At 40.3% G+C, this 242,864-nt stretch overlaps 1 protein-coding gene and 1 long non-coding RNA gene across 3 annotated transcripts; one reads left to right on the top strand and one right to left on the bottom strand.

Annotated features, from left to right (window-relative positions):
• The first annotated feature begins 16,548 nt into the window (after window positions 1-16,548).
• Window positions 16,549-218,147, top strand: sorl1 (sortilin-related receptor, L(DLR class) A repeats containing). 2 transcript variants are annotated; one of them, XM_043676454.2, is made up of 48 exons: window positions 16,549-19,658; window positions 69,240-69,356; window positions 86,656-86,781; window positions 93,784-93,945; window positions 94,890-94,957; window positions 95,724-95,904; window positions 106,885-106,986; window positions 107,555-107,724; window positions 114,683-114,875; window positions 115,977-116,094; window positions 125,501-125,574; window positions 132,464-132,552; window positions 132,852-133,030; window positions 135,276-135,462; window positions 138,018-138,146; window positions 138,373-138,458; window positions 140,523-140,695; window positions 143,866-143,997; window positions 146,113-146,204; window positions 155,313-155,559; window positions 157,229-157,367; window positions 158,039-158,209; window positions 160,934-161,047; window positions 161,397-161,519; window positions 163,589-163,708; window positions 165,675-165,800; window positions 166,763-166,873; window positions 167,529-167,660; window positions 170,563-170,694; window positions 172,767-172,901; window positions 175,884-176,042; window positions 180,277-180,435; window positions 182,134-182,262; window positions 182,445-182,568; window positions 185,198-185,361; window positions 188,191-188,303; window positions 188,764-188,868; window positions 190,222-190,294; window positions 191,290-191,372; window positions 193,551-193,659; window positions 193,961-194,145; window positions 195,090-195,209; window positions 197,255-197,419; window positions 198,274-198,448; window positions 202,363-202,469; window positions 207,859-208,051; window positions 210,402-210,608; window positions 212,690-218,147. In XM_043676454.2, the coding sequence occupies exons 1-48, from the start codon at window positions 19,359-19,361 to the stop codon at window positions 212,752-212,754; spliced, it is 6,663 nt and encodes a 2,220-aa protein (XP_043532389.2). In that variant the 5' UTR covers window positions 16,549-19,358; the 3' UTR covers window positions 212,755-218,147. The 2 variants fall into 2 exon arrangements, with proteins under 2 accessions (XP_043532389.2, XP_043532390.2); XM_043676455.2 differs by having other exon boundaries at window positions 16,550-19,658; window positions 180,280-180,435.
• LOC148142240 (uncharacterized) lies at window positions 197,964-207,832 on the bottom strand. The gene is made up of 3 exons (XR_015751964.1): window positions 207,643-207,832; window positions 199,118-199,231; window positions 197,964-198,216 (listed from the first exon to the last, which is right to left on the bottom strand). It is a non-coding gene; the product is annotated as an uncharacterized LOC148142240 (long non-coding RNA).
• Window positions 218,148-242,864: the final 24,717 nt, after the last annotated feature.

Raw genomic sequence — 242,864 nt, 5'->3', positions numbered from 1 at the left:
AACTAACTTTACAGGCTGCTTTCTGCAACAAGGATCTGTAAACACCATTGTAAATTTCTTCCATTAGCTGCCAACTAGCACAAACCTTTCAGTTATTTTTTGTTCACAAAATCCAAGCTTAGATCGAGACATACTCATATTCCATGTAGTGAAGGATGCAATGAATATTTTCTTTGCTTGAAATGCAGGCATACTTCACCAGCATTTATTTTCTTTGGCTCTTTAAACTCATTGAATTGCAGCCTACACAAGGCCAAATCCTGTCTAATTCCAAATTATACTGTTTGCTTTAGACAGTAAATACAAAGAAAAGCTAAATAAAGGAACATTCTAATCAAGGCTCCACCTTGAATTACCATTTTAGGCATTATGGTATGCCTTGGAATGGTTCAAACAAAAAAATGCAAAAATTTTATTTTGTGTTAAATGCAACTCTTTGATTCTGCAGCCATACAGAATCATACAATCCCTACAGTATGGAAGCAAGCCATTTGTCCATCGAGTCCACACTAACCCTCCAAAATGCATCCCACCCAAACCAAACCCCTGCCCTATTCCTGTAACCCTGCATTTCCCATGACTGATCCATCTAGCCTGCATATCTCTGGATACTGTGGGCAATTTGGCATGGCCAATCCACCTAATCTGCATATGGTTAGACTGAGGCAGGAAAAAGGAGCACCCGGAGGATACCGAAGCAGGCATGGGAAGAATGTGGAAACTCCAAATGGATAGTTGCCTGAGTTGTCTGGGACTGAACCCAGGTCCCTGGCACTGTGACGTAGCAGTGTTAACTACTGAGCTACTGTTTACATGGACAGCTTTGGAACCCCTATTTAAGAACATATATAATAGCATTGGAAAAAGTCCAGAGAAAGTTCACTAGGCTGATACCAGTTATGGAGGGACTGTCTCATGAGGAAAGATTGAATGGATTGGGCTTGTATTTGGATCATAGAAGATTGAAAGGCGATGTTATTGAAACATATAAGATTCTTCAACACTTGACAGGGTAGATGCTAAAAGGGTATACTAGGTTGATCCCAGGTTTGCAGGGATTTTCAGATCAAGAGAGGTGAGAATGTAGTGCCAGTACTCATTGGAATTTAAAAGAATGAGACATGATGTTTTTGAAACATAAGATTCTCAGGAGCCTGACAAGGTACATACTGTGTGCTTCCCCTTGTGAGAGACTCCAGGACATAAAGCATTATCTCAAGAATAAGGGATCACACGTTTAAGACAGAGTTAAGGAGGAATTTCTCCTCTCAGTGGATTGCAAATCTGTGGAATTCTTTGCCACAGATGGTTGTTAAAGCTGGGTCATTCAAATATTCAAGGCTGGGATGGATAATATTTAATCTGTAAGGGAATCAAAAGTTATGGGGAAAAGGCCAGAAAGTGGAGTTGAGGATTATCAGATCAGCTATGATCTTATTAAATAATGGAGTAAACTTGTTGGGCTGAATGGGAGACTCCTGTCCCTATGTCTTATGTCTATGGAATCTTTCTCCAAACAGCCTAGTTCATTATAAGCTTAGGGATTGACCATTTCATGTTAAGGGCTTTTCATGATCACTCTGACCTTGCACATCAAAACAAATTCACTTTTAAGTCTAATATATCTAGGATTATTTGAGCTGCATTTACATCAGAATTGATCTTACCAGTCTGTCAACCAGATACCCAATGTCTCTAGAGCTAATTCCTAAAAATAAGTTACATTCTAAAACATATGCATTATGATTCAGACTTCTGCAACAATATGAATTGTCTAAACACAAAGTTTAGGGAGAATATGGAGTTTGTACAGAAGGCAATTTGGCCACTTTGGTAAAGCACTGTTCTTAGCATTTATTACAAGTGTATGTTAAGTCAAATACAAATAGCTTTTTTTTTCAGTTTGGCAGTAACACATGTGCCTGGGCATGCACAAACAGCAAGGTATGTATATACTGGATGAAGGATCAACTGGCATTCCTAGCACTTTTTACATTTCTTCTGTCTAATTTTGATATTGTGTCAAATAGACCTTCTAAAGCTTGAGAATGTAATTACATCCCTTCTTGGTAATGAGGGAATCAGTGAATATAGAATAAAGGCTGGTGGAGATCACATTGGAGATGTACCGTACATTGATTTTTAAAATTTTGTGATACATTCCCCTTACAAAGCAAAAGTATTTTGTTAAGGGCATGTACCAGCAAAAGAACAATTTGGTGTCAACAATTTGGGTGGTATCAGTTAATTTTTTATGGAAAGAGATTTTGATGCAGTCTTTCGAACAAAACCTTCGTAATGGTCACGGGAGGATAATCTAAGGCCAATCTTTACCAAAATAAGTTACATTGATCCTGAATCCTACGAAATAGTAAGTTAAAAATCACACAACGCCAGATTATATTCCAACAGGTTTATTTGGGAGCACTAGCTTTCAGGGCACTGCTCCTCCATCAGGTGGTTGTGAAGCAGGACCATAAGAGATAGAATTTATAGCAAAAGATTACAGTGTCTTGGAACTGAAAGGATATATTGAACAATCTAGGTTTATTCAATATAACATTTCAGTTCCATAATACTGTAATCTTTTGCTCTAAATTCTGTGTCTTATGGTCCTGCTTCACAACCATCTGATGAAGGAACAGTGCTCTGAAAGCTAGTGCTTCCAAATAAACCTGTTGGACTATAACCTGGTGTTGTGTGATTTTTAACTTTGTCCACCCCAGTCCAACACCAGCTCCTCCACATCATGGCTACAAAACAATACGGAGAGTTGATACATGGTCTACTGTTAGGAGAATCAAGTATTCTTATCCAGATCTCTGTATCATAATGAAATAAACTGGCAATGCTCAGTGCAGTTTCATACCTAAACAATGGTTACTAGAATGATATAATAGACGATAACTGAAGATATGCAAAACACTACTTTAATAAGAGTGGGTGCTTCAAGAGAAAGGAGAGAAAACATAAAAATACTCCACAAAATATCAACAAAGTTGAACACTTTTCCTTTCAGAAAATGTGCACATCATTGAAAACTATTTTTTGTATGGGACAGCTATTGCCATTACTTCTTTAAATCCAAGAGTAGATATCTACTCGGTTGTTTCAAGTTATACTTTGACTTTAGGTTCATTATAACTGTAATTATCACACAGGGTAAAGCATATTGCTACAGGAAAAAGACACATATGAAATGAGTCTCTTGAATGGAGCAGACCCATTGTTGTCGCATGAAGCTTTTAATTTGCGTCAGCACATGTAAACAACCCAGGACCAGAAATTTTTCTTTTTTAATGCTGGTACCCCTTCTTTATAACCTTGTGAAGTAAATTTCATGACTTCATTGAAAACCTGCAGCACAGTAATTGCAGTTGCATATACCAGGGATTGTATTGAGCAAATTTGATAAAAGGTATAGTACAGGTTCATTAACTAAGCAGTTTAAAATACTGACTGTATAAAGTTTCTAGACTGAAACATAGAAGGAACTTCATTTTATATAGCCCTTTTTCAGGATATCCCAAAGTATTTCACAGTAAAAGAACTATTTCTGAGATGTAGTGAATTGCTATTATTGTGATTCAAGGTATGTCATTTATGTATAGTATTATCATTTATTGTGGAATCCTGTAGATTTTGAACCAGGAGCAGGTGTGTTTTTGGTCTAAGGGGATTGTTTAAGGGGACTTAATAATCAACTTGATTCTTTCTACAGTCATCATTTCAAACCAGGATGTATCAGAGAGCAAGTGATTCGGGCTCTCCTGGAGTGATAATGTCTATTTGTGTGCATTGTGAGAGTTTTATGATCAAAGAAAACAAACACTGAAAGGCATCAGCTTGCTTTTGGTTTAGAATGACTGAAAATTGATTTTTTTGCTCAGGAAAAGCCCATAGATTGTGAAGATTTTAGATTGCAAAAGACCTGGTTGGGATTAGATGTAAGAACAACTTTTCCTGGAGAAAGGAGTTAGACCAGAACATTTAGAAAATAGGGTACCCTAGTGTAAGAGTATTAGTTTGAAAATGCGAGACCGGAAATGCTTGGTTAGAGCTATTAAATGGTTGTTTGATGCTAAAAAAGTTTAAGGTCAGTTGAGTCAAGGAAAAGACTAACAAATTCTGAAGACCAGGAATTGAAAGAAAAAATTAAATCAATTCTTAGATGTGATAAAGAAGGGAACTCTCTCTGGTATTTGAATACTGTAAAATTATGTGGTTGGGTTGGATGCGATTTTGTTCTGCGTGTTTTTTGAAATCTTTCAAGCTGTGTTATATGTAAATAGTTTGGTTTGTTCTATCTCACCTTCATGTCTTTTTTATAATAATATTCAATTTTATTTTTAAAACCAAATTTGCAGCATTGCATGCATGTGGGTCAGTGAAAGTCCATCACATTTACTTTTGACAAAATAAGCCTGGGATCTGACTTGTCCAGTAGTAACATCAGCTGTGATCAAAACATTATGTAGGTAAATACAGTATAAATAATATGCGTACAGTTTGGTCCCAAAAGTAGCAAATAGATAAATGATTATGTTAATGTTTTGGTGGTGCTAGTTCAGAGATACACATTAGCAAGGATCTCAGAAGAATAAAACTGCTCTTTGTACGTAGGAACTGAATTTAAAGTTAATACCTTGTTTGACAGACAATATTTGTGCTGATGCAGTGCTTCCTTGGCAATGTTGTGAAATGATAGCCTAAAATTAAGTGTAGTGAAACTTGAATGTATAACCTTTGATTAAATAGATGATTAATGAAGAAGCTGATGAAATAGACTTTGGATTGGAGGAAGACTGGGATTGAAATTGGATAACCTGGATCAGAGGAGTGGAAAAGGAAAAACCAAAAAAAAGGTCCATCAGTGTCCTAAATTTTACATTTTGAACAGGCACTTAAGTCTCTATAGGCTGGATATAGTAATGAATATGCATCATCACTTTTAAGTCTCTTTAAAAATACTGCTATTGCCTATTGTGAACAGCTCTGCAGTGGAGATTTAAGAGCATCCAAAGTCATAGAGTCATACAGATATACAGCATGGAAACAGGGCTTTCGGCCCAACTCATCCATGTCAATCAGATTTCTCTAACTAAATAAGTCCCATTTGCCTGCATTTGGTCCAAATTCCTCTAAACCTTTCCTATCCATGTACCTGTCCAAATGTCTTTTAAATGTTGTAATTGTACCTGCTTCTACCATTTCCTCTAGCATTCCGTATACAACTAGAGACAAAAACAGACTGAATTAATTACTAAGTTGCACAACAATTAAACTAGCAAGTTGGATTATATCTTCTGCAATCTTACTTATACAAACATCAAATCACTCTGTTTGACCTTTGCATCTATTATTCAAATAATATTAAAAAGTATACACCAAGAGGATTAAATTACATATAATAAAATTGAATCATTACAAAAGTATAATGATGTATTTTTTCCATTCCTTATCTGAAGGTGCTGGCTTTGATTATCGGTCAATTCTCAGATACTGCCCACCACTCAGTACCTTGCCCAAGTGGCCATTCTTGGGAACAGATTTTACACAACCACTTCCAATTTAGAAATGATCACTAAGAAATCATTTGTGGGAATTGAGGAATTGGGCATGGGGTTTCATTTAGTGAAACAGACCGGTATTAACATTTTCTGTGTAAGAAATGTGCATGAAACAGCATGATTAGGCAATTACAAAGATGAAAACATGTAAACATTTGTTACTTGCATTGTATTATTGTAAATAATCTGAAAGATTGGTGGGAATACAGGTGCAATTTGTTGTTCACTAGTTGTTCATCAGCTGAATGTTTCTAAGTAACACAATGCTTCTATTATTTTATCAGGAGTGTGGTGCTGGAAAAGCACAGCAGGTTAGACAGCATCTGAACATTGATTCTCCTACTCCTCGGATGCTGCCTGACCTGCTGTGCCTTTCCAGCACCACAGTCTCAAACTCTGATCTCCAGCATCTGCAGTCCTCACTTTCTCCTAGTTTCTTATCAGGATCCTTGTGACAGATTCCAAACCTTTCCCTTTTCTACTGAAGGTACTTATTCATTCTATGGTGCAACCTGTGTGTACTAGGCACATTCAATTATTTCACCAAGTGCCTATTATTCACATGAATCATAGTCTTATATGATCCTAACCAATTGATATTCAGGCACATGCATGTTCCTCCTAGAGCCACTGAATACAAATCCTCAGTCAGACACCTGCTGATTTGTCCCAGCTCAGGCAGCTGAGGCCAACTGTACCATTCGAATGCTAGCTCTACTGATTTTCACTAATTCAACAAATAAACCTGGGATATAGTGGCAAATGCTGTCTTGAGAACTATTCCAGAACGCTTTTAATAGAAATTTGGATTCAAATTCTACTTATTCGTATTTATATTAAAAATCTGCCTAAGTTTAGAATTATTGCTCACCATTTAAATATAGAAGTAGGCAAGTATCACAACAATCCAGCAGGGAAGAGAAGCTGTTTTTGGTTTGAATTGGCTGACGTGTAACAAGAGCAGCACCTGTTACTCTTATGCCCTAAACACCACAATCTCCAGGAGCAGATGCTCTCAGCAATCCTGTAGAAAATAAATAATCAACATGGGAATTATCTGGTAATTATAATTTCCACATCATTGAAAAATATACTGTTTGTTTTATTTCCTTTTGCCCCATGGATTTTAAAACAATATTATCACATAGAAGTGAAAAGCTATAAAGATTCTGAACAAGATTAATTTTCAAAAAAGACAACACAATATTAGTTTAGTGATACGAAATTAATCAGAATTGAGATGTTTTCCTGAAAGGATAGCTTTATCAAATTCACCTTACTGTTCTTGAAATTTTCTTTTTCAAAATGATGACTGAAGTATTAATTTCTTATTCTCAGCTTTTTAAACTTTCAATCCTTTTTCTCTTTTAAGGCTTCTTTTATCCCAAAATAATTTCAGCTGTACCACTTCCTTTTAAATCTCTTCTCTTTTTATCTCTATTCTGATAGAAGGAAAACAAATCTCCAACTTTGATCACAATTTCAAAATCATTTGTATTTCTGACTCCAATATATTCTCCCAACACTTCAAATCTGCACCTTTACCTGCCCTTCCTTACTTTTGCAACTTGTATATTTTTCAAACATAACCTTGTTGTTATCTAACCATAAGAAAGAAAGGCCAGGCATCTAATAGTGTCATGTAATTCTCTTAATGTCTCAAACTACATTTCAAGTAACAAATTACATTGACTTATTGTATTGGCTAAAGTGCAAAATCAAAAACTTCCTTGAGTGGCTATGAATGCTGGTCCAGTTGATTGTTTCACAATTGAGTCATAGAGTCACAGAGTCATAGAGATGTACAGCACAGAAACAGACCCTTCGGTCTAACCTGTCCATGCAGACCAGATATCCCAACCCAATCTAGTCCCACCTACCAGCACCTGGTCCTATTCATATACCCATCCAAATGCCTTTTAAATGTTGCAATTGTACTAACCTCCACCACTTCCTCTGGCAGCTCATTCCGTACACGTACCACCTTCTGCCTGAAAACGTTGCCCCTTAGGTCTCTTTTATATCTTTCTCTTCTCACCGTAAACCTATGCCCTCTAGTTCTGGATTCCGCCACCCCAGTGTAAAGACTTTGTCTATTTATCCTATTCATGCCCCTCATGATTTTATAAACCTCTATAAGGTCACCCCTCAGCCTCCAATGCTTCAGGGAAAACAGCCCCAGTCTATTCAGCCTCTCCCTATAGCTCAAATCCTCCAACCCTGGCAACATCCTTGTAAATCCTTTCCTACTCCTTTCAAGTTTCACAACATCTTTCCGATAGGAAGGAACCAGAATTGCACATAATACTCCAACAGTGGCCTAATCAACGTCCTGTACAGCCGCAACATGACCTCCCAACTCCTATGACATCTCTATGATTCTAAACGCCTTCTTCACTATCTTATTTTCCTGCGACTATGAACCTGTACACCAAGGAGCTATGAACCTGTACACCAAGATCTCTTTGTTCAGCAACACTCCTGAGGACCTTACCATTAAGTGTATAAGTCCTGCTAAGATTTGCTTTCCCAAAATGCAGCACCTTGCATTTATCTGAATTAAACTCCATCTGCTACTTCTCAGCCCATAGACCCATCTGATCAAGATCCTGTTGTAATCTGAGGTAACCTTCTTCGCTGTCCACTACACCTCCAAATTTGGTGTCATCTACAAACTTGCTAACTGTACCTCTTATGCTCACATCCAAATCATTTATGTAAATGACAAAAACTGGAGGACCCAGCACCGATCCTTGTGGCACTCCACTGGTCACAGGCCTCCAGTCTGAAAAACAACCCTCCACCACCCTCTGTCTTCTACCTTTGAGCCAGTTCTGTATCCAAATGGTTAGTTCTCCCTGTATTCCATGAGATCTAACCTTGCTAATCAGTCTCCCATGGGGAACCTTGTCGAACGCCTTACTGAAGTCCATATAGATCACATCTACTGCTCTGCCCTCATCAATCTTCTTTGTTACTTTTTCAAAAAGCTCAATCAAGTTTGTGAGACATGATTTCCCACACACAAAGCCATGTTTACTATCCCTAATCAGTCCCTGTCTTTCCAAATACATGTACATCCTGTCCCTCAGGATTCCCTCCAACAACTTGCCCACCACCGAGGTCAGGCTCACCGGTCTGTAGTTCCCTGGTTTGTCTTTAACATCCTTCTTAAACAGTGGCACCACATTTGCCAACCTCCAGTCTTCCGGCACCTCACCTGTGACTATCGATGATACAAATATCTCAGCAAGAGGCCCAGCAATCACGTCTCTAGCTTCTCACAGAGTTCTTGGGTCCACCTGATCAGGTCCTGGGGATTTATCTACCTTTAACTGTTTCAAGACATCCAGCACTTCCTCCTCTTTAATCTGGACATTTTGCAAGATGTCACCATCTATTTCCCTACAGTCTATATCTTCCATATCCTTTTCCACAGTAAATACAGATGAAAAATATTCATTTAGTATCTCGCCCATTTTCTGCAGCTCCATACAAAGGCTACCTTGCTGTTCTTTGAGGGGCCCTATTCTCTCCCTAGTTACCCTTTTGTCCTTAATATATTTGTAAAAACCCTTTGGATTCTCCTTAATTCTATTTGCCCTCCTGGTTTCCCTCTTAAGTATACTCCTACTTCCTTTATACTCTTCTAAGGATTCACTTGATCTATCCTGTCTATACCTGACATATGCTTCCTTCTTTTCCTAAACCAAACCCTCAATTTCTTTAGTCATCCAGCATTCCGTATACCTGCCAGCCTTTCCTTTCACCCTGACAGGAATATACTTTCTCTGGATTCTTTTTATCTCATTTCTGACAGCTTCCCATTTTCCAGCCGTCCCTTTACCTGCGAATATCTGCCTCCAATCAGCTTTCGAAAATTCTTGCCTAATACCGTCAAAATTGGCCTTTCTCCAATTTAGAACTTCAACTTTTACATCACTTCCTTAGCCTCACACAGAGTTCTAGGGTACACCTGATCAGGTCCTGGGGATTTATCCATCTTTATGCATTTCAAGACTTCCATCACTTCCTCTTCTGTAATATGGACATTTTTTCCAAGATGGCACCATCTATTTCCCTGCATTCTATATCTTCCATGTCCTTTTCCACAGTAAGTACTGAAGATTTTTGTCAGATAGGGATATGATGGCAGAGGGAGAAATACTGGGTAATGGAATTATACACCAGCAGTGCTCCTCTTTTAGCGACAGTTGAAGCTATTCACTGTATTTCACTGCAAGATGTAAGTGACAGTAGATCATTCAATGTAATTCAAATGGCACACTGGCACCTCCATCTCAAATAGGGAGAGAGAGATATACTTGCCACTGAAGAAGTGAACAAATGTTCAGCAGATTAATCCCTGGGATGGCAAGACTGTCTTATGAGGAGAGATTGAGGAGACTGCAGAGGTGCCCGGTGTGGGACTGGGGTGGACCAAGCTAAAAATTACACAACACTAGGTTAAAAATTTCCCTAGATGAGGGGACCAAAATTGTACAGAATACTCTGGGTGAGATTTCATTATAGCTGTATGATGGCAGCAAGATATCTCTACCTGCATTGTACCCAAATGTCATTATGATGAAGGCCAACAACCATTTGTCTTCCTGACTGCTTACTGAACCTGCACAGTAGTTTTTAATGAGTCATGAACAAGGACATGCAAGTCACTTCAGAAACCCACACGCCCCAAACCAAGTGGCAAAACAACCTAGTTTTGAAGATAGTTCTGAGGCAAGATTTATGGCAAATCTGTGTGATCGTTAACATCCACCAGATCAGGCAGACAGCACTTCAATTTTATGTCACATACAAGCAGATTGGTTGATTTATCTTAACTTGATAAAGTATGGTGCTGGAAAAAGCACAGCAGGTCAGGCAGCATCCGAGGAGTAGGAGAATCGACATTTCAGGCAGGACTCTTCATCAAGACTCAATAAAGAGCCCTACCCAAAACATTGACTCTCCTTTTCCTCGGATGCTGCCTGACCTTTTGTGCTTTTTTCAGCGCCACACTTTATCGACTCTGACTCTCCAGCATTTGCTGATTTATCTCCTGATTTATCTTAATTCCCTATTTACCCTGTTCAACTTGTGTGGAAACTGTGAATATTTGGACTCAATTAGGGTTTTATCATTAAAAAATAATTCCTCCAGCAGTGATGGAATTCAGCCTATTTAAAGTCATAGAGATATACAGCACAGAAATAGACCATTTGGTCTAACTTGTCCATGCCAACCAAATATCCTAAATAAATCTAGTCCCACTTGCCAGTATTTGGCCCATATCTGTCTAACCCCTTCCTATTCATCTACCCATCCAGATGCTTTTTCAATGTTGTAATTGTACCAGACTCCACCACTTCCTCTGGCAGTTCATTCCATACACAGACCACCCTCTGAAAAACTGGCCACTTAGATCCCTTTTAAATCTTTCCCCTCTCACTTTAAACCAATGCTTTCTAGTTTTGGACTCCCCACCTTGGCAAAAAGACTTTGCTTAGTTACCTGTCAAGGCCCTCATGATTTTATAAACCTCCATAAGGTCAACACTCAGCCTCCGACACTCCAGGGAAAATAGTCCCAGTCTATTCAGCCCCTCCTTATAGCTCAAACTGTCCAAGCCTGGCAACGTGCTTATAAGTCTTTTCTGAACCCTTTCAAGTTTCACAACATCCTTCTTATAGCAGAGAGACCAGAATTGAGGTGGCATAGCCAATGCCCTGTACATCTCTCAACTCCTTTATCATTGCAGTGGGCAATAAAAGTAAACTTACCGATTACTTTCTTCACTACCCTATCTATCTGTGATTCCATTTTCAAGGAACTGTCAACCTTCACTCCAAAGTCCCTTTGTTCAGCAACCCTCCCCAGGACCTTACCATTAAGTGTCTAAGTCCTGCGCTGATTTGCCTTTCCAAAATGCAGCACCTCACATTTACCTTTCAGGAGTGAAATAAGGAAAGTCTTTTTGCCATAAAGGATAATAAGAGTGGAACTCTATTTAATGATAATCGTTAATTTTAAAAATTGATATTATAATCTTTTGAACATTCGGGTCCAAGACCCACCTGCCACAGAGGTGTACCATGACATGTCCGAACAGGTCGATTAATAATATTATATAATAAAAAAAGATTTTTTTTCTCGCCCAAAGCAGTTTGAGGAAATGGAGTTGGCTCAAAGTTCAGTTCAGCCCTTATGTTCTGGAATGGGTTCGAGGGGCCAATTCCTGCGATGAGTTCCATTTGATTCCGGGGAAAGCAGTCAGTGAGTCAATTGGTGAAACAAGGAGTTGCAAATTTGAGAGATGCAGAGGCATACAACAAGTGTTGCTCTCTCACACGGTGCTGTAATCAAGGGAGGGAAGCGGGGACATTAACATCACCCCTTCCCCTCCATCTGCCCATCCCACTGCACACTCTGAGGAATCGTTGGTGGATTGACAGTTGGTAGCCCGCCCTTACCCCGCACTCTCCAAGCGGATTGGCTGAACCGCAAGCATTGCCCTTCCCGCGGCTGGGCTCGAGACGCCTGTGAACGTTACGGCTGCCGCCTGCACTGACAGCGGGCCTGGAGATTGACAGCTTAATCCACTCGGGGATTGGCCGTCGGCTTGGGGTCCCGCCCATACCACTTTTGAGAGCCTTCTAACCAAATCACAGCGGTTTGATTGGAGGAGGGGCTGATGGGGATTGGGTGTGGCAATGACGGGGGAGGGGTTGTAGGGGCAGGTTTAATTGGGAGAGAGAGTTTGATATGGAAGGATGGAGTGTATAGGGGAAGGTGTAATTGGGGGAGAGTGAGAGAAGTGGACTGATGAGAGTGGGTATAATGGGAGAGGGAGGGGTTGTAGGGGCAGGTTTAATTGGGGAGAGAGAGTTTGATATGGAAGGAGGGAGTGTATAGGGGAAGGTGTAATTGGGGGAGAGTGAGAGAAGTGGACTGATGAGAGTGGGTATAATGGGAGAGGGAGGGGTTGTAGGGGCAGGTTTAATTGGGAGAGAGAGTTTGATATGGAAGGAGGGAGTGTATAGGGGAAGGTGTAATTGGGGGAGAGTGAGAGAAGTGGACTGATGAGAGTGGGTATAATGGGAGAGGGAGGGGTTGTAGGGGCAGGTTTAATTGGGGAGAGAGTTTGACATGGAATTAGGAATTGGTGAGAGTGGGTGTGAGGGGGACATTTGATTCGGGAAGGGAGTGAAGAGAGGGTTTGATATGGAGGGAGGGATTGATGAGAGTGGGGGAGATTTGATTAGGGGAGACAGTGAGTTTCATGTAGGAGGGAGGGATTGATGAAAGTGGGTATGATGGGGAGGAGTGAGGGGAAAGGAGTTTGAGGGGAGGGTTTGATGGAGAAAGTGGGAGGGAGTAGAGGTTGGCTGAGGGGATTGGGGAAGGGAAGGTTTTGGTGAGAAGCAGAGGGGGGTCGTGTGAGGGCCGGTTGGGTTGGGTTGGGTTGGATTGGATTATATAGAGACAATTGGTTGACATCTACAGAAAAAGGCTGTTCTGAAGAAGGGTCACTGGACACTAAATGTTCACTCTACTTCCACTCCACAGATGTCACCAGACCTGCTGAGTTTCCCCAGCATTTATCTTTTTGTGTGTAACGGTAAAAGGTCCCTCAGCCCATTGCATCTACCCTTCATCAAAATCAGCCTCCTAACTATTCTAATTCCATTTATTAGCAATCAACCCATAGCCTTGTATGCCTTGGCATCGCAAGTGCATAGAAATATAGAATAGTACTTCTTGCTGGATGGTTGTGAAGTCGGGCTTCTAAGCACAGGGCTTGTCTGTTCTGTCTTCTTTTTGTTTCTTCTTTTTCTGTCTTTTCTCATTTTTATTCTCTTATATTTCACTTACCTCTTGTTGAAGAGCTCAGCGCAGACTTGAGTAGGTGCAGTATGGACACCACGCCAGCGTCAGAGGCAGGTTTGGGTTCCTGGAGCCTTCTCTGTTGATGAGGTGGTCCTAGCACTGACTCATGGCTGCTGCAGCAGAGGCAAGTTTGGGCCCACTATGAGACCCTGCATCATTGGCAAGGTGGGCCCAAAGCAGACTCATGGCTGCGGCAGTGGAATCGAGTTTGGACTGGTGCAGTGCCTAGTGGCATTGTTGGTGTCTGCATTGGCAAGGTCCTGCGAAGGTGTTGGTGGAGGCAAAATGGCACGGAAGAGTGGGGACTTTCGTTCCAGCAGCAAATTAAGGGGCCTCATGCCTGGTCACCAGGCCCATGGTCTAGTAGTTAATAAGACAAGGTAATTGAGAAAGTAAGCTGGGTAAGTAGAGAAGACTGAAATAACCCAAAAAGCTGCAGATACTGGACATCTGGATCAAAAGAGCCGTGAAATCTTGTTGCAGCTCTATAAAACTTTGGTTAGACTACACTTGGAATACTGTGTCCAGTTCTGGTCACCCTATTATAGGAAAAAGTGGATGCTTTGGAGAGGGTTCAGAGGAGGTTTACCAGGATGCTGCCTGGAATGAAGGGCTTATTTTACGAAGAGAGGTTGACTGAGCTCGGACTTTTTTCATTGGAAAATAGAAGGAAGAGAGGGGACCTAATTGAGGTGTACAAGATAATGAGAGGCATAGATAGAGTTGATAGCCAGAGACTTTTTACCAGGGCAGAACTTGTTTACACGAGGGGTCATAGTTTTAAGCTGTTTGGCGGAAAGTATAGAGGGGATTCTTTACACAGAGTTGTGAGAGCATGGAATGCGTTGCCAGTAGCAGTTGTGGAAGTGAGGTCATTGGGGATATTTAAGAGACTGCTGGACATGCATATGGTCACAGAAATTTGAGGGTTCGTACATTAGGTTTATCTTACATGAGGATCAATGGTCGACACAACATTGTGGGCTGAAGGGCCTGTTCTGTGCTGTACGGTTCTATGTTCTATGTAAAAAAATAAATTGCTGGAGCAACTCAGCAGGTCTGGCCACATCTGTGAGGAGAGAAACAGTTAACGTTGAGTTCTGAAGAAGGGTCACTGAATTCAAACATTAATTCTGCTTTTCTCTCCATAGGTTAGATTACTTACGGTGTGGAAACAGGCTCTTCGGCCCAACAAGTCCACACCGACCCGCCAAAGCACAACCCACCCATTCCCCTACATTTACCCCTTTTACCTAACACTACGGGCAACTTAGCATGGTCAATTCACCTGACCTGCACATCTTTGGACTGTGGGAGGAAACCGGAGCACCCGGAGGAAACCCACGCAGACACGGGGAGAATGTGCAAACTCCACACAGTCAGTCGCCTGAGTCGGGAATTGAACCTGGGTCTCTGGCGCTGTGAGGCAGCAGTGCTAACCACTGTGCCACCGTGCCACCCACAGTGTTAACAGACCTGCTGAGTTTCTCCAGCAATTTCTGTTTTTGTTCTTGAAGAGTCACTGGACTAAAAATGTTAACTCTGTTTTTCTCTCCCCACAAATGCTTCCAGACCTGCTGAGTTTCTGCAAGAAGTATGATAGTGATGATGAGGGCCATGAGTGGGTGAAAATGCTTTGGCCGTGCTGAAAACAATCCATATTATGGCAGGAAGTTTTATAAATGACTTGGATGAGGAAGTGGAAGGGTGGCTTAGTAAGTTTGCCAATGACACAAAGGTTGGTGGAGTGGTAGATAGTTGTAGGTTGCAACGGGACATTGACAGGATGCAGAACTGGATTGATAATTGGCAAATGGAGTTCAACCTGGAAAAGTATGAAGTGATTCACTTTGGAAGGTCGAATTTTAATACAGAATACAGGGTTAAAGGCAGGATTCTTGGCAGTGTGGTAGAACAGAGGGATCTTGGTGTTCATGTCCATAGATCCCTCAAAGTTGCCACACAAGTTGATAGGATTGTTAAGAAGATGTATGATGTGTTGGCTTTCATTAGCAGGGGGATTGAGTTTAAGAGCCACGAGGTTATGCTGCAGCTCGATAGAACCCTGGTTAGACTATACTTGAAATATTGTGTTCAGTTCTGGTCACCTCATTATAGGAAGGATGTGGAAGTTTATTGCTTCCTGCACTTCCTGTACCGTTATAGGCGCATTCAATAGGGAAGCCTGCTCCGTGTTTATATTGGGGAGCTCCAGATTTTCAAAAAAGGACTGCATTCCCAATGTACCGTGTTTGCCCCCCTCTGACCGATATAGCTCTGCAACGTATTCCCTAAACCTAACATTGATCTTCTTCAACTTATGGGTGCAGAGGAACTTTACCAGGATGCTGCCTGGACTGGAGGTCATGTCTAATTAAGAAAGTTTGAGGGAGCTAGGGCTTTTCTCTTTGGAGTGAAGAAGGATGAGAGGTGACTAGATAGGGATTTAAAGATAATGAGAGGCATAGATAGAGTGAATAGTCAGAGATGTTTCCCCAGGGCAGAAATGGAAATTCCAAGGGGGCATAATTTTAAGGTGATTGGAGGAAGGTTTAAAGGGAGATGTCAGAGTTAGGTTCTTTACACAGAGAGTGATGGGTGCATGGAATGCATTGCCAGCGGTGGTAGTTAAGTCAGAGTTGAGTAAAGTACAGTAGCTTTATTTGTTGTTTCTACCGCACACAGCTGCTACAATAAAAACAAGAATGTTCCTCCAGGACCTAGGTGTTACATGAACACACAGAATACATAAGAGAACAGTCATACACAGGGCAGCATAAAGTGCAAGACAGCACAGTAATTCCTGATGAGACAAGACAAAATGCACAGTGGTGGACAAATTACATTGTAACAATGAATGATCATTAATAAAACATTATTTTAGCAGCAATTCAAAAAGTTGTCTGAAAATTGCAATGCAGTAGTGTGTGATCATACAGTGTTGAGGAGCCTAATGGCTTGGGGGAAGAAACTATTGCAGTCTGGCTGTGAAAGATCGACTGTTTCGGTATCTTCTGCCAGATGGTAGGAGGGAGAGGAATTTGAATGATGTGTGGGTCGTCCACAATGCTGTTAGCCTTGTGGATGCAGTGTGTGGTGAGGAGAGACCCTGATGATCTTTTCAGCTGTCCTCACTATCGTAGGATCTTACAATCTGAGAGAGTGCAATTCCAAACAAGGCAGTGATGCAGTTGGTCAGGATACTCTCAATTAACCCTCTGTAAAATGTGGTGAGGATGGGGGTGGGATTTCCTCAATCTACACACAAAGTAGAGACGCTGCTGGGCTTTCTTGGCTACGGAGCTGGTGTTGAGGGACCAGGTGAGATTCTCCGCCAGGTGGACACCAAGAAATTTAGTGCTCTTCACAATCTCCACGGGGAAAGCCATTGATGTCCAACGGAGAGTGATCGCTCCATGTCTTCCCAAAGTCAACAACCAACTCTTTCATTTTGTCCACAGTCAGAGACAGGTTGTTGGCTCCGCACCAGTCTGTTAGCCATTGCACCTCCTCTCTGTTTGCTGACTCGTTGTTCCTGCTAATGAGACCCACTACCGTTGTGTCATCAACTTAATGATATAATTCGAGCTGTGCATCGTTGCACAGTCGTGTGTCAGCAGGGTGGACAGCAGTGTACTGATCACACAGCCCTGGGGGACCCCGTGCTCAGTGTGATGGTGGTGGAAATGCTGTTCCCAATCCAGACTGACTGAGGACTGCCAGTCAAGAAGTCCAGGATCCAGTTACAGAGGGAGGTATTCAAGTCCAGCAGACTCAGCTTTCCATTTGCCTATGGTCATACTAGTCTGAAAATGCCTGATCTTGGAAGCTGAGTAGACTCAGGCCTGGTTAGTACTTGGATGGGAGACGGCCTGGGAATACCAGGTGCAGTAGGCTTTTGGGGCGGCACAGTGGTTAGCACTGCTGCCTCACTTTGCCAGAGACCTGGGTTCAATTCCTGCCTCGGGTAACTGTCTGTGTGGAGTTTGCACATTCTCCCCGTGTCTGCGTGAGTCCCCTCCGAATGCTCTGGTTTCCTCCCACAGTTCAAAGATGTGCAGATTAGGTGAATTGGCCATGCTAAATTGCCTGTAATGTTAGGTGAAGGGGTAAATGTAGGGGAATGGGTCTGTGTGGGTTGCTCTTCGGAGGGTTGGTGTGGACCTGTTGGGCCAAAGGGCCTGTTTCCACACTGTAAGTAATCTAATCTAAAAATCTAATCAATCAGGTGCTGAGGAATGATAGTATCAAATGCAGAACTGAGGTCTATGAACAGTAATCTGATTTAGATATCCTTCTTGTCCAGGTGGGTGAGGGCCAGATGGAGGGTGGTGGAGATGGCATCATCTGTTGAGTAGTTGGGACAATACGTGAACTGCAGGGTGTCCAGCAGAGGGGAGCAGCAGGGTCTTAATATGCCTCAACACAAGCCTCTCAAAACACTTCATGATGAAGGGTGTTAACGCAACAGGGCAATAGTTGTCGAGGCAGGACACTGAAAACCTCTTCAGCACGGGGATGACAGCAGCAGTCTTGAAACACTGGAACTATGGCACAGCTCAGGGAGATGTTAAAGATGTCCGTGAGAACATCTGCCAGCACGTCTGAGCATCCTCTGTGCACTCTGCCAGGAATGTTATCTGGTCCAGCAGCCTTATATGGGTTGATTCTGCATAGCGTTTCCTCACATCAGCAATGGTAAGATAATACCTGGTCATTGGGAGGGAGATGGTCTTCCTCAATGCATGTCATTCCATGTCTCAAATCGTGCACAGAAATTGTTCAACTCATCTGGGAGGGAGACATCATCAGCACAAGCAGGCGATGCTGTTCTGTGGTTGGTGGTAGCCTGAACACCCTTCCACATGTTCCACATATCACCATTGTCCTGAAAAAGACGGCGTATTCTGTGTGTATGCGTGCTATGCCTCTTTGATGGCCTGGGACAGATTGGCCCTCGCTGTTGTTAGGGCCGCCTTATCATCTACTCTGAAGGTAGAATCGCGGATTGTCAACAGCACACACTTCCACGGCTTCTGGTTAGGGCAAGAAGTGATGGTCTTACATGGAGCGATGTCGTCAATGCACTTGCTAATGTAGCAAACTATCAATGTTGCATAACTAAATTGGTGGAGTCGCCATCGGCTGTCACCTCCTTAAACACATGCCTGTCAATGTGCTCAAAACCGTCTTGAAGAGCAGAAATGGCTCCTGCCGGCCAGGTTTTCACCTGCTTCAGAACCGGTTTGACACAGCTGACAAGTGGTCTGTATGCTGGAATTAGCATAACAGAGAAATGTGTTCTGGGGAGCCAAGTTGGGGGCAGGGTCCTGTATGCACTGAGGATGTTTGTAATAGGGCAAGTCAGATACATCAGGGACATTTAAGCAACTCCTAGATAGGCACATGGATGATAGTTGAAGGGTATGTAGGTTAATTTGATCGTACTAGGATAAAAAGTCGGCACAACATCGAGGGCCTGTACTGTTCTATATTCTTCTATGAGGTGTTCTTGCTCTAAAATGATATTAGAGTCCTGAAAATTAGAGAGAAAGATGAGATGTTGCTCCTCCAGCTCGCCTCGCTGTTTTTTTTTTGACTGACTGCCTTCACACCCTGCTGTTGAATTCCGAAGTAAGGCCATTACCAAACTTCAAACGTTAACGCTGGTTTTATTTTCTTTCTCTCTCAGTCCCACAGATCCCGCCAAGCCTCTCCAGCAATTTCTGTTCTTTCAGTCCGCCCTCCGTTCCGCCTCAACCAAGACTCCCCGCCTCTTTTCCCCAAAAATGGCCAGTGTCGGGTAATTAAAGGGGCGGGGGCAGCCAGAGAGAGAGAAGTAAATCATCCGTCAGAGAGAGAAAAAACAATCCAGCAGTGATCACCAGCGGCGTTAAGATGGCGGCGGGAGGTGTTAGAGTGCAGTGTGTTTGGAGCCTCCTGCAGCTGCTGCTGGCCCTCGGCGCGGCCCGGCGGCCCTTCTTCACCTCGCAGACGCTGCACTTCGGCGGCGGCGCCGGGGCCGGCGACCCTCAGGAGCGCGGCTTCTTCACCGTGGCGGCCGGCTCCAAGCATGGAGGTGCGGGCACGGTGCTGCCGGATCTCGGCGACAGCCGGAGCAACCTGAGGGCGCTGAACCACCGGCACCGGTGGCGCAGGAGCATCGACGGAAAGGAGCAGCTGCAAGTCTTCGGACAGGTAGAGGACAGCAGACCCAGCACCAAAATAAACACCCACCCGACCCATCACACACTTGTCACCAACTGCCTACACATTTTCAGTCCTTTTCAGAAAGAATCTATTACACATTCCCACGTAAATCATACTAATCGTATTCCTGCAAATGCTTAACTTGATGATCACAGGCGGAAGTTACCGACAGCTTTTCTCTAAAATTACTCGTTCACCTTGCTTTTTAACACAATGTAATTTTGTTTTTTTTAACTCTTTCAGGTGTCAACCCCCCTTTAAATTGCTCGTTCCAATCTGCTGTTTACTAAATTATCACCTCGTTTCAATTTCAACTAATACTGTTTACTAAATGATCACTCCGTTTTGAATGCACCGATTGTGCTTGGAGGATAACCTTTTCATTTGTGCAAATATTGGGATAAACCAGTATTGTAGACAGCAAGTGTAATGTTTTGTTGTTAAAATGTAAGGTGATGCTTGAGCGTTGTGTTTTTACTGAAGTGATATTCATCTGTTTATGCGGATATACCTGGGTTTGTGTGTTTTTGGTTTAGAAATGTGTTGGGGCGGATGGGTGTCATTGCAGGATATCGTTTTATTTTGTCGCGAAAATAAGAGACGTGTCCTTCCTTTCACTTACAGAAAAAGTCTTGGTTGAGGGAGCACAGACAGTTGTGCTGAATGGTTTGTATGCTGTGAATTTTTAAAAATTTAGATCCTATGGTGGGGTGAATAACTTGTTACCATGTTTTGTTTTTTATTGGTTATATTTTGAGTGACCTGAAAAATAAGAAATTTTAGTTAAGTTTATTTCAAGTTGAAGAAATGCCTTGTAGGTTTGAGACGTTTTCTGATGTAGTTGATAGTTTGTTGGTACACAACACATTTCAACATTTCCTCTTTTGGATGGGCTGTGACGTAATGTCTTTCCCAGAATAAAGCAGTGTTTTTGCCCTGAAACCTCATTTTGGGTAAGAGGGCTGTCTGTCAAACAGCTGATGTCATGATTTGGATTGTCTGCTTATTATGCTAAATGTGCATTTGTTATGAATTTAACTTAACATCTGTGAAAGTTGAAGCATGTTTATTTTACACTTAAATCCAACTTAGGATATTGAAAGAAAATTTGATATTTAAAAATCTCATTTCGTAAAGATTTAAGATAAGTACATTTACCCATGGCTCAGGGATGGGCAGGACTGGCAGCTTAATGTTCCAGGATACAAACGCTACAGGAAGGATAGAAAGGGAGGCAAGAGAGGAGGGGGAAGTGGCATTTTTGATAAGGGATAGCATTACAGCTGTGCTGAGGGAGGATATTCCCGGAAATACATCCACGGAAGTTATTTGGGTGGAGCTGAGAAATAAGAAAGGTATTGGGCGGCACGGTGGCACAGTGATTAGCACTGCTGCCTCAGCGCCAGAGACCCGGGTTCAATTCCCGCCTCGGGCGACTGACTGTGTGGAGTTTGCACGTTCTCCCCTGTGTCTGCGTGGGTTTCCTCCGGGTGCTCCGGTTTCCTCCCACAGTCCAAAGATGTGCAGGTCAGGTGAATTGGCCATGCTAAATTGCCTGTAGTGTTAGGTGAAGGGGTAAATGTAGGGGTATGGGTGGGTTGCGCTTTGGTGGGTCGGTGTGGACTTGTTGGGCCGAAGGACCTGTTTCCATACTGTAAGTAATCTAAACTTTCGAAAGTTGATTGGAGGCAGATGTTCGCAGATAAAGGGACGGCTGGAAAATGGGAAGCTGTCAGAAATGAGATAACAAGAATCCAGAGAAAGTATATTCCTGTCAGGGTGAAAGGAAAGGCTGGCAGGTATACGGAATGCTGGATGACTAAAGAAATTGAGGGTTTGGTTAAGAAAAAGAAGGAAGCATATGTCGGGTACAGACAGGATAGATCGAGTGAATCCTTAGAAGAGTATAAAGGAAGTAGGAGTATACTTAAGAGGGAAATCAGGAGGGCAAATAGAATTAAGGAGAATCCAAAGGGTTTTTACAAATATATTAAGGACAAAAGGGTAACTAGGGAGAGAATAGGGCCCCTCAAAGAACAGCAAGGTAGCCTCAGAAAATGAGGGAGATACTAAATGAATATTTTGCATCTGTATTTACTGTGGAAAAGGATATGCAAGATATAGACTGTAGGGAAATAGATGGTGACATCTTGCAAAATGTCCAGATTACAGAGGAGGAAGTGCTGGATGTCTTGAAATGGTTAAAGGTGGATAAATCCCCAGGACCTGATCAGGTGTACCCGAGAAGTCTGTGGGAAGCTAGAGAAGTGATTGTTGGGACTCTTGCTGAGATATTTGTATCATTGATAGTCACAGATGAGATGCCGGAAGACTGGAGGTTGGCAAATGTGGTACTGCTGTTTAAGAAGGGCAGTAAAGACTAGCCAGGGAACTACAGACCGGTGAGCCTGACCTCAGTGGTGGGCAAGTTGTTGGAGGGAATCCTGAGGGACAGGATGTACATGTATTTGGAAAGGCAAGGACTGATTAGGGATAGTCAACATGGCTTTGTGAATGGGAAATCATGTCTCTCAAACTTGATTGAGTTTTTTGAAGAAGTAACAAAGGAGATTGATGAGGGCAGATCAGTAGATGTGATCTATATGGACTTCAGTAAGGCGTTCGACAAGGTTCCCCATGGGAGACTGATTAGCAAGGTTAGATCTCATGGAATAAAGGGAGAAATAGCCATTTGGATACAGAACTGGCTCAAAGGTAGAAGACAGAGGGTGGTGGAGGGTTGTTTTTCAGACTGGTGGCCTGTGACCAGTGGAGTGCCACAAGGATTGGTGCTGAGTTCTCTACTTTGTCATTTACATAAATGATTTGGATGTGAGCATAAGAGGTACAGTTAGCAAGTTTGCAGATGACACCAAAATTGGAGGTGTAGTGGACAGTGAAGAGGGTTACCTCAGATTACAACAGGATCTGAACCAGATGGGCCAATGGGCTGAGGAGTGGCAGATGGAGTTTAATTCAGATAAATGCGAGGTGCTGCATTTTGGGAAAGCAAATCTTAGCAGGATTTATACACTTAATGGTAAGGTCTTAGAGAGTGTTGCTGAACAAAGAGACCTTGGAGTGCAGGTTCATAGCTCCTTGAAAGTGGAGTCACAGGTAGATAGGATAGTGAAAAAGGTGTTTGGTATACATTCTTTTATTGGTCAGAATATTGAGTACAGGAGTTGGGAGGTCATGTTGCAGCTGTACAGGACATTGGTTAGGCCACTGTTGGAATATTGCGAGCAGTTCTGGTCTCCTTCCTATCGGAAAGATGTTGTGAAACTTGAAAGGGTTCAGAAAAGATTTACAAGGATGTTGCCAGGGTTAGAGGATTTGAGCTATCAGGAGAGGTTGAACAGGCTGGGGCTGTTTTCCCTGGAGTGTCGGAGGTTGAGGGGTGACCTTAGAGGTTTACAAAATTGAGGGGCATGGATAGGATAAACAAAGTCTTTTCCCTGGAGTCGAGGAGTCCAAAACTAGAAGGCGTAAGTTTAGGGTAAGAGGGGAAAGATATAAAAGAGACCTAAGGGGCAACTTTTTCACACAGAGGGCGGTACATGTGTGGGATGAGTTGCCAGAGGAAGTGGTGGAGGTTAACACAATTATAACATTTTAAAGGCATTTGGATGTGTAAATGAATAGGAAGGATTTGAAGGGATATGGGCCGGGTGCTGGCAGGTGGGACTAGTTTAGGTTGGGATAGCTGGTTGGCATGGACGGGTTGGACCGAAGCGTCTGTTTCCATGCTGTACATCTCTCTGACTTTATGACACCTTGTTGGCTGGTGGATACAAAATGGGTCAAATGACCTTCTGTTGTATCAATTTTGTCATCTATTTAAGAAAATTGTAGGGGTTAAGGTTTATTTACTTAACTGCTTTTTCACAAGTGTTTTCATTGGTTAAATGCAGCCCTGTAATTTACTGCAGAATTATTTCATAAGTGTTAGATAAATACAGTTTTAAACCAATGTGACCTCACCATACCAGCTCTTAAATGCTTGCCCACACCTTTCTCAATACTAAATTGTAACTCCTGTTTATTCTCATCTTGGGCTGAGACCAGGATTGGCATTTGGAGGTGGCAGAGCTTTCAAACATACTCTGCAATTCTCTCCCTAAACGCATCTTGCTGTACCTCCTTTTTTTTTCAAAAACTTTCTGACATTTACCATCTTCACTTTGTATCCCATCTTCTTTTCTCTAATGGTGTGAAATGCTTTGGACAACGCTGCTAGGTTATAAATCTGTGCAATTGCATAATATTATGAAAAGAGGACGATTGTGTACCACATAAAAACAGAGTTCACCTTGATCTCTGACCCAATTTTGAAATGATGATCCCTAATCCTCTTAAGCAACAATTTCGGCTCCAAACAATTAAAGTTTTAATGAACATATATTGTTTTTAAAATTCTGTTTTTTTTCTTGCCTTTGAATGTCTGTCTGCATTCTAAACGTTTCTGTACTAGGTCAAGAATGGATAACAGTTCAGTTTGCTGAAATCCTGGTCTAAGTTGCATCTCTTTCAGTGAACCAGGAGCTGCCTCACAGCTGAAAGAATTGGGACAGAAGTCCATGTTTCACCACATTCTCCACTGACTTCTCCATTTAGTCTCATAAAATATGTTTGGGATGGGTGGGGGGGAAATTTTTAAAATTATTTTCTTGCTATCTTGATTTTTGTTTGTTTCTTCCATGCACTACCTTGTGCAAACAACACCTGCATGCTTGTAATGTTAAAATTATTTTCAGCAATTTTATTGAACTTGTGAAAAAATGGTGAAATTCTGGTTTTGAAGTTGCCGTAGTTGTTGCAGTGATTTTTGAAGTTACATTTTAAAGCAATTACACACTTATGAAAACTTAAAATTAGTTAAAAGCTGCTTGTGGTGATATCCTTTTATGTATGAGACAGTTTGAGTCTAAATGCTTTAAATACATATTTTTGTAGTGATTATAACAAAATCATTGTTGGACCAGATTAACTGTCCTAATCCAATCAGGGAGCCCTGGCTGATAAATGTGAACAGGAGTGTCAGAGTTGACTCTGAGGGAGCTGGGTCAGTGTCGAGAACTCCCCATGTAAATAAAAGGTGACTTGGTGATGGGCTACTGGCCTCTGTGGAGTAATTTCAGTTTTGATGTTGAGTATTTTATAGTAAATAAATAATGAATAATTGCGGCATGCATTTACAGGGTATTTTTATTCTGCAACTCCTGTGGGGATTTTCCAATCTCTTCCTTCCACAGAGTTAGGACCATATGCTTGGTTGGAGATGAAATTTTTTTTGAGTGAGCATATTTTAATGGGAAACATAGACAAGAAAGACAAGGAAAGGAGTTCGGAAGAGTTGATGGTACTCCCGTGAGGTGGGGATATGGTAGTGGTGGAAAGGGGAATCCTACAACACAGGTTTGTACTTTGTAAATTTTTGTACTGTATTTGTAGTGATTTGATTTTCAGGAGCCACACTTTCAGTATCGACTATGTCAACCAACAGTGAGATATACTCTCCTCTCATTTATCTTTCCACCCTTTAGGCACTCTGCCTGTATTCCTGATGAAGGGCTTTTGCCCGAAACGTCGATTTTACTGCTTTTCGGATGCTGCCTGAACTGCTGTGCTTTTCCAGCACCACTCTAATCTAAACAGTGAGATGTAAGGCTGGAGCAGGCTATTGGAGTAGATTGAGGCCATTGAGGAATATTTTAAAAATGAATAACTTGTATTCTATATTGACAAGAGTGCCAATATAAGTATTCTTGAGTAAGTGGTAAGTAGTGTGAGTCGGCATTGTAGGTTGCAGAAATTTGGAGCAATTGAATTTTCAAAGAGACTGGCGTTGAAAGATGCAACATCTATGTTTCAAAATGACGGCCATTCAGAATTGGGGCTGGGCAAGCGATGGTGAACAGGAAAGATATCTTGTCAGTTTTCATAGATAACCCTTTAAGGATATCCAGCCTAATCTTGACTAGGATTCAAGGCATGTTCTATTCCACTTCAGGATGCAACATTTTGGGATTAAATTAAAATCTGTTATGATCACTGCACTTTTAATTGCTTCACAACTAGGGGCTGTTGATGAGAATCTAAAGATGTCCAGTTCATTTTGTTCTGCCTCTCAACTGATATAAATTTATAAAAACAGGTGACAGTAGAAAATTTAGAAGGGTTCTTATGGTGCAGTGGTCATGTCCCTATCCCTGGACTGGGAGGCCTGGGTTCAAATTCTACCTGCTCCAGAGGTGTGTAATAACATCTCTGAACAGGTTGATTAGAAAAATACTTTAAATTTTTAAAAAGTAGAAAATAATAAATTAAGAGCCTTTTTTATGTTTGTTTTGCAATAATGAAACAGTTAAACTGTAAAGGAATCTTGTGTCATGGGGCTTAAAGAAATAGCTGGGGAAAATATTAATCCAAGCATTTAAAAATTAATTACCAGTAGGTTAGTCAGTAAACTCTACACAATTAACTCATGTTCTATAGCTGGAACTTTTAAATTGTCAGAAAGAGGTTGGCACCAGTAAAATTATTGTTAGGTATATACTTGGTTTGCTCTGCGCAAGTTGAACTGAATTTGGGCACCCTTTGGGCCTTAGCATTTTTCATGAGTGAGTGCCTCTCGGCTATGAAAAGATAAAGATCAGCCAGGTTTTTGTTTTTCTTATCCATTTTCAATTTGAAAATTAAGAGTCATTGGAATTCTCTACTCAAGGGTGTGTTTAAAGTAAAGATTACTAACCAGAAATCTCTCAATGGCGTAAAGAGTTATGGATGGCCGCAAAAGGTGAAGAAGTGTTGAATCTAACGTGTTCTTCTGCAATATTGTTGATGCAGGCTTTACTGACTGAATGGCAGACTCCACTGACTGAATGGCAGACTCCTGTTCCTTATGTCCTCAGTAACCTTCTTATTCTCGTGATCTAACTTTCGGTCAAGATTATCAAAGTTTGAGACCAGTGGAGCAAGACCTTGATTGTAGGTAGCTTCATGAGATAAGGAAGAAAATTGCTGGATGGGAAAACTACACATGCACCATAAATCAAAGAAACAACATTCTGATTTTAATTCTTCAAAATGGATTTCACCTTTCCTTATAAACATGTTCCATTTAAATATTGGAACACCCTGGTTTTGGTGTGTCTGTATTTCAGATTTTGAGTCATAATAAAAAGGAAGATGTCTGGTTTCATTTTAGTTTTGTATTCTAAACTTGGCCAAGCTATTTGTCTTTCTCTTGTCTTTGTATCAAGCCTATTGTTCTGTGAATTGCAGATGTATCCAGTGCTTCAAGATTAAGACTAAACCCCAGCTATATGAGAAAAAAGTCTTTTCTCACAGCAGCTAGTCAGAATCTGGAATGCACTGGTTGAGTGTTGTAGAGGTCGAGTCAGTTGATTTTATATTTAAAAAGGGAGTTAGACTGTTAGAAACACAGGACTCAAAAACTCAACAGGTTTGATAGTATCTGTGGAGAGAGAAGCAGTTCAATGTCAAGTATGACTCTGCCTTTAGAACTGAAAATTAGAGGCAGAGAGGGGCAAAGGGAGCAAATGATGGAGAGGCAAAGAGAAAGGGTGATATAAAATTGCAGTGAAAGGGAAAGAAGGGTGCTCTCTACTATGAGCAAAGTAAGCAAAACATGAACAAGACAAGGCTGTGTTTGTGTTGGATGGGGAAAGAATGGAAGAAAAAATGGAGAACTGTCATCATCCAGTCCGGCTGTGAAGTTGGAGAAATCAATATTGAGTCTTAGAGACTGTAAAGTGCCCAAATGGAAAATGTGTTCTAATCATCACTGGACTTGAAATGTTAACCTTTTTTACTGTCCACAGACACTGCCAGACCTACTGAGTGTTTCCAGCATAGAATCATAGAGATGCACAACATGGAAACAGACCCTTCGGTCCAACTCATCCATGCTGACCATTTATCCTAACCTAATCCAGTCCCATGTTGTCAGCATTTGGCCGATCTCCCTCTAAATCCTTCTTATTCAAATAGCCATCCAGATGCCTTTTAAATGTTGCAATTGTCACAGCCTCCACCACTTCCTCTGGCAGCTCATTCCATAAACGCACCATTCCTCTGCATGAAAAAGTTGACCCTTAGGTCCCTTTCATATCTTTCACCTCAGAGATTTAAAGAATTGTTGTAGGAAACTAATTATGTTTGTCAGTTGTTGCACATTAGGAATAATCAGATAAAGAAGATAAAGGTGGATGAATTGATCTCATATAAGGCCATCCAAGAATGTGAACAGGATATTTTGCTTGGACCTTAATCACAGGACCAGATGATCCACATTGTAAAAGAAAAGTGGAGACTTCATTTATGACTAGGAAACAGAATAAATTGTACTATTCAGTTATGGATCTTTTGAACAAGATCAGCTATTTTGTTTCTTTTCATAAATTTGTATTAAACAAATAACCAAGCTCCATTAATTACAATGTGGAAATCTGGCATTCTATTTAATTACCTTTTTCTGAGGATCAGGGAATGTTTATGCAGAATTTCCCTTTGGGTAATTAAGCTCTCTCTTTTGCTTTGATGCCGATTTTTCACTGTAAATTTGGAACCAGGAACCAAACAGATCCTGGAAGCAATCGTGCATATGGATTGATGCCACGTACTTTGATACTAAATGAATAGTAGTCCATGTAGCTCTAATGCCTTTTGAATGTTGGGAACATTTGAACTCTTCTGCAATTAATCTAAGTTTAGTCTAATGTGGCCTGTACTCCTAGCATGTACAAACCAGTCTCCTGGTCTACCATAATGAACTAGCTTCCTGATGAAGGAGCAACGCTCTGAAAACTTGTACTTCCAAATAAACCAGTTCGACTATAACCTGGTGTTGTGATTTTTAATTTTTACCATAATGAAATTGCAGCTTGCACCATAAAATTGAAAGATGTCTGCTTGAAACTCAAACTGCTGCTTGATTAGTTGTTGAATAGCTGAAATCCAAAATTACTACTTCATCTCCCCTTCTCAACCTCACCCCTCACCCTGATGGGTAGTGACCCTTGAGTTAAATCACCACCAGTCATCTACATTCCCTCTTTTTCATTTGCTTATTTGTTCATTCTCTCTCTAGTGCTCTCGCTCTCACTAATGAGGGAGCAACCTGCTAATCCCCTGGGACAATGGTGACTTCACCATTGTTTTATAACCAGCTAGATCTGTGTCCAAAGCTTGAGACCTGTGCCCTGAAATAATCAATTTTGCCTGTTTTCAATTTTTTCAAATAAAAAAAACAAGATGTTTTAGCTCATTTGACTTTTATTTTTTAAATTAATGCATATATTACAAAATTAGAATCCAAACTGTCTTGCTGCATGGCCAAGTTTTATATCTCTAATAACCAGAAAACCCTTTATTTCAGTGCCCAATCATTTTATAATTGGGGGAAAAAAATTCATTCATGGATGTAGATGTCACTGGCAAGGCCATCATTTGTTGTCTGAATTTAATTTCCCTTGTGCTAAATGCCTTGTCTTATTGGACTCTTTCAGAGGGCAGTTAAGTTAGTCACGTGTGGGCTAGACAAATAAGTGTGGCAGATTTCTTTCCATTATGAATGGCAATCTATGATAGTTTCATTACCTTTCATGTCCGAATTCCATTTACTATGGTGGTATTTGGACCTATGGCCTTTGTATTAGAGTTAGTCTGGGCTTCCTTGATTTCCTGTCCAGTCACCATTACCACCATTTTGCCATGGTGATGTAATCCAAGTTAGGATAGTGTGTATTTCAAAGTAATTTTTTAAAATAATTTTAAAACAAATTTTGAAGCTCTTGTTTTATCAATTTACACTGCAACCTGTTGTCAAAGTAAATGCAAGAAAATTGCCAAGTGGACAGATACTAATGGAGAAGAAGTTGACTGAGTGAATGGCCTTCTGTTCGAGAGTAATGAATATCTCGGAAAATGACCAACTTGGACTGAAAACCTCAGTTGAAAATTGGGAAGTTTACTTTTCATTCTACATGGTGATTCAGAAATGTATTAGTTTCACGTAAACCCTCTTAAGTTGACATTTTTATTTTATCTTATCCAATTTGTGTATCAGCTTGTACAACTATGTCCCCAGTTTTATAAAATAGCTGTGTCTAAATGGGGAAATAATAAACTTTCCTTCACAATGCATGAGTATTTAATGCATATAATATCAATTTGAAAGAGTTAGTTCAACACCTTTTTAAAGCCTTTCTATAGTCTACTTTTCCGTGCTATACATCTCTATGATTCTATACGTTCTTCTCAATGTGTGGGAGACAATATAATGGCAATAATACATAAGGAAGGTAATGGTAATGACACTAAACTAGTGATCCAGAGTCCATATTTTTGGGATATGGTGCTTGGAACTGTGGGTAGTGTACTGACGTGGATAGAGAACTGTTTGCAGGTTGGAAGCCAAGAGTAGGAATTTTGAGTGGCATGCAGTGACAAGTGAGGTACTGCAGGCATCAGTGCCTGGACCCCTCAAAATATATTAATGATTCACATGAGACAACTATATGTAATCTGTCCAAGTTCACAGATGGCATACAGCTGGGTGAGAGTGTGAGCTGTGAGGAGGATGCAGAGATGCTTCATTGTAATTTGGACACGTTGAGTGGTAAGCACATGCACGGTAGCTGAAGTATAATGTGGATAAATTAGATTATCTACTTTGGTAGCACAAAGCATGAAGGCTGATTATTATCTGAATAGCAACACATTTGGAAAGGTGGAAGTGCACTAGGACCCAGTAACGTTTGTACACCAGTCACTGAAAGTAGGCATGCAATCGAGAAGGCAAGTGATACTAGAAGGCATAGGTTTAAGGTGAGAGGGGAAAGATTTAAAAGGGACTGAAGGAGCAACATTTTCACACAGGGTGGTGCGTGTATGGAATGAGCTGCCAGAGGAAGTGGTGGAGGCTGGTACAATTGCAACTTTGAAAATGCATCTAGGTGGGTCTATGCATAGGAAGGGTTTAGAGGAATATGGGCCAAGTGCTGGCAAATGGGACTAGATTAATTTAGGATATCTGGCTGTCGTGGACAAGTTAGACTGAAGGGTCTATTTCTGCACTGTGCATCTCTGACTCTATTTTGGTAAATAGTATGTAATGAGAAGATTTGAGTTCAGGAGCAGGGATTAGATTCTAGATTAGATTAGATTCTCTACAGAGTGGAAACAGGCCTTTCAGCCCAACAAATCCACACCGCCTCTCCAAAGAGAAACCCACCCAAACCCATTCCCCTACCCTATATTTACCCCTGACTAATGCACCTAACACTGTTGGCAATTTAGCATGGCCAATTCACCTGACCTGCACATCTTTGGATTGTGGGAGGAAACCGGAGCACCCGGAGGACACGCAGACACTGGGAGAATGTGCAAACTCCACACAGGCAGGCGGGAGTCAAACCTAGGACCCTGGCACTGTGAGGCAGCAGTGCTAACCACTGAGCCACCATGCCGTCCATTTTTTTGCTATAATTGTTTAGGGTCATGGTGAGACTGCAACTGGAGTATTGAGTGCAGTTTTGGTCTCAGAGTATCTGAGGAAGTATGTTCAAATTATGGAGGGAATGCAACAAAGGTTTACCAGACTGATGTCAACATTGACATATAAAGAGAGACTCAATTGTTTAGAGCTACATTGACTGGAGTTTAGAAAAGAGAGACGGGTGGGGAGATCTCTCAGAAACTTGAATTCTAACATTACTGTACAGAATACATGCAGGAAGGATAGCCCTGAAAACCAGAAAGTCCAGAAACACTGGCCACAGCCTAAGGATACGGGATAGATTGTGGAGAAACTTTAGATTCACTAGATTTGATGCCAGAGATGTTTGTATGAGCAATTTAAGCCTATATTTTTTTGAACAATGAGAAGAGATCTATTTGAAGTATTTATAACATGCAAAAGGGGATTGATAAAGTAGACATGGAGACGATGTTTCCTCATTGGGCAATCTAGAACAAGAGGTGGTAGTTTTAGGATGAAGGGTAGCAAGTAGATTTGAAACAGATGAGAAATTTCTTCCCCAAAGGGTTGTGTATCTATGGAATCCACTACCCAGAACGGTGGATGCTGGGACATTGATTACATTTTTAAGGAAGAAAATATACTTTTAATTCAGTCGTGGGTTAAAGGGTTATGGAGATCAGGCAGGAAAGTGGAGTTGAGATGAAGATGAAATCAGCAATGATTGTATCAAATTGGGGGACAAGGTTGAGAGGCTTAATTGCCTTCTGCTTCTCGTTCTTATGTTCTAAACGTCTTCACCCCGAGGGTGGTGAACTTGTGGAATCCTGTCATGGAGAATGGTTAGGCCAAGATATTGAATGCTTTCAAGGATGAGTTAGATATGATTCTTATGGCTGAGGGGTTTGAAAAATGGAGAGTAATGGTCTGGTTGGATGATCAGCTATGATCTTATTGAGTGGTGAAGTGGACTTGAAGGCCAAATGGCATATGCTTGCTCCTATCTTCCATGTTTCTATTCCCATCTTCAATGATGGGGGAGCCCAACACGTGTGCAAAAGTCAGGGTTGAAGCATTTGCACCTGCCTTCAGCCGGAAGTCCAAAATAGGTGATCCTTGTAAAATAAAAGCAAAATCTGAAGCAAAAACAGAAAATACTGGAGAAACCTAGCAGGCCTGGCAACATCTGTAGAGAAAAAGTTAATGTTTCAAGTCTGATATAGTCCCCTTCAGAACTGTCTCTGTCTCTTCTTGAAGACCGCAGCATCACAGATGCTGACATTTGAGCTTATCGAGTATTGTCGATAATATCCAGAAAAGAATATTTGGAGGCTGTGGGTACTATGAAGGTGTGGATCCTGACACCCTTTCAGCAATTGTACTTTTTTTCCAGAAGCTTTTCCAGTATTGCTACACCTCTGGGATCTACTTACCACCATGGAAAACACCCATATATGTCCTGTGCACAAAACAGGACCAATTCAACCTGGCCAGTTATTGCCCTTTTCAGTTTATTCTCGATCATCAGCAATAGAAGGGGGTTGTTGACAGTGCTGTCGAGCACTATTTGCTCAGGCAATAATCTGCTCAGTGACGCTCAGTCTGGGTTCTTCCAGGGCCAAAGAGCTTCTGATCGAATTTACAGCCTTAATCAAACATGGTCAAATGCGTTGAATTCAGGATTGGATCAAAGAGTGACTGTACTTGATACTTGACCAAGCATGACATTTAGGAGCCCTAACATAACTGAAGTCAGTGGGAATTTAGGTGAGGTCACTTAAGTGTTAGATAATGAGCATCTTCTTCTCTTGAAACTCAATGACATCACCATCTCCTATGTGAATGGAACTGGACCAGTCATTAATACTTGGCTATAAGAGCAGGTCAGGAGGCAGGGGATTCTGAAGTGAATAATTTATTTCCTATCTCCCCAAAAGCATGTGTTGGAATACTGTCCACTTTCCTGGATGAGGGCAGCTCCATCACTCTGGTTTGATGCTAGCCAGGACACAGCAACTCACTCAATTCACATGCCATCTGCAACAGTTGCTCCCTTCAGCACTCCAAGCACCTGGAGTACATACCAACTTCATGATGCATTGCAATAATTCATTTATGGCTTCTTTGACAGTTGTTTCCAAACCCAAGATCTCTACCACCTTTTAGAATGGCAAGAGAAATAGAAGGTGGGAGCACCACTATTTCCAAGTTTCCCTCCAATACTACACCATCCTGACTGAAACAATTCTTTTACCATTGTTGGATCGCAATCTTCTAACTCTCCCTTCCTTTCTAAGTGCATTTCTATACCCCAAGAACTGTGACAGTTGTAGAAGGCAGCTCACCACCTTCAAGTGTGGTCAAGAAAGGGCAATAAATGGTTGTCAAACTAATGACATCAACATTCACAGTGGTTAGCATTGCTGCCTCACAGCGCCAGAGACCCGGGTTCAAATCCCGCCTCGGGCAACTGCCTGTGTGGAGTTTGCACATTTTCCCCGTGTCTGCGTCGGTTTCCTCTGGGTACTGCCGTTTCCTCCCACAGTCTAAAGATGTGCACGTTAGGTGAATTGGCCATGCTAAATTGCCCATAGTGTTGGGTGAAGGGGTAAATGTAGGGGTTGCTTTTCAGAGGGTCGGTGTGGACTTGTTGAGCCGAAGGGCCTGTTTCCACACTGTGTAAGTAATCTAATCTAAACATTCCATGATCCAATTTTTTTAAAAGAAAGTGATATGGCAGGATATGGTCAATAAGCAGTAGGAATGTAAGATGCACTTTACTAATCTACAACACCAGAGGAGGAGATGGATTAAGATGATGTGTGGCTATCTCACTGAAGTTATCAAAGTTCACTTCCCTGTATGTCACAGCAGTTACGGTAAAGAAAACAGCATCGTTATTTGGATACGGCAAGAAATATTGAGCTCAAAGATTGAAATGATTGAATTTTTATAAAACTTTTGTTTTATTTTCACCTGAATATGTAGACTTGTCTTGGATTCTTCTAATTGGGTATGTGGTTAGTTGATACTTAATATCTTGCATGGGCTTGTAACTCATGACTGTGGTCAAATTTCATCTGAATTCCATCTGTAAGTTTGCTGACTACGCCACTATTGGAGGCCAATGATGAGACAGAATACAGGAAAGAGAGTGTGCTTGGTGGCATGGTGCAAAGATGGCAATCTCTCCCTCGATGTCAGCAAAACCAAACCGCTGATCATCGATTTCAGGAAGCAGAGTGGAGGGCATGCCCGTATCTACATCAATGTAGCTGATTTGAAGATGGTAGAAAGTGCCAAGTTCCTAGGCATGACTGTCACCAACAACCTGTTCTGGACCATCTGTGTTGATGCGATGGTCAAGAAGGCATCTCTTCCTCAGGAGGCTAGGGAAATTCGGAATGTCTATAAGAACCCTCGCCAACTTTTGCAAATGCATCATAGAAAGCATTTTATCTCAGTGTATCTAGCTTGGTATTGCAACTGCCTCTTTCTTTCTGGGGAAAGAGAATTCCACAGGCAACAACCCTTTGGAAGAATCTTTTTTCTAACATCCTCCTGACCCCAAGTTCTAGTCTTTCCCACAAACAGAAAAGATTTCTCCATGTCCATCTTATTAAGACGCTTAAACTCTTGTGTGTTTCCATGAGATCACCACTCACTGTTCTAAACTCAAAGAATATAGGCACGGCCTGTTTGGATAGTTGGTGCTGTAGTTCCTCACAGATTTCCTATGTATTTTGGGATGTTTCCACTGTGACTCATTGTTTTCAGTTGTTTGACACATACTGGATTCAAGGTCAACAGTTGATGATCAGGCATACGGGACTGCTACACAGGTCTACAAATTCGTCACCAACTTTATCATTCAATATATGTAATTGATTGCGTGTTGCTTTTGAAAACCCCTCTGAGTTTCAAGAGGGGAATGTTTGTTTTTTTTAAGGGAAACCCTGGTCATATGGAAAGTCTTTAACTCAATGATTTATTGTCGTCACATGTACTGAGACAGCGAAAAGTGTTGTTTTGCGTGCTATACAGGCATACAAAGTGCATCAGGGTAGCGGAACATTCACCTTGGCCTTTCAGAGATGCAGCCTTCTAGAGATGCCTTGAAACGCGCACACACATCTGCGTATTTGTTTCTAACTTAGTTCTTAATACTTGCAGATCCGTGTATAGAGGATTTATTTTATCATTTGCTTTCTTTTGTGCCTCTTTAATTGCTGTTCTATGTTTTCATAAACAGCAAAATGTACAACCTGGGAGACTGAGTTTACCAATGTACATAATTCACAATTTGCATCTGTGCTAAACTTTTGGTATATAATTAAAATACAATAATTCTGAATTTACTTTGAGTATTGTCATTTTTTTTGCATTTTGAGAAAGTTTCGGTTCTTTAACTGGTTCAGAATAAATTGAAGAATAGGAAATAACTAAAGTTTTCTTTTGGTGAGTTTATAGTTTGGTGTTTCCTTAATGAAACCTACTTTTTTATTGGGCCTAAGTTGGGCCTGTGTTAGTATAAGCTCTCATCTCTGTGCCATGCCCATCTTGTTGTCAACCTGACCTCTATTGAATTTTGATAGGGTAAGCATGGAGAAACTGGTTTCTATTTGTGGGGGTTGAGTCTAGAACTACGGGTTATTAAGGTGACCATAAATGGGTGAAATGAAAATTTTAGGACTAATGTTTTTTTACACAGCAGTTGATAAATTTGGACTTTATAGAGAGGCTTCGTACAGAAATGGCATAAATTAAATAGAAGGATATGGTCTCAGGATGGGGAAAGTTAGAGACAGAGCTTGTGTAAAGTAACAACCTGGACTTGGATTGCTTGGGCAGAATGATCTATTTTGTATGCTGTAGATTGTGCATAGATCCAAAAGTTACTGTTGAAAGAATGACACTTGCTGTTAATCTCACTGAAAGTGCTACATATGTTTTGCTGATCTCTCTGACATTTTCAGTAATTTTATTATCTTCAGTGCAACGTGACCTACAGGGACAAGTGCAGTGAGTGGACAAGATAAGCAGCAATGGTTGAAATCCTATTTCTCTTAATTGTATTTAATAATCCTCACTGGGATACACTGTGATAATAAAGAAGAATAAAACAAGAAGTATAAAAGAACTTGAAATCATACAAAAATGAACTAAAGTTTGCTAACATCCCAGTGGGAGTTGACAGAAAAACTTCAAAGAACTTTAAGAACTTTTTTTGATGGAATGAGGTTCAGCACTTTTTTCAGGGGTATCAGACTATCTGGAAAGACAGAAAAGAAAGGAAGGTCGTGTAGCTTTGATGTTTAAGGATGACACTAGTGAGAGACAATACTGGTTCTATCGGAAAATGTTGAATCTACGTGGGTCGAAATTAGAAATAGTAAGGGGGAAAAGTTACTGATAGATGTAGTCATAGGCCACCAAGTAACAACATCGTGGTAGGGCAGGCAATAAAAGAAATAACTGATACATGTAAAAACAGTATGGCAATTGTCATGGTGGATTTTAATCTACATATTGATTGTCCAAACAAAGTTGGTCAAGGCAGCCTTATGAAGGAGTTCATAGAATATCTCTGCTATAGTTTCTTTGAATAGCATGTAATGAAACCTACAAGGGAGCAAGCTATCCTCTATGTGGTCCTGCGTAATGAGACAGGAATAATTAATGATCTCGTAGTTAAGGATCCTCTCTGAAGGAGAAATCACAGTATTAGCGAGTTTGGAGAAGGTTTGTAGGTCACGTTGAGGTTCTGAATGTAAGTTTGCTCACTGAGCTGGAAGGTTTGTTTTCAGATGTTTCGTCACCATACTAGATAACATCATCAGTGAGCCTCTGGTGAAGCATGTGTTATGTCCTGCTTTCTATTTATGTGTTTAGGTTTCCTTGGATTGGTGATGCGACTTCCGGTTCTTTTTCTCAGAGAGTGGTAGATGGGATCCAAATTGATGTTTGTTGATACAGTTCCTATTGAAATGCCATGCTTCTAGGGATTCTCATGCATGTCTCTTTGTTTGGCTTGTCTGGGAATGAATGTGTGGTCTCACTGAAAGTGGTGTCCTTCCTCATCTGTATGTAAACATACCAGTGATAGTGGGTCATGTTTTTTTTTGTGTGGCTAGTTGACTATCCTCGTGGCTAGTTTTCTGTCTTTTTTGTCCAATGTAGTTCTTGCAAGCTATTTTGAAAATGACATTAGTTTTGCTTGTTGTTTGTGTAGGGTCTTTCAAGTTCATTAGCTGCTGTTTTTATGTTGGTGGGTTTGTGGGTTACCATGATGCCGAGAGGTCTGAATAGTCTGACAGCCATTTCCAAGATGGCTTTGATGTAGGGGAGAATGGCTAGGGTTTCTGGGCATGTTTTGTCTGCTTGTTTGGGTTTGTTGCTGAGAAATCGGTGGACTGTGTTCATTGGGTACCTGTTCTTTTTGAATATGGTGCATAGATAGTTTTCTTCTGCTCTTCGTAGTTCCTCTGTGCTGCAATGTGTATGGTGCCTCATTGAAATAATGTACCTAATGCATCTTCGTTTGTGGATGTTGGGGTGATTGCTTCTGTAGTATTTGGTCTATGTGTTGTTTTTCTGTAGATGCTGGTTTGAAGTGCACCGTTGACTGTTTGCTCTACTGTAAAATCTAGGAATAGCAGTTTGTGGTTTTCTTCCTCTTTTGTGAATTTTATGCCTGTAAGGATATTATTGATGGTCTTGAAGGTTTCCTCTAATTTGTTTCGTTTAGTGGTGACAAAGGTGAGAATTCCTAGAAACATTGCATTCTAACTAGGACTCTATCAACAAACACATCGATTTGGATCTCATCTACCACTCTCTGAGAAAGAGAACAGGAAATGACATCACCAACCCAAGGAAACCTAAACACATAAATAGAAAGCAGGACAATTGCTTCTCTGGAGGCTCACTATTATTACCTAGTATGGTGACAAAATATCTGAAAAACTAACCTTTTAGCTCAGCGAGCAAACTTACATCCAGGCGACCGTATAGTTGAATGTAAAGTAGAGTTGGAGGCTGAGAAGGTAAAATCCAATACCAGTGGCTTGTGCTTAAACAAAGGAGATTACAATGGGATGAGGGAGGTGTTGGCTTAGGTAGGCTGGGAGTAAAGACTCTACAGTGGGACAATTGAGGAACAATGGAGGACTTTCAAAACGGTTTTTCACTGTGCTCAGCAAAAATATATCCCAGTGAAAAGAAGGACTGTAGGAAAAGGGATATTCATCCATGGATAAGTAAGGAAATAAAGGAAATTGAAAGCTAATGCATACAAAGTGGCAAAGATTAATGGGAAACTAGAGGATTGGGAAATCTTTAAAGGTCAACAGAAAGCCTCCAAAGAGCTTAAAAGAAAGGTAAGATAGATTGAAAGTAACTAGCTCAGAATATGAAAACAGATAACAAAAGTTTGTACAAGTATATAAAATGAAAGAGTGGCTTGGTGTGAAAAGTAAACATTGGTCCTTTAGAGGATGAGAAGGGAATTTAATAATGGGAAATGAAGTGGCTGAGGCATTGAACAGATATTTTGTGCCAGTCTTTTACAATGGAAGGCACAAATAACATGCCAATAATTGATAAGGAGGCTATGGCAGGTGATGATCTAGAAATAATTATTATCACTAAAGAGATAGTGCTGTGTAAGTTATTGAGGCTAAAAATAGACAAGTCTTCTGGCCCTGATGGAATGCATCCCAGGGTACTAAATGAGATGGTGGGAGAAGTCTCAGATTTAGTTATCGTAATTTACCAAAGTTCACTGGTCTCTATGGTGGTTCTGGCAGATTAGAAAATTGCAAATATGATGCCGCTGTTTCTTTTTTTTAAAAAAAGAAAATAAACAAAAGGTGGGTAACTATAGGCCATAAGCTTAACTTCTGTGATGGGGAAAATGTTTGAATCTATAATCAAGAAAGAAATAGTGAGACATTTGGGTAGAAGTTGTCCCATTGAATAGATGCAGCAAGGGTTCATGTTTAACTAATTTACTGGAATTCTTTGAGGACATTATGAGTGCAGTGGAAAATGGGGAACCAGTGGATGTGGTGTATCTGCCTTTCAGAAGGCATTTGACCATGTACTGCACAATAGACTGCTGCATAAGGTAAAGGTATATGGCATTATGGGTAATGTATTAGTACAGAGGATTGGTTAACTAACAGAAAGCAAAGAGTGGGGATAAATTTATTGAGTTCTTTTAAGAAGGTGACCAAACAGGTGGATGAGGGTAAAGCGGTTGATGTGTGTATGGATTTCAGTAAAGCGTTTGTTAAGGTTCCCCACAGTAGGCTATTGCAGAAAATATGCAAGCGTGGGATTGAGGGTGATTTAATGGTTTGGATCAGAAATTGACAAGCTGAAAGAAGACCGGATAGTGGTAGTTCAGTTACTAGTGGTGTAGAGCTGGAAATGTGTTGCTGGAAAAGCGCAGCAGGTCAGGCAGCATCCAGGGAACAGGAGAATCGACGTTTCGGGCATAAGCCCTTCTTCAGCCCTCCTACTAGTGGTGTACCACAAGGATCTGTTGTGGAGCCACTGCTGTTTGTCATTTTTATAAATGACCTGGATGAGGGCGCAGAAGAATGGGTTAGTAAATTTGTGGATGCCACTAAGGTGAGTGTTGTTGTGGACAGTGTGAAAGGATGTTGCAGATTACAAAGGGACATAGACAAGCTGCAGAGCAGGGCTGAGAGGTGGCAAATGGAATTTAATGTAGAAAAGTCTAAGGAGCAACAGGAATACAGAGTACTGGGCCAACGGTAAGATTCTTGGTAGTGTGGGTGCATAGATCCCTGAAGGTTGCCACCCAGATTGATAGGGTTGTTAAGAAGGCATATGCTGTGTTAGCTTTTATTAGTAGAGGGATTGAGTTTCGGAGCCATGTGGTCATGTTGCAGCTGTACAAAACTCTGGTGCGGCTGCACGTGGAAAATTACATACGACTCTGATTGCCGCATTATAGTGGATGCATTGGAAAAGGTGCAGAGGAAATTTACCAGCATGTTGCCTTAAATGGAGGGAAGGCCTTATAAGGAAAGGCTAAGGGACTTGAGGCTGTTTTTGTTAGCGCGAAGAAGGTTAAGGGGTGACTTTAATAGAGACAATACGAGATGATCAGAGGATTAGATAGGGTGGACAGTGAGAGCCTTTTTCCCTCAATGATAATGGCTAGCATGAGGGGACACAGCTTTAAGCTAAGGGGTGATAGATCGAGGACAGATGTCAGAGGTAGGTTCTTTACTCAGAATGGTAGGGGCGTCGAATGCCCTGCCTGTAACAGTAATAGACTTGCCAACTTTAAGGGCATTTTAAATGGTCATTGGATAAATATATGGATGATCATGGAATAGTGTAAGTTAGCTGGGCTTCAGATCGGTTTCACAAGTCAGTGCAACATCCAGGACTGAAGGGCCTGTACTGTGCTGGAATGTTCTGTGTTCTATGGGTAATGATCTGATTGGCGATCATGAGCTAATGGTGTTCCTCTAGGATCAGTTTACAACTAATTAAATGATTTGGAGTTGGGGGCCAAGTATTGTGTCAAAGTTTGCAGATGACACTAACATGAGTGGTAGAACAAAGTGTGCAGAGGGCACTGAAAGTCTACAGAGGGATATACTTAGGGTAAATGAGCAGGCAAGGGTCTGTCAAATGGAGTACAATGTTGATAAATGTGAGATCATCCATTTTGCTAGGAATACCAGCAAAATGGAGTATTATATAAATGGTGAAAAACTGTAGCTTGCTGCTGTGCAGAGAAACCTGGGTGTCCTTGTGAATGAATCATAAAAAAATGGTTTGCAGGTGCAGCAGGTAATTAAGAAAGCAAATGGAATATTGTCTTTCATTGCTCGAGGTTTGGAGTTTAAAAACAGGGAGGTTGTGCTGCACCTATATCGGCTGCTACGCCACACTGTGGGGTAGTGTGTATAGTTTGAGAATGAATGTATTGGCACTGGAGAGTATGCAGAGGAGGTTCACTGGTTGATTCCAGAGTTGAGAGGGTTAATTTATGAGGAGAGATTGGAATTTAGAAGAATATGGGGAGATCGTATAGAAAAATATAAAATTATGAAGGGAACAAATAAGATAAAGGCAGGGAGATTGTTTCCACCGGCGGGTGAAACTAGAACTAGGGGTCGAGCCTCAAAATAAGGAGAAGTAGATTCAGGACTGAGTTAAGGAGAAACTTCATCACCCAAAGAGTTATGAATCTGTAGAATTCTTTGCCAGTTAAGCAGTTGAGGCTACTTTGTTGAATGTTTTTAAGACAAAGGTAGATTTTTGAACAGTAAAGGAATTCCAGGTTATGGTTTGTGGGTGAATAAATGGAGCTGAGTCGACACAAAGATCTGCCATGAACTTAATAAATGGCAGAACAGGCTAGAGAGGCCAGATAGTCTACTACTGCTATTTCTTATGTTCACAGCCATTGCACATTATGCTTCTTAGGCTGTTTAGGCACCTTGCAACCTTTTGGAATTCAAAATTTTGCACTCAACAATTTCAGATTGTTAGAATCCTTGCTGATTCTTTTTTTTTTGTTTTGCACTTTTATCAATTTAGTGAGTTTTGAGAAGATTTGGAGCTCAGGTTGAGGTTTTGGATGTAGGTTTGCTCACTGAGCTGGAAGGTTCGTTTTTCGACTTTTTGTTACCATACTAGGTAATATCATTGAGCCTCTGGATGAAGCACTGGTGGTATGGCCAACGGGCATACATAAAAATCCGGAGGCTCACTGATATTACCTAGTATGGTGGTGAAATGTCAAAAAATGAACCTTCCAGCTCAGCAAGCAAACCTACATTCTTTTATCAATGTTTGGTTTGGAGCTGTGAACTCTGAACTGAGCTGAATATGACTTTTGGACTGTGGGTAACAGTTTGTGTTGAAAGGCGAACAGACCAATCAAGCGTTTGTTTATTCATGAGGTCAGGCCTGGAAGTTAATTATAGGTTAGTTCCTGAGCAAGAGGTTCTGCAGATGGTTCGTCACCAGGGAAGCAGAAGATGGGTATGAAAAAGGTTAGTATCTGGAAATTGGTTCCAGCAAGTCCAGGAAAGACCTTCTGCTGAAGCAGATGGCAGATGTTGAATGGTATCGGGGACCTCGTGGAAGAGATGATCACTTTATCAGGGAGTGGTCTGGGTTTTGGACAATGTTTTCTCTGAAAAGGAATCTGTTGTTTGATGCTATAGCATGATGATTTGAAAGCTCCCTGCCTAACCACCATTTATAAACTCTTGGAAATTCAGAGAATAGCAAGCTAAGTTATAGGTATTACTGCCTTTATCTGAGTGAAGTGAAAATGTAACCCTGATGGACATCTTCAGAAAATCAACTAAGAAACCATCATACCAGCAACTTGTGTAATGTGACCAGTTTTATTGTTCTTTTACCCTTCAACTCTTTGTTTGTCTTTTGTGTTAATTGGGATGAGAACAATGATTTAAGGATTTATGACATGAATCAATTTAAATTATTTTGTTTAACTGTGCGCTTAAATTTATTGTTTTAATAAGCATTGTTATGCCATTTATTTAAGTAAAGCGGAAGCGATGGCCTAGTGGGATTGTTGCTGGACTGTTAATCTAGAAACCGATATAACATTCTGGGGACCCAGGTTCTAATCTCAGCATGGCTGGTGGTGGAATTTGAATTCAAGAAAAAGAAATCTCTGGAATAAGAGTCTATTGATGACTATATATCCATTGTTGATTGTCGGAAAACCCATCTAGTTCACTAATATCCTTCAAGGATGGAAACAGCCATCCTAATGTGGCAGCCTACATGTGACTCCAGACCCACAATAATATGGCTGACTCTTAACTGCCTTCCTGGCAATTAGGGATGAGCAATAAATGCTGGCCTAGCCAGTGATAGCCTCATCCAGCAAGTGAATTTTTAAAATGTATAAACCAGCAGTATGGAATTGCTTATTTGCAAAGTCCAGATTTGGCTATTCAAAAAATCTGGTTAGGAACCGTTCAGGTCAATTTTGAGGGATTTCTTTGGAAGTTTTTAAATTTGTTTGTATTTGCAACATAGTGGTAGGCTGAATTTGGTTGGGGTGTCTGTCTCTGTGGCCTAACAAGGGCATGATCTTCCCAATTTAGTTGATTCAGCTGTTGATTCTGCTATGCTCACTGCACTTTCTGTAGATCAGTAAATTTTTTATTTGTTTCTTTTACTTGTGTTGTTTCACACTTCCTGGCTCAAAATCCAAGAATTCACTCCCAATAGCATTGTGGATCGACCCACAGCACATGGGTTGCAATGGTTCAAGAAGGTAGCTCACCACCACTGTCTCGAGAGCAAATAGGGAGGGGCAAAAAGTACTGGTCCAACCACATCATATGAGTGAATTTTTTAAAAAATCCATTACGCCTTGCAGTATGGCCTCCTTTTTCTTTCCCTTTTAATCTCTTTCGGCTTCCACCTGATCGTAGGTTTTTCTTTTTGGTTTTTCTGCTTCTCCCATTTCATTGCTTTAATGTTTGCTAAAAATCTGTTGCTGTCTCTTAACCTTGTCCAGGCTGGGAAAAAAAACGTTATCAATCTTGAATGTTTACTTTGTTTTTCGCAACTTCTGCCTGACCAGAGTATTTCTAACATTTTTTCTTTCTTCATCTCTGATTTCCAGCATTTAGAATTTTGCTTTTGCTTTTGTAAAAGCTGAGTTATGACTACTACTCTCCTGATTTTCCTCTCCTAACTTTTGTTAAATTCTATTTGATGTGACGAACATTAAAAGCAGATTTAAGTGGCTGCATTCTTCTGCTTGACTGGTTTATTGGCTAGTGGGATGAAAGTGAGCTGATGTTTACAGGTAATGACTCAGGTCAAATTGTGATTGTGTTGGCCTTAGACTCTGTTGCTTTTTTTTGTTGAGCATTCGAATTTTATAGCTGCAATAAGTACCATATGAATTTTATGTATATTTTAACATTTTGAATATTGATAATTTTTAAAAATAAAATCATTCATGGGCAGTGGGTGTCACTGGCTAGGCCATGATTTATTGCCCCTTCAGAAAGTGGTGATGAACTGCCTCCTTCAGCCGCTGCATCACACTATACAGTTTAGGGAGAGTTCTGGGATATTGACTCCGTGACGCTGAAGTTATGGTGACTATATGTCCAGTTTGGATTGTGAGTGGCATGGAAGGGTATCTGCTGTCCTTGTCCTTCTAGATAGTAGTGGACCTCGGTTTGGAAGGTGCTGTCTCAGGTGTTTAGGTGAATTTCTGCAGTACGTACTTCTGCTGCTGAGCATTGGTGGTGAAGGGAGTGGATCCTTATGGATGTGATTCCAATCAAGCGGGCTGCTTTGTTCTGGATGGTGTTGAACTTCTTCAGTGTTGGAGCTGCACTCATCCAGACAAATGGGGAATATTTCATCATATTCAAATGACATTGCCAAACCACCTTCTGAGTGAGAGTATACCAAGGTTGCACAACCCTCAGAGAAAAATACTCCTCATCTGTCCTGGCAGGGTAATCCCCTAATTTTTAAGCACTGCCCCCTAGTTCTGGATGTCCCCTGAAGAGGAAGCATTTTTTTTCCATGTACAACCTGTCAAGACTATTCATTACTTTTTTTTTTACTACCATCAAGTCCTTCCACAGTTTTCTTTTTAATTTCGGTGGAAACTTGTCTAGCCTGGCTGTACATTTCCCACTGAAGAAACCTGGAGTGACTGAGTTGTCCATCTAGTGAACTTTTTTCTGAATCACCTCCCAATGCATTTATATCCTTTCTGAAATAAGAAGACCAAAACTGCAAACAGTGCTTGAGATGTGGTCTCCCTAATGTTTTGGACAATCACTATGCTTGTATAAAAGTGAATTACTGCGGATGCTGGAATCTGAAACCAGAAGAGAAAATGCTGGAAAATCTCAGCAAGTCTGGCAGCATCTGTAAGGAGAGAAAAGAATTGATGTTTCAAGTCTGTCTGACCCTTTGTCAAAGCTTTGTCCTTGTGTGTTCATTTCCTCTCCTAATAAGAGGAGAGGATCCCATAAGCTGCCTTGTTTTTGTGCTGTACTCCTTCATGCTAACAAACCCTTGCAGACTCCTTACGTTCTGCCAATCAGGTGATGACTCATTTTTTGTATGTTCTGTATTTTGCTACCCAGCAAACTTATCTTCCCATGCTAATGCTATCCTCTACAATGTGAGCTTTGTTTTTACACAATAAACTTCTGATGTGGCACCTTTATCAATCCACTTACCTATACTATTCTCTACTATCACTAATTCTTTGTTGCTTTTTCCAGCTCCCATTTGAATGGCTTTCTGTACCATGGTGCCATGATCAATTTGCTCATTTATCCTGCAGTCATTTGAACAAGCTCAGAGAACCTCAAACTTGTTGGACAACTGCACAGGCCGACATTTCTGCTATCTGTGTCCCCTTATCTACATCGCTTGTAACCATGCACTCCTGCCCTTGACCACTGACCAGATGACCCTCTCCTAAATGGTCTGACTGTCTCTGTCTCTGAATACAAAGAATCTGTGTAACTCTCCCACTGTGATGTGTCACAGTGTCTGGCATTGTCAGGTTTCACACGCGAGATGCAATTTGCACACACCAACTTCTGCAAACAGTTAAGGTTTATTAAAGCCTGTACAAGCTAGATGACCCCTGTGACACTCTTTACAGGCGTGCGAAATCAGGTCAAAGAGGCCCCGAGCAAAGGAAACACATCCCTCTTTTTATACAGGTTAGTAGGTAATGCTCACAGGAACTCTGGCCATCCTCCCCCACACCCCCCCACCCTTGAGGTAAACCACATGTTACCCCAAGTACAATGGGAGGATGAGGTCATCCTCTGAGATGATGGAAATGCCTTAATCCTGGGGAATGGTTATGCAACTGATTTCCTGTCTCCATGATTCCCCAAGACAATATAGGTGTGATATGTTTCAGAATCGGGGGATGATTACGCAAATGAATTTGATTGGCTGGGGGATGGCTATGAAAGCATTTCTGAATGGAAGGGACTGAATGAGAGTTAATTTGATAATAGCAGTAGAATAGTAGTAAATGGCTGCCCAAATATAGTGTGGATTACATGGATAGTTATCCACATTCCTACATGCTGTCTGTGAGATAATGTCGCCCCCATCCACTTCCAGAATGCTCAGCATCTTGGGGAAAGACAGTACAGTTTAATCCTTTAACATTACATTAATGTCCAGAGAGAATATTAAAAGATTAAATTGTACTTAGTCTCCCTCTCAAGCTCTGAGCCAGACTTGCATAAAGTTCAAACACTTGCTGCCGATATTATTGCCCTGGATCATGATGGTTTCCATGAGATGTCAAATGCTGCTGCCTTGACACCACCTTTCCTCAATGAGTTTTAGTTAACTATTATTCACTTATTTAAGTTTTTGTTTAATATGTTAACTTGAACTTTACCATCACTTTGTACACTGTTAAACCACTGAGACCTTAACCACTTGCCAAATACACAATAAATGGCTAGCTCCTTTTCATGGGTTCGAGCAAGAGCACACGTAAGATAAGGATGCATGGTGTTAGGAGTAGAGTATTAGCATGGATCGAGGTTTGGTTGACTGACAGGAAGCAAAGAGTTGGGATAAATGAGTGCTATTCTGGCTGGCAATCAGTGACTCGTGTGCCTCAGGGATCGGTGTTAAGACCACAATTATTTACAATTGATATCGATGATTTGGAATTGGGGACAATGTGTACGGTGTGAAATTTTGCCAATGACACTTAGATGAGGGGCAGAGCAAAGTTACCCCAAGAGGGCTGTGAAACTTTGCAGAGGAACATTGATACATTGAATGAGTGGGCAATGGTCTGGCAGATGGAGTACAATGTTAGGAGAAAGTGAGGACTGCAGATGCTGGAGATCAGAGCTGAAAATGTGTTGCTGGAAAAGCGGAGCAGGTAAGGCAGCATCCAAGGAGCAGGAGAATCAACGTTTCGGACATGAGCCCTTCTTTAGGAATCCTGAAGAAGGGCTCATGCCTGAAACATTGATTCTCCTGCTCCTTGGATGCTGCCTGACCTCCGCTTTTCCAGGAGTACAATGTTAGTAAATGTGAAGTTGTCCATTTTGGTAGGAATAACAGTAAAATAGATTATTACTTGAATGGTAAAAAGTTGCAGCATGCTGCTGTGCAGAGGGACCTGGGTGTCCTTGTACATAAATCACAGAGGGTTGGTCTGCAGGTACAACAAGTAATTAGGAAGGCAAATGGAATTTTTGATTTGGAGGTGCCAGTGTTGGACTGAGGTGTAGAAAGTTAAAAAATTGCACACCAGGTTATAGTCCAACAGGTTTAATTGGAAGCACTAGCTTTTGGAGCACTGCTCCTTCATCAGGTGATTGTGGAGAATAAGATTGTAAGACCTGGGTCTTTTTCAATATATAATTTCAGTTACATCATACGTCCAGAGGGCGGCACAGTGGCTAGCACTGCTGCCTCACAGTACCAAGGTCCCAGGTTCGATTCTAGCCTCGGGTGACTGTGCAAACTCCACACAGTCACCCTGTGTCTGCTTGGGTTTCCACCGGGTGCTCTGGTCTCCTCCCACAGTCCAAAGATGTGCAGGTCAGGTGAATTGGTCATGCTAAATTGCCCATAGTGTTAGGTCAATTAGTCAGAGGGAAATAGGTCTGGGTGGGTTACTCTTTGGAGGGTCGGTGTGGACTGGTTGGGCCGAAGGGCCTGTTTCTATGCTGTAGGGAATCTAATCTAAATCTAATCTAAACTTTTGCTATAAATTCTGTCTTACGATCTTATTCTCTACAACCACCTGATGAAGCAGCAGCACTCTGAAAGCTAGTGCTTCCAAATAAACCTGTTGGACTATAACCTGGTGTTGTGTGATTTTTTTTAAAAATAGAATTTTGCCTTTCATTGCTAAAGGGGTTGAGTTTAAAAGCAGAGAGGTAACGTTACAACTGTACGAGGTGCTGTTGAAGCCACACCTGGAGTACTGTGTGCAGATTTGGCCTCCTTACTTAAGAAAGTACTGGCACTGGAGGGGGTGCAGAGGAGATCCACTAGGTTGATTTCTGGAGTTGAGAAGGTTGGCTTATGAGGAGAGACTGAGTAGACTGGGATTATATTTGTGGGAATTTAGAAGAATAAGTGGGATCTATTAGAAGCATATAAAATTGAGGGGAATCGATAAAATAGAAATGGATAGAATGTTTCCACTGGTAGGTGAGATGAGGACAAGAGGGCATGGCCTCAAGATTAGAGGAAGTAGATTTACAACTGAACTGAGAAGGAACTTCTTCACCCAGAGGGCTGTTAATCATGGAATTCCTTGCCCAGTGAAGTAGTTGATGCTACTTCAGTAATCGCTTTTAAAGCTAAGGTAGATACTTTGAAAATAAAGGAATTAGGGGATATGGTGAAAACTCCGGGCAAGTGGAGCTGAGTGCATGAAAAATTAGCCATGATCTTATTGAGTGGCGGAGCAGGCTCGAAGGGCCGGATGGCCTGTTCCTGCTCTTATGTTCTTAAGTTCTAATTGTCCAAAGAAATCCAGTAAATTCCTCCGATATGTCCAAGACCAGAAAGCACAAGTTTCAGGTGAGGAGTAAATGGTCTAGAGGAGATCTGAGGAAACATGTTCCTACCCAGCGGGTAGTAGAAATATGGAATTGAGATGTTAGAACATAGAACAGCACAGAACAGGGCCTTCAGCCTCGATGTTGTGCAGACCTCTCTTCCTACTCTAAGATCAGTCCAACCCACATAGCCTACATTTTACTATCAATCATGTACCCATCCAAGAGTCGCTTAAATGTCCCTAATGGCTTTGACTCTACGACCACAGCTGGCAGTGCATTCCACACACTCGCCACTCTGAGTAAAGAACCTACCTCTGACATTTCCTTTAAACACTCCTCCAATCATCTTAAAATTATGGCCCCTCGTGATAGCCATTTCTGCCCTGGGAGAAAATCTGACTATTCACTCTATCTATGCCTCTCATTATCTTTACACCCCTATCAAGTCACCTCTCATCCTTCTTCCCTCCAATGAGAGAAGTTCTAGCTCCCTCAAACTTTCTTCATAAGACATGCCCTCCAGTCCAGACAGCATCCTGGTAAACCTCCTCTGCACCCTCTCTAAAGCTTCCACATCCTTCCTATGATGAGGTGACCGGAACTGAGCACAATATTCCAAATGTGGTCTAACCAGGGCTTTATAGAGTTGCAGCATAACTTCACAGTTCTTCAACTCAATCTTCCTGCTCATGAAAGGCAACACACCATATGCCTTCTTCGCAATCCTATCAACTAGGTGGCAACTTTGAGGGATCTATGGACATGGACCCCAAGATCCATCTGTTCCTCCACACTGCCAAGAATCCTGCCTTTAACCCTGTAATGTGTATTTAAATTCAACCTTCCAAAATGAATCACTTCACATTTTTCCAGGTTGAACTCCATCTTCCATTTCTCAGCCCAGCTCTGCATTCTGTCTTTGTCCTATTGCAGCGTACAACAGTCCTCCACACTATCCACAACTCCACCGACCTTCATGTCATTGGCAAACTTATTAACCCCTACTTCCACTTTCTCATCCAAGTTATTTATAAAAATCACAAAGAGCAGAAGTTCCAGAACTGATTCCTGTGGAACATCATTGGTCACCGAGCTCCAATTTGAATACTTTCCATCTACTACTATCCTCTGGCTTCTATGGGCCAGCTAATTCTGTATCCAGGCAGCCACATTTCCCTGTATCCCATGCCTCCTTACTTTTTGAATGAGCCTACCATGGGGAGCCTTATCTCAAACCTTCCTCTACTCCACATCCACTGCTCTACCTTCAATGTGTTTTGTCGCATCTTCAAAGAATTCAGTAAGGCTTGGCAATTAAAAGTCATCTGAATGAGCAGTTAAAATGCTGAGGCATAGTAATTCTGGACCATGTGAAGGTAAACATGGCCAATATAGTTTAGTGGTTGTTGGTTGGCAAAGACATGTGTGAAAGGGCCTGTTTCTATGCTGTGTGACTCTTTGCTGAGGACCTATTCCGGCTCCCTGCTAAATTCCAGGTCTACACTTAGCTTCCTTAACTACACTTGTTTTGCTTGGCTACACTAAACAAGCCTGTGTTTATAACTAGCTGAACTGGGCCGAGATAAACCAGAATCAACTAGTAGCTCATTAACCACTTGGCTGTCAATGTTTGGTCTGCTTACACAGTTCCTTCCAGTTACTGCCAATTACAGACTAGATTAGATTTTTAAAACAAAACTAACACTTCTAAACTCCTTGTTTACCAAACTGTAGGTTCGCACACCATCTCCTTAACAGTGCTCCTATCGGTTAAAAATGTGAAATTAACATTGTGCTGAGAAAACCAATATTGTCGATGAAAGTGCAGGTTAACTTTTTCACTGTTTAGTTGCAGTTAAAAATTGTACAAAATGACGATATATTGTATATTCCCCTTGAGATTACCTGCATAGTTGTTGTGTATTAAACAAAGCAGTTAGAATGTTTTTGTAACTTTCTTGTATATTTATAGTTTCAATGAATAACAAGTAGCAGTCCACCTTTTGATGTACTTGCTTGTTTAAAAGTAACCTTGAAATTATGCATTTACTTATGTTCTCTATCAATATAGAATTTCACACATGCATAATTACATAATATCTTGAGCATCCTTTATAGTTGGTTGGTTGCCAATTGTATAAACTTGTAATGAGCTTTAGCATTTTTAGTTTTGAAGACAAGAACTCAGAAAGTTTCAACTTCTACAGCAACAATTTCTTCCCACCAGTGTCATCAAGGATCCTCAAGGATCTATTTCCACATTCCTTTCTTTTGCGCCTTGGCATGTTTCCCCCTTGGTAACATAATGTTATGGTCACCTAGCTCTAGCCAAGTATGTAATCTGGAATCTGGATATTGCAATCTGGCATTGGGATATTGAACCAAACCATTCCAAGTTGGTGGTTGGAGTGATGATTAACAGGGATGCCAGCTGTGTTCTGATGCTGCATTTTTGTGGGACTGCCCTCCAGATCAGGTTTTGTATCTGCCTGGAACACCCAGAAAAGGTGATAGTGATTTTCAGAACAAAATTCATTTGTGTTTTGTTAGCTTCTCTGGCTGGCCTTACATTTATTATTCATCCCTAATTGCTTTTGAAGGTGATGGTGGATGACTGCAGTCTTTGGGATGTAGGTATATCCATAATGTGGTTCGGGAGGAATTTCCAGGATTTTGACCTGGTGACAGTGAAGTCATGCTGATCTATTCCAAGTTAAGATGGTGAATATTCCCATCTATCTACTGCTTTAGCAAAGGAAGGTAGTAGTGGAGTGATAATGTAACTGAACTAGCAATTTACAACCCCAGGCCAAAGTTCAATCGGCATAATTTTGAAACCCACCATAGTAGATGGTGAAATTTGAACTCAGTAAAACGTGGAATAAAGAGTTGACTGAATGGTGGCCATGTAAACATTGTCATTTAAAAACCCATCTAATTTACTAATATCCTTATCTCGTCTGGCTTACATGTGACCCCAGACCAATAGCAGAAATTTGGTTGACTTTCACCTGCCCTTTGGGCAAATAAGGATAGATAATAAATGATGGCCTAGCAAGAGATGTCCACATCCTATGAATAAATGAAAAGAAGCCATGAGGTTCATGGGGCAATTGGGAATTAGCAACTAATGCAGGCCTTGCCAGCAATGACCAGATCCCATTAAAGAATGAAAATATATATTGGTGAAGATATAGAGCAGTTAGCCCAAATTAATCTTGGCTGGGTTTTCAGCATGGAAACCTCTGGAGCACAATCTGTCAAACTGCAACTTCTGGGTACAGGTTTGAGTTGGCTGCTCTGATATAACTGTTCTGTTACAGCCCTCAATAAGCAGCAAAGATATATGTTCCCAAAGGTCTGAATTACTGATGTTTGATATTTGTTTGTCTCTGAAGTTGACAGATCCAGCAAAGAAAAGAAAAGCAATAATCTGCATTGCTTCAGTTAGTGCTCAATCTGTGTGGCCACAAGTGCCAGTGTTTTAATCGTGTATTAATTTATAAAAGGTTCCTTGCATTTCATGTGCATACCGGCTGAACAAAACATCTACCACCATTTGAGTACTAAACTGCCAATCCTTGACTAAAGTTTGCACTTTTGGCCTGAATATGGCATTACGCATCTTAATGCAAGCCCAGTTTTATCCAGCTGTACCAAGCAATACTTCAGTTTAACTTCATTGGAGTGCATTCTAATTATGTTGGCTTGCAAAGAATCTGATGGACTCGTGCTTATTTTCCAACTTGAATATTGTTGGCAGCTATGACCTTTTTGCTCTGACCTGCCCTGTAGGAGTTCCTCATTTTTGGTTGAGGTTATTTTTTTTGCGAACTTCAATTATTTTGAGTGATTTGAGCTGCTCCACCATCCCTACATATGATGTTGAAATTTCTGGGTGCTGAAATCTATTATCAGCCATTCTACGTACTATTTTAGCAGTTGCATTGTAAGCAAAACCAAAGAAGTGAAGCCCATACAGCAGTTTTTAAAAAAAAAACTCTCTGGTTCTGTTTTTCCTTTAGAATTTTACCAGCCAATACACAGATGAGTGCGTGTGTGCATTACATGTATTTTGCCTTTTTCATCATCTGTGAAGAGCAATATGAGTTGTTCAAAGCAATTTATGTCCATTTCGAATGATGAGCAATTAATGCCATTAGAGATGTAGGTGATGAGTGGCTAGTCAGTCACACTTCAGTCAGATCTCTTTCTTTTGCATTTTTTAAAGCTTTTCTTTCTCTCTTCTTTGTTCTCTGTCATTCTGTCTGCTTACAAATGGAACCAGTTATGAGGATTGTCTTCATTGTGAAGAAAACTAGTTACATGGCATAGAAGTCAAGTTCTTTCAAATTCAAGTGCTCCTTGACTACTTCTGATTTTTTCATTTGCACATTTAAGTTTAATAAAATGTTTAGTGTAATGGAGAGCGAATGATTCAGTAAATGTGGGCCTTGCCAGTGATGTCTATGTCCTTTGAGTGAATTAAGAAAGAAAATTCATGCTGTCTGGATTTATTGTTTTATAAGAATTAATTACAGAGAATTAATTATAACCTCTTAATAAGTATGTGTCATTTTTTTTCTTTTTGTCTAACTCAATTGATTGAATCTGGCAGCATGAGTGAGTGAACGTATGCTATTAATGCTGAGTTGCATTTTATGTTGCTGAACTGCATTTTATGTCGCTCAACTGTTATTGATTTTATTTTTTGTTTTTCTGTCCTTGGCTTCAGTAACTCTTTCAATTGAGCACCAACAATTGCATTTATCATATGCAATCTCCAACAAGTGAACAGAAAAATAATTTTTCAAGTCTACATAATAGACAGGATCCCTCCAAAATTTCTATTGATTTCATAAATCGGCAAGTGATTTTTAAAAAACTCCTCCTTCCTTTGCTCAAATAAATGTGCACATCAACATCCTACTTTTGCATGTCAAATTAATTTGATGTGCCATGTTAGCCCACTAAATTGAATTGTGCAATAAATCATTTTGCTCACAATGAACAAATGCATGTTTTGTAGTAAGCAGTAAAAGCATCGTGTCTGGAATGATTAATTTACAGCATTCTATTGAGGCAGGTTCTGCAACGGCAAATCCTCCTGATTTTCTTTTCACATATTTTTAAACTGTTAATTATTTATTTGGTGGTTTTCTTATGATTTCTGGAGTAGCTCTTGAGTCAAAATGTCAGATATCCAAATTCACAAGCAAAAGCAAAACTATTTTCATAGTTTCAAACTTAGTTTTATAAATTAATTCTTTCAAGTGTAACTGGATTGTGTTCCACCTTCCATCCTGAGATGAAGTGGAGCACATCCTCGCTGCTGTCCTGTCTGATGCATTTTGATGAGATTAAATTTAAAAAAGTACAGGTATATAATTGCAGCTTTCACAACTAAAGGAAATCTAAAGAAATGTATGGTAGATCAAGTACTTCTGAAATATTTTATGTTCTTGGCAAATCTTTAACTTGCTTAAAAATGTGTTGCTGGAAAAGCGCAGCAGGTCAGGCAGCATCAAAGGAGAAGCCCTTATGCCTGAAATGTCAATTTTCCTGTTCCTTTGATGCTGCCTGACCTGCTGCGCTTTTCCAGCAACACATTTTTAAGCTCTGATCCCCAGCATCTGCAGTCCTCACTTTCTCCTAAATCTTTAACTTGGCCTTCATGAGATCTGCGTTCTGATGTTTCTGCAAGTGAGAAGAGATGTGTTCCCCTCTTCAGCATTGCCCATTAGCCACAACAATTTAAAAAAAAAATCTTTTTGTTTTGTCTTTTAACAAGCAGTTATATCCCTCTAATGAAAGTTTATCTACCCAATGTTTATTGGATCTGTAAAGAACCATCTTACAAAGCTGTCTTGAGTGGAAGAACAATTATTTACACACACTGTAATCTCAGTACAAAGTTAGAAGAATGGTGACTCGTACAAAAGGAAGATAAAATAATACAGTTTTAAGTACTTAGGGTGTTCTTTGTGGCATAAACGGTTTTGACCCGAGGCCACAGTTGTTCAGTTGATGTTTCTGTCCTGAATGACTTTTATGAACTCTATGAATGTCTTGTATCTTCAGGACTTAGAGGTGCCGGTGTTGGACTGGGGTGGACAAAGGTAAAAATCACACAACACCAGGTTATAATCCAACAGGTTTATTTGGAAGCACTAGCTTTTGGAGCACTGCTGGTGGTTGTGGAGGTTAAGATCATGCTCACAGAATTTATAGCCAAAGGAGTCCAGTGTCGTGGAGATGTGATATAGTAAACAATCTTGGATTAAAATTTACATCTTTTCTAATGTGATTTGCTGATTTCTGTTCTTTGATATGTAAATCCCAGAACTTCTTTTCAACAACATTTTCAAGATAGCTCAGCTTTTTAAACAACAGGTATGAATGAAGTCTGTCTGTGACCCAATGCTATGTCAGACTGACATACCCTCTTAATAGTTTTTCGGAGTTTTACATGGATTCATGCAGTTTTTGAGCAAAATAGAATATAGTTCTGCAAAGACAAATTCATCCCATAAGCTTATATGTGTGCGTATGTAGGAGCAAAAGATTGCGTCCATGTGAGTTAGGCAAGATTACAGTGGTGCTGGAAAGACATAGCAGGTCAGACAGCATCCGAGGAGCAGGAAAATCGACATTTTGGGCAAAAGCCATTCATCAGGAAGGGCATTTGCCTGAAAAGTCGATTTTCCTGTTTCTTGGATGCTGTCTGACCCTGCTGTGCTTTTCCAGCACCACTGTAATCTAGACTCTAATCTCCAGTATCTGCAGTACCCACCTCTGCCCTGTGCATGTGAGTGCGTGTGTAAGTTTTTTTTTGGTTAAGTGTGAGTGAGAGGGTGTGTATGCCGTTGATAGTGCGGGCGTGTATGTGTGTGCATATGAGAGAGGACGTGTGGCTGAGCAGAAGCTGAAAGCAACGTTTGGTACTTATGGAAATGATCTCAACTGGGATCTTGGGTTCAGGTGACTCTGTGTGTGTCTCTCTCTCTCTCTCTCTGTCTCTGTCTCTGTCTCTCTCTCTCTGGCTGTCTCTCTCTCTCAGTCCTACATACTCACATACCCACGCAAACCCTCCCTCATACACAAGTTCTCTCTCATATGCACACACTCCCGCCACACTCTCAACGGCACACGCACCCTCCCGCACATACCCCTTCACACTAAGACATAATCAAAAACTTACGCACGCACTACCATGTGCACACTCAGTCTGTCACTCCTACATGCATACACATATAAGCTTATAGGGTGAATTTGTTTTTGCACAATTACATTTTATTTTGCTCAAACTGCATAAATCCATGTAAAACTCTGTAAAGGGTTATCAGTCCGACGTCGCATTGGGACACAGATAGACTTCATACCTGTTGTTTAAAAAGCTGAGCTATCTTGAGAATGTAATTTAAAAGAAGTTCTGGGACTAACATATCAAAGAACAGAAACCAGCATAACCCATTATTAAAGATGGAAGTTTTAATCTAAGATTGCCATGATCATATTGAATGGTGGTGCAGGCTCGAAGGGCAGAATGGCCTACTCCTGCACCTATTGTCTATTGTTTACTGTATCACATCTCCATGACACTAGACTCCTTTAGCTATAAATTCATTCATTCATCCTGATGAAGGGCTTTTGCCTGAAATGTCGATTTTCCTGCTCCTTGGATGCTGCCTGGCCTGCTGTGCTTTTCCAGCACCACTCTAATCTAGACACTGATTTCCATTATCTGCAGTCCTCACTTTTGCCTATAAATTCTGTGAGCATGACCTTAACCTCCACAACCACCTGATGAAGGAGCAGCGCCCCAAATACTAGTGCTTCCAAATAAACCTGTTGGATTAAACCTGGTGTTGTGTGACTTGTATCGTCAGTATAGCAAATGTTGCCGATTTCTTTAGTTTTCAATATCTGGACATTTCTCTGTGTTGGCGTGGGGCAGCTAGTTCCAGTCACATGTTCATCTCTTATGCTCTGCCAAAACTGCCTCCTTTAAAATACAGTTGGTTTGTTAATTTTCAATGCTGCAGTTCACTGTTTACAAGCTTGATGATCATAGGCAATATCTTTCATCTCCAATATATGTCAAAATCTGAGATTAGGCTTTCTTAGGCCTGATTTTAGTACCTTCTGATGAAATGTTAATTTTGATCCAGACTGTCTTTGGTGTCATGATGTGGCCAACCAGTGGTCCTTTTAAATCTCTATTTTTTTTCCTTATTTTATTTTTAAACCATTTCAGTTCAAGTACTAAAAACAGGTCATCCTATTTGAAAATCAGTAATCTGTGCTGTATCTTTTGTGACAGATGACATTATATAATTTCAGTTAACAACAGTCTTGCCAGCAAAACAGAAAATATATCAATTGAGGCACAGTGAAACAAGAAACTAATCTTGTTCTATTTTCATCCAACTTCTTTATTACTTTTGTAAACCAATTTTTAAACTTGAAACTAAAGAAAAGTGAAATTATTATTTAAAAATAGTTTTGTCCCCTAATGTGTCTGTCATTACAAAATTGTAGTTGTGTTGTCATAGTCTTACCCGACTATAGGGGCTGCTCTCTTATTAGACAGAAGCGACTGGTGGTGATTTAACCTGAGGGCCATCAGACCTCTGGCAAGGGAAGAGGTTGAGAAGGAAAGTCTTTCATGGTAACTTCAAACCAGTGATGGGAATTGAATGCACTTTGTTGGCATCACACTGCTCTGTAAACCAACGATCCAGCCAACTGAGCTAAACCTAGTTCCAAAATTGTAGTAAGGAGCTAGTTTTCCTTCACAATATAAAAGTATAGAAAACTGATTAATCCTGTGACCAAGTTCACATAAAAGAGAGAGTTTAACTCGAGTAAATTTATAACCTTGCATGAAGGCTGGATGAGAATTCACTGAAGTTTCTGACATATTTCTGTAGACCTAGTCAATTTGTTAATACGGTCAGGCATTTTTGTACTTACTAATCTGTAACTTTAGTGTTGTTAAAGTTTGGCTTTTTATCATAAAATGGCTTGCCCTATCATATTGTAAAATGATCTATTTTTGTAATTTTATTCAGTTAGCCAATCAACCAAGCTAGTTGGGTTCTTTTTTCCGAACACACTCCTCTGTAGGTAGTTTAAAGCTACTTTGAGGTAATCTCTAGAGTTTCCTGTCCTACTTCAGAGCATTATAATAATTACTGACAAAATTTTTAGCTTTTGTTAATTGGAATTAAAGACTCGTAATTGGAGTTTAATTTTAAATTTAGAATCTAGCACAAGAAATTGAAGTCATCATTAACAAAGTTTGATGTAAAGCACACTACTTTCTCTTCCTATGATTTAGCTCTGTTATCTCTGTTCTGTAATAGTCACATCTTTTGTGAAAAGTAATTAAGCTCAGAAGGGTGGATATTTCATTCAGATTCAAGACCATTTTCCCTGCTTTCCCCATCTCCCTATAGGCAGATTATTATCTAAATGGAGTCAAGTTAGGTAAAGGGGAAGTGCAACGAGATCTAGGTGTTCTTGTACATGAGTCAATGAAAGCAAGCATGCAGGTACAGCAGGCAGTGAAGAAAGCTAATGGCATGCTGACCTTCATAACAAGAGGAATTGAGTATAGGAGCAAAGAGGCCCTTCTGCAGGACCTCTACAGGACCCTAGTGAGATTGCACCTGGAGTACTGTGTGCAGTTTTGGTCTCCAAGTTTGAGGAAGGACATTTTGGCTATTGAGGGAGTGCGGCGTAGGTTCACAAGGTCAATTCCCAGAATGGCGGGACTATCATATGTTGAAAAATTGGAGCGACTGGGCTTGTAAACCCTTGAGTTTAGAAGGATGAGAGGGGATCTGATTGAGACGTATAAGATTATTAAAGGATTGAACACTTTGGAGGCAGGAAGCATGTTTCCGCTGATGGGCGAGTCCAGAACCAGAGGACACAGTTTAAAAATAAGGGGTAGGTCATTTAGAACAGAGTTGAGGAGAAACTTCTTCACCCAGAGAGTGGTGGGTGTGTGGAAAGCTCTGCCCCAGAAGGCAGTGGAGGCCAAGTCTTTGGATACTTTCAAGAAAGATGGATAGAGCTCTTAAAGATAGTGGAATCAAGGGTTATGGGGATAAGGCAGGAACAGGATACTGATTGAGGATGATCAGCCATGATCATAATGAATGGTGGTGCTGGCTCGAACGGCCAAATGGCCTGCTCCTGCACCTAGTGTCTATTTACAGGTTCACTTTATTTTAAAAACTGATCAATTTCCTAATAATTTGTAGGTACTTTAAAGGACTTTAATTTTCTGGTGTTGATTTTGACTCTCATTCAAACATTGTCATAGTTTATAAACAAACATGAAGTTATGTAATGTCTGTTTAGTTCTTCTTTACTTATCCTTTGGTATTTTCTTTATGGAGAAGAGAATTGTACACCAAACGAGAGTTGATAATTTCCTGAGATTATGGACACTTGTCTTTTTACTCCCTTAGTTGTTTGATTTTCAAATCTACAACAATTTAAACTGGGATACATTTATTGCACTTATTTCCTTTGACCAGCAAATTAGGTCACAGAATAATATAAGTTTTACTTTTGCTTGCTTCTCAGCACTTCTTTGGATTTATCAACCTTTTTATTTGTCACTTGGTACTTGTCACTCTCACTTCTGGATGTAATTCTATTCCTGTTTCAAGAGGGATGAAGATTTAACGTCCATGTTAGAAATTAACTTTGTTTTCTTGCATATGAGTCTAAAAAGAGTGCCATAATATTATGATGTCATTATAGACTTGTAATCAGACTAACTTAGGATCTTGAAGAAGTGGAACCTAGCATCTTGTCTCTGTCACAATTATCTCACTGTAAGCTCTAAGTAGTTGCTAACATGCATCAACTGTACGTTAACTGTGAGAGACTTTTGAGGTTCTTGTTGGGTAGTGGTTGTTTCCCTATCTCTGAAACAGATGGCTATAGTTTAGGACCCACCTACTCCTGAGGTGTAATGACATCTCTGAACAGGTTGATTTCAAATATCTACAAGAGACTTCTTCTAGTTAAAGTATAAAGTGGGTTTCTCTTCCACATTAGACCAAATGGGCCCAGAAGTTTCCTGTGTTTGAAGGCTGGTGTCAACATCCTCTTTATTATGAGCAACAGTTCATACAGCAGACGGGGGAATTTGATTTTTTTAAAATATGAGATTAACAGTCTAATGATGACGTATGTAGGAGCGTATGTGGTTATGGTAGAGGATTTTAACTTTCCAAACATAGGCTGGGACTGCCATAGTATTAAGGGTTTAGATGGAGAGGAATTTAAGTGTGTACAAGAAAATTTTCTGATTCAGCATGTGGATGTACCTACTAGAGAAGATGCAAAACTTGACATACTCTTGGGAAATAAGGCAGGGCAGGTGACTGAGGTGTCAGTGGGGGAGCACTTTGGGGCCAGCGACCATAATTCTATTAGATTTGAAATCGTGATGGAAAAGGATAGACCAGATCCAAAAGTTGAAGTTCTAAATTGAAGAAAGGCCAGTTTTGACGGTATTAGGCAAGGACTTTCGAAAGCTGATTGGGGGCAGATGTTTGCAGGTAAAGGGACGGCTGGAAAATGGGAAGCCTTCAGAAATGAGATAACGAGAATCCAGAGAAAGTATATTCCTGTCAGGGTGAAAGGAAAGGCTGGTAGGTATAGGGAATGCTGGATGACTAAAGAAATTGAGGGTTTGGTTAAAAAAAAAGAAGGAAGCATATGTAAGGTATAGGCAGGATAGATTGAGTGAATCCTTAAGTATACTCCCTACTGCCATTATACTCTAAGAGGGAAATCAGGAGGGCAAAAAGGGGACATGAAATAGCTTTGGCAAATAGAGTTAAGGAGAATCCAACGGCTTTTACAAATACATTACGGACAAAAGGATAACTAGGGAGAAAATAGGGCCCCTCAAAGATCAGCAAGGCAGCCTTTGTGTCGAGCCTCAGAAAATGGGGGAGATACTAAACAAGTATTTTGCATCAGTATTTACTGTGAAAAAAGGATATGGAAGATATAGAAAGTAGTGAAATAAATGGTGACACCTTGCAAAATGTCCATATTACAGAGAAGGAAGTGCTGGATGTCTTGAAAAGGTAAATAAATCCCCAGGACCTGATCCGGTGTAACCGAGAACTCTGTCGGTAGCAAGAGAAGTGATTGCTGGGCCTCTTGCTGAGATATTTGTATCATTGATAGTCACAGGTAAGGTGTGGAAGACTGGAGGTTGGCTAACGTGGTGCTGCTTTTTTTTTAAGGAGGGTAGTAAGGACAAGCCAGGAAACTATAGAACAGTGAGCCTGACGTCAATGTTGGGCAAGTTGTTGGAGGGAATCCTGAGGGACAGGATGTACATGTATTTGGAAAGGCAAGGACTGATTAGGGATAGTCAACATGGCTTTGTGAATGGGAAGTCATGTCTCACAAACTTGATTGAGTTTTTTGAGGAAGTAACAAAGAGGATTGATGAGGGCAAAGGGGTAGATGTGATCTATATGGACTTCAGTAAGGCGTTCTACAAGGTTCCCCGGAATAAAGGGAGAACTAGCCATTTGGATACAGAACTGGCTCAAAGGTAGAAGACAGAGGGTAGTAGTGGTGGGTTGTTTTTCAGACTGGAGGGCTGTGACCCGTGGAGTGCCACAAGGATTGGTGCTGAGTCCTCTACTTTTTGTTATTTACATAAATGATTTGGATGCAAGCATAAGAAGTACAGTTAGTAAGTTTGCAGATGACACCAAAATTGGAGGTGTAGTGGACAGCGAAGAAGGTTAGAGCATAAAAATGTGTTGCTGGAAAAGCGCAGAAGGTCAGACAGCATCAAAGGAACAGGAGAATTGATGTTTCGGGCGTAAGCCCTTCTTCAGGAATTCCTGAAGAAGGGCTTATGCCCGAAACGTCGATTCTCCTGTTCCTTTGATGCTGCCTGACCTGCTGCGCTTTTCCAGCAACACATTTTTAAGCTCTGATCTCCAGCATCTGCAGTCCTCACTTTCTCCCAGCGAAGAAGGTTACCTCAGATTACTACAGGATCTTGACCAGATGGGCCGAGAAGTGGCAGATGGAGTTTAATTCCGATAAATGCGAGGTGCTGCATTTTGGGAAAGGAAATCTTAGCAGGACTTATACACTTAATGGTAAGGTCCGAGGGAGGGTTGCTGAACAAAGAGACCTTGGAGTGCAGGTTCATAGCTTCTTGAAAGTGGAGTCGCAGGTAGATAGGATAGTGAAGAAGGCGTTTGGTATGCTTGCTTTTATTGGTCAGTATATTAAGTACAGGAGTTGGGAGGTCACTTTGTGGCTGTACAGGACATTGGTTAGGCCACTGTTGGAATATTGCATACAATTCTGGTCTCCTTCCTATTGGAAAGATGTTGTGAAACTTGAAAGGGTTCAGAAAAGATTTACAAGGATGTTGCCTGGCTTGGAAGATTTGAGCTATGGGGAGAGGCTGAACAGGCTGGGGCTGTTTTCCCTGGAGTGTCGGAGGCTGAGGGGTGACCTTTATAGAGGTTTACAAAATTATGAGGGTCATGGATAGGATAAATAGACAGAGTCTTTTCCCTGGGGTGGGCGAGTCCAGAACTAGAGGGCATAGGTTTAGGGTGAGAGAGGAGAGATATAAAAGGGACCTAAGGGAAAAACTTTTTCGCAACTTTTTCAAGTGGTGGAGGCTGGTACAATTGCAACATTTAAGAGGCATTTGGATGGGTATATGAATAGGAAGAGTTTGGAGGGATATGGGCCAGGTGCTGGCAGTTGGGACTAGATTGGGTTGGGATATCTGGTCGGCATGGACAAGTTGGACCGAAAGGTCTGTTTCCATGCTGTACATCTCTATGATTCTATGATTCAGTAATACCTTTTTAGGGGAGGAAGCTGCCATCCGTAACTTCGTCTGGCCTACATGTGACTCCACAGCAATATGGTTGACTTTAATTGCCCTTTGGGTCATTAAATGCGGGCCTAGGGAACAACACCGTCATCTCATGAATAAATAAAAAGTGAGCTGGTATGTAAATGTCAACAATACTGCCCTTGCAACAAATTCTAATTTGTACCTTTTGTAATCTTATAGTAACCTGAACTCTGATCTCTAAGGAGTTGACAAACCAGCTTCTTTCATGTTGGTGCAGCTTTATATTATCCTATTGATTTCTCAGACTTCAAATAATAGCCTGTCTCTTTTCCCCCCCACCATTTTTGCTTTCTGTTCTAATCTTCGTGACATCAGCAAAGTCTTGTTAATATCTAAGAACACAATATATCATTGTTTTGCTCACTACCTTTTTTTTTTCAAGAATCACAGTAGATTTATCAAATTTGACATTTGCTTTCAAAGCCCTTCCGATTTGCACTTCCATTCACTACTTTTCTGTGTTTATTTTATAGTTATTGTCTTCAGAAAGTTCTGTAATGATTTTTTTTCCCCTTTTAAACATTACAATACGGTTTCAGTACCTTTTTTCACTAAGCTATACACTATATAATCATCCAATCCTGATAGAAATTGATGCTGAATCAAATATGTTGAAATGAAAAAATGGTGAGTTTCATGGATACTCTTAAGGGAAGAAAAGAAATTGGAAAAGTTAACCAAAACCTCCATAAGCAATCAGCCAAAGCAAAGCAAGATTACTCTATTCAATCACCTTGGCAGGTACTACTTTTATAACCATTGGGCAATATTTTGAGGTAAAGAATCTCACCTTCAATGGAGAGCCAGACGTCGCAATCCTAATATGCACTATTGGCCTGGGACATCAACCAACAATTTAAAGTCTACAGATAGTATAAAGTTTTTTTTTGTTTTCACTTCTTTTTAATCTGATATGTCCATTTTAGTCATGACTACGATTCATATTTTTTGTGGATCAAATAAGCATTTTTTCATCACAATGTTATATTCTCATAATTCCATTTTTTTTTGATAGAGCGTAATAAGAATCTACTAATGACCATGAAGCCATTGCCGATTGTCTGAAAACCCCTTCTGACTCACTAATCTCCTTCAGGGAAGGAAATCTGCTACCCTCACATGGTCTGGCCTACATGTGACTCTGGACTCACAGCAAATGTAGTTGACTCTCAATGGCCCTCTGGCTTAGTCAGTAACCCCCACATCCTGTGAATGTATTTTTAAAAATCATCTATTTAAATTTCACAAACAATACACCATCAAAGTCTATTCCTGGAGTGGTGAATAATCGCACAAATAAGCTAACCTGTTGACTGATATTTATATTTTACGGTCTGGCAATATTAGCACTTCTAAATAATTTAGACAATTCCATAAAAAGTAAAATGCAGATGCTGTAAGTCTGAAACACAAGATGCTGGAAATACTCAGCAGGTCTGACTTTTTTCATCAGAATTTGTACAAGTATTTTTTTGAACTTATGTTCTTCAGAGTAATTGAGATGAAGATTAATTGAGGCTTTAAAATGTTCTGACAGTAAAACACAAACAGTTTACAGAGAAGAGAGAAATGCATGCAACTTAAGACTCTGAACAAATTTATTTTTCTTTGGGATAGATTAGTTCTATTGTTAACACCTTGATCTTCTTTCAATTTGGTCTTGTAAATTGGCTGCTTTTCACATGTTTCACTGTTGATAGTGTCTAAAGCAAAAGCAGTTTGATAACATCTGAGATCAACTTCTACAGTTTCCTTCGTTTTAGCCCGACAGCTATCTTTAATCAGTGTTTAAGTCTGAAAATTACATGGTTTTAACTGTTAATTGAGATAGTCTGAAGGAGTTCAAGTAATAAGCTTTTGAATTGGTTATCCTTCCCAAAGTACCTTGTAATTTTTCAGTTTAAAAGTTTTTGTGTTTTACCCAAATGAAGAATCCAGATTTGCTAGTTAGCATTCTTTTTTAGCATTTTTTAAAAATTCCAAAATACAATACACCAAAATCCAAAATAAGCCATTTTCAAGTCCCGGAGTAAAACATTTGGGAGAAAAGCTGTCCAACTGTGCGAGTGACTGACTTCGGAGAGATTCCATCTTCAAATATCTCCTCTTTTTTTTTTCCCCAATTGTTAAAAACTCCACTGGGAGTATTGGTTTTCAGTACCGATAACCTATACCACTTAACTACAATAAATTGATGAAATGGTATTCCTCAAGAGGCCAATTCAGTCTGTGGTTTTTGTCATTACAATATAAACCAAGAGTTCTTTCCAATGAAGGATCGCTGAAACTAAACTGCCAGCAAATCCTTGAGAAGCAGTTTTACTATCTTTCTTTTATTTTTCCTTTAGTGGGATAGGTTGAACTGGAAACCAGCTTTACTTCATGGGGGAGCTAAAATTCCCAATAGCACAGTATTGGGAGCATTTGTTTCATTGGCATGTTTGTTCTAACGACCAGCCATTCGAGTTTTCACTACCTTATCAAAGCAGAATTCTAATGGACGTGCTTCCTAAATGTAAGGTGGTGGCCCTACCAGAATTATCTATGGTGTCATTCTCATTTTACAATTTTTGGCTAGCAAGATGAGCATAGTGAGTGATTTTTTTTATTTTAAATAAATGTATTTGTTTGTAAAATGTGGGAGGCATTTTCCAAAGGAGCAGTTCCTCATGCCCTATTGGAAATTTATCCCTTAGCTGAAATCATAATGCAGAGTTTTTAAAAATGATCGTTTTTATTAATGGGTTCCTGCCATGTGCTAATTGCTTGCCACTTTACAAAAGCGATTAATGCTCTGCCACTACCAATCTTTATTCTCCTGAAGAAGTGCATTATTTTACTGACTGTGTAAAATAGTTTATGATACCTGAGGTTTTTACTTTTTTTTAACCTGAGGTGTTAATTGGGTTATTGTGCTATTTGGGTGTATCACAGTTGAGTCTAATCCTAACACTGGACAAACAGCCTTCTACTAGGGATCTGACTTGACAGAGTTAAGCAAAGACACTGGCTGTTTTCTGAGAATTAACCTTTCAAAATATTCAATTTTTAAACTTACTGCACAGCAGCATGATACTGCCGTCTAAAGTGTATCCTACAGAATATCCTACAGATATCCTACAGATCTGAAAGCTGTACACAGCTTGCTTATGTTCTTATAGGCCACCTGTAATTCTTTTCTTAGTTCAGTTCTCACTGTGTAATTTTGAACAGCAAATGGAGAGGCAGTGATGCAGTGGTAATGACATTGGACTCGTAATCCAGAGCCCCAGGGTAATGTTGTGGAGTCATGGGTTCAAATTCAACAATGAGGCAGATGGTAAAACTTAAATTTAATAAAAGTCCAGAATAAACAAAAGCTAACCTAATGCTGACCACATAACTGCTGCTGATCTTTGTTGTTTAAAAACCCAATTGGGTTACTAACGTCTTTTTAGGGAAGGAAATCTGTCATCTTATACCTCCTGTACATATGTGATTCCAGTCCCACAACAATGTATGGTTGACTCTTAAACCCCCTTTCGGTAATTAAGGATGGGCAATAAATGCTGGCCCAGCCAGTGGTGCCCATAGCCTATGAAGAAATTAAGCAAAAATGGGATTGTGTTATTCACTCACTGCAGAGTGTGGGTAACGATCTAAAAACGTTAGAGCAGCTTCAGTAGGCTTTCCAGCCAGCATTAGTTAATGATTGTCACTTCCTCCATCATCATGACGACTAGGTCCTTGTTTGCCAATTTAACTTGGAGAAGTCAAAGTATTTTCATCTAAAAATCTAAAATATTGGCCGTGTTTAACATTTTCTGATGTGTATTGTGGTGTGGGTGGATAGGCAAAGGAAGTAGAGAGGAACAAGAATTAAATATGAAAGATTTCTGGATTAGAATCATTGAATCCCTACAGTGTAGAAACAGGCCCTTCGGCCCAACAAGTCCACACCAATCCTCTGAACAGTAACCCAACCAGACCCATTCCCATACCCTGTTATCCTCCACTTACCCCTGACTAATGCACCTAACCTACATATCCCTGAACACTCTGGGCAATTTAGCATGGCCAATTCACCTGCCCTGCACATCTTTGGACCGTGGGAGGAAATCCACGCAGACACGGTGACAATGTGCAAACTCCACACAACAGTCGCCCACAGCTGCAAACAAACCCGGGTCCCTGGCGCTGTGAGGCAGCAGTGCTAACCACTGAGCCACTGGGCTGTGAAACATTTTTAATACACAATTGTTGGAAGGAATCCAGCTGTAGGAAAATCCCATAGGGAAGAATGCAACACTGAAAAAGGAATTCTGTTTTTTGGGGGGCAGGCATTTTTGAGGAAATGTGACAAACATTTATTTCTAATTTTTAATTTTATTTTGTGTAAATTTCAAATGGTGAATGTTCAAATGTGCATCCATGGTCTTCTATTCGTAAAGCATTTTAAGATGTCTGTCTTGCATTTAAAGATTATTCCTGAGTGGGAATATATTGGAAGACAAACAACATTTTCAATGGGCACAAGTTACTGGAAAAGCTCAGCAGGTCTGGCAGCATCTATGGAGAGAGCAGAGTTAATGTTTCAGGACCAGTGACCCTTCCTCAGAACCTCTGATCTCTCTCCACAGATACTGCCAGACTTGCTGAGCTTTTCCAGCAACTTCTGATTTTTGTTTCTAATTTACAGCATCTGCAGTTCTTTTGGTTTTTATTTCACATTTTGAATGGACATTTGTTTCCATGTTTAAAGATGAAAAGTTGTTTCAGTATTCCAAAGCATGAAACAAATAAAATGTAATAGTTTACTCATGACCTTGGGGAAGTGCCTTTTGGAAAACACTAGATAGTTTTTCAGAATTCTTCATCCCTGTTTTGCAGAGTTCATGTTCCAGAAATAAAACAAAACGTATGGAATTGTGTAATGGCACAAGTTTTGATCTTGGGCTACCATTGCAAAAGTCCCTCTCACTGAAACAGCAGCCTGACCTAATGTGCTTGAGTGCGTAGTGGGGTTGAATTCATGAGCTTCTGACTGCAAAGTGAGGGTGCTACCAAATGTCTGCTCTTCCGGAAAAGCCTGTTATTCCTTTTTCTAGATCCACTCGATGCTTGCATTCCTCGCAGTACCTGTTCAATGTCTTCAGCCTTATGTTCAAAGCTTTTCAAATTTTGTGCTGTCTTGAATTTTAATCCTTCTCCTCACCGTTAAAAAATCTTGAGTGGGGAAAGTCTCACCTATGTCACACTAAATATCCCTCTCTCTAACCAGGTTATTATAGAAGTCCAAATTTGATGTATATCAATATAATCAGGACAAAAAACAAATCTTGCATTGACTGCTCTTCATAACCCTCGGCTGTCTCAAAATTGTTTTTATGGTGAATAGAAAAAGACAGGTGGTGGAACAATCTGTGCATTTTAATAGATTTTCACATTTCTGCGAGCAGAACAATAAGATTCACTTTGGTTAACCGTTAATTTAATCAGTGATTTGCAATTATGTAAGATTGCAGTTTGCTAGTTAGAATTCTGGGCAGAAAATGCTTGCATTCATTGCTATAGTGACTTCGTTGCTCAGACATTGTCTTCCACAGCCTTTTTTGTTTTGTCTTCTGAATGCAGCGTGCGACCATTTTTAATGCTGTAATATAAAATAAATTTTCCATGTGAAATGGCAAATATTGCATCAATTTCTGTAGTGAAAATAGGTTTGGAGTATTATAAAGTAAGCTATCCATTGACCTTGTTTTGTGTTTGCATGCTGGTGTTGACATCTGAATATTTGTAAGGGGACTTCTGATGCAACTGCTTAATTTTTTTAAGACCCTCATTAAATGTGTACATAATAGAAGCCCAATAGATTGCTTGGCCTGTTGAACCTACTTCACTAGTCAATAAGACCTTCGCTGATCTAATTACTCCATTTTCCTGCGTTTTCACTTGTTGCTTATCAAAAATCCATCTATTGCTTTCTTTAGAAATATTCAAGGACTTGTTGCCATCACATTTTTGAGCAATGAAGTTCCTAAAAAGACCCTCTGAAAGGGGAAAAAGAAAAATCCTTATCTGTCTTTAAATGGTCAACTTCTTTTTCTTTTGAAGCAGTTACCCCCTAGTTCTAGATCCTCATTGAAGAGGAAACCTACATTCCGTTGTCAAGACCCTTCACAATCTTGTATACTTTAATAAAGTCATCTCTTCTCAACTCATCTCAGCAGATTTAAACTGAGCCTGTCTACTCTTTCTTGATTAGATAATCTGCTTATTTCAGTAATAATCCAGTAATCTTTTCTGAACTGCTTCCAACACATTTGCATCCATCCTTAAGTAAGGAGACCATTATTGTGCACATTACTTCATTTGTGGCCTGACCAATACTACGTACAACTGAAGCATAACCTCCCAGTTTTTTGGTTCAGTTTCCCTTGCAAGAAGTAATGCTATTCTATTTGCTTTATTTTGTGAATTATTAATTGTGGTATTTTTAGTGACTGACTGACTATTAATGATACATCATGATTTTATTGTAGGTGAACCTCAATGATTCACACAATCAAATGGTTGTTCACTGGGCTGGAGAAAAGAGCAATGTGATCGTGGCACTTGCCCGGGACAGTCCGATTTTGCAGGGACCTCACACTAGTGCTGTAAGTGAAATGTTTAAAATGTCACTTATGTATATCAAGATGGCTTATGTTGCCAAGTACCACGCTTAAGATGTGGAAGTTCATGCAGATTTTCTGGATTCTTTAAAACAAAACAAAACTATCCTGTGATAAATATATTATTTATCAGTTGTTGGCATTTGTTCCAATGTTAAATGTAACAAGTTGCCCCAATTTTAGTAAAATCGATTTAAAGCTTCAAATAAGGCATTTTTGTATGCATTTATATGTAAAATATGCTTTGTGTGTACATTGTTGTAAATTCCTATCTGGTTTGTTAGTGTCCTTTTGCAGGCAAAAAATCTGCTTCCCGTGACCTGTCTGGTCCATATTTGATTCCAGACCCATAGCAGTGTGGTTGCTTTTAGCTGCCCTTAGGATTGTCCTAGCAAACTACTTGGGGTTGAAGTCATAAATGGCAATGATAGATGGGCAATAGATGCTGGCCTTTCCTGAAATGCTACAGCCTGTGATTGACCTTTTACAAAATAGGAATATTAACTGAGATTTTTACAGAATATCATGTTTTTGTTTCATGCAGAGCATGGAACGAGTAGCAGTACTAGATATGGAGATGGAGTACAGCCTGCCGTGACTCAGCAAGACAAGAATATTGCCAGGGGTGGAGGACTTGAGCTATATATAGGGAGAGGCTGAACAGGCTGGGGCTGTTTTCTCTGGAGTGTCGGAGACTGAAGGGTGACCGTATAGAGGTTTAAAATCATGAGGGACATGGATAGGGTAAATAGACCAATTCTTTTTCCCAGGGGTAGGGGAGTCCAGAACTAGAGGACAAAGCTTTAAGGTGAGAGGGAAAGATTTAAAAGGGACCTAAAGGGGTAATGTTTTCATGCAGCAAGTGGTGGTGTGTATGGAATGAGCTGCCCGAGGAAGTGGTGGAGGCTGGTACAATTATGACATTTAGAAGGCATCTGGATGGGTATATGAATAGGAAGGGTTTAGAAGGATATGGGCCAAATACTGGCAATTGGGATTAGATATAGGATATCTGGTCAGCATGGATGCGTTGGACTGAGCGGTCTGTTTCCATGCTGTACATCTTTGTGACTCTGTAAGATTGCTTATCACTTCTTTTTTCAAGAGGAAGTAGTGAGAGACAATAAATGATGATGGGCCTGACCCCAGCAAGGCTTTGAGCAGTACATTTTTTTTTAAAAGTTCAATTCATTCTTAACTTAAGATTATGATACTTGTGCTATAAACCCTTACTCTTTTCAGAGGTTGGAGCAATAAGAACTTAATTGTATTCAGGTAAATTTTGTTCTTTCCATAAATGATCTGGTTAACTGAGTGTAGTGGTATTGATTCACTTAATTTGGTGCATGAATGTCTCAGCAGTTGCTTCCAGGTTGGATAGATTGTTTTTTGTTTTCGCACTGCTGCTGTTCTCAACAGTGTAGCAAGGGAGGACCTAGGACAGGCAAAAATTTCACTTCCTCTCTAGTCACAGGAGAGATGCTAGAGAACAGCCAATATGATATCATTATTCAAGAAGGGAGCTCGGGATAAACCAGAAACTACAGGCTAATCAGGCTAACCTCACTGGTGGGGAAACTATTTGAAGCACCTTGAGGGACAGAATTAATCTGCATTTAGAGAGAGATTAGCAACTAATCAAGGACAGTCACATACTTTTTGTTAAGTTTACAGTGTGGGGGTGGGGTCTTGTCCGACCACCTTGATTGAATTTTTCAAAGAGGTGACCAGATGCGTAGATTAGGGTTCGCTTTTGATAATCTACTTGATTTAGCAAAGCTTTTGATAAGGGTCTGCATGGGAGACTGATAGCAAACATAAGAGCCCAGGGCATCCAAATAAATTTGGCAAATTTGGCAACACATTGGTCAAGTGTTAGGAAGCAGAGGGTGATGTTTGAGAGAATTATTTCTGACTGGAAGATTGGGTCCAGTGGGCTTCCACAGGGATCAGTGTTGCTGTGATGATGCTCATTTAACAAGGTTATGTTGTCCTTGGCTTTTTTTTCCAGAGAATTCATAAAAGATACAGACTCCAAAAGGTCTAGATTTGAACAGGTTTTAGGGCCAGTTTGATGATAGCTAACAGATACTGCCTCAGTAAAAGGCTTTCAAGTTTTTAAACAAAACTCTTGTACAATGAAAAAGGAGTGGCTAGTGCTCCCAGCTCAGCTTATCTCTGGTTTGATTTGCTTTCGTTTGGTTTTAACATAGTAGTGTTTTAAAGCTGCTGGACCCAATGAAGCAGGCCCATGCTGGTAGTTGACTTCACTCCTGTCAGACCTGGCGTTTTGCCAAGGGTTGTTTGTGGGGTTTGTTGCAAGTATCGGAAGCAGCATCATTAAGTTGGTATAATTTGCCGGGTTTTTGGATAGGTTTAAGTTATTTGTTATTCTGTTCACTTTCCTTTGTGTTTCATTCAGTAATCTTGTAAATAAATTCTGTTTTGTTTAAAACTGTGGTTTGACCAACTGCATCCCTCCTAGAATATCTGCGTTATACCTGCTGAAAAGCAAAGTTACGGTTTGGGCTACTTTCTTGAGATGTTTTGAGTGGGTCTGGCGTGGTCCATAAAAGTAGGTGATGCATTTTGGCAGGACAACAAATCGAGGGAATATAATGGTGAATGGTAGGATCTGAGAATCAAAGCAACCTTAATGTACACGTGCAGTGATTCTTCAAGATATCAGGACAGGTAAATAATGTAAATAAGAAGGCATAAGGGATACTTTTTTTTAGCTGAGGAATGACGTTTCAGCACAGGGAGTTTATGCTGGAGCTGCATAAAACATTGGTAAGGCCACAGCTGGAATGTTTGTGATCGCACTGGAGAGGGTTTAGAGGAGATGTACCAGTATGTTGCCTGGGCTGGAGAGTTTAATTTATGTTTAGTTGTGAAGAGAGATTGGGTCTGTCTCCATGGGTAGTGTCTGACCAGCGGTGATGTCCAGCATTTGCTATTTTCACTTGGACAGACTGGCATTGTTTGCCTCGGTGCAAAGGATCCTGAGAGGAGACATGATTAAGATGTGCAAAATTCTATGGGGTGTAGGCAAGGTAGGCAGGAAAAGACTTTTTACCCTTTAAATTTAGATTAGATTCCCTACAGTATGGAAACAGGCCCTTCAGCCCAACAAGTCCATACTGACCCTCTGACGAGTAACCCACCCAGACTCCTTTTCCTACCCTGACTAATGCACTTAACACTATGGACAATTGAGCGTGGCCAATTCACATGACCTTCATGTCGTTTGTATTGTGGGAGGAAACTGGAGCACCCGGAGGAAACTCGTGCAGACACTGGGAGAATGTGCAAACTCCATACATATAGTTGCCCGAGGCAGGAATCAAACCCAGGTCCCTGGTGCTGTGCAGCAGCAGTGCTAACCACTGAGCTACCTTGTCACCTATGCCCCCAAGCTATTGATTCCTCCATCAAGGGAAGGTGCAGGAGGGTTAGAGTGGATGTGAGGAAAAACCTTTTCATCCAGGGAATGGGGTATCTGGAACTAACTGTAAGGGCGGGAAGGGCAGAAAACATCAGACATCAAAAAAGTATTTTGAAGTACACTTGCAATATGGAAGCATGCAGGGTTATAGGCCAAGTGCTGGAAAATGGTGGCTGTTTTTGACCAGTGTGGATTGGCAATGGGCCGAAGGGCGCCTCTACATGCTGTAGATATCTATGACTCTCTCTGATGGTTACAGTTCTCAGCTTGATGCCTTACCTAACTGTGCTTTGTTGCAATTTTTAGGGCTTGTTCCAAAACTTTTAAATGTCTGTCAAAGTATCTCCTCAGAAATCCAGAGCAGATTTTTATTTCTGCATAATAACTTCCATTTATACAGCGTTGTTAGCATAACAAAGTCTCATAAAATGCTCAATTTTATAGTATAAATTATTCTAATTGATTGTCGCAAATTACAGGTAATTTGACAAGAATAATTCAAAAAATTTGCAAATTGTCATCAAATACTACTTTGGAAATCTATTCAACAGCCGTAGATTGGTTTTCTGCATTGTAAATTGTTTTAGCTGTCAATATGTTCTCCATATGTATAAATCCCTATTCATTCCTCCATCTCGACTATCAGGTCAAGATTGTGCTACGCCATGTGTATAATTTTCAGAGAAGTTTACATTTTGTTTATATATTTAATATTTTAAATACTTAGTCACCAACCCAGTATTTTCCATTGCACCTCCGCTAACAATCTTGTAAGTTTAAACCGCTTTTATAATTCTGACTTGACCTGATGGAAGTAAAACTTCAAGAAGAAATTCAATCTTCATGCCAAGTAGACAATGGTACAGCTGTAAAAATAGAATGTATAGGTATGAATGTAGAAGAAATTAGCAATCTTGCTCTGTGTGAAGTAATTTTATTTATCCATTGTCCTTGTCAAATGAGGTGAAAGAAAATAAGTAGCAATTTACTGAAAGCTGTTGATTGTACTTGAGAGGACTAATGCAAAGTAAAACTGCTGTAGTGGATTATGTGAAACATTTAAATTCCATAGAGAGACAACTCTAATGTAGACAGCTTACAACACAGACCCAAAAGAATAATTATTTGTATGAATTTAGTAAAGGAGCTTAATTAACATTGTTGACGTAGGTTAGCTTATCACGATTTTCAGCAATGTGCCAGTTAAAAACTTGGCAATAAGCATTCTTACCAGTGTTGTCCTTTTGAATGTGGTTGAGTTGATGAGGACTGCTAATTGCATGTTCCTACTCAGTGTAGTTTGACCCAGTTTCTACTGCACCACGTGATAGTGCCAAATGTAGCAACTTATTAACACGTTTGTGGAGACTTGGAGGTAGAGAGTTGGGAAGCATTAAATTCATTTCTGACATTCAAATTTTAAAAATTGGACCTTTTTAAAATAAAATTAGGAAGAAAGGGGTGAAATTGGGTGGTATTGAATGAAGAGAAAGCTGAATATTATACTGTGTTTCATGTGTGGCAGATTGGAACGCCACTGAAATAACTTTGTGGCCGAATTTGGAAAAGCTGTGTCAGAAATAAGTGGATTGCTGTACTGGGAGCTTCCTGTGTGGGTCCATATTTTTATGTGGGCAATCTTAATTGAAATAAGTTGAGGATAAACAGCAGTAGTTGGGAGTTCTCGGCATTTAACATGTACTGTAGTGTTTAATGAATTTTCCCAAAGCACAACGTTTAGAACTGTTATTCAATCAAAAAGTTAAAGTTCCATAATTATTCTGTCCTTGAAATGAAATAAATATAATGCTTATGTTGCTGCACTTCATTTTGCCAGACTGGAAAACCTAAGCATCATCCACAGGCATTGTAGTCCTGAGTTTTATTTACTATTTTCTGCCCCCCCCCCCCCCCCCCCCCCCCCTCCATAAGCAGTGAAATTCTGAATAATGTAATAGTACAGGATTACAGGAACTCACAGGTTTGCTTGCGAAAAACAATTTTTAACAAGACAAATCATGTATCTGGAATCTGTCCCTCTGTCTTATTTCGTCACTATCTTGCCCCAATTTCTTTTAACAAGATCTTGTAAAGCAATTTTTAAAAACAAAATTCTGTATTTTTGATTGTGGACTGAAATAGGAAAAGGGCTATCTTTAAAAATCAAGGATTAAGAAAGGTATTGCTACAGTTTATTAAATCAAGCTGCCAGCAGTTGTTGTAAGTGCTGTTTTACACTTTTATTTGTTCAACTGTGGGCTGTCAAGGGGATGTTTGGGGGAGGGGGTGCAAATTGGCACCAGGGAGTGTGTACAAAATGAGATTCAGCCAGTGACAAATAGTTGATAAATCTGTGTTGTGATGACCAGTTGTTACTAACAAAAACCTTCTGTCTGCCAACAACCATGAGATTAATTTGCAGGTAGTTGAATAACTTTTATGAGAATGAGATAGGCCAAATGCCTTTAGACGTCGAATAGGGAAGTGGTGTCCTTTCTCTTGCCTAGTGTCTGTCTTTTTTTTCCCTCGCCAGTTTCTGTACGCTGTTGCTTTTAACCAATATGTCAGAGACTTTATAAGTTGTGAATCAGTTGCTCAGTGCCTCCTGCAGGCTGCAGAAAATACATGGAGAAGAGCTGTCAAAGAGAGGCAAGCCAGGGGATCATCTCAATGACCCTGCAGATAGGGACATTGAATTGCTTTCCCAGTTTGCCAGTCATGTCCAGCCAAGTGTCTTATGTGTATGTTTTAACCAGTAGAGTTATATGTTGACTGTTTATAAGAGTATACCTGTGGTTAGAATTTATTTTTCTGTAGCTAGAATTTATTTATTTGTATTAAATAATAATTCTTGTTAAATACAAAAAAGCTGAACCTTGTTTTGTTAATTTGGATCTAAAAGTCATAAATTGGGGAATTCTCTGTACTTTTGAAAAAAGCTTCATACTTTTGTGACGACCCTGGGAGTAGTGGGGCCTTAATTTCTAGCATGCTGTGCCCAGTATGGCGTGACAATTTTCACAGAATCATGAAAATGTTCAAGCACAGAGGAGACCATTCAGCTCCTTTTGTGTCTGCGTTGGTTGTCTGAAAAAGCAATTGACCTAATGCCACTGCTCAATCACCTTCCTGGATCCTGCACCACCTTCTCTTATTGCAGATAATAATTCCATTCCTTTATGAATGCTTTGAACCAGGTTCCACCACACTCACTGTCAGGCAGCCTATTCCAGATCTTAACCATTCACTGCAACAAAACGTTTCTCCTTATGTCTCCATTGCTTCTTTGTTAATTGTATAAAATCTGTGCCGTCTCATTCTCAATCATTCCACTTTCTTCATAATGTGATAGGTAATGGTAATATCTTGGAAATGAGGGAAAAAACACTTTTTTTAACTCACTGGCAGCCGCCTATCTGCACAATTTATGATAACAGAATATTCTCCAATGACTGTTCTATAATGTGAAAACAAATCAATGATCTGGAAAATGAGAGCGAGAAATCTTCTTCAGTTCTATTTAAAGAAATACTATCACTTCTGTGGAGATTTCATGACCTCAGTACGTCCGTGCAGCAACCAATAAAGTGTAGTGTTATAAACCCAACTGATAGTAAGACTGGACAGCTTGGATCATGGAGTGAAACCTGGCTTGATAGACCATAAGTTTTTGTTTGATCTTTTTGTCCTGCAAAATAAATCACTGAACATATTCATGAGGCTGACAAAAGAAATATGTTTATTATACTTGACATGAACTATTGGAACGATTTCACTACAAACATCAAAAAGAAAGATTCATCCTTGTTTATCCCAGCAAATCTCTGAAGTGTCACACCTGACTCCACACTCCAGCTTCTTGCTCAGCTGGCACTACTGTAATTGGTTTCCTTTTGTTAAATTTCTGCAGGCTCACAAAATGCTATTTTCTAACTTGGCTCATAATTACTGAGCATGGATTTCCTACACTTGAGTGTAAATATTGAGTGGTACATTGAGCAGATGTTTCATGGAGCCTAAATACTCTAGTCATACAATGACAAAGTAATATTAACAGAGCGAAAGTGTTTGTTCATGTTATACATTTAAAGGTACATCTGTGCAGTGTTGGTTAAATAGTGAAAATAATAATAATATGCCATAGTGGGAAGCACAATTGAGAGAAATTCAAGATAATTAAGATTCAGGATGTGCTAATAAGTTATTAGTTAAGACCAGAAGAAATGGAAACTGGGGAACTTGACCACTTTATTACAGTAATTCAGAAGCCTAGTGTAAGAAAAAATTTAGATTAACGTTCAGGATGCTGACTGCTCTGCTAGTATTATACTTTGATAAAGTTCAACTTGATGGGGAGTTGTACTGATGTAGGAGAAAGTGAGGACTGCAGATGCTGGAGGTCGGAGTTGAGACTATTGCTAGAAAAGCTCAGTAAGTCAGGCAGCACCCAAGGAGGAGGAGAATCAATGTTTCGGGCATAAGCCCTTCATCAGGAATCTTCTGCTCTTCGGATGCTGCTTGACCTGCTGGGCTTTTCCAGCAACACCCTCTCAAGTTGTACTGATGTGTTTTCTTGTCATAATGTGACCTTCCAACCTTCCAGCAGCTGATTTTCCACCAATTATACATACAGTAACCCCTGCCTCTGGGAAAGTGGGATGGCTCAGTGGTTAGCAGTGCTGCCTCACCGCATCAGGGACCCGGGTTCAATTCCTGCCTTGGGAGACTGTCTGTGTGGAGCTTGCACATTCTCCCCTTGTCCACGAGGGTTTCCTCCCACAGTCCAAAGATGTGCAGGTTAGGTGAATTGGCCGTGCTAAATTGTCCGTAGTGTTAGGTGCATTATACTGTAGAGTATCTAATCTAATCTATAGTAAGGGTTTGAAGCTCTTGAGGTCAGTATTGAAGCTGGATAATGTGCTGCATCTTCAGCTGTGCGCATGCTTTGCCCAGTTGAGGTCTAAATTGGGAATCATAGATCTGAACTTTAATATTACAAGGGTAAAGACAACAAGTATTTCATTTGTGTAATGTTTCCCTTTCGGGCTGTAGTGGCACAATGGTAATGTCCCTACTTGGAGCCAGGAGACCTGGGTTCATCTCTTATCTGCTCCTGAGATCCGTAATAGCATTTCTGAACAGGTTAATTAGAAAATATTTCCATTGGTACATTCTGCAAGGTAATAATGGTCACACCCCTTTGTTTTGCTAATGAAAAGCCTTAAAATGCCCTGCAGTAAATTCACATTTTGTTAGGAGGCTTAAATGGGAGTAACACTGACCTGAAAATTACTCTAAAAGTAACTCTCTAATCATCAGAATGTCAGAGGTGAAGATTTTGTTCAGAAAGGCTGCTTTGCATGACATTGGATTTGTTGTGGCATTGCATGTTGGTCATACCAGTGCAGCATAGAGAAGAGAGAGTATGTGTTGACTGCAAATGAAATGACTGGTTGTCCTCTTAAATCTAATTGACTGGAAGTAGGTGACTGTTGAGCAGATTTACCCATGTTAATACTAAAGTGGTCATATTGCCAAGGCATGTTTCTTGCAAGGGTTCAACTGGCTCTTGGAAGTGGAGTAGAATGGAAGACTATCTGTAACTTGATGAACAGTCTTACACTCCGGTAAATGAATTGAAGAGAGAGGTTTCAAAGGTGATATAGAAGATTATTCGACATTGTTTTTGTCCTTCAATAGTTAAATATTTTGAGTCATATTTTTTCAAAAATCTAGGGCGAATTGCAGTTTCTGCAAATTGTGGTTTAAAATAATTAGTTCATAAACCTAATTGCTGTTTGTAACCCTTCATACCATTATTAGATTTCTTCCCTCCCTCTCTCCATATGTAAAACTTAAGCTGATAATTAATGTGATAAAGCGTAAAATTTTGGTCACACATTCCTGTTCCATTTTCTGCTTGTCTTTCTAAACTAATGGCAGTAATTTCTGGGGAATAGTTTCAATCTAACCTGCCCAGAGGAAATTCACTGACTGGATTGGGTTGACTGCCTGATCTTATTTTTCACGCTTTGTCTGATTTTAGTCTCCATTTACTTTTAATCAAGAGAAAAAATAACAGGTGGGGTACAAGATTGCATGCAAACTTGGCTGTTTTCTGTGCACAGACCAGACTTAAAATTTTCCCCATATGCTAAACCAAATTATATTATTATAGTTTGGAATAATCAATTTTTCATGGACCAGACAAAAAAATAGAAGCCACAACATTGAAATAGCTGATTGACACTTTCAATTTGCAGAATTAAATGGCTTACAATAGTATGTTGTCTGGTCTGATTTTACTGCTTATGCGCATAAATAATTTTGGTTATTCAAGGAATGAAGTTTTATTTTAATTTACATAAGCATTAAATTGTTAATAAAGCATGCTTTTTTAAATAAGGCAAAACCTGGGGGTTCTTTAATCTGCATCTTGCATCCACACTATCACTGAAACATAGGGAATCCTAACTGCAGATTTGGAGAAATCACAATATGTTTATTATTACTTCTATGCTTAAATAAATCGACCAACTTGCCTGTTTGCATGGCTGCAAAAGCTTTTGTTTACATTTCCAGAGATGTTGAAGGCTGAACCACCAAAGGTATCCCCTTGCTGCATGTACGTTCCTTAGGGCTCTGTTTCCAAGTTACAGTAATTGTTTTTTTTTGCAGCATAGTTTGCCAGGTTAAGGTCACAGTGGGCCCTAAATAATCCCAATGGTATTTTTATAAACCTCACGCAAAGATGCAAGGAAATAAATCAATCCTTGTCTATGTTCCTGATCTCTTGTGTGTGCATGCACTCTTTGTCTCCGTTTTAAAGCTGTATGCTGGTTAATTTTGCCTTAAAATTGTATTATGACAGATGTAGACTTTTAAACTTCCACTGCCTCACCCATGAAGTGGAAAATAAAGTTTTGCATTTATATAACAGCTTGTATGATTTCAAAATCTCCCAAGGTGTTTTAACAACCGCTGAATTAAGTGTTGCAGTGAAGGATATAGTTTTGAAGAAGTTCAGCAATATTTTTTGTATTAATCAACAAGCTATTCAACATGTAGATTTAAATAAAAGTTCACAATTTTGTATTTATGTAGCTCCTTAATGTAATAAATCATCCAAGGTCCTTCTTTGTCTATTATTAAACAATGTTAGATACCAAGATGTCATTTAGAATGAAGGTATAATTTAGATCAATTTGTTTTCAGAAAATTATTTTAAAATTCCACTTAGACGTCATGCAATGAAATCTGGTACACTTCTCACTGACCACTTCATGTAAGTCTGTATTTGGTTTTGCCAAGACCACCATCCCTTTATTCAAAACACTTTGCATTGCTTTGTGTTGACTAAGAGCAGATTTATTAATGAATTGGATGTGAGGAGAGGGTGTAGTAAGGTACTGCCAGCTTGTGGTATGGCTATTCTACTGATGCATGTATGAAACTGCACAAAAAAGTTACTTTCCCACAGGCGTACATTTCAAAAACCTTCTTTGCTTCCACATTTCCATATCTTGAAAGTGCTCTGATCTGAAAACAAAACTTTCCAATAAAGCAGTGCACATAGTGAAGTAGAGGTGCTTCCATTAAAACTAGTCACTAGTATTTTAGTTTTGCTGCAGTTGGTGCAGAAAGTGACATATATTTGTAGGTGCAAACAGAATTTTGGTAGGAAAGTGCAGTTAATTGTCATAGATGACTATATATTTTCATCATGATTAATGACAGCATGAAGTGGCTTTACCATAGCCATGTTCAGTTTGTTTTAAGCTAGATTCTGACCTCCTGGTAAGTTTCTATATTCACCTCATGATCATCTTTACTCCGAACTTTTATCATGAGCAACTCTTTTTTTTTTTGTTTCAAAAGTAGTTTAGTTTTAAACATTCCATTTTGTACTTCATGTGTTTTAAAATTTTCCTTAGAGTTGGGCGATGAGTGATAATTTCAGTGCTATTTCTCTTTCTTGCCATACACTGGATGGGGTTGAATAGATAAGTCTCTGCTGTAAAAGAGTTTGATAGCCATTGGGTCTTTCTAATAACTTGAGATCGTTTTGAAGACTAACACAACTTTGCATTTATGTAGCCAGTGGAAATCTTTTGTTTGTTAAAATAGTACAGCTGAGCAAGTGTTAACTAGCTTGTGTATCAAGTAATCTAAAATGGGAAAATCCTTTTTCTATACACTTTATTAGATTCCCTACAGTGTGGAAACAGGCCCTTTGGCCCAACCAGTTCGCACTGACCCTCCGAAGAGTAACCCACCCAGACCCATTTCCCTCTGACTAATACACCTAACATTTTGGGCAATTTACCATGGCCAATTCACCTGACCTGCACATCTTTCGACTTTGGGTGGAAACCGGAGCACCCGGAGGAAACTCACGCAGACACAGGGAGAATGTGCAAACTCCACACACACAGTTGCCCGAGGCTGGAATTGAACCTGGGACCCTGGTGCTGTGAGGCAGCAGTGCTAACCACTAAGCCACCATGCCGCCCTTAAAAAAAAACCAATGTAACAATTACTCTCATATTACTTTTCATTTTTAATGTTAGGATTGACTTCACTTTCAGATACCAATTTCATTTTTCTCCTCAGTCATAAAGATGTACGGCACAGAAACAGACCTTTTGGTCCAACTTGTGCATGCCGACCAGATAGCCTAACCTAATCTAGTCCCATTTGCCAGCACTTGGCTCATACCCCTCCAACCCCTTCCTATTCACATACCCATCCAGATGCCTTTTAAATGCTGTAATTGTACCAACCTCCACCACTTCCTCTGGCAGCTCATTCCATACACACACCACCCTCTGTGAAAAAGTTGCCCCTTAGGTCCCTTTTTTGTATCTTTCCTTTCTCACACTAAACCTATGCCCTCTCCACCCCCCCCGCCCTCCCCTGGAAAAGACTTCCCCTTGACTTCCTTCCCCCAGATTGTGTGTGGATATTAAGACATACATTTTCTGTTTTTGTTTTTGTTTTTCTTTAGTTTCTTGTGTTTTTCTTTGCTCTTTTAGTCTTAGTTTCAATTTCAGATTTGAATTTTCTGCCCTTCGGGTGGACGCAGAAGATCCTGTGACACTATTTTGAAGAGCAGATACATTCATGTGATATTGTATTCAATGTTTATCCCTTTTTTTGTTAAATTAGGACCTGCTGTTGTTTTTCAGAAAATGTTCCATACAAATTGGCTGCAGCTTTCCTACATCAGAGCAGTGCCATTTCTGGCTGTGAAGTGTTTCGAAACAATTTAGAGGCATTGCCTAAATATAATTTGTTTTGTGATTTTTTTTTTGGAGGGGTCAAAAGTAGGGGAGTAAGTGATTAATATAGAGAATGTGGAACTTGGAAGGCGTGATACGGTCATTGTTGAAACTTTATTGCTGGAACAGCACAGCAGGTCAGGCAGCATCCAGGGAACAGGTGATTCGACGTTTCGGGCACAGGCCCTTCTTCAGGAATGAGCAGAGAGTGTTCAGCAGGAGAAGATAAAAGGTAGGGAGGAGGGACTTGGAGGAGGGGCGTTGGAAATGTGATAGGTGGAAAGAGGTCAAGGTGAGGGTGATAGGTCGGAATAGGATGGAGGCGGAGAGGTCAAGAAGAAGACTGCAGGTCAGGAAGGCGGTGCCGGGCTGGAGGGATTCGGCTGAGACAAGGTGGGGGGAGGGGGGGATCAAGAAACTGGTGAAGTCCAAGTTCATCCCCTGCGGTTGGAGGGTTCCCAGTCGGAAGATAAGACGCTCCTCCTCCGACCGTCGCGTTGTTGTGGTTTGGCGGTGGATGAGTCCAATGACCTGCATATCCTCGGTGGAGTGGGAGGGGGAGTTGAAATGCTGTGCTACAGGGTGGTTAGGTTGGTTCGTCCGGGTGGCCCAGAGGTGCTCTCTGAATCGTTCCGCAAGTAGGCGGCCTGTCTCCCCAATATAGAGGAGGCCACACCGGCTGCAGCGGATGCAGTAGATGATGTGGGTGGAGGTGCAGGTGAATCTGTGGCGGATATGGAAGTTTCCTTTGGGGCCTTGGAGAGAAGTGAGGGGGGAGGTGTGGGCGCAAGTGTTGCACCTCCTGCGGTTGCAAGGGAAGGTGCCGGGAGTGGAGGTTGGGTCGGTGGGGGGTGTGGATCTGACAAGGGAGTCGCGGAGGGAGTGGTCTCTACGGAAAGCTGATAGGGGAGGGGAGGGAAATATATCCTTGGTGCTGGGGTCTGTTTGGAGGTGGCGGAAGTGACGGCGGATGATGCGCTGTACATGGAGATTGGTGGGGTGGTAGGTGAGGACCAGTGGGGTTCTGTCCTGGTGGCGGTTGGAGGGGCTGGGCTCAAGGGCGGGGGAGCGGGAAGTGGAGGAGATGCGGTGGAGGGCACCGTCGACCACGTCGGGGGGGAAATTGCGGTCCTTGAAGAAGGAGGCCATCTGTGTTGTACGTATTTTGAACTGGTCCTCCTGGGAGCAGATGCGGCGGAGACGAAGGAATTGGGAGAATGGGATGGCGTTTTTACAGAGGGCAGGATGGGAGGAGGTGTAGTCCAGGTAGCTGTGGGAGTCGGTTGGTTTGTAGTAGATGTCCGTGTTGATTCGGTCGCCTGAGATAGAAACAGAAAGGTCTAGGAAGGGGAGGGAGGAGTCCGAGACTGTCCAGGTGAATTTGAGGTCGGGGTGGAAGGTGTTAGTGTAGTGGATGAACTGTTCAACCTCCTCGTGGGAGCACGAGGTAGCGCCGATACAGTCATCAATGTAGCGAAGGAAAAGATGGGGGGTGGGGCCAGTGTAATTGCGGAAGATGGATACGGTCATTGGTGAACTGATTAACTTCTGTCCTGACTAGAATTCCAATGTATCCCATGTCCTATGTGGCCACAGGAATAGGCCTTACACATTTGAAACAGGAATGCATTGCTTATATGGGTTGGGAATTAGGAATAATCAGTCAAGGCTGGCATAATATGTAATGTGAAATCTCTCTTGCTGTGCAATTTGTACTGTGTAGGCCAGCAGCTAGTGGAAATCACAAGCAATAGGGACAAGGCTTGTTGCAAGGTTTTCAATTAGTTACCCACAACTGCTCCCAGATCACAGTTAGAATTAGAAGACAAAAACAGAAGCAGGAGAAAGTGAGGACTGCAGTTGCTGGAGATCAGGGACAGAAGCAGGTTTCATGTTAACTAATGCTGCTGTTTAGCTGACAATGCAACCAAACTGGTTTTGTGTGAATGGGACTCTGGAATCTGGGGGAGCTGTCTTGATTGTATTTGTTAATTCCTGTACCTTTTGAAAGGTCATAAACCTGAGATGTCAACACCATTTGATGCTACCAGACTTGCTGAGTATTTCCAATGTTTACTTGAATTTCCTGGATTTGAGACATGTTGCTTTTGCATGGGAAGGATATTGTGTAGTCTTGGTGAATCATCTTGATGAATGTTGAAACATCCACTGCAATGTTAAGGGTTCTTGATGCTTGCTGCTGCTTGATGCTTGTCCTGTCAGCATCTTCTAAGGGTTTTCGAGGGTACTTTGTTTTTCTACTTAGGAAAGTTAGAACATTCCTCCTCGAAGGCATCTTCTCTTAATGGGGTGATGTAAAAAGGCTGGTCAATTCCCATTAAATTGGAGGAGAGTAAAGTTGGTCAGAATATCAGACCATCGGCCAAGAATCTATAGAATTGCTTATTATGAGGGTGAACTGAAAAAACAGCGGGTCAGCATGCTAGCTGAGTTCACTTTTCACCTACTGTACAATGGATGTCTGTATTTCATAATAGAGACCCCTTATTCAAAAGGCTTTCTCTTCGATCCATTCCACCTAAGCTATGATATATGCTTGCCCGATGTGGTATTCTGAAGAGCACTGGATTGTGCTGTGACTTCACTGGTAGAGATTGGTCTGGATTGATCACTTCTGAAGGAAATGTGAATATTACTACCTTTTTATTTTCACTTGAGTGGTTTAACTTGTTTTCATCCCCTGCTAGAAAGGATACAGGCAATTGGTTAGTTTGAGTGGTATGTTGTTTACACTGTATTGCCTGTGCAGATATGGTGTATTATGGCAGTATAATAACTCATACTTTGCCACTGGGAGGTAGGAAGTGTGAGAACTGCTTAAGTTAAGAAACTAAATATCAGTTTGATCAGATAATGTTAGTACTGCAAAATTGCACACTGTCTCAACATTATGATCCTGTTGTGAATTACAAGCTCAACAGCTTTTGGAATTCATTATTTTTAATATGTAACGAGTTGTATTTCTGTGATCTATGGCAAAGCAGCAAAGAAAGGAGACCACAAATGTCCACCATTGGCTAATGTGAATTTTTCCATTCTTGGGATAAATAACCTGACTTAGGAAAAAGGGTTGTTCCTTTGTTGACATGAGTTTAGAAGAATTGGAAGGTGCTTTTATTGAAAACATAGAAGATCTTGAGGGGACTTGAGGTGGATTCTGAGAGGATGTTTCTTGTTGTCCAAGGGAATAGAACAAGGAGACACTGAACAAGATTTTTTTTTTCCCTGAGGGCTGTTGATCTGTGGAATTCTCTTGCCTAGAGAGCAGTGGAAGCTGGGTTATTGAATTTATTCAAGGATTTTATTGGTTCCGTGCCAGATAACTGCTCTAGTTGTAACCTCCAATCCACTTTCCTGTGATCATATAGAATGGCCTGCTCTTTCTTCTAATCCGATGTTCCTATTCCAGTAAATAAAATGAACAAAATACCTTGGGTGCTGGAAATTGGAATTAAAAACAATTGTCTGGCGGCATCTGTGGAGAAACAGTTAACGTTTTGAGTTCGGTTCTGAAGGAAGGTCACGTTGTACTCAAAATGTTAACTCTGCTTCTCTCTACACAGATGGAGCCACACCTGCTGAGTTTCTCCAGTGTTTTCTGTTTTTTAGTTCCTGTCCTGTTTGTTTGAACATGGGCAAAAGTTAGAGGGATTCCAGATGTCCAGCAATCGGGAAATCAGTCATCTCATAGTGAACCAAGATTGAATCCTTGAACCTCTATCAAATCTCCTTTCAACATTCTCCAAAGAGTCAGTGAGATTATTCAACAATAATGTAGAATTTTAATGCACTGATTTAAGTCTTCTACAAAATGTGACCTTATTAGTTCAGCTGTAAAAGCCACTTGGGGGTGGGTGGGTGTGGAAATGGGAGAGAGTGTACTGGTGGATGTTCTTCTTAGTTCAACAATAATAATTGCATTTTTGGTGGAGGAGGATGTAATGGTGGTCTGCACGTTGCATTCTCTGGAAGATCATCGGTCTACATGTGTGGTTTCCAGAAATTGTTGATCGTTTCAGAAGAGTAACAATGATATGCACTGTCTCCCTGTCATTACTTCACTGTCTAGCAAATAGGGTAAACAGAGTGACATGCAACACTTCATATCCATCAATATTCACACCCTAACTGAAATGTATAAATGTTCATGCTTAGCTTGTACAACTACAGTTTTTAGTTCTCTGAGTATATAAGTAGAGTAATTATTAAAAAGCTAGCTATATCAGTAAACTGATATCAAGACAGAACATTTTGAAAGTGGTCAAGTCAGGTAGCATCTATGGAGAAAGAAAGTTGACCTTTTGTATGGTGATGATCTGTTGCTATAAAGAGGAATTTGCTACCTCCAGGAAATAGCTGTTGCAAATAGTATTGATGCTTGAAGAAGAAACTGGGAGAAACTAATGGAAGGTTGTGGTGATGGAATTGGATGATGAAGGCTTGGAGGAAACTCTTTGGAGCATAGACCAGTTTGCCTAGTGACCTTTCTCTGTGCTGTCACCTTTTGATGTAATTCTACTCCTCTTTGCCATAGGTGTACGTTTCATATAATTATGGAAAGACCTTCAAGAGGATCAATGAGAAGTTCAAGCTAGAAGATGGATCAAAAAACCAAACCGTTATTGCTCAGTTTTACCATAGTCCAGTAGATAATAAACGGGTAAGGATTATTTCTTGTAATATTGTCAACTATTTTGAGCCATTATTTTGAAATGAAGATGGGCACCATTTGAAATATCTTGCTATTTCATTGACAGCTCTTATAAAATTGTAAGATGTTTGGTTATTGCATCATATGACTTCCTTTCATTCCTCTGCAAGTGTTTTCTAGACCTGGGTTAATATTTATTTCCATAAATTCTTAAGAACGGCCTCCCTGTCTGATAGAAAGCTTATAGCTTTTAGTATCATTTCTTCTTGACTGTTACTCCATGCCATGGTTGTGGGTATGTTTGCTGAGCTGGGAAGTTGATTTGCAGACATTTTGTCCCCTGTCTAGGTGACATCTTCAGTGCTTTGGAGCCTCCTGTGAAGTGCTGCTGTACTATGCCTTCTGGAATTTATTTGGTTCTGTTCCTGCTGCTTCCGGTTGCTGGTTCTGGTTGTTCATTGTAGTGGCCCGTTTAGTGGGTCTTGGTTAATGTGCTTGTTGATGGAGTCTGTGGATGAGTGCGATGCTTCTCGAAATTCTCTGGCTGTCCTCTGTTTGGCTTGTCCAATGATTGTTGTGTTGTCCCAGTCAAATTTGTGGTTCTTGTCACCGGAGCCGGCAACTGAAAGCAGGAACAGAACCAAATAAATTCCAGAAGAGATAGTACAGCAGCGCTTCACAGGAGGCTCCACAGCACTGAACATATCACCTAGACAGGGGACAAAACGTTTGCAAATCAACTTCCCAGTTCAGCGAACATACCTACAGCTACAACATCTGGCACCTGAGTTACAAATCTTTACACAAACTTTGTTATTCTGTGTTTTGGATCCTACATGTGAACTTCCTTGTAAGACACTTGGGCTAGCTGCAAGATGATAACCCTATTGATGTTGTTAATCAGTGTGATAAGTAATATGTGAAATGCTAGAAATGTATGTTGTTTAGCTGCATTAAGAGTTAATTTGCATTTACTGCAGTTGTCCTAAATTTACCTGAATTGCATGGCTGGTTCTCAATATCCTTTTCCCCTTCTTCACCTCTCCTACAAACTAAGAGAATCTTTTCCAAATCATCCGCCTTACCATGAGTAAAATTAGGCCAAAGCTTTTAACCTTGCTTTCTGCTGCCACTAGTTCATCATCTCATTCATCGACTGCTCACTGTTTATTCCTCCCCTCCTGTATGCTAGTTCTGATTGATCTTGCCAGGACTTGTTGTCTGCAATGTTGTGGAATGTTGACAGGTTGCAAAACAAGAATGAAGGACTGCAACAGAAAGTGCAAGAATTGCAGGAAGTCACAGTAATATAGAAGGGAGGGAAGAATTGGGAGTGGATATTGGAGTGCAGCAGTTAATGGGTTGTTACCTTCAGTAAAGGCCACAGTGACCTGATGGCAGCTATTTTAAATGAAGGGATTGGGTAGGTGTGGCGAAGGTGTTTCCATTTTTAAATGTGCTATAACTATTAGCTAGTCACTAAAATCTCATAGGAAATCAAGAGAAACTTTTTTAAAATTATTATTCAGTGGTGATAAATGAAACTCAGTGCCTTGTGAGGTGAAAAGGTGGATGCATTTAGGGGCTAGCTTGATAAGTAGATGACTAGGGAGCAAGTTTATTTTGTTATGGACCCATGATGCAAAAACTTGTGAAAAGTAGAAACACCGCATGGTCCTATTGGACTGAATGGCCTGTTTCTGTCAAATATCTGGCAAAAAGTCCTCTGGCAAAATTATGACGTAGTAGCATTAAAAGATATAATATAGGTATATGCTGGGTCCTGGTTGCACAATCAGGAAGGCATAGAATTGGAGGAAAGCACCTTACACCTTCTTGACTCTATTGATCTTGATCTGATCCATGAAAGCATTGGAGCTCACAATGACCAGTGCAAATAAAAATGCACAAATTGGAATAAAAAGAAAAACGTGAAAGAGAAAAGAGAAAGAGATAAAGGAAAGGTGATCAAAGTTTGATGTGAGAAACTGGAGAATGTGTATAGACAAATTGGCGAACTATCTGGAACTGCAGATTCAATAGTGGGTAATTTTTTTAAAAATCCATAGATTAAAACAGGATAAATTTAATTAGCTGTGTGGCATTGCCTTTTCTGCTTTCTTATTTTGTTGTCTGTTTTTCCTAATTACTACAGGTTCTCTTGTATCTTTCATTTTCTGCTAGCTAGCTGATCTTTGGGTTAGAAGGTTGTGGATTTGAGCACCACAATAGATGCTTGAGCACATTCACTCCAATGCTAAAGGGCTGCTGCATTATCAGAATTAGCCTCTGTTCAGTGACTATCTTTTTACATTGGTTCTTTCTCCCTTTCAATTTCATTCTCTATTTGGACTAAGTTCAAGCTAAACAATAGTCTGCCATTGAAGATTTTATAAAGAAGGGCATTACTGTATGAGTTGAGGGAATGTTAAAGATATATAAATCTTTGATTAGGTGTGGTTATGATTGCCATGTTTTTAGCTACCTTAGTGTCTAGTATTAAATTATGTTTGTCATAATTGAGAGGTTGTCTGAGCTCGCATTTTTTCATTGGAGAAGAGGAGGAGAAGAGGGGACCTGGTTGAGGTATACAAGGTAGTGAGAGGCATAGATAAAGTCGATAGCCAGAGACTATTTCCCAGGGCAGAAATGACTAACACGAGGGGTCATAGTTTTAAGCTGGTTGGAGGAAAGTATAGAGGGGATGTCAGAGGCGGGTTCTTTACACAGAGTTGTGAGAGCATGGAATGCGTTGCCAGCAGCAGTTGTGGAGGCAGGTTCATTGGAGACATTTAAGAGACTCCTGGACATGCATATGGTCACAGAAATTTGAGGGTGCATACATGAGGATCAGTGGTCGGAACAACATTGTGGGCTGAAGGGCCTGTTCTGTGCTGTACTGTTCTATGTTCTATATTAGCATAGCCCTCTATTTCAGAGGATTGAACATGAGGCAGCTCGGACTATTGTTTAGAATATGGAAAAGGGAAACCTGAAACTCTTTCATCTTGAAGAACAAAATACTTTCCTGTAGGACTTGCTGAGATTGGAAATTTCCCTTGGCATTTAGCTGAGAATGTGTGTCGTTGTGCACTGCACTGTACTTTTTCTTTGATTGTGTAATTGCCACCAACTGGGAGGCAATATTCTTTCTTCATTTTTTTTAATATCTGAAATGTGCACTCACTTGTCAGGGGCTGCTAATTGTAAATTCAGCCTCAGAGGATGGTCTTGAAATGTAATGTTGTCCCTGAAAACAGACATTTAAATAGAGAATGTGGTTACCATAGTACTCTTCTGTAATACTGCATTACAAGCAGTGGGTAGATATTGGCCAAACAAATGACTATTACATTTTCTTAAATCCAATAAATAGTTTATACATCTGTTGGGTAAAAATACCTTTGTTTGCAAGTTATGACTTGATCTTTTAATATGTTACATATGTGATTAGCTTTACAGTAGGAGATAGAGGGTGGTGGTGGGGGATTGTTCTTTGGACTGGAGGCCTGTGACCAGCAGTTTTCCACAGGGATCAGTGCTGAGTCCACTTTTTTTGTCATTTATAGAAATGATTTAGGTGAGAATATAGAAAGCATAGTTAGTAGATGACACAAACATTGGGAGTATAGTGGACAGTGAAGAAGGTTATCTAAGATTACAAAAGGATCTTGATCAATTGGATCAATGAACTGTGGAGTGGTAGATGGAGTTTTATTTGGATAAATGTGAATGTCTTGCATTTTGGTAAAACTAACAAGGGCAGGACTTGTACAATTAATGGTAGGGCCCTGGGTAGTGTTTTAGAGCAAAGTGATCTAAGGGTTCAGGTATGTAAATCTTCTAAATTTGCATCGCAGGTAGACAGGGTGGTTAAGAAGGAGAAAGTGAGGTCTGCAGATGCTGGAGATCAGAGCTGAAAATGTGTTGCTGGAACAGCGCAGCAGGTCAGGCAGCATCCAAGGAACAGGAGAATCGACATTCTTCAGCAACACATTTTCAGGGTGGTTAAGAAGGCATTTAGCATGCTTGCCTTCATTGCTCAGACCACCTTGAGTATGTTATATTGAGGTTGTACAGGATGTTGGTGAGACCTGTTCTGGAGTTGAGTATGCAGTTCTGATCATCCTGTTATACGAAGGATATTATTAAAGGGTTCAGAAAAGATTTACTAGGATATTGCTGGGAAATGGAGTGTTTGAGTTATAAAATTATGCTGGATAAACTGGAACTGTTTTCACTGGAATGTAGGAGGTTGAGTGGTGATCTTTATAGAAGTTTACAAAATCATGAGGGGTATAGATAAGGTGAATACCAAAGCTGTTTTCCCTAAGGTTGGTGGGTGGGCGTGGACTTCAAAACGAGGGGTCTTTTCTTTTCAAGGTAAAAGGAGATGGCACGAGGGGCAACCTTTTTACGGAGTGGTTACTATGTGGAATGAACTGCCAGAGGAAGTGGTGGATTTGGGTACAGTTACATTTAAAAGATATTTGGATAAGTACATGAATAGGAAAGGATAGAAGGGAAATGTGCCAAGCACAGACAGGTGGGACTAGGTTAGTTTGTGAACATGGTCAGCATAGACTAGTTGGACCAAAAGGTCTGTTTTCATGCTGTATGACTGTGACAACCTGACCTAAGACTCCTATGTTGAAATTTTAGCCCTTAATCCAGTTTAGTTTATTTTTGTAATGAATTTATTTTAGTTTTCATAGATTTATGCCTAGTCATTCATAAATGGTGTTTATCTCAGCTACCTCATTTGTGCATGCTCATCATATGTTGGTTTCAGAATTACATCATGTGATTGGATTTCATTCTGCTAGTTGATATTTTAAGTAGCTCCTGGAATGCCACTTGAGTTTGTTTTATTATTACATGTATCGAGACACAGTGAACAGTGGTGTTTTGCATGCTATACAGGCAGATTGTACCATACAAAGTGCAGCAAGGTAACAGAACAGAGTGCATAATGCAGTGTTACAGCCACAGAGAAGGTGCAGAGAGAGAGATCAATGTTAACATTTGAGAGGTTCATTCAAAAGTCTGATAACCGTGGGGAAGAAGCTGCTCTTGAATCTGTTCATACATGTAGTCAAACTCTGACGGAAGAGGGTTGAAGACAGTACAACTGGGGTGGGAGGAGTCTTTTGTATTGTTGAAAGAAGCCATAAATTTATTTCAATTTCATATCTTTTAAGAGTTTAATGCACAGTTAATTGAAATGCCTAAATTACACAGTGACATGACAACCTACTTGCACACTATTTTGTGTGCAATGAAAATGTGGGTATTCTAGTTATTCAAACGGAGCCTGAAAGTGTTCAACAGTGGTAAAAGATGAATATTGATGCATTTATATATATTCTGCAGTGTATAATAGTATCTAAAATAGTAGCTGGTAGAAACTAGTAACTGAAATTTTAAATGGAACTATTGAATTCTTATATCACGTTGATGTTGGGTTGGCTACATTTACATAATAGACAAAAGTGAGGACTGCAGATGCTGGAAATCAGAGTCTAGATTAGAGTGGTGCTGGAAAAGTGCAGCAGGTCAGGCAGCATCCGAGGAGCAGGAAAATCGACATTTCGGGCAAAAGCCCTATATTTACATAATTTTCTATTCAACATGAGGAATGTTTTATTGTTGATTCAAGAATTAAGTTATCTGCATCTAGAAGTTCCTGCTAAAACGGTTGCAATATGCAGATGTCCAATCTGTAGGTCTTTCAAAACACCCAGTAGAATCAATAGCATATTAACAATTTAAAAATCATGGCGGCACAGTGGTTAGCACTGCTGACTCTCAGCGCCAGAAGCCCTGGTTCACTTCCCGCCTCAGGCAAACTGTCTGTGTGGAGTTTGTACTTTCTCCCCGTGTCTGCATGGGTTTCCGCCGGGTGCTCCGGTTTCCTCCCACAGTCCAAAAAATGTGCAGGTCCGGTGAATTGGCCATGCTAAATTACCCGTAGTGTTAGGTAAAGGGGTAAATGTAGGGGAATGGGTCTGGGTGGGTTGCTTTTCGGAGGGTTGGTGTGGACTAATTGGGCCGAAGGGCCTGTTTCCACACTGTAAGTAATCTAACCTAATCTAAACTGCCAAAACAGGTAATTGTAGAGGTATTTCTGCTTGAGTACTTTGAGGAGACTACTGTCACAAAAATGCTATTGAAAAGTTATTGTTGGTGAGATATCTTCCAGCATAATTAATGTTTTTTTTTATCTTTTATTCTACTCCATATGTGTTTTGTAGTTGTCTAGATTTCAATACTTCGAGTCGTACAGCATGGAAACAGACCCTTTGGTCTAACCAGTCCATGCTGAACAAAATCCCAAACTAAATTAGTCCCACTGCCTGCTCCTGATCCATATCCCTCCAAAACTTTTCTCTTCTTGTACTTATCCAGATATCTTTTACACATTGGAACTGTACCTGCAACCACCACTTGCTCATGAAGTTCACTCCACATGCGAACCCCACCCTCTGTGTGTGTAAAAAAAAAATCAAAAGCCCCCATGTCTTTTTCAAAATCTTTCTCCTCTTCTTAAAACATGCCACCAAGTCTTGAAATCCACCAGCCTAAAGAAAACTCACCTACCATTACCCTTATCTATACCCTTCATGATTTTATAAACCCGTGTACTTGAAGCAAAAAGAATCTTGTAGAATAGCTTATTTTAAAAGTACTCATTTAAAAGCTCTTGTACTTCTAGTGGCTTTTAAATTAAATATAATTAGTCTAAATGTGCCAAAGAAACAATTTTAAATGTTGGAAGTACAATATTGCATTATGAAATTTGATCCTGAAGTGTTATGGCTAATGGACTGCTCATTTCAATATTGTGGAAATGCCATTTTTGAACATAAAAAAATACATTCTAGTAATAATTGTAGCAGTAAGTACATTGTAATAGCTTATTGATGCAGTTAATGTATTTTTGCTTTGTGATGATTATTTTGTGAAAGGTAAAAATACACACATTCATGAGTTTTGTTTCTGTTTTCTTAGTACATGTTTGCAGATATCAAAAATCACTACTTGTGGATCACTTTCAACTTTTGCAACGATATTCAAGGCTTCCAAATTCCATTCAGTCCTACTGATCTTCTTATGCATAGTCGGGATTTCAATCTTGTGCTGGGCTATGACAGTTCTCATCCAAACAAACAGGTATTGTTATTTTTGGCCAGGACCTGCACCTATGGGATTGTTGATTGCTATGCTAGCTTGGTTGAATAGAGTTCAAGGAGCAAAGGCGTACTGTTGAAGTGGAAAGAATATGAATATATCTTTGAAAGATTCAAATGTATGGGGCTATGAAGATAGGACTGTGGAATGGGACTAGCTGGGTAGCTCTTACAGGAGCTGTACACACATGTTGGGTCAAGTGGCCTCCTTCTGTACTGTAAAATGCTATGATTCTATAACAGATGGATGTTCTGTCGAATTTAATACAAATGCTTTCACCTGCAAGCAAGAGCATATAATACGTAAGTGTAGCAATTGGACTCCTCAAAAACAAAATTGAATACTTTTCTGGAAGCAAAAGGAAGCCATGTAGCCTCCCTGAAGTGAGGAATATATGTTCTCATTCGATACAAGGAGTCTGCCCAGCAGGTACAATTTTCAGTAAGTCATTCGGGAGAGGTGAAGAAAGTCTGCAGTAGCTGAGATACACTGTTTTGTTGTGGACCCAGAGAAACATCAGTCCTCCTCTAAAACCAAAATATAAAGTTGAAAAGTTACTTTGAGTCCTTTTCTGGAATCTAAGTGTTTTTGGTTGCAAAGCCACCATGGCTCCTTTCTCAGCCCTGGAGTTAAAAAGACAGTGCCTTTGAGTCAATTGGAACTCAATCATCATCTTAAAGATAACTGCCTTGGCTTGGGAGATGTGTGATGCTTACAAATTTAAAATTGCTATTGGTAGGAATGGAGTGATTAAGTTGCCCAGTGTTTTTCACTGCTTCCTCAGTTTTATTTCTGTCAAAAGGCCAAGTTGAAATTTGAATCTTTAGGATGTAAGCACTACATGATTTTTATTCAGGATATCTGTTAAGGATCCTTTCTTATTTGAGTGTTGCATGTCCAATGTGAAGTATGTTTTTATCTTGCAGCTTTGGAAATCAGATGACTTTGGACGAACTTGGATTTTGATTCAAGAGCATGTTAAATCTTTCTACTGGTATGCATATTTACATAAACTATTTTGAATGATTGTCCAAAATGCATGTTACTGGCGTTTAATCACATTGCTGCAAGGCTACAGTTAGTGTAGATATATCATTTTATTTGTTTGTGGAATGTAGGCATCACTGGGTAGACCTGCATTTATTGCACATCCCTACTTGCCCAAAGGGCAGTTCAAAGTCGGCTACATTGCTGTGAATCACATGTAGGCCAGGCTAGGTAAAGATGGCAGATTCCCGTCCCTAAAAGACCATTCAGTGAATCCGATGATATTGCTGTGTTGAAGGAAAATTTGCTTTGGAGTAGGTTAGCCTGATGTGGTCCTTTTTAAAAAATATTTTGCCAAGTTTGCATTAAGTCATAGCTTTTCTGGAGAACTTTACATTTTGGAATCTCTTAAGCCTGGTAACTGTTCTTGGCAGAGAACAAGTTGCAACTGGGGCAAGATGTATTAATAAGTCCTTTGAACATTTTGTCTACTTTGTTTACCCTACCTTTTTCAGGGCTGTCAGAATGATGGTATACCATGTGTCTCTCCCCACCATGTCTTCACTGAGGCTATGTGGCCGGCTGAGAGAGAGGCGCAGGTAGTTTGTGGTGATTTAGTATGGGTTAACCTGAAGAATTTCAGAATGTGGTTATTCATTTGTAAAACTGTCTTTCTTAGTGGCACTGCACCTGTCAGTTACTAAACCAAATTCTACATGCAAACTAATTCAGTATTTGGAAACTGCAGATATACTTTGTGTTTAATTTTCCAGGGGTGTGGAACCATATGACTTGTCTACCACAGTTTATGTTGAACGACATGAGCCAATGGGTTCCTCCAGTATCATTAAAAGCACAGACTTCTTTCAGACTGATGAAAAACGTGAGATTCTGTTGGAAGGAGTAGATGACTTTCAGTTACAAGACAAATACATGTTTGCCACAAAGAAAGTGGTGAGTATCCTGTGAATATACTTTCTCAAAGCTTTCTCTTAAAAGGGAAGTATAAGAAAAATTTTACTATTAAAATACAGATCTGATGCTGAAAATCTGGTAAGCTGAGGACTGAAACTGTGCCAAACTTTGGACTCTCCAGATTTTAAATTACCTGCTCTTTTTTTTTCAAATGAGACCAGACCAGTGATAAAATTTTAAGTGTTTTACTTTCAAAGGTCTGAACTTGTTTGAGGTTGTTTGACTTTTTGTTTCTGCGATTGGTGGTCCTTTCTGGACATCTGTGTTAATCCATGAGATGTTTTTGGAGTGGTGAGTGCTTCGTGTTAGTCCATGTATTCAAAATGCTCGTTGACAGTGCTCTAAGTACTGATAAGTGTTATATAACCGTTTCAGAGATGCGGTTTATGTAAGCATTCGTACAACCACATTGTGTTTCAAAGAGTATGCAGTTATTCTTTTTGTTTCCTTGCATTTGCCTTGTTCTGTGGGTTAAGAGAACAATGTCTGATTTTAAGGCAGCCATGAGCTACATATGTGTCCCCTTGGTTTTGGTGCTTAACTGTAGTATGAACAATTCCAAATGCAATTGAAGATTTTCCAGTAATGTGATCTTTGAGAAGAGAGAGCAAAGCATCAATTACGTGTAGAATTGTTCTCATTTCAAATCTGTCTTTTTTTTTTCCTTCAAGCTGAGATATTTCCTTCCCCTTTGTCTTTGTTCAAGGCAAGTCAGTTCAAATGTTATGGGATCTTTTTTTCTCCTCCATTTTATCTGCTATGCTCAGCAATTTTTTTTTTTGAGTGAATTAATGTTAACAAACTGCAGAAAGAGATATTCAGTTGTAAGACCATAACAAATGCTGGAGAAAGGGAGGACTGCAGATGCCAGAGATCAGAGTCAAGAGTGTGTTGCTGAAAAAGCACAGCAGGTCAGGCAGCATCCGAGGAGCAGGAGAATCGATGTTTTGGGCACCAGCTCTTCATCAGGAATGAGCTTCATTCCTGATGAAGGGCTGATAACTGAAACGTTGCTTCTCCTGCTCCTTAGATGCTGCCTGAGCTGCTGTGCTTTTCCAGCAACACACTCATAACAAATGCTGACAAACAGGAAAAACAACAGAAAAACTGCTTTCTGGAAATATACTGCACGTTATTCAGCATCTAAATAGTATTATGGAGAACTGTGCATTTCTAGTTCTTGTTATTTCAAATTTTATTTGTGTATGGTAGTGGGACAAGGTGCCGGGGGTAACTGAGGAGTTTAGTAGGGTGTTGTGGGGGGAATGGTCCCTTTGGGATGCTGATAGAGAGATGGGAATGTGAAAATGTTTATCTGTAAAGCAGATGAATGAACGGCCATGTGAAGTAATTTCTGTTAATAGCTTGTTGCAGGTTGATACAGCTTTTCACCTTGCTGAGCTCATTAATTGATTGCATCAACCTGCTACGATGTCCTCGATCTTTCTTGTTTATCAAAAGGAATTTGCGCCAACTATTCCAGGCTGCAGTCTATTTTAACTTTTGCTGACAGCATTTAACTTTTGTGTATTTTTTAGTACCATGCCTCATATCGTGGAGCATTTCAGTAAAAACTGAACTTATGAAAGAGGTAACTTTTAAGTTAAAACTGTGAATTAAATTCGCAAGTGATTTTTCTGCTCTCACTCTAAAATCACAATATAGAACTAAGATGGGTAGGTAGGCCTACTGCAGTTACTATCACTTCAAGTGGTGTTTAATTGAGTTCACAATAACTGAGTAACTGAGGAATATTTATGTGGTGACCCAAGCTGGCAAATTTGGTTTATTTATTCAGGTGAGTGGCTAAGGAAAGAATCTGAGAGTTAAAACAGAATGCTGGAAAATGCTAAGCAGGTATTAGAAGAATCTTTGGAGAGAGAAATAGAGTTAACAAAACTTTTCTCGAGTTTCTGACTGTGACCTGTTGTGCAAACCTGGTGTGGAGAACATCTTTTGTTGATTAGAAGCTGCCTTGTAGAGGGATTTCCCCCTCCCGCTCCCCAATTTCCTGCAATTCTGGAGTTCTGGTACAATACAGTGCTGGTAAAGATAGCTGGATTGAACCATGGCCATAGAACTTCTATCCGTCATTGATCAACAAAAATTTGTTGGCTACAAGACTGAAAATTTCCCACTGATCTGGCATGCAAAACCCCTTAAGGGGGAGTTATACAAAGTACAACGCTTTGTGGAAAGCTTACCAATTTCCCCCAGGGGAAGCGGGGTTTTTTTTATAGCATCTGTGGAAGACAGCAGTTTTAAATGGACTGTTTGAAATTGAGTTTTTTATAATGTCCAGTTTTTCAGCCTTTACAATTAATGACTTTGCATTCTGTGGTGTGGAAACTGGAAGCAACATGGTTAATACAGCGCCTAAACATTAATGCATTAAAAGGGTTCTCAAATTGGCAATTGAAATTCCTTTCACTTCTATACTTGTAATTTGCACACTTTAATACAGATATACATAAAAAGAGGTGGAGAGATCAAATTTATTACTTTGAAATCTCCCAACTCCCATAGTATTTTATGCTGAGTATTAACAGCTCTGATTGTAATCCGCTTTAGCATGTTGAAGAGTACAGAAAGAGGAGATTAAAATTTTATGTATTTTGCATGTTTAAATGGCTTTTTAAAGCAATCTACATAGCATTAATATTAAAGCTTCAAACTTTGGCACATCATTGTGATGTTTATTGCTGACACAGCTGTAAATAGTGGCTTTCCTGTTTCTGATTATGTCTTTATTTTGGATGAAATTAGGTATTTTTGGATGTAGGTGTTGTTGGTTACGCCAGCATTCATTGCCTGTCCCCAATAGTCCATTGTTGCCTGTTCAGCTTTGAACATTGCATCTCAAGAGAAAGATCACCCAAAATGATACCAGATCTTACAGGAGTAACAAAGGACAGGCTACATCAATTTAGTTCATATTCTCTTGAATTTATACCATTTGAGGTGCAATCTGGTTAAAGCATCTTAAATAGTAATAGAATTCAAAACTGCTTCCCATGGGGGAAATCCCAGATCTTAAATTTGAGCTGGATCATGCAAAGCTTACCAATTTCCATTTTGTAACTTTGTGTAACTCGCCCTTAAGGGGTTTTGCATGCCAGATTAGTCAGAAATTTTCAATACTGTAGCCAACAACTTTTTGTTGAATATTGAGGGATAGAAGTAAAGACTAAGGGACTGAGATGTAATTTGCAATTGATGAATTTCTTTTTGACTCAGAAATTGAGAGATGCTAGAATGTCTGATTTCAAAGATAAATATTAGATGTCAATTCATAGTTGAATTTCAAAGATATTTTGAAAGAATTCTGTTCCTCCTGTTTTCGGTTATTCCTGTGTTGCTCCGTTTCTTTGTGACCATGAAGCATTTTTAGATCACCACCTACACTTTGTGTTTTGCTCTTTAGTTATGAGTTGCATGTGGCCTGATATTCTGTTCTGAAACACACTATATAAAAAATAAGATTCAATCAAAATCTGTAAATAAGCAATAGTTCATTCATTAGGTAAAGGCAGTGGTCAGCAGAGTGCATAAAACAGATATTCTTGAGGTCAGTTCTTGGTCTGTACAGAACTGGCAGATTCCAGATAAGGCGATATTGAAGATGCTTCAATATCACTCCCCCCACAGGAGGGGAAATCAGTCAAATTTCTGTTTTGGCGATTAAAAACTGACCGCATTTTTGGTTGTTGTGTTGGATGTGGATTCATTGAGGCTCCATTAGCACACCAATGTTCATTCTGTAGACTCACCTGTAATGAGTAGGATTTGAATGCCCATGACACTATGGACAAGAATCGACTAACAGCTTTAAACAGGCATTGGAGAGCTTTGAGAAAAGAACAGACAAGAAGAAAACGATTTCCTAATCAATTGTCGTGATGCATCTTGGGCAGCTGGAACCAAACCTGGATTTTCTAGCCCAGAGGTAGGAACACTGCAACTGTACTGTAAGATTCTGATAAATAAATTACTGAGATTTTAAACTGAGGATTTCCTATTTATTAGGCAAGCAGTTTAACCCATTCAGCTGTGGTGCTCAGCATATTTTTATTTTAATCAACCTGTTTGGACATGTTATGACATGCCAGGACAGGATAGGAATAGAATCAAAACCCTCTGGCCCAGCTGCAGGGACGCTGTCACTACAGCACATGACCCTCATGGAAACAGACTGGCTGGAGGTCTTGTGGCAGCTTTAACACTTTTAGTTGTTCTTGCTGTCTTTCTTTCTTGCTTACACTTGTTTCCAGCTGTATACTTCTATACTTGACCACCTTTCGTTTCTTTCTGTATACACAATAATGGGTTGGCAGAGTTGAGAGGGTTTATGTGCTGTACTTCATGAGAACCCCTTGCTGAACTTTCATTTGGCTGCTCTGGAGCTTATTTATGTACGAGCTTGCTGATTTTTCATCTTAATGTTGTTCCATAGCCTATCTTGTCAGATACAGTTGTTGACAGCAAATACAATGCTGCAATAAAAACACATGTAACTTATAGAAGTGGTTTATTGTAGGACGTGACATACTTGCTAGCATTTCCTTTTTAGACTTTTTATGTTAGAAACCATTGCTGCTTTCACTTCATAACTTGCATTTCTGCTAACTTGACAAAAGGCTGTCAATATTCCTTCATAATTAGTAAGGACTGCAGTGGGTACAAAACTAACTTTCAAGAGTAGTGGCACAAAAATATTATTTTTATCATCTTATGCTGATTAAATCCACAGTAATTTACTCTTGGGAGTGCTGTATTACTGGTTCAGCATTTCATACCATTTTGTTTGGGCCTCATATTGTTTTCTCAGTTTGCAAGGTAGTAGAGAAAAGATATTGAGGACATTTAGCTGCTGATTGCATGTTTGTATTTTACAATAGTGTTTAAACAAAAGCACTTGTAGTAAATATATAGGTCACTATGTCAATCAGTAACAGCCTCCTAGCAACCCTTTAACTGCTCTTCACTGTTTGGCTCTATATGGCACTGAAAAATGTGTTGCTGGAAAAGCGCAGCAGGTCAGGCAGCATTCAAGGAGCAGGAGAATCGATATTTCGAGCATAAACCCTTCTTCAGGCTAATGCCCGAAACGTCGATTCTCCTGCTCCTTGGATGCTGCCTGACCTGCTGTGCTTTTTCAGCAACACATTTTTCAGCTCTGATCTCCAGCATCTGCAGTCCTCACTTTCTCCTTCTATATGGCACTGTCAAACTCAGAACAGTTTTGAGTAAACAGAAGCCTTATATATTTTCATGCCCATTTAAAAGAGATAGAAGGTGGATTTAAGGACTAAGCTTTCTTTGTGTGTTTCTTGAAATATTATTCCATTTCATTCCCAGCTTGCATAGAACATTAAAATTTGCATTCTGATTACAGTGCATAATTATCTACTTAGACCAGTAATACTCTAAGCCTGTCAGGTAGAATTTGGGACAAAAATAAAGACTCATTAATTAAAAAGGTTGGTTTATTCCTCTTGCACACAGGGTTTGATAAACAGCTATAAAATCTCTAGCTGATTTTTATATTCATTCAATATAAACAAGCTCCTTAAAATGCTCATGTAATGCACTTAAAATAGCTAATGAAGGTTAAAATGCTGTTAATTGCACTGAGCAATTTGATGTTCACAATTTATTGCTGAATTGAGTCAAGTAATGCCAGATTTTTTGAAATGGTTGCTCGAAGGATGAATATCTTCCCATCTGTGCTGAAATTTTATGTGAATTTTTAAAAATGAAATTTAATTTGGTAGTTCCAAAGTATGCATTAGAATTGACAATCATTGTTGTAGCTGAGTGCTTTCGCTGAAAGTTTTGATTCTGTCACAGAGCATGTTTATCTATTCCTCTGAACATTGGATATTGTATGCTAATGAAATATATGTTAACTACTGTAATGCTGTGGGGCATAATCATCCTCCTGGAGTCAATTGCTGTACTTACCCTAGCTATCAGTCTAATAGACTTTCGAAGTTGTCCTCAAACTAACATAATAACAGTATCTTTCACGGACGTAAAATATCATAAGGCACTTTGTGGTCCCAAGCATATTTCAAAAGTGCTTTCAACTCTGGAGTGAACTATAAATTTCTTATTCCGCTTTAATCATTACCACTGAACCAAGGCTGTTGATTCTAATAAAGTACAGATGGAATTAAGCAAAGAAGCTTGAAAGGAATAATTGCTTGGTAGCACTGAATTTGATTTTGCTGAAAAGGGAGACATTGAAAGAATATTTTTTATCTTGTATGCTTTGGACTGATGCAAGAATGTCAAATTGTGAAGGGTGCAACAGTTTGTGTTGCATGAGAAAGGGCTGCTGTTTGTTTGTTTGGAAAACTGTCTTTGATCAAGACATTACCATGGAGAGTGCATTGGGGAATAAGTGTATTTCCCCATGCTGAGTTCTGAGGAAGTCCACAGTTTTGAGGAATGGTCGCTGGATCTGAAACATTAACTCTGATTTCGCTTCAAAGATGCTGCGAGACCTGCTGAGCTTTTCTAACAACATCTGTTTTTGTGCAATGCCAAAACGACGCTGGGCAAATCTACTCCTTGGCAGGTATGCTCAAACTGTCGAGAAATATATAAATGCCAGATTCATCAGCCACACCCACATGGTAGAGCAGAACATCACCCGTTCACAACGCAACACCATCCATGCTCTCAAAACCAATCACAACATTGTTCTCAAACCTGCAGATAAAGGAGGAGCCATCGTCATTCAGAATAGAACAGATTACTGCAAGGAAGTGTACCGACAACTGGACAACTAGGAACACTACAGGCAACTACCAGCTGATCCAACCAAACAGCGCGCCTGTGAGCTAAAGACATTGATCAGGACTTTGGATCCAGTCCTTCAGAGCTCCCTACGTGCCCTCATCCCAAGTACTTCTCACATAGGCGACTTCTACTGCTTTCCGAAGATGCACAAAGCCAACACCAGGACGTCCCATCGTATAGGCAGTGGGACCCTATGTGAGAACCTCTCTAGCTATGTTGAAGGCATCTTGAAACACATTGTGTTGGAGACCCCCAAGCTTCTGTTTCGACACTACAGATTTCTTGCAGAAACTCAGCACCCATGGACCAATCAAACCGGGAACATTCCTTGTCACAATGGACGTGTCAGCACTCTACATCAGCATCCCTCACGATGACAGCATCGCGACAACAGCCTCAGTACTCAACACCAACAACTGCCAAACTCCGAGCACCATCCTACAACTCATCCGCTTTATCCTCGACCACAACAACTTCACCTTTGACAACTAGTTTTTCATCCAGACACATGGAACAGCCATGGGGACCAAATTTGCACCCCAATATGCCAACATTTTCATGCACAGGTTTGAAAAGACTTCTTCTCTGTACAGGACCTCCAACCAACATGATACACCAGGTACATTGATGACATTTTCTTCCTCTGGACCCATGGCGAGGAGTCACTGTGTAGTTATCTCAGTGATATCAACGAGTTTCATCCCACCATCAAACTCACCATGGACTACTCTCTACTATCTGTCTCATTCTTGGGCACATGCATCTCCATCAATGATAGGCACCCCAGCACCTCACTCTACCACAAACCCATGGATAATCTCACAATGCTACACTTCTCCAGCTTCCACCTGAAACAAATTAAAACAGCCATCCCCTATAGACAAGCCCTACGCGTACACCGGATCTGCTCAGACAAGGAGGAACGTGATGCCCTCTTAAGATCTGGGTACGATGCTCAACTCATCAACTGCCAGTTCCAACATGCCACAGTGAGAAATCATAATGACCTCCTCAGGAGACAGACACTAGCTGCAACCGACAGGGTACCCTTCATTGTCCAGTACTTCCCAGGAGCTGAAAAACTACGCCATGTTCTTCGTGACCTGCAACACATTATCAATGAGAATGAACACCTCGCCAAGACCTTCCCCATGCCTTCACTGCTTGCCTTTAAACAACCACCAAACCTCAAACAGATCATTGTTCATAGCAAGCTGCCTGGCTTTCAGGACAACTTTGTCACGGTAGACATTGCGAGACGTATCAGTGTCAACACGGATACTATCATTATGCATAGGGACACCTTGCACCGTGTACCTGGCAGGCACTCATGTGACTCAGCCAATGTTGTCTATCTCATAAAATGCAGACAAGGATGCCCTGAGGCAACCTTGTACATTGGTGAGACTAAGCAGAGGCTACGGCAACGGATGAATGGACACTGCACGACAATCGACAGACAGGAATGTTCCCTCCCAGTCAGAGAACACGTCAGCGTTCCGGGGCATTTGATCTCGGACCTTTGGGTGACCATCCTCCAAGACAGACTTTGGGACAGGCAACAACGCAAAGTGGCCGAGCACAGGCAGATATCCAAGTTCGGTACCCACGGGGATGGCCTCAACCGGGATCTTGGGTTCATGTCACACTACAGGTGACCCCACTGCACTACACGCACTCATAGACAGGCGCTCACTTACAGATAGACGTGCACTCACAGACAGGTGCACGCTCTCCTAATACATGCACACACTTCTACAGACTCATACACTTGCTCACTCTCATACACAAGCTCTCTCTCATACGCTCACACATGCACCCTCTCAAAGACTTATACCCCTTTACAACTTGTAGTCACACACATATATACATTGTGTCATAAACACTCATAAATCCCATGCACACGCACGCACGCGCACACAAGTTTGTGGGGTGAATTTGTACTTGCAGAACTACATTTTATTTTGCTCAAAAATTGCATGAATCCATGTAAGATTCTTTAAATCTATTTTTAGATGAGAATCGGTCTGAACGTTGTGGCACACACCATCTCACATAGGGCAGCTCACACCTTCAGAGCATTATCTGGGCTGACATGATACCAATTGTTCAAGTTCACTTGAGAATGGAACTTTTTAAAAAGTTCTGTGACTTACATATGAAAGAACTTAAACCAACATGTTCATTCTAAAAAATGAGAGACTTGCAAACAATCCAGGTCTTTTTCAATATATAATTTCAGTTACATCACACTGTAAACATTTTTGCTATAAATTCTGTGTCTTATGATACTTATATTCCACAGCCACCTGATGAAGGAACAGGGCTCCAAAAGCTAGTGTTTCCAAATAAACCTGTTGGACTATAACCTGATGTTGTGATTTTTAGCTCAGATAAAAGTGGCTGTCAATTGTAAGATTGGTCTGCAAACTATCTTATTTCCGAGCAGATTGATACTTCAAGCTGCTTATTTTTTTCATTTGTTGCTTTATTCCTAATGAAACCACCAATCACAGTCTGAGATGCAGTTATTTTTCATGATTGAGATTGGCTTTACTAGGAAATGAAGCCAGTGCTGGTTTGATTAATGTACAGTATTTTGTCATTAGAGTGCCACCTGGTGGTTTAGTTGTGATTAATTTCAGTTGGTGTTTAACTGATTCTGTGCTCAATCTTCTACAGATTATTAATTAATGACATTGCAAGCTTGTTTGATGTTTGAGTAAACTTGCCATTCTTAATCAGTTGCAAGATGAAATAGTTTTGTGAAAAATATTGCAAATGCTTCACCTTTGTAAGATAGGTATATTGTAGTTATTGTGTAGGTTTCCCTTCTCCCACCTAATGACAAATGAGATGGACACTGCACATGCTTGCATCTGTTTCCATAACTCGATTTTGCCTGAAACAGGTTGTAAACTTGTCATCAGAGGCTGTAGCTTGAGGGGTACCACTTGCATTAAGAATGGCTGACCAGGAAACTATCTCGCTGTTAGTACCTAATCTAAGCTTGTCTGAGTGTGAAGTTGGTCTCTGACATGAACTGGATTTTATGGCTCTGGTGGGAATGCTACATACTGTGCTGTAAAATCTCCCATGTAATTTGCATCAGTAGGGTCTAATTGTAGCATTTTAATTTTACATTTCACATCTTCAGTGTGGTTTGGGGGTCTTGTAACATTGTTCGACATCTGCCCTCCTTCATTTCTGCACTGTGTAACCATGACCAGTTTATTTTTTAGCTGTTGGACCACGGAATAGTTTGGTAATTAAGGTCTCCTGGCCTCCACCATATGACTGAGCTTCTCTTTTTGTTTTCCCCAAGCCCTCCCCGGCCACCACCGCCAACTGCATTTTTTTTCCCTCCAGTTCTGAAGAAAGGTTATTGAGCTGCAACATTAATTCTGTTTGTCTCCACAGGAGTTGCCTGACCTCCAAGTCTTTCCAGGCAATTTTTATTCTTTTTTATTTCAAAACGATGATACCCTTTTCATTTTTTTCCCTCCTTCTGCCATTGAAATCCACACTGAATCTTGTCTCACTGAGTTCCAGATTTACTGAATATTCTGTTTTTTTTCCAACTGTGTCCTCCATTGCACTGTTCAATAGAGAAGAGTACAGTAAATACTGTTATGCCATGCACCGCTACCCAGTGGAAAATATGACGCAAAAGAAGGGAACCTGAAACGCACCCTGCCTCTAAAGACTGAGCCTCCACACCCCTCCAAAACAAAGGACTCCTGCAGAGATTGTAGGCTACAGGAAACAATGGCAATTTGGCTTACAAGCCCAAGCAGCTTTATTTTTGTTTTGTGATTATTCCTTGTTTACTGCTTAATCCTGTTTTGAAATTTGTGAACCTATAAAACTGCTACAATGCTGAACCAGAGCATCAAAAATGTTAATACTTGAGGTTCTAAGATTCTGTTAGTATGCAGCTAAATAGATCCTGAAGCCAAATAGTTTTGGTACTCTTTTTCAAGTGACATTACATGTTTCAATCAAGAAATTTTACTTTGTTTTGAAATAAAAATTAAACTATACAGTGAGAAAATAACTGTTGCTATAGTTAATCTCTTTGAAGGTGGGGGGGTGGTAAATTACTGTTCCCTTACAGTTATAGTTGAAATTCCACTATTTCTCTTTTTGTAGCATCTCCTAGGAAGCAGTGACCCAGTAACAGTACAGTTATGGGTGTCATATAATCGGACACCCATGAAACGAGCGCACTTTCTCACACGATACCATATAGAGGTGAGTGTTGAGGAATATGAGCATCTAATGTAATAATAAGAGTTAATATGCGTCCTTTGCTGAAAATCTGTTTCAGACTTGAGAAACATAATTGCCTGAAAACATAAGGCCATTCCAAAAATACTATGCACACTATGGTTAATAATACACATGGATGCACTAATGTCCTGAGTTACTAGGTATTTTTTTCTTCTTGCTGTTCAGTACGGTGCTACCTGTACTGAATAGATCAGTAAAAGTTTCATAACTGAAGCACCATCTTAAAAACCTTAGCAGGTGTGAAACTGAGCAGGATTGTTTTTGTTAAGAAATTGAGTTACATTCTCTATTTTTATTTCATCTGTTTCACACCTCTTTCTTCCTTCTATTTATGTTTGCCAACATGCAAGAGTTTAATCTGTGCCCTTACCTCTTAGGAAATCTTTACCAACTTTACTATTGTAACCTGCTATTGCATATTTCTCGCAATAAATAAATAAAACCTTTTAGTATAAATTATAAAATATAAATATTATTTTTGGTTTGTAGAAACAATGTTGATCTAATTTTTATTTTGTACATTCCTCAGGAGTATTATGTGGCTGATGCGTCAGAAGATCAGGTGTTTGTTTGTGTCAATGTCAACAGTAATGTGACCAATCTCTATATCTCTGAAGCAGAGGGCCTGAAATTTTCCCTTTCTCTGGCAAATGTACTGTATTACAGTCCAGAAGGTGCTGGAAGTACAACTCTTGTGAGGTACGTATATAAACCTTTGTGCTTGCAAGGATAAAAACAAAACATGTATTACATATGCACATTTTCACTGAAAAATATTATTTATTTGATGCTGTCTGTGTGCAACCAATCTGAGAACCGAACACAAATTAGGAAAAATGCTAGACTTTGTGGGATGTTGCTGAGCAACATACCCGTCTCTAAAATGTAAGAGCTATATTTCATAGATTTCTTATTGATTGTCCATTTCATGCTGTGGGCTTGATGTTGCCTGCAAAGACCTGCATTCAGATTGCCCAAATTTTGCATGATTTACACTTTCTTTGTCCAGATTTGAATATGAGACCTAAAGTATACCACCTCCTTACATCACTAAAAATCTTTGGTTAAAATTACATTGTCCACAGCTGCTCTAGTATGATTGCACAATGTGCTATCAGCAATTTTTGAATACTGAGCAGTTCTTTTTCTCATATACTAGTAAACTTTCTTTTTAGCTTACGTATAACAAGAAAATGTGACATTTATGTTTGAATTTAGTTGCCCAAAAATGCTTATGATGATGTATTGTGCCATTTTGGCTAAGGGTCTCATCTATATTTGAAATGTGTTATGCTGGTTAAAATAGCAATATTCTATCACAATTCAATCCTGTTCTATTATGGTTTGAACAGCCTATTTTCAAGGTGATGGAAATATAACTAATTAATTGAATTCAAATTGATGGTGTTACAATATAGAAGTATTATCTCTTGCACCAACACCTCCCTAACCCACTTAAAACAAATTAGGTTGAATACTGGATGTAAGTTTGCTTGCTGAGCTGGAAGGTTCATTTTCAGACGTTTTGTCACTATACTAGGTAACATCAGTGAGCGTCTGGTGAAGCACTGGTGTTAGTGACCCACTTTCTATTTATGTGTTTAGGTTTCCTTGGGTTGGTGATGTCAGTTCTGTTCTTTTTCTCAGAGGTTGGTAAATAGGATCCAATTCAATGTGTTTGTTGATACAGTTCTGGTTGGAATGTCATATTTCTAGGAATTCTTGTGTGTATCTCTGTTTGGCTTGTCCTAGGATGGATGTATTGTCCCAGTCGAAGTGGCGTCTTTCCTCATCTGTATGTTTGGATACTAGTGAGAGTGGGTCATGTCTTTTTGTGGCTAGTTGATGTTCATGTATCCTGGTGGTTAGTTTTCTGCCTGTTTGTCCAATTAGTATTTGTTACAGTCCTTGCACAGTATTTTGTAAATGACATTGGTTTCGCTTAGAGTAGAGTCATAGAGATGAATAGCACGGAAACAGACCCTTTGGTCCAACTTGTCCATGCCGACCAGATATCCCAACCCAATCTAGTCCCACCTGCCAGCACCCAGCCCATATCCCTCCAAACCCTTCCTATTCATGTACCCATCCAGATGCCTTTTAAATGTTGTAATTGTACCAGCCTCCACCACTTCCTCTGGCAGCTCATTCCATACATGCACCACTCTCTGTGTGAAAAGGTTGCCCCTTAGGTCTCTTAATGTGCCAGCACAACGATTTAAATTTTATAATTTTGGCTGCTTTTATGGAGTTTGCATTATAAACTTGTGCATTTTTGACTACACCTCTGATAATTAAAATGCTTAAATCTTGCTTTAAAGAAGGAAATTATGAAATTAAATGTGTGAAAGGCTATGAACAATTTTAGTTTCAGTAAACTAATTGGTCTGACCAAATCATGTAGGGAAGTAGGCAGTGGATATTGGGTATTTTCTCAGGAAAAGGGTCAAGGAGCTAGTAAACATTCTTATGACACCTTGCAGTTAGTTCAAGATTAGAATAACAATACCTTGTACTTATTCAGTGCGAAGAAATGTTCATTCTATTATAAAACCAAGTCTGAAACTGAGCCACTTGTGATAGAGTCAGATGATCAAGAGTTAAGTCAGAGGTGGATTCCAAGCAGTATATTACAGGATGACAGTGAGACAAAAATGTTTAGAGCGAGAATTCCAGGGCCCAAGCCCTTGCAATTGAAAGCATTGCCACCAATGTAATTAAATGTAGATATCGTCACATTTCAGGACTCCAGTGTAGTTAATAATGGGAAAATTACATAAATACATTTTAACTTGAGTCAGTATTTGTGTGTAGTGCAGGAGTTTGTTTGCATGTAATAAATGCTAAAAAAGTACAAAACTATGGATGCTGGAAATCAGAAGCAAAAAAGAAATTGCTGGAAAAATTCAACTTGTCTGGCAGAATCTGTGGAGAGAAAGCACAGGTAATGTTTGGGATCTAGTAACCCTTCACTAGAAGAATCTGTTCTGAAGGATCTGTTCAGTCCTGAAGAGAGGTCACTGGACCGTAAACATTCTCTCCACAGCTGCTGCCAAACCAGCTGAAGTTTTCCAGCGATTTCTGTTTTTGTAAAACATAATAGTGTTAAATTAACGTCTGGGTAATAGTAGGTTTGATGATGACTTTTTATTTTCGACTCCATTTGCTGAGATTTAGTTTAAAGGTTGGAAAATTCTGTTGGGTGGATTGATGTGGAATGGACAGATTTTGATGAAGTAGAACTATTTTTAAATTTGTGGATGGTCATGTGCTGCTCTATTTTTATTCTTTTTGTTGTGTACACCTCTCCTGCAGGGAATGGTTTCTATAAAGTATGGATCTGGAAATTCTAGCTATCCTTGATCTTAATAAGGTGGTTGTTTTTCATTTTGAGGCTCTTTGAATACTGGCATGCTGCTATATGGTGAACATGCCCCCTATACTTATCCCATCTCTGTAAGCAAGTATAGTTATACTGGGGCTGGATAATCAGAATCTTTTGCCTCAAATAATTTCCTTTCCTCCAACCAGACAGTAGTAAGGACAATACTATACTTCTTTATTGTAGCGTGGATCTAGAGAACTATGCAGACGGTATAGCATGAAGAGTCCATTTGATCCATCTGTTCCGTGCCTGTATTTAGGTTTGGCTCTTGACCCATCAGTGTATCTTTTGATTCCTTCCTCATGTACTTGACGACCAGTTTTCTCCTTAAATGCATCATTGCTGTTTATCTTGTTTTTGATAGCAAGTTCAAAATATTAGATTACTCTTATAAACAAGGTTCTCCTCAAGTTGTCACTGAATTTACTAAGAACTATCTTTTATCTATGGCCCCCAGATTTTGTCCTGCACCACCAGACCCCCCCCCCCCCCCCCCCCCACCTTCCCAGCTTTTAGAACTAATCTTTGTCTTCCTACCTTTTGGACACAATTTATGATCTCTGAAAGATCTCTGTTTGGTCACTCCTCAGGCTTCAATGTTCTGGAAGAAAGTTCCCCAGGTTTGTTCGGTCTTTCCTGTTATTTATATTCTGAATTCAGATATCATCCACTGGACCGTCTCTAGTGTCTCTTTCCTTTTCTTAAAAATATCAAGACCAGAAATGTACAAAATACTCAGTGTGGCTTAGCTAAAGGTCCCTATACAAATTGAACATCTCTGCTGTTCAATTCTCATTCTGTAGCAATAGACTCCAATGCTGTTTTGCATTTTTAAAAATCACCTTGCAGCCTGTCTTGCTCTATAATGTGTGCATTTCTATTCCTAGCTCACTTAGATTTATTTTAAGGAGCATCTGGCCTCCTTTATTCTTCCCCTAAAGCTTCCATTCTACCAAAGTTTATACCTGTAAGTAGATCATATTAAAATGAAGTCTTGATCTTGTTCGATATCCAAGTATAACAGTTTTTTGACCAGTTGGCTTTTGTGTTCATTTGAGTTCTGATGTACTTTGCTGCAACTGAGTGAACTGCAGGACCCCTAAGAGCTTTGCTTGAGCTATTTTAGCAGTGAAGCACAAACTGAGCAAATAATAGAGATGTATGTTTTATTGATGAGTTCAGAATTTTTAAAGCCAACAAACAAGCTGTCAAATGACCCACAGTTATATCAGTTAATTTTCAGATGGTTGTCCGTGCACCACACTCCTCCCCTCTGTTGAGGGTTTGCAAAATCTTGAAGTTAAATCTGCTTTATTTGTGTGATGCAATGGGGGAATAGTCATTGTGGTAGAGCTGTGAATTACTGCAAGAGTAATCACGCTACTTAGTTAAACAAAGTCTCTTTTGTCTGCCCAGGTTGAAAACTGCCCACTGACCCTGAATAGACCATGTTAAAATGTGTTCTTAATCTTGCTGTATTGTTTATATACTCAAAAGAAAGAGGTTTGAATGCAGTACTTAACATAAACTGCATTATCAGGCTGTTTATTTTCCTTCCTTTCAACAGATTGAAATTGGCAAGAGATTTCTTTTTCCCCAGGTGCACACATGAAGCACTGAACGGTCTCAATATGACCTTTCAAGATGGTATCTGTTAGTTTTAGTGAAGATATTTGTAATCTGGATTAAATTGCAGTGAATCATTGGCATTTTATTTAGAAAAAAGCAAAAAGTATGGAGTCTTTTTATCTGTCACCAGAAATCTACCTGATTTTTCAGGTGGACATTAAGATTGTAATGGGAACAAGAGATCAAGTGAGCTGAAAATTTGTAAAACCTCTTCATAAGATCAGTTCATCTTGATTTATCCAAATCGAAAGACACCACATGTTACAGTTTCTTCAGTGTCTTTCATGTAGAAAAATATCCCCAAGGAGCTTGAGGTATGCTTGGACCAAAATGGGTACTGCACCAGCGGAGGAGGTGGGATAAACAAAACCTTTGTGTTTCAAAAAGTGAGAGAAAGAGAAGGGAGGGTTAGGGAAAAAATTTCAGTGCAAAGCAAGGGAAACGGGCATGCACAAAGCCAGAGTCTAAGAAATGGTGTTCAGGAAGGAATATAGGGCTAAAAGTGGTTTAAGGGTTTTTTTTCTCTTTCTTGGATGTGGATATCATTGACCTTGAACTTAGTACCTTGCAAAGCCATTTCAGATGTCACTTAAAAGCTGACCATTTTGTAGTAGGTCTGAAATCTAAGGGTGGCAGATTTGTTCACCAAAAGAACAGTTTGGTGTATAACTTGGGTTCCTAAAACTGATGCTGGTTGACCCAATCGTAATGACTAGCTTTTATGTTCCAGATGAATTGAGTTTAAGTTCCACCAGCTGCCATGGTGGGATTTGTAACAGTGTTTCCAGAATGTTAAAACATAAGAACAAGAGTAGGCCATTCAGGCTGTCCAGTCCACTGATTCATTTTATACAATCATTGCTCATCGAATACTTTAATGCTTTTTACCCACTTTATTCTGTGATGATACAATGGCTTTAGAAGGTGCATTTATATAGTTGTGGCAGAGGTAATGAGCAGTATGCTCCAGAGTTAATAAAATAAACAGTTTGTGAGGCCTTGGGGTTGTTTAAAAAAACGTGGGAACAAAAGGTGGGGTCAAGCTCCCACAGAACCAGGATTTTTAGTTTGTATTTTTCCGTAGCAGTTGCTGGGATGTTGAAGCTCGGTTTTGAAGCTGCAGTGCATCTCTATCTGGTTCTGTCCCTGAGTCTTTTGATTTTTTTGTCTTTGCCAAGGGCACATTTATGGGATGTTACTATATTAGAACAATTACTGTTTAGTAGTCAAACAGTCTTAAGTTATTTCAATTTCTTCTTTCTTTTGTTACACTTTAACGACAGTGTAGTTTGCTTCACGGTTGGTATTTTGACCAGTCGAAATGCATTTGGAACACAACGCTTGGTACTTGCCTTTTAAAATAAGAAAAGGTTAGGATCTAGGCTATCTTGACGTGTTTTGAGGAAGTTTCGTCTCATCCATAACATTTCCCATCACCCTTTTTGCCATTAATAATCAAAAATGTATCTGCTTTTACTGAGCTTTCAGAGCTCCTTGAGGTAGAGAATTCCAGAGATTCACAACCCTCTGAGTAAAATAATTTCTCCTAATCTTGGGCTTAAATGACACTGCCTTATTTTAGAATTGTGTCCCCTGGTTCTAGATTCCCTAACCAAGGGAAATATCTTGCCTGTATCTACCTTGTCCATCCTTTTTAAATATTTTGTAGGTTTCAATATTTTATCTCTCATTCTTTTGAAATTCTGAAGACTATAGGCCCAGTTGTCCAATCTCTCTGCAAAGGTCAATTCCAACATCCTGGGAACAAGTCTCTTGATCTTTGTTACACTCCCTCTATGGCAATAATATTTTTTGAGATAAGGAAACTAACTGATTGGGCCTCTGGATTTCAAGTTTAGTGACATTACCACTGCACCCCTCATTAATGAAGGAGGTTAACATGTGAGTAGGAATTTCAAATTAGAAATGTTGAAGTTTTGCAAGAGATCTGGAAGCCAGTGCGGGGGCGTAGGTAATAGACAACTGGAATTTAGGTAGGATTGGTTATGTGTAGCAGAGTTTTGGATGAGCTGAAGTTTAGAGAGTGAAGTATGTGGAATCTTGGAGTAGCTGAATCTAGAAGTGGGAAGGTAGAGTTTTAATTGGGTTAGAAGTGTAGGTCAGAGGCTGGCAATGCCTTGATAGAAGTGTAGTGATGGAGAGGATATGTGATCGGTGGAAGGGTCTTTGGTTGAACAGTTCCTCCTCTTGCACAGTTAATGGCTTTCAGTGATTTCAGGGTTTTCACGTCCACTACTTTGTCTGGAAAGCTATCCCATGATCGTCTTTACATGAAGGCTGAACCTCTGAAATCAGGTGTAATATTTCCCACGCACCTTTTAATTAATATTAATTTGTGTCCCTTTTGTTTTGGCCACATCAAAGTAAAATGTGACTCCAAACTGACTGACTATTTTTCTTTTCTCATTCCTCTGACCTATAACTCCTATGATGTCTGTTCAAAACTAAAGATTGCTGAAATGAGGGTTGTCAGTTACTTCTGTCCTCCGTCTGATATTCCTACTTGCATCTCATTATAAAACTCAGATTCTAGTGATAATTTATTGATATGTATAGTGCTAAGCTAATCTGCTAAAAAGCACCACTGCCTGCTAAAGATTTTGTTTTCCCTTAAATTCTCAGATACTTTGCAAATGAGCCATTTGCAGACATTCATCGTGTAGAAGGACTACGGGGTGTCTACATTGCCACCCAGATGAATGGGTCTTACACGGAGGAGAACATGAGATCAGTGATTACTTTTGATAAAGGTGGAACCTGGGAACTGTTGCGGGCACCAGCCTTTGGCAGTGATGGCGTTAAAATCAACTGTGAGGTAAGGATAGTAAAAAAATCACAGACGTCATTTGCACTTTTTTTATAAAAAAAAGTTTTTTTTAATAATTTTATTCTATAGTGGGATGTGGCTGTTTCTGACAAAGCCAGCGTTTGTTGCTCATCCCCCATTGTCTTTGAACTGGGTGACTTGCTCAGAGGCATGTAAGAGTTAACTCCATTCTGTGGCTTCAAATGCACGCTGTCGGGTAAGATTGGATAAGAATGGCAAATGTCCTTCCCAGAAGGACATGACTGAACTTGATGGATTTTTTTCAACAATTGTTGATAACTGACTTAGTCACCATCACTGGGACTAACTTTCAATTCCAGATTTTTTTATGAATTGAATTTTCATTCCATCGACCCCTTTGATAGCATTGGAACTTGTGCAACCAGCGTATGAGTCTGAGTTTCTGGATCACTGATGTAGTGACAGTGGCACTGTGCAAGTTCTCACCGTAATGCTGTAATGTCATTGCCTTTTCTCTTTTAAGATGCAAAGTTCTTTGGTCATGGTTCCATCTTGTCACTGAAGTTACCTTGTCAGTGAAAATTAGCCTGTTGGTAGAGATTGATGGGAGGGGAGGAATCTTAAGTAAAGCTTTATCTCCACAAAAATATTTTGGAAAACATGTCAGTGGATAGCTGCCTTGACTGATTTTTCTCTTTCGTACTTTTTATCTGTCCAAACTCAGACGTACTCTGACTCTATTGCTGTTGTAGCAGGTTAGTAAACTCTAATGAATGGCACCAATAAAAACTCGCACCACATTGTACATTTTAAAGTGGTGAATGTCCTATGTAGTTAACATTCAGGGCACAGAGAATCCAAGGTTTTCATTTCTGATTGTAATAGTTCATCTTTTTTTAAACTTGAAGTTGGGATTACTAGAAGTGGATAGGACCAACAATAGCTTGCATTATAAAGTGCCTTTAAAGTAATAAATGTCCCCACCCCCCAAAATCTGTGGCTTAATTACTTATTGCAATTAAAAATCAGTGCATTGAGGGCCCAGGTTTAATTTCTGACCATAATGGTTTAGCTTTTCTTAAACTAGAAGTTGGAACTATTAGAAGGTTATGTTTTTCCTCTTTACAGTTAATCCAAGAATGTTCACTCCACCTAGCACAGCGTTACAGTCAATTGCTGAACTTCCAGCTCCGCAGAATGCCCATTCTTTCCAAAGAGTCAGCACCAGGCCTGATTATTGCTACAGGTAATGGTTTTTGTTTGTTTTACTGAAGGGAATTTTATGTATGTTTTCATTTTATTCATTTGTGGGATGTGAGTGTCATTGGTCAGTCTGCATTTATTGTCTGTCCTTAGTTGCCCTTAAATGTGGTGATATTCTGCCTTCTTGAACTCTGGGAGATGATGGTCTTGTGGTATTATCGCTGAACTGTTAATCCAGAGACCCAGGTAATATTCTGGTGACCTAGGGTGGATTTCTGCCATGAAGATGAAATTTGAATTCAGTTTAAAACAAAAATCTGGAATTAAGAATCTAATGATGACCATGAAACTATTGCCGATTGTCAGAAAAATCTGTCTGGTTCACTAACATCCATAAGGGAAGGAAGCTGCCATCCTTACTTAGTCAGGCTGACCGACTTCAGACCCACAGCAATGTGGTTATTCGGCAATAAATGCTGGTTCAGCCAGAAGTGCCCTTATCCCACAAATGAGTTTAAAAAACTGTTGCAGTCCCTTTCACTAAACTATGCCAATTACCATAAACATATCCGAATGTCTCACTATTTAATAATATTTTAGAACATCTTCTCTTTGACCAACTGGTCTGTAGTTTCGTATTTTCTGTTCCTCTACCACATTGCATTAAAAAAGATTTACATTTAACATCTTCCAGTTTAATGGCACTATTCCGAATAAAGTGAAGTTTGGAAAATTTCAAGCCAATGCATCATATATCTCACTAGCTATTTCTCGTTAGATCCCATGATGAGGTTCTTCAGGACCCTGGCACTTGTCAGCCACAGCTCTAACAGTTTACTCAGTGCCACTTTTCTAATTGTGATTTTCCTGAGTTCCTCCCTGCCTGCCATTTCCTGCCTTGATTTGCATCTCATATGTTACTTGTATCCTCTATAGTGAAGACCAATGTAAAAGCCAATCGATTTATCTCCCATTTCCTTATTTTCCATTTTTAATTCTCTTCACTTTTTAAAAATAAAACCAGTGCTTACTTTGTTAACTTGGTTCTTTTTAAATAGTAAGACTTTCTATAAATATTTGTTTTCATATTTTGGGCTACCTTTCTCGGTACGTTTTCTCTGCCTTTCACTTTTTCTTTACGTTTTCTATATTTTGTCCAATCTCCTGACCTGTCACCTGTCTTTGCACAATTATAGATATTTTCTATTCAATCTGTTCAGTGATGTTATTACACACCTCTGAATGAGGTAAGACTTGAACTTGGGTATCCTGACTTAGAAGTAGGGACACTACAACCATGTCAGAACCTCTTTGCAGTGTTTTGTTTAAGTTTAAAACAGACTTTAACATTTCTCTTTGACCACTGATAGTAAGTCAACCTCTTGGTATTTTTCTCACTTGTTGGAATGTATCAATTTTGTATATTCTGCAATATCCCCTTAAATGTCTGCCATTCTATTTCTATGAGCTTATTCTTTAACTTAATTTGCCGTCTCACTTTAACTAGTTCTGTTTTCATATCCTCATAATTGCCCTTTTTTACATATCTCTGATGTACTTTCCTTTCTGCCCTCAAACTGATAAAATTTAATCATCTGATTGCTGATATGAAGTGACGCCTTCATTATGAGATCACATTTTGTGTTTGATAGTACATAACTTAAACATTGCTTTAAGGAGACAAGAAGTTTAAGGTTTTTATTTTGAATTCATTAGAACCAGGCTTTAAGAAATAGACTTGAGAAAGGGTCAACATTTTAAACAGAATGAGAAGAGGGTGCTGATTGGTTAGGGCATTACAAGCTTGGAGGTGCAGCAAGAACAGTTGACTCTATCTTACTACCTTTAGCAGAAATAAAATATGACCCTGAGTCTGACTGATGGTTTCGAGGAGAAAGTGAGGTCTGCAGATGCTGGAGATCAAAGTTGAAACTTTATTGCTGGAACAGCACAGCAGGTCAGGCAGCATCCAGGGAACAGGAGATTCGACGTTTCGGGCACAGGCCCTTCTTCAGGAATGAGCAGAGAGTGTTCAGCAGGAGAAGATAAAAGGTAGGGAGGAGGGACTTGGAGGAGGGGAGTTGGAAATGTGATAGGTGGAAAGAGGTCAAGGTGAGGGTGATAGGTCGGAGTAGGGTGGAGGCGGAGAGGTAACGAGTCTGCTTCAGAATATGGCTGAAGAGCTTCTGTGCAGAGGAGATGACCTGGGGTGTGCAGTGAGAGAGGGACTCACTGAGATCTTTGTAGAGAGAGGCAGAGAGCTTCTTCAAGGAAGGCATCCTTGTAAGAGGATTCGCAGTAGGTTGAAATCTTCGAGGAGAAAGTGAGGTCTGCAGATGCTGGAGATCAAAGTTGAAACTTTATTGCTGGAACAGCACAGCAGGTCAGGCAGCATCCAGGGAACAGGAGATTCGACGTTTCGGGCACAGGCCCTTCTTCAGGAATGAGCAGAGTGTTCAGCAGGAGAAGATAAAAGGTAGGGAGGAGGGACTTGGAGGAGGGGAGTTGGAAATGTGATAGGTGGAAAGAGGTCAAGGTGAGGGTGATAGGTCGGAGTAGGGTGGAGGCGGAGAGGTAACGAGTCTGCTTCAGAATATGGCTGAAGAGCTTCTGTGCAGAGGAGATGACCTGGGGTGTGCAGTGAGAGAGGGACTCACTGAGATCTTTGTAGAGAGAGGCAGAGAGCTTCTTCAAGGAAGGCATCCTTGTAAGAGGATTCGCAGTAGGTTGAAATCTTCGAGGAGAAAGTGAGGTCTGCAGATGCTGGAGATCAAAGTTGAAACTTTATTGCTGGAACAGCACAGCAGGTCAGGCAGCATCCAGGGAACAGGAGATTCGACGTTTCGGGCACAAACCATCTGACTGATGGTTTGGCTGTACTAAATTGGGTGAATTGGCCATGCTAAACTGCTCATAGTGTCCAGAGAGGTGCGAGCTCAGTGGATTACCCATGGGTAATGCAGGATTACGGGGATAGGGTGGAGGCGTGGGTCTTGGGGAGATGCTGTTCGCAGGGTCACTGCAAACTTGGTCAAATGGCCTGCTTCCACACAGCAGGGGCTCTATGATTCGATTAGATTATATTAGATTAGATTAGATTAGATTAGATTAGATTAGATTACTTACAGTGTGGAAACGGGCCCTTCGGCCCAACAAGTCCACACCGACCCGCCAAAGCGCAACCTACCCATACCCCTACATTTACCCCTTTTAACCTAACACTACGGGCAATTTAGCATGGCCAATTCACCTGACCCGCACATCTTTGGACTGTGGGAGGAAACCGAAGCACCCGGAGGAAACCCACGCAGACACGGGGAGAACGTGCAAACTCCACACAGTCAGTCGCCTGAGTCGGGAATTGAACCGGGGTCTCTGGCGCTGTGAGGCAGCAGTGCTAACCACTGTGCCACCCAAAGATCATTCACTGATGATCTTTAATTGGAATTGGTTGCCAGAATAATAACCCTTGGTGTAATCCAGGTTATTTAATAAAGGGTGTCTAAATGCAAATTTAAACCTACTCATCATGCAAACTTGACATGAGAGCACATCAAAATTATACTGGATGATGACATGCTATGATCAAACCGTTACTCGCTGTATATCATGAAAGTTCATGAAAGAGCTTATATCTATCACTTTCGGCCCTGCTCTAACTCCAATTACCCTAGACTGGAGAGATTTCTTAAGTTTGAACAGTAGGTGAAACTCGTTGTCCTGTGGTTCTACAATGCAGTAAGCCCAGAAGATGCTGTTGTCAATCCAAAACCATGTCCTGCGTACCATGCAAATGAGTAATTGATATGAGCTTCAGTGCTAATATAATGCCAGGTATGTAAAAGGTAAATTTGCCAAAGTCCTACCAGAACATAGGGCCGCCTCTCTCATTAGAGAGAGAGATCGATCTCATGGAATACAGGGAGAACTAGCCATTTGGATACAGAACTGGCTGAAAGGTAGAAGACAGAGGGTGGTGGTGGAGGGTTGTTTTTCAGACTGGAGGCCTGTGACCAGTGGAGTGCCACAAGGATTGGTGCTGGGTCCTCTACTTTTTGTCATTTATATAAATGATTTGGAAGCAAGCATAAGAGGTACAGTTAGTAAGTTTGCAGATGACACCAAAATTGGAGGTGTAATGGAGTGTGAAGGTTACCTCGGATTACAACAGGATCTGGACCAGATGGGCCAATGGGCTGAGAAGTGGTAGATGGAGTTTAATTCCGATGAATGTGAGGTGCTGCATTTTGGGAAAGCAAATCTTAGCAGGACTTATACACTTAATGGTAAGGTACTCGGGAGTGTTGCTGAACAAAGAGACCTTGGAGTGCAGGTTCATAGCTCCTTGAAAGTGGAGTCGCAGGTAGATAGGATAGTGAAGGAGGCATTTGGTATGCTTTCTTTTATTGGTCAGAGTATTGAGTACAGGAGTTGGGAGGTCATGTTGCAGCTGTACAGGACATTGGTTAGGCTACTGTTGGAATATTGCATGCATTTCTAGTTTCCTTCCTATTGGAAAGATGTTATGAAACTTGAAAGGGTTCAGAAAAGGTTTACAAGGATGTTGCTAAGGTTGGAGGATTTGAGTTATAGGGAGAGTCTGAACAGGCTGGGTCTGTTTACCTTGGAGCGTCGGAGGCTGAGATTTACAAAATTGAGGGGCATGGATAGGGTAAATAGGCAAAGTCTTTTCCCTGGGGTCGGGGAGACCCGAACTAGAGGGCATAGGTTTAGGGTGAGAAGGGAAAGATATAAAAGAGGCCTAAGGGGCAACTTTTTCACACAGAGGGTGGTACGTGTATGGAATGAGCTGACAGAGGAAGTAGTGGAGGCTGATACAATTGCAACATTTAAAAGGTATTTGGATGGGTATGTGAAAAGGAAGGGTTTGGAGGGATATGGGCCGGGTGCTGGCAGGTGGGACTAGATTGGGTTGGGATATCTGGTCGGCATGGATAGGTTGGACCGAAGGATCTGTTTCCATGCTGTACATCTCTATGACTCTATGTTGGTGAGTTTAACCTGAGGATCACCGTACCTCACATGAAAGAGTTTGAGAAGGAGAATCCTTCATGGTCACTTCAGCCTGAGCAGGAATTGTACCTATGCTGTTGGCATCACTCTGCATCACGAACTGGCCATCCAGCCAACTGAGTTAACTGACCTCCTCCATGTACTTGTCATTTCTAATCTTTACCAAAATTGTTTCCACAGCCTGGCTTCCTGAATTTGGTTCATCCCTCCCTATTGTGCTAATAGCATTATTAGCTAACACAGTCAATGGTGCACCTTTTCCTAGCATTGTGTCCTTCCTAAATTTCCTGTACCCTTCAAAGATTCAGGCCAAAGACGTGTCTCTGTAATGGCTATCATTTCTGAAAAAGTCAGACTGGACATGAAATGTACACTGTTTCTCTCTGCACAGATACTGCCAGACCTGCTGAGTTTCTTCAGCATTTCCTATTTTATATCAGATCACCCTTATTTCTATGTGCACTTAATGTCTTTATTTTGATTTGAATGCTATATGCATTCAGAGCTGTTAGCTTTAGCCTTTTGTTATTTGTGAATTCTAGTTGTATCAGTTGACTTACTCATGGATTTTCACTTCTGTCCTTCCTGTTACAGTCTGTGTATCATTTCCTGTGTTAATACCTTTCTCTTTGATTTTGACTCTTTTGATGCACCACATCTTCACAAATTTGATCCCTTGGCCTGCTATTTACTTTAAAATTCTCTACTCCCTTGGTTATTTGGTTGGCAGGAACACTGGCCTAGCCAGAAAGACCATCCAATCAGTACAGACTGCTCTTCCACAATGTCAGTGTCAATGTTTCATGAACCAGAACCCACTTCTGTCAGACTTTATGGTTTTGCAATGCATTTCCCTCTCTCATCTGATTTGCCCTATACCATGTGCATGCAGCAATTTGAGTTTCTGCTTAACTTGGCACTTAACTTTTCTTTTTAAGCATAAGCTCTTCATCAGGAATGAAAGGATGGCCCAAGGGGGCTGAGAGGTAAATGGAAGGGGGATGTGGGGCTGGGGGGGTAAGGTACTGGGAGTGCGATAGATAGATGAAAGTGGGGGTGAAGGTTGGAGAGGGGGATGTAGCAGATAGGAAGATGGACAGGTAGGACAGTTCAAAAGGGCAATGCTGACTTGGAAGATTACCTCTGGGCTAAGGTGGGGGGAGGGGAAATTAGGAAACTGGTGAAATCCACATTGATCTCATGTAATTGGAGGGTCCCAAGGTGGAAGATGAGGCTTTCTTCCTCCAGGCCTTAAGTGGCTAGAGTTTGGCGGTGGAGAAGGCCCAGGGCTTGCATGTCCTTTGGTGGAGTGGGAGGGGGAGTTAGTGTTCGGCCACGTGGCGGTGAGGTTGTTTAGTGTGTGTCCCAGAGATGTTTTCTTGAATGTTCCACAAGTTAGTGTCCTGTCTCCTCAATGTAGAGGAGACCATGTTGAGAGCAACAAACACTGTGAATGATGTGTATGGAAGTACAGGTAAATCTCTGTCGGATGTGGAAGGATCCTTTGGGGCCTTGGATGGAGGTGAGCGGGGTGTGGATGCAGATTTTGCACTTCCTGCGGTGGCAAGGGAAGATGCTGGGAGTGGTGGGTGGATTGGTGGGGGATGTGGACCTAACAAGGGAGTCAATGAGGGAATGGTCTCTACGGAACAGCAGTCTGCTCCTGCCCCACCGAACCTACCTCTGCACCATCCTGTTCCCCTTAGTCCAGGATCTTCCCACCTACATTCGGGACCCTCCACCTCTTCCATGGCTTTCATTTCCCTAGCCCACAATGCCTCATTTTCACCATGGACATCTAGACCCTATACACGTCCATCCACCATGATGAAGGCCTCCAAGCCCTCCGTTTCTTCCTCTCCCACTACCCTTCCACTGACACAAAATTGGCTAAACTGGTCCTCACCGTGAAAAATTTCTCCTTTGTATCCTCCCACTTCCTCCAGACCAAAGGGGGTAGCCATGGACACCCGCATGGGCCTCAGCTATGCCTGCCTCTTTGTTGGGTACGTGGAGCAGTCCATCGTCCACAGCTGCATTGGCACCATTCACCATCTTTTCCTCTGCTACATTGATGACTGAATCAGCGTCACCACGTGCTCCTCCACAAGGAGGTCGAATGGTTCATCAACTTCACAAACACCTTCCACCCTGATATCAAGTTCACCTGAACCATCTCAAACACCTCCCTCCCCTTTCATTTCTCCATCTCCATTTCCAGCAACCGACTCAACACATACATCTACTTCAAGCCCACCGATTCGCACAGCTACTTGGACTACATCTCCTCCCACCCTTCGTCCTGTAAGAACACTATCCCTTATTCCCAATTCCTCCACCTCTTCCACGTCTGCTCCCAGGAAGACCAATTCCACCATAGAACGTCCCAGATGCCCTCTTCCTTCAAAGACTGTAATTTCCCCCTCATGTCGTTGATAATGCCCTCCAGCGTATCTCCTCCACTTCCCACACCTCTGCCCTTGAACCCCACCCCTCCAATCGCAACAATGTCAGAACCCCCTGGTCCTCACCTTCCGCCCCACCAACCTCTAGATACAACCCATCATCCTCCACGATTTTCCACCAGCTACAAACAGACCCAACCATCAGAGATGTATTTCCTTCTCCACCCCTATCTGTGTTCCATAGAGACCATTCCCTCTGCAACTCCCTTGTTAGGTCCACACGCTGCGCCCCACCCCTCACCCCCCACCGCCAACCCACCATCCACTCTGGATGCCACCACCAGAAGTGCAAACCCTGTGCCCACATAGAGCTCATTCCCACCTCCATCCAAGGCCTCAAATGATCCTTCCACATCTGACAGAGATTTATCTGTACTTAGACACACATCATCCACTGTGTCCATTGCTTTCGATGTGGTCTCCTCTATATTGAGGAAACGAGACGCTAATTTGTGGAACATTTCCGAGAAAATCTCTGGGAAACATGCACTAAACAACCCCACTCCTTGTGGCCAAACACTTTAACTCCCCCTCCCGCTTTGCCGAGGACATGCAAGCCCTGGGCCTTCTCCACTTCCAAACTCTAGCCACCCGACACCTGGAGAAAGAAGGCCTCATTTCTGCCTTGGGACCCTCCAACCACACGGGATCAATGTTGATTTCACCAGTTTCCTCATTTCTTCTCCAGCCACTTTATCCCAGATCCAAGCACCACCTTCTTGAACTGTCCTATTTGTTCATCTTCCTTCCCACCTATCTGCTCCAACCTCTCCACCTTCACCTTCAATCCCAACTTCATCTACCCATCGCATTTCCCCCCACCAGCCCCATCCTCCCTCCCATTTACCTCTCAGCATCCTTGGGCGCAGCCTTCATTCCTGATGAAGGGCATATGCTTTAAATGTTGAGTCTCCTGCTCCTCGGTTGTTGCCTGACTGGCTGTGCTATTCCAAAACCACAGTCTTCAACTCTAAATTCCTCCAGCATTGGCAGTCCTCGCTTTTGCTTAGTTCTTCTTAATGGCTCTGCAGATCTTCCTTTTGTCCTGCCTATATCTTTGGTATCTACATGGCCCACGATGACTCAACCCACTGTCCCCACTCCAAGTTAATCCCTAGCCCTGAACAAATGTCCCAAATTGTGGCACTGGGCAGGTGTCGTAACAATCTGAACTTGTGCTTTGTTGAGAGTAGTGTCAATCCTCCTTGCTACACTGTCCCCTACTACCACTGTGTTCTTTGGTTTCATGGGAAGACAAAGGAGAAGATAATTAATATTCTGCTGCTATCAATATTGAATCGGCAACCTAATTACAAAATGCTTTGAATTCTACAGCACAGCAATTTATCAATTTTTTAGTAATTGGGGAACCAAGTCCATTCCCTCCCACCTGCTGTTTTCATGTTCAAACTATGCTTCTGTTTAGATGAGGTAATTATACACATTATTATATTTTATTACAGTTATGACCTTGGCAACATTCGGCAAATTTAAAGATGTGTGGTCTAGATTAGAATGATGCTGGAATAGCATAGCAGGTCAGGCAGCATCAGAAGAGCAGCAAATTCGATGTTTCGGGCAAAAGCCCTTCATTAGGAATAAAGGCACTCTATTCCTGATGAAGGGCTTTTGCCTGAAACATCGACTTTCCTGCTCCTCGGATGCTGCCTGACCTGCTGTGCTTTTCCAGTACCACTCTAATCTAGACTCTGGTTCCCAGCATCTGCAGTCCTTGTTTTTACCAAATTTAAAGATGTGCTGTTCCGAGATTAATTGTTTGATTCATGTACTGATCCTGATGTTTGGTCAGCTTGGAGGAAAGTGCACATAACAATACACGAATTGCAACCATTGATAACCAAGTATTTTGTCTTGGACTGTGCTGTTGTTGTTCATCAAAGGATGCAGCAGTGATTTCGTTTGTGCTTCCCTAATTTCTCTCTCCCACAGGTTCCATTGGCAAGAACTTGGCAAACAAACCAAACGTTTATGTTTCAAGTAGCGCTGGAGCTCGATGGCGTGAGGTAATGTGCTTTTGTAAAACTAGTTTTATAATGTAAAGCTAACTGCAATGAAAAGAAAGCACTTTCAAATTATATCATTCAAAAAATTGCAGAAGTGTTGCTTTTAGAATGGGCAATTAATACATTACAATAAGTGTGGTTTAATTTTGTTTTATTTGATGCATATTGGAGAAAGCATTGCAGTAAAGTGCTGAATTTCATGCTAATTCCATAAGGCAACATATAGGATTAGAATTAGGATATTCAGCCCATCCAGTCTGCTCTACCATTTGACCATAGCTGATATTGAGAGGATCATAAATAGTAAGGTTGAAATAAAACAGTTGCTGAAGACTCTGAGTAAGGAATTTGGCCCAAATATTGCAGCTTTCATTATGAGGAAAATGGAAAGGCATGAACTGAACATAAAAAGGTGAAAAGTACGAAGGAAGAGGGGATTGTCCAGAGGAGACACAGAGGATGAATGATTATCTTGCCATTTCACTGGAAAATACCTTTAAATCATGTGTGATGCTGGTAGAAAGGGCAAATGAGATCCTAAAATTTAAGGTTCCAGAATGAGAGGCTGTGCAGTGTATTGTATTTGGACAATTGGATCCACTAAGAAGGTCAGCATGGCAAAGATCGTGGAAAATGTGGTAGTGTGTTCGTCAGTTTTTTTGCGTTGTTGCAATTAACGATTATGGTAATATAGGTATTATTATTATTGTTTATCTATATGTTGGGGGAGTCGCCTATCACTGATTCTAACCTCTAGCTGCCTGTGGTAACAACCGTGGAAACTGGTATATGGATTATAGAACATAGAACATAGAAGAATACAGCGCAGTACAGGCCCTTGGGCCCTCGATGTTGCGCCGATCCAAGCCCACCTAAACTACACTAACCCACTATCCTCCATATACCTATCCAATGCCCTCTTAAATGCCCATAAAGAGGGAGAGTCCACCACTGTTACTGGCAGGGCATTCCATGAACTAACGACTCGCTGAGTGAAGAACCTACCCCTAACATCAGTCCTATATCTACCCCCCCTTAATTTAAAGCTATGCCCCCTTGTAATACCCGACTCAATACGCGGGAAAAGGTTCATACTGTCGACCCTATCTAACCCCCTAATCATCTTGTACACCTCAATCAAGTCACCCCTAAACCTTCTTTTCTCTAGTGAAAACAGCCCCAAGTGCCTCAGTCTTTCCTCATACGATTTTCCTTCCATACCAGGCAACATCCTGGTAAACCTCCTCTGCACCCGTTCCAATGCCTCCACATCCTTCCTATAGTATGGCGACCAAAACTGCACACAATATTCCAGATGCGGCCGTACCAGAGTCTTATACAACTGCATCATGACCTCAGGACTCCGGAACTCAATTCCTCTACCAATAAAAGCCAGTACGCCATATGCCTTCCTCACCGCACTATTTACCTGGGTGGCAACTTTCAGAGATCTGTGTACATGGACACCAAGATCCCTCTGCTCATCCACACTACCAAGTATCCGACCATTAGCCCAGTACCCCATCTTTTTGTTATTCTTCCCAAAGTGAATCACCTCGCACTTAGCTACATTGAATTCCATCTGCCACCTTTCTGCCCAGCTCTGCAGCTTCTCTATATCCTGCTGTAACCTGCCACATGCTTCCTCACTGTCAACAACTCCTCCGACTTTCGTATCATCCGCAAACTTGCTCACCCAACCTTCTAACCCCTCTTCCAGGTCATTTATAAAAATGACAAACAGCAATGGTCCCAAAACAGATCCTTGCGGAACACCGCTAGTGACGGCACTCCATGAAGAAACTTTGCCATCAACTACTACCCTCTGTCTTCTTCCATCCAGCCAATTTCTAATCCAAACCTCCAACTCACCCTCAATGCCATATCTCCGTATTTTCTGCAGTAGCCTACCATGGGGAACCTTATCAAACGCCTTACTAAAATCCATATATACCACATCTACCGCTTTCCCCTCATCAACCTCCTTCGTCACCTTTTCAAAGAATTCAATAAGGTTTGTGAGGCACGACTTGCCCTTCACAAAACCATGCTGACTATCCTTGATCACATTATTCCTATCCAGATGTGCATAAATCCTATCCCTTACAATTCTCTCTAAGACTTTGCCCACAACAGAAGTGAGACTCACCGGCCTATAGTTACTAGGGCTATCCCTACTCCCCTTTTTGAACAAGGGAACCACATTTGCTATCCTCCAGTCTTCTGGGACTACTCCTGTAGACAAAGAGGACATAAAAATCAAGGCCAATGGCTCTGCAATCTCCTCCCTTGCTTCCCAGAGAATCCTAGGATAAATGCCATCAGGCCCAGGGGACTTATCTATTTTCACCTTTTCCAGGATTTCCAACACCTCTTCTCTACATACCTCAAAGCCATCCATTCTACTTATTTGTTCCTCAGTATTCTCATCGACAACAATGCCCTGTTCCTGAGTGAATACTGAAGAAAAGTATTCATTCAGTGTCTCCCCAATCTCTTCCGCCTCCACACGCAACTTCCCCCTACTATCCTTGACTGGACCTATTCCTACCCTAGTCATTCTTTTATTCCTAACATACCTATAGAAAGCCTTAGGGTTTTCCCTAATCCTATCGACTAAGGACCTTTCATGTCCCCTCCTTGCTGCTTTTAGCTCTCTCTTCAGGTCCTTCCTGGCTACCCTATAACTCTCAATCGCCCCAATTGAACCTTCACGTCTCATCTTGAGATAGGCCGCCCTCTTCCATTTAACAAGGGATTCCAATTCCTTATTAAACCACGGCTCCCTCGCACGACCCTTTCCTTCCTGCCTGACAGGTACATAATTATCAAGGACACTCAATAGTTGCCCCTTGAACAAGTTCCACATATCATTTACACTCTTGCCTTGGAGTCTACTTTTCCAAGCCACACATCCTAAGTCATGCCTCACCGCATCATAATTTCCCTTACCCCAGCTATAATTCTTGCCCTGTAGTACACACTTATCCCTCTCCATCACGAGTGTAAAAATCACCGAATTATGGTCACTATCCCCAAAGTGCTCACCTACCTCTAATTCTAACACCTGGCCTGGTTCGTTACCCAGAACCAAATCCAGTATGGCCTCACCTCTTGTTGGCCTGTCTACATATTGTGTCAGGAAACTCTCCTGCACACATTGAACAAACACTGACCCATCTAACGAACTTGAGCTATAGCTTTCCCAATCAATATCAGGAAAGTTAAAGTCCCCCATAACAACCACCCTATTACTGTCACTCATCTCCTGAATCACCTTCCCAATCCTTTCTTCAACGATTCTAGGACTATTAGGAGGCCTGTAAAAGACTCCTAACAGGGTGACCTCACCTTTCCTATTCCTAACCTCAGCCCAAACCACCTCAGATGGCAAGTCCTCATCCATCGTCCTTTCCACCGCTGTAATACTATCTTTGACAAGCAATGCCACACCTCCCCCTCTTTTACCCCCACCTCTGACCCTACTAAAACATTTAAATCCCGGAACCTGCAACAGCCAATCCTGTCCCTGTTCTAGCCATGTCTCCGTAATAGCCACAACATCGAAGTCCCAGGTACCAACCAACGCTGCAAGTTACTAAGCATTCCACTCTATTATGAAACAACAATAAGTAACCAATCTAGACAATATCTGAAGTTGGTTCTGAATGCCAAATTATTTTGTTCTGAAAGGCACATGTGTTCATGACATATTCAAAGAAGAGGAGCAAAGTCCTCCTGGCTAATATTTAGCCTCAACCAATACCACAGGAAAAAGTGGTATTTGATCATCTCATTTCAAGGGCATTTAAGAATGTGAGATAAATGTTGGCCTTACAATGATTTGTATTATGAATAGTAAAATAAATTGTTCTTTTTGGGGGATTGCTGTATGAAGAATGGCTTTTGCATTTTCCACATTACAACAATGGCTACACTGGATGTCCAATATTATAATACATTGTATCCAAAATATTTTCTTATAGCGCAGGGGTCTCATAGTTCCCAAAATAGGTAAATGTTTGTTTAAATCTTCATTTTGCTAGCTAAAAATTAGTTTTATTGCTAAGCAGTCTTGTGTTTTGGATTATGACGGACTTTCACTGCACTTTAAAAAGACTTGATTAGTTGTACCTACCTTGAAACATCCTGAAGGCTTGAGGAAGCTATAGAAATAAAAGTTTTTCCCTTTTCTTTTGCTTTGGTAATTTCAAGCAACAATCATGTCTGATATTTTCCCTATACCTGGTGATTTTCTTTTCCAGACATGAGAAAGATGATACTAAAATGCTAATTATCAGTTAGAGTATTGTTGCAAAGTTTACAGGCTACTTATTTTCATTACATTACATTACAGTGTGGAAACAGGCCCTTCGGCCCAACAAGTCCACACTGACCCGCCGAAGCGCAACCCACCCATACCCCTACATTTACCCCTTACCTAACACTACGGGCAATTTAGCATGGCCAATTCACCTGACCTGCACATCTTTGGACTGTGGGAGGAAACCGGAGCACCCGGAGGAAACCCACGCAGACACGAGGAGAACGTGCAAACTCCACACAGTCAGTCACCTGAGGCGGGAATTGAACCCGGGTCTCTGGCGCTGTGAGGCAGCAGTGCTAACCACTGTGCCACCGTGCCGCCCACTCATCCCGTCCAAACAAGTAATGCTGATTGAATCAATGGGTTGTTCCTTTTACCTTTATCATGTACAGCGTCCATGGTCCTGGAATTCTCTGCTATGTCAAATGTTTGACAGAGAGTCTAAAAATAATTGAGCTTCCATAAACCTATTACAGTAAACGTTAATGTGCTAGAACAAGGTGTGAGTCTTACACAAGAGCATAGGAACTAGGAGCAGGAGTTGGCCGTCTGGCCCTTTTGAGCCTGCTCCACCACTCAGTAAGATCATGGCTGATCTTTTTGTGGACTCAGCGCCACTTACCCACCCTCTCATTGTATCCCTTAATTCCTTTATTGTTCAAAAGAAAATCAATCTTAGTTTTAAAAATGTTTACTGAAGTAATGTCAAGGAATTCCATGGATTTACAATCTTCTGGGTTAAGAATTTCCTTCTCAATTCAGTCCTAAATCTGCTCCCTCTAATCTTGAGGTTCTGCCTGCTTCTCCTAGCTTCACCTGCCAGTGGAAACATCCTCTCTATGTTTCTGTAAGATCTTCACCCGCCCCCCCCCCCATGAATTTAATCTCAGTCTCTCCTCCTAAGCCAATGCCCTCAACTCCAGAATCAACTTAGTGAATCTCCTCTGCACTCCCTCCAGGAGACCAAATCTGCACACAGAATGCAAGGTGTGGCCTCACCAGCACCCTGTTTAGCTACAATATAGCCTCCCTGCTTTTAAACTCAACCTCTTTAGCAATGAAGGACAAAATTCCATTTGCCTTCCTAATTACTTGTACCTGCAGATCAACCCTCTGTGATTCATGAACAAAGACACCCAGATCCCTCTGCATAGCAGCATGCAGCAACGTTTTACCATTCAAGTAATAATCCTTTTTACTGTTACTTCTACCAAAATGGATGACTTCACATTTATTAACATTGTATTCCATCTACCAGACCTTTGCCCACTCACTCAATGTATCTGTGTTCCTCTGCAAAGTTTCACAGTCCTCTGCACACTTTGCCTGCACACTCATCTTAGGGTCATCGGCAAACTTTGACACACTACACATGGTCCCCTACTCCAAATCTTCTGAATAAGTTGTGAATAATTGTGGTCCAAATATTGATCCCTGAGACATGCCACTAGTCACTGATTGACAGCCAGAATAGCACTCATTTATCCCCACTCTTTGCTTCCTGTTAGTCATCAATCCTCTATCTATGCTAATACTTTACATGTAACACAGCAGCCTTGTTGTGTGGCACCTTGTTGAAGACCTTTTGGAAATCTAAATACTGGGTCCCCATTGTCCACCTTGTTCGTAATATCTTCATAGAATTTCAAAAAATTTGTTAAACCCTTTCATGAACCCATGCTGTGTCTGCCCAATGGGACAATTTCTATCGAGATGCCTTGCTATTTCTTCCTTGACAATAGACTCTGGCATCTTCCCCAGTACAAAGGTTAAGCTAACTGGTATGTAATTCTCATCTTCTGTCTACCTCCCTTTTTAAACAGTGGTGTCACATTTGCTGTTTTCCAATCTGCTGGGACTACCCCAGAGTTCAGCAAATTTTGAAAAGCTACCACCAGTACACTTGCTATTTCTCCCACTATCTCTTTTAGTACCCTGAGATGCATTCCATCAGGGCCAGGAGACTTGTTATCCTTAGCTTCATTAGCTTGCCCAACACTACCTCTTCCATAATAATTATTGTTTCTAGGTCCTTACCTACCTTTGTCTCTTTGTCAATTACTGGCATGTTATTAGTGTCCTCTAGTGAAGATCGATACAAAATACCTGTTCAGTGCCTCGCTCATTTCATCATATCCCATCACTAAATGACCTTCTCATCCTCTGAAGGACCAATGTTTACTTAAGTCACTCTTTTTCATTTTATGTTTGTAGAAACTTTTGGTATGTGTCTTTATATTCTGTGCTTTTTTTTTCTATGTTCTATCTTTTTTTTTATAGCTCTTTTTGTGTCTTTCTGTTGACCTTTTTGAAGTTTTTCCCTGAATAACAGATATTTTTCCTTCGTTCCTGTGGGAAAGTTCATTTGTCTTCCTGATTCATTTTCGAAGTGAATGATTATAAAGCGGTGAATGTTTTGATTGTCCAACCAGTTGCCTGTATAAGGAGTGCCACTCAAACCCATTTAGAGAATGATCGGAAAAGAGTGTCCAGGTGAAATTTGGGGGAGAATGGCATTGTGAAGATGATTTGATTATATTCTGCCTTTTGTTGTTTCTTCAGGCCCTTGAAGGTCCCCACTATTATTCTTGGGCTGACCATGGAGGAATCCTATTGGCAATCCCTCAGGGCTCCCCTACCACCCAGCTGAAGTGAGTAAACCAAAGAAAGTGTATTTTTTCCAACTTTTAAGAAAATGACTAGTTTTATCTCTTTGAAAATCTTTACTTTTGATTACTTTTATAATTTTCTTTTATTCTTCCCCTTTTATTGTAGCGTTTAATTAAAATTTTGGATTATATTGTATTTTTTTGAAGCATTATTTTTGTATTTTCCAATATAGTATGAAATTAATGTATAGTAGAGATGTGTCAATGGGAAGATGATTTAGCTGTTTGTAAACGACCAGATGCATCATTGTTTTACTTATGCAATCTCTTTCAACGAAAAGGTACAGTACCAATGAGGGAGAGACGTGGAAGACTTTTAACTTCACTCAAAAGACTGTTGTTATATATGGATTACTTACTGAGCCTGGAGAGAAAAGCACTGTCTTCACAATCTTTGGCTCATATGCCCAGCAGTCCCACAGTTGGCTAATACTACAGATCAATACAACATTGGCATTGGGTAAGTTTGTGTTGATATTTCACTACTTTTTAATGAAATTTCACTCTCTCCTCCTGTCTTCTCAACAGTTTGGGAAGGAGAGTACAGCTTTAAATATTTGCTAACCCCACATAAAGTTATCAAACGTTTCTAATGTCTGTTATTTTTATTAGTTGTTCTTTCAGAGACAATTACACAATCATATAATAGATATTTAAAGCAGTGGAGTATTCTGCATTTATCTTGATGTCCTTGAATGAAGGCATTTATTGCTTTCTCATGATGGTTGTTCATCAGTGCTGTGCATGTGTTTTCAGGCATTAAGTGACTCTGTTCTGAATTATTGGAAGTGAAAAATATGTACAGAACAGGGTTACTGTTACCATGACTAGCTGGGATTGACACTGTGGGTAGGAGCAACAATCAACAACTTTAGCATTGCCAAGATTTCACCAAATGCTAAAACAAATGTCACCGCTTCATTGTGACATCACTTACAATGACCCGAAGAGAGATGGGGCCAGCAGGAATGGAATTGCAGAAGAAACTAACAAAAATTGAAGAAAATCCAAAAAAGGGTACTGTTTGTTACCTTCCCAATCAAACAGTTCTTGAACATTGAATAAATATTGAAATTGTTGCCAGGAATGGAAGGCTTGAGTTATAAGGAGATCTAGATAGGATGGGACTTTTTTTACTGGAGGTAGGAGATTGAGGGGTGACCTTTATATAAGTTTATAAAATTGAGCGGTATAGATAAGGTGAATGGCAGGTATCTTTTCCCGAGGATGGGGAAGTTCAATACTTTTGAGGTGAGAGGAAAAAGGACTTTTAAAAAGCATAAGTAACTTTTTTTACAGTGTTTCATGTGTGGAATGAACTTCTAGAGAAGGTGGTAGATACAAATACAGTTACAACATTTAAAAGAAATTTGGATAAATACATGCAAAACAAATTATATTTCTGCTTTGCATTTTAATGATTTAAGTATTTCTTCTGTATCCATTTAAAAATGAAAGATCTTTTTTTTTGAAGATTGCAATTAAAAACAGAAGTAAGGTGGCCAATTCCCTATCTATCTTTACGTAGATAAACCTATTTCAGGGTGTTAGAATTGCTACAACATAGGGTAAACCCCTCTGCTAATTTAAACCCGACACACAGAGAAGCTCACCTCGCACTGTAATCTGTTAAATTTTGAGAAGCAAAGAACTATCCCAGAGGATACTATTTAAAGTAAAAATTAACAATTTTATTTCTTAACAACTATTTACAGCTCCTTTCTCTCAAACCTATTTTTATCTCCCCACTCTACAATACTGGTCCGATTAAAAACCCCGATTAAGATTTACAAAATAAATTCACATTTCAAAACCAGCCAGCTGTCAAATCTTCTTTTTGTATCTTTATCTGTAGATTTTCCTCTGTTGTCTTTTCTTCAGTAATCTGTTTCTCAGGTCTTTCATATGAACCTTTCAGAGAGCTATTTGCCAGCAGTCTATACTTATTGTTTTCTTGTCAGTTCTCCCTCCAACTGTTCAAAATGCCCGATTATATGAGCCAAAACATCAGATCATTTCATTGGTTTGCTGTTGTTAAAATACTAAATGCAAATTTGATTGGATTTTGGTATCTGGGGCATAATTTAAACTGGTTGAATTTGAATTTGTTTTTTGTAAGATGACAACATGGCTCCAGCTGTTTGTTTCACCCACTGTTACATTTTAAAATCTTTCGGAACACTTTGTGCCAGCCAGAAACTTCAACTCCCTTAAAAAGACAGTACACATCTACAACTTCATAACATGGTCTACCCTTTAATCTTTTAATTAATGTTTATTTGCTGACAGGTCCTTGTATAGGAGGAATTGTTAGGTTGTGAATTTAATTCACACATTCACTCACTCTGCTCTCAACAAGGATCATGAAATCCTGCAATATTAATCTCTTTCCACATTTTTAAAATTATTCTTACAAAATAGCCTGTATGTGAGGAGCTGTCGTGTATCCATACAGGAGGAGGCTGACTACCAGTTCACATTTATCTACTTTATCTAAAATTGCCTGTCTTATACTCTCCTTTGGGGATCAGTATACTCCACAGATAATGTATCAATGCAATCTAGTAACAAAGCCTGTGATCAATTCATCGCCACAGAATTGTGTATCTAGAGGGCTGTTCACAATTGCAAATCAACTGAAGTACAATACATTTGAAGTTTTTAAAATAAAAAGTAAGTTCTCTCTTTATCTCTCCCTTTTTAAGGAGTACCTTGTTCTGAGACTGATTACAAACTGTGGTCTCCCTCTGATGAGCACGGCAATGAATGTTTGCTTGGTCGGAAAGTTGTCTACAAACGAAGAACTCCACATGCTACTTGCTTTAATGGTGAAGACTTTGACAGGCCAATTACAGTCAGCAACTGCTCTTGTACAAGAGAAGACTATGAATGGTAAACTAATTAAATCAAGTTTTCTTTTTTTTTTGAAAAAAGACAGCCATGACTAGTGATGAGCTTTGTAACTACATCAGACTGCAGCTCTGACGTACCGTTTATCTAGGTTACCAACATCATTTACAGTTATCAATTCATCCATGACAATTTTTACCTTATTCTCTGAGTACCTGAGCATTTGTTTACTTGATTTAATCATTTATGTTGTGAATGAATCATGAACTTTTCCTTAAGCCTGTTCTTGTAGAAGTTTAATGCAAGTCTCTGATATATAATGCATATGAAATGAATCTCCTAGCTGAGGAAGGGAGACTGCCTAATTGTGACTTTTGCTAGTCTTGACATAGTTGTCAGGTGGCTTGGATTCGATGGTGGAGGATGCCCAGGACTTGGGTGAGTGGGAGGGGGGAGTGGAAGTGGTGGACCACAGGGCAGTGAGGACAGTTGCACCAGCCAGATGAAAGCTCCAGGTTTGATCTCTGGTTTATGTTGATGGAGCAGATCTCAGCAGGTGATGGCAAGGGTGTTGCAGATGGTCAGGGCCAAAAATTAGGTTTGATTTCTTCTTGTGGGGTTATCACTGACCTGCTAGAATTCTGTACGCATGGTCATTGAGGCTGTGACAGAGTTGGATTTGGCAATAATGTCCACCACATGACTGGGGAGGTATGCTGATGTTTGCTGTTTAGGATATGTGAAAAAAAATTGGTTTTTAGGTGAAACACAAAGGTAGTCATTTTCTGCAGAACTGTATCTAGTGTGCGGTTGGCTTCAATCAATAAGGTATAGGGAAATATAGGCAGGAAGATAATTTAATGAGGTGCTCATTTTGGATTTTATCAAACTTTGTTTTTTCTTGAAATGCCTAATTGCATATTAGTACAAATATGACAAAAGTTGATGACCATCAGCACTGAAAATTAATAGTGTGTTGCCAAGAATGTTTATGAAACCAGATACTTGTAGACCTTGAAATGACTGGGGAATGTTGAACTTGCTATATAATTGGGAGCAGCAGTAGGCCATTTGACCCATTGCACCAACTCTGTCATTTGATAAGATCCTGGCTGATCTGATTTGTGCCCTCCTATTCCACTTTCCTGCCTATATGTTTGGCTCCTGGTTCATTATGAATCGATCTGCCTTTGCCTCAAAAGCATTCAGTGACCCAGCATCCATTGACTCTGAAAGAAAATCCACTGTAAATTGTAAATTCTCAATTTTTAACTTGTGCTTCCTAGTTCTAGTGTCTCCCACAATCTCCCAGCATTTACCCTGTCAAGACCTTTTAAGATCACCTCTCATACTAACATTGATATGGGCCCAACCAATCCAACTCTTACTCCTAAAATAATCTTATAATTCTAGGAATCATGTGCATGAACATTCTCGTGAACTGTTTCTAATGTAGCTATTTTCTCCTTTTAAATAAGGAGACCAAAACTGTACACTGTAAACTCGAGAGATGTTCTCACCAATACTCTAGAAAACTGCAACAAAGCATCATTACTCTCCTATTCCATTCCCTTTGCAGCAAGCACCAACATTCCATTTTCCTTCCTAATGACGTGCTGCAGCATACTAACTTAGTCTGATATTCTGGACAAGGATACCAAAATCCACGTGCACCAAATTGATGTTTCTTTTTATCTATATTGGCTTATTATTTCTTCTAAGAACTCTCTAAAAAAACAAGTCAAAAACAACTTCTCTTTATCACACCCATGTTGACTCTGCCTGTCAGAAGTGAGATTTGTGTGCCCTGCCTTAATATTCCTAATGATCGCTTCCAGCAATTTTTCTCGAACAGATGTTAAACTAATTAAAGGTGAGTGTAGCACAACAAATTAGATAATCATAAAATTATTCACTTGTACATTCAATGTTAAAATGAAATCTGGAACTAGTTTTCTGCATATGCCAAGTAGTGTAGACATTTGAAATTCACTTTCTCTTTTTAAAGAACAATGTGAATATAGTCAGCAAATAGGGGTTTCAGCAGTTTAGTTTTATTTTGTTGTGTGAAGGTATGAAGGATAGACAACGGAGGTAAGTAAATGGAATTGAGGTACAAATCATCACAATCTAATTGAGGGCAGTCTCTCAGGAGTTAAATTGCTTCCCATTAATTTTAAATTGAGTAAAACATCCTCTGTTTATGAAGTAATTATTCTACTGCAGACCTATAAGAAAGTAGTTTGTTTTAAATAAGTATTTGTATACGTATTTATTTATATAAGAACACCATTTGGATAGCTTTTATTTAATTGTAGGATGTAGTGCCTGTTTAGTATTGAGGAAAAGCAAAGTGAAATCAGTAGTGGTGAGTATATCTGGGATTTGGAATTTAATTTTTGTGCAAAATGTGCAAAAATTTATACGTAATGTTTGTCTGAAAGCCAAGTGTTTCTACATGGCTTTTTGACTATTTTACAACCAATCCTATATTTATAGCTTTTCTTGCCTGCCTTACTATTTCCATATGATAATTTGTTAAATATGCTTTTAAATTTCCTGTGAATTAATGTGTTTTAATGCTTATTTCCTTTTAGTGACTTTGGTTTCAAGCTGAGTGAGGACTTTTCATCGGAGGTCTGCACCCCTGATCCAGAATTCACGGGCAATATGTATGCACCCCCTGTGTCCTGCCCCGTTGGCTCCACATACAAGCGAACAAAAGGGTAAATGTTCAGTCACTAGTTCTCCTTTGACAAGTTACGCATTGTAACCTAAGGGCATCCTAAAGTGCTTTGCACCCAATGAACTAGTTTTTAAAGCCTTGTTCCTATTATAATTCAAGCCTTGACAGAAGATTAGTTTATTTTGGATTTAATGGGTTTTGGAAATGCCTTGTGGTTTAGTGTTAGTCAAAATGTGAAAAGATGTGTATCTTTATTGTTTCTCCAGTTACCGAAAGATTTCAGGTGATACCTGCAGTGGAGGTGATGTTGAGGCTCGTTTGGAGGGTGAAGTGCTGCCCTGTCCTGTGGGAGGTAACCACTCACTTTTGTTCCTAGATTTGTTTTTTAAGTTTTATAGTACGTAATAACCTGGTGCAGTAATAATAGAGTTGGTTAAATTAGCTTTGGATGGAATGTGTTCAGTGGCTGTTTACTCTTGTTACGTCACCAAAATGTCACTTGTTCATATGTAACTTTTACTTTCCCACATAAAAGTAATTGTTATATCCGGGAGATAAAGCAACTAACTAAGGTTGGATTTTGTGGGAGGAGGAAAGTGATAATGGAGCAGTTTAAATATTTGGATTATGCTTTAATTTCTTGATTGAAAGGAGAAAGTGAGGACTGCAGATACTGGAGATCAGAGTGGAGAGTGTAGTGCTGGAAAAGCACAGCAGGTCAGGCAGCATCCGAGGAGCAGGAGAATCAATGTTTCAGGCATAAGCCCTTCATCAGGAAGCCCATTTCTGATGAAGGGCTTCTGTCCTTCTCCTGCTCCTCAGATGCTGTCTTTTCTTGGTTGAAAGTTGGAGGGTAAGATGCATGAGATGTTACCCGTAGACAATGGGTAATAATCCTGCACTTCCACGTGGTGAAGTATGAGGTAGAATTGCAGTATGACCAACAATGGAACGTCACCTTTATGGCCAGCTTTCCATGGAAGAGCAGAAACTATTTACAAGACAAAATTGACAGACACTTCCTCCAGTTGTTCAGGAGTCTGCAAATGCCCAACATAAATATTAAGAGAAAAAAAATTATGGTTTGAAGGTCACATAGTAACAGTTAGCAAGATTTGTGTCATTACGTGAGGGGAGGGTAGTGCTCTTACTGTTGTCATCATAAATAACGGGATCTCCACAGAGTCTTGTAAATGTAGTTGAAAGGGAAAGCTTACCTATTCTTAAAGTGCTGTCAGTGAAAAGTGAGCTAAATGGAATTAAATGGCCAATGTAAAAACAACAGCAACTTACATTTGTGTAGCATCTTTCAGTGCAGTATAATATTCCAGGCCACTTCACAGGAGTGTTATTTAAAATAATTAAAATCCAACTGCATAAAAAGATATTAGGGCAGGAGAGCAAAACCATGGCCAAAGGGTGGGCATTTAAAGGGTACGTTAGAGGAAAATAATGAGGTCAAGAGCCACAGAGTTTTATGGGGGAATTCCAGAGCTTGTAGACAAGGTAACAAAAAGGATGGTTACCACCACGAGCCAGCTGAAAATCAGGAGTATCCACAAGAAGCTAGGGTTGGACTAGCACAAAGTGCTGGAGTAATTTACCAAGACAGTGGAGGGTTGGACCATGATGGGCTTTTAAAATCAGAGTGAGAATTTCAAAATCCATGTGTTGCTAGCTGGCAATCATGAAGGTCAGCAAGCACAGGAGTAATGTGTGAATGGGACTTGGTACACTTCAGAAAACAGGTAGCAGAATTTGGTTTAACCTCAATTTTTTGTAGTGAGATGATGGGAGACCAGTCAGGGAAGCATTCAAACAATGATGGTTAGAGCTAATAAAGATATGGGTGAACACTTTAGCAGTAGATGAGCTGACTCAATAGTTGAATTGGACAATTTACGGGAATGGAATTAGGCAGTCTTAATGGATAAGTGATCAGAAACTCATGACACCAGTGTGGTCAGGGCAAATAAAGTTGATAGCTTGGGCAGTTGGCGGTGGGGCTGACGCTAGTGTCCATGTTTAGTTGGATAAAATTTCTGCTCCTGCATCATTAGATGTCAAACTAATGCAGGGTGACAGTTTGGTATAGTGGAAGGATCAGGTGAGGGAGAGCTGAGCGTTGCTATCAGTGTACCTGAAGAACCTGTTATTTCGAAATAATGTAGCTGAGGGGCAGCATGTAGATGAGAATTAGGGAGGGTCCAAGGAGAGGCCATTTACAGAGGCATAAAAGGAGGCAAACCAAAACAGCAGGAAGCGAAGTGTTTGCATGTGGGAATGAATACAACAAGTTACAAAGGTGATATCCTTAATGAAGCTTTTTTATAATTGTTTATTATTGGAGAGTTTATATTCTCTTTCTTTGCATCATCTAAATAGTTAAGGCATTAACATTTGTTTTTGATTGCAGAGGAAAATGAGTTCCTACTTTATGCTCTAAGGAGCTCTATTCATCGCTATGATCTTTCCAAGGGCACAGATGAGGTACTACCACTTCAGGGTCTGCGAGGCACTGTATCTTTGGATTTTGATTATGAAAACAACTGCATATATTGGGCAGATATTTCACAGGATGTTATCCAGGTGAGCACCTAGTCTTGAGGTGAGAGTATAATAGTATGTAAAGTTTTAGGACTTTTTGAAATGTAAGTTTCTCTATTAAGGCTAGCATTTATTGTCCATCCTTAATTCTCCCTGAAGATAGTGTAAAGCAAATTTCATGAACTGCTGCAGACCACATGGTAATAGTTCTTGGATTTTGACCCAGTGACCACAGATGAATGGTGCTGGATCCAAGTTGGGATTGTCCATGATTTGGAGGGGAGCTTGCAAGTTCCGATGTTCCCATACATCCGTTCCATTTGTCTGGAAAGGATTTCAAGTTTGGAAAGTGTTGGTGAAGAGCCTTGGGAGTGGCTGTCGTGCATTTTGTGTGTGGTATATGCTAATTTATTTTAATGCAGCAAGTAAATTATATTTTAATGTTGATTTGGAGATGCTGGTATTCGACTGGGGTGTACAAAGTTAACAATCTCACAACACCAGGTGATAGTCCAACAGGTTTATTTGGAAGCATTGCTAGTGCTTTTGTGATTTTAATATTTTAATGTAATATTTTCTAGCTGATGCCCTCTTTTTTTGTAAGCTAGTTTTTTTTCCATGGATTGAGAGTGCTGTTGGCAAAGCACTTTATTGCTCATCCACATTGTCTTTGAGAGTGAGTTGGCAGCTTTAATTGCTGCAGTGTATGTGGTAAAGTACTATCTGGAATGGTTTGCAGAGGGTACTAAGAGTTCACCACATTACTGTGGATCTGTGGTCCCGTAGTCAGACCAGATGAGGGAAGCAGATTTCCTTCCCTGAAAAACGTTTCATAAATGTAAGGAATGTTCGCTCAGCCATGACTTATTGAATGGTGAGTGCGCTTGAGAGGCTGAATGGCCTACTTCTTTTCCTATATCTTATGGTTTTATTAGTGAACTAATTGGGTTTTTCACATTGGCGGGCTGGCATCTGCTTTGTTTATTAAGAGACTAACTTTTTATGTCAAAAATTTATTGAAACTATTTGAATTTAAATTCCCCCAGCTACTTGGTAGGATTTGAACTCATTTCTCCAGACTATTAGTCTGGGCCTCTGGCTTACTAATTCAGTAATAGCACCACTGTGCTATAATACACTGAAATTTTATCTTTTATCCTGTTAATGATCACTTGTTAGATGTCTCGCATAGATTTTGAGGGAGTTTGGGGAAACATTTGGGCAGTTATTTATTTGGATTGTGAATGTTGCATACATTGACTCTATTTGAATACTTTAATAAATATCATGCATGTTCATGTTAGATAATTTCCAGTGTTACAAAAATGGTCCTTTGCTGGTTTAAATAAATTAGACAAGGATTTTTTTTTTCCCATTAGTTTTTGGTACAGGATTAGGGGGTACAGATTTAGATTTTGGGCAAGGGAAGTGTGAGGAAGAATTTTTTCACAGTGAGTGATAATTACTGGAACTTGCTACTGACCAAGGTAGTGAAAGTGAAAGCAGTCAGTAATTTCCAACAGAAATTGTGCGTTTAAAAGAAATGATCCCTGGAGTTTAAGTTTGAATGTGGAAGTGGGACTAACAGGATTGTTTCTTTTTGGGGCGAGCACAAACTTGTTCAGCTGAATGGCTTCCTCCTGTGGCCTAAAAGATTCCTCTGATTGGCATTTAGTGCATGAGTGTGGAGAAGGGCAATAACTCCCCAACCCTACCTGCTTGAAAGCTTAACAGATCAAACACCAAATAAAGACTTGCATTGCTGTCCAGTAACCTTCTCGTCCGCGCGAGTTATACCCCCCCAGGGAGGCTGCTGGCCAGTCAACTTCTCTAACGTGCCAGGTACGTCATCCTGATTTCCCTGTTTTTTTTTCTTTCACCTGCCACGCGGTCCAGTCTTCCGGCCTGTGGGGAGTCGAATCCTTTAGCTGGCTGTCAATTGCTCATCTACAGACCTCCAGGTTGAGAAGGTTTGCTCATGGACTTGCTTGTCCAGTACTTAATTGCTGAGGAAAAGTAGGGGTCAAGAAACTCTCAGGTCAATTTGTATACTTATTTGCCCTTCTCGTGACCTCTAGCAAAGAGAAAATCACAAACAAAGCCCTGACTCTTAACAGCGCTATTTGAATCATGTTAACCCCAGATTTTCAGTAACCAGTTTTAGTTCTTTCCTTAATATTGTCAAGAACTTTGCATCAATAATAGTTTTGTTAAGAGGCAAGACCTTTAACTCCCTCTTGAGTGAAATAAGGTTGACTGTGTAAACTTTCATTTTATAGTACTTCATATGCTACAGGTAGTAAAGTTTTCTGCTATAAAACTTTATTGAACTACTCCACATGCCTAATAACAAGATGTGAAAGGTCCCTTGTTCTTTGAGACCACAAGATCTGTAGTATTGCATTGTTGTGTCAACACATGCATAACTAGTCATGAGTTTTGTAACAGCACTGAGGAAATACAGTTGTGTTGATCTAAGAATGGAGGAGGATCCTGTGCTATAGAGGTAGAGAGGTACACCCAGAGGAATGGGGAAAACAAGAAAGGGAGGAAAAAAAGCACAATTGGATGAACAGAAATTCAAATAGAATGTTGTTGACACGTTAACTGCATTGGTAGCTAATGTTTTGTTACCTTAGTTGGGCATATGGAATCTGGTCACATCTGGACTACAGTTAGCTGCAGCTAACTCCAGCCACTGCTTGCGTTTTAAGAGATTGATGCTGGTCATATTTGAAATGCTAATCCCTATTCAAATTATAGGCCATGCAGTTTAACGTCAAGCTTAAACTGGTTTTGAACTACAGATATCATGACTATTGCCTTGAATTTTGAAACCCCAGTATCACCTGGAAATGGAATTGAATATTTTAGAGTTTGTTTTGAGATGTATGGCACCGCAAATTTTTCTTTTTCCCTTTTGTTAGATGGAAAATTTGAATTGAAACTTTTCATTTAACTTGTCTTTCGAGTTCTGTTCTCTGGATCTAATGAAAAATAATAATCCAGATTTTCTCTTTCTTGTGGTATCAAGGCATAAGTTTAATCTCCGCATTAATAATATAGTTTCACATAGGATTTACATTTTTAAGATTTGTTACTGATGTGCAAAAAGGGATTGAAAGCTTTTTTATGGTAATCCAGTGATGCTTTGTAATATTGTAGTTCTCAACTTGTTGAGGTACCTAATCACACTTTTCTTCTCTAAACAGCGTTTGTGCTTAAATGGAAACACAAGCCAGGATATAATAATCAAAGATGATCTACAAACTGTGGAAGCATTGGCCTTTGATCCCATCAGCAAACTTCTTTACTGGATAGATGCAGGAGCTAAGAAACTCGAGGCAAGTAATATGTAGTTTAATTTCAATGTTTTTTGCCAATGTCCCACTCAAGCATTGGTTAGAAGCTGAGCCAGGCTCATCCCTATAAGGCAAAGTGATTGAATGGAACCTGTTCTTGCCCTATAACTTAACATCTCAATAACAGGACCAAAAGTGTCAATGATAGCAACCTGGCATTGTATTAATCCACAAAGCCATTGCAAGTGATATGAGTTAATGTATTGTGAATGAAAGGGCTGGGTAAAATTACTTTACAACATAATTTATAGTATGCCAGCAAATAGTATAATTAATGCTAGATTAATTCGCATTTCCGTAATGGATTAAGATCTGGGATTGTTAGGTGTTTGCCAAGCTGGTGGGTTGTCATGCAGACATTTTGTCACCATGCTAGGTAATGTTATCAGTATGACTTCTGTGAAGCCATTACGGCGCACTTGAAATAAGATCAATATAGTCTTTATCGTCCAAAATGTTGTATGTAAACAAGTAATTTTGTGAAATTGTTTGTCATTAAATTGACTGCAATTTATTTGAAAGCTGAAGTTTAGCCTTTTTTAATTTGCTTGCTGAGCGAGTTGTGAAAACCGTACATCAAATCAGTCCGAGGAGCGAGTGTGGAGGTGGTGACATAGTGGTAGTGTCACTGGAATGTTAGCCTGTAAACCGAGAATAAAGTTCTGAGGACACTGGCTCGAGTTCCACCGTAGCAGATGGTGAAATTTGAATTCAAGAAGAGTCTGTAATTCAAAAATATTACCCTACTGGTGACCAGAGTTTGGCAGCTGATTTGTTATAAAACCTATGTGGTTCACTAGGGAAGGAAATCTGCTGTTTTTACTGACCTATGCAAGATTCTAGACCTCATAGCAATGAGGTTGATTCTTACCTGTTGCCTGGGTAATTCAAGATAAGCCATAAAAGCTGACTTAGCCACCTTTGCCCATATTCCATGAATGGATATAAATGATTGAATATTGCTAGTATGTGAAGAAAAATTAGAATGAACTACCACATGGTTCAGAAACTGAAATGAGATATAACTGACTTTTTCTTAAACATAAAAAACCTTTTGTTCCTTTTTTTTATTGTTATGCTGATCTGAAGTTTGAGATTTTATGGTGAACTACAGTTTCTTCAGCCTGGCTAGTCAAATAGCACATTCCATCCATGTGGGCCTAATTTATCAACAAAGTACAAATCTGGCCCTGCCTTTAATTCCTCCAATTCAACAAAGAGCTGTGAACAGTGGTCAGCAGTACAGACTCCGACTAACATATTGTTTCTCTGCCTTTAGACCCTACTTTCTGCTGGTGGAATAGACCCACACATGGATTTTATGACTCAACAGCAGACTCTGCTGTCTTGCTATGTGGCCTTGAATATGGTTTTTCTTTAGAAACGTGATCATGTTCCCTTATTAGACAGGAAAGGAAACAAAACAATGCCATAGCCAAAAGTACTATTTCTCAACCTTTCACAAAATGACCAGATTGCATTGACATTGGTTTTCTCAGACTGCTCAGAGTTCCAAGTGCGATATATTTAGTGGTTTTTTTTAACCTAATCCTAAGTAGATATACTTACACAGCACCAAATTTTCTATTGTAATTCCACTATAACTTGACATTTTTTTAGTTGTTCCATAAAATGACTAGTTTGCAACATGAAAATCATGTGTATGGCACATCCTACTGCAAAGTAAAGATGTTTCTTGTGTTGTATGGAGGGACTTTTAGTATGTTTTAGTATGTTTCACGTGAAACAGAAATATTGATGAATGTTCTTCAGTGTTCACCTTAACATAAAATTCTATCAAATTCTGCAAAAATTAAACTAGTGTATTCTGCTTTGATTTATCATGTCAAACTTGGAACATTGACTCTGCGTGAACTAGTTATTACCTAATTTCGGAGTGGTTTGAAGTTGAATTTTATTATTGTAGCTGAATTGAGTTTATTAAAAAAAAAATCCAGTAAATTAGTTCAGTGCAATGTTTTTTGTATCAATCTGTTATAATAGCACTTAGTGTTACAAATCTTCTTTGGCAGAGAATGATATTTGGGTCCAAGTAAAGATTAATAATTTGTTTCTTTTTAAAATTTATTTTCTTAGGTTTCAAACCCTGATGGAGACCTTCGTCTTACTCTGCTGAATTCCACTGTATTAGACCATCCACGGGCACTTGTGCTAGTTCCTAATGAAGGGTGAGCTTCTGGAAATGAGCTTAACCTTGTGTTTAATATTGCAGTTTGTCAGAAAAATTCAAAAGGTCCATTTTGAGATGCAATTTCTAATAAGAAACAATGACCAGTAATAGTCATATATAGCTTCCAATCCATGATAGTATTGAGGAACATTATAGCACATGAATTAAGAGCAGGAGTAGGCTTTTCAGCCTCTTGACCCTGCTCCATCGTTCAGTAGAAATTTGTGGCCAATCCGTTTGTCTTTTGAATTTCACATTCCCAACTACCCCCAATAACCTTTCGTTCTCTTATCTAACAAGAATTTATCTCCGTCCACCTTGAAAGAGATTCAATGACTCCACCTCCATTGTCTTCTGAGGCAGAGTGTTCCCTCAACATTTCGCCTCATCTCCATCCTAAAAGGACAGCCCCTAAGTTTTAAACCATGCTCCCAACTTTGACCTTCTTTAAGCAAAGAATACCAAAGTATGAGCTATAAGGAGAGGCGAGAAAATCTCAGGTTGTTTTCTCTGGGCTGGCAGATGCTGAGGGGGAGACTTGATAGAAATGTATAAAATTGAGATGTATGGATCGGATTGATGGTCAGTAATCTTTTTACCAAAGTCGAAATGCCTAATACTGGGGGACATGCATTTCAGGTTGGGGAGGGAATATTCAAAGTAAATGTGAGAGGCATATTTTCTTTACAGAGTGGTAGAAGTCTGGAGGCAGGTACGATAGGGGTGTTTAAGGGACTTTTAGATAAGTGCATGAACATGCAAGGAATTATTTGGCATGGAGTGGTTGGACCAGTAAGGGCCTGTTTCCGTACTGCATGGCTCTATTAATGGAAGGATGTGGACCAAGGGCAGGCAGAAGGGATTAGTTTAATTTGGTGTCATGCCCGGCAGAACATCATGCACTGAAGGACTTGTTCCTGTGCTGTACTGTACTGTACTGTTCTGTGTTATAAAGCACTGCTGCAGCTAAAATAGATTAACTCTAGTTTGAGAATTAAGCCTGGTATCTTCTCATGAGAGAGCTACACTTGCAGAATGTGGAGAGTTCACTTCTTAGCATTGGCTGTTATTGGGAAATGAAGTTATAAATGTTAGCTGTGGGTGGCTTGCTCTTTTTAGCATCTGTGAATGTGACTGATTTGAGGCTGAATGTCTCAAACGCTAGAGGGGGCTGACAGACACTGACTTTTAAAATCAGAAGTACTGATGCCATCAAGTGGCACAAGACTGTATTGCAGGAGCTTCAGTATATGCGGACCTCCTAAGTCAAGAAAGAGCTGTTCCATTTCGAGTAATAGAGATGTACTGCATGGAAACAGACCCTTCGGTCCAACCCATCCATGCCGACCAGATATCCCAACCCAATCTAGTCCCACCTGCCAGCACCCGGCCCATATCCCTCCAAACCCTTCCTATTCATATACCCATCCAAATGCCTCTTAAATGTTGCAATTGTACCAGCCTCCACCACATCCTCTGGCAGCTCATTCCATACACGTACCACCCTCTGTATGAAAACGTTGCCCCGTAGGTCTCTTTTATATCTTTCCCCTCTCACCCTAAACCTATGCCCTCTAGTCCTGGTCTCCCCCACCCCAGGGAAAAGACTTTGTCTATTTATCCTATCCATGCCCCTCATAATTTTGTAAACCTCTATAAGGTCACCCCTCAGCCTCCGAAGCTCCAGGGCAAACAGCTCCAGCCTGTTCAGACTCTCCCTGTAGCTCAGATCCTCCAACCCTGGCAACATCCTTGTAAATCTTTTCTGAACCCTTTCAAGTTTCACATCATCTTTCCGATAGGAAGGAGACCAGAATTGCACGCAATATTCCAACAGTGGTCTAACCAATGTCCTGTACAGCCGCAACATGACCTCCCAACTCCTGTACTCAATACTCTGACCAATAAAGGAAATCATACCAAACGCCTTCTTCACTATCCTATCTACCTGCAACTCCACTTTCAAGGAGCTATGAACCTGCACTCCAAGGTCTCTTTGTTCAGCAACACTCTCTAAGACCTTACGATTAAGTGTATAAATCCTGCTAAAATTTGCTTTCCCAAAATGCAGCACCTCGCATTTATCTGAATTAAACTCCATCTGTCACTTCTCAGCCCATTGGCCCATCTGGTCCAGATCCTGTTATAATCTGAGGTAACCATCTTCGCTGTCCACTACACCTCCAATTTCGGTGTCATCTGCAAACTTACTAACTGTACCTCTTATGCTCGCATCCAAATGATTTATGTAAATGACAAAAAGTAGAGGGCCCAGCACCAATCCTTGTGGCACTCCACTGGTCACAGGTCTCCAGTCTGAAAAACAACCCTCCACCACCACCCTTTGTCTTCTACCTTTGAGCCAGTTCTGTATCCAAATGGCTAGTTCTCCCTGTATTCCATGAGATCTAACCTTGCTAATCAGTCTCCCATGGGAAACCTTGTTGAATGCCTTACTGAAGTCCATATAGATCACATCTACTGCTTTGCCCTCATCAATCTTCTTTGTTACTTCATCAAAAAACTCAAATCAAGTTTGTGAGACATGATTTCCCATGCACAAAGCCATGTTGACTATCCCTCATCAGTCCTTGCCTTTCCAAATACATGTACATCCTGTCCCTCAGGATTCCCTCCAACAACTTGCCCACCACCGAGGTCAGGCTCACCGGTCTGTAGTTCCCTGGCTTGTCTTTATCGCCCTTCTTAAACAGTGGCACCACGTTTGCCAACCTCCAGTCTTCCGGCACCTCACCTGTGACTATCAATGATACAAATATCTCAGCAAGAGCCCCAGCAATCACCTCTCTAGCTTCCCACAGAGTTCTTGGGAACACCTGATCATGTAGTGGGGATTTATCTACTTTTAACCATTTCAAAGCATCCAGCACTTCCTCTTCTGTAATCTGGACATTTTGCAAGATGTCACCATCTATTTCCCAACAGTCTATACCTTCCATATCCTTTTCCACAGTAAATACCGACGCAAAATATTAATTTAGTATCTCCCCCATTTTCTGTGGCTCCACACAAAGGCCGCCTTGCTGATCTTTGAGGGGCCCTATTCTCTCCCTAGTTACCCTTTTGTCCTTAATATATTTGTAAAAACCCTTTGGATTCTCCTTAATTCTATTTGCCAAAGCTATCTCATGTCCCCATTTTGCCCTCCTGATTTCCCTCTTAAGTATACTCCTACTTTCTTTATACTCTTCTAAGGATTCACTCGATCTATCCTGTCTATACCTGACATATGCTTCCTTCTTTTTCTTAACCAAACCCTCAATTTCTTTAGTCATCCAGCATTCCCTATATATCTGCCAGCCTTCCCTTTCATCCTGACAGGAATATACTTTCTCTGGATTCTTGTTATCTCATTTCTGAAGGCTTCCCATTTTCCAACAAACATCTGCCTCCAGTCAGCTTTCGAAAGTTCTTGCCTATTACCGTCAAAATTGGCCTTTCTCCAATTTAGAACTTCAACTTTTAGATCTGGTCTATCCTTTTCCATCACTATTTTAAAACGAATAGAATTATGGTTGCTGGGCCCAAAGTGCTCCCCCACTGACACCTCAGTCACCTGCCTTGCCTTATTTCCCAAGAGTAGGTCAAGTTTTGCACCTTCTCTAGTAGGTACATCCACATACTGAATCAGAAAATTGTCTTGTGCACACTTAACAAATTCCTCTCCATTTAAACCTTAAACTCTATGGCTGCCCCAGTCGATGTTTGGAAAGTTAAAATCCCCTACCATAACTACCCTATTATTCTTACAGATAGCTGAGATCTCCTTACAAGTTTATTTCTCAATTTCCCTCTGACTATTGGGAGGTCTATAATACAGTCCCAATTAGGTGATCATCCCTTTCTTATTTCTCAGTTCCACCCAGATAACTTCCCTGGATGTATTTCCGGGAATATCTTCCCTCAGCACAGCTGTAATGCTATCCCTTATCAAAAATGCCACTTCCCCTCCTCTCTTGCCTCCCTTTCTATTCTATGTAGCATTTGTATCCTGAAACATTAAGCTGCCAGTCCTGCCCATCTCTAAGCCATGTTTCCGTAATTGCTATGATATCCCAGTCCCATGTTCCTAACCACGCCCTGAGTTCATCTGCCTTCCCTGTTAGGCCCCTTGCATTGAAATAAATGCAGTTTAATTTATTAGTCCTACCTTGTCCTTGCCTGCCCTGACTGTTTGACTCACTTCTGTTCTCAGGTGTACCCGTCTCAGATCGATCTCTTTCCTTACTATCTCCTTGGGTCCCACACCCCCCCCCCCACCTTACTAGTTTAAATCCTCCCAAGCAGTTTTAGCAAATTTCCCTGCCAGTATATTAGTCCCCTTCCAATTTAGGTGCAATCCGTCCTTCTACCCCAAAAGAGATTCCAATGATCCAAAAATGTGAATCCTTCTCCCATACACCAGCTCCTGAGCCATGCATTCATCTGCTCTATCCTCCTATTCCTGCCCTCACTAGCTCGTAGCACTGGGAGTAATCCAGATATTAGTAACCTTGAGGACCTCCTTTTTAAATTCCTGCCTAACTCTCTGTAATTTCCCTTCAGAATCTCAACCTTTTCCCTTTCTATATCGTTGGTTCCAATGTAGACAATGACCTCCTGCTGGCCCCTCTCCCCCTTGAGAACATTCTGCACCCTCTCTGAGACATCCTTGATCCTGGCACTAGGGAAACACACCATTCTGCTTTTTCTCTGCTGGCCACAGAAACGTTGTCTGTACCTCAGACTACAGAATCCCCTAACGCAGTTGATCTCTTGGAAGCTGACGTACCCCTTGTTGCATTAGAGCCAGTCTCAATACCAGAAACTTGTCTGTTCGTGCTAAGTTCCCCTGAGAATCTATCACCCCCTACATTTTCCAAAACAGCATACCTGTTTGAAATGGGTATATCCACAAAAGACTCCTGCCCTAGGTGCTGACCTCTCTCACCCTTCCTGGAGTTAACCCGTCTATGTGACTGTATCTGAGACTCCACCCCCCCCCCCCCCCCCCCCCCCTTCCTATAACTGCCATCCATCACTTACTGTTGCTGTTGCAAATTCCTCATCGCTTCTATCTGTCTCTCCAACCGATCCACTCGATCTGATAAAGATTCGCATCCAACAGTATTTATGGCAGATATTATCAGCAGTAACCCTTAAACTCTCTTTAAACTCCCCCATCTGACAAGGTTAAAAATCTCGCAATACCAGGTTATAGTCCAGCAGGTTTAATTGGAAGCACACTAGCTTTCGGAGCGACGCTCCTTCATCAGGTGATTGTGGAGGGCTCGATCGTAACACAGAATTTATAGCAAAAATTTGCAGTGTGGGATAACTGAAATTATACATTGAAGAATTGATTGTCTGTTAAGCCTTTCATCTGTTAGAATACAGTGATAGTTTCACTTCTTTCATGTGTAAATCACAAAACCCTTTTTGTTAAAGTTGCATTCTCGGGTTAGCTGTTAACAATGGTGATAGCTAGACAATATGTTGAAGGTGTTAGCCCCCTGTGTTCTCTGTCTATGACCTGATGTTTAGATTGATTCCAATCTAAAAAGTGAGATAACAGAGTTTTACATAAATTCATGCAGTTTTTGAGCTCAGAGTTCTACATGAATGTATGTGGTTTTTGAGCAAAGTGCAATGTAACTCTGAAAGTACCAAAAAAATTCACCACACAAAATATATGTCTGTGTGTGTGTCTGTCTGTGTGTGTGTCTATCTGTGTGTGTATCTGTCTGTGTGTGTGTCTGTCTGTGTGTGTGTCTGTCTGTGTGTGTGTCTGTCTGTGTGTGTGTATATGTGTCCATGTGTATATATATGTGTGTGTGTGTGTGTGTAGTGCAATGGTGATCACCTGTAATGTGACATGAACCCAAGGTCCCGGTTGAGGTCCTCCCTATGGTTACCGAGTAGAGGCTGATAGCTAAGTTTGGTACCCATAGGGAGGGCCTTAACCGGGACCTTGGGTTCATGTCACATTACAGGTGATCACCATTGCACTACACACACACACACACACACACACACACACACACACCCTTATAGACACACAGACTCCCACACATGCACCCCCTCACAGACTTAAGACACTCGGCACTCACTACACACACACACACTTTCTCACACTCACAACCCCCACCCCAGACAGACACACACACACAGACAGACAAAGACCCACATGCACACACATATTTTGTGTGGTGAATTTTTTTGGTACTTTCAGAGTTACATTGCACTTTGCTCAAAAACCACATACATTCATGTAGAACTCTGAGCTCAAAAACTGCATGAATTTATGTAAAACTCTGTTATCTCACTTTTTAGATTGGAATCAATCTAAACATCAGGTCATAGACAGAGAACACAGGGGGCTAACACCTTCAACATATTGTCTAGCTATCACCATTGTTAACAGCTAACCCGAGAATGCAACTTTAAAAAAAAAGGGTTTTGTGATTTACACATGAAAGAAGTGAAACTATCACTGTATTCTAACAGATGAAAGGCTTAACAGACAATCAATTCTTCAATGTATAATTTCAGTTATATCACACTGCAAATTTTTGCTATAAATTCTGTGTTACGATCGAGCCCTCCACAATCACCTGATGAAGGAGCGTCGCTCCGAAAGCTAGTGTGCTTCCAATTAAACCTGTTGGACTATAACCTGGTGTTGTGTGATTTTTAACTTTGTACACCCTAGTCCAACACTGGCATCTCCAAATCATCACATCTGACAAGAAGTACATATCACTGCAAAGGCCATTTTTGTTCCTTCACAATCTACAGACCCAGAAAATGACACTGTCTTATTCCTCTACAAACACTGCCCCAGGTTAAATTAATAGCTATGGCTTATATTTTAAGTTTAATCAAGAAAGAATCCACTGTACCCACTACTGCAGCCTCTCTATTGGACAGACTTAAAACAACAATTAACTTATCTGACTCTGTGCTGTGAACTTCGCCCAACAGTTCCTCCAAGATTAGTTGTGACTTTCACTGTTTGTTAATTTTCCCAGCTGCACTCCGATGTCCAGCAATGCACAAATTCAAACAGCAAAGGCGGTAACTGTGCAGATTTTTTTTCTCTCTCTCTCTCTCTCTCTCTCTCTCTCTCTCTCTCTCACTCTCTCCTGCACTGTCCTCACCATGTGCTTCCTTTGTCTGCTCTTCTCCCTTTTAAACTGCTGTTGTTTTGACTTTTTTTTTCCCAAAGTTCCAAAACAATGCACAGCATATAAAACGGTAATTGCTGCTTGTGGAATTCGAGGAAATCACCTCCAACACCTAAAATACCTCAAAAAAAAGGGAGTAGCTCTTACAGCCAGAAATTTTTCCCGTCCTCCATCTATTGCTGTGGCTTTCTCATGTAGAATTTCCAGCTCATTGACCCATTTTTTGTTCCCAGTCGGATGTACAGAAACTTTCAAAATAACCTTGATACACTAATTTTGCATTGAAATAAATGGTCACTCTTCTATCTTTGCATTTGTGCTTATCATTCCATAATAATTACAAAGTAGGCCAGTAAATTGGTCACATGCATAGATGGTCCCAGTGATGTTAATTACAGCAGCAAGCGTCCATTGGCAAAATTGGATCCATGCTTGCATGACCAGCATCGCTACATTCCCTAAGTAATAACATCACACTTATTGCGCGTGCACCAATGGTACTGCTGAGGCCAATGTTTCGGGAGCAGTGGCTGTTCAGCCTGGTGACTCCAGTAACCATTCTTCCACTAAACACCAGAAACCTAGCTAAATACACTAACCTTCTGGTTGGAGGACAGGTTCATCAGTTGCTTGGCACTGCCAGATAGGGTTCCTGTGCCAGCATCTTCCTTGTAACATCTGTAAGTGGCATTCCCATGAAGTTCAGCTTAATTATTATTGAATGACCTTGTTTCAATATACAATAAAGCTCATTTGCATACCATTTTTCTGAGCCCTGCGCTTTGCTTTAGACTTGGCAAAAAAGGAAGATTCTTGCTTGAGCAATTTGCATTTAAATACCATCTTTGATGCAGTCAGATAACCCATGGCATTTTATTGAAGTGATTTACCAAACAAAATTTGACACCAAACCATGCAAAGTGATGTTATGACAGAGCGATCCTGTAGCAGAATGAAACTGGATATTGTTTCAGTAAGACCTATTATTCAGTTAGGATCGCCTCATGTGAATAATTTCTTCCTCCCTTAAGTTGTGTTGCTTTACCTCTAGGCTCAGGAAACAGGCAGGGGTCTCCTTCCAGGTCTCAACTCACTGCTTAGCATGAGTCTAATGAGCGCACTGCAGGAGAGCATTTTTAAATTTCATTAGAATCTTTTTTGATTAGGGTTTCAGATGCTGAAATATAAAGCTAACCTGCACTGCACCTCTGTCATTTTAACCTTCCTTTCTGCTATTGCCATAAATCACAGCCAGTGCAGATGAGGAAAACATATTTGATTAAATGGTAATGTGATCTGGCTCACCATCTTGTAAATAACTGGAGACTTTGTTGCAGTTAGCAGAAGCTAAAAACATGTGGACCTGACTTGTCCTCTGGCGCCCATGGTTTCTGTGCTTCATGTGAGAGACTGGCAGTGATCCCAGGGAAACTGCATTACTGCTGCTTTAGACTTTGGACAGACTCGAACCCCAGATTTACTTCCCTGTCTGCAAGGGATTGTGTCTCCCCCTGCTGTTATTTGATGACTTGATTTAGAGGATGTTGTATGGTGGAAGTGTTGCTGATCTGTCCATTTGATCCACAGAGTCCCATCTGTTTTCATTGGAAGTGTGTAGACTTGTGGTTACTCCAGTAAGTAATCTAGGTTAAAAGTCCTCTCATTTTGCATATTTACTGAAATTTGAATGTCATAGAAAACTAAAAGTACATAATGCTGCCAAGTCATTATGAACAAAGACAATGGAAGGGGACAATCATTGTTTTTCCTTTTTTTAAAGCTGCGTTGCAAGTAGCTTTCCTTTGTTGTTGCTAAACGACATTTGTTCTTAGCTATAGAAAATGTTAGTGCAGCTCGGTTTAGTTTTGTAATATATTGTGAGGCAAATAATTTTATCTGTTCTGATACTTCCTCCATAGCCTGATGTTTTGGACAGATTGGGGTGATAGTGCACCAGGCATTTACAGAAGTGGCATGGATGCATCTAATGTCACTCGAATCATCACGACTGGCATTAAATGGCCTAATGGCATTACAGTGGATGGCACCTGGATCTACTGGACTGAAGCCTATGTTGACCGAATTGAACGAGCAGATTTCAATGGTCATCAGAGATCTGTCGTGATACAAAACCTTCCCCATCCATATGCCATTAGTGTTTTTAAGGTATGTGATTTACGATTCTGGGCCTATCATTGTCACTTGCAAACCAGATTGACAAAGTTTGTATTTTTTATAAATTTTAGGCCCAATAAAAAGTATTTTGAATGTATATAAGCCTGATCTTGATTTAGCATACTTACTAACGCACTCTCGGTTATTCAAAATATGATATCCTATCATGGAATTGCATCTTTTGAGAAACATGTTGCTTTTGCCGGAAGGTACCGGTATTCATATGCAGGGACCTATCCTCTGCAGCAGAAAGGATGTTCAGGCATTGTTCTATTTTTCAAAATTTAAATAAAAGCTTGGGACAACAGCTCCTTGATGCGTTCTTCATGACAAACAACAATCAGTGAACTTTCCTAATGCATTGTTACTCCCTTTAAAATTTGGCTTTCTTGTGTCTATCTGAACGCAAGACGAAAAGCAATACAAGTAGAGTTAGTCCTTTGTAATTCTGTTTAGCAGTCTTTTTAACTTCCGTTAGTTGTCACAGACAAGTAAATCTATTTTGATGAAGACTGTTTTACAGAAATGAAACATCTAAGCATTTGCTGTCCAACTGCCATTAATTGTTTAAGCCTGATACATCAGTAATTATAGAACAGCAATGAAAGCTTTGAATTTCATTTTAAAAATTTAAATGGTTAGGTGTGGTAAATATTAATTTTATATTTGCCTAATTAGCTCCTGGTTTGCCCCAATTTCTATTCTTGAGATCTGCGCAGGTTTAGCTTCATAAGTATCAGAATTTTCAGAACAGTTTTTTGAGATTCCCTCGTGCATTACTTTTAAGTAAATAAACTCACCTGATATATAGGCGCATTGCTGATGGAATTTTGCATTGCAGGAGCTGGCATCTTGTTTCACTCACTCATGGGATATGGATGTCACTGGTGAGACCAGTATTTATTGCCCTTTAGGAGGCAGTGATGAAGCATCACTGAACTGCTGCTTTCCCTGTTGTGTTGTTACTTTAATGTACTTTTAGAGGAGTTTCAGGATTTTGATTCACTGATGGGAGCGATTGATTGGACTGGGTTCCAATCAGTAGGACAGAGTACTCCCAGTGTGCCAAATAGATTAGATTCCCTACAGTGTGAAAACAGGCCCGTCAGCCCAACAAGTCCACACCGACCCTCCGAAGAGTAACCCAACCAGACCCATTCCCCTACATTTACTCCTGACTAATGTACCTAACACTATGGTAGAAGATACCATACTGGGCAATTTAGCATGGCTAATTCACCTGACATGCACATCTTTGGATTGTGGGAGGAAACCGGAGCACCTAGAGAAAACGCATGCAGACATGGGGAGAAAGTGCAAACTCCACACAGACAGTCGCCCAAGGCTGGAAATGAGCCCGGGTCCCTTGTGCTGTGAGGCAGCAGTGCTAACCACTGAGCCACTGTGCCGCCCTTCCTTGTTCAACCAATGTCTACACATATTCATTCCATTTTACTGTTTACGTAACCCTGTTTTACACATTTCAATCCCCTATTCCACAATGTCTATCAGTAATTCAGAAATGATTCACAAATATAAAGTGTACTTTGTGATGTTCTGAGACTGAAACCATGCTCAAATAAATGCATGTTCTTCTGTTAAGAATGAATGGCATGCTCCTGCTAATGTGAGACTAAGAAAATAATTTTTCTGTTTTCAGAATCAGATCTACTGGGATGATTGGTCAGAAATGAGCATCTTTAGAGCAAATAAGCATGATGGCTCAGATGTGGAACCCCTGGTTACTGGTTTAACTGGAGTCATGGATATGAAGGTTTTCTACAAAGACAAGACAACAGGTAGCAGCCGTTGCATTGTTTCTGGTCTGTACAATTGGATTGTTATGTATATTGTTGCTTTCCAGTAGAATCTGAATTTAGGCCAAGAATTTTTTGTCAATACAAAAATTAGCTGGCTGGAAGAAATCATAAGCTGAGCAAATTATCAGTGGACCATGGTTTTTTTTTGAGGTGAATAGTGGATTAGCCAAAAAAGTTACATGCTTGTTTCTAATAAACTGAAATATTATGCCAAGTGAAGCACCTGACTGTCTGTTGCATTGGCGTAATCTCCAGGCAAATAAATACTCTGCTCTAAGATCTCCCAGGTCACTAAGTAGGGGTAAGGTGTGAGATGAAAGACAAGACTGGAGGTGTAGAAAGGAAGAATATAAGGATAGTTTATAAGGCTGGCTTCTGGAAAACAGTGGATGGCTGTGCTAGACATGGTCACCATGACACTTTGGAATTTTTAACTAATCGTTATTAGCGACTCATTTCTTTTATTTCTGCTGCTGCTAAATTGTCTGGCATACCTGAATGTTACTACAGAGAAGGAATGTATATTGAAATAAACAAATTACGTGTGCACAAGGAGAGAAAAGATTGATGAATATTAAATTGGCACCCATCATTAATAGTTCATAAAAGTGCTATGCGGTTTTTACTAACCACTTGTATTTATTTTAAAGGGGAGAATGCATGTCTGGAGAAGACCTGCAGCTTGCTTTGTCTTCCCAAACCCTTTGGTAAGAGATGTGTTTGCCCTGAGGGAGTGAAGAGTACAGTTTTGCCATCTGGAGACATTCATTGTGAGTGCCCGCGTGGCTACTTACTAACAAATAACATCTGTGTGAAACAAGGTGAGAACTTATTGTGTGGTTAGCAATCTGACAATGTTTCTTGACTACTAGACCACATGGACTGTTTGTTTTCAGTTCAAAAGAAGACTTATAATTGGATTCACATTAGACTCAATGTTAACTCTATATTTCTCATTCCACTGACAGTACCAGACCTACTGAATTTCTTTAGAAGTTTTGTTTTATTCCTGCCTGACCTTAGTTGGTGTTTCCAGCATTTTCTGCTCTTATGAAGATTTGGATTGAATTTCAATGGATGATGTATTTGAACAAACGGCTTAATTATGTCACTCATCTATTTACTTTCACTGTTCACATGCAGACAATGGATAAAAATTTGACACTTGTATAACATTTAGGGGAGGTAGTGGTATAGGATAATGTCACGGGACTAGCAATCCAGAGACCCAGGCTAATGATCAGGGGTCCAAAGTTCAAATCCTAGTGTGGCAGATGGTGAGATTTGAATTCAATTTTTAAAAAATCTGGAATTAAAAGCTAGCCTAATGGTGAACACGTGACCACTATCAATTGTTGTTAAAACTGCTCTGTTTCACTAATATCCTTTTTTATGGAAGGAAATCTGCTGTCTTTACCTGACCTGACGTCCATGTGACTCCAAACCCACAGCAATGTCATTGACTCTTAATTGCCTTCTGAAATGGTCTAGCGAATCAATCAGTTCAAGGATATTTAGGGATGGGAAACAAAAGCTGCGTTATCAGTGACACCAACATCCCTTACAAGAATTCTTAAAAATATACTTTTTGAATTATTCTGTCACTATCACCAAGAAGCAACAAATGTGAGGATTTAGTTATACTTTAATTAGCAATCTCAGATCAGTAGTTACAGTATCAGTTAGGAGCAGGCAATGTCTTGCATATGTTGTTAAGCTCTAATTTGCACTGTGATTGTGGAGGGAGAGGCATGTGGACAGATTTTAACTCACTGAGGTCATAGTTCAGGTGGTTTTTGTTTAATGTTTGATAAGTCATTAGAAAGCCTGATTTAAAGATGGCAGCGGAGCTAGTCTTTAAGTTATGTCAGTACAAAGTACTGTGAAGTGACCTGGCTAAAGAATCTATTTTCCTTTATCCTGTCATTTTTGCTTCTGTGCCAATTGGAAGTCACAGAACAGCAATGCAGATACGAACACACAAGTGCATCTTTAAAGTATAGAATCCTATCACACTGAAGCATCTCTAGTCTGGAATGTGTGAGACGAAGTAATTTCTGAAACTTGAAATTTTCTGAATTGAAAAGTGTGGAGCTGGAAAAGCTCAGCTGGTCAGGCAGCATCCGAGGAGCAGGAGAGTTGATGTTTCGAGCATAAGCCCTTCATCAGGAAATGTTGATTCTCCTGCTCCTTAGATGCTGCCTGACCGGCTGTGCTTTTCCAGCACCACACCTTTTGACTCTGATGTCCAGGATCTGCAGTCCTCACTTTGTCTTAATTTTCTGAATTGTACAATGATGTTCAAATACCTAACCACAGGTGTATGAATTGGGAAATTATAAATGTTTACTTACCTGAAAGTGAAGTACTGCTTTATTATATTTTTGCAAATAAAACTTGTTTTTGAGGCTCAATGGTTAGCACTGCTGCCTCACAGCACCAGGGTCCCAGGTTCAGTTCCAGCCTCGGGTGACTGTGGAGTCTGCACATCTCCCTGTGTCTGCGTGGGTTTCCTCCGGGTGCTCCGGTTTCCTCCCACAGTCCAAAGATGTGCAGGTCAGGTGAATTGGCCATGCTAAATTGCCCATAGTTTTAGGTGCATTAGTCAGAGGGGAATGGGTCTGGGTGGGTTACTCTTCAGAGGGTCAGTGTGGACTTGTTGGGCTGAAGGGCCTGTTTCCACACTGTAGGGAATCTAATCTAGTTGTCCAAACATGTAACTTCACATTGCTGCTCCCATACTACTATATTAAAATAATCCTAGGTCAGTTAAGATCTACTCAAACAATTTCTGAGCAAGAGTTTCAGACCAGAGAAGTTACAATATATTAAACTCCAAGCTCACCTTTACTGCACAGTTGCAATGTTAGTTTAAGGTAAAGCTGCTTGCTGCCATTATTAAAGTTGTAAAAAGCCAAAACAACTGCGGATGCTGTAAATCGGAAACAAAATCAGAAATTGCTGGAAAAGCTCAGCAGGTCTGGCAGCATCTGTGGAGAGAAATCAGAGTTAATGTTTTGGGTTGAGTCACCCTTCTCAGGAACTCAACCCAAAACATTGACTCTGATTTCTCTCCACAGATGCTGTCAGACCTGCTGAGCCTTTATAGCAATTTCTGTTTCTACTACTGCAGTTGTACTGTAGATAGTGAGATAACTAATGTTTGTTGAGAAGAAGGAACCTATTTTTTTTTAAAATGATTCATCATCTTGAAGGTGTAAAGATGTGGACGATGCAGCAAACTGGACTGATGGAATATCCTTTCTTACTCGCTGGCTGGCTGTTTCTTCCTTCCCTTGCATGCACTACCCTTGTTTGTTCCATGCTGCCATTCCCATTCCTCCTCCTACTCACTCCAACATAGTTGAACAGCAAGAGTGTTTTGCAGAGAGAATTGTTTATTATTCAATGCTATCACCAGTCTTGTTAGCAGCTTGAAATTACCTGATATCTATATTCCCTCTGCCTTCCTGAGAACATTAGAACTTCTGCTTCAACCTACAACTGTTCAACTGTTTCTTAAACATGTGTTTATTTTATTACAGAACATACTTGTCTGCCTAACCAGTACAGGTGCTCCAATGGAAAATGTATCAGCAGCATTTGGAAATGTGATAACGATAATGACTGTGGTGACTATAGTGATGAAAGAAATTGCCGTAAGTACTGTTTGAATTTCATGACCATGCCAAGTGTTGTGCAGTTATCTCTGTGGGATAATGCTACAATACCACATTTCATAAGACTTCACTGTGATGTTTGTTAGATATGGGATTTATTGAAATATCTCATCTGTTTAATTTTTAAGGTTATCCTTCCTCTTTTAGGGTTAATCTTTACCTTGAACATGACTCCTGTTGTCAAGCAAGTTTATTTTTAACAATTACATTTGGTTATCTTGCTGGATTTTGTCTGCTTACTGATACAGGATGTGCTATTTTGTAGTTTATTACTTACAGAATGCATTTTTAGTAAGCATGAGTGTTTTCCCCTCTTCTTTCTTCATAGCAACGGCTGCTTGTGATCCTGACTCTCAGTTTAAATGTCGGTCATCAGGGATGTGCATTCCGATTTCATACAGATGTGATCGTGAAGATGACTGTGGAGATGATAGTGATGAGGAACAGTGCTGTAAGTGACTTAAAGAGCCTTAGCCTACTTTTACCTAATTGGCTGTAGCAATGACTGCATCCAGTCACTTCACTTTGGTACCTTTTAATAGTATCCCAAGTAAACTGAAAGTGTATATCACTTAATTATTTCCCTGAGCTTGTTCAAGTGATTGGTTAATCACTTGCCATTTCATCTCTAGGAGAGTCAAACCCAGACTTTTGCGAAACTAACTGGAGGGAATTTGCACTAATTAAATGAATTTATTTTCCCTTCCATTGCACTCCCATTCCACCTTGGCCTCCATTGCAATCTGCTTAGATACCTGTGACTCAAATTGGTAAAGCCTTTCCATTATCAATTCAATATGTGTACAGGTTGTTTTGCTATAATGCACGTTTTATTAATGTAAATTTGCTGTAATGCAATTGATGAATCGGGGCATTGTTTCTAAAGTGCAAATTTTTAAAACGAGTGTTGACTGTAATATGATTACAGCACCAACACTTTAAGCGCTGTTTCTGGTTATCAAGGTGTAAAAGTGTACTGTACTTTTGAGAGTGAAGGACTCAGCAAGCATGCTGAGAGCTGGAGAATTACAATGTAACATTTGGTCCAGCAGCTAGCACTGGGTGAGTTGCTATGAGACAAAAAAAACCAATATCAAATTCAGCCAATCATGCCCCAAATACCAACCTCCAATGAAGTTTGAATTTAGTATATTGACAATATTTTAAAAATTGAAATAATCCGATGCTTTGGGTATAAGACTGGGAAAAGTTGAACAGTTGAGGGGAGAACTGCCAAGCAACTAGCATATACAGGACTGCCCGAAACACAGCTCTCCCAAAGGTACCTTTACCTATCAATGATCTGTGAAACAAAAATCCCTAAGAAGAAGAAAATCTACAGAGGAAGATACAAATGGAAGATTCGACAGCTGGCTGGTTTTTAAACATGAATTTTTGGTAAATCATACTCGGCGGGGTGGTTATCCGGATAGTATTATAGAAGGGGAAAGTAAAAGATAGGTTAGAGGAAAGAGTTGTAAATAGTTATTCGTTAATTATTCTCTGTTGCACTTTAAGAAATAAAGTTGTTAATTTTTACTTTAAATAGTTCTTGGTCTCCCGAATTTTCATAGATTACTGCACGGGGTAAATTTTTTGTCGCTAATTTAAATTAAGCAGGAGGGTTTACCTGTGTCGTAACATTCTAAAGCTCAATTTTTCTATAATGCGGGGCTGCATAAGAATATAACCATTGTGTTATAGAAGAATTACCTGTATCTAAAACTAGATGGCTATTGTATTAATACAGTTGGGCTGATATTATTATCCCAATCCAAGTCAGTAAAATTTGGGTAACTAATACAAAGGTTTTATGGAGATATTAGAGTGCTCAACTATGTTTTTTTTTGACCCTCATGATTGGCCATTAACTATCTGGATTTTTGTGTTTCCGGATCTGAAAGGCAACTAATCCTTTTGTAGCATACAATAGAGAAGCATACTCTTATTTGATCTGCAATCCAAATTTTTAGGATATTAAACCTGGCTAACTCATGAAAGCACCTTTTTTTGTAAGAAGCTATTTTTGGTAATATCCATGGACTGTTTTATTCTAATTTGGAAATGTGCTTCCACTTCCACCTTCTTACATGAAGTACATTTTTAGTTTCTGGTTAGGTAGAAGTGGGCCCTTGCTGCAAAGAATTTGTTGCTTTGAACAGAATTAATTCTTTAGAAACATGACTCTCAAAGCTTCTATTGATTGATTTTCATGGAAGTATTCTCCGAAACAGTTAGTTATTGGCAATCAATAGACTGTCTGCGTGCGCATAAATTACAGTCCAAAATATGCTAAGGAATTACATTAGACTGTAAATTCATTTTAGGTAAAATATTCTTACTATAAAGGAATTGAGATTACCTGCACACTAAAATGTTTCTTGTCAAGTCACATTGTGACATCTGAACTCTTGTTTTCAAAGGTCAATCCATTTTATGCAAACATATCAAATGTATTGTTTGCGCGTAAATCTTATCTAACTATTGGCATTGTAATTCTTCTTCTTTGAAACCCTCCAGCTTTGAACAGCTGTAAGACTGGTGAGTTTACTTGTGCCACTGGCATGTGTATACGCTTATCTTGGAGATGTGATGGGGACAATGACTGTCGAGATTGGTCAGATGAACTGAACTGCACCTGTAAGTAATCATTTATTTATTTTTGTGAACCTCACTGGGATTTAATTTGTTCTTCATTGTTTCTTGGATTTTTTTTTCTCTAGAAGATGTGATGTCTCACTTCTGGTAAATATTAAGCTGAATATAAAGATGAGCAAAGTACCAGAGTTCATTGTCAGTGCATTTGGTTATACAGTTGGTCAGTGCTATGTGTTTGTAAAACTTTCCAAAATGAACAGGAGAGTCTTGTTTCAGTACTATGTTTTAATGCTATAATTTAAAATAAATAAACTAAAATTGATGGTTTTAACTTTTGAACAAGTTAGTAAGTATGCAGATGACACCAAAATTGGAGGTATAGTGGACAGCGAAGAGGGTTACCTCAGATTACAACAGGATCTTGAACAGATGGGCCAATGGGCTGAGAAGTGGTAGATGGAGTTTAATTCAGATAAATGTGAGGTGCTGCATTTTGGGAAAGCAAATCTTAGCAGGACTTATACACTTAATGGTAAGGTACTCGGGAGTGTTGCTGAACAAAGAGACCTTGGAGTGCAGGTTCATAGCTCCTTGAAAGTGGAGTCGCAGGTAGATAGGATAGTGAAGAAGGCGTTTGGTATGCTTGCTTTTATTGGTTAGAGTATTGAGTACAGGAGTTGGGAGGTCATGTTGCGGCTGTACAGGACATTGGTTAGGCCAATGTTGGAATATTGCGTGCAGTTCTGGTCTCCTTCCTATCGGAAAGATATTGTGAAACTTGAAAGGGTTCAGAAAAAATTTACAAGGATATTGCTAAGGTTGGAGGATTTGAGCTATAGGGAGAGGCTGAACAGCTGGGGCTGTTTTCCCTGGAGCATTGGAGGCTGAGGGGTGAACTTATAGAGGTTTATATAATTATGAGGGGCATGGATAGAGTAAATAGGCAAAGTCTTTTACCTGGGGTGGGGGAGTCCAGAACTAGAGGGCATAGGTTTAGGGTGAGAGGGGAAAAATATAAAAGAGACCTAAGGGGCAACTTTTTCACACAGAGGGTGGTACAGGTTTGGAATTAGCTGCCAGAGGAAGTGGTGGAGGCTGGTACAATTGCAACATTTAAGAGGCATTTGGATGGGTATATGAGTAGGAAGGGTTTGGAGGGATATGGGCTGGGTACTAGCAGGTAGGGCTAGATTGTGTTGGGATATCTGGTCGGCATGGACGGGTTGGACCAAAGGGTATGTTTCCATGCTGGACATCTCTATGACTCTATGCAGCATTTTGATTGAGTTTCGTGTCAACAGAAGTGCTATAAAAGTCTCAAGAGGAGTGAATTAGCTGAAATATAGTATAGCTGAGTAATTTTATTTTATTGTTCTGGAGTATACAGTCCAGGAACATAGTTTGATAATTTAGTGTTTTGTGGTATTTTCAAAGCAGTTTAATTGATTGGGAGGTGTTGCACGAATGAATATGGTGTTTGAAAAGATGTTAAGTTGGGAATTCTAGTATTTAAAGCCTTTTTATTTTCTGAATTAAAAATAACATTATTAAAGCAAACAATTTTTAAATTTTGTTTATGAATTACTCAAATTAAAATTTTGAAGAATTGCAAGTAGAACATGAAGCTTTAGAAATTCTGCTTTCCAATTCTAAAGAATGATGTTTAACTAAGAAACATCTAACGAGCATGTTGCACAGCAGAGATGCGTTTTATCTCTGGAGGTTGTAATAGCTGGCCTAGGAGAAAGTGAGGACTGCAGATGCTGGAGATCAGAGTCGAAATGTGTGGTACTGCAAAAGCAAAGCAGGTCAGGCAGCATTCAAGGGGCAGGAGAGTCGATGTATCGGGTGTAAACCCTTCATTCCTGATGAAGGGCTTATGCCTGAAATGTCGACTACCCTGCTCCTCGGATGTTGACCTGCTGTGCTTTCCCAGCGGCACATTTTTTGACTATATTGCTGGCCTATCAGAAGAAGCTATAATGCTTCACAATTTATTTTTTTACAGCAAGTAAACATACCTGTGACTCCAGCAACTTTTCATGTCGCAATGGACACTGTATCCCACGTAGGTGGATTTGTGATGGGGATGATGATTGCCGTGATGGATCTGATGAAGATTCAACTCTCTGTGGTAAAAGTTTTAGAGTTGTTTTGCTTGTTCTCTTTATATTTCTCTCTCTCTGTTTTACTTAATACTGCATTCTAAAATGATGTGTATTTGTTTGGCGTAACAGTTGAAGCCAGGTTTTAGTCGAGTTTCCATTATATCATTTAAGCAGCCAGAAGCAATTTTGATGCAACTCCTATGTGGGGAGATATGGTATTGAAATCACGACCTCTGCATTTTTATCTTGTATATCTTGAATGGTGGAGAAATAGAAGAACAGCTAAATGTTTGAGCTATCAAAAGCTCAAACTATTAATTGGGCCACTGTTTTCTATAAAGAAAATTAGCTATCCAATGTTTCTTTGTCTATAATTTTGCATTAATATACCCCCTTTAAAATAATAAAACATCTCCAGGCTCTTCAAAAGTCTTGATTATTGAAACTAAGTATGGTAGCATGCCACATAGATGTTTGGCAACTGACTAAAGATAGATCAAAGAGAGAAAAGTTGAGAAATGTCTCAGAGAAGCAGAGGGAGGTGGATGGAGGGAATTATACATCTTGAAATTACAGAGAGAATTAAGAGTGTTTGTGGACATGCTGAATTTTCTTAGACTACTGTGAAAATAGAGGTGATGTGCTTTCTTGACCTTCACATCGACATGGATGGACCAGGACAGATTGGTGATCATCACTCTCAGGGCCTTGACGCTCTCAACCATCCGCACCATTGATGCCGACTAATACACATGAGTCTTTTAGCCCTTGATTCACCTACATTTGCTTTTTCTATTGAATACAATTTTATTAGTGCTCAGTTATTTGGGAAGGCAGTGTTACACTTATCTGTATTCTAACAGTACTAATCAATCTGTTCAATGTCTTAAGATGAATGACATGACTGGATTAAGACATGAAATGATTGTATATTATTAATCTATATTAATTATGAGCTCTTCTCATCTTTTCTCATTCTTTGGTGCAGGTAAGACTCCCTGTAATGGATTTAGCTGTGACAATGGTAGCTGTATTGCGATGATCAAGCGTTGCAACGGTGTACCAGATTGTTCAGATGGATCAGATGAGCAAAACTGCAGTGAGTATTTTCCATATTCCTCAGCTGTAATTAAATTTGAATAATTCAGTTTGAAAACTCTACAAAGCAATAAAATTTAGAGCTTGAACATGGTATTTCCCTAAAGCAAAAATCCCTTGCATTTAGCGAACAATTGAGTGTTAACTATTTTGGCTGCATGCATAAGCGATGCCTGAGTTTTTGTGCATGAGCCAAAAGGGCCAGACATCTGCTCAAAGATAATTGAGTGGCATCTCTCTCCATTATTGTAGTTAACAATTATTTTTGACCTGAGTTCTACAAAGTTAAACTATTGTGTATATTTTATTTCCCAGTATGGGTTGATGTAGAAATCTTGTTCCTATATCCTTGGGTCAAAAGGCTTTTTTCCTTTCTTTTGTTTTTAAATAGGTTAAATTCACTCAGTTACTGACTTAAAGCTTAGATAATGCTTGCTGCCCTAAACTGAAAGGGATTTGCAGTTATTTGTGACCCCCATTTTCCCCCTGGGATCAATTGGGATAAATTGTTGAACTTTCTTGTGACTGTTATCTTTAACTTTGGGATATATATTTGCTTGAATGCTGTGGAAATGCGAGTTGCTGTTTTTAGTAATTTAAAGATTAAATCTGATGACTTATGGTGTGTTTTATTTGGTTAATTGTCTCCTTCATAGATCCATCGTGTTCTCAGTACATGGATTTTGTCTGCAAGGACAAGCGTCGGTGCCTACACAGCTTCATGGTGTGTGATGGAGCTCCACAATGCGAAGATGGTTCAGATGAAGATCCAAACTATGCACACTGTTGTAGGTTTCCATTTAGCAATACTGTACCATATTAAAGCTATAGCAAAAAAGAATCACCTTCAGAGTGACTTGCTACGAGCATTTCTGCTATACCAGCTGCAGTCAGAGTGAGTCACTTGTTCTTGTGGATTTGGGGGCAAAGTGTGAAAGGTGTGCTTTATGCTACCTGATGCATGTGGTCAAATGCATAATGTACGAACTTGCCACTGACTGGTAAGCTGCTTCATTCAACTATGGTTGGCATCACATCAGAGACTTATTTTAGTTCACATAAGATGTGTGTACCAATCCTTCAGTCTGTTTAGGTGAATAATGAAAACAAGTAACATTTTCACCTTTCTTGCCCAAAAGCATTCCAGGGGACTAGAGACAGTTATAGTGTCGTACTTTCTAACCTGGCTGATATCAGCAAATTCAACACTGCAGGAATCAAATCTAAGACTTCCTAATCTGATATAATATGCCAGTTTATGGGCTTTGCCCAACAAAAAAGTATAAGTCCTAAGTATCTGTGTTCACTTATGAAACTTTCCAGCATCAATTGTGCAGTTTAAAAAGGAGAATAATTGTTTGCCATACAAGACATTTCTGTACAACTGAATATGGAACAAATATCTGTTTCAAGATTATTTTCACAACGGACTATAATCTATAGCTATGTTTATTGTGCATATGAAAAACATTAAACTCAAACCAAGTACATCCCAGGATAACAAAGGTAGTTGGTAAAATACTGACTGGGCAGTCGGAATTTGGAAGAATACATAGCAAAAAGCAAATTTCAAAAACATAATTTCATTTTCCCATTCTAACTTTTCTTAGGGAAAAATAGTTGAATCGCAACTTTTGACACGAGTGTAACACTCAAGATTTCCCAGCAGGGATGTAGGGCCTGCAACAACCTAGTTTTCTGAAAAGACAGATTTTTAAAAAGGGAAAATTGTAAATCTGAAATGGAAAATGAAATAAAAACAAAACGCTGGAATAATGTTTTTCCATCTGCCTGGGCTTTACCCAGGTGAAAATCCATTACCAAACTTAGTCACCCAGCTAAACATCTGAAAAGTTTCACAGATTTAGCCAGTTGAGGGTGATCTCTTTTTAAATGGGAGCACATCTCCACCTCATTCCAAATCATGACTGCATAGGCTAGTTATATCTGAACCTCAGGGAACTTCTGCCTGTGCAGAAGATGTGAATGTAGGAGATATGGTCAGTAAATTCGTAGTTGAGGCAAAACTTTAATGCTGTGATAAATAGAGATGAGGGGAAAGCCTTAGAGTACTGGATGATGTAGGGGCTTAGCAACGGCTTCTGGAGTTTAAGCCTGGTAAGTGAATTGTGATTATTTGGAATTAACTAGGCAAAAGAGTACATGTGGCTGGGCCCTTGGAAATACAGAGGACCGGGGGACTTGGTGTGCACCTCCCTAGATCCTTAAAGTTGGTAGAACCAGTAGATAAGGTGGTTAAGAAGTCATATGGGATACTTGTCTTTATTAGTCAAAGTATTGAATACAAAACCAAGGAGGTTATGATGGAGCTGTGATTGTAATGTTTATTAGTCTTCAACTGGATTACTGTTTGCAGTTTGGTCACTACACTATAGAAAAGATGTGATTGCACTAGAGAAGGTGCAGAAGGCATTCAACAGAATATTGCCTGGGATGGAGAGATTCAGCAGTAAAGAGAGACTAGATCAGCCAGGATTGTTGTCCATGGAGCGGAGAAGGCAAAGAGGGTGTCTGGTTGGGGATTACAGGGTTCTGTGGAGCAGAGACCGAGCAGATGGGGGAAAGACCTTTCCCCATGGTTGTGAGGGATCAGTTACCAGAAGGCACAATTTTAAGGTAAGGGATTTGAGGACTTTCTGCCACCCAGAGGGTTGTAGGTATCTGGAACTTGCCTGAAAGGGTGGGAGAGATGGGAAACCCTCCCCATGCATAGAAATTAGAATGAAGTTCACGATGAAAAGTATTGATGCTAAAAGTCTGAATTATAAAAAGGAAATGCTGGAAATACTCCATGGACTAGGGAACATTAGTTTCATGGATGACTTTAACCTGAAATAATATTTCTTTTAAGGAAGATTTACAAAAGCAGAAATTGCTGGCAAAACTCAGCACATCTGATGAAGAGTCATTGGACTCAAAACATAAACACTGCAGATCTGGCAGCACCTGTAGGGAGAAAACAGCAGAATTTTGCCAAGAATTTCTGTTTTTGCTTCAGATCTCCAACATTCGCAGTTCTTTAATGGTAACAAGATTGGTAAAACTTTTGAGGTTTGGCATTTTGTGAAGACTAGAATTTGAGAATGGTAAGTTAAAGGTATATGAGAGTATATAATCGAGAAAGAAAGATCATTCTGGGTTTTTGGAACTAGTGAGGAATCTTCCTAATCTTTCCATCCTGACCTATTTGTTTAAACTTTGATTTAATTAATTAATTTTTAATCATATGAATGGTTTAAATCTATGTAATCAAATTAGTAGTTCTGCAAATCTCAAAGTTCTTTTGGTTAAATTGTTCCTGGTGTGAATCACATAGGAATACTACACTTTGAGCAACCCCCACCCTCCTCTAGCTTATCTCTCCACGCTTCAGCCTCTCTGCCTTTATTCCTGATGAAGGTTTTTGCCTGAAACGTCGATTTCGCTGCTCCTTGGATGCTGCCTGAACTACTATGCTCTTCCAGCACCACTAATCCAGAATCTAGTTTCCAGCATCTGCAGTCATTGTTTTTACCCCACAAAATTAGTGTTAGGATCTGTAACTTGCCAGTGTGATTTTTTTTTTTGACTGTGCCAAACATTTAGATTATTGGGCTTTTTTGTAATCTAGCAGACTGTCATTAATAAATAGTGATATTAACTCTTTACTGTTCATGCTTATATTTACAGCACAGACAGGAGAGTTCAACAGAACTTGTGACCCCTTCAGTTTCAAATGCTTGAATGGGATGTGCATTAGCATGGAATGGAAGTGTGATGGAGTCGATGATTGTGGAGACTATTCAGATGAAGCAAATTGCCGTAAGTGGGGGAGAAAATACTTGCCTAAAATCTGGTCATTTGTGAATATGCTTAAACCGTGCAGTATAGTGGGGACCAGTTCCACCACAGGACACACCAGATGGCCTCCTTCTTTAGAGACCGCAATTTCCCTTCCCATGTGGTTAAAGATGCCCTCCAACGCATCTCGTCCACATCCCGCACCTCCACCCTCAGACCCCACCCCTCCAACCGTAACAAGGACAGAACGCCCCTGGTGCTCACCTTCCACCCTACCAACCTTCGCATAAACCAAGTCATCCGCCGACATTTCCGCCACCACCAAAAATACCCCACCACCAGGGATATATTTCCCTCCCCACCCCTTTCCGCCTTCCGCAAAGACCGTTCCCTCCGTGACCATCTGGTCAGATCCATGCCCACCTACAACACACCCTCCCATCCTGGCACCTTCCCCTGCCACCGCAGGAACTGTAAAACCTGCGCCCTCACCTCTGTCCAAGGCCCTAAAGGAGCCTTCCACATCCTTCAAAGTTTTACCTGCACATCCACTAATATCATTTATTGTATCTGTTGCTCCCGATGTGGTCTCCTATACATTGGGGAGACTGGGCGCCTCCTAGCAGAGCGCTTTAGGGAACATCTCCGGGACACCCGCACCAATCAACCACGCCGCCCCGTGGCCTGACATTTCAACTCCCCCTCCCACTCTGCCGAGGACATGGAGGTCCTGGACCTCCTTCACCGCCGCTCCCTCACCACCAGACACCTGGAGGAAGAACGCCTCATCTTCCGCCTCGGAACACTTCAACCTCAGGGCATCAATGTGGACTTCAACAGTTTCCTCATTTCCCTTTCCCCCACCTCACCCTAGTTCCAAACTTCCAGCTCAGCACTGTCCCCATGACTTGTCCTACCTGCCTATCTCCTTTTCCACCTATCCACTCCACCCTCTCCTCCCTGACCTATCACCTTCATCCCCTCCCCCACTCACCTATTGTACTCTATGCTACTTTCTCCCCACCCCCACCCTCCCCTAGCTTATCTCTCCACGCTTCAGGCTCTCTGCCTTTATTCCTGATGAAGGGCTTTTGCCCGAAACGTTGATTTCGCTGCTCCTTGGATGCTGCCTGAACTGCTGTGTTCTTCCAGCACCACTAATCCAGAATCTGGTTTCCAGCATCTGCAGTCATTGTTTTTACCATAGTGGGTACATTACTGAGGTTGAATTATGTTTTGTAATTTTTTGATTTTCAGCTTAGTGAAATAAATTGTGCTTTTATTAAAATTTTTTGATTGAAAAATCTGTAAATATTGATTGCACGCACTGTCCTGAGAGAGACATTGCTCCATTCCTTCCACAGTCTATCAACAAGATCTAGAGTTTTTGATGTATGATCACGATTAGCAGACTTTGGTGTACAGAATAGATTTGTTGGAGGTTGATGAGCAATAAATATGTACACGATAAAGATGGTGTTGCTTGTCTGTACTATCGTCCAAGGCTGGGCTTGCAAGTTTATCTGGAATAGAGTGAGAAGAATTGCAGCCCCATTGACTGATCTACCCCATCTACCTCTCGAGCTGCCATTAATGAACCCAATTTCAGATCAATAATCAATGTTTCCATTAGTAGTGTGAAACTACCTTGCTGAAATATTGGGTTAGTCTGAATACAATAAAACCCCTGGCAGAGTCACCTAAGGCTCAAGAAGGTTCATTGTGGTGCTCAGCCTTTCAAACATTTGAAGTACAACATTTAAGTTTAATGCATTCTTTAATTGTGTAGTATTGATATTTACTGCCAGGAATGTGGAGAATTAATGTCCTGTCTACTTCTCATGCATTGCAAAGGAAGATTCTATTTAAGGGCAATTATTAGTTGTCCTCCAGTCAGCTTTCACCAAAGTAAAGTGTAGTTTGAGTGGGCCATTAATTGAAAGTTAATTATTTGTTTTGTTTTCTAATCAAAGGATCCATTATTGGCAGTTGTTCTTTTAAGGGAGTCACAACAGGTCTTTACAATGTAAATCATTTTCTTTATGTATCGCTGTAAAAAATAATGCTTATTATTTTGTCCTCTATCACTGCAGAAAATCCAACTGAAGCACCTTCTTGCTCAAGATATTTTCATTTCACCTGCCGGAATGGAAATTGTGTTCCAACGTGGTGGAAGTGTGATCAAGAAAATGACTGTGGAGACTGGTCTGATGAAGAAAACTGTCCTGGTATAAACATTCAGTCTAAGTAATGACAGTATGCATGTGGTGTGGGTGGGATGTACAATTCCAAACTGACTGAAAATATTTGCAAATTTTGCATTTTTTAAAATTGAAGGTACCTCTGCATTTCTATAACCGCATAACAACTGCTGATTTGTTTTTATTTTGTTCTTTAGCTGTATGACTGCAAATTAATTACAGTTTAATAACAGAATTCCGTATTGTAATGAAAATGGTCACTTTCATTGAAATTCGTTTAAGGTGGAAGGTCTAGAAATATGGAACGACGAATTGGGTAAAACTTATTTATGAATGTTGAGTTAGTGTGTATAATTATTTAGCATCTACAGTATTCTTAGCATATAGATTACGATTCAAACCCTGATGTATGTCAGTTTCATAGTAAGGTCTCACTGTGTGGCCAAGTATTTTTAGCTAAAATTTGATATAGATGGTTTAATGGTGGAATGTTAGGCAGGATTCTGAGAAAATGTCCCTATTATCCTCAAGCTGTGCAGTGAGGTTCCTTGTGTTCTTCTCTGACAGAGCAGCAGTCTGTTGGACTAATGTTTCAGCTTACATTATAGATATTTTCTAATCAACCTGGAGCAGGTGGGGCTTGATCTCAGGCCTCCTGGCTCAGAGGTAGGGACTCTGCCACTGTACTACAAGGGACCCTCAGTTTACTTTATTTGCTCAACTCTTTGTCTCTTTATCCTGTGGCTCAATTTGGATGGTTATCATAGAGTCATAAGTAGTACAACATGGAAGCAGGCCCTTTGGCTCAAACTGGTCCATGCTAGCCATGGTGCCCACTCAGCTAGTTCCAATTGCCTGCATTTGGTCCATATCCCTCTAAACCCTTCCCATTTATTTACCTATCCAAATGTTTTTTTAATTGTTGCTACTGTGCCTGCCTCAACCACTTACTCTGGCAGCTCATTCCATATACACATCACTGTCTGCATAAGCAAGTTGCCCCTGAGGTCCTCCTTAAATCTTTCCCCTCTCAACTTAAACCTATGCCCTCTACATTTCAATTCCTCATCACTGGGAAATATGTATTCATCCTATCTCTGCCCCTCATGATTTTATACACCTCAATAAGGTCACCTTCTCTTACGTTCTCTTACATTCCAAGGAATAAAGACCTATCTTGGCCAATTCTCCCTATAACTCAGGCCTACTAGTCCTGGCAACATCCTTGTAAATCTTTGCACTCTTCCAGTTCAACTATGTCTTTCCTGTAACACACTGACCAAAACCTGTACACAATACTTCAAGTGCAGCCTCACCAATGATTTATACAACTGTAACATAATGTCCCAACTCCTATGCTCAATGTCCCGACCAACGAAGGCCAGCATGCTAAACGTCTTCTTCACCACCCTGTCTACCTGTGACACCACTTTCAATGAACTATGTATTTATATTCCTCGATCCCTCTGTTCCTCAGGACCTTACCATTTACTGTACAAGTCCTATCTTGGTTTGACTTTTCAAAGTGCAACACCTCACACTTATCTGTATTGAATTGCATTTGTGAATCCTCAGCCCAGTTATCTGATTGAAGGGAGGAACAAGAAGCAAAAGGATGAGTGACAGTGAAGGAGGCACGAATGATCGGCAAAGAAAGAGAAGTTTGTCTTCATCGATGAATACTTAATTTTACTGCACCCTCTTCAGGGCATTTATTTTCTTTGAGGCTGCAAAGGTCCAGTTAATGGATTTAAGTTCGTTGTTCCATATTTCTAGACCTTCCACCTTGAAAGAATTTCAATTTTTTTCTGTTGGTTAGTACAGAAAACCAAATCCAGCTCTGTAACTTCCTTCACATCCATTCTCTGCACTTGTGTTTCAACTAACTGGATTGTAAACCCTAGCCATTGTTTTAGTTTATTTCAGTTCATTCATAGTATTTTGGTATTAAAGCACAGTACTTCTGTGGACATACAATTGTCCACAGTAAATCTGATGGTTGAATCGAGGGTATTTTTCACAACACAAGGAGAAATCTAAAGAACAGTAGAATGTAATCAAATTCTTCTTACTGTGCATCAGTCAGCATTATCCAAGCATGTGCTTTCAGAGGAAGATGACAAATGGGATGTAAAGCAGTAATTTTTCTTCTCATAAAAGAAATGACCACTTTCTTTGGGGTAGAAGTTGGGGAAGAAACTTTCATAAGACATCATTAAGAAAATTAAGACATGCGTTGAAATGTTACGTATGTGATTACAGAGAGTAACTCGTCTGACTCCCCAAAGCCTGTCCACCATCCAAGAGGCACAGGTCAGGAGAGTGATGGAATACTCCCTGTTAGCAGCCCCAACAACACTGAAGAAGCTCAACACCATCCCGGACAAAACAACTTGCTTGATTGGCACCATATCCACAAGCATCTACTCCCTCCACCACCAACGCTCAGTAACAGCAGTGTGTACTATCTACAAGAAGCACTGCAGAAAATCACCAAACATCCTCAGACAGCACCTTCCAAGCCCAATACCATTCACCTGGAAGGACAAGGGCAGCAGACATATGGGAACACCACCTCCTTCAAGTTCCCCTCCAAGTCACTCACCGTCCTAACTTGGAAATATCCTGGAATTCCCTCCCTAATGATATTGTGGGTCAACTCACAATGGACGGACTGCAGCAGTTCAAGAAGGCAGCTCACCAATATGTCTTCAAGGGCAACTAGGGACAGGCAAATGCTGGGCCAACCAGTGATGTCCACATCCCACAAATGATTTTAAAAAAATCTTCCTGCTTTCTTCTCTCAACTGAGGATGATGGAACCACAGCTGAGCAATGAATCAGGGACTTGGTGAACGGAGTGGGGCAGACATATCATTAAGAGAGAAGGATGATTTCAAATGGGGGAGAAGGGAAAACTAACGTTGTTGATTTACGTCAGACACCAGAATTTATTTCTTAATCAGAAGCCTAAATGTTTTGTTACTGAAGTGTTTGCAATTGTTTTAGGTTGGGAACCTGTTCAACGTACAACAGAGACTCCTTTGAGTTGTGGTCCCAACCACTTCCGCTGTAATGTCGGAGGATGTATTATAAACAGTTGGGTGTGTGATCGATATGAAGACTGTGTGGATGGTTCGGATGAGGAAGGTTGCCCCACTTTTCCAGGTAAATAAAAATTGGATGGGCAGCCCATCTTTGCAGTGTGTAAGATTTTGGCTTCTTTGGAAACTTTTTTTGGTTGCTTGCATATAGTTAAATGTGTTTTTTTTTAAGCACCTTTTATGCAATACCTGAATTGGAAATGCCTATCCATTTTCAGAAAGTACAAAGCAAATTCTGTTTCATGCACTGATATTGTCGTGTTAGTTTTGATCAAGGAAACTTTAAGTTTGCCCCAACAGTTGCAGACAATACTCAGTGCTCATTGAGTATAAATGCTTATGCTTAAAAGAGAAGTTGTTATCCTGAGAATTTTTGATGTGTACTGTGGGACATTGTAGCTGATATCATTCTCACTTTTAACGAATCACTACAAAATGTTGTTAGTTAAAGGTGAGAATGCTTATGCAGTTTGTGCTACTGCCAACAGTTGTTAATAAGATGTTAAACATCATGACTTTGAAACTCAATGGACTGTGTTTTCCAGCAGATTGGAAAACAGCAAAAATGATTGTTTTTAAAAAAAGGAGCTAGACAAAAGACAGGTAACTATAGGCTTGATAACTTCTGTAGTGAGAAAAATGCTTGAATCTATCAGTAAGCAAGAAATAGCAAGATATCTGGATAGAAATTGTCCTAAAACAATGTCGGGCATATGCAATATGGGTCCTTGAAAGGCCAATCATGTTTAACTAATTTACTGGAATTCTTTGAAGACATTGAGTGGGGAACTGGTGGATGTGGTGTATCTGGACTTCCAGAAGGCATTCGACAAGGTGTCACATAAAAGGCTGCTGCATAAGATAAAGGTGCACAGTGCTATGGGTAATGTATTAGCATGGATACAGGATTGGTTAACTAACAGAAAGTAAAGAGTGGGGATAAATAAGTTGTTTTTCTGGTTGGCAATCAGTGGCTAGTGGTGTGCCTCAGGGATCAGTGTTGGGACCACAATTGTTTAAAATTTACACAGATGATTTGGAATTGGGAACCAGGTGTAGAGTGTAAAAGTTTGCAAATGACACAAAGAGGAGTGATAGAACAAAGTGTGCAGAGAATGCAAAGTCTGCATGGGGTTAGGTTAAGTGAGTGAGATGGCATAGAATGTTGGTAAATGTGAGGTCATCCATTTTGGTAGGAATGTCAGAAAAATAGATTATGATCTAAATGGTGAAAAAATGCAGAATGCTACTGTGCAGATGCACCCTGGTGTCCTTGTGCATGAATCTCAAAAAGTTGGTTTGTAGGTGCAGCAGGTAATTAAGAAGGCAAATAGGATATTATCCTTCATTGCTAGAGATATGGAGTTTAAAAACAGGGAGGTTATGCTGCAGCTGTATGGGATGCTGGTGAGGCCACACCTAGAATAATGCGTACTGTGTTGCTCTTCTTGCTTGAGAAAGGATGTGCTGGCACTGGAGGGGGTGCAGACGAGGTTCACAAGGTTGATTTGTGGAGTTGAGCAGTTGACTTATGAGGAGAGATTGAGTAGACTGGTACTGTACTCATTGAAATTTAGAAGAATGGGGGAGATCTTGGAGAAAATTATGCAGGGAACAGATAAGATAGAAGCAAGGATGTTGTTTTCAAGGGCGAGTGAAACTTGAACTCGGGTGCATAGCTTCGAAATAATGAGGATCAGATTTAAGAAAGAACTTTTTCATCCAAAGGGTCATGAATCGGTGGCGTTTGCCGCCCATTGAAGTAATTGAGGCTACCTTGTTGAATGTTTTTAAGTCAAAGATTTTTGAATGGTAAAAGAATTAAGGGTTATCATGAGCAGGCGGGTGAGTGGAGCTGAGTGCACAAAAAAAAATCAGCCATGATCTTCTTGAATGACGGAGCAGGCTTGATCGGCCAGATGGCCTACTCCTCCTGTTTCTTATGTTCTTGTGAATGGGGACTGCAGGGATAATGAACAAACTGACCATGGTATAGGGAACCATTCAATTGAGGTGAGGAAATGGGAATATAGATTTGGTAGGGGACAGTATAATTGATATTGTTCTTTGCAGCTGTGAGCAGGAAGGCTGTGTTGCCTCCCCTGTGTCAGAGTGAAGGGTATCTCCTCAGGGTTGGAAAAGAACTTGAACTGATTGTCATCTACGTTGGTATAACGACATTGGTATGACTAGAAAGGAGGTTTTGCTAAAATATTCTGAAGACTTGCGAGATAAATTGAAAAGCAGAACCTCTAAAGTAGTAATTTTTGAATTACTACCTGAGCCACAGGCAAACTGATAAAGGTAAATAAACAAAAGCAGAAATTGCTGGAGAAACTCAGCAGGTCTGGCAGCATCTGTGGAGAGAAAGCAGAGTTAACGTTTCAAGTCCAGTGACTCTTTGTCACAACTGAGAGTAAGGGGGTAAAGGTTTTGCAAAAAACAGAAATGTACGATTACAAAGCACAAGGATGTGGCATCCTAACAGAGCAGCTTTTTGGATAATGATTCCCAGCCTTGACAGCCCTCTGCGGCAGAGAATTCCACAAAATCCACAACCGTCTGAGAAGAAACTCTCTATCCTACTCCACTTTGTCATCTGCAAACGTGGAAATATTACGTTCTGATGCATCCTAGCATATTAAAGGAAATGGGTCCAATACCTCCTGGATCTACAGGCAGTAATCTTCCAAGAATCCTTAGATTCTGAAAAAGTCCCAGAAGACAGGACCACTGCGAATGTAACACCTTTGTTTAAAAGGTGAAGGAGATTTAAAACATTAATGATAGGCCTGTTAGCTTAACATCTGTTATTGAGATTTGTTAGACTTTATTATAAAGGATCTGATAGTGGAGCATTTAGAAATACATAATATGATCAAGAAGAGTAAGCGTGGCTCCGTGAAGGGGAAATTGTCTGTCAAATTTACTAGAATTACTTGGTGGTAACAAGCAGGATCAATAAAGAAGAAGCAGTGGAGTAATCTATTTGGATTTTCAGATGGTGTTTGATAAGATACATAATGAGATAAGAGCTCATGGTTTTTGAGGTAGTATATTAGCGAGAGTACAGGGTTGTCTAACCAATAGAAGGCAGAGATTTGGAATAAGGGGGGGACATTTTCAGGATGGCAATCTGTAACTAGTGGAATACCACAAGGATCAGAGATGGGACCACAATTATTTACATTATATTAATTAATCGAATGAGGAAAGAACATGAATTTATAGCTACCTTTTCAGATGACACAGAAATAGATGGGAAGGCAGTTGATGAGGATAACAGAAAAGTGTCTGCAGAGGAATGTTGACAGTTTAAGTGAACTGGCAAAAACTTGTCAGATGGAATATATGTGGAAAAATGTGAGGTTATGAACTTTGGTAGGAAGATGAGAGGAGCAAAATATTATTTATATGGAAAAAGACTCTAGAAATTTACAGAACAGAAGAATTTGGGAGTCCCTAGTGCATAGATCACTAAAATCTAACATCCAGGTTCTGTGGGTAACAGGGAAGGCAAATGGAATGTTGGCCTTAATTTCAAAGGAATAGAGTATAAATATGGGGAAGATTTGCTAAAACTATGCAAGGCATTAGTCACAGCTGGAATGCTGTGAACTATTGTGGGCCACTTTTGTAAGGAAAGATATACTGGCAGAGGATGCAATTCAGAGAATACTCACTGGGCTGATCCTGGGTGTGGAGGGACTGCCTTATGATAAGTTGGATCTGTCTTCATTGGAATGTAGAAGGACGAGAGGCAACCTTATTGAAATATACAAGATTTTCAGGGGACTTGACAGAATAGATGACTCTCCCTTGTGGAAACGTCTAAGACCAGAAGACATAATCTCAGAATAAGAGGTTACACATTTTAAGACAGAGATGAGGCGGAATCTCTTCTCTGTGAGCTGCAGAACTGTGCACCACAGAGGACTGCCAAGGCTGGGTCATTTAAGTTTATTCAAAGCCAAGATAGACAAACCGAATTTTAATTGGTAAGGGAAACATGGATTATAGGAAAATGCAAAATGTGACGTTGAGGAGTATCATTGATCTTATTGAATGGTGGAGCAGACTTGAAGGGCTGAATGGTCTACTTCTGCTCCTATGCCTTATGATGAGAATATGGACTATTGTGATCTAATACAGATTATTTTCTATAGATGCTTTATAATTATTTATAAATATAGACCGCCTGCTTTGATTTACTATCTGTGGAATTTACTTTCTTCCCATAAACACAATATTAAAGTTTCATAGAATCTATGGGCTCTTATAATTCTGTCCTGTCTCAGCAGCAAGCGTAACAACTACTTCCACCACCACTGTGCATCCAGCTGGAAAGTGTAGCCCTTCCGAGTTCCGTTGTGTTCGAGGCCATAACTGTATCCCCAACTGGAAGCAGTGTGACGGCCACAGGGACTGCCGTGATGGGTCTGATGAAGTCAACTGTCGTGAGTACTTCTACCAAATTAAACTTCCTGCACTAGAAGCTATTGAGTTAAATTGCTAATAAGGTTGCTTAAAATACTTCATTTCAGAAGCAGGAATTAATCTATGTTCAAGTTGGATTCAAGGCTAATCAAAAATCTTAGCCTGTTCTCAGCTACCTCTGTCTTCCTCCACCCAACCTCCTAACAATGCAAGGATTTACAATTGTTTCAAATTTTCTCTTGCTCATCATGTCTCTGTATGCACCTTGCCATTGATTAGGAGGACTGGATTTGTTAATTTGCTTCCCTGTAACAGAGAAGCTGAGTTAGTGAGTTGGCATATAAGGATGAAAGGTAGTTTATTTTATATTGTGAAAAGCCAAAGAAATAACTACCAAGCATCTTATACTGGAAGTCTTCTGTTTCACACATTGGTTAAATGTTTTCTTGCCTGAGATACCATCCATAATATTAGAGATTAATACAGATAACTGTGAGAGTCAACTGGTGTATCTGTTTTTAAATTGTGAAAGCACTATTAATGAATTCTCCAATACCAAAGTAGACCATGGCCATATGAGGCAAGAACTGGACAATATTCAATGTCAGCTGATAAATGACTTGTAACATTTGTGCCACACATAACCATATCCAGGAAGAGAGAATCTAATGTTTGCCCCTTAAAGTTCAATGAAATAACCATTGCTGAATCCCTTGCTATCAACACTCTGGGGCTTGCTATTGCCCAGAAACTGAACTGCAGCAGCTCGATAAATACTGTGACTACAAGAACATGTCAGAGGCTACAAATTCTACAGCAAACATCCCCTCTCCTACCTCCCCAGTACCTGTCCACTGTCTACACACACCAGTCAGGAGTGTGATGGAATTCTCCCTGAATAGGTGCAGCTCCAACAACGCTCCAGAAGCTTGAAATCATTTAGGGTAAACGGCCTGCTTGGTTAGCTTCCTGTCCACCACCAGCATTTACTCCCTTTACCACAAATGCACATGGCAATGGTGCGTACCATTTACAAGATACACTGCAAAAAAAAGCCAAGACTCTTTTGACACCGCATCCAAACCTCTACCATCTAGGAGGACACAGCAGCAAATATATGGGAACACAACCACCCACATGTGTCCCTTGTCACTTGGAACTTTACCGCCGTTTCATCACTATAGCTGGGTCAAATTCCTGGAACTACCAACCCAGTAGCACTGTGGGTGCCCCAATGAGTGCAGAGGAGTTCAAGAAGGCAACTTACCCAGAGCAATTAGGGGTGTGGTGTCCAAAACCCATGAATTTTTTTTTAAAGAAGCTCCTTCAGTAGAATTGAGTCGAAGCCCTCTCTCTGGTGTAGTGGTAGTGTCCCTACCCTTGGACCAGGAGGCCCTGATTCAAGACCCACCTGCTGCAGTGGTGTGTAAGAACATCTCTGAACAGGTTGGTTAGAAAAATAGAAATGAGTAGAAAATTGCAAGTTTAAAAATGCAGAAAACTATAAATGTAGATGTTAATGGTTTCTGAAAGAGGAAGGGAGAGATAAAACTTGCACGTTTAAACTTTTTAATTAACATGATAAATGTTAGCCTTTTAACTTTCAAGTATTCATTAACCTGCTGCTTGCTAGGTGTTCAATGTTTTATTTTCAGTGCATCAAACTTTAATGTTTGTTAAGCCTTAGCTCTTTCATTCTTCTGGAATCTAATTCTTAGCTACCCACGTTCCATTGCGGTGTTTGAATGAAACAGTTTGTGAGGATGGAGAGACTTGCATAAGCCAACTGGAACGTTGTGATGGATTTCTGGACTGCTCTGATAGTAGTGATGAGAAGAACTGCTCAGGTAAGTCCCTAAAGAACAGGTTAAGAAACTTTGGGTTGGATTGTTGTGGTATTTCTATATGTCTGAAATGAACTTATCCATGATGTCCAGTTTTGAAGGGTTGTGTTATATTTTTAATTTTGATCGTGTACTGCATTATAAAAATTCTGGCACTGATTGTATACTTTTGATTTTATTTTAAGCTGATAGTTCATCATACAAAGTTCAAAATTTCCGCTGGACAGTTGATTTTCGTGGCGCAATTTCTTTAATGTGGGAGAGCCCAAAGAATTTGCCACCATCATGTACCTATGTTGTACTGTACAGGTAATAATCCTATAAATCCTTCTGTTTTACACCATTCCCCATTCTTTTCCAAAACGATTGTACAAACTGGACCTGGATCTGATGTTTGTTTTCAGCTGTCAAGCATTTAACTACCTGAATGAAGAATTCACCTTTGGGCCCATAGTGATGTAATTTGAATTTACAATCTTTTATTAAGATAAGAGTAAAAACTTCTTAATATTGTTAACTTAGACTGTGTGCTTCAGGGTGTATTTTGTTTTTATGTTGAAGGCTGGAATTTTAATTTCACCACCATGTTGTCTGTACCTTAAGTCCCAAAGATGTGTTCTGATAGACCAACTACGGGCACTATTCCTCCCACGTATAACATTGGCTTTTGATTGGAGAGTGGGATGTTGGATACTGGAGCTTACTAGACTTCTGATTTACTCCAGTAGTTATCTGTAGTTGTCCCGTGACCCTCTTGGACAGAATATCTGACAGACCTTCCATCATTCTGCTCCCACCAACAGTAATATAAAAGACTAACTGACCATTGTTGCTTTTTTGTGGAATCTTGCTGTTCACAAAATAGCTGCCATATCTGTACAGTTTATTCTGCTATAACATGGATTTTGTTAATGTAAATTCGTTATAATGCAATTGGGGACACTGTGTATAAAGCACGAACTTTTAAAACATGTGTTGGCTATAATGTGATGATGTCTTCGAGGAGAAAGTGAGGTCTGCAGATGCTGGAGATCAAAGTTGAAACTTTATTGCTGGAACAGCACAGCAGGTCAGGCAGCATCCAGGGAACAGGAGATTCGACGTTTCGGGCACAGGCCCTTCTTCAGGAATGAGCAGAGAGTGTTCAGCAGGAGAAGATAAAAGGTAGGGAGGAGGGACTTGGAGGAGGGGCGTTGGAAATGTGATAGGTGGAAAGAGGTCAAGGTGAGGGTGATAGGTCGGAGTAGGATGGAGGCGGAGAGGTCAAGAAGAAGACTGCAGGTCAGGAAGGCGGTGCCGGGCTGGAGGGATCCGGCTGAGACAAGGTGGGGGGAGGGGGGATGAAGAAACTGGTGAAGTCCAAGTTCGTCCCCTGCGGTTGGAGGGTTCCCAGTCGGAAGATAAGACGCTCCTCCTCCGACCGTCGGGTTGTTGTGGTTTGGCGATGGATGAGTCCAATGACCTGCATATCCGCCACCTCCAAACAGACCCCAGCACCAAGGATATATTTCCCTCCCCTCCCCTATCAGCTTTCCGTAGAGACCACTCCCTCCGCGACTCCCTTGTCAGATCCACACCCCCCACCGACCCAACCTCCACTCCCGGCACCTTCCCTTGCAACCGCAGGAGGTGCAACACTTGCGCCCACACCTCCCCCCTCACTTCTCTCCAAGGCCCCAAAGGAAACTTCCATATCCGCCACAGATTCACCTGCACCTCCACCCACATCATCTACTGCATCCGCTGCAGCCGGTGTGGCCTCCTCTATATTGGGGAGACAGGCCGCCTACTTGCGGAGCGATTCAGAGAGCACCTCTGGGCCACCCGGACGAACCAACCCAACCAACCTGTAGCATAGCATTTCAACTCCCCCTCCCACTCCACCGAGGATATGCAGGTCATTGGACTCATCCACCGCCAAACCACAACAACCCGACGGTCGGAGGAGGAGCATCTTATCTTCCGACTGGGAACCCTCCAACCGCAGGGGACGAACTTGGACTTCACCAGTTTCTTCATCCCCCCTCCCCCCACCTTGTCTCAGCCGGATCCCTCCAGCCCGGCACCGCCTTCCTGACCTGCAGTCTTCTTCTTGACTTCTCCGCCTCCATCCTACTCCGACCTATCACCCTCACCTTGACCTCTTTCCACCTATCACATTTCCAACGCCCCTCCTCCAAGTCCCTCCTCCCTACCTTTTATCTTCTCCTGCTGAACACTCTCTGCTCATTCCTGAAGAAGGACCTGTGCCCGAAACGTCGAATCTCCTGTTCCCTGGATGCTGCCTGACCTGCTGTGCTGTTCCAGCAATAAAGTTTCAACTATAATGTGATGATATCACCAACACTTTAAACGCTGTTTCCAAAGTGCAATTGTTCTATAATGCAACAATCGTGTTCTAGAACAACTATCTGTACTGGCTTACACACTTACTTTAAGATGTTTGTAAAAGATGTGAAGAGGTTCTAATTTTACACAAATTTCAAAGTAAAACTTAAGTTTTTGAGGTTCAGGAGAGCTATCAGCTATCAGGAGAGCAAGGTCAATGATATAATAGTACTGGGAAATGTTTATACTTATAAACTGGTTAATGTGAAAGGTCTGTTTTCGAGAGGTAGGCAGCTTCCTGTATTTGTTCATGCTTTAATAATTGAAAACTATGTTTGGGATTTTATTAATACTTTAGAAGTTCTTTCGTGTTGAATTACTTGTTGTTTGGCATTATTTTTAGTTCTAGAAATTGGACTTGTACTTAAGAAAATGTTGCAAATAGTATTCATGAACTTTCCAGTCCTCTTGTCAATGTTATTTGAGAATTTCAATACTTGATTTGCAATCCAGTGATTTGGACAGATGCATTCCTACAGTAACTAACATATCAAGAATTTCTGGGACTTGGTGGTATACGTTTCGGTGATGATCTTTCTTTTTCTTATAGTTTGGTTGGTGATGATTGGAAGAGCTTAGACGCTGGTAACAAAACAACTCTTGTTGTAACTGTTATGAAACCTGATACTACCTACCAGCTGAAAGTACAAGTGCACTGCCTTCTTAAGACCTACAGCCCAACTGATAGTATTATATTGCGTACACCGGAGGGCTGTGAGTACCATTTTCCAAATACTTCTGTTCTTTACAGAATAAACTAAGATTAAAAGTCCTTGAGCTGGTTTCACACCTCTTATCATGCAGTCCACAATCATATTGTTAATCTAGTTTGTTTGATGCTGAAATCTGAGAAGCAGATGTTTAGTATGGTTTCTTATTTTGTGTGCTGTAGCATTCTGAATATGAGTACATCAAGGTCACTGCAATCGTTGCAATGACCCTGACACACAGAAGAGCTGTGATGAATGGAAAACTAAAACTAGAGTCATGGAGATACATAGCATGGAAATAAACCCTTCAGTCCAACTTGTCCAATGTGATCAGATATCCTAAATCAATCTCGTCCCATTTGCCAACATTTGTCCCACATCCTTCCTATTTCTATACTTTTTCCAGTTGCCTCTTAAATGTTGTTGTAATTGTACCAGCCTCTACAATTTCCTCTGGCAGCTCATGCCATACACATACCACTAACTATATGAAGAAGCTGCCCGTTAAGTCCGTTTTATATCTTTCCCCTCTCACCCTAAACCTGTGTCCTCTACTTCTGGACTCCCCCACCCCAGGGAAAAGACTTTGTCTATTTATCCTATCCATGTCCCTCATAATTTTGTAAACCTCTAGAAGGTCACCCCTCGGCCTCCGACACTCCAGAGAAAACAGCCCCAGCCTATTCAGCCTCTCACTACAGCTCAAACCCTCCAAACCTGGCAACATCCTTGTTAGTTTTTTCTGAACCCTTTCAAGTTCTTCCTATTGCAGGGAGACCAGAATTACACACAATATTCCAAAAGCGGCTGAACCAATGGACGCCCGCAACATGATACCCCAACACCTCAGTTCTCTGACCAATAAAGGCAAGCATTCTAAACACCTTCTTCACTATCCTATTTACCTGCGACGCCACTTTTAATGAACCTGCACTCCAAGATTTCTTTGTTCAGCAACACTCCCCAGGACCTTACTATTAAATATATAAGTCCTGCCCTGGTTTGCCTTTCCAAATGCAGCACCTTCCATTTATCTAAATTTAACTCCATCTGCCACTCCTCAGCCCGTTGGCCCATCTGATCAAGATCCCGTTGTACTCTGAGGTAACCTTCTTCACTATTCAATTTTGGTGTCATCTGCAAACTTACTATCTTGCTATCTTCACATCCAAATCAATTATATATATGGCAAAAAGCAGTGGACCCAGCACCGATCCTTGTGGCACACTGCTGGTCATAGGCCTCTAGTCTGAAAAGCAACTCTTCATCACCATCCTCTGTCTTCTACTTTTCAGCCAGTTGTGTATCCAAATGGCTAGTTCCCCCTGTTTTCAAACTACAAAACAATTTAACTTTATATTCTGCTGAAAGAAATTAGAGTTGGTGATGTGGTTCTCAAATAAGTTTGAGACTTTTCTGAAGTATTCTTTGTGGAGTATTGATTTTTTAAAAATGCATTTAAAATTGATGTGATTCCATGATTGACTTATAATTAAAGGATCACACTGATAGACATTTTTAGGATTGTCAGTTAGTGTGGCACACTTGCCGATGGAAGCTGTGTCCAACTCTGGTATTTGAAGACAGACAGAATATGCCACTGACTTTCCCTATTTCAATTCCACAAAAGGTGATGAACATGTCTGGTTCATTCTTGAGGGCAGTGATTTGAACGATCATTGAGCCTACCAAATTTAAAGAAGGATTGGCAGTTAACTGTCAGTCATCATTAATTGCTTTCTTCACAATAAGACCTCTAATAGAGTCCATTTACAAGTTAATTAGAGTTTTATTCCATTGCTTATTTGTACTTACATTTTTCTGTGTGAAGATCTTCTTCCATTCTTCATGCTATTCATAAAATATCCTAAACTAAGATCTAACATGAACATTTCCACCTAAGAGAAAACAAATGTTTGTCCTTAAGACCTTTTGTGGTATCATTATTATTTTTCCATAGGCAGACATTTATTTTGTGATGGAAAGTACAAAAAATATTTTGCCTGATGGTTATGCCTGCTATTTTTCTTATTTCATATTTTCCTTTTTTCATTACTTATTTTTGTTTTTCACAAGGTTACCTTTTCAGCATTATGACCTTCATTTAGAGATCTGAATTTCACACCAACCAACTTGCAATTTCATAGGACCTTTTCTTAAAGTAATAAAATCTTAAATGTACTTCAATTTTGTCAAAACCAGGACTGTTGATTGATAGCTTGATCAAAGAGAGAGTTTTAAGAGAATCTTTAAGGAAGAGAATGGTATATTAAGAGAATTCCATATCCCAGGGTTTCGACAGCTAAAGGTTCCATGTTTAGTTTATGAAAATTGGGGGTGGACAATAGGCAGAATTAGAGAAGCACAGACAACTGAGATTTGGTAAGACTGGAGAAAATTAGGGAGGGGGAGGGATGAGACCCATGGAAAGAATTAAAATCAAAGTTGAGAATTTATTTATGACTGTGCAGAACCCAAGAGGCGAGATAGGTAATGCTCACCAGTGAGGGAACAGGATTCCCCTATTCTCACAGAACCAGCAGACTTTTGGATGAGCCCAAGTTTATGTAAAGATGAGTGTGGCAGGTCAGGCCATGTTATTTTGATTCTGTTTTGTTTTGCAGAAATCACAGTTGAAATCTGTGTTTAAAATACTTGGAACATATTGGCCATGGTGTACCAGTAACTTGTATTAGAGTCATGTATTGGTAGAATGTTAGCATTATCCTACTTAACTTTCACATTTGTATATGTCCACTTGATTTTGGTTTAGTAAAAGAGGAAGCCAAATCATACTGACGTAATTATCAGTTCACTTCATTTTTCTTTGCAGTACCGGATCCACCACAACATCTCCAGCTATCTTATAGCCAAATATATGATGGTACTATATCCTGCCAGTGGAGTCGCCCTATCAATGCACATGGTCTTATTCGGGAGTATATTGTGAGTTTGTACAAATCATGAAAATGAAGTTGTGAAAGTCTTCAGTATCTGATTAGTTGTAGTTTTTGAGTAGAAAATGCAAGGGTATGCCCCATTGCATTGAGTTTCTGCATTCATTGCCATTGAACTAAAAATGTGAAATAAACTTTTTTTCTTGCCCCAGAGAAATATGCTTAGTTTATGTCACCATAATGTTGCTGATGTGAATATTTCATCGTCCCAAATACCAGGAAAGTGGCTGATAGGTTCCATTTTGACCTCTAATGAAAGCTCAACACATTTTGTTGTTAAGTGGAAAGTTTTACTCTGCACCTGATCTAAAGCAGCACTTTAAAAGAGTTTTGAAGCTGAATGCAGAGCTAGATACTTTTTCCCCAATGGAATTACAAGGAAAAAGCTTTCTGTGGGGTTGTAGATGAGAATACCGTCAAACCTAGAACTTTTTCTTGTTCCGCTCCAGGTATCGTACAGCAAGCAAGAATCGAATGTGTGGACTTCACTGGAATGCACTGAAAACCACATAAACATTAGAAATCTTGAGATGGATGTTATGTATGTAGTCAAGGTAAGTGTTATGGATGGCAACTGACACCATTTTCAATATTCAATTTGTTCTGCTTGAATTATGCTCAGTAACCAAATTATAATATAAAAATTGTTTTGGGCAGACTACACCTTTGCAGTTATGTTTTGATTCTGGAGTTCTTTAAGTTTAATTTGGTTTTATTCCTGCCTGTCTTTTTTTTCTCTTCTCTTTTCCTTACCACTTTCCACTGTCATTTTCCCCCTTCCATGTGTAACTGCTTTGCTAGACTATTGCTCATCCAGGCAGCTATTACTGGAGAACATCAATGTGAGATTCTAATATGGAGAACATCAGTGACAGCCTACTATCTTCACTGAAAGCCAATAAGTAGCTATCAGATATGAGATAGCATTTTAGTTGAATTCAGTGGGAACTGTCGAAAGTGGTTGACAGTTGTGGCTATACAAAACTTTCATGTTGCAGCTGTATAAAACTCCGGTGTGGCCACTCTTGGAGTATTGCATATTGTTCTGGTCGCCACATTATAGGAAGGATGTGGAAGCATTGGAAAGGGTACAGAGGAGATTTACCAGAATATTGCCTAGCATGGAGGGGAAGGCCTCAGAAGGAAAGGCTGAGGGACATGAGGCTATTTTTGTTAGAGAGAAGAAGGTTAAGAGGTGACTTTATAGAGGCATACAAGATGATGAGGGGATTAGATAGGGTGGATAGTGATGGTGATGGTTAACATGAGGGGACATAGCTTTAAATTGAGGGGTGATAGATATAGGACAGATATCAGAGGTAGGTTCTTTACTCAGAGTGGTAGGGGTGTGGAATGCCCTGCCTGCAACAGTAGTGGACTTGCCAACATTAAGAACATTTAAGTGGTCATTAGATAAATATATAGATGATGATGGAATAGTGTAGGTTAGATAGGCCTTAGATTGGTTTCACAGGTTGGCGCAACGTTGAGGGTTGAAGGTCCTGTACTGTGCTGTAATGTTCTATGTTCTATGATAAATCTCTGATCCCTACTCTAGGAACTGCAGCCATGTTGGCTAAGCTGAACGAGTTTAGCAAAGTTGTAAACTTCCTGAAATTCATAGCTCAGATGTTTATTTTTTAATATCATATGGTGACTTAAAATTTATAATCTGAATGCTCCATTGTATAATATTTATAATGTAGAAACTGACTATTCATACCAAGCTGGATAATGTCTGCTGATCGACAGCAATGAGATAATGCTAATATTAAATGTTGCCAATTGCCATATATTTAAGTTTTTTGTAAGCTATTCACGGGATTAATTTAAATCCGAGCTTGGAGTGGGTAGGAGAGCCATATATTACAACAGATTCTTAATGACATTTATTCCATTATTTACAGGTTGCAGCTGTCACAAGTTATGGGATTGGCAAATGGAGCGAATCCAAAAGTATTATGACAAAGAAAGGTCAAGGTACAGTACTTCTAAATGTGGATACCAGTTATATGTAATATTCTACAAGATGCACTCTGTACTTTATTGTAACAGTGGCATTCAAAAACAAACATAAGAATTAGGAACAGGAGTAGGCTGACTTAATTGTCACCTCCACTTCCCTGCAAAACCCAATACCCAGTTTAGATTAGATTAGATTACTTACAGTGTGGAAACAGGTCCTTCGGCCCTACAGGTCCACACCGACTCACCGAAGCGCAACCCACCCAGACCCATTCCCCTACATTTACCCCTGCCCCTAACAGTATGGGAAATTTAACGTGGCCAATTCACCTAACCTGCACATTATTTTTTTGGACTGTGGGAGGAAACCGGAGCATCCGGAGGAAACCCACGCAGACACGGGGAGAATGTGCAAACTCCACACAGACAGACGCCCAAGGCTGGAATTGAACCTGGGACCCTGGTGCTGTGAGGCAGCAGTGCTAACCACTGTGTCATGTGCCGCCCACCCAGTTGTTCATTGTCTCCTCCCACTCTGACATGATGTACTGGACTTGCCTTAGCTCTTTCTAAATAGTGATTTCCAAACTAGCAAGTTGCTTGTAGAGATGCAGCTGTCTGACAATATGAAATGAAGCCTGTCATCCAGCTTCAGGTAAGCTTTGACCCTCTGTTACCCGATGCATGCTGGGAGAATGACAGCTACACCTTTTCTGGGGAAAAAAAAGCTCTTTGTTTCTTTAAATTTTATTTCTGAGTTGTATTTTGGGAAAAATATGAATTACTCTAGTGCCAGAAATGAACTTGAACAAAATGAATAAGTCATCTTTATAACTTAAGTCTTCAAATGGCCTAAAATTGCAGTTAATATATTGAAATAATTTATTTTGCTCATGAAACCTTTGTCAATCATGTTTCTGTGAGGAATTCTTAAGGCAATAGGCTAAGCATAGATATCTGCAATTGTTGAAATAGATGTGAATATTGATTTTGCTTTTCTTCTCTAATAGCAATTCCAGTGCCAACAGTTACAGTCGCAAATATAAAGGAAGATGCTATTGACTTGACGTTACAGATGGACACCAATATTAAGGTACAAATTGTGCAGGCGAGATTTTAAGACAAAGTTGCTATCTCTTTTTTTGTTAGGATGAAGTAAATATTCTAACTCCCTTTCAGCAATTGCAATAAAATCCTGCTGAATCAAATTCTAGGGAATGCTCCCACAAATGTTGTGTTACATGGAATTTCCTTAAGGTATAGGAGCAGACTATTCAGCCCATTAGGGCTACTCAGCCATTCAATCATGGTTGATAGATGAGAAGGACCCAAATCACTTACAAAAAAAAAAATCTCTGCCTAAGAAAATGCCAAATGCAAACACTGTAAAGCAGTAGATGTCTTAAACAAGTTTTTATTCACATTTTGCAGTGGTGTGACCTCCTATGAGGCATTGGAAACATCAGGAATGAGCTCCAGCACAATTTTGGAATGATGTATGATGCACTTGCACAAGTTTAGCTAAGCTGGAGTTACTAGGGGAGAATTTTGGTATATCACAGACAGATTTATTGGATTTGCTATTCTGCTGGCAGGGATGGCTGACAGTTTAGACTCAGCTGGAGTTTTACGTCATCTAAATTTGACTCATGACGTATACAGATAAACCATGATCCAGTTAGTGGCAGATTTCATTGGAAGGTTTAATTAAAAATGGCAGTAATGCTGTTTGTTTAGGATCTACTCAGTAGTTAAAACTTTATCTCAACAAGGGTCATTGTGTTTCAGTGTTGTGGTTTACAAGTACTCTATATTATGCTGCTTATCATAGGTTGAAGTTTCAAACTGCATGCAAGGAGGCAGGTCCTGAATCCACCCCTGCCCGATCAGGAATTGAACCACGTGCTGTTGACACCAATTTGATCCACACTGGCCATCCATCCAGTGGGACCCTACACAAAGCTTGAGATGCAGTTTTGCAGGCTGAAGCTATGGATAGTAAACACTGTCTCTTTATCCCATGACATGTACCTTAAAATTTACTTCTCAACAAGCTTTTGACCACCTGGAAGCTCCAATTTACTTCCATCTCGTGGCTAACCAGAAATCCATCCAGCTGTCTCTGCCTGCCATTCGTGTGGGGAAAGAGAACATGCAACCTGTTTGATGGTATTATGAACACCCCTTCTTGACAATCATATCCTGGAGTGGGACTTGGAATGTGGAGCTTTTGGCTCCGAGGCAAGAAAATTACACCACGCGCAACAAGACCTTAAGAATCAAAAACAGAAATTCTGGAAATGCTCAGCAGGTCTGGCAGCAACCTGAGTTCTAAGGAAGGGACACTCAATCAAAAACGTTAACTTTGATTTCTCTTCACAGATGCTGCCAGACCTGCTGAGCTTTTCCAGCAATTTATTTTTGTTTCTGATTTACTGCATCTGCAGGTCAGTTTTTATTTAAGACCTTAATGTTATATGCATCAATTCTTCTAAACTCCAGAGAATGGAAGCTTATTCTACTTAGCTTTACTCATTATTCCTTCCATCTAAGGAATCACTGTAATTATTGCACAATTCAGAACAAAGTTTAAGCAATTTTTTTCGACCTATACAGGTCTTGGAGTCTTGTGGCGCAATGCTCTGTGCTTTGAGCCAGGAGGCACAAGTTCAAGTCCCACTCACCCTAGATGTATGCCATACCAAACTGGTTGATTCAAAATAACTCTAAGCGGGACTTGTATGTGTAACCTCAATATTTATACACTAGCAAATATGGCTACACATAAAGCGCTTCTCTTTAACAATCTTTACTATAATGTACTTTGAATTATCTGAATGATGCCTTATCGTCTGTTCCATGTCCCCTCTATTTCAAAAAGATTTTGTATTTTTCTCAAGGGTTATAAATAATGAATCTAGCTTCACAATAGGAAGTAAGAAATATTAACTGCTCTATACTTGCTCTTTTTTTCCCTTGCATTTGAATCACCTTGGACATTTGACCTAAATTAAAGTTATGTACATGGATATTATTAATATCCATCCAAACCAGATAATTTAAAGAGGAATAAAAGGTGCCAACAGTGTACTTCTTTTTCAAGTAGTTAAACTTATTTTTCAGAGAGAAATCGAAATTTGGCAGCTGACCACTGGAGTATTTAATTACCATCTATCTGAGTTCCACAGCGTTTTGCATGTTTCTGTTGGATGTAATTTATAGATTAATATTTGAAATGCTATAGTACTTATTTTTTATTTCCCTTTTTCAGGTGGCAAGCTATGTAGTCGATGTGTCATGGACATTTGATACTCATATAAAGGAGAACCGGTCATTGCATGTTGGTGGAGTTCAAAAGGCTGAGCCAATTCACTTACCCAGTACGTATATTATATATTCAAACATGAGGTCACATCAATACAAACAATATCCCATAACATTTTTGATTGCCTATCAGATCTTTGACACAGGGTGAAATTATGTTCAATCTTTATCAGGTGTGATCTAGTTAGCAAAGGCCTACTTAATAAGAAAAAAATTGACACTGTTTCTAATTTATATGGAAAAACGGGAAGACAGTGAAACTGTCAGGGCCTCTTGATTGAATACATGGTTGAACCTTTTAATTAGAGGAGATTGTGTTAACACATTTGTAAATTATAATTCATTTTTATTGTACAGTTTCCAATTTAACTGCTGGTACAAATTATGAGATTTCCACCTGGGCTAGTACTGATGCTGGCGATAGCCCAATATCTTTTGTACGTATTAAAACGAAAGGAACCAGTCCAGCTCCTCCAAAACTTCAAGCAATTCCAATCAATCAGACTGCTGTGGATTGCTCTTGGAATGGCCCAAAGAATGTGGTGAGTATCTTGTGCTATTCTAGGATTCAGATCTTGTAGATACTTTTGTCAGTACAGTGTTTTTATTGACCTTTCAAAAATATACACAGGGTTACTGGAGAAACCTCATAAAAAACCCTTTCTCATGATCCTCTGAAATCATGCAGAACATAAAGACTTTTTGATAAATCTTTGTAAAAGATTAAAAGCTAAAGTCTTGTTGCAGCAGAAATGGTCTTCCAGTTGCTGCCAACCTCATCAAAGTGGAGACCCTGAATAGTCAGTATTGGCAGACCTTTCGAGCATAGAGATGTATTAAATCCTGTGCTCACTGACTACATTTGCTCCTACTTAAGCAATGCCTCAAATTCTCATCTTCTTTTTCAAGTCTCTCCATTGTCTTGCTCCTTTTTATTGTTTCAATCTTCTCCTGCCCTGCAACCCTCAAAGGTATCTGTGCCTAACTAGATCTTAACTAATTCTGTAGCAATCCTATGAAGTGGTTTTGGCCATTCGTGGAAGGTGCAATGTGAATGTGCTGTTATTGTACTCTACTGCAATCAGCTAACTGTGCACATTGGAAATTGAGTCAAGGTTTACTGATCTGTATGACCTGATGGGGCCTTCAGGCATTATGCCAGAGTTGAGGAAATAAAATTCTTTTACATCTGGTAAATATTGATACATGATATGATTTGAAGAAATTATAAATAATTTTAACTATTTAAATTGCCCTTAAAGCTGCCTTTACTAAACCACATTAATTGTTTGCAGACTGTCATGCTTAAATGAAACCCATAACAGCAGAAATTAATTTTAGTCAGAAGCTAATTAAAATAACCGTCACTACTTAGGATATTTGGTTTTACTGTGTCCTCAGTGCAACTTTTGAGTAAGTCTTAGATTCTTTTAACAAATACTTGTACAGAATTTCCTCAACAGTAAACACCTTCTTTTCTCAACAGGTTTATGGAGTTTTCTTTGCTACTTCATTCTTGGAGTTGTACCGAAATCCAAAAAATGTAACATCAAGCATTAACAACCTAACCGTGACTGTGAGCAGCGATGAGCAGTACCTGTTTTTGGTAGATATCCTTTTTTATTGCATGGTATCATTAGTAATCTATTTTAGAAAAAAATTGTGTGATGTGAAACAGTTATCATAGAATCCTACAGTGAGGAAACAGGCCATTTGGCCCAACAGGTCCACACCGACCCTCCGAAGAGTGACCCTCCAAAGAGTAACCCACCCAGATCCATTCCCCTACCCTATTACTCTACAGTTACTTCTGAGTAATGTACCTAACCTACATATCCCTGGACATTATGAGCAATTTAGCATGGCTAAATTCACATAACCTGCACATCTTTCGATTGTGGGAGGAAACCGGAACACCCGGAGGAAACCATTATATAGAAGTCTGATAACGGGGACACTTGATTTGAGAGTTCTGGATCAGTCTCCATGATGCTTACCCTGTGGTCTCTCAAATTGGATTAGATTCTTTCAAATCCACAACAGTTCAGAGACAGATTAGCTATGATGCGAAACAAGTTACACCTGCCAAGTGAACCTGGTGGAAAGAACACAATAAATATGCTGTCTGACTTCTGGCGATCTGCAGGTTTCAGATGTGGCCACAACCTCAGTTCATTAGTTCTTGAAACTCAGCAATAAACTTCAAGAGTTACACGGGGAGGTGTACATGGGCCTGGCAGCAAGGGTTACACGGGGAGGTGTACATGGGCCTGGCAGCAAGGGTTACACGGGGAGGTGTACATGGGCCTGGCAGCAAGGGTTACACGGGGAGGTGTACATGGGCCTGGCAGCAAGGGCTACACAGGGAGGTGTACATGGGCCTGGCAGCAAGGGTTACACGGGGAGGTGTACATGGGCCTGGCAGCAAGGGTTACATGGAGAGGTGTACACGGGGCTGGCAGCAAAGGTTACACGGGGAGGTGTACATGTGGCTGGCAGCAAAGGTTACACGGGGAGGTGTACATGTGGCTGGCAGCAAGGGTTACATGGGGAGGTGTACATGGGCCTGGCAGCAAGGGTTACATGGGGAGGTGTACATGGGCCTGGCAGCAAGGGTTACATGGGGTGATGTATATGGGGCTGGCAGCAAGGGTTACACGGGGAGGTGTACATGGGCCTGGCAGCAAGGGCTACACAGGGAGGTGTACATGGACCTGGCAGCAAGGGTTACACGGGGAGATGTATGTGGGCCTGGCGGCAAGGGTTACATGGAGAGGTGTACACGGGGTTGGCAGCAAGGGTTACATGGGGTGATGTATATGGGGCTGGCAGCAAGGGTTACACGGAGAGGTGTACATGGGGCGGGCAGCAAGGGTTACACGGGGAGGTGTTCATGGGGCTGGCAGCAAAGGACAGTCCTTTTGTGAAACTACAAGGAAAGCTGTCTTTATATCTGATTCTGGTGGTTCAAATATTTCACTGGGTGCTGTCAAACACCTGAAATTACTGACCACACGTGCAGTGCAAAGTGGAGCCAGTCACAGATGGCCTCAAGTAGGCTTCCCTGTTTTTTACCCATACGACAAGCCTAATGTCCTTTTTCAGACACAAGCAACGATGGCATTACAGTTGCCTTTGTCTTTGGCACATGTTCCATGCTAAATTAGGAGTATAGCTCCTGGATTTACACTAATAAAGCATTGTACAGAGGGGCCAGTATTGGACTGGGGTGGACAAAGTCAGAAATCACATAATACCAGGTTATAGTCCAACAGGTTTATTTGAAATCTCAAGCTTTCAGAGTGCTGCTCTTTCACCTGCCAAAGGACCAGCGCTCTGAAAGCTTGTGATTTCATATAAATCTGTTGGACTATAACCTGATGTCATGTGACATCTGACTAACAAAGCAGGCATTGCACCATCTGACTTTTGCTGTGTTTAATGAATACATTTGAAGGTGTTATGAGAGAGGCAGTTAATGTCCAGATTAATGCCTGTACCTTTGGATTGACTTAGTATCAGTTGAAATGTAGGTTTTCTATTTTATTCTCCTGATTACTTTGATGCAGAAATTTTGATCTGAATTGTGTGTGAACTGTAAGATGTTTGAAATGGAGCGCTTTGACTGAGCTCACTTCTTTTCTCATCGAGGTCCGTATTGTTAACCCATATTTCGGACCACCCTCTGAATACATTGTTGTTAAGATGATTCCTGACAACCGACTACCACCTCGCCACTTGCATGTGGTGAAAGAGGACCAGACGTTTGCTGTACTGAAGTGGCAACCTCCGTATGACCTGCTGAATGAACGTTTAGTGAGTACCTTCACATGGGTGAAATGAGAAGGTTTTTATTTACTTTACGATTGCCTCTGTTCTTTGACCTTTGCACCGAGAAACTGTTGCCTTTGTTTAAAGCTGAGGCACAGGAGAGAAGCCGGCTCAGGGATCCCATGTTTCTTTTCCAAAATGACTTGAGATATTTTACTTTCATTAACAGTATTGTCATATTCTGTAACTTTTTCACATGTTTATATTTGCTAAAGAATATTAGGCTCCTTAAAAATTTCCTGAAGAAGGGCTTATGCCCGAAACGTCGATTCTCCTGTTCCTTGGATGCTGCCTGACCTGCTGCGCTTTTCCAGCAACACATTTTTCAGCTCTGCTCTCCAGCATCTGCAGTCCTCACTTTCTTCTTAAAAACACACTTTATTTGATAAAAGACCAGAAGTGTGCATGAATTGGGTAGAATTTAAAGTTTAAAATATTTTTGAACTTTGGTGGGATTGTTGGCTTTGGTGTGCTAAAGTGCTGCTAGCATGCAGTGGTTAATTGAGCATGTTGTGATTTGAGACTACTTTGCATAGCAATACAGGTATTTATTAAAAATGACTTACTATTAATAGTGGCATTTTAATGTTGCCCAAGGGGAATGAGTGGTTCCTGGCTCCATATTCAGCCACCACTGTCAGCAGCTGGCGACTTCCCCAGAACAGGAGCTGCCTTCATTCTGTGATGCTATAAATGCCATGTGGATATCCAGCCTTGGAAACTGAGTCTCTTTAAACACTTGTGTTTAACTCCACTTTTTTGTTTTGAAATGTAGTTTCTTACTAGTATAATTAAATCACAAATGCAGTTTACTGATCATATTTGTTTACCTTACCCAGATCTATGCAGTCCTTGTGAAAGATACCATCCGTAAAAGTGAGAAGAACTACAAAGTGAGCTCAACGAACAATACTGTAGAATATATAGTGAAGCAACTGGAACCAGGTGGAAAATACAGTGTTGTCATCAGACTGCTTAACATGAGCAAGGAAGCAACTGTTTCTCTAAACCCAGGTAAGATAAATTGTGGGACCTCTGATTTAACAAAAAATATTTTTAAGGATGGATGATATACTCCCAAGCCCTATGATTGCTATTGAACATTTGTAGGCAATCAAATATCTTAACTGTACCAGTAAAATTTAATGCAGACTTGATAGAGATCTCATTTCTACAGCCAGCATCCTTTGGGCTTTTAAAATAGGTTACATTCAAAAATTTTATTTGGAGTTCTATTATGAGACAGGCAAACTTGGAAGCTTCTTTGAACATAGTATGATCTCACACCTTCTCTCTCAACAACACTGATAATCAGCTAATAAATCAGCGACACTTTTGGCTGAGGGAAAATGTTGACTAGGATGCTGGGAGAATTCTGCCAAATAAGTCCACAAGGTCTTTTAATGTCCACCTCAGCCGTCAGCTCAAGCAGATGAGAATTGTTCAAAAAGACAGCACAAAATGCAGACGTAGTGTAGTGGTAGTTTCTTTGTGCTCAGAGGAGGCAATGGCCAGTGGTACTATTGCTGGACTGTCAGTCCGGGGACTCGGGAATGTATTGGGGACCTGGCTTCGAATCCTGCCATGGTAGGAATAAATATCTGGAATTAAGAGTTTAATGATGACCATGAAATCCCATCTGGTTCACTACTGTCTTATAGTGAAGGAAAGTGCCATCCTTACCTGGTCTGGCCTACATGTAACTCCAGACTCACAGCAGTGTGGTTGACTCTTGATTGCTCTCTGGTCAATTAGGGATAGGCAATAAATGCTGGTCTAGTCGGTGACGCCCTTATCCTGTGAATAAATGTTAAAAAAAAAGTCTTGGACCAGAAAATGCACTCAACTCTTTGAAGTAGAACTTTAAGGACAGAGTTAAACCAGCAGATGGCGAGTTGACAGATGTTCAGGGTATTGCATGTTTTATACACGTCCCAAGTTCCAATGTTAACAAAGCCTGGTGCCGTCTGGTGGTAGGAACTCAACGCTACAGCTAATAATTATGACTTAATGCAGCTAAAGTGAATTATCTGTATTGCAACATTAGCTACAAGGATTAGTTTGTGTTCTACTTTAGAAGAACACTGTTTAAAAGCTGAAAAGAGGTTTAAAACCACACAAAGTGTACTTCAAAGCGCTTTCTGAAGTAGCAAGTCATAGTCAGACAGCACAGAAACAGAACCTTTGGTCCAACTAGTCCATGCTGACCAAGTTTCCCAAACTAAACTAGTCCCACTTGTCTGCACCTGACCCATATCTGTCTAAATTTTTCCAATTCTTGTACTTGTGGGAATGCCTTTTAAATGTTGGACCTGCACCCATCGCTTCCTCTGGTAGTTCATTCCACACACTAACCACTCTGCTTTTTAAAAGAAATCTGCACCACATTTTTTTTTCAATATTTCTCCTCTCACCTTAAACCTATGCCCCCTAGTTTTGAACTCCCACACTCTATGAAGAAGACCATTGCTATTCACCTTATCTGTGTCCCTCATGATTTTATAAACCTCTAAAACCTCAACTTCTTATGCTTCAGTGAAAAAGATCCCAGCATTTCCAGCCTATTTCTATAAAACATTTCTGCAACATCCTGGTAAATCTTTTATGAAACCTCTGCGGTTTAATAATATCCTTCCTACAACAGGGGGACCATAACCACGCACAGTACTCCAGAAGAGGCCTCACTAACGTCCTGTTCAATGTCAATGTAACGTCCCAACTCCTATACTCCAAAGGTCTGAGCAATATAGCCAAGTGTACTAAACACCTTCTTAACCACCCTGTCTGCCTAACTCCATCTGCCATATCACAGACCATTGACCCAATTAATCAAGATCTCTTTGTGATCTTAGATAACCTTCTTCATTGTCCACTGTATCACCAATTTTAGTATCATCCACAAACTTACAAATTGTGCCTTCTGTATTCTCATCCAAATTGTTCATATAGTTGACAAATGAAACTGGGCCTAATACCAATTCCTGTGGGTCACAGGTCTTCAGTCTGAAAAACAACCCTCCACCACCACCCTCTGTCTCCTACCATCAAGCCAATTTTTTATCCAATTGGCAAACTAATCCTGAATCCCATGTGATCTAACTTTGCTAATTAGTGTACCATATGAAACCTTGTCAAAGGCTTTACTAAAGTCCAAGTAAACAATGTCTACCATTCTGCCCTCCTCAAACTTTTTGATTACTTCCTCAAAAAACTCAATCAAGCTGACTATCCTTAATCAGTCCTTGCCTCTCCAAATGCATGTAAATCCTATCTTTCAGAATCCCCCCTGACAACTTATCCACCACTAAGGCCCACAGGTCTATAGATTCCAGGCTTTTCCTTTCAGCCTTTCTTAAATAAAGGCACAACATTATCCACCCACTAGTCCTCTGACACCTCACCTGTGGTTATAGATGATACAAATACTTCTGCTAGTGAAATAGCAGAACTCAATGCTAACAAATGAGGGCTGTAAGGAACAGCAGTAGGGCTTGGGTTCAGGTTTAGGTTCAGTCTTGTGTGTGCTAAATCTCTGATCTTGGCAGGGCTGACATAGTGGTTGTTACATAGAAGCCAAGGTTTCTTTGCATAGTGGAACATAAAGCAATATCTGCCAAATGCAAAACAATGAACTTTTTAGCTGCTTTAGAGTACTGTTAATAAAGTTCAAGGAACTAATGATTCACCTACTTGTGCGAGTAAATGTTGGGGATGGTAAGAATATTTCGTGTAAAATGCATTGTAGAGGGTAAGATGTCAATTTATAATTTCACCTGAGTAAAGCACGGTGGTGGTAAATGATTTTATTTGGTACTTTGGTAAAGATCTGAATTTTTACAAATCCTTAATAAAATGATACTCTGCCATTTCATATATTTCATCTTGTACTTTAACATTTAGATTAGATTAGATTACTTAGATTACGTACAGTGTGGAAACAGGCCCTTCGGCCCAACAAGTCCACACTGACCCGCCGAAGCACAACCACCCAGACCCATTCCCCTACATTTACCCCTTCACCTAACACTACAGGCAATTTAGCATGGCCAATTCACCTAACCTGCACATTTTTGGACTATGGGAGGAAACCGGAGCATCCGGAAGAAACCCACGCAGACACTGGGAGAATGTGCAAACTCCACACAGTCAGTCGCCTGAGGTGGGAATTGAACCCGGGTCTCTAGCGCTGTGAGGCAGCAGTGCTAACCACTGTGCCACCGTGCCACCCATTTTTCAAGCAACAACAGTGAATGGTCTGGGTGGTTTGCTCTCTTTTTCCCTTTTTCTTTTTCTGTTTTGTGTCAGATGAATACATGCATTCTGCAGATGTGTTTCAGTGAATACAGTTAACATTTTGATAGCTTCCAACTAGTCCTGAGTATAAATTATGATGAGATCCCATTTTTAACCAAATTAGATTTCTTGACAGGTATATCCAAACAATCTTGCATTCTTTGAATTTAATTCCATTCATGATGAACTCATTAGAAAATACTGAGTTTTTCCTCCCTCGGTTTAGAGTGTTACCCTTGTATGCTTTTAAAGCAAAGAACATTTCGATTCTCAGAGGGTTAATTACATGTATGCGTGCAAAAAAAGACTAAACCATTGACAACCTTCAACCCTACTGATCCCACAAAATTCTTGCTAATATTTAGGTTCTGCCAAATTACTTCAAAATCCATGAGTGCATAGCTGAATTTTCCTCGTGTTTATGTGCCACAGGAATGGTGACAATCGCCCAAAGAAATTTGACCAAGATTGTTGCTCAGGGGCCAGACATGCTTGAAAAATGTATCAGGAATGCACTGAACAATGAGTTCTGTCTGTTGGGAGGTTTGCAGGAGGCAGCTGGTGGTATTCTGGTATTTTGATAGCCTGAATAACTCATTGTATCCATATTTTTATTTTGTGTTCTCTTGTGGCAGTTCCTCTGTCAGCACCAGAGTCACTGAAAATCTTACCAGAGAAAGACCACATCCTGCTGTTCTGGAAAAGCCTCAAATTGAAAGAAAAGAACTTCAATGACAGCAGGGTGAGTGTAAAATATGACCAAACATTGCTATTTATATTGAGCCAACTCCATTTTTAATTTGAATTGGAATTATAGAATCATCGAATTTTACAGTATAGAAGGAGGCCATTCAACCTATTATGTGTTTATTAGCTCCCAAAAGAACTACCCAGCCAGTCCCATCCTCCAATCCAATCTCCACAGCCCTCTAAATTCATCACTTTCACATATAAATTCAACTCTCTTTTGAAACCTCCAATGGAATCCACCTTTACCACTCTCCCAGGCAGCACATTCCTAATCCTAACAACTCTGAGTAAAGAAGTTTCTCCTCATCTCACTCCTAACTCTCTTGCTGACATTCTTGAAATTGTGAATCCCTCATTACTGATATACCAACTGGTGGAAACAGAATATCCTTCTCTACTCTGTCAAAATTGTTCATAATCTTGAACACTTCAATAAGGTCACCTCTTACTCTTCTCTGCTCCAAGAAGAATAAGCCTAGTTTTTCTAATTTTTCCTTGTATCTGAAATCCCTCATTCCTTGTATCAATCCAATAAACCTTCTTCTTTGCATCCTTTATAGGGCTTTAACATCCTTCCTTAAATAAAGTTCCCAGAATGAATGCAATACTCCAGATGTGGTCTAACCAATGATTTGCAGAGATGTAGCATCACTTCCTTGCTTTTATACTCAGCATCAAACCGTTCAGGAAAATAAGCCAAGTATGCATGGTCACATTGATAATTTATTCTGGTATGCTTTAAAAAATGTTTTTGCACATTTTCACTCAAATTGATTTGATTTAACATCTGCATTGATGATTTGAATTTTCCAGGAGTACAGAGCAGTTGTGTTTAGGGATGTTCCACTAGTGATAATTTTACAAGATTAGCATGTTTAGTTTTGATTAGCTACTGTCTGAATAAATGTACCCATTAAATCCCACATTAGTGTAAGTTGGGAAAGTGACTGGTGCAGTGAGTTTGCCTTTTTATCCTCTGGAATATGTTAAGATTCAGCCCTTACAAAGAATTGGTAAAATTTTATTTGCACCTGACTTTTGAGCACAGCGTGAATTGCGATTTTCTTGTGTCTGATTGTTGCATGAAAGAACCTTTTTTATTCCAATAAAATATCGAACTATTTTACCGAGTTTTGAGAAGATTTGCAGCTCATGTTGAGGTTTTGGATGTAGGTCTGCTTGCTGAGCTTGGAGGTTCACTTCCTGACATTTTGTTACCTTACTAGGTAACATGCTGAAAATTACTGCTTTCTATTTATATGTTTGGGTTTCTTTGAGTTGGTGATGTTATTTGCTGAGGTGAAATCACTTCCTGTTCCTTTTCTCAGGGGGTGGTAAATGAGGTCTAACTCTGTGTTTGTTGATGGAGTTCCAGTTGGAATGCCATGCTTCTCGGAATTCTCATGTGTGTCTTTGTTTGGCTTGTCCTCTGATGGATGTGTTGTCCCAACCATCCAACCCAAACTCTGGGTCCGCTACGTGGGTGACACCTTTGTCATCACTAAACGAAACAAATTAGAGGAAACCTTCAAGACCATCAATAATATCCTTACTGGCATAAAATTCACTAAAGAGGAGGAAAACAACAACAAACTGCCATTCCTAGATGTTGCAGTAGAGCGAACAGCCAATGGGGAACTTCAAACCAGCGTCTACAGAAAAACAACACATATGGACCAAATATTGAACTACAGAAACAATCATCGCAACACCCACAAACGAAGCTGCATCAGAACATTATTTCAACGAGCCAACACACACTGCAGCACAGAGGAACTACGCAGAGCAGAGGAAAATCACCTATACAGTGTATTCAAAAAGAATGGGTACCCAATGAACACAGGCTGCCAATTTCTCAGCAACAAACCCAAACAAGCAGACAAAACACGTCCAGAAACCCTAGCCACTCTCCCCTACATCAAAGACATCTAGGAAATGACTGCCAAGCTACTCAGACCCCTTGGCATCATGGTAGCCCACAAACCCACCAACACACTAAACCAGCAGCTAATGAACTTGAAATACCCTATACAGACAATGAGCAAAACTAATGTCATTTACAAAATACCGTGCAAGGACTGTAACAAACACCACATTGGACCAACAGGCAGAAAACTAGCCACCAGGATACATGAACACCAACTAGCCACAAAAAGACATGACCCTTTCTCTCTAGTATCCTCACATACCGATAAGAAAGGATACCACTTTGACTGGGACAATACATCCATCCTTGGACAAGCCAAACAAAGACACGCATGAGAATTCCTAGAAGCATGGCATTTCAACCAGAACTCTATCAACAAATACATCGAGTTAGACCCCATCTACCGCTCCCCCCCGCCCTGAGCAATTGAACCGGAAGTGACTTCGCCGGAAATAATATCACCACAGGAAATGGCGTCACCAGCCTAAAGAAACTCAAACATATAAATAGAATGCTTTGCATGAGGCCCACGGAAGATGTTACCTAGTAGGGTAACGAAACATCTGGAAATGAACCTCCAAGCTCAGTGAGCAAACCTACAGCCAAAATCTAACTGTTTCTTTGATGCTCTGTTCCCTAAGAGAATACATAATGAGAATTATCAATTGTCGAATCTATTGCTTTGCCCTGTTATTTTCTAATTAAAATGCCCACAGCCTGCAAACCCTAGCTATTCTGAAGCCAGTCACTGGAGATTGCTGGAACATCTAGAGATGAGGACTTTTTTCCTCCTGTCTCTTTTTGAAGTCCCATCTGCCCACTGTTCCCCAGTGGTGGTACCAAGTTGCTGAAGGATGCAGAGGTACTGCTGAGAAGCAATATGTTGATTTTGATGTACTGTACCTTCAATTGCTGATGAGCTAGCTGAAGAAATACTGTGAATTTTCCATGACATGGAAACTCTCTTTGGATAGGAAACAAAACACCAAAGTGCTAATGCTACACCTCTGTTCAAGAAGGACAGTCAGCAGAGATTTGCAAGAACATCTGAAAAAATGCATATGAGTAGTTTGTGGAAATAAGAATTTATGGACAGACAAAATGAATGGATGTTTTAAATGGCATTTACTAAAGTGCCACGCAGTTGTTCGATAGTTGATAGTGGCACAACATGATAAATGCCAAGTAACTGTTTGGGTGAAAGATGGCATATAGGAGACAGGTTTTAATAATGTCTTAATGACTGCTTCTGGAAATGTTTCCTATCAAATGCAATGAATGAAGTAGTTAAAATTTGGAAAAAAAAAAGGAATATTTAAAGCATGTGAAACATGAAAATGGAAATTGACAAAGTGGATAACTCTTTCAGATAGGCTGAATGGCTGCCTTTTATAAAATAATAACATTTCATGGAAATATTCTCCACAACGAGAATTGAATTTTTAAAACATAGAATGAAAGAAGGATGTACTGTTAGTGAATAACATTGGTTTGCAGCACTAAATATTTTTTAAAAAATGAAATCTACTTTGTGTCCTAAATACCATTCAAAACTATTTCCAGATTGGAGCACTTTCTTGCACCTATTTACATATTCACGAGCTTCTTTTTAAACATGCTTCCCCTTGATTCTGCTCCCTGTTGTTTGTTTGTTTTTCTTTCCATCATTTGAAGTCTGATTTCAGTATTCTAATGATACTGATACTACAGCCTAGCCATAGTGTTGCAATGAGGAAGTTCCAGTAAAATTGAACAATGCTGTATTTGAATCTGAAGCCTTTTTCAAAAACATATTTTTCTGTTATCTGTTATCTTCAAATTCTCAAAGTTGGTGCTTTTATTTTTGTCTTCAAGAGTGCCTAAGTTTTATATTAAAGCAACAGTCCTATGTCAATATTTTCCACCGAAAAGTTGCATTCGTCTGCAGTGATACTTGTCTGTTTGCAAGCAGCACATTTTGAGATCCCTCACTCTTTAAATCAGAGTGCCATTTATTTTAATGGACCTGTGATCTGTCTCACTCTCTTAGCTATAAATCTTCTTGCTAACATTCCCCAGTGTTAACAGCTCTGCATGAATCAGTGAATTACATATAGTATAGGATGAGTCAGACTCTTGCATCCGTGTTGCAGAATAACCATTCTCTCAAGGGCATTTCTTCTTTACAATGATTGAATGGAATTCAGCACACTTAATTACTCTTTTGTAAACAGTAATATGCTGGATGACTAAATAAAAGCTTTGTAAAGAAGTGTTTCTGGTTTATAGCTCCCATGAGGTCATTGAGATATTTTATATTTTAGAAGATTTAATGAGTTTCCAAAATAGATTATCTTTTTAAGGGCTGCTTCTCCCTGCTTTCATTGATGCTAATGCAGTGAATGAATGTGAGGAGTGTATCACAGCTAATTGAAGAATCTACTATTCCTCTTCCTGTTGACTGGTGATCATCTAAAAGGGTTAAATCTGACATAAAAACAGTGAAGCGATTCATGAATGATCTGTTTTTCAGTTACTGAGAAACTTACCCAAATAATTTTTTTTAGTAGGGGAGAGAAGAAAAAAGGGTATAAGTTTAAAATAAATTTGTTTTCTCAAACCCAGGAGAGCTGCTAAGCTGATTAGCCAATGCAGTGAATAAAAATTGTTGGAATGTCAGTCTTGTACCTGTTCTTTGCTTTTTTTTGTTGGTTCCCAGTTTGATTTTATCTTTTCTGAAGTACCTAAAATATTATCATAGGCACTTTTCATTTAGAGAATGAAAGTAGTTTGACTGCACATGAATAGTAAATGTTCTCTAATTTATGGAAAGCAGGACCAATCCTACATTTTCTTATTATAATCCATTCTGGGCAATCAGCCTTTTGAGCTATTGAATAACAGTTATCTGTTGCAAAACAGTATCTGTATTGGCACTGATCTAATCTGTGTTTCTAAATGTTTTGCTCGTACTTTATTTGGCTTGTATATATGTGCCCGTAATATAGTTAAATTGGTTATGTTTGTATGATTTCTCATAATGTTTGTTTTTCTTAAAAATCACAGGAATGGCTAAAATTGGTGCTCAAAAATGGAGTTTCATCACAAATATAGGTTGAATGAATCTGCATCGTTGTAGTCTCTATCCTAAATCTGAGCTTTCCTATGTCTGAGACAGACATTCTACATGGGGAACAGAAAAGAGCCTTTTTGTTCTGTTTCCCATCTGCACTATCATAGTGTTTTTAAAGGTGTTTACCTTGGGTGACAAAGCACTAAATTTCACTTCACAATTTTTGTCTGCTCCTGTTCAACGTTTTTGATAGTCTGCAGATTTACAAAAGCCTTTGCTTCTGCGCTTTGGGTAGGAAATCTGTTGATTGCCACGTGAACCTGCAAAATCTCTTGAAGGATGGCACTGAGAGAATGAGAGAAAACACATAACTTAATACTTTGTCCTTTGTTTGACCTCCAGGGATATGAAATCCACATGTTTGATCATGTGACTAATACAACAATATGCCTTGGGAATACAACGGAAAACATCTTTGAGATCTCTGATCTGAAGCCTGGCCATAACTACACATTCACAGTGCAAGCCAGATGTTTGTACAATGGGCAGATTTGTGGTGAACCTGCTTCCCTGCTGTACGATGAACTTGGAAATGGTGAGGTCATGAAAATTTGATAACTAAACCACTGAACCCAAGTATACAGCATTAAACTAATTCTCAGTTAGCCTAGAAGGCAAGAGTCTAAATGCATTTAAAATAATACTTGGCTATGATGCTGTATTTTCCTACACCCAGCCAAGTATGCATTTGGATACTTGAGCATTTGACAGTATTTGCTTTGTTCTTGTACCAGAACATTTAATTGTTATTTCTGTGTAGAATTTTTACTTCAATGCTATGTGTTTTGTGCCCTTTAACACATGAACGTTGGATCTCATTTTGCTCTAAATCGGTGTTCTTAGACTTTTATATGGTCTCCTGTCTAGACTTTGCTGTACAATACTATCTCGTAGTCATGAAGGAAATGTCCTGGTTTTACAGTTATCTTTTTAGTTGCTAGATCTATTTTCAACAAGAAGTCTTAAGGGAATGAAATTTAGTTTTTATGTTCCCATCTGGTTACTTTAGAATTTATTTTAACGTGTACTTTCTAAAAACAAGTTGTCTTTTTATTTCTCTCCACTTAAAAGCACACAAATGCTGAGCAACAATTAACTGAGCCTTTAGAGAGAACAGTAACAAAGTATGTTCCTTTGCCCCCATCTGTGGGTTGTTGATTAGGATTTTAGCCCTAGTAGAGGTTTTTGATTGTATCTCTCATTTTAGTTTAGACTATAGGAATTTTCATTTTCTTTTCAGCAAATTAAAAATGACAGAAGTTTTACTCAACTACACTCCTTACTGCTTTGATCCTAGATAGTTTTGGGTCATAACCTTAATGTTCTGTCTTAAATTCATCAATATCTGTCAGGATTTCCACACTGACCTTCTCTCTTCCACCCTCCTTCCCTGGTCAACCACTCATTTTGATTTTAGGTTTGTTACATTTCACACATCTATTTTGAACTACTGACACAAATGCATACCTCAAATCTTAGTTCAATTAAGTGTTCCCTACATAACTGTGTAACTCATTCCTTGTTTAAACTTCACCCAGGATCTGTTAAATCTTGCTGGCAAGAAAATGTATCATGTTTGATTAAACAGACAGATTCATTGCATCTACGTTGGCTAGTTTTTGCAAAATTGCTTAATGCTGGATCACACATATTCCATTTCTTATTTGGGAAAGCTTTGCAATTTCTACATCCCAAAATTCACTTCGCATTTTGTATATTATTCATACCTTTTGTGATTTGTTGCGTATCTGTTGAAAACCGCACCCCACTAAAGTGAACAATAAAGAACAAAATCCAATTATTATACGTAAGCACATTCCATCGAGCAAAATAGCTCTACTGAGCGCTTCTGTAATGCAGTTTTCTAATTATACAACATAGAGTTTCCGACATTCTAATAACTGTTGGAGTTTCCATATGATAGAAAAGTCAGTTTTTGTCCCTGCATGGAGCTTGGATCACCCTGGTTATTGAGCCTCTGACCTCAATGAATGACTGTAGCCCTTGGGAAACCATGCAAATAGGACATATATTACTCAGCAGGTTGTTCAGTGACCTGGGTGGAGGGTAGAACTGTCCTCTGGCTCATCTGAAGTTGACATTATTTCCAGTGATGCCCCTCAAGACGTATCCATATTGCTTTCATTCAGTTGTCTAAAATGGTTTGATAGTGTTAGGGATTTGACACAATGATGTGATTTAAAGCAAATGGTTAGTGGTTTTGAACTACAAAGTTGGATTATCAAGCCACAAGTGATGTTGACTATCTAATGATGTTTGATTTGAGTCCCTACTAATTGTGTTTTGCATTTATGATTTTCATTCCTTATGATTTATGAACAACTTGTTTAGAATGTTGACTACACAAAACTAGAAAATAATTCCCAAGTTTATACTATAACCCTGGGACAAGAGCACCAGTATAATTAGCAGACAGCACTTGGAAGAAACAGTAGAATTTTATTTTAGGCCACAGTTTAAAAATGTAAATACCCTTTGGTGGTAATCTGCATTTGCTTAATAGACTCAGATGATGTTTTAAACAAAACTAAATTTGAATATCAGGAAATTTGGAAGAACTATTGATTAGCAGTTCGGACAATATGAAGGTGAAAGAGAAGCTGACTTCTTCGGTGTCATCCTTTTTTTTTAAGAATGCAAAGTTCCAGTCAGTAATAACTTGCCTTTTGCTTTCAGCTAGTGACTGACCTGATGACTATTTGTAGAATATCATATTTTACATGTATTCTGTATTTTTACTTCCAATTTGGATCATGTTATTGACTGGTTTTAAAAAATAACTGAAGTCCTTTTCAGGTGAATCTCTAAATTGGAATACCATTTATGACATTTTGTTATTTTGTTTTTTTCTTCCCAAATTACAGATCCATCAGCTTCCAACAATCCCAAATCCACAGATGTAGCGGCTATTGTGGTACCAGTAATGTTCCTGTTGTTGGTGATGTTAGGTGTTGGCTTTATTATGTTATACGTTCGTCATCGAAGGCTCCAGAACAGTTTTACAGCTTTTGCCAATAGTCACTATAATTCTCGGCTAGGATCGGCTGTGTTTTCTTCAGGTGATGAGCTAGGTAAGGATTTTCCCAGTTTAAACGAGTAGATTGCATACATCAAACATCCTAATCGCAGCTATGCACAAAAGTCTACTGATACAAGCTCTTTGGTAATGTGTTCCATGTTTTCCATTGGTATTCTGAGGAGCTGATTGTTGGGGCACTGCTTATAAAGTACTTTTGGATCCTAGAGCATGTGGAAGGTGCTGTTGTTTGCTTTACTTTGCTTTTGTGCCTGCCTTGGTTTAATATTAGCATTTTTGATTCTGTGTACTGTGGGTTCCATCTCTACTCCTAAGGATGCACGTAATCTGTTTTGGAAGTTCCTTCCAGCACTGAGTGAATACTGCACTGTCAGTGGTACTTAAAGATGTCAGTACTGAGATTAGCATAAACTTATTGCAAAAGAATATTAAGAGGTTTTGACACCATTGCTTGCAGAACTCTTGGATTCTCTACAATATCATTCATTTTGACATGAAACCAGGTGATTTCTCAATCCGTTAGAAGCTTTCCAGTTTCATTTCTTGGTTGACATAAATGTTAAGGAGTCAGACTATCTGTGCCTTGAGGTGGTAGAACAAAAATTCATTTGGATTCCTGATTTTAGTTTTCCAATGAATAGACTGGGTCTGTGTACTACCCTGTTGAGAAGAATGAGAGAGCATTCCATAAAATGCTGCAAGGATTAAACAGATTGCCTGCTGAAAGACTGATATCCTTGGTTATAAAAGCCAGAGAGACGAGTTGTAAACTTGGGATGAATGGACATTCATTTAAAATTGACAAGGAGAAGCACTTTGTTCAGATTTTTTATTTTCTCGCAGAACACGGGTGTAACTCACATTCCTGACTTGGAACTGCATCACCATTCCTTTTACTGTGGCTGGCTTAATCCCAGAACTCCCTCCCTAAGGGCATTGTGGGTCTAACTACAGGACATGGACTGCAGTGATTCAAGAAGGCAGCTCTCCACCACCTTCTCAAGGGACAACTATGGATGGGCAATAAATGCTGGGCTCAGCCAGTGATGCCCTCATCCCATGAGTGAATTTCAAAAAACAATTAGCAAGCTGAGCATTTGCTGCTGATCCTTAATTGCCCTTGAGAAAATAGTGGTGAGATACCTTCTTGAACCGTTACTGACCATCTAATATAAATACACACACAATGCTGTTAGAGGGTCATAACAACCATAATGGAAGAACTATATAGTGCCAGACAGAATAGAGCCTGACTGGTATATAGCTGAGTATATTCAAGGCTGAGACCCTATCCTTGTATTTCCCATGTCTTAACCACCTAGCCTACACGTCCCTGAACACTGTGGGCAATTTCGCATGGCTAGTCCACCTACCCTGCACATCTTGGGACTGTGGGAGGAAACTGGAGAACCTGGAGGAAACCGGTGCAGACGTGAGGAGAATGTGCAAACTCCAAACAGACTATAACCCTGGGACAACAGCACAGGGTTTCTGAGGCCGGAATTGAACCTGGGTTCCTGGTGCTGCAAGGCAGCAGTGCTAGTCACAGAGCCACCATGCCCCCCTCTTTTTTTTTCTCATGATCTTAATGAGGGATATTAGAATCCATAAAAAAGGTTGAATTAAAGTGTGGGACTTCATGTTCTTTCATTCTTGTAAAGTTCCATTGAACAGGTGAGCCAATAACTATTCAGACATGTTTAGTAGTAAATTACCAAATCTTTCTCAGCAAGGTCTTGTAAAGCAGCAACAGACTTTTTTCCCCCAACATGCTGCACACATTAAACTGCCAGAAAATGGCAGCTGCACGTTGATGGGAAAGAATATCTAGTGGTTTCAGCCTATCTGCCTGGTATTCTGGCAGCTACATTCCTTGCCCCAGTTCTGCCACAGCCGTAAAATAAGATTGGGAAATTATTATTCCTTCATTGTGTTCAAAATATGTACAAAATGATGCTGAGACTGGTTGCTTAAACAGTTTGAATAGGGGCCTTTGACACTGAAGAACTCAAATGATTGGTGAGTGGGATAGAGGAATGGATTTCTTAATTTTGTTTCTTATAGATTTGTTTTTCACTCACTGAACAGTTGACTTTTAAATTTTTCCTGCTTTAGGCGATGATGAAGATGCACCATTGATTAATGGTTTTTCAGACGATGTACCGATGGTACTGGCATGAAGACCTTGCTGCGTCCAAGCAGGTGCAAGAATTCTTTGAAGATGTTTCAGCAGCAGGAAGAAAAAACCCTTTTTAAAAATGCACTTTTCTGAGTTGCAATACATTATTTTTATATGGACCAAAATTTAAAATTTATTGCAGTAAGCTGTAATACCTAGGTGAGACTGCAAGATGAATAGTGCAGTCCTGGTTCCTGACTGTAGGCTTTTGCAGAGCTGTGCTTGTGATCTTCGCCTTCAGGCACCATTTAATTTTCAGGTTATTTGCTTGGTGGATGTTACAGCTGCAGTTTCTCTTTCTGATGGTCTATAGATGGCATTGCATACACAAAGATTAGGTTTCAATTTTAAATCTGATTTTCCAAGACATCAATATTGATTTAAATCATGTTTTAAAAACTATAGGATTATTAGTGAAATAAAATAAAATTGCACAAATGATTTTAAAACTGCTACAATGATTACAGCAATTGAATTTGCTAAATGATTTTACTTCAAAATTAAAAATAGTTTTAGGTACCTAAAAGGGAAAATCTGATCCGTGATGCAACAGAATCTTCTATGGAAATTGAGTAGTTCAGTGGGGCAGTGCATTTAATATTTTCACTACTTCCTTATTTGGACTTAATACAGTCTCAATTTTTCACTTCAAACTGATCAAATAATCAATATAAAAAAGAAAGAGGGAGTTGTGTAAATTACAGAATCATTTCCAACAACAGAAAAGTTGCAAATATAGTCTGCTTATTAAATTATGATATTTTAATATAGTTAATGCATATCCAAACAAAGTTCAGTTTCACAAAAACATCTCAAGTTGCTGACTTGACTTGATTGAATCTGGGGTACAATCCTAAAATGAGTCTGTACAGAAGAAATCATTGAGCCTGGGGCTGCACTTTGAAAGGGCTATCCAATTCATCCTGAAGTCCATTAATTTCTTTTTCTCTAACAATTTATCCCATCCCCTTTTGAAAGTTACTCCTGAATCTATTTCTGTCATCCTTTCAGGTAGCACCTATCAGATCATGGTAACTCACTTTTTTTAAAGAAGAAATAAAATTTTCTGTAACTTGCTACTGATTCTTCTGCCAGTGTCACTTGGAAAAGTGCACCAATTCTTCAGCCCCCACTACTCTTGGTGTTGTCACAGACATTAAAGATTAAATTAGATTAAATTAAATTCCCAATTTACCTGTCTGATGGAGTCAGGTTAACAGAAAACTCTGACCAGGCTTCTGTACTAACAAAAGACTGCTATTTATTACAAAGAGATTGATTCTAACCACAATTAAGCAAATCATACAACTCCACAAGCTGAAATTCTAGCTCCTTAAACACAAATATAGTCAGACACAAACAAACAAAGAAACCTTTCTGATCTCCTGTTGTTTTATTCTTTCCCAAGATTTTTCAGTTCTGGACTGCAGGCCCCGGCCAGTTAACACAATTGTTCAGTTTTTCAGTCATTGATAGAAGCAGTAGCTTTTAGGAAATGGCGAGAGGTGGTCACTAGTTATCATCCAGATTTTGATTACTTCACTGTAGAAAGAGAGAGAGAGAGAGACACCGTTTCCCTGGTACAGTCAGGAGGCTTCTGTCACTGTATTCTTCACATCCTGTTTGTTCGCCTGCCCAGGAACTAATCAAGAGTTGTCATGATGCTGACTCTTGGCCACCACACCTGGTCCCGATTGCACAAACCAATCAGCAGTCTGTCTCCACTGTGTGCATACCCACAGTGCCATGGTGTCTGAGGCACCATTTCCACACACAACTGTTTCAACAGCGAAAACACAACTCTCAATGAGTTCCAGTAACTTTGTTTTTAAATTTACTTGATTCCTCTTTCAATCCTTGGTTTAAAAGGCCCTTTTCAAATTTGGTTCATGATTCAAAATGAAGGAAAGTAAAAGGAATTTTTCATAACAATTACTAGAATGCTTTTGAATAAATGTACTGTTTATTGTGGAACATTGTATTTTCAAAGGATACTTAAATTTATGTTAAAAAGAAAAAAATCAATTCATCTTGGGCAGTTCATGTTCTGCGTGTGTTCCTGATGTCTTCACTCAATATCAAATCCTGTCATTAAATGACATATTTTAGTATTCTCAAATCCTTCATTTTGTTAGTCCAACTTCATATGCTCTTGAAAATATTAACCAAAATATGTTTTTTTTTTCAATCTAATCACCTTTTAGAATCTCTCTTCAGCAACAAAACCTGCATATAAACCAATCTGTTGCATTTCTGAGCTAGACGTGGTTGTCTGAAAAGTTTGCAATTGCCAACTAATTGATGGCATTGGAGCAATAGCTCTTTTGGTTGGCTATAAGCCAGAATTGGGAGGAAAAAAGTCTCTGTGTCCTATGTAGGATTTCTCGGTAGCCCAGGAACATGTGTATGAGCAGATAGGTCAAAATAAATATTCCAGTTCTGTTTGTCTTGTAATTCACTTCAACTAATAACTGAAATAGAAGTGTTCTTTCAAAGATTATTATTATTATTCTTTTACGGCCAACAGAGCGCGCGCGTTTGCTCTTTCTTTCTTTCTTTCTTTCTTTCTCTCGCTCTCTCTCTCTCTCTCTCTCTCGCTCTCTCTCTCTCTCTCGCTCTCTCTCTCTCTCTCGCTCTCTCTCTCTCTCTCGCTCGCTCTCGCTCTCTCTCTCTCTCGCTCTCTCTCTCTCTCGCTCTCGCTCTCGCTCTCTCTCTCTCTCGCTCTCTCTCGCTCTCTCTCTCTCTCGCTCTCTCTCTCTCTCTTCCCCTACCCCGCCCAAAATTCAATATGCTGACCAAACTCTTCACAATTCATTTTGACACCTAGACTATACCTGTGAATTTAAGATACCCTTTTAACTGGAATAAGTTCATGGACCATCCGTAAGTTGCATGCATCAAATTAATGCTTTGTAATTCTCATTTTCTAAAAATCAAACAAACCTTGTTACAGTGAGACATTATGAAGTCCAGGGTTATATTTTTGAATTGACAAACAGATTGAGCTTAGTAGAATTGGTTTTAATTGTCCATAGTTTGTAATGGAGACTGTAATGTAATGATACATGATTAAATAGTAACTGAGGCCAAATGATTGAGTTCATTTTAAGCTTTAGATTTTATTTGGAGAGGCATGATGATAGATTGGCCATCAGAAACGGAGTGCAGCTTCAATTTTGATCTTGCTGCAAGGCTGCTGGGAGTTCCCAATTCTGTGTCATTTTCTGATCATGGTTTCAACATTAGTAAAATTTTAATTATTTTACTGTCTTAAAGGATTTAAAGAAGGGTACGGTTCTTCAAATTTTAAACAGTTGCCCAACCCGCTGCAAGCTGGTACTAATTCCCTTCAATGGACCAAATATTCCATGAGTCAACACCACAAAAACATTCAGAGGGCTATAATTTTGTATTTCTCTGCCTATTATTCAACCCCAGCTGTAAAGTATGAGGAAGCATTTATGCCATCAGTAAAGGCCAAATGCGAAATCTGTAAAAGTATGTTGTCCTAGTCAATTCTTAATTTACAGTGCACATGATGGTTGCAGTTCTGAAAGCATTGTTGGTTGGATCTCCAAGCCTCGCTCTTCTAGCAACTGAATTGCAATTGGCTTTTTGTCAGACCAAAACAAAATATCTGATCATAAACCAAATTACAGAATTTTCCAATATGCTCCTTCATAATTGCACATTGTTACGGGAGTATTTAGAACCATTTTTCCAGATTTTAGTGGTTCTGCAGTAGTTCTGATTCCTATTTTTACTTGGAAATAAACCCTGATACCCTTTTAATTGTAATGTAATTCTTCATGTATGCTTACATTATTTGAATTGTCAATGAAATGTCAAACAACTTTAATGTTCTTTGTGAAAAAGCATTTATTGTTCAATTATATTTTGGCAAACCAACAAATAATGTGTCACAAATCGAGAACTGGCCAGAGAATTGCAATTGGTTCTCTTAGCATGTTTCTTGATTTTAAAGATTAGATTTGATCTAATTAGTAATTCATACTTCCACTGTCAATCAAGAGCCTTTGTCACTTTGTCTCTTGAGCATAGCTGTAAACTATTAAAAAGAACTTACATATGACAAGTCATTTTAACTATAATTTTGCTCAAATGAGTGGGATTTGTTTGGATTAACAAATATGAAGTTTCAAAAGAATTTTCTAAGTTAATCGCCCTTTTGAAAAACATCAAAGTATATAATTTGGATCACACTAACACACAGCCTTGGTCACTTCCCTGTTGTTTGGTAATGTTGAACTTGATCACAACTTGTGTGAAATTTTGCCAAATGTGCATTATGTGAAGGAAAAAGAAAATGCTGTTTTGGTAATTGTGTTTCCTCTTGAGCTGGCACGCCATCGCGTGATTGCTGACAACCTGCTATCTTGCATTAGTTTAGCTTCACTATGTGGTAGTGTTTAGGTCTGTGTTATAGTTACTATCTGAAATGGAGCCATTTTTATTGATCTAGAATTTGTTTGCATTTTATTTAAGTCACATGAATGTACTATTTTACTGCTGGGTGCATGGAGGGAAAGTCCAGCAGGGCTGCTTGTTTTAACACATGGTACTACTTTTTAAAAGTTTTGTGTTTTCATTTAATTTTTTGCCTTAAAACTGGAGTTTTGTTTTACGAAAATGCTTAAAAGCCTTTAATCATTCTGCCATATTTGCCTTACTGAGTAAAACGTAAGTGTCTGTAATTTTGTGCATCAGCCTTCAATGATTCCAACCTTTGAATTGCACATATGAATACACATGCTCAACTCCATCAACCAGCCACCAGAGCCTAAAAAGTTTTGGTGTGTCCGTTATGCTTCATTTTTATATAAAAAAAAATTGATTGATTCAACTCGTAGAGAAGGAAAATGCATATCAAATTCCAAAGTTGCAGATTGTACAATGCACAATGTACAACGATGGGGTGTTTTGTATAAATGGAAAATGTTTTTAAAAAATGTAAATTTTGGGAAATATTGCTGTGGATCTATTTTTATGTTTGGTAGTGTTTGACTAAAGCACAGTAGACTGTTTGTTTGCATGGGAATGTCGAGGGTACCTCTATATAATGACTACATAAGTCTTGTGTGACACATTATGTTCTTTGTAAAAACAAATGCAACAAAGGAAATCTTGAATTAAGCATAGCTGTGCCAGAAATCAACCATATTAATGGTACTGAAGAAGTCAGGTTCCGATTTTTCATTGTTTTTGATTTTCAGGCTGTTGTGCTGTGAGACTTTGCACTAATAGAATATTGGACAAATTGTGTAACAAACCTCTGAATTCTTTAAACACCAATTGCTGTAAACTTTTGGAAGGGGTGCCATGTGCTTTAAATGTGAATTTTTTTCACTTAATAAATCTCATTTGGGTCAAGAATTTTTCAAGTCTTCTAATTTTCAATGTGTTCAGTAACTAGCAAGCATTGTCATAGCCTCTTGCTGCTACTGCCTTTTATTGCCCTATATGTTTTGATGTTTTCGTTTCCTGCCCAACTGCTGCTTTCATTCCCACTGTCACTTCCTAATACTTCATTCATCCACCCTATTTTTTTTTCTGTCCCCTTCTCTTCTCAAAGAAATGTAAGCTTTCGTTTAACTGACAAACCTCAGCAGTTCTATTGTCTATTATACCGCAACCATTTGTCACTTCAGCTTTGGACAGAGCATGAGTAACCTTATTCAAACATTTATCACTGCAGTGCAATGTGTTCACTCATTGTCTATATGGGTCATTTTCCAGCAGGGGATCATGACTTGTAATTGGCAATGAGAACACTGAAGTTCTAGCGCCCTGAAGTTAACCAAGGTTTCACAACATTGAAATTGCCTCAAAGCCATTCCGATATTGTGTGTGTAAACAATGCAATAATATGTACTGGGAATAAGTGAATTTCAGGATTAAAGGGTTCCTATTACATTAATTTAAATTGAGATCACCAGTTCCTCTTCCAATTTAAAATGTCCCCATTTCATATCTCTTAAGCCCCTCTTTTTTATAGGAATTTTTCCAATTGTCGCTTGAATCCATTTATTCTGCTTGCTTTTATGTGTTTCCTGCAACTTTAATTCAGTCAGTCTTTATCCTTTGATACGTCTCATGTGAAGTTTGATTGGTCTGCTATACTTTTTTTATTGTAAATTGCCTTAATATGCCATTTCATGATATTCACCTAAGAGTTAATGAAGAGACGATGAAGCAAGTCCAGATACCTCTGCGTCCAGTTCTGGTCATTGCACTTTACCAAGTCTGTGAAGGCTTTGCATGAGGTACAGCAAAGATTCACAGGGATTTGCGATCTGGAGCTTTAGTTACATAAATAGATTGCATATGTTGTAGGGCTGTTCTCTTTGGGAAGAAGATTTAAAGGAGATTTAATAGAAGTTTTCAAAATCATGAGGGGTCTGCAAGGAGATGGGAGGTGGAGCAAACTATTCCCATTTGGGGGAAGGGCTTATCTTTTTAAAATCATTTTACACAGGGAGTAGGAAGGTTCTTTTTGAAAATGTTGAAGGTCAGTCATTGGTTTCAAGAGAGAATTGGATAATTATCTGAAGGAAAAATAAGGCTACATGGCAAAGGAATGGATGCAGAAATGGGTGAACTGCTTCTGTAGAGATCCTCTGCATGGACGTGACTGGCTGAGTGGCCTTATTTTATGTTGTAATCACCCTGTGTTTATCATCCGTCCGTTCATATTTCCAGAAACCATTTCAGAAGTTACCTTAATAGGTTATTCACCCTGTTAATGCAGGGATCTGTGTTAGGGTCATAATTCTTTATAAACTGGTTAAAAACATGGGTAAAGGTTTTGTGGTAATGTTTTCAGATTTTGCAAAGATTTGTGCAGGTGTTGGAACAGCAGAACAGGTTAAATAAATGCAAACAGATATAAATGGACAAAATGGGCTCTAATTTGGCGAAAGGCATTTATCTTGGAGAAGTGTGTTAAGCAGGTGAGTAGATGTAACAGCAAGCTCACTATTTTACCTTATGAGGAGTAGAATTGAAGACTGTTGAAAATAACTCTTATGTTGATGCATTGCTCCTAAACCATTGGGAGAGTTATATCATGAAGTTCCAGTTGAAATGTTGTGTAGTAGGCTGACTTCAATGCACTATTCACTACAAGATGGAATGTACCATTTAGCATGAGTAAGTTTCAATTAGAATATTAGTTTTAGCTTTAACCCCCTCCATAGTGAGTGACATTGAGGCTTTAGAAGAAGTTCAGAGAACTACAAAAATAATCTCAAGTTCTTGGATATGGCACTTTGAGACTATACTTCCCTCAGGTAGAATTTGTTTAGGGTTCATAAAATCATGGAAGGACTGGATTGTGACCAGTTATTTAGATGGACTTAGCAGTTTAAGAGGAATTCCAAGCAGCCTGGTGAATGTTAATTTGCTACACTTATTTTTGAGAGGAACCTGGCCTGGTTAACCATCTGAAGCAGAGATCATGGTATGGGAAAAGTAGATATGGAATGAGGGAAGTCATGGACCGTAGACTGGAGTAGTTTTGCTCATCCAGCTGGATAGTATACACATTTTCCAGACTTTTTTTTTCCCATTTGTCCTTGGGTTTTTTTGATGTGGCTTTTCACCTGTCAGGTGTTGAGGAAGTATGGGATGTGGCAGAGAAGATTGTTGGCATAAAGCACAGACATTGCAGTTAAATGAGACAATGTGACTTAGCGTGTCTTTACCTGTCTGGTATTTCTTTGTTTTGTACTATCTATAATATAATCTCTGTGTGCATCTGGGACCAATGTGCACGTTTACACTCTAAAACATGATCTTGGCTCTATGGAGAGAGAGAGTAGCCCCAATTTATGTTTTGTTATAACTTGTGTTTTGAATAAATGGACTGAACTTGATATTTTCTGGAATTAACTTCTCAGATCTTGCTGTTCAGGCAGATTCCACAGGGTTGTAAATGACCAGTAACATCGAAATTCAAAAGAATTGTTTCTAATAAAGTGCGGAAAAGTATGCTTACATTTTGTTGAAACACATCTCTGCTTATACAGTTGGCTCTCGGCCATAATGGGCACTCACTTCTGATGCAGCGTTTGATGAACTCTGGCCTGTAAGTGCTTTGAGGTATGTCTGTGAGGAGTGCAAACTAGGCAAGATCCATATGGGCTTTACACCCTGAGCATCTGCATTGCAATTGATATCTCTTGTTTAACTCTTCCTGCCAGTTCATTGTGTTTCTCCCAGCAGATGCCAATTTATTCCAGGATATGAGAGGTTTTAGATTTTGGCTTAAACTGGTTGTTTTCCTCTTCATGTCCAAAGCTGGTAATCTGCCAGTGTAGGACCAGATCTGCACACTTGTTTATAAACAACTGACACTTGCTATCGTAGTTTACTTTTAACATAAGCAAAATATTCAGCAGTACTTACTGGGAAAGCAAAGGAATGCAGTGGTAATGAACGATGAAAGGATTTGAGGAAGATGTCAAAATATGGGTGGAGAAGTCTTGAAGAGTTTTGAAAGTGGTGCAAGATGCAGTAAACTCAAATAATTTAGGTAATGAATTTCATTGTGTGAAGGGTGATGATTGAAGGCTCCGTTATTATCTGCTTGTACAGCTTTGGTTATGGGATGTGGGTGTATGAATTGCAATGGACTTGGGGTTGTCAACTAAGCCACAGTGTTAGGGAGGATTACCAAGAGGGATAGGTGAACTAAAAAAAGCTGGTTAAAGTCAATTGTGTTAGTGACTGGGGACCTAAAGAGGTTGGCAAATACAGGAGTGATATAGGATTACAGTAAAATAGGCTTGCACCCCTAAACATGAAATGGATTACAGCAATTCTGAAACTTTTTGGTTTTGCAAAAGAATCCTTATCCTAGTTCTTAGTGTACACACTGAATAAGCACAAAAAGGCTTTGCAAGGGTGCTGAAATGATGATAATTTATTAGAGCAACATTCCTTAAATAAATTAATGGAATTTGAAGGAGATCAGTAGTGAGCAGGTTGCCACAGGGGTCTGTGTTGGGTCTGCTACTGTTCATGATGTATATAAATGATTTGGAAGAGGAGGCAGGGTGTAACATATCAAAGTTTGCTGATAACATTCAATTGTGTGGAAAAGCAAACTGCAGCGGATGTGGAGGCTCTGCAGAGAGATTTAGATAGGTTAAATGAGTGGGCAAGGATCTGGCAGATGGAGTTGGTAAATAGGTCAGAGAATTATTTAATTGGTGAAAGACTGCAGCATGCTGTTGTGCAGAAGGACTCTGGAGTGCTCGTACATGAATTGCTGAAAGTTGATTTGCAGGTACAACAGATAATCAGGAAGGCAAATGGAATATTGGCTTTCATTGCGAGATGGATTGAATTTAAGAGCAGGGAGGTTCTGCTGTAATTGTACAAGGTGTTGGTGAGGCTGCACCTTGAGTATTGTAAGCAGTCTCCTGCTTAAGAAAGGATATAGAACAAAGAAAATTTACAGCCCAGGAACAGACCCTTCGGCCCTCCAAGCCTGATCCGATCCAAACCTACTGTCTAAACCTGTGGCCCAATTCCTAAGCATCTGTATCCCTCTGCTCCCCACCTACTCATGCATCTGTCCAGACGCATCTTAAATTAATCTACCAAGACTGCCTCTACCACCTCTGCTGGCAACACGTTCCAAACGCCCACCTCCCTCTGTGTAAAGTACTTGCCGCATGTATCCCTCTTAAACTTTTCACCTCTCACCTTGAAAGCATGACCTCTCGTTATTAATTCCTTCACCCTGGGAAAAAGCTTGTCTCTATCCACCCTGTCTATAGATCCTTCATGATTTTGTAAACCTCAATCAGGTCCCCCCCTCAATCTCCTTTTTTCTAAAAAAAAACAAACCTAACCTACTCAACCTCTCTTCATAGTTAGCACCTTCCATACCAGGCAACATCCTCGTAAACCTTCTCTGCACCCTCTCCAAAGCGTCCGCCTCGGAACACTTCAACCCCAGGGCATCAATGTGGATTTCAACAGTTTCCTCATTTCCCCTTCCCGCACCTCATCCTAGTTTCTAACCTCCAGAAACTCGATCCCCTGACCTGTCCGGACTTGTCCGACCTGCCCAGCTCCTTTTCCACCTATCCACTCCACCCTCTCCTCCCTGACCTATCACCTTCATCTCCTTCCCCACTGACCTATTGTACTCTATGCCACTCTCTCCCCACCCCCACCCTCCTCTAGCTTATCTCTCCACGCTTCAGGCTCTCTGCCTTTATTCCTGATGAAGGGCTTTTGCCCGAAACGTCGATTTTGCCTGTCCTCGAATGCTGCCTGAATTGCTGTGCTCTTCCAGCACCACTGATCCAGAATCTGGTTTCCAGCATCTGCAGTCATTGTTTTTACCTTCTTTGGTAATGTAGTGACCAGAACTGTACACAGTATTCTAAATGCGGCCGAACCACATGTTTTGTACAATTTTAACATGACCTGTCAGCTCTTCTACTCAATACCCCGTCTGATGAAGGCAAGCATACTCTATGCCTTCTTGACCACTCTATCCACCTGTGCAGCAACCTTCAGGGTACAATGAACCTGCACTCCCAGATCTCTCTGCCCATCAACTTTTCCCAAGGCTTTTTTGTTCATTGTATAATTCGCTCTAGAATTAGACTTTCCTAAATGTATCACCTCATATTTGTCTGGATTGAACTCCATCTGCCACTTTTCCCCCCAGCTCTCCAGTCTATCTATATTCTCCTGTATTCTCTGACAGTCTCTTATACTTTCTGCTACTCCACCCATCTTCATGTCATCTGCAAACTTGCTGATCATACCAACAGCGCCCTCTTCCAGATCAGTTATGTATATCACAAACAACAGTGGCTCCAGCACTGACCCTTGTGGAACACCACTGGTCACCTTTCTCCATTTTGAGAAACTCCTTTCATCTACTACTCTCTGTGTCCTGTTGCTCAACCAGTTCTTCATCCACCTAGCTAGAATACCCTGCACACCATGTGACTTTAGTTTCTCTATTAGTTTACCATGGGGAACCTTATCAAATGCCTTACTAAATTCCATTTTTATGACATCAACAGCCCTTCCTTCATCTATCAACTTGGTCACTTCCTCAAAGAACTCTATTAAGTTGGTAAGACACAATCTCCCCCACACAAAACCATCTTGCCTATCACTGATAAACCCATTCTTTTCTAAATATAAATTGATCCTATCCCTCAATACCTTCTCCAGCAACTTTCCCACCACTGACATCAGGCTCACTGGTCTGTAGTTACCTGGAATATCCCTATTACCCTTCCTGTACAGGGGAACAACATGAGCAACCCTCCAGTCCTCCGTTACCTCACCTGTGTTTAAGGATGCCACAAAAATATCTGTCAGGGCCCCAGCTATTTCCTCTCTTGCCTCCCTCAGCAACCTGGGATAGATCCCCTCTGGTCCTGGGGATTTGTCCACCTTAATAACCTCTAGCCTACCCAACACATCTTCCCTACTTATGTCAACGTGATCCAGACTAATCAAACTTCTATCTCTAATCTCAACGTTCATCATGTTCCTCTCCACAGTGAACACTGATGCAAAGTAATCATTCAGAATCTCACCCATTCTCTCAGGTTCGACACACAGCCTTCCTTCATTATCCTTTAGTGGACCAATCCTTTCTCTAGTTACTTTCTTGCTTCTTATATAAGAATAAAATGCATTGGGCTCCTTAATTCTGCTAGCTAAAGCTATTTCATGACCCCTTTTAGCCCGCTTGATTCCTCATTTAAGACTGGTCCTACTCTTCCGATATTTCTCCAGGGCCCATTCTGTTCTTAGCTGCCTGGACCTTATGTACGCTTCCCTCTTCCTCTTGGCTAGTCATACGATTTCTCCTGTCATCCACAGTTCACAAATCTTTCCTATCCTTTGCCTTCAACGGGACATGCCTATCCTGCACTATCTTTGAAAGCCTCCCACATATCAAATGTGGACTTCCCTTCAAATAGCTGTGTCCAAGCCACACTTCCTAGCTCCTGCCTAATTTTGATATAATTGGCCTTGGCCCAGTTTAGTACTCGTCCCTTAGGACCACTTTCATCTTTTTGTATGAGTAATCTAAAACTTACAGAATTGTGGTCACTGTTCCCAAAGAAATCCCCCACCGCAACTTTTACCATCTGTCCTGGCTTATTCCCCAATACCAGGTCTAATATGGCCCCTTCCCTCATCAGACAATTGATATACTGGCTTTGGAGGTGGTGCAGAGGAGGTTCACCAGATTGATTCCGGAGATGAGGAGAGGTTAAGCTGCCTGAGACTGTACTCACTAGAATTTAGAAGATTGAGGGGGGATCTTATCAAGACATATAAACTTATGAAAGGGATAGATAAGATGGGGGCTGGCATGTTGTTTCTACTAGTGGGTGAGTCTCAGACTAGGGGACATGGCATCAGATTAGGGGGAGTAGATTTAGGACAGACAAGGAGGCACTGCTTTTCCCAGAGAGTAGTGAATCTATGGAATTCTTTGCCTAAGGAAACAGTAGAGGCTTCATTAAATATATGCAAGACCTAGTGGGAGTGGTTTTTACAGGGGAGGAGAAAGTGAGGTCTGCAGATGCTGGAGATCAAAGTTGAAACTTTATTGCTGGAACAGCACAGCAGGTCAGGCAGCATCCAGGGAACAGGAGATTCGACGTTTCGGGCACAGGCCCTTTCCTGAAGAAGGGCCTGTGCCCGAAACGTCGAATCTCCTGTTCCCTGGATGCTGCCTGACCTGCTGTGCTGTTCCAGCAATAAAGTTTCAACTTTTACAGGGGAGGGGAATTAAGGATTATGGGGATACTGCATGTACAAGGAGCTGAGACGATGAATTGGTCAGCCATGATCTTAATGAAATAGGAGCAAGCTTGATGGGCCAAATGGCCTACTCCTGCTTTTATTACTATGAAACTTTCTTTAATTCTTTCTTCACCTAAACAGTGATACTCAATCTAAGAACTTAAATTTGTGAAGAGGTGTTGAGATTTGGTACATTTACAAAAATAAAGGATAACTATATCCACTGCACTTTCATGCACAAGATTCTCAAGCGAAGATTCCTACTTGTCTGTATTTTCTGTGCAAGTTTAAGATGAGAAGCAGAGAGGAGAATATTGAATGGTTCCTTTAAATAAGAGTTACTAAAAATAGTTTTGCCAGTGCAATGAGTGTTTGTCCTGCCATCTAAAACCCTCAATATCACAATAATTGTTTAACACTTGACAAAAAGTAGAGAAAGGGTACATGAAAATAAAACAAAGAACTGCAGACACTGGAGATCTGAAACAAAAGCAGAAATTGCTAGAGAAACTCTGGTCTGGTAGTATCTGTGAATAGAAAACAGAGTTAACATTTCAAATCCAGTGACCTTAGAACTCTTGGAAGTCATTCTATTCCGATGAAGAGTCTCCGGACTCAAAACATTAACTCTGCTTTCTCTCCACAGGTACTGGCAGATCTGTGTTTTGCCAGCAATTTCTGCTTTTGTTAAAGGGTACATGCGTTGGGTTCAGCAAAATGGGAGTAGATATTACCAACTCCACCTTGATTAGGGTTCAAGCAGTAAACATTAACCTAACTAGCAAAACCAAAAAAAATCCGATGTTAAGCTAGTACAGACATGTTCGGCTGAATGACAATCTCTTGCCAAAGTCTCTGTGACTTTGATTTTAGATTCAACCAGCAAGTTTCCAGGATGAAACAAACATTGGATACAGCACTGGCTCAGTAATCAGTGAGGCTGCTGCCTGACTTTATGTAACATTGGAGGGGTAATAAATAATCTATAATTGAGGAACAGAATCCCAAATTGCCGAGACTGACTAATGAACATTGCGTGCCTCGTATAACAAGGAACAATGTTTGTGTGACATTTCTCTCTCCTCTTCAGAGTTTCTTCACTTCAGAATATAAACAACTCTTTGTTACAAAAATAATTTTACGATTTTGTCTAACAGGTTTTGTTGTAAACATTTGAATGTGGTCTGCTGGAAGCTTCGGAGGTAACTGAGATGAATCCAAACTCTGGCTGCCCAGTTGTTTTACACAACCGACAAACAATCTCCTAATTCACCCTCCACTGCTTTATCTGCCAATTAAACCCACACAGTTGGAAACAGTTTTTCCTATTTACTTGCAACTTTTGATGGACAGTGCTTTCTCTCTTCCCCCTACCTCCCCTTCCCAATTGCAAGCATCCAGGCTGAAGGCTGTTTAGATTTTCACAGCACTTCACTGCAGACTATAGTGTGCCTCTCTGCTCTTTGGCTAATTATGCTGTCGCAACAACATTCCCAAGTACACAACACCATCCAGGCCAAAGGAATCCGTTTAATCAGTATCCCATTGACAAACCTAAATATCCACTCACTGCTCTGTGGGTGCTGTGTCTGCAGCAACTCACCAAGGTTTTTTTTTAAGAAGATTGTAAGAAAAAGGAACAGGAGTAGGCCATTTGGCCTTCAAGCCTGCTCCACCATTTGATAGGATCCTCACATTCACCTTCCTGTGTTTTTCCCATAGAAGCTGGATTCTCTCTATCTCCGCCTTAAATATACACAAGGGCTCTGCCTCCACATTCTCTGTGATAATGATTTCCAAACATTCTCACCCTCTGAGAGAAAAAAATTCCTCCTCATCTCCGTCTCAAATCAGCTCCATTTTATTCTGAGACTGTGCCCTCTGGTCCAAGATTCACCCGTCAGGGGAAACATCCTCTCAGCATTGACCCTGTCAAGCCCCTTAAGAATCTGATATGTTTCAATGAGATCACCTCCCATTCTTCTCAACTCCAGTGAGTAGAGTCCTTTGCTAATAAAACAATCCCTCCACATTAGGGATCATCCTAGTGAGCCTTATATGAACTGCCTCCAATGAAATAATATAATACCTTAAATAAGGGGATCAAACTGCCAAAGTACTCCAGATGTGGTCTCCCCAGAACCTTGTACAGTTGCAGTAAGATTTCCCTTCTTTACACTCCAACCCCCTTGAAATAAGGGCCAACATTCCATTATCCCTTCCTGATTACCTGCTGTCCCTGTGTGTTAGCATTCGGTGTTATAAGAGAGAGATAATAAACTGAACAGTCTCCTTTGCGGGTATTTTTAATCAACCTTCTCAGAGATGGTTTGACACACCACTGGAGCAAGTAGGACTTGAACCCAGATCTCCTGCCTCAGAAGTAGAGACACTGCCACTGCACCACAATTTCCTTAATGTATTGTATCTTACGATGACATCCAGTTTGGATGGACCATTTATAGTGAACTTGCACCAGAACATTCTGTTGATACTTCTGTGATTTTCCAAAATTGAGGATAGGGAGGAGAGTGCACTGCTTCAACACAAAGGAAATGTTGCTCACAACCTATTTCTTACTCTTTAGAAAGGTTTTGCATTGATTACAAATGACAACCATTTTGTTGATGGCCTTGGTTTTTGTAACTCCACAAGAGAATGTTGCAGGGATAAAATCATAAAGAATCACAGTTCATATGATTCAGGAGTCAGGATTCTGTTAAAGGAAGAGAATAAGGTCAACCTGCAGGCGATAGGTAAGATATATTCAATTGGCCTTTAAATCTGTAGATTATTGAAGCAAAGAGCGTGGAGTTGAGTGGTTTGTTGGATCTGATCACAAGGTGGCAAGGATGCAGGTGGAGGAAGTCTTGTAGGTTTTGAAAAGTCAGGGTTACAATGATTTTATGTTGTTAATATATGAGAAAGATATCAAAATGTCTTTGGAGACACATGCATATACAGATTTCAGAACCAGTCAAGGAACGTGTTCATATCTCACAAAAAAAAACAGACTGCAGGTCAAGAGCAAGGGAATGAATTTTTTTGGAAGATCTGATACAGTTACTGGGAATGGCTTTACTCCTTGCGTCACTGGCTACAGTGAGTATAATCCACACAGTGTGACGATTCCATGGCTTTAAGAGGTGTATTTTGTCCAGGTTTTGTTTTTAATGAAGAAAGGTTGAGTTAGAGGCACAAGCAGTCTATTCAAAGCCAACAAAATAAAAAAGCTTGTGAGGCCTTGAGTTTTGTTTTAAAAGCTGGAACAGTAGAAGCAGCCTGAAGGGGTGGGGTCAAGCTCCCACAGAACCAGGATTTTAGTTTTAACTTTCAGCAGTTGCTGAGGTCATGAGGCTGGATGAGGAAGCTCTTATTCCTTTCTCTGTTACTGCTAAAAGTTGGGGATCTCTTCCTGCTGCTAGAATTGCATGTGAGATAATGTATTTTACTGAATTTGCCTTTGCCAACAGTATGTTTCTAGGATGTTACAATATTAGAACAGTTAATTAGGAGTAGTTAATGTATATATAATTTTGTTAAGCATTTCGATAGGGTTACAGCTAAGCCAATTCTTTTATTTTGTGTGTATTTTAACTGTAGTGTAAAAATAAAGTGTGTTTTGCGTAAAGTCAAGTAGTTTGACCAATTGAATTGCATCTGGAACGCACTGCCTTACACTTAGCCTAAACTCTAGCTTTTTCTTGTTTTAAAGATATCTTAATATAGTTTGAAGGAGTTTGGTTTTGTCTGGTCCATAACAAATGGGGAGGCTCTTGGGATCAATATCTTTAATTCCAGTTTGGGTTTAGGATCAGTGGACAGAAGGCAAGGAGTGATAAGTGTTGGTGTTCTCTTTTTGGGTGTTCAATTCAGTTCAATTCAAAACAGGGTGTGCCTTGTGTAATAACGGCTCTTTCAATCACTTAAGAGTTTCCTGGGGGCGGAAGAAGTCACTTTGGGAGTTTTACAGAAAGTGAGCAAGGCAAAGTTTTTGGAATTGGCAGACAAGCTGGAGTCGGGGTTGCTTTTGTCCATGCGAAAAGGAGAGAGAACTTCAGCAATAGCTTGTCATCTATAATTGCCAGAAATACCATAGGAATCGTTGGAAATGGCTAAAATTCAATTCCAAATAAAAGAGCTTGAACATGTAAAGGAAATGAAACAGTTTGAATTATGATTGAAAGCAGAAAGAGAGAATAACTCTAGCAGAAGAAAAAGGAAAGAAATGCCCTAGCAGAAGACAGGGAGGAAGAGAGAGTTTTTGAACTTCAGAAGTTGGACCTGAAAACTCAAAAGTCAAATTAAAATGGCGGAGGTAAAGGTGAAAGTTAAGAGTAGTGATGAGGACGGTGATGGAGAGCAATTGTAGCCAAAGGCCTGGTGGAATCCATTTAAATATGTCCGAAAGTTATCAAAGTTTTACAACAAGGATGTAGAATCCTTTTTCATTTCATTTGAGAAAGTGGCTAAACAAATGAAATGGCCGGTGACCATGTGGGTCAAAGTTGGTAAGTAGAGCAAGTGAGGTATTTGCATCACTATCCGAGGAGGTACCTGGGGAGTATAATGAGGTGTAAAAAGCCATCTTAAATGCATATGAGCTAGTACCAGAAGCCTCTCGACAACATTTTAGGAATCTAAGGAGAGAACCTGGTCAAACGTACCTAGAGTATGAAAGGATCAAACAAAGTAATTTTGACTGGTGAATAAGGGCATGGAAAATAGATTAAACCTATGACACTCTCAGAGAGACTATTATTTTGGAGGAGTTCAAAAATTCACTTGCTGAAGTAGTGAGAACTCATGGAAGAGCAGAGAGTTAAAACAGCAAGATTAGCAGCTGAAATGGCTGATGATTGAGTTGGTCCATAAATCAAAGTTTGGCTTCTGACGTCAATTTCAATCTGTGAGGGATTTAAATTGGGCAAAAGAGAAATCCTCAGGTGATAAGGGAAAAGGACATTTAATTGAAGATAGTAAAGAAGTTTACCACAGGGTAAAATGGAAGCCCATGAAGGGGAAAGAGAGGTTAAAAAAAAAGCTCAGGTGTTTTCACTGTAAAAAAGGAGGCCACATGAGGTTGCAGTGTTCATTGTTCAGAAAAGGCTTTGGGAAGATGGAGGTGGAAGAACAGGATAAACCAGTGAGTTGTGTTGAAGTGGTAAAGGAAAGCACAGTGGAAGCTAAAAAGCTGCAAAGAATGCACAATCTGGTCAGGGGGTTGGTTGAAAAGAAAATGCCAGTTCTTTTTAAGGAAAGTACTTGCGTGGGTAAGGTTTACTCATGTATATCAGGAGAAATAGATAAAGAAATTAAGGTTTTAAAAGATACAGGAACAGGTCGTTTTTGGTGAGAGCTGAGGGGATATGTAATTCAGAAGGAGTATGGCCAGGAAAGTTGGTAATATGTGGAATTCATCGTGAGAACAGCAGTGTTCCAATGTATCAAGTGAAGTTGGAGAGTCCGGTGAAAAGCAGTGGTAGGCGTAATAGAGAAATTTTTGATTCCAGAAATACAGTTTATCGTTGGTAATGATAGAGCTGGATCACAGGTAGCAGTGATGCTGACAGTGGTTGAAAAGCCAGTGGACAACCAGCAAGTGAGGTGTTACAGGAAGTATATCCTGGAATTTTTCTTGACTGTGTTATAACAAGGTCACAAAACCACAAGTGGCAACAGAAGGAGAAATCAAAGAATAAACGTAAGGAAGTTGAAGTTCAGTTATTCAGAAACTGTGTTTGATCAAACGGATGAGAAAAAAAAACAAGAATTGGTGGAGGACAATGTGGATATTTTTACTTCAGAAAAATTCGCTGAATTAACACAGAAAGATGAAAAACCAAAGCAGTTGTATCAAAAAGCATACACAGAAGAAGAATCTGAGAATATCCCAGAACATTATTATCTTAAAAATAATGTCTTGATGAGGAAATGGAGACCATCACATATTCAGGCGAATGAGGAATGGGCCGATGTTCATCAAGTTGTATTACCAGTGGGTTATAGAACGGAGGTGTTGCAGGTAGCACATAAATTACCGGTAGGAGGTCATTGGGGAGTAAGGAAAACTATGGAAAATACAAGAACATTTTAATGGCCTGGACTGCATAAGAATGTGGTTGAATTTTGTTAGACATGCCATTTATGTCAAATAATTGGAAAATCTTAGGCAGTGATAAAACCAGCACCTTTAATACCCCTTCCTGCATTTGAGAATTTTTTTATAAGAGTCTTAGTTGATTGCGTAGGACCCCTACCGAAAATAAAAAGTGGGAATCAGTATTTGTTGACCATAGTGAATGTGTATACTAGATTTCCAGAGGCCATTCCATTACGCAGTATCACAGCGAAAAGGATTGTGGAAGAGTTACTGAATTTTTTTTTACTAGATACAGAGCAGCCATAGAAGTACACTTGGAACAAGGGTCAAATTTTACATCAAAATTATTCAATTAAGTTATGGATAGTTTAGGAATAAAACAATTTAAATCCATTGTGTACCATTCAGAATCACAGGGAGCATTAGAACGATGGCATCAAACTTTAAAGACTATGTTGAGGCCTTATTGTCAAGAGGATTGCGATAAAGGAATTCCATTTGTATTTTTTGCAAGCTGAGATATACCTATTGAAGCAACTAAATTCAGTCCATTTGAATTAGGTTTTGGGCATGAGATGAGAGGACCACTAAAATTATTTAAGGAGAAATTGGTGAGTCAGAGTTCAGAGATCACATATTTGGACTATGTGTCAAATTTTAAGGAAAGGTTAAATAGAAAGTGTGATTTGGCTAGACAGCATTTGAAAGTAGTCAAGAGTGTGGTGCTGGAAAAGCACAGCAGGTTAGGCAGCATCCGAGGAGCAGGAAAACTGATGTTTCGGGCAAAAGCCCTTCATCCGGAGGACTTTTGCCAGAAACATCAATTTTCCTGCTCCTCGGATGCTGCCTGACCTGTGCTTTCCCAGCACCACACTCTTGACTCTAATCTCCAGCATGTGCAGTCTTCACTTTCACCTAGCATTTGAATGTGGCACAGCATACGATGAAACAGGACGTAGGCAAGAGAACAAAAACTCACAGTGGAGGTAAAGTGTTAGTGTTAATTCCAGTAAAGGTGAACTTTTAAAAATAAGGTTTAGTGGGCTTTCTCAAATTGAAAAGAGATTGAGGGAGGTGAATTATTTGATAAGAAAGCCAGATGGAAAGAAATCTGTGTGTGTGTCATTTGAATATGCTTAAAAGGTATTCTAGAGGGAAGGAAAGCAAAAGAAGAACATGTTACTGGGTACAACATGGATGAAGAACCAATTTCATATGATTCTGAAGTGGACATTCTTCAAATTAAGTTGGATAATGAGGAAGTTATCAAAAATTGGGCTAAATTATTATTTATCTTCCAGAGGAAAATCAAAATAACCTGAAAGAGTTACTAAAATCACGAGGACAGATTTTGGAATAAGCTGCAAAGTACTAATCTGATTATGCATGATGTAGATATAGGAAAGACTATTCCAAATTAAGCAACATCATTATAAACTTAGCCCTCTAAATTTGGCATAGGTTCAAAAAGAGATTGAACGCATGCTCTAAGACAACATATTGAAGTGAGCTGCAGCAACTAGAGCTTCTCCATAGTAATGGTGCAAAAAACCAGAGCATACCCAATGATTTTATGTAAACTATCCCAAAGTCAATGCAGTTACAAAATCTTACTCATATCCTATTACACGCTTGGAAGACTGTGTTGAGAAGGTGGGATCAGCAACGTATATTTCCAAGTTGAACTTGCTCACAGGATACTGAGAGGTACCTTTATCTGAAAGAGCAAAGGAAATTTTGGCTTTTGTGACACCAAATGGACTGTACCAGTTTAAAGTCATGCCATTTATTATGAACAATGTGCCAACCACATTTCAAAAGCTAACCAAAAAAGTCATTTTGGGATTAACCAATTGTGTGGTACACATCGATGACCTGGTGATTTTTGTAACATTAGTGGGCGGCACAGTGGTTAGCACTGCCGCCTCACAGCGGCAGAGGCCTGGGTTCATTTCCCACCTCAGGCAACTATCTGTGTGGAGTTTGCACATTCTCCCTGTGTCTGCGTGGGTTTCCTCCAGGTGCTCCTGTTTCCTCCCACAATCCAAACATTTCCTTCCACATTTGTGCAGGTTTGGTGAATTGGCCATACTAAATTGCCTGTAGAACATAGAACATAGAAGAATACAGCGCAGTACAGGCCCTTTGGCCCTCGATGTTGCGCCGATCCAAGCCCACCTAAACTACACTAGCCCACTATCCTCCATATGCCTATCCAATGCACGTTTAAATGCCCATAATGAAGGAGAGTCCACCACTGCTACTGGCAGGGCATTCCATGAACTCACGACTCGCTGAGTAAAGAATCTACCCCTAACTCTGTCCTATACCTACCCCCCCTTAATTTAAAGCTATGCCCCCTTGTAATAGCTGACTCCATACGTGGAAAAAGATTCTCACTGTCGACCCTATCTAAACCCCTAATCATCTTGTACACCTCTATCAAGTCACCCCTAAACCTTCTTTTCTCCAATGAAAACAGCCCCAAGTGCCTCAGCCTTTCCTCATACGATCTTCCTACCATACCAGGCAACATCCTGGTAAACCTCCTCTGCACCCGTTCCAGTGCCTCCACATCCTTCCTATAGTATGGGGACCAAAACTGCACACAATACTCCAGATGCGGCCGCACCAGAGTCTTATACAACTGCAACATTACCTCAGTACTCCGGAACTCAATTCCTCTACCAATAAAAGCCAGTACGCCATATGCCTTCTTCACCGCACTATTTACCTGGGTGGCAACTTTCAAAGATTTGTGTACATGGACACCAAGATCTTTCTGCTCATCCACACTACCAAGTATCCGACCATTAGCCCAGTACCCCATCTTTTTATTACTCTTACCAAAGTGAATCACCTCACACTTAGCTACATTGAACTCCATTTGCCACCTTTCTGCCCAGTTCTGCAGCTTATCAATATCCCGCTGTAACCTGCCACATCCTTCCTCACTGTCTACCACTCCTCCGACTTTCGTATCATCCGCAAACTTGCTCACCCAACCTTCTAACCCCTCCTCCAGGTCATTTATAAAAATGACAAACAGCAATGGTCCCAAAACAGATCCTTGTGGAACACCGCTAGTGACAGCACTCCAAGATGAACCTTTGCCATCAACTACTACCCTCTGTCTTCTTCCAGCCAGCCAACTCCTAATCCAAACCTCCAACTCACCCTCAATGCCATACCTCCGTATTTTTTGCAGTAGTCTACCATGGGGAACCTTATCAAACGCCTTACTAAAATCCATATACACCACATCTACTGCTTTCCCCTCATCCACCTCCTTAGTCACCTTCTCAAAGAATTCAATAAGGTTTGTGAGGCACGACCTGCCCTTCACAAAACCATGCTGACTATCCTTGATCACATTATTCCTATCCAGATGTTCATAAATCCTATCCCTTACAATTCTCTCTAAGATTTTACCCACAACAGAAGTGAGACTCACCGGCCTATAGTTACTAGGGTTATCCCTACTCCCCTTCTTAAACAAGGGAACCACATTTGCTAGCCTCCAATCTTCTGGCACTACTCCTGTAGACAACGAGGACATAAAAATCAAGGCCAATGGCTCTGCAATCTCCTCCCTTGCTTCCCAGAGAATCCTAGGATAAATGCCATCAGGCCCAGGGGACTTATCTATTTTCACCCTTTCCAGGATTTCCAACACCTCTTCTCTACATACCTCAAAGCCATCCATTCTACTTAATTGTGACTCGGTACTCACATCGACAACAATGTCCTGTTCCTGAGTGAATACTGACGAAAAGTATTCATTCAGTGTCTCCCCAATCTCTTCAGCCTCCACACGCAACTTCCCACTACTATCCTTGACTGGACCTATTCCTACCCTAGTCATTCTTTTATTCCTGACATACCTATAGAAAGCCTTAGGGTTTTCCCTAATCCTACCAACTAAGGACCTTTCATGTCCCCTCCTTGCTGCTCTTAGCTCTCTCTTCAGGTCCTTCCTGGCTACCTTATAACTCTCAATCGCCCCAATTGAACCTTCACGCCTCATCTTTACATAGGCCGCCCTCTTCCATTTAACAAGGGATTCCAATTCCTTATTAAACCACGGCTCCCTCACACGACCCTTTCCTCCCTGCCTGACGGGTACATACTTATCAAGGACACTCAATAGTTGCTCCTTGAACAAGCTCCACATATCAATTACACCCTTGCCTTGAAGCTTACTTTTCCAGGCCACACATCCTAAGTCATGCCTCACCGCATCATAATTTCCCTGCCCCCAGCTATAACTCTTGCCCTGTAGTGCACTCTTATCCCTCTCCATCACTAGAGTAAAAGTCACCGAATTGTGATCACTGTCCCCAAAGTGCTCACCTACCTCTAATTCTAACACCTGGCCTGGTTCATTACCCAGAACCAAATCCAGTATGGCCTCACCTCTTGTTGGCCTATCTACATATTGTGTCAGGAAACCCTCCTGCACACATTGGACAAACACTGACCCATCTAACGAACTTGAGCTATAGCTTTCCCAATCAATATCAGGAAAGTTAAAGTCCCCCATAACAACCACCCTATTACTTTCACTCTTGAATTATCCTCGCAATCCTTTCTTCTACGTTTCTAGGACTATTAGGGGGCCTGTAAAAAAACTCCTAACAGGGTGACCTCACCTTTCCTATTCCTAACCTCAGCCCAAACTACCTCTGATGGCGAGTCTTCATCCATCGTCCTTTCCACAGCTGTAATACTATCTTTGACAAGCAATGCCACACCTCCCCCTCTTTTGCCCCCACCTCTGACCCTACTAAAACATTTAAACCCTGGAACTTGCAACAGCCAATCCTGTCCCTGTTCTACCCATGTCTCCGTAATAGCCACAACATCGAAGTCCCAGGTACCAACCCACGCTGCAAGTTCACCTACCTTATTTCGTATACTTCTTGCATTGAAGTATACACACTTCAAGCCACTTTCCTGTTTACAGGCACCCTCCTTTGAAAATGATGCCATGTTCCTAACCTCCCTACACTCCAGGTCCTGCACCCTAAAGCTACAGTCTGGGTTCCCATGCCCCTGCAGAGTTAGTTTAAACCCCCCCCCCCCAAGAGCACTAGCAAACCTCCCACCAAGGATACTGGTGCCCCTCTGGTTCAGGTGCAGACCATCCTGTTTATAGAGGTCTCACCTTCCCCAGAAAGAACCCCAGTTATCCAAATACCGGAATCCCTCCTGCACCATCCCTGCAGCCACGCATTTAACTGTTCTCTCTCCCTATTCCTCGATTCTCTATCATGTGGCATGGGTAACAAACCAGAGACAACAACTCTGTTCGTTCTAACTCTGAGCTTCCAACCTAGCTCCCTGAAAGCCTGTCTAACATCCTCAGCGCTCCTCCTACCTATGTCATTGGTGCCAATGTGGACCACGACTTCGGGCTGCTCTCCCTCCCCCTTAAGGACCCGGAAAACACGATCAGAGATGTCACGTACCCTTGCACCTGGGAGGCAACATACCAAACGTGAGTCTCTCTCGTTCCCATAAAACCACCTATCTGTGCCCTGAACTATTGAGTCCCCAATTACTATTGCTCTGCTCTTCTCCACCCTTCCCTTCTGAGTAACGGGGACAGGCTCCGTGCCAGAGGCCTGAGCCCCGTTACTTACCCCTGGTAAGTCGTCCCCCCCACAAGTATCCAAAACGGTATACTTGTTCTTGAGGGGAACGGCCGCAGGGGGTCCCTGCACTGGCTGCTTCCTCCCAGTCCCCCTCACTGTCACCCATCTATCTGCCTGTAGTGTTAGGGGAAGGGGTAAAATTTGGGGGAATGGGTCTGGGTGGGTTGCTCTTCGGCGGGTCGGTGTGGACTTGTTGGGCCGAAGAGCCTGTTTCCACACTGTAGGTAATCTAATTTATTGGAATCCTTCAATCCACTTCGGGAGGTAGGCTTGGAACTAAACCTGGCTAAGAGTGAGTTTGCAAAAGCCCACATTTCTGAACCATCATTGGAATGGACAGATTACCCCACGAGATGTGAAAACAGAGGCTATTGGGGAGTTTCCCATACCATTGAAGACAGCAATAGTACAATTGCTGGGACTGAGTGGTTTTATTGAAAGTTTGTACCGAATGTTAGTAATGTGGTTGCTCCACTGACTGACATTGAAGAAGTGCACAATATTTCAGTGGACAGAGGACAGTCAGAAGATATTTGACAGCCTGAAAGCGGTGTTAACCACTGCCCCAGTATTAGTTACATCTACTTATGCAAAGCCATTCAAGGTGGCTATCAATGCAAGTGAAGTGGGGTTCAGTGCCGTAATCTTACAGGAAGACATTGAGAAGATAGAAAGACCCATTGGACACTTTTCCAGAAAATTGAATAATCATCGATAAAGCTTCCACAGATCTAGATTTTTTTAGTTTTGGCTTTCTGGAGTCTTCAAGCTCGATATTGAAGCTTTTATTCCTCTTTCTGTTACAGTAAAAGCTGGGGTTCTTTTCCTGCTGCAAGAATCACATGCGAGATAATCAATTTTACTGAATTTGCATTTGCCAAGGGTGTGTTCATGGGATGTTACTATATTGTAACAGTTTATTAGTAATTGTTCATATATTATTTTGAACATTTTGATAGAATTACAGCGAAGCCAATTCTTTTGTTTTAGTTTGTCTGTATTTTAACTGTACTGTAAAAATAAAGGTGTGTTTTGCATAAAGTCAACTAGTTTGACCAATTGAGCTACATGTGGAATGCAATGCCTTTATACTTACATCTAAAATAAGAAAAGGTTCGGGTCTAGGCTATTTTCTCAAAATATTTTGAGAGGGTTTGGTCTGGTCCAAATTAACAGTAACTTGCCAATATTCCTTCAATGGCAGCTTTACCTATGACCTGTATCACAGTGACGGACAAAGGCAACAGACCACCACCATCTGCAAGTTGCCCTCCAAGCCATATACCATCCTGACTTGGAAATGCATCACCATTCTTTTACAGTCGCTGGGTCAAACTCCTGGAACTTGCTGCCTTGGAGCACCCTTGAATGCAGTGTGCAAGAAGGTGGCTCATTCCTATCTTGTTGAGGGTTACTAGGGATGGGCAATAAATCTAGGTTTGCCAATGACACTTGCATCTGGGAAATGGATTTTTAAAAACGTATTCCTTCTTTTGGAACTGTATTGTCGATTTGACAATATGACGGCAGACTGGATTTTGTGCAGTGAATAAATTACACGTGTAGGCAGATAATGTTTATAATTCTAAACAACAAATTTAAACCCACCCAAAATAGAATGGACCATTAGAAGGTTATTAATTTCAGAAAACCTTACATTTAGCTTGATGCACAGGGCACGCATTTGCAAAGTAATTTTAAACCATACTTTAAAGTGGACTCTGCAATGTCAATGTTGGAGATTGCTGCAATTTTAAAAATTGAAGAATCCAAATTTGAGCTGGATCAAGTGGAGTTGGCAGTTTACTCTGTATGTACATGCAATACCCATCATATGGCGAAAGTCACCATGTGACATCTGGTTCCATTATGGGAAGACAATAGGGGATCCATAGGGACTAGCATGAGTTTCATCCTTTCTTTGGCTGGTGTCAATATAACCGTAACTCGACACCCTCATGAGCAGAAACATCGAGAAACTTATTAGGTTTTGAGGAGTGAATGGAAGGAGTAAAGTGTGGAGGTCAGAGACTCCTTCAAGTTCATTTTGCAACTCTTTCTTTTCATCCAAAATAGAATGAGTCTCCTGGTTTGGTCCCATACTAATATCTGCAACTTTTGGTTTTGGTTTCCTCCTTCTCCTCACATCAGTCTTCATTCTCCATCTGATTACACAAGGAAAAGGCTACTTTTCACTCTGTAGTATTACAATGCCACATCCAAGCTTGGGAGTGTCTTTTATAAATATACTGCAACATTCCAACAATGTGGAAAACTGCCCAGGTATGCCCTGTAGTCAAAAAGCAGGATATATCCACCCAACCAATTACTGCCCCATCAGTCTACTCTCGATCATCAGTAAAGTGATGGAGGGTGTCATCAACTGTGCTATCAAGCAGCACCTGCTCAGCAATAACCTGCCCAGTGACACCCAGTTTAGATTCCACCAGGGTCACTCAGCTCCTGACCTCATTACAGCCTTGGTTCAAACATGGACAAAAGAGCTGAATTCCAGAGGGAGGGGGGAGGGACAGCCCTTGACATCAAGGCTGCATTCGACCGAGTGGGGCATCAAGGAGTCTGGGCAAAACTGGAATCAATGGGTATCAGGACAAAAACATTCCGCTGGTTGGAGTCATACCTGACACATAGGAAGGTGGTTGTGGTTGTTGGAAGTTAGTTATCTCAGCTCCAAGACATCTCTGCAGGAGTTCCTCATGATAGTGCCCTCAACCATCTTCAGCTGCTTCATCAATTACCTTCCCTCCATCACAAGGTCAGAAGAGGGGATGTTCGCTAATAATTGCACAATGTGCAGCACCATTCACAATAACTCAGATACTGAAGCAGTCCATACTCAGATGTAAAAAAATTGGTTAACACCTAGGATTGATCCGGTAAATGGCAAGCAACATTCATGGCACTGAATTTCCAGGCAATGACCATCTTCTCTAAGAGAGAATCTAACCATATACCCTTGACCTTCAATGGAATTACTATCACTCAATCTGTCACTATCAACATCTTGGGTGGGGGGGAGGGGGAGGGGTTGCCATTGGCCAGAAACTAAACTGGACATACCATATAAACACAGGTGCTACAAGAGCAGGTCAGAGGCTAGAAATACTGTGGCGATTAACTCACCTCCTGACTCCTAAAATCCTGTCCATCATCTCCAAGGCACAAGACAGGAGTGCGATGAAATACTCCCCATTTGCCTGGATGAGCACAGCTCCAACAATACTCATCATCCAGAATTAAGCAACCCACAAACATTCACTCTCTCTACCACTAGCACTCAGTAGCAGCAGTGTGTACTATCTGCAGGATGCACTGCATATATTCACTGAAGGTCCTTGGATAATACTTTCCAAATGCACAAGAGCCACCATTTAGAAGGAAAATGGTAGCAGATACATGGGAACACCATCTCCTGCAAGTTCTCCTCCAAGTCACTCACCATTCTGACTTGGAAATATATCACTAAATGCACAGCAGTGATTCAAGAAGGCAGATCACCAAGATCTTCTCAAATGCAACTGGAGATGGGGTATAAATGCTGGTCCAACCAGTCATGCCCATGTCCCATGAATGAACAGAAAAGAAATAATAATTGGAGTTCCCAGAATGATGCAAAGCTTTGTGTTGTCTCTCTTGCGCCCCAGGCTTTGACTGGATGCTGAAGAGAGACAGGCAAACAGGTGACTACCACCCTGAGAGCAGCCTCCATCCATAACCTTTGCCTGGTCTGGGAGCAGCGGTGCCTTGGGTGTGCCCTGAGTCACCTGTATACCTCCATACTGAATGGTTAAGATGAGAAGTGTCAAGATTTGTGAAACCCAAGACTAAGCAGCAGCTACTTTAAGTAGTTGAGCAACAAGATAGGTGTGGTGGGGGTGGGGGGCGCGATGATAGAGTGTTGAAAACTCAATTGCTAATCCAACTTCAGAAACAGGAAGGTTTCATGTCTCAAACCACAGGAAACATGATGTTCTGCCTCTCCAGCATGCAATGTGCTTCATCACCATGAGGGGGTGATATTGTGTCACTCTTTAAGCTGCATCCAGTAGGTTTCTCAATATAAAACTAAATTAGACACACAACAATTAAAAATAAAGCTGGCATCACTCAGCATTTAGGTATGCACCCCATTTTGTTAGACCTTTCATGTCAGTGATCGTTATAACTGTTAGTTTGTTGTTGCTCTAGATTTTACATAAAATTATTCTTGGGACGTGACTGTTCCTGACAATGTCTGTGGTGACTGCCTATCTCTGAGAGGGTGGAGGTGAGTCACCCTCATGAACTGTTGCAGTCATTATGGTTGTCCTCCCATGCATCTGCCACCCCTGTCCTTGTCGTTGTGGGTTTGGAAATGCATCTTGTGGATGTTACACACTGCTGCTACTGAGCAATAAATGGAGGGAATAAATGTTTGTGGATGTGGTGCCAATAAAATGGGCTGCTTTGTTCTGGATGGTGTCAAGCTTCTTGAGTGTTGTTGGAGCTGCATCCCATCCAGGCAAGTCTGGAATATTCCATCACACTCCTGACTTGGGTCCTGTAGATGATGGAGATGTCTTGGGGAGTCAGGAGGTGAGTTACTTACTGCAGTATTCCTAGCCTCTGTTCTACTCTCGTAACCTCTGTGTTCCTGTCGCGAGTCCTGTTCAATTTCTAACTCTCAGGGTATTGATAGTGGGGAATTCAGTGATGGAAGGGGAGGTGGTGAGGTTTTCTCTCTTGTTGGAGATGGTCATTGCTTGACACTTGTGTAGTGTGAAGTTTACTTGGCAGTTGTTTGCCCAAGTCTGAATGTGGTCCAGATCATGCAAACTCAGACTGCTTCAGTATCTGAAGAGTTGGGAATGGTGCTGAACATTGAGCAATCGCCGTCGAACATCTCCATTTCTGACCTTATGATGGCGGGAAGGTCATTGATGAAGATGGCTGTGAATGCAATTGTAACTTGGAAGTTACCCTTGCTCTAGTCTAATGCCCGAAACATCGATTCTCCTGTTCCCTAGATGCTGCCTGACCTGCTGTGTTTTTCCAGCAACACATTTCCATCTCTAGTCTCTTTCCCCTAGCCCTCAGTCTGCGTCAGTGCTATGCCACATTCTAAAAGCAGTTTCCTGACCTAAAGCACTGCCTGCATTCAGAATCGCTAATATTGGCCAAGTGTGGTGATGTCAGAGTCTCTGGAAGGAAGGCTGAGGTGGGAGAGTTGTCCACTTGAATTGGTGAGAGTAACAACCCCTGAAAACAATGATCTGCAATCCTCACTGGGGGCTCTGATTGATTCTTTAAAGTGTTGTTTATTAAAAGTTCTCTAGGTGGCAGCATCTGCCCTGCTTCTGTAACATTGCTCCAAACCTGCGTTAATTCAAATTTATCACCTCACCCCGACCTGACACCTTCTACAGAGACAGTGGTGCGATTTTAAAATTAATTTTTAGTGGTCATCTGACATTCTCATTGCATTAAATACACCTCAAATCAATGCCTCTGCTTCCTTTCCCTTTT

The sequence above is a fragment of the Chiloscyllium plagiosum genome, unplaced genomic scaffold (assembly GCF_037043375.1).
Source record: "Chiloscyllium plagiosum isolate Xiang-an unplaced genomic scaffold, Cpla_swu_hap1 HiC_scaffold_29, whole genome shotgun sequence".
NCBI lineage: Eukaryota > Metazoa > Chordata > Chondrichthyes > Orectolobiformes > Hemiscylliidae > Chiloscyllium > Chiloscyllium plagiosum.
This window is presented reverse-complemented; position numbering and strand designations above follow the sequence as displayed.

Bases quoted from the DNA above. Each gene is read 5' to 3' on its own strand.
- sorl1 (XM_043676454.2), top strand. From the start codon at position 19,359: ATGGCGGCGGGAGGTGTTAGAGTGCAGTGTGTTTGGAGCCTCCTGCAG. The intron at 208,052-210,401 runs GTGAGGTCATGA...CCCAAATTACAG, and splicing joins GTACGATGAACTTGGAAATG to ATCCATCAGCTTCCAACAAT. The intron at 210,609-212,689 runs GTAAGGATTTTC...TTCCTGCTTTAG, and splicing joins TTCTTCAGGTGATGAGCTAG to GCGATGATGAAGATGCACCA.